The sequence below is a fragment of the Aulonocara sp. 'chitande type north' Nkhata Bay genome, linkage group LG2 (genome assembly GCF_057382095.1).
Source record: "Aulonocara sp. 'chitande type north' Nkhata Bay isolate Kocher_YH1m ecotype deep benthic linkage group LG2, A_spYH_male_GT1.1, whole genome shotgun sequence".
Classification (NCBI taxonomy): domain Eukaryota; kingdom Metazoa; phylum Chordata; class Actinopteri; order Cichliformes; family Cichlidae; genus Aulonocara; species Aulonocara sp. 'chitande type north' Nkhata Bay.
Genome location: NC_141345.1, coordinates 34,287,603 through 34,575,960, shown reverse-complemented (window position 1 = coordinate 34,575,960; position 288,358 = coordinate 34,287,603). Strand labels below are relative to the sequence as shown.

The following is a 288,358-nucleotide window of genomic DNA, read 5'->3' as shown; positions in this document are numbered from 1 at the left end:
ACGCTATACATCTTTTGTGGACCAATCACTCTCAGATAACAAAGATTCAAAAGGTTATACACTGACTCCAAGAATAACAGAGGTAGAGAAATATACTGGACGTTAAGTATATGGTGAGATAATAATATATATTACAGTGTGGGGAGACTAAGCACATCCCCTTATTATCCCACTTGGGGCACAAGGGCAACTCCACCTTCACCACAGACACACCTACACACAGTGAGCATTAAAGCCAATGTTCTCTTCACATTTGCTCAGTTGCCCTCTACAGCAGCAGGATAAGCAGATATACTTACTGTAAAAATCAGACATGATAATATTTTAAAATAATCATGTAAAGAGTCAGAGTGACATAAATTATTAAAAATATATCAGGCATATTCACAGTAAGTGTTTAAAAATGATCTTACTGTAAACAAAACCTGAAGTCTTTCCAATTACTTGCCAGCAACCAGAGAATCAACTGTATTTATTACAGTCAAACCAACAGCACGAAAGACTATTTTATCAACTAGTTTTAGCTTATTTTAAATATACCTACAAAACAGGCTTTTGGCAGTTCATAAATAGGAGAGCTGCAGCAGGAACTGTCTGTTGTTGAAGAAGCAGTGACAGCATTACAATCCTGTTCAACAGACAGCAGTGACTGGCTTCTGTTCTTCTATAGTAATAAAGTGTTCTGTTCTGCACTAATCTTGTTCCAAAAAGCAGAAAAAGAAAATGTGGATATTGTATGGCTCAAATATAATCCTGTATTGGGTGCAGTGTTTGTAATAAAAGCCAATTACATGTTTTGTGAAATATGCAAGAATGTTATTTCATCTACATGAAATTTAATTGATGTCGTATTTCTGGATGCACTGATGTGTCTTCAGATCTGCAGCACAAGCCAGGATTGGTGACCGAGAGTGGTCCGCGTTTACGTGTTCCTGCTATTTTTCCACTGGCTAAATTGTGAAAGGTAAAACCTGAAACCAACCTTGACACAAAAAGTGGAAGTAAATAACAACAAAATGAAACAAGCACAGCTGCATTCCTAGTTTCTGGCTAAAGGTTAACCAACATTCAGGAATATTTGGAGGCAGTAATGGTAATATATGTGAGAGCTTGATTTTGTACGATTACATTTTTTTCCTGCTTTAATTATTTGTGATTGCAAATATTACTTTTTAGCTTTTTGGATCCACGAAGCTGCCCTCTCAACCTGCAGCACTACCGCAGAAAATAATTTTGGTTGGATGAAAAAAATGACTGTTAGCTTAAGGGTCTTCAGTTATTTAAAATTGTGTCTCTTTGATACAGAGTATTTCATAATTGTGTCCTTCAAAAGTTTTTACATTTTATTTTTCTTAAGCTTCTGGTTTATTTATCTGACAAACTTGACCTGTTTTGATATTTGACAACCACAGAAATACAATAAACGACTTTCCTTAAAGTAGCCCAAAATAGACAAAAATTTAAATATATAAAAATGTTATACAGTTGTAAGTAAATGTTTTTACACTGAGGCTGTTCTAGATCACACATTTACCATATCCGTTGAGAAGTATTTCAGTGTAGGTCAGATTAACGAAAATTGTTGTTTTAGGGAATTTGCGAATTGAACTGATTGCGTCCCCCACCACATTTGCTGAGGTTCCACAGAAACAGGTGTTTTTAAACTGTGAAATAATAAAACAGTGCAGGAGTGATCATATATGATCATATCACACAGGGGTCAGAGGATACTTTGACAGAAGATGCACACATGAGATCTGCACCTAAAAGCACCTGTAATATGACTAAATACTAACAGTAAACAAATTAGAATCCTTTTACTTCCGAAACAAAGTGAGTTTAAAACAGAGAACAAAGGATGAATTTTGCTTACCTGCTGTGATGTTACCCATAGGTTTCTGATGTTTCAGTTTTCCTTCCATCCAAGTTCCACAATATTCTTGCCATTTTCACTTTCGATAAAATATATGGAAATCATTTTAGCTGTTGTATATTCATGCCTTAGGTAGAACAGGACATGGATACTATGTCCTAGATTTTTTTCCCAAAAAGGGAATGTTGTGAAGCTAAAATAAAAATACTCTCTGCGCGTATAAACACTTATTATGAGGGACCTATTAGCCTGGGTCAAACTTGAACCATGTTGTGAACGCATGGAAATTGATACTATGTAAGTGTTAAAATGATTACTATAATATCCATACAGCAAAAAGCAAAAACACTGAACCAAAAGAATGCAAACCATGAACAGTTACATGATGTAATGAGCCAGAAACAAGATGTGTCTCAGTTTGCTGAACTCAGACTGCACAAGACACACAAACCCAACAATAGGAAACTGTTTTGGTTCGTCATCAAGTTACTCATGGAATTAATTAGCAGCAGCTGAAACGAGCTGCCACCAGCAACCATTTTAAATAGTGGAAATAATAATCAGCCCCAGCTAAAATGAAAAACTACTTCCCAAATGTTTTGTACACTGATCTTTTTTAATGAGAACGGGAGAGAAGAAACAATGGATCTGCTAAGCTAAGCAGCTTAGTCAATTTTGCTAACCTGGGATTCAGAGCAATCAACAGTCAGTCACTATCTTAACCAGTTCTCTTTTTTTCTTCTTCTACTTCTCTTATGCAACAAATGTCTACCATTTGGAGAAAGAAAGAATCACAATTTAAAAAAAAGACTTCAGACACCCATTCATTAACATATAGCTGAAGCTCAACTACTCCATTACATCTTAACTATTCACCACTAATGGTTAAAGAAACGCCTATTTCATATGTAAGTGAAGAAGCAGGTTAAGCAGGTGGAACAACTAACATTCAAGAGTAAGCACACCAAGAGTTCTTAGTCTATCTCCAAACCCCTGCATAAGTTTGAAAAATGTTAAAAAGTGATGTGCATGAGGCAGGGAATAGGGGTTTGGAGATGGGCTGAGGAGGGGGGATGTGGACGTGTAAGGCAAGAGTTGTTCAGTGACATCCCAAGGCCATAGGAAAATGGAGAGCAACACCAAATCGCAAGACATCTATCTATGAAAGTAAAAGGCTCTTTCGAAGTGGAGGAGTTTTCCTCCTCAAAATACCCTGAAGCAGACATTAGTGTGGCGGAGGACCATGGTGGTCCCAAGCCGTATCAATTTGAGCTATTGGTTGCAGGCCTGCAATGCCCAAAGCTGGAAATCTCTCTCTGTTTCTCTCTCACCCCCTCAGGAACTGTCTTGCCAGCTGCAACCATTGTCAGGCCATGTGATGGTCTAAAGGGAAACACTGCAGTTCTGTGGCACTTTGACAGCAGTCAAACGTACCGTACAAGTCCAAACCATTGTGCAAAACTTTGAAAACAATGTGCAGAAGATGAAAGAAGAACAAAACTGACAAGTTTTCTTCAAAATGCCTCAAGGCACTTTATGTTGTATGGTAAAGACACCGATAGAGACAAAACAAAAAAACAAAACCCACAATCATATTTGCCCCTACGAGCAAGCACGTTTCAACACTGGGGAGGAAAAAACTCCCCTTTAACAGGAAGAAACAATATGGGCATACTTGTACTCTATTCTCTCCCTTATCTTTATAGCATAATAACAAGAGAGCTTAGTTTAAGAGATTCATTATGAAAGAGTTACACGATCTGAATTTTAGATATTGGAAAACTAAAATGGTATTTGTTGGGTGTTTTAGCGATTCTTATCTTAATTTGTGGTAATATTGAGGTGAAAGTCAGTATTTTACCTCCACCTCAGTAGTGTGGCCCAGACAGAACTTTATTTATTCTTTATTCATGAATTTAAAGAGTGGTGACCTTCATAACAATACCTGGATGGTTGAAATATATATATATAAAAAAATGCCCTTTTGATTATTACATATACTTCTGTAAATTCCAAACGTAATATATAAAAATGATTTTTAGGGTTTTTGTGCATGAGATTAAGTTATCTTCCCTTTGGTAGGGCACTAATGATAAAATTGCTGCCACTAAGAGGATATCAGATGAACAATCTCCATCTTAATCACATGAAAATGAAAAAACAAAACAAAAAACCCAAAACAATTTCTTTTCTCAGTAGTGGGTGAAGTGTTTGTATTTTACAATTCAGTCATTGCACAATTGAATAACTTCACTCAGTAACTACTTACTGGATTGGATGGCCTATTTTTGAGCATGCAACACTCATTCTCCTTCTCTCAAAAACATGTGATATCACATAGCCTCAAGCATGTTTTAATGAGTTGCTGAACAAAAATAACTCTTCTTGCTCTTCATGTGTGTATAAATTTATTAACCAAAAATGTAAAATGTCTCAGTTCACCTCACCGGCTCACAAACATCTTGTTTTTATTTATTTTTTAAAAGAGATTTTAAATAAAAGAAGTATACTAACACAGGTTTCAATCAGTCTTCGGATGCTTCAAACTTACAAGGAAACTAAGAAAGAAATCACCTTGTCTGTTATTCAGTCTCAAGCAATGCGACTGAGCAGTGTTTCCTCTTCACACTGGATCTCTGTTGCTTTTGATCAAGTTGCCAATCACATCTATGTCGGACCTGTTCAGACTCCAGCCCTCTGTCGACAATCATGCCATTTCCGCTAGCAGTTTATACCTCCTGACAGGCGACTGGATTGAATCTGCAAGACAGTCTCCAAGTGGTTTCTGCCAGAAAAGGCATCATCAGAAGTCAAACTTTTGTTGCAGGTTTCGAGTAGCAAGTGGTCATGTATTCACAGTGCAGTTTTACTCCCTCAGCACCAATATCACTCAGTGTCTAAATGAGGAATTGCCAAATGTTTCCACATCAAGAAAATCCATTAAGATACACATTAGGCCAAAGACCTCAATTTCATTAGCACTTGTTCCAAACCTCCTCATCTAATATGATCTTTTTGGAGTTTTGGAACAAAATTATTTTACAATGTGTACAGAATTATTCAGCAGTGTGCACTGTGCAGAGAGCAGGAAATAATGTGGGCAATGATGCTTGTAATCTGAACAATCATCATTTTGCTTAATCGTTTCCATGAGTTTTAGGGTAATGAATAACCTTTTATGTGATTTGGTACCAGAAGACAACTCGATAGCCTAAACCTGGCCAAAAAGCTAAAAATTTTACTACAAAGTCTAAAGAATACACATATCACTTGAGTGAATTACATCTTTTTTCTGATTTTGCAAAAAGAAAAATTAAAAGGCAAAAGCTGAAAAGTGGTGGTGGCGAAAAGTGGTTCTGGCTTATTAAAACCACCAAGGAGAGAGTGGGAGCAGCTGTTAGTTAGGCGAGGGCAATTAATATAAATTAACCTTGAAACTATTTTCAGAGGTAGTGTAGTGTAGAAAATAATAAAATTGAAGTAGAGTGGCAAAGTGTTCGAAAAACTTCAACACATTTCAAATAGGACAGTGTTGCACTAATTATACAAGCAAAAGTATATTCAGATTTGTAATAGTCCCATATGGAAAAGATATATATAAATCTTATAAAGTTTGTATCTGTCTTGTGTGAAACTTGTATGAAAAGCATATAAGTGTGAAAACAGATATAAGATCCCTTGAAAAATTATATAATGAAACTTGTATGTTTTGGATACTTACTAAAACAATGTATGAAAGTAATGCGAAAGTGGCCACTTTCATGAGTAATCACATACAAGTTTTTACTATTTCTTTTCCGTATGGGGTACCACGCCACATCTGACATTTAAACAATAGATTTCCAGTAGTGTATGTTCACACTTACAACAAGTGATGTAACATGATATTGCTTCGGTTTCCTGTTTTTAGCAGACAGCAGTGGAACCCAGTGTGGTCTTCTGCTGCTGCTCTATAGATCTTGTCTCTTTTTCAGACCAACCTCTGTAAACCATAGAGATTTTTGTGTGAGAAAATCCCAGTAGTTCTGAGATAATTACAATTTCAGACCACCTCACTGGCACCAACAAGCATGCAAAGTTCAAAGTCACTTCAATCATCTTTCTCCTCTATTTGAACTTCGACAGGACATGCATCTAGGCACTACTCAATATTCTCAGTGCTTTCCAGTTCACTCCAGCGTGTTATATCACCAGTATCATACCATATATAGACTATATGGTGACACAGAGTCATTGTAGGGTCCAGTTACTCTGCCCTCAGTCCAATATTAGAGGATAAGTCAGGATAAGACCTGGGGCACACTAGCTAACTTTCCCTGTGTGTGACAGCTACCTCCCTGAACTGCTGCACTCAGCAGGCATGTAGTATCTATATAGACACTGTTGCTATGGCACTATTACTGCCAGTCCACAGAAAGAAAGAATGAAGCAGAAAAGAGGATGTCCTTATCTCACTGCTTCCTTAACTTCTTTGAAAAACATAATTATAGCCTAGACTGGGCTCCTACAGTGACCATATATAGTACATATGTAGGCACCCTTGTTTCCCATGAACGTATTTCCAAATGTCTGTGAAATAATGAGATATAACTCCTGCATTCAAACTTCTAATCTGCCATGATTGCATGTATTTTTTTTTTTTAATTTTCATCCCTAAATACCCACTAACTACTAACTCAGTGTCAGTAAAACAAGAAAAAGTGCAACACAAACTATAAGTGGAGCATCACCTTCAAAATAAAAGCAGTCAGCAGTGATCAACATCTTTTAAGAATTCAGGAAACATAACAATGTTAAACAAAGGCGAATGACTACTTAACAGAATAGAACCTTATTTTACCCACTGTAACAGCACATAAGTTAAATATTCACTTTATTTTTCATTAAACTGGATAAATGCATTCTGTATATGTTAAGCTTCCATGTTTCTTCATCTTATTTTTTGTTAGAGCTATCAGACGTGAATTTAATGAAGAAGGTTGTGGATGGTTCTTTGATGAGCAGGGGATCAATCCTCTGAGAAACAAAATAGCCCAAAAGCTCATCAAGAAATAAGCTGGTATATAATTTGTTTTCACTAGTTATTGTAATGCAAGCTTCATTTATTTCATGAAATAAAATGATGATCTGTAATCAGCAGATGATTTGTCTGAACTGTGCTGGGTATGTGGCCATCATAACACATGCACTGAGTTAGGCAAGGTTGGGGCTCTTGCAGTTGATTAATGTCTTAATTATGGAACTGCCATGCATGTGCAATGGAGTCTGGACATGATTCACTATTGTCAGTGTTTCTGTACACAATTACATTGTGTTCTCTTCTGCTTTAGGTACATTTGAGTCATTTATTTTCTTTTTATATGCTTCCTTTAGCTGGCCTTATTCAGTCTTTTAGTGACCTGTCTTATCATTTCTATGCCGATGACATTAAGCTGTATATGTCCTTTAAGCCTCATCAGCTGGATAGGCTGTCCACCCTAGTCCAGGCTTTAACTCAAATCTCTGATTGGCTTTCTAACAATTACCTTTTTTTAAAACATGAACAAGACAGAGACCATGATCATAGCTCCTCCTGATCTATATTCTAAAATCAGTCAGGTTCTTGCCCCTTTCTGTTCTTCAGCTAAGCCAAATATTCGAAATCTTGGAGTAATCAGATTATTAAGTGATGACGTGACGAATCCTACTTCCGGGCCTAAAGTAGTCTGCGTTTAATATGGCTTTTGTGTTGTTAACATGTTTAATGTTTTGTATTTTCTTCTATTTAATCTCAAAAAGCTCCTAAAACAGTCAGTGATCACTGTTGACCTCCCTCGGCTTTTATTACCGCTAATCATTTTTTTAAGCTCAGTTTTTAAAACCTTACGATTTAACTACAGCACAGCCCATGCAGCAGTATATGAATGACTAACCTCGTATTGTGGATGGATTATCTCAGTGGTTCTCCTGGCTGAAGTTTGGTCCTTTTACAGCATCCTGCCATGCGATTACATTTGTTCCTGACCACCGAGAACACTCACGGTAACTTTTATCGAGTGGAAAAAAAGTTAGCTTGTTTATATTATGCTAACATACAGTAGCTGTGTCGCTAGCGGTCACGTAGCACATCATTATATACCAGCTAGCCAAACTTCAGTAACCCTACAAACGTCACTGCTTAGTTTTCTGTCTTCATTTATGTTGGAAGTGATAAGAAAGCTGTACGTTTTAATTTGTTTCCAAAGCGCGCCCGCAGTCAGGACATGCTATATTGCATTTAGATGGAAGCTAGCGAGCTAACTTCCTGCTAACTTCTAACTCCGTTAAATGTCATAAATTCCATTTTCATGGATGCCTGGATGTTAAACTCAATTGTTACACCTGGTAGAGCAGAACGCTGATAATTTTATTAAAGATGAAAGACTTAAGACAGTGTTTTAACTCTCAGTAATGCCACAGTGATCATTTGATATATGGACCTGCAGCAGAGTTTAGGCCCAGACACGGCTAGTGACGTCAGACTGAACAATCGGATATTTGACTCTTCTTTGGGCCTTGACTCACACGTAAAATCGTTTCTTTCATTTAAGGAATATTTCTAAATTGCGACATATGGTCTCCTTAGCTGAACTGGAAAAAATTGTCCATGCATTTGTGTCATCGCGTTTAGATTATTGTAATTCCCTGTTTACCAGCTTGGATAAATCATCTCTTTCTCGCCTCCAAGCTATACAAAACGCAGCAGCTAGACTACTAACTCGCTCTAGCAAGCGAGCTCACATCACTTCTATTTTATGTTCTTTACATTGGCTCCCAATAGATTTTAGAATTCATTTTAAAATTATTGTTTTAACGTACAGAGCACTAAATGGCCAAGCCCCAGATTATTTAACCAAGCTTCTCACAAAATACACAATTCAATTCAATTATTTATATAGCGCCAAATCACAACAAAAATCGCCTCAAGGCGCTTCATAGATTCAGAGAAAAACCCAACAATCATATGACCCCCTATGAGCAGCACTTTGGCGACAGTGGGAAGGGAAAACTCCTTTATAACAGGAAGAAACCTCTGGCAGAACCAAACTCAGGGAGGGGCGGGGCCATCTGCTGCGACCGGTTGGGGTGAGAGAAGGAAGACAGGATAAAAGCCATGCTGTGGAAGAGAGACAGAGGTTAATAACAGATATGATTCAATGCAGAGAGGTCTATTAATACATAGTGAGTGAGAAAGGTGACTGGAAAGGAAAAACTCAATGCATCATGGGAATCCCCGGCAGCCTACGTCTATTGCAGCATAACTAAGGGAGGATTCAGGGTCACCTGGTCCAGCCCTAACTATATGCATTAGCAAAAAGGAACGTTTTAAGCCTAATCTTAAAAGTAGAGATGTCTCCCGAATCCAAACTGGAAGCTGGTTCCACAGAAGAGGGGCCTGAAAACTGAAGGCTCTCCCTCCCATTCTACTTTTAAATACTCTAGGAACAACAAGTAGGCCTACTACAACACTACTGCTCGCCCTCTCCGCTCACAGACTCAGAGTTTGTTGGTTGCTCCGAGAACACCTCTGAAGACGAAAGGGGGCGGAGCTTTTCAGTCTGTGGCACCAAGGCTGTGGAACAGTTACCTCTACAACTACGTTTGGTTGACTCTGTGGAATCCTTTAAAAGCAGTTAGAAACTTTACTGTTTAAAAAAACTTTGTTGACCAATGCTTTTTACATTTTTATATTTTTAATTTACATTTAAACTCTATATTGTGTATACTGTGCATTTTGCTATTTATCATACTGTTTATTTTAATCTCTGTGTGCAGTGCTTTGTGACTACCTGTCTATGAAAAGCGCTTAATAAATAAACTTTACTTACTTATTTACTTGAGTCTTTTCGGTGCTCTTTCCTGAGCACATTAACTGTACCTGTGCTGAAATAAGACATTTGAGTTTTGCAGGAGAAAAATTATCTGTCTGTACTTTTCTATAGTTTGTAACCTAGTGATACCAGCTTTTCTCTGCTGGACATCCACAGAAACAGTGCTACACGAACACAAGAAAAACTAATGTCATTTCTTTTAAGTTATTATCTTTCCTGCCGAGACTAAGTGCATGCTTTGCGGGATCCTGTTCCACTGGATATGGTCAACTACTTCTTATTGTCTTAGCTTTTGTTGCCTTAGCTTACATGTGCTGAGCAGATGAAGGAATTAAAATAAAGACTTCTTTGTCATACAATGTCTGTTCAATTGAATTAAAAAAGTGATAAAAGAGCTAGCAAATTAATACTCAAAGCCTATTTAAGTTTAGAGTGCTTTATTTAGGGCTTGAAGCTCACCACGTAGGGCTGGTTAAACACAAATTGCTCTTTTGATCAGGGGATTTAAATCCTGCTTAATTACTTATTTTGAAATTATTGTTCTTGGTTTATATTGTCTAAAAAGGAAGTTCTACATACAGTACACACATAATACATAAATACTGCGTATACTGTAAGGTGTTTCTACATGTTATTCTGAAAATTATAGTAATAGATTAACTGATGATAGCAAAACTGCTTTTATCTGAGCTTGTTTCTGTCTATCAGGCAATAGTTGACAAGGAGTATGATGTTGTTCCATTGCTTTTAATCTGGACAGAGACATCGGTGGTTTGGGGCTGACCTTCCTTCAGTTTCCACAGGGAAATCTAGCGTTTTAAGCTTTCCTTTGGTAAAACAAAAGTGCATTACAGCAAGAATGGAAAAAAAAAAACATTACAATCTTTGTGAATCAAATAAACAGTAAGTTTAACTTAAGTGGACAAAAAGACAGTTGAGTTTAAATATCTGTGCTTGGAACACAGAAACTGAATCCACACAGACTACAGTTTTATTTGACTTCACTATTGTTTTCTGCACATGCTCACGCACAGCAATATACTATCCATCTACACCATCCATCTTCAGATATATACTCTTGCATTACTGCTACCATTATGAAATCATTAGCATCATAATAACCAATGATGCATTAATAGATGCAATTATAACCTGTATTGATCCATTCAGCTTATTTTTGTTGGTATTTTTGCCTTTCTCTCTGATTGAAAACCGATTGTGCTTTGTGCATTTAACCAAATCAATAGTGAAATGTATAAGCACTGTTAGTTTCTAACCTTATTAGAATCAATACCCACTACAATATTTGCCTTTTTTTTGACGGTACAAATGTGATGGTAGGCTTTGTTGCACAACCTTTGTTTTTTTGTAGGTGTAGCAGTAACTTATCAGCTGCTTTTTTAGGCTTGAAGTTTGATATCTTTTTAAATGAACCTATGCTACAGTGGGGCAAAAAAGTATTTAGTCAGCCACCGATTGTGCAAGTTCCCCCACTTAAAATGATGACAGAGGTCAGTAATTTGCACCAGAGGTACACTTCAACTGTGAGAGACAGAATGTGAAAAAAAAAATCCATGAATTCACATGGTAGGATTTGTAAAGAATTTATTCGTAAATTAGGGTGGAAAATAAGTATTTGGTCACCTCAAACAAGGAAAATCTCTGGCTCTCACAGACCTGTAACGTCTTCTGTAAGAAGCTTTTCTGTCCCCCACTCGTTACCTGTATGAATGGCACCTGTTTGAACTCATCATCTGTATAAAAGACACCTGTCCACAGCCTCAAACAGTCAGACTCCAAACGCCGCCATGGCCAAGACCAAAGAGCTTTCGAAGGACACCAGGAAAAGTATTGTAGACCTGCACCAGACTGGGAAGAGTGAATCTACAATAGGCAAGCAGCTTGGTGTGAAAAAATCAACTGTGGGAGCAATCATCAGAAAATGGAAGACATACAAGACCACTGATAATCTCCCTCGATCTGGGGCTCCACGCAAGATCTCATCCCGTGGGGTCAAAATGATCATGAGAACGGTGAGCAAAGATCCCAGAACCACACGGGGGGACCTGGTGAATGACCTGCAGAGAGCTGGGACCAAAGTAACAAAGGTCACCATCAGTAACACACTACAACGGCAGGGAATCAAATCCCGCAGTGCCAGACGTGTTCCGCTGCTGAAGCCAGTGCATGTCCAGGCCCGTCTGAAGTTTGCCAGAGAGCACATGGATGATACAGCAGAGGATTGGGAGAATGTCATGTGGTCAGATGAAACCAAAGTAGAACATTTTGGTATAAACTCAACTCGTCGTGTTTGGAGGACGAAGAATACTGAGTTGCATCCCAAGAACACCATACCTACTGTGAAGCATGGGGGTGGAAACATCATGCTATGGGGCTGTTTTTCTGCCAAGGGGACAGGACGACTGATCCGTGTTAAGGACAGAATGAATGGGGCCATGTATCGTGAGATTTTGAGCCAAAACCTCCTTCCATCAGTGAGAACTTTGAAGATGAAACGAGGCTGGGTCTTCCAACATGACAATGATCCAAAACACACCGCCCGGGCAACAAAGGAGTGGCTCCGTAAGAAGCATTTGAAAGTCCTGGAGTGGCCTGGCCAGTCTCCAGACCTCAACCCCATAGAAAATCTGTGGCGGGAGTTGAAAGTCCGTGTTGCTCGGCGACAGCCCCAAAGCATCACTGCTCTCGAGAAGATCTGCATGGAGGAATGGGCCAAAATACCAGCTACTGTGTGTGCAAACCTGGTAAAGACCTATAGTAAACGTTTGACCTCTGTTATTGCCAACAAAGGTTATGTTACAAAGTATTGAGTTGTATTTTTGTTATTGACCAAATACTTATTTTCCACCCTGATTTACGAATAAATTCTTTACAAATCCTACCATGTGGATTCATGGATTTTTTTTTTTCACATTCTGTCTCTTACAGTTGAAGTGTACCTCTGGTGCAAATTACTGACCTCTGTCATCATTTTAAGTGGGGGAACTTGCACAATCGGTGGCTGACTAAATACTTTTTTGCCCCACTGTATGTACATTCCACTATGTTTCAGAATTAGACTAGCATAGAATTAATTATATATAGATTTCTCTCTCACCTGTGCAAGCAGTCTTTATCCTTCAAGCCTCTACCAGAGGCCTGGGAGCTTGAGGGTCGTGCACAGTATATTTGCTGTTACTACTGGGACCACCGTTACCTTCACCCTCCACATCTTGAGCTCTTCTCTGAGCCCTTGGTACTTCTCCAGCTTCTCGTGTTCCTTCTTCCTGATGTTGCCATCATTCAGTATCGATACATTGATCACTACAGCCGCCTTGCTCTGCTTGTCCACCACTACTATGTCCGGTTGCTTAGCCATCACCATTCTGTCTGTATCTGAAAGTCCCACAGGATCTTAGCTTGGTCATTATTGACCACCCTAGGGGGCATCTGCCATTTTGACCTCAGATCTTCCAGGCCATATTCGGCACAGATGTTTCTGTATATTATGTTGGCCACTTGGTTATGGTGTTCTATGTGTGCCTTACCTGCTAGCATCTTGCACCCTGCTGTTATGTGCTGGATTGTCTCAGGGGCATCTTTACACAGCCTGCACCTGGGGTCTTGCCTGGTGTGGGGTCTTGCCAGCATCGATGGATCTTGTACTTAGAACTTGTTCCTGCCATGATTAGTGTCTCTGTGCTGTCTTTCAGTTCAGCTTTGTCCAACCACTGGTAGGATTTCTGTATGTCAGCCACTTCCTTTGTCTGCCGATGGCCCAGCTGGACAGCGTAGTGGTCAGACTACAAGCCTTTGGAACGGGACTTCCGAGCAGGACATCTGTATCTAGTAAGGGTCCCTAGGCTAGACCCCTATGCTAATCAAGCCTATGTCAGATATGAGAGAGGTGGGCTAAATAAATAAATAAATTTGTATCTAAATAAATGTTATGAAATCCAGACACATGCAGACTAATGACTGTGCAGAAGTTTTTTAACAGTCATCGATTTTTCATAACTTTCCCTGTAATACTGATGGCAACATATGGCAGGCAGTGTCTCTTCTGTTCACTCTGAAAATATAAATATTGTATGTTCTTCAATATGTTGTTTTTCTGAAGTATTTGCATTTCTTGCAGTCCTCTTCACTCAAATGGCTGGAGGGTAATTGAGTTCACATTTTATACTGAACCTTTGTAAAAGTGCAGTGAGTGGAATGGCTGATTTGACAGTAATCAGCTGATTAGCATACAACCCTCACTATACCATACCACTTAAAGTGAGTTATTAAAAATTTCCAGATCGCCTCCTGCCAGCAATGTGTCACCTACTGCTGTAGCAATTGCACCCAACATACCAGCAAACTCAGATTTTTCAGCCAGAAAGCAGTCATTATCTTTCATTACACACAAAATCTACTCAGCAAGCTTAGCTTGACAACCCAGAGAAACAGGACTGTCCTCCAGAATTTTTTTTTTTAAATAAATTTACATTTTAAAAAAAGTTCTTGCATTGTTTCTCTAAAATGGACATTATTGTCACCATTGTCGATAAGAGTGTTTGGTAGACAATGTGAATATATCTTTAGTGATATTTTGAGCAAGGAAGCGAGGCTTTCAAAGGGGATTGTGGTTACTAGGCAACAAGCAGCAGAACCAATTGAGGACTAAAGTTAAAAAAAAAAGAAAAGAAGTTTCCATCCATCTCAATCATGCAGTCTCTCTCTCTTATACAGTCTCTCTCTTACACATGTGTAAGTCCGTGTTTTGCCTGCAACCAAAATCCCCTCTGAATGGGGTTTGACCATAGATGGGGACTCAGCCCATTTCTTATGCTCACGTGCAGGATTTATGTCCGGTTGACACTGAGAGAAAAAGCTTAGATAACAGAAAGGGTACACAAGTGTTGGTAAAAATCCATATTGGTATGCTCTTTGTTCCCCTTTGAAAAGGCTTAAGAGACTGAAAAGCAAATGTTGCTGATACAACCTTCAATGACGAATAAAAAGAAAGAAATGTCATTGAAAAGTTTGAATGACCATTCAGGATGTCTTGTTTCTCTTTAACCACTTTTGTGTTTTCTTTTTTTTGCCTGTGCTAGCACAGGACAATTAGCCACACAATATGGGCACAGTAATTGAACACAGTGCTTTGATGATGTAGTCTCTTGTCATTTGAATCTGGACATAATTTTTCTGTTGTCTCACCTGTCATAGGATGAGACTTCAAATATAAACTGATGATTACTGTGAACAAAAGTGCTTACATCGTTATCACTGAAATAACTGTACCCTACAGTCATTGTTACTAGCAGTCCCTTACATGGCTGATTCTCAACATCTATTTTTCCAACTTTCAAAGCATTGGTCTAGCACTAAAAACATAATACCCATTGATGAACTGCATGCAAATGAAAAACCTGCAGAGTTGTGTGTTACAGAATACCTCAGCTTGGCTTTCAGTTAATTTCTTTCTTTTGTTGTGTTTGCACATCAATTTTCAGCAAGTCATGTCAGGTGCATGGACAGCAGCAGGTATTGACTGGTGGAAAAATCAACACCGACTCACTGCTGGGAACGGATAATAACACCTGGAGCATTCTGTAAGAATTTTTTCTCCACTCACTGCAGATGCTACAGCTGCCACAACTGCCAGTGTAACAAAAGGATAATCTGCATTCACATTGATGGGGACCTAAGCTCTCATCGTTTATCTATTCAAGTTTGGGACAATTTTTGTGTGTTATCTTCCTCTGAAGATGTTTTGTTGGAGACTCGATTTGACATTTTAGGAAGATAGGGAAATGTACTTTTGACAAAAGATAGAGAATGAACCTTAATCCAATTTAAGGTGTTATCAAAGAAAAGGTCTGTTTAAAAAAAAAGAAGAAGAGCGAAATTGGCTGCAGAGCACACACATACATAAAGAGAATGATTAAAAGAAGTCTTATGCCAACAAAGACAAATCCTCTCTGACGTCAAGGGCAGTTATAGCACAAGTTGCTCTTAATAGAAAGACAGAAAAAGTGCATCTAAAGGAGCTGGTGTATTTTAGTATCTCTGGTCATATAGGGGTTTGATTTGGACATTTGTTTACACTACCTCTGCATCCAAGCTTTGGAATATAAAATCCTAGTTATGTAAAAATGTTTCAAATTAAACACTACAATTAGACTGATATGATCAGACTAGTAAGGCTGAGTCAAAGCATGCCCGAGGTTAAAAGAATGAGTCATAGTTTTAAGCAGTGTCTTGTGAAATGTCAGGACTTAGTAGTTGCTCAAGGCCAACCCAGTGTTTTATACATAAATGCTAAAAAAAAATACATCTTTGTGTATGTGTTTGTTCAAAGTATAAACCCGATTAGACGGGGGAGGGGGAGTAAATTAGGGACAAATCTTGTGTTAGATTTGCAGAATGGTTGAATGTCAGTAAAGCAGCTTGGCCTTTCGAGCCCTGTAAAATACAGATAAATGCTTCAATGTGCGTTAGGTTATATTAATAAAGACAAAATAAATAGTGTTCGATGACATACAAAGCACTGCTCTATTTATTTGCACTTGAAAGGGTTGAAATGATGCCAGAGCATAAACTGTCTTATAAGTCATGTATTGACACAGCTCTTGAGATTTCTTTTTTTTATTAGTTATTCAGGCCCAGTTTGCTAAGCACTCAAGCACATTTTGCATACTACCATTTTCACACTTGTACACATTCACATCCAGGGGCTACATTAACAGTGTTTCCTATTGGCAGCTGAGAACTGACAGCCTGGATTTGAGTTCTTACCTTAAGGGGGTCTCAATAAATGTTTTCTTTGTTTTAATTATTAGTGAATAGTAAAACAAAGAGTTGGTTGAACAGCCTTTTTGTTATTGTGCTGTGTTTATTCGTTTCAGGTTGACGCTATCTTTACAGTGTCATGTTTTTCTTATTTTGTTAAGTTTTTATTTAGTTTCATTCATATTTTATATCAAACAGAGAAAAGGAGACATGGTTTTCAGATTTTAAGGTGTAGGCACCTCCTACTGGCAGTCTATCAAAAATATTGAGGCAGACTAGAAATTCATATTTTATTCTCTAACTGTAACATGCATTATAAATTATATTTTAGATAAGGTAGTCGAGATTCTAGCTGTGTAAATTTTAAGCACTAAAATATTTTACCTAAAAATCGAGGTCCTCACACAAAAACAGGAAAGTGGGATGTTTTTAGAACAGCACAGCTTATGATTGTGGGCCAACAATCACAATTGTTTGTATTTTGGGGTATTTTCTGAATAGGAATTCTGTTTCTTCTTCAAAATTTTTTTATGTTACTTAGCAACTTTCTGCTCTAAGAGCAGTGGTACATTAGAACTGTGTGGTTATCTGAAAATAATATACACAATATTTTTAAATTGAAAGGTTTAACGTGCATGACAGTGGTATCAAAAATACTACTAAAACCATATTTGATGTTTTTGTGCCTTTCCTGTTTTATTAGGAAAGGCACAGTATTATTAAGTAAAAAAGCAAATTAAAATTTCAAAGGATTTCAAAGTATGCATGAGTCCTATAGCACCTTGGCCACAGAAAAGCAAATGCACAGACTGTAAAATTAATATAATCCTTAAAATATGAATCCTTTAAATCAATAAATGCTGAAAAGTTTGAATGCACAGGCTGAATATAATCTCTACTCTTTGAGAGCACAAGAAGCCTTAAGGTATTAATGTCTGCCAAATCTTTGTTTTTCCAACATCATGTGTGGGGAATAAATTCTTCCTAATCATGAAGCTGTGTCAATCATGCTGTCCTTCCAAAAGAAAAACAGCAAAAGAAAAAAGTTATTCCACATAAAGCTCCAGTGGGTACATAGAGGAAATCACTCACTGTGGACCATTATCTTTATTTTGGAGCTCCCTGCAACTGGCACCCAGTCAGACGAATAAAATTGATTTTGTTAAGAAAAGGTGGCTGTAGATGTCAAGCACTGATGAGGTGTGGATATCACTGTTATGCTTTTGTTTGATAAATTCTTATGTTTAGCTTTTCCAGGTGAAATATTCTTTCTACCCATGCTAGACTGTAATAATCCCAGTGATAAGTCCATTAATTTTCCTCTGGACTCTCTTTCTAGCATCCACCTGAAACATCTGCAGCATTTGATTGAAACCTGTGTTGTTAAGCAGAGGAGGCATTTCTTTCATCTGTCTTCAGATAGCATTAGCTACAGGCTATTGAATCAGGACTAGATTAAGCAGTGTGCAGAGGGAACACAGTAACACAAGTAGTTTTATGGTGAGGATAAAAATGATTATGGACTTGTTTATAAAAGTTGCTATGGCTCAGGAGAATATGCCAATAGTTAAGCGAGATTGCAATATTGCTGTGAATCTGTTGAGTAGTCCGACTGGAAAGCAAAATGTTGCCCTTGGAATTTCTTCCACTTAAAGCACCACATCTTTCTAGGAGTCTTTCTGTGGACAGATCTGAGCCAGGCCCTTTTTAACCTCGGACAGTTGGGCTTAACAGCCGGAAAATAAAGGGTTAGCTTCTCAGTCTATATAGTGAGCGAGTGTGTTTGAGAGAAAGAATGTGTTTGTTTTTCTATTTTTCTGGGATGACCTGAGTCATGCTACGGGACCAATTTTTCTTGTTTGTGTGTATGTAAGAGAAGGAGTGAGAGACCGAGATGTGTTGAGTGACAAACCAATAACTTTATGACCACAAGCAGATGCTGCTTTTTTCACTTTGTTTGGCACATCTGAAACAGAAAGGTATATCAAAGCCTGTCATTTATGTCGCATATAGCACATGCTAAAATCTTATAAGGCGAGCTGATGTTACTTAAAATGATTTAATCACTTTCTACTGTCAGCCGCAATTTGGGAGAACTGAATTGTAGTAAATAATTATAATATTTTAAGAACAAGCAGATTCTAGGTTTTCTACAGATCGAAAATATTTAGCTGCCTGCTTGAAAAAAAGTGAAATATCAAGAGGAAAATAACAGCTATTACAGCAACTGTTATGAAAACTAATTAATGAGTGCACGCAGGCTCATGAATTACAAACATTTTTATATAGCTACAAACGAAGCATAGGTATAGCATCAGTCTCAAGAAACTAAATTCTATCCAACTCTATGGCTCTGCTGTATAATTGAGATTTTTCATGAATGTCCTTTTACCAGACATTGATGCATTTGATACATTAAGTGTAATTGAAGGGTCAGGCATGGGCTGTTGCTTTCAGCATTAGCTGCTTCTGGCTACAGCTGGCATGAGTTAGCTTTTCCTCATCAATGATTTCATAGCAGCAAGGAAACTGGGGCAGAAGCACGACTGTTTTCCATACTGGCAAGGCTCCTGAATTAGATTTTGTAAGCATCTGCTCACTGGGATAGCTCAATATAACTCCAAGTTGGGGCGCGCTGTGTGAATAGCAGCTCTCCACCCAACCACAGCAGCCTGTTCACATGTAGATGGAAATGATCATTAATGCATCATGAAAAATCAATTGTCTCAATAAAAGAAAAGAGCTCTACAGCTGAAAGATGACAAAGGAGCTGGCTTCTGGTGATGAATCAATGCAAGCATGTGGTTGCACCTGCTGCAACAGGCTTTGATGAATATCTGGATGCTGCTGTTGTAGCCCAGCAGGAAAATATAATTACAAGTCTTTAATTTCCACCATCTTGAGTGTCTCACTATGTCCCAGGGAAACCAGTGTCTGGATTTATCACATGCTTATTACTATGGGTCATAGCTCCTGCCCATGCTGTTCTGCCCTCTTTTACCCTCCTTGCTTGCTTTCTGCTTTCTACATAAACAACATTGACTTCTTCTGTATCGTTCTTAATTAAAATAAATTATAGATTTTTTAAATTTCAGAAGTTTATGATCATAATTTGAAGCCTTGTTTTTTTTTTATTTTTTTATTTTAGGCATGCAGCATATCTGCTATACATATGTAGTAGTATACATTTGTATGTATTTTGATGTGCTATAAGTTGTAAAAAGGAAAAACAAATAAACAAACAAAATAAAACAGGAAATGCAGACATATGTTTGGAGCGGTCATTATGCTGATATCATGATAGGCTGTAGGGAGCCGATTTATAATAGTCACATGCTGTTTTTCTTCCCTCAACCTTTGTTTCCATTTTGGTGTATGCTATAAATTTGTTCAGCTTCTGCGTCTGATTAAGGATGATGCCATATATTCATTGCATGTGTTATTAATTATTTTTTTATTGTTAAATGTGGAATTCTTATCAAATGCCTTTTCACAAGCTAAATCAACTGTTTTCAAATGTATCTTTAGAAGGAAAGTCACTGTAGCTTTTTGAATATTAACACTCTTATTCAGTGTTTATTCATGTAACCTCACTCATCAATATAAAAAGTTGAATACTCAGTTTGGAAAGTTAATTTTGCATGCAGACTTTTACTGCCATGTGTAACAACTACATAATATCCCCATAGAAACAACCTCATTAAAGAATGATTTAACTTTTAATACCTCTGCTTTAATGATGTTCATATGTCATTGATTGAACTGACACAGTCTTAAAAACTATGCCCAAGATATTGGCCTAATCGATGCAGTGAATCCTGAGGGTGCCAGAAACTTGTAACCAAGACTCAGACCATCTGCTTCTGCAACAGTAAATGTCAAATGAATGAATAAATATGCTAAACGGGGGTAGGAATACTGTTTGTCAACATGACAACACCCACACAACCCGTGCAGGAAATGTGATCGAAAGTGTCTTTGTGATAACTTTGAGAATTAAAATCAGTTGACCTGTGACATCATTAAGGCTGTTTGTTATTGTGCCACTTAAAGTGGGTGGGGGAAATGCAGTTTAATCATGATTTTGTAAAACACTAAAAGTGACTGACATCTTAGCAGCAAATGAATACTAAAAGCTCCAAGGCCAATATCAAATAAAGAAGTGCTGTAGATTTAGTAGGAGTGCAACCATATCTGCAAGATAACGGCGATTATATACAGTATCACAGAAAATCATACTGAATATGAGACAATACTGACACATCAGTATATTTTTTTTCCATGTTGAACAGTTTGCTTTAATCAAAGATTTGCCAACCTTGGACAAGGAGGTAAAGAGGAAAAACAAAGCACAAACACTACATATACTAGACTTTTTTTTTTTTAAAACAAGATAATTAATCTTAACCAGCTTAAAGTGGAAAATTATCTTCTCTTTGACTCTTCAGTTTGTTGCCTCTCTCTGGCAAAAGAAAAGTGATGAAGCAAGCTTTAAGTTCCTTGGATCAACTTTATTTATTGAGCAATTAAACTACTGCGCACAAAACAAAAGCTTGCAATGATTCTTTTGCGTTAAAACGTCTGCTGTGATTTTTTGGGATGAACATAAATTTATCCATCCACCTATCTGACACTTAGTGTGGTGATGATGATGATGATGATGTGAAGCAAAAATAAACCAAAGACCAGATTACTGTAAGCATAGTTCGAGCTATGTAAATGATCAGAATAACTGGTCTGCTGATCTAGTACTTTTTTTGAAGATATTGAGTCAGCTTTCTTCTACTTTCAGAACTGCTTAATACTGGTCTAATTCTGAAATAGTGTTTAACAGTGTGTAAAATAAGAGATAGTAAATTGGAATGTATTAACAACAGCAAAACTGCTGCTGACCCTGTTTGACTCTGCTGCCTTGGGGTCCTTGATGATGACTTAATCCAGGTTCAGTCCAGTGATGGTGACTCAGGGTTTTTTTCCCCTGCAATTTCATAATAATAATAAAATAATAATAATAATAATAATAATATCATCATCATCATCATCATCATCATCATCATCATCGACCCTTTTCACTGATCATAGTCTGCTTACATATCCTTCTGTGTCCTGTATTTAGTTATTTTTGGAAGAAGATTTTTAGGTGCAGCAGTATTTTTAATATCTTTTATTTATTGCAATATTCATAGTCATGTTCCTGGCTAAGATTAGAAATTAATACATCAAAGGGACAGCTGAGGTTGAGCAGTCTGGAGACAAAGTTAGAGAGAGAAGACTGTAATCACTGGACATGTGCAGAAGAGGGACAAAAATAAATGTAGAACCTGGAGCTGCCAGGCAGGAGGAAAACCACAGGGGAGGTTTGTGGATGTAGTGCAGGGGGACATGCATGGGGTTAGTGTACCAGAGGAGAATCACTAATTAACCTAACTCCACCAACTGCATGTCTCTGGACTGTTAACATTCTGTTCTGTTATATAGAGAGAACCCAGACACAGGAGTCGAAACCCAGGACATTCTTGCTGTGATCTAACAGTAGCAACCACCATGTCACCCGTGCAACTCATTTACTTTAGAGTATTCTTTTATTACCATGTTACTTTTAATAATATTTAGTTCTTGATATCTGCCAAAAAAAGTATTCAAACACATTTAAGACACAGAGTTAGGTGAGGGACACACGGGACCTTTTTGTTAGGATACAGTGCTAAGAACAGCAACACTGTACCACCACTGTATACAGATGAACCCCCCCCCAATATACATTAAAATGTCAAAAAGCTAAATTGTCATCCTGAATTCCACCAGGAATATCATCATTTGAAGTTTACGGATGATACCTTGCAGACTAGCTGAAGTGTTGCAGGCCCAGTGTGATGTGAGTGTGTGTTGAATATAAATTTTAATGGCAAGATACGGGCAAACACAGCCAAACTGCAACCAATTTTACATTCAGGATCAAATATTTGATTTTGAGAAGCCAGATAACAAAAAGAAAACACCTAAGCTCAAGTCTCTTTAAATGGAGAAAATGCTCATGCCCAGACAGAGCTTCCAGTTATAAGTCAGTTTCCTTCCTATATAGTAGTATACAGTTGCTGATATCTTCCTCTGAATGGCATCTCTCACTTCACTTCATCTACACATACTGAAGGGTGTCAGCTGGCTCTCATTTAAAATCATCTGGCAATTCTCCTGAAGCATGGGAGATGAGGATGTCAAGGAGTAGAGATCAGCGACTTTGCTTGATGAAAGGAGCACTTCCTATCAAACACGCTGTAAGATTATTGCTGATGACACATCAGCAGGGTCAATAGGAGAAAAGTGTCCTCCCTGGGCCAATTGACTCACTTAATCAAGAGCTGTGTCGGAGCCCCACGCTGCACATTGCAGACTATGATGATGTGAGGAGGGTTCACCTTGTATTTTGCCTTTTGAGAGGTGAACATACTCTTGATGTGAACTAATTTGAAGATCTCAAAGGGACAGTTATTGACAGATTACTTTAGATGCATGTAGTCAAATCATTGTATATAACCATCTCTATATAATTTCTTCACCTATTTTAATGCATTTTCTTCTTATTTTAGTTTTTTAGTTAGTTATTTTATTTTAACGCATTTTAGTTTTTCCATTTTTTGTCGTTTTTCTGTCTAAAACAAGACAAAAGAACATTAAATCCATGTGGCTCATAGAGTGATAAATAAACAGGTTTGAGTCTTAATGCAGCCAAAACCAGGACATGACTAAGAGCTTGAAAAGGTTTTGTGGGTGATGGCTAGTGTGTAGCAGGAATGAGTCAGCTAAAGATCATGCAGTTCAAAGATGTTGACACCGGTGCTCACTTTAAAAACATAAAGCTGTATAAAGTTTCAATAGGCTGCAATGAACAAACTCTGTTTCCATTATCACAGCCTGCAACATATTTTCATTTACACACTAATTCAGTGTAGGGATCCTACACTTCAGCAGTGCCGAGTAAGGCTTACTTCCCAATGCTGCTGATATATTTTGTTTCCAAAATATATATATTTTCACCCTTTTTAGAGTCTTAGTCACTGCTTCCACACCCTTGGGCTGGGACTCCCAAGGGGTCACAAGATAAATTTGGGTTGTAACATGATGAATAACAAGGCAGGGAAAGAGAAACAACATTTTTTTGGCTACAAGAATGTTGTTGTTTTTCCCTCCTGCGTTTTCTCAAATAGACCATTTTCTCTTCTTTTACAGGTCTCTTAAACCTGACAGTGAGTGAAGGAAATATCACTCTTTAGTTTAACTGCTGACAGCTCATAAACAATCCAATGCAACTGTTCTGCCATGTCAACATCTATCTGAACAAAATTTATAACAAACTGATCATTGCCAGAAGTTGTGTTTACTCTGACGTACACTAGTGATGCAGAATATTAGAAAATCTGATATAGTTCAACATTGTGCTACCTACAACTTCAATGATGAGAAATAACTGACTTAACTCTTGTTAGAACTCTTATTCCAGAGGAGCACTATAAAACTAAGCTGTATATCGAATAATGTAGGTTTTATGTTACTTGCATATGACAAATAAAACTGAAATCTACTTGATACTCAAGGCTATTTCAGGATTTTCATCTTTTGGTTAGCTCATAACCACTCACCTTGCACACCAGTGACCCAACTTCTCCTTAGGGTTCCATAGCTGACTGATGAGATCTTACTGTATGAGACTGGTTATGTATGTATGTATGTATGTATGTATGTATGTATGTATGTATGTATGTATGTATGTACATATACACACACACACACACACACACATATATATATCAGAATCAGAATCAGAATACTTTATTGATCCCTGGGGGAAATTATTTTTTGTTACAGTGCTCCATTTTAAACCAACATTAAGACAAGACAGACAATATGTTGGCATCTGCGACCCTCAGCCTGCTCCCCCAGCATGCAACAGCATAGAGGATCGCACTGACCACAACAGACTCATAGAAAATCCTCAGCATTTTCTGGCAGATGTTGAAGGACCTCAGTCGCCTCAAAAAATAGAGACGACTCTGGCCCTTCCTGTAAAGTGCTGTGGTGTTTTTAGCCCAGTCCAGTTTATTGTCAATGTGTACTCCAAGGTATTTATAGTCCTCCACAATGTCAACACTGACCCCCTGGATTGAAACAGGGGTCAAGTGTTTCCTGGTCTTCCTGAAGTCCACGATCAGTTCCTTGGTCTTTGCCACGTTGAGCTGCAGATGATTCTGCTCACACCACGTGACAAAGGAGTCGACCACAGCCCGGTACTCTGTCTCATCATCCCTGCTGATGCATCCAACCACCGCAGAGTCATCAGAAAACTTCTGAAGATGGCAGGTCTCTGTGCAGTGGCTGAAGTCTGTGGTGTAGAGGGTGAAGAGGAAGGGGGAGAGGACAGTCCCCTGTGGTGCCCCTGTGTTGCTAATCACCTTGTCAGACACACACTGTGGGAGACGTACATATTGTGGTCTTCCTGTCAGGTAATCAACAATCCAGGACACCAGAGAAGCATCCACCTGCATCGCTGCTAACTTATCACCCAGGAGGGTCGGCCTGATGGTGTTGAAAGCACTGGAAAAGTCAAAAAACATGACCCTCACAGTGCTCGCCGGCTGGTCCAGATGGGTGTAGACACGATTGAGCAGGTAGATGATGGCGTCCTCTGTTCCGAGACGAGGCTGATAAGCGAACTGAAGGGGATCCAGATGTGGTCTTACTATGGGTCGCAGCTGGTCCAGGATGAGCCTTTCCAGGGTCTTCATGATGTGGGAGGTCAGTGCCACGGGCCTGTAATCCTGGGGGCCACTGGGACGAGGCGTCTTTGGTACAGGGACGAGGCATGATGTCTTCCACATCACCGGGACCCTCTGCAGACTCAGACTCAGCATAAACAGTTTATGAAAGACTCCACACAGCTGGGGGGCGCAGGTCTTGAGGACTCAAAAGTACAGTTTTTAAATTTAACCCTAACCCTTGTGCGCATTTTTTATTTTGACAGCGAATGCGCACCTGCGGACCACTTATGTGCACCCCTGGTTATTTAGCTTGTCATATTGCAGCCACAGAAATTCTTTTGTCCATGAAACCATAAAGCTGCACTTTCTTTTTGCCTTATAGTCTCATTTGTCATAACTTCTCCGTTTTGTGGTAAGCTTTTCTTTGGCTGTCACTTCTTCACCCCGACCTGTCTTATTTGGCTCAGCAGAACTAAAATATATATACTGCTACTTTTACACACGGACTCACATAAGCTCAGCGATTCTCTGCGCGATCAACCTCTCACATGTTTAAGCTTGCTGCGGGAGATTTCACTTGTCATGTTTGCATAGTAAGCTAACGATTAATAAGACGATGTCAGAGGAATTGGTGCACAAATTATCATCACTCACAGATCAGTGCTGTCATTGCAAAGTGAAAGCAAAAAAACAAGCGCAAATTCAAACGCAACTTCAATATGTCACATATTGACAGTGGCTCACCGATGCCAATGACATAATTACCCAGCTACATTTCTGAAAGAATGCAAAAGCATTGACATATATTTTTCCTACAATAGCCCGACGGGCAGGGCAGAGAGATTTTGGTAGCCCGACTGGAAAGATCGCTAGCTCCGGGACGTCGGGCTAGCGATTTTGCAAGCCCTGTATCTGATTGAGGAATCACTCATCTTTGGAAAAGAGAGTTTATTACAGAGAAATGTCTCTTTCCAAAATAAAAGCTATACTATCCGCTTCTTCTGGGCTATATTCTCAGCAGCATAAGGAGAATCACGTGCTAACAGCTGTCTAAATGACTCGGCTAAAGTTAGTAGCATGCTTGTTGTTTTGGTCTTTGCACTAGGATGATGTCGGTGTAAATGTGCAGTCATATTCGTTGTGTTCCCACTAGTGCTTTCAGGTTAATCTCGTTGAAATGACCTTAACGCCACAACACGGCAAATCTCCGTTAACGAGCTACCGCCGATCGCCCCGTGCATGGGGCTAGACAGCTAACACGTTAACGAGCTAACTGCGCTAACACACTAGTTCACACCAATGTAATTAAGCATTGCATGGCACATCCAACATACTGTTTTACTTTAGTCCATGACTCGCTTACCTTCAGGGTCATACGTCACATGAAAACCAAAATAATTCCAAACGCCAGATCTGAATGAGGGTGGGGGAGGTCCATCTTGCAAGGAGAGCTTAACTTCTGTCTCGCTAGCTTGCCCTGCGCTCTTCCTCCTGACTATGCTGTCTGTGTTGAGCGCTCAGTGGATATACATATATATCCACTGATATATATATACATATATATACATATATATATATATATATATATATATATATATACACACACACACATATATACACACACATACACATATATACACACACATATATATATATACACACATATATACACACACATACACATATATACACACACATATATATATATACACACACACACATATATATATATATATATACACACACATACACACACACACACACACATATATATATATATATATATATACACACACACACACACACATATATATATATATATATATATATATATATATATATACACACACATACACACACACACACACACACACACACACATATATATATATATATATATATATATATATATATATATATATATGTGTGTGTGTGTGTGTGTGTGTGTGTGTGTGCGCGCGCCCAGGTATCTTGGGTATGCGTTTAAAGCAAAGATGATGAGTGAAGGAGGAAATTAACGAACTTTAGAAATTAGAGCTTTTCAAGACAAAGACTCAGATGGGCAGATACAGATGAGAAGCACGATGGCCTGTCATTGGTCGCAAGACTAATTATTTTTGTGGTGATGTTTTCTACCCTACCTGCTTCAGGCACAACAATGGAATTCCAATGATGTGAAATGCCTGGCACGGCAAATTGCTTGGCTGTTCTGGTCTCTTCACAGTAGTGATAGGCCCTCTTCAATGAAAGCCTATCCCTCAATTACACTGGCAATAAAAACAGGGCAAGTCCAAGCATATAAATATCCACTCCTCACACCGAGAAAGGACAGAATTACTTACCCAAGAAATATGTGTGGCTGTTCAGATTAACTTTATGTATGGCAAGTATTTGTTTTTGAGCTTTAATGGGTCCTTGTGAATTTGGTTATATTGGCATCAATGTAATAAAGGATATAATGGAACTGACCAATTGGAAACTCAGTAGAAGCAGTTATCCCTAGACTCATAAATAGATGGTGAATGATGGAGACTGCGATCCCAAATGCGATATATGGTTGCATGCTCAGAAAATGAACTTTAAACTTAACGAATAGTTTGATGCTTTTTCTTAAAGAACCACAAGTTGAAAAAACTAAATATTTTTAAAATGCCTTGGTATGCCTTCCCAAAGAAATCTCTCTGTCAGAAAGGACACTGGAGCTGCAGCAATTTAAACATATGGTGTCTGGAAGGAGTAATTCACTAACATTGATCCCTGAGCCAAAGGAAAACCACTTGGACATTGACCAAATATTCTTGAATGTTTCCTTTGGGCAACACTATTTATTTCAGAGGAGAGTTGGGCAGCAGTTGTCCTGACCTTCAGTCTCAAAGTGATACTATCACAAGACACGCCTTTCCTTTTACACTTAGCCTCAGCTGTGCTCTCATTTAACTGCCTTAATTCAAGACCTGAAAGATGCTCATCACAGCAGTGTCGATTTTAGAAAACACGTCTTAAAGTTGCTTTTGAAACACATCTTTGATTTTATTTTCCTTTCCATAACCCTGAAATCTAACTACTGTACATAAACATTTTATGCTGAAAGGCAATATTCAGTGCCACTCAAACTAATGCGGTGCTATGTTAAAGTATATAGCAGCTTGAGGGTTATGAATACATTAAGCATCTGCAGCACATATGCAGACAAGGGTAACCAATCAGAAAAAAAAAACTAAAAATTGATGGACTAAATTTGTATAGTGATGCTCATATGGTGAGAGTTGTTTAGAGCTGACACTGTTAAACAATTTCCTTACCTTACTTAATTGCTTAAATCTTCATATTTGAACTACGGCAATTTGCGACATGTCATTTTACACAATTATGACACATCACCCCTCTGTGTTCCTCTCATCTTATACAATGCAATTCAAACTGTGCCAAGTGTTTGTGTATTAACCTTCGATAGCATGACTAAATGGTACAGTAAATGAAATGTATTTAAAGCAGGACTATCTTCAGAGGATGTCAATATAGTGCAAGAGTATGAAGATGAAATAAACTTTTACTATGTAAACTTAAGCACTTGAAATTATATTATTAAAAGAATTTCTTCTAAATGTCAAGAGGATTTTATGTGTATCAAGTGCACTTACTGATGGTTGACACTGATTTAATCAGCAGAATTTTTCACAAAGGTTGAACAAGTGGATGTGGCAAAATGTTCACACTCAAAACACAACCTGGCTGTCGTTTCTGTTGATCAAATCAATCCAGTTTTTCTTTTTAAAATATGATACTGTTCTCTGCGTTTGAAGAAACACTCCATTACACGATTTTTCATCAAATAAAACATCAAAAACATTTTTATCAAGTTATTTCAGAATCATTGAAAAGTCTTTTAGTGTAAGACAGCTACTAAAAGGTCTTGTAGCACAATTAGTTAGGATCATTAGTTAAGGCATCTACCATTATGGGAAAACGTACACACCATCAGTTCTAAGATTTTACATATCAGGACATTAAATATTTTTCTAGTTCTCACCATGTCTTAAAATTAAGTAAATGTAATCTGAAATATAAATTTCACAGTATTATTGTGTATTTAATGAAAACTAAGTTAAACTGTAGAAGAAAGTACATCCCAAGAATCAATAGCTTTTAGCATCAATAAGTTAAATTAAAGCAATCTCTCTCTCTCTCTCTGTGTGTCTTTTTTTTTGCAGACGTGAAGTAATTTGACCCAATTTCTTTTAAAAACATTACCTGGGGTTTGGAGACATTTATTTATGTGCAGCTATTTTTTGACTGATCCATTGAAACACCTTGGAGTCTTTTTTTCAGTCATTCTGTCAATTTGATTCTCAGCACCTGGCTGCTACTTTCCCCTTGAATTTCTATGGAAGCTCTATGGCTGCAAGTTTTTGCACATCTCCTCGTCAGTTTAGTTTTTGTCTTATCTTATGTGTTTTAAGACCTGATAAGGACCAGATTACTTTCATCATGTCCTGATATGTGAGGCCTTACAATTAATTAAGTGTTCTCTCTTTTTACCATGACCCATCATATTCATTTTTTAAACTTTATAAATGCTTTTGGCTCAGTTGTCAGTCTAAATGTGTGTGTGTGTGTGTTATGTCACCCGAACGTTGTTGTGGTTAACCTATAACATTATAACTAAAATGTAACCAGTCTTCATAAATATGCTAGATCAGTTGATTTGCTCTATAGAGAAATAAATCCATTTACTTGATCCATCCCTCACATTATATTCTTTGTCTAGTTTCAGTTTCCATTGTGTGTGTTGTTTTTGCAGTTAAAACACAGCTACTTAATCACAGTTTGGTGATGAGTATTTGAGCTTGTGATTGGGAGGATACCAGAGTGGAGACAGTTAATGGGGCAGAAAGCAGCCCTATCACGACTCAGAAACAGACAAGGATTGGCACTTGCCATTGATTTCTTTTCCAAATTACTTTCAGGTTTTCTCAATGGTCTGTAGTGAAGTGTAAGGCTAACCAGATTTGTTATTGTCCCCACTATTAATTTAACAAAAACAAACAAACAAAAAAACCCATCCCAGAACAACCGAGACCATTTAGGTTTTTTTTGTTCATTTGCATTTTTTCACTGTTGATTTACATCCATTTATAAATTTGAGTTTCTTTGTTGTCTCTCTGGTGTTTCTTGTGTGTTATTCTAGTCATTTGGTGTCACTTCAAAGACACCCTGGACCTTTGGTCCCTTTGGCCTTTAACCAGTAGCCAGTCATTAGTTCATCTTTGAAGTGAAATGTTCTACCAACTATAAATTTTCTCAGAGATATGGGCCTTAGTTGGTAAATTCAGGTATCTTACTGTACTTCTGTACTGCACTGCTTTCAATACTAACACCTTTTGTGAGTAATAATAATAATAATAATGGATTGGATTTATATAGCGCTTTTCAAGGCACCCAAAGCGCTTTACAATGCCACTATTCATTCACTCTCGCATTCACACACTGGTGGAGGCAAGCTACAGTTGTAGCCACAGCTGCCCTGGGGCAGACTGACAGAAGCGAGGCTGCCATATCGCGCCATCGGCCCCTCTGGCCAACACCAGTAGGCGGTAGGGTAAAGTGTCTTGCCCAAGGACACAACGACCAGGACAGAGCCCAGGGATCGAACCGGTGACCTTCCGGTTACAGATACGCTTCCCAACCCCCTGAGCCACAGTCGCATGCTAATACAGCATGCTATTCCTACAGATACTTCATGGCATACCAAAGAAATCATTATAAGTGATGCCAAGGAGTTGGAAGACCTTTCTCTTGGCAGACTGTTAGACTCCATCTCTGCCACATGCTGGGTGTCTTTTTGAGATCTTAATAGCCCAATTATCACAGCTCTGGAACAGATCAATGGAGACCTGCCAGCCAGGGCTCCCTTCACAATGGGGGATGGGAAAGGTGTGACAAGACGTACGAAGACCCTTTGAAGAAGGTGACAGGTGCAGTCACTTCGCCAGAAGTCCCTCTTTCTCCAAAAAGCAAAGCGTGACAGCAAGCCATTTATACATGAGACACAATGGATGTATAACATGCAGTAAATTTAGTATGCTACTGTTATATGGCAGTATGCAGCTGTGTTTCTTGCTGTCAGTGGGGAAGTCTTGAGTAGGGTTTACAGTATAAAAACCCAATGGCAAGTTGTGTGGCATTGTGCATTTTCCTAATTTACGTAGGCTACACATTTAGATTCTTATATGTGGTAGTATCAACAGAGAGGCCCCTGGTCAGTTCTAAATAAATCCTTCAGCCAGAGTCATAAGGAACAACAAATTCAACAACGTGGAAGAAACCCTGAAACATATGGTGTGAGCCCCATCTCTCAACGAAGGTAAACAACAATCTACCTAACATGAGCCTTTCTAAACTGCAATATATGGAAGTGTATATATATATATATATATATATATACCCTGTGCAATACTTTTTGTAAATAGTCAACAGTGCAATAGACCTCAATACTTGAAATGTGCAATTCACTTGTATTTTTTATTCCTATTTATTCTATTTATCCCCTTCATTTTATTTATATTGTCTCTGTATTTATATATATGTGTGTGTGTGTGTGTGTGTGTGTGTGTGTGTGTGTGTGTGTGTGTGTGTGTGTGTATATATATAATATTCTGTAACTCTGTAACTTCTGTCGGTGCTGTGCTTTTTTGGAAATCGAATTTCCCAGAGGAACCCACCCGAGGGATTAATAAAGTTCTATCTAATCTATCTAATCTAATCTAATCTAATATCTCAATGTGTGGCTGCATACAAAATTGGATTTTCCTTCTTGGTTTACTGCATTTTGTATTAATTACTCTTTGTATACAGAGAGTAATTGATTTGTGTGTGAGAACATGCTTCATTCATTCACAATACCAGGAATGGACCATTAAATCCATATAAAACCACTCAGGTCCCAATATGCCCAAATATCAAAGTGAAATTAAAAATGCATCCCATGAAAGAGTTTGGGTCTTAGGAGGTTAAAGAAGTTCAGTTGCTTTCTTGCCAAGCTTCTTAGATTTTACATTTATGGGTTTGTCTCAAAAACTGTTAGATAAAATTACAACACGAATTCAGTCTTTGCAGTCCCACATCCTCATGGTCAAATGCTTACATTTTGTCAGGGCCATAATTTCCAGGGGGGGGACCCAACCAATATAACCCCCACAATAAAATTATGAATTACCTTGCATAAATAGGTTGTTGATTAAACATGCAACTATTTTGCAGGTAATACCTGAAATGAGTAAAGAAAATCATCTGGAAATTTACCCAAATGTATTTATTTATTTATTTAGACAGAGATCTAGACCCCCCCCCCCCCCCAATGTTCAGCATAAAGTTACGTCGATGCATTTTGTGAAAGAGACTTGCATGTCCTTCGAATTACATGTTGTGCAAGATAATGCCAATATGTCCTGTGCCCCATTCCATTATCTAAGACCAGAGTCTCTATTGTATAGAGTGTACATCTAATCTAATGATGCAGTTAGTCATATCAGATGGGACTGCAAAGTTGGTCCTTGATATATCCATCTAGTGTAAAAAACAAAGCAAGCTGTGGAAGTTATGAAAGATGTACTAGTCTGTAGTCTGCCATAACCCTAACTAATAATTTGATAGCATTAGGACTGCTCAAATCTAATACTGTGTTTTTATTAAGACAAAAATGTGGTGAAATCGAATCCCAGCATTATCAGACCACAAATGCTGTCTATATGCTCGCATCTTCTTCACTTTTACTTTTTGTGACTGAAGTTCTTTTATAAGCTTGTTGAAATTCACATTAGATATGTGCTAAAGAGACAGATCATAGATATTTTTTAGATCAGATTCACTAACGTCAGCCTTTACACAATTATTTATTGTTTTTTTTGTTTGGCCTATTTTTTGTTAAAGAAAACGATGAAAAAGAAGAGAACTTAAAATGAGCCACCTGTTTAATGTCTGGCATTGCATTTTTGATGAATGCAAAAGCTAAAAGTGAGCAGCAATAATTGTTCACTCAAGCAGCCTAATCTATCTTATCCTACTTTGTTTCAATCTGATTAGAGGCTGTTTAGCTCATAATGCACACATGCAAATTACCCAAGTGTATCTTTGTTCTTTGCTCATACACTGTACAAGTGGTGCACTGCTTCACAGTCACGCAGTTAGCACTAGCCCAAGGCTCTAGATGTGCTCTGCACTTAGCATTGGGAAATCAATGCTCATTGTGCATCTTATACCTGAGTACAGGGGAGCCACTCAGAGCTGTAAATTGCTGCTTTACTGGAGCTGTGATCTCACACAGTGAGGACCTCTACCACCATTTTCTCTCACATTCGGCTTCAGTTCATTAGCAACAGAGGGAGGTCATCATAACCTAGGACTCTCATGAGTGGCATTAGCTAGTATTCATATGGTTAAGAATCTGCTCTGGCTGATAGTATTATTGGACGGGCAGAAAAAACTTATCCAGCTGTAATTATAATCTACCAGCTTTGCTTTTGTTTTATGCGAGTGCAGTTCAATGAAAAAAGAAAAAAAATTCTGTCCCTACTATCCCGAGGGATTATTCATCACCATTAAAACTGAGCTCTTCAGCACTTTATTTGTTTCTTCTAACTGAAAGACCTGCTGACTAATGAAAGCTGTCATCGCTGCTTTTCGCCCATCGTGATTCCAAACCACTTGAGACCAAATTTTTCTTTACTTGTGCATATTGTAAGTTGAAACAGTCACAGAGGCAGCCTGGCACAAGGTTTAACAGCAACACTTTGAAAAATAAAGACTAAATGTATATAGGATGTGTCATTTTTCAAGCTGCACCAGTAACCTCCAGTAGACGTAAACACGTCCAAAAGAAAATTCTACCAATTTCACATTTAGTAGAGTAACAATGTCAGACTTGATCTTGGACAGCTAACAAAAAACGGGGAAGAGGATCAAACTTAAAGCAGCAGAACTAGAAAGAGCCTACTAGCAGTTTTTTGTGTCAAAACCTGACACATAGAACAACATGTCTAGATCACTGACGGTTTGATTGGAGACTACAGTGTTTTATGCTAGGAGAGAGGTAGCTTTTTGAATGTCAAAAGAAGAGATGGTGAGCAGGCTACAGAGGTTCCGTAACTTTCCCCCCGTCGTTATTTTTATCTAGCTCTACATTCAGATTTTTTTTTTTTCCAAGGAGACTTCAGTTCCAATTATGACTCACATGACAGGGCAAAAATCAGACTTTGAACAGCTCCTTCTGCAGCCACAAATTGCTTTATACACTGTATTTCACATATGTTCTCCTTTAAGATCTGCAATTAGACTTGATGTGTGAAATCTGTCATTCTCTAAGGCTTAATGATCGTAATTCTGCCTGGTGTTGGTTTGTAGAATTTGAAGTGGTAATTAAAGCTGCAGTATTTCTTCATACTTCTCTAGGAGTAATGCTCCATGTACACTAAGAAGCTTTGCAGCCATTTCATTAGCTGAACATCTTTAGGTGCCATCATAGCTACAATGAACACATTGTGCAGCAAACAAGTTTTGCCCTCGGGCTTGTCAGAGAGAGAAGGATGTAACTGAGTCAAAACTCTGTAAAATCTTACCCTTCTCAGCAAATGCAGAATATTGCAGCTCTCTGGAGGATCAGACATCACCCGTACAAATGCTGATTATAACAACTGGAATTGGATTCTGAGCAAAGCATCAATCTGACTTAGCTTTATGTAGCGCTCATTCTCCCCAAACCTCCACCGGAGACCCAACAGGGTTATAACTTGAATCTCCAGATTACTACCTACAGTTTCCCGATTCTCCCTAAATGGAAGGATGCTGAAAATTAAAACATAATAAAAAATATTATTCATGATTATGTTCAGAAGTTACAGCATCTACTAACACCCACAGTGACAGTTTGCAATGCCTTGTGGGCCCTAAATGGGTCAAGAGTGAGGAAAGGAGGGCTAAAAAGGAATAAAAGGCATTTCTAAATGTTGCCTGTCCTCAATGCTAATTTGGCCTTTGTGGCACAAGAAAACAATGGGGTGAAAATAATTTAACTGGCTGTCTTTAGCCAGAGGAGATGAGAAATAATGAGCAAATAGCAACAATAAAAGTAGAATAATACCAGGATTAGCAGTGGCCTCACAGGCTTCTGTCCAGCTTGGTTTATTATTTACAAGTTGTGTGCTCTGAGGCCTGCAGCTGCAGATAATAATATTGTCTTCGGTAGCAAAAGCAATAAGGGTAAACAAAAAACGTCAGGCACACCCCACATCACTCTCCCACTCCCTAGTGAAATTTGTGAAGGAAGGAGGAGAGGATCATGGGTAGTCATTAGTGAGCTGGAGGTGATGCTTTTTATTGTTTATTGCTAATTCATCTAGTTTGAGAAAAAGATGCATCCTGGTGTGATGCTTGGTTGCAGAAATTTAAGTGTAACTTCCTTGAATAATTTGGAGGAAGCAGAAATTTGTCTTTGCATAAATGACTTGAGAATGAAGCTCTTTCTGTTACAACTTGCATTTAAGCTTTTTCAGAAATGTTATGCAGTCGGGGAAGATTGAAAGTACTTGGAAATATCTGAACAATAGATGTTTCATAGCTATTAAAACAAAAAAGCCTTTGCATTCGCTTCAAAATGTTGGATACATGGAATGGCTTGTGAAACTGAAGGTTTGATAGTGTACATATTGTTCATCAGTGCTTTGGACCCATCAATCAGATGTCTGCTTTGTTCTTTGGACTAATGTACTAACACATATTCCCAAGACAATGGTCTGAAAGTTAAAAAAAAAAAAGACCCAGAAGGGTGGGAGATAAGCTCTTTCAGTATTTTAGAACACAACAGTGCTTCAAAAGCAGGTCATACATAGATCTTTGGCTCAGTGTGTTGCATTGATTTCTGTTCCCTTAAGATTGTTTTCAGCTCCATGGTGAAGTCTGGTACCTTCGGTCTCGAGAAGAACTCGAGTGTTGTGATTAGTTACTCGCAGCGCATGCAGCTGCTCCTCTTCTTTGACTGAACCCACTTTAAAATCCCTTTGTGTTAGAATCTTTCTCTTCACGAGAAGTTCATTTACTGGCCAGTACTCAGGGGTCACATAGGCCCTGCTGGCTGCCGAGGGGATTGCTGCAGGGCTGGGGGAATGGGGAAAGAGCACACTCAAAGCGGGGGTAGCTCGTGGGCTTTCACACCTCTGCAGCAAGTAAAATTAGATATACAATGACCCCTTTCTTTCTGATTCTGTTGACTGTTAGAGGCTTCTTTCAAAACAACAGCGAAATGTACTAGTAGCATTTTACTTGCTAGTATATCTTACGTTACAATTCTCCATATTTTTCTAGAAATGTACAGTAAACATGCATTCATTAAACTGCATGAAGTCAGTAACAAAGTAGAACTTGGCTAATGTTTTTAAGAACTAATGAGACTTGTGTTGGTTTTCCCTACAGGATAGCAGGTTAATAAATGCATCAGGTAAGCACGGTTCAAATAAATACACATCTTTTGTTTCCAAGCAGAGATTCATTTGTAATTTCACAGCATGAACCCAAACAAAACAACCCACCAAAAATGCAATGAAGAAAGCATATATTCAGAAAAATAAAATAACTAGTTTTATACATGCTTTTAGTTTTGCCTCCGACTGTGTAATTTAAGGTTAAAATGCGCATGCTGATATTGTAATTTTGCTTGCTCCCAGGAAGCTGTACAAGCCAAGACTTGCTTTTATTTACTAATTGAAAGGTAAGTACATTTAAAAAGAAGTGAGGACTGGAAAAGAAACTTCTGTGAACTTAATATGTTTTCCACATATATACATACAAATCATAACTGTTTTACCCTTAAGGTTTGTGCTTGATACAAGTGTCTAAAACCAACTGAACAAATAACTGAGAGGAAATAAAGGACAAAATTGACACTTAGTTAATTATAAAAATCTGTACTGTGAAAATAACATGAAATGCTATTTTTCCTCAAATACTGAAGAGGTAGCTCAAACTGTAATTGTGACAGGCAACTTAAAATCTAAACTAGGGAACGTGCAGAGCACTACCTATGCCAGAAGAAGGCAAACACAGAACTTGTGGATTGGACAGAAGCCAAAATAAATTCTCTTCTGGGATTTGGAAGAAGGCTCGAGCAAAAAGGAGAAACCTAGCAGAACCAGGGAATTTATCAGAACACGTGTTGCAGCATGTAAGAAACTAGTATCGTCTTAGAACAGCCTATGCAGAGAGGTTGTTCGTGTCTATGCACACCAATTTGATGTTATTTGCAATTAACTGTGGCTTTGTCTGTCTTAAAGATGTTATTTGAGAAACAAATCTGATTCATGTGCTGTCTAAACAATGCCTTATATATGTGAATTTGAAAGTTGTTAAGGACAGTTGGGCACTTAAATATCTAAAATCAGGGAGGGGAGTTTTATACAGCCCTGCATTTCTAGACATCACAAGGTATGCATTTATGTGGGATCTCTGGAAAAGTTTTTTTTAAGATCCCTTCTTATTTCTTGCTGCTGGTTTGACAACACACTTAAAACACCACTTTGAGTTTTACTAAATTACACTCAGTTAACTAGAAAACAAATTCTCCAATCAAACCACTCCCTTCATTGTCCGGTGTAAGATGTAAACATCGGGAATCTTTCATATTCCGCCATCTAGTCCAAAAACTTTAAATAATATGTTCAGTGCATTGTATGGCTTAGAGAACGTTAACATCAAGACCAGAAGCAGATTGCTGTTTTCTGACAAAGCTGATTAAATAATAGTGATTTTTCTTTTTGACACTGTTGCTGAGATGCAGTAACAAAGAGCGTAGCAAAAACCATTACACATGTTACAGGGCCAGCAATATTTCACATTTAGTGGACAATGACTTTGATAAAGCACGTTGTACATAGATTCCTCAGATATACATTAAGCATGGTCTTACATCATCTTGGGACTTTATATAATCCTATCTTCTCACAGCTCTTCTCTGAACAACTGTATGAAAATACTTTTTGGTGTGTGCGTTTTATTTTAATCAGGCATTTCACAATTCCCATATTTGATTCAGGAAGTCTCAAATGAAAGGAGTGTTTCTTATCCCTCATCACAACTGACAGACAAAGTAAAAATGCATCTCACTGAGGCAATCCACTCTTGACTGGCTATGGCTCCCATGAGAGAGCATTCTCCCCACAACAATGAGCTACTTAGACTGCCAGAGGACACAATGCTTGTGCAAAGAATAGAGATAAAAAGACAAGTTAGATGTGGGGAGAATAGATGAGGACAGGGAGGAGGAAAAGGAGGTTATGAATTTAACATAGAACAGCTGTGAGACATATTGCACTGGCTTCAATGAGATTTACAGCATTCAAATGCTGAATGAAAATGTACATGATATTACGTCATGAAATTAAGCTACAGTTAAACTGATAATTAATGGTATGTCAGCATAAAGTCCAACAAACTCATACAGTCACATGCACAAGAACGTTTTCACAAGCCTGTGCAGGCCTGTGCAAAACTGTGATTCAATAATTTGATTGATTGATTGATTGATTGGTAATTTATTTCAACATGTGAACAATATACAAGTACATTTAGAAAAGAAATAAGAGAGAAAAAAAATACTATACAAATTACATACAAAAAAACATTCTGATTAATTTACATGTTGAAAGGGAGTGGGAAGAAGTATACACTTATTTAATCCCACCCCTGTCCCATAAATTATCAGTGAATATTTAGTCAGCTTCCTTACTGATATAATTTGTAATAAAAATAGTGAACAGATTTCTGATATACTATATACTATAATATCACATCATGAATTTTTTGTTTGTTTGTTTTTAAATAGAGACATTCACTTAATTTAAATATTTTCCTTTTCTTTATAGATCGAGAAGATCATATTTTTATAACTCTTTTTGAACAGTTTTATGTTTGGACATTGCTTTAATTCCATATTCAGTTTGTTCCATAGTTTCACTCCTTGAACAGAAACACAAAAGCCTTTTCTTGTAGTACGTATCTTCATTGTTTTGAAGTTACAAAAACCCCTTAAATTATAACTTCCTTCTTTCAAAAAAAACATACTCTGAATATTACCTGGCAGTTCTTTATTTTTTGCTTTGAATAGAATTTGTGCTGTTTGGAATTTCACTATATCGTCAATTTTCAATATTTCAGACTGCAAAAATAGTGAGTTTGTATGTTCCCTATAACCTGCATTGTGGATGATTCGAATTGCTTTCTTTTGAAGAGTAAAAAGTGAATGTAATGTGGTTTTATAGTTATTGCCCCAGACCTCTGCACAATAGCTTAAGTATGGTGAAACCAGTGAACAGTAGAGAATATGAAGTGATGTTCTGTCGAATACCTGTTTTGCCTTGTTTAGTACTGCAATGCTTCGTGATACTTTGGAATGAATATATCTTACGTGAGCTCTCCAGTTAAGTTTTTCATCTATTATTACCCCCAGAAATTTATTTTCACTGACTCTTTCAATATCAACACCATTTATTTGAATCTTTGCATTTGTATTTAAACTACTATTTCCAAATAACATCAGTTTAGATTTATTCAAATTTAATGATAATTTGTTTTTATCAAGCCAGAACTTCACTTTACTTATTTCATTAGTCATATCCTCCAATAAATTCTGCAGATCATCACCAGAGCAAAAAATGTTTGTATCGTCAGCAAAGAGAACCATTTTTAATACTTTGGACACTTTACAGATGTCGTTAATGTACAAGTTGAAGAATTTTGGACCCAAAACTGACCCTTGGGGTACACCACAAGCAATGTCCATACATAAGGAGCAACCACCATTTATTTTCACAAACTGCTTTCTGTCACTTAAATAACTCCGGACCCAATCTAAAACTACCCCTCTGACACCATAACGTTCTAGTTTTCTTATTAATATATCATGATCTATTTGTAGAATCACCTTTAGCAACAATGACAAAGTAATCCTCTTCTGTACAACCATCACTCCACATCACTGTGGAAGACTTTTGGCTTTCTCTTTTTTTCCTAGGCATACTCTGTTTACTCTTTTTGTTTTAGTTTATTGATATTTGCGAGCATTTGTTTATCCACAGCTCTTTTAAGGTCCCACCTCAGATCACAGTTGGGTTTAGATCTTTACAACACCACAAGTCTTTTCTTTTGGCCCAGAAAAACTTTCTGCTGTAGTTTAACTGATGTCCTTAGGACAGGGGTGTCCAACTCCATGCCTCAAGGGCCAATGTCCTGCAGGTTTTAGATATCACCCTGGGTCACCACACGTGAATCTAATGATTAGTTCATTACCAACCTCTGGAGAACTTCAAGACATGTCGAGAAGGTAATTTAGTCATTTAAATCAGCTGTGTTGGATCAAGGACACATTTAAAAACTGTAGGACAACACCCCTTGATGCCTGGAGTTAGACAACCCCGGCTTAGGATCATTGTCGTGTTGCATGACCCACATTCTGCTACAATTAAAATTTTTATACAGATGGATTCACATTTGACTCTGGAATGTTTTGGCATAAAGAAGAGTTCAAGTAGTGACTGCAACATACCTACTGTAGGTCACGCTTATGCAAAAATCACCCCTCCACCACAGTTCTTGATAGCTGGTATTTGTGCTGGTGTAATGTGTTTGGCTATAATGCATATTGCTTCACTTCGCTAAAATCAAACTCCACCTATTTCATTGAGGTCACCTCAGTCCAGTGTTTACTGTCCCAGAAATCTAGTATTTTTTTTCTAAACCATGTTGCCATGGTCTTTCTACAGAGACGGGGTTTTGTCCTCACAATCCTTTCTTACTTCAAATTCTACTGCCATCCTCTAACATTTAACATGCTAACTGAGATGCAGCTCCTAGGATTGTGGCAGTTTCTCTGAATATTGCATGGTCTGACCTTAGGTTGAATTTGCTGTGACGTCCACCTCCGGAAAGATTGTAACATTGTGTTAACATGCATCTGAATGCTCCAGACCATCAAGCTGTCAAAACTTCTGCTTCAAAGGTGATCACACTTTCTGATGATCTCTTGATCAAGAACATTTGATTAGCAGCACCTGGCTGCTGCTTACTTTCTTAATTCTTACTGAAAAAGAATGAGTGAGTAAAGGTGTGCTTACTTCATGGGGCTGCAAAGAGTCCTGTGAAAACTCTTTTTTTAAGACTGCACAGCTTTAAAAGTTTCAAAACAAGAAGTTTAATGGGGTGTTATTGTCTAATTTTGTCAATCAAAAAGCAGTTGAGACCAATTATCATAACCTTTTACAACATAGGCTCCAAACACATTTAACAATATGTTTTAAAAGGAAGTATACAATGGTTTAAACTGACTACATCCATTTTTTCTAGAAGGACTCCGTATATTTAAATTGAGCTAAATAAAATTGATCCTAATGAAATGTTCATACAGGCAAAAGAAAACCAACAGTCTGCTTTTGTGAGGACTCAGTATGATCTGAAAAAATATGAATCACGGTTTTTAATACTTATACAAAACATATACAAAACAATGGAAAAAAAATTTACATGCCAAGTAATTTTATTATTTGGTTTTAATTTTCATTTTATTATTTCATCAGCTAAGATCTGTTTTTGGAAATAGAGTGTTCACAAATAATTTTAAATTACAGATGGTCATGTTTGTAGTATTTTGGGTTTCTGTCACATTTACTGTTAGGTTTGAGTTACAACAAATGAAGAAAAAAAATAAAAATAAATATATATATATATATAAGGTTAATTGTAAAAATGGTTGCGTTAATACTGTCTGAGAAGTGATTACTGAGCTAGGCAGAGTGTACAGCCAAGCAAGTGTAAATGCCACAGCAAGATGCTGAACTAGAGATAATCAGAAGGTGGTGAGCACACAAAGAAAATCAGAGGTGCAGAGAGAAGTAGGTTAACACTTGTAAAAACAAAACACCAGAGGAACTCAGTGGAGAGCTGGCCCAACGTGACCACGGTGCTAATAATAGAATGATCTGGTATAGACAGGGTTCCATATCTGGGATAGATATACTCTTTATGATTAGATGTTGCAGAACAGGTTTGCCAGCAGAGAAATGTAGACATGATATATACAGGTTGGCTGACACACACACAGACACACACAGTGGAGTAACAGTGGAGGTGTGGGCAGTCAACAGTATGGTGTCTGTCTATACTGAAACCAACAACAATGCTAAACATGGTCGACACTTCATGTAAAGATCAATTTATCAAAATACTCAAGAGGGCAACAGTTGAAGCATTTCCTAAACTTTGACGGTGCTTCGTTTCTTCTAAATCCATTAAAATTATGACCAACTTTAGTAATTTCAAGCTTACTGTGATGACATCAGTCATATGGATGTGTGTGAATGAATCAATAAATTAGATGTAACAGCAAGATGCTAAACCTTATTATTAAATGTGCTTCTCCACTGAGCAGCACAAGTGAATTCTTTTTGCTTGTCTGAACTGAAGATCTATGGTGACCTTGTGAAGGACTATGGAAGCACAGAAAATTAATGAATTCATTCATTTCTTGCGCAGTAGGTTGAATCAGCATTTTTTTTCTCTCCCACATAATATGAACATATTTAAATGTTTAATCTCTGTACATATTACATTTTATTGCCTACTCCTTGGACAATACATCAGTGGCCAGCAGTGAGGGTTATCTCCTCAGGCTGGTCTCTGGACCCTCTCATCTACCCCACACTATTTTAGTGGGTCCATTAAAGAACTTCAATTACAGAGTCATTTCAATGACCTTGACATAGTGAGGTAAAAATCAATAGATGCCCCCCATTTTTTCCAACCTATGCAGGTCACTCTTGGAGTAAACCCAGCTCCAAGTCTTTGTTTTACAAAGGATTGCTGAGCTTTATCTTCTCGCTGACAAAAATACATGCCTGTAAAAGTTGAACAGATTTATTTAATCTCCTTCTTGATAATTTGATCCATACATCAACCCTTCTGGGCCCCAGTGCACTGTGTAACACAGACATATTGACAAATAAAAGGGTATTGTCACCTGCACATTAAGGAGTTGCTTTGATATTGCCTTGCTCAAAGCAATGGCTTAGTGTTGTTGCAATATAGCCACTTTTCTGTAATTTTGAAGGAGAATCACTCATTGATCATAAATAGGGTTATTGGATTTTTACTGAAAAAAAAACCTGACACAAACAATCCATTCAAAACATTTCTCACTGTGTGGGCAGAAGTTCTCAACTCTTGTGTAAATTGGCCCATCTGAGTTTAAGTTACAACAGAATACAACACCATGGAAACAAGCACCATACAGAGCAGCCACTCATCATCACAACAGTAACAATCCAAAAACATCTGTGTGCCAAACTAAACTGCCTTCATTAAAAAATAAATACATTTAAAAAAGAGACTTGGCTTTATTTAACGGAACCAGTTTCTTCTCACAGGCTAATGTCTGCCAATTTTAGGAGACTGGCATTTTCAGACTTATTATTACAGTCATTACAGACTCCCTGGACAAACTAACAATGTGAAAAAACTGCCAGAATGCTGTCCAATGTTCCTGGTGAATTAACCCCCAAGGACTCATTACAGCTTTGTGGATTTGTTCCTATTTTTCATTTTGAGACGGTCCACATTTAACCCCCCCCCCCCCCCCCCCCCCCCCCAAAAAAAGCAGCTTGCTCAACATGAACTTTGTGACCCATGTTTCCCCATATTGTATGTCACCTTTCGTCACCTCTTGCAATTGTGCAAATAATGACTATCCTATGAGGGAAAAGTGGGAGGATATCACTAAAAGATTAGGGACGGATGGCAGGATATATGCACAAATGGATCACTTCAGCAATAGGAGATTAGTTTGCACCCATTGTTAAAACCTTAGCCGCTGATCTTAACCACACTGTTACTGTGATTTTGAAACCAATTTATCCACAATTTTGACACCTAAGTACAAAAATCACTAACTTTATGGAGCGTTTTAGTCTCAGTAAGGCAGCTGTTTTGCATCAAAACCTCCTGCAGACTGCCTCTGCAGACCAAAACTAAAAGCAGACATATTTAACAGCTTGATGGTGGAAAAAAAAGAAAGCAAAACAAAACAAAAAAAGTTTAGTCAAACAGGTTGAATATAATTTTCCTAGCTGTTGGTGTAGACCACGGAGAAGACTAAAAAATAAAGGATTATGGAAATTGGACCTTTTTCTCTTTTAAACAAACACAATTAAAAATGAATGATTCATTTAAACTGATGTCGACTATCAGTAAAGCCAAATCTGGGCAGAATCTTAAGCTATGGTCTAACATCTGAGCAGTTGATTTGCGCAGAATGTTTTCTGCCCCCTTGTGGCCAAAGGTCAAAGTGTTTGTTTAAATAACAGCGTTTTCAAATCAAATCAAATCAAAATTTATTTATATAGCACATATAAAAAACAAAAGTGTTGACCATAGTGCTTCACAGTCAATAAAAACATGAGACAGTTAAAACAAACAATAGAAGAGGACAACAAACAATAGGTAACAACGCAACAAGCTAAAACAGCCAACTAGACAGAATCAAAAGCCAAAGTAAAAAAATAAGTTTTAAGACGTAATTTAAAAGACTGGATAGACTCGGCAGTGCGAATATGAACGGGGAGGTTATTCCAGAGTCTGGGTGCCACGGATGCAAAGGCCCGGTCGCCTCTCGACTTCATTCGAGTCCTAGGTTGTGCTAGGAGCCTATGGTTGGATGATCTAAGTGCCCTGTTGGGATTGTATGAATGGAGTAAATCAGAAAGATAACTGGGCGCTAAATTATTCAAAATATTAAAAGTGAACAAAAGAATTTTAAAATCTATACGATATTTAACAGGGAGCCAATGTAATTTGGCTAAAATTGGAGTTATGTGTTCATGAATTCTCGTACCTGTTAAAAGACGCGCAGCTGCATTTTGAATTAACTGGAGCCGGCAAAGAGAGGAGTGTTGGAGGCCCGAGTAGAGGGAGTTACAGTAGTCCAATCTGGATGTAATAAATGCGTGGATAAGCTTTTCAAGATCTTTTAAAGGAAGGAACGGCTTTGCTTTGGAAATCTGACGCAACTGGTAAAAGCTGTTTTTTACCACAGTGGACACCTGTTTCTCGAGTTTAAAAGAGCCATCCAGGAACACTCCGAGGTTTCTTACAGTGGACGAAAGATGGCTAGCGAGAGGGCCTAGGGCGTCAGCTAACTGGTCTAGCGGAGTGTGACTACCAAAGACTATGATTTCGGTCTTATTCTCGTTCAATGTAAGAAAATTATGTGATAACCAAATTTTTACTTCATGCAAACAGTTGAACAGAGGTTGCAAAGAAGCAGTCACATCGGATTTCAAAGGTAAATAAATCTGGATATCATCGGCATAACAGTGAAAGGAGATGTTATGTTTTCTAAAAATTAATCCCAACGGCAACATGTACAAAGAGAAAAGAGCAGGACCGAGCACGGACCCTTGAGGCACACCACAATAAATAGGGGCAGAAGCCGAGGAGTGTTGCCCCATAGCAACAGAGAACGACCTCTCTGAGAGTGTGATGGCTGCACTTACAGCCACACAGTGGTAATATCACCATGTTAGTGTAGAGGCTCGGTACAGGTACAGAACAGGTGGCAGCTGCCGACATCGAAGTTTGTTTTTAAAAACTGAAGCTAGCCCTCCACCTCTTCCAGTGGTCCGGGGTGAGCTAATAAAAGCATAGTCAGGTGGGAGCAGCTCCGAGAAGGGAAAAAGTTCGCCGGGGCGAAGCCAAGTTTCCGTCAGGAATAAGAAATCCAGTCCCGACGATAGAATAAGGTCATTTAAAATAAAAGTCTTATTCGTCAGTGACCTTGTATTTAATAAGGCCATACGGAGAGTGGTCACACTGTTACTGGTAGGAGAACGCCGCAGCAGGCGAAGGTTGCCGAGATTCGCGCCTCCTCTGGAGGACCGCACCCAGCACCGACCGGGTGGAAGATCAGCTGGGAGGTCCAGGTAACCATAAGGTCCGACAGGGCGAATCCAGCGATGACAGAACAGTCTGAAGTTAGCATGGTCTTGGAGGGCAGAAATACATGACAAAATGTTTGTAGAATAGCGATCATTTATTGCAACATAGGACTTTAAAAGGGCCTTGATACGAACACGGATGCCGCCACGTTTACCCCTTCTCCGTGAACATTTCCTTTGAGAGAAGGTAGATGGTAAGTGGCGGAGGTAATCAGGAAAGTCCTTCGAAAGCGGAGGAGGATCGTCAGATCTCCATTTAAAATCTTGTGTCTGGTAGTCCAAAGGCCGGAGATTCAAAAGAGTTTGGCGATCATAGACAAGTAACGTGGAGACATCAGGGCAGCACATAGAGAGAAGGACAATAAACAACAAACAAAAACGGAGGAGACGGCTTGCCGTGAACACTGGCGCCATCTTGTTATGTAAAATGACTTTAGAACTCTGAAAGCATGAATATATGCTTTTCCTGCCAACTTGAAACAGTTTTCAAGTATGTTTGATGCTTTTATGTGCATCATGTTGGTAATCTTCATGTCATTTTACCAACATGAATGATCACACATGTATACATGTTGATCTTGTTTTGTTGTTTCTGTGTTGAAGTCAAGACACACACACACACACACACACACACACACACACACACACACACACACACACACACACACACACACACACACACAGGTTATTATAGAGCACTTTATGTTCAACTTTTGCATTTTTATTCAAATTCGCTGTCTACTCATAAAAACGAGCCATATAAATATTAATATGTTTACATTTATTTCGAGATCTGATAGTAACATGCAAAGAGTAATTTTAATCTGAGTGGCTTCATTTATGTAATCTCACTTAAGTATCACAAACCCAACATATTGCCCTGTTTTGATACGCATTTCTTTTTCTGTTTGTAGATGGGGTTATTTATTTATTTATTTATTTGTGTATCTATTTTTTACTCGTGCTGAATCCAAGTCCTCATTTGACCATAGAGTTACATGGGGACATAAGCTCTACTTTGCCCAATTTATGTTCAGCTCTGAGGCAAATGAGATATGTTTTTTTTAAAAAGAAGAGAAGTTTTTAAATGATGCTTATTTGTTTAGTCAAGAAACACCATAATTTTCTAAAATACTGCAGATGATAAAAATGTGAGAGTGTTCATCAATTATACTGCGGGATATGCCCACAGTAAAAGAAGATACAAAATTATCAAAACGATATGTTTTTTGAACATTTTGGTTTCTTCTGCATGGAAGAAAAAGTAGTCTGATCTGCAAGATAATTAGCATTAGACAATTTTGCATTTCAGATACCAACTCTCAATTAGTTTTATTGCCTACAGTGTTTACCTGTGGACTTTTCTGACTTTGTTCTCTAACTGCAGTAATTTAACAAAGATGTAAAACATTTTGGGGATTTTTGTTTTCTTGTTATTAATGTTTGTTTATATATTTGTAAATCATTCCAGTAGTTCACATCCAACAGCTTCTGCAAAGAGTCTAAATTTCTTGGGACACTACTGTTGACTTCCCCATTTAGTATTCATCTGTGATGCTCCTTTCATTTGAATACTAGGTGCCAAGTGCAGTTCCTCTGTTCATGAATAACTCATGTGGTACCCAGGGGTTTTTGTCTAATCTTAGACATTTAAGGGAAACACAGTGAAACAAATGGAATGTGTGGATTTAGTCTAATTTAAATGAGCAACCTCGTTCCTCCTTCAGAACAGCTTCAAAGATAAATTATATTTACAGTTTTTTAAGCACAGCTACCTTACGTTAGCACAGAGTTGAAATATTACAGGGCACCAAGCAGTCATTATTTGTATACCCAACATATAATTTTTGATAGATATAGCTCTTTGACTGCAGTAGATTGTAATCAGGGGTAGACTTTACTACGAGGCAAGGCAACAGCCTGCAGCCCTTAATAAAAAGATTTATTTTTTTAAAGAGTGATAGACATAACCCAGCCTCCTGGAGAGTTTATATACTACTGATTTTTAGCAGTAAAATGGTGAAGTAGAAAGCTGCACAGATTTAGTTTTTATCAACATGACACAGTGATGAGAAGACTGAATATTTCACATTTAAGGAATATGTGCATTCACATGAAAGTAAAAATGGTAGGGGGAAAATCCACTGTGATGTGAAGACTATCACAACATGCTTATTTAAGAAGAACACAGAACACGCAGCTGACTGTATGAAAAAAATACTACTGTTAGTTCCTTTTTCAGCTTAAGTCAATAGAAATATTACTGACCTCTTTCTGAAAAATGAGAATATGACATCACATTTTATAATACTGTTGAGTGGAATATTACACTTCCACACCGCTAATTTAATATTGCTGTCACACAATTTCTGTTCCCACTGCTCACAGTTTACATATTTGTGGTAGATGTTATAGCTTTGTTGGATGAAAATATAATGTATGAAAGATCAACTTAAGAAATGGCTAATTTGGGTTTCTTGTGAAAGTCAAAGCAAATGCACACCACACAGACATGAGTTTAAAACATTCTGGATACAGGACATATAAAGCACAGTAAAATTTTATGGGGTTCTTTTTTCAATTAATTCAATTAATGTAACATTTTTTGTGGCATTTAACAACCTGTCTGTATTCATGATTTAAGTGGTAACCAGTGAAAAGCAATCAAAAGATATCAGAGTATTTAATTCACAAGCTCAAGCAGGAATCACATCCACTGAATTTGAAAATTCAAACATTTATCTCCTCAAAGTAGTAAAATATATGGCTGTTAAAATAATTGTTTTCAGGTATGTAAAAAGAACTGAAACCAGTAACTGCCCAGAAATAATATGGTCAGCAATAGGGTGGATTTCTTTTAACATATAAGAAGTGCTATCATAGTATGATCCTTTGTAAGTTGCTTTACAACACTGACCAGCTACTGAACCTGAACTAGAAAAAGGTTGTCTTCTGCTCTGGTTGACCATGATGCCTGGTGTTCCCATCTCTAGCTGTGGGCAGCCTTGCTCTGCACTAGTCTAAACCTCTTTCTGCTTCATCTTTCTGGTTAGGCAGCAATATTCATGAATCAAACGCCTCTCTAAAGGTACCTCATGGCAATGACTGCAAGTCTTCCAAACGGGTGCAGCTGTCCTGGCAGGGTGCCTGATAGTTAAGCTCTGATCTGGCTGCACAAGAGGCCTTTCTCTCTGTGGTTGGTTCCTTAGATTTCTGCTCACGACATGACACAGTGCTGGTTTTTGTCTGAAAGGAAATTTAGCCTGAAAGGGTTCAGAAGGTCCTTGGAATAGAAATAGCATAGTGTGTGCTGTATACAGCTATACTTCCCTTTATATCTTGTGGCCAAGATATAAAGGGAAGCAGTGGTGTAAAGATGTGTGCACGTATATTAGAATTATCTCACTGGGTATTAGCACCGTATGGAATTTATAGGTTAACTACCTGTAAATTGTGATCATATGTTTGTTTATGTAACAAGAGCAGACAAGCATAATGCAGTTGAAAGCCAAATGCAATGTAATATTTAAAAATGCAACTGCACCTTGTTTGTTTTGATTACTACTCAAACCTCCTTTGAGAGAAATACCCTCAAGAAAAAGTGTTTCTGGTTGCTACACAAAGTTCAGGAATCACTTTGGAATATTCTTCCTTACAGAACTGCTTCAATTCACTTTTATTTTTAGGTTGTCTGCTGTGAACGACCCTTGAGGGAATTCCACAGAATCTTTATGGTCTGGACTCTGGACCTTTCCAAAGGCATATTATCTTTTAAGTCAGATTTACCTTGATACCTTGGGGTCATTCACCTGCCTCAGCAATAGAAGTATACCCAACTTACTGAACTTCACCTGATGCAGTGGCCAAGCTGAAGTTGACCAACACCTTCTTTGAAAACAGCTGAACATTAATTTTTCTCTCGATGTCAAGGTTGTCAGTTTGCTTTATTAAGGGGCAAGGATAGCTCAGTAGGTAAAGTGGTCACCCCATGATCGGAAGGTCGGCGGTTCGAATCCACTTAACGGCTACCCTGAGGTACCCCTGAGCAAGGTACCGTCCCTACACACTGCTCCCCGGGCGCCTGCTTAGTGGGCTGCCCACTGCTTCACTGAGTGAATGGGTCAAATGCAGAGAAAAACAAGTAATTTCCCCATGGGGATCAATAAAGTATCCATTATTATTATTATTATTATTAAGCAGGTTTAAAGGTACTTTTTGACAAGTTTAAGAGTAATGGCTGTAAGCCATGGATGCCTGCCTGGCAGGGTTTTTTATGCATTGCTGGATTATAAAGAGATGAAGGTTCCACATATTAAAGCTTTAGGCTGGTACCCTGTGCCCTTTTTATTAAACCTGGGTGTCCACTTAGAGAAGTTGTGCTATTAAATCATTATATTATTTCATTATCAACTATATTATGTCCAAATACAGGGCATCTAAACCCCCCCCCCCCAAAAAAAACCCCCACAGTGGCCTAATAAAATGGTGGCATAGTGTTGCAGCTATTGGCACTGTTGCCTTACGGCAAGAAGGTCCTGTACCCATCTGAATTTGCACACTTCCCTGTGCCTGTGTGGGTTCTCTCTGGGAACTTTATCCCACAAAGACATGCTTGTTAAATTTATTAGTGATTCTAAATTGGTTGCAGGTGTGAATGTGACCATGAATGGTTGTTTATCTTTGTGTCAGCCCTGCAACAGACTGGCTGACACAGAATTGTCCAGGGTGTATCCAGCCCCACTGTGACTCTGAACTGCATATGTGGGAAAAAGTGGATAACAATTAATAACGACTAGATTAGGGTGTTTTAAGACATGGAAATTTTGTGCATGTTACCTAAAGACTATTAATAAATTTACAGAAAACAAAAACAAAATCTTAAATGAAACTGTTGCCAGATATATTTTGAGATTTCACAGCTCTTAGTTTGAAACTTAATGTGAGGAGTTATAAAATATTGTTTTCCTTTTTAAAAAACATTGCGGTGGAATAAATTATTTTTTACGCAGTTATACAAAAACTAACATTATGTTAGATATCTCAGACAACAGAGTCTTAAAATTTGTTCACAGTTTCATCAAAATGAGAAGAACAAAGTGCGTTTGAACCTTTTTATTAAAATTTGTGTAGGTGAATGGGAGGAAAAAATATAACACATACGTAGATATGTGGTTCACTATGTGAACAAAATAAGTGCATCACTAATCCTTACAAAAGCACAAGAAAGGAAATTATTAAACCATTTTCTAAGGCTCTCAGGCTTCTGAGGAATGTGTCAGGAGTTCAGCTAATTTGTGCTGCGTTCACTCACTTATTAATAATCAAAGAGCTTTCTTTAAATGGATAATATAGCTACAGTTTTTAAACTAAGAGATACTTCTGCTACTTCTTTTTCTTGTATCATTATCACCAAAAGACTCTATACCACTGGAGAACTCTGAATATTACATTATAATAAAAAATCAAGCAAAAAGTAAAACAGTTGTCTGACAATAGCATGTACACAAGTCTGATGGTAATAGTGAAGTTACAGTTAAGTCAAAAAAGCAATTTACCGTACAGCTGTGATGTCTTCAGCCACATTAGATGATTCACTGAAAAGTGGAAAAGCGCCCGAGGTGTCATTAAAAACCCATAATGCACAACACCAAAGTGGGAATTAAAACATGAGAATGACTATCACACTGAATTTTGTGCAGTCACAATAAATCATATTTGTCTTCAGTATATAGGGAAATACATGCAAGTCTGGGACTTCTTTCATCCATTCAAATTTGATGTGACCTAAAACATAATATCTGGATTTGCTCCGTTCTCACCCATGGAAATGGTTATTGAAAGAATCCACATGCCACTAAAGAGTTGTCTTCTACCACTATAGGCGGTAGAAGACAATTTTATCTGCATGTTACAAGTTCTTTCATAATTAATCACAGCCATTCAGCTGTAGAGGTGGACGTTTGATAGCAAAATATGAATTATATTACCAAATGAATAAGAAACAGATTAAATGTGAGGCGGTGATCTGCCTAGAAATCATACCACCCCTTGTCTGTGAGCTACTTTGCCAAATTTAGAATTAATGTGATGCTAGCTTTAAACCACTGAGGGCAAATACAGAGCTGCTCCCCATATCTTGTTCAAGTAACAGAAGAGGACAACCCAAGGTTATGCCCATTGCCCACTTTGTGATCAGCTGCATCTTAACCTAAATATCTAATCAGGCAGTCACAGGAAGGCAACTCAATGCATGAGGAATAGTCAAGACAACATGCTCAAGTGCAAACTGACTACCAGAATAAGGTGATTAACATGACTTGAGGAGTTTTTGGAGTATTTTAGAAAGTGCTGATCTACTGGGATTTTCCTGCACAGTCATCTCTAAGGTTTATAGAGATGATCTGAAAATAGAAAATATCCAGTGAGTTGCAGTTCTGGGAAAAAATATCTTGTTGATGGCAGAGGTCAGAGGAGAATGGTCAGACTGCTTAAAAAATCTCTGCATGTACAACACAAAGCTTGAAGCAGATAGGGTACAGCAGCAGAGACCACATTGGGTGCCACAACTGTCAGAACATCTGGCATAAACAGCATCGAAGTATGGCTCTGTTTTGCCCATCAGTAGTTCAGGCTGGTGGTGTAATAGTGTAGGGGATATTTTCTTGGCATACTTTAGGTCTTTTAGAAGTCAAGCATAGTTTGTCCAGCTGTCCAGTGTAATAAATTTCTAATGGCTGCCTCCAACAGGATAATGCATGATATCACAGTGCTCAGATCATCTCAAACTACTTTCTTGAACATGATAATCAGTTAACTGTGCTCAAATGTCTTCCACAGTCTTGTAGTTCTTGTAGAGAACCAGTTCACAGTAGTTCATTTCCTTGGAATTGTTAGTCTACTTGCACTTATTGGTTCCACTTGCATTAGAATCAGCCAATTTCAATTCATGTGCTGGAGAAGGGGAATAGAACAACCTACTTTGTGGATATGTACATTACCTTATTTACTTTTATTTATTTACATTATTGCACAAAAGGATGACAGCGTGATGGCAAGGTTCAAACTGCATCCAGGACAGAAATAACTGCATTATGTTGCTAACACAACTTCAGCTCTTTGCAAACACCTGCATAGACAGCATGCTAATGCTAAGCTAGTCAAGAATCCAAAAGAAAGAAAGCTAGTCAAGCTAGTCAAGAGATATAACAGCTGAGCGATTACCGACATCTCTTTGTGCTGGTTTTCATCTTTGCTTTGTGTTGTTGGCTTTGTGTTCATACCTAAACACTAAGAGAAATATCATGAGTGTCTTTATTAGGATAGGGAGTTGTGTGGTGTGTGGGACTGTGGTCTATAGGCTTATATTGTTAAATGACATTATGAGATAATGTGAAGGTAATGTAACGAGTTGAATTACAAAAAACCCTTTCTTCTGAGAGTAATTAAGGATGTGCTGTATTACCTTTAAGAAAATAAATGGGTAATCTATAATACATTACTTCTTTTTAAGTAATAACCAACAATGATCACAAAAAAGAGCGGAAATACCTCCAACATGCAGAAACATTTCACTACACAGCATGTACTTAATTTTTTACAAATGTAATGTCTTAGATATGCCGTTTAGAGGTGACAACTCTCAAAACGGAGCCATTGAGAACCCAAAGAGAACTGATGAGTGATATTGATAATGGAACTGGAATAGCTAAATTCTTATCAATTACCATCCTCAGCAGCAAGGTTGGTCAAGAATAAAACACTAGCTGTACTTATGTTGTACATTTACATAAGAGGATCAGTGTTGTTAATCCCTTGTGGAGCTTTATTACACTGTGGTAGAAAAAAGATAATTGTGAGTTTCCAGAACAAAAGATAAACAAGTCTTTACTACCAAAGCCAGGGCAACTGCCAAAGGTCAATATTTATAAAGAAAGTAAATACATACCTATTACCACCATTACCTATGACTCTGCAAAGTCACTGTCAAACAATAAATAGAGAAAACAAATTCAAAATGATGATTCTATAATATATGGGGAAAACTCATTTGAAAAGGAATATGATGTCATCATACGTCCCATTAAATTAACAAACTGCTTTCTTCTGAGAGGGAAAAACAAACAAACAAACAAACAAACAAACAAACAAACAAACAAACAAACAAACAAACAAACAAACAAACAAACAAACAAACAAACGGATGGTATCACTTACTGTAGTTCACTGCTACACATGTAACTCGACATGAATCTAACTGCTCCACATGAATCACTTCACCACACACTGTCTTGCTGAACATTATAATAGAGAGCTCTGCTTGAATGGGCATTGGAAAAAACACACAACTGTGCTGTTAAACAACAGCACAGTTGTGTGTAGTTATGTTGGCCAGTCACTGGTATTTAATTGAATGCATGACCAAGGCAAAAAAACAAAACAAACAAAACTAGTAATGATCTTGGTATAGTTGTCAGTGGACATAAACAAGCATTAAAGGGGTCTGCTCTTGATTTGTTAAACGGATCCTCCTGTCCATACTGACTGCCAAAATATCCTTTCTTAAATGTATTCCAGTATAAAAACAGAGAACAAACCCATTCAAAGCTGTGTCACCTCAAAAACAATTATTTTCCAACAGTGATCAGTAGCGGTTTTGGAAGGTTGAGACAAATAATGCCTCCTGCTGATATTGTTGTTAGAGCAGGTAAAAGCTGCATGTACTATTCTGCAGAGCAATTAGAAATTCTATTTCATGTTTAAAATGGACGGACTTGTGGAAGTATGCTGGGAATGGCTTTATGGTAAGAATAGGTTATAGTGTTTGAGGCTGGCCAAATAACACACTAAAAGACAGACACTGCAATCAGCAAGTAGCCTAAAATGCGTGTTTCACCATGCCCTTATAATACTGTGTGTACAAATCATTCTGAGGGGAAAAAAGCTATTTTCTTGTTTGTGATTATAATTGCACTTTTCACAAACAACTTTCTGTGCCCTAAAATCACCTGTATGTCTCACAAAAAGCATATTTATTTATCTTCTATAGATTTCCTATATTTCCATTCAGGCATCTACTCAGAACAGCTTTCTAGCACAAAGTTGGACCCCTTATTACCTAAAATTCTTCATGGCATCGCTTTATCGGGTGCTGGAAAGAGTCTTTAGAGATTTTGTTCCATATTGACATGATACCATTACACAGTTGCAGCAGAACATCCATGATGTGATCTCCCACTCCACACCGTCCCAAAGGTGCTCTATTTTAGTTCAGTGAAATGCACTGCCATGTTCAAGAACGCAGTTTGAGATAATTTGAGCTTTGTGACATGGCGTGTTATCCTGCTGGAAGCAGCCAGTGGAAAATGGGTACACCGAAGTCATAAAGGGATGCACATGGTCAGCAACAATTCTAATAGGCAGCGGTGTTTAAATTATACTCAGCTGGTACTAAGGGGCCCAAAGTGTGACAATAAATTATTATTATCCACACTATTAAACCACCAGCAGCAGCCTTAATCACTGATACAAGGCAGGGTGAATCCATGATTTTATGTTGTTTACATCAAATTCTGACCCTAATGTCCCAAGTTGCAGCAGAAATCGAGATATATCAGACCAGACGATGTTTTTCCAACCTTCTATTGTCCAAATTTGTGAGCCCATCGTAGCTGTCCTGTCAGTCAAGAACAGGTTTCTATTCTTGGCTGAGCAGAGTGGCACCCAGTGTACCCTCATGTAATTTACATCATGGTTTGATGTGTTGCACATTCAGAGGTGCTCTTCTGCATACCTTTGCTGCAAGACTAATTTCTTCAGTTACTGTTGCCTTTCTATCAGCATCAAGCAGTCTCACCATTCTCCTCTGACCTCTTCCATGAATAAGGCATTCTTGCTCACTAGATATTTTCTTTTTAAGACCATTCTCTATAAAACTTAGAGATTGTTTAACCAGCCAGAGGCAAAAAGAAGTGCTATATCTCTTACACAAGAACATGGCCAGGTGTTGACCGCATTGTAGTACATTCTAGTTAGTTCAACAACATGAACAAAAAAGTGTTAACTTCTTTTCTTTTAAAAACACTGTTCTTTAATATGAACAGGAGTTCACAACATGTGGGATGTCATCTCAGCCAGACATCAACTGCTGTCAAAAATCTCTATTGATAATGTGTCTACAGGAAATTCAGTTTTGGTTCAGCTATTGTGTTGAGTGACAAACTTGAATGTGGAATAAAACACTTTACTCTCGATGTATTACGTTTATTTCAATGAAACAAAAGATAAAGATTATTTGAAAATGCCAAGAATCTGTCTTGTAATGAAAACGAGACAACAAAAAGAGAGAGCAACAGCTTGTTTCACTGCTAACAGCACTACGTGGTGGAGAGGAAAATGGATTGGATGACTCTTTTACTCTGTTCAGTGGAAAGTAGGAAAGTGGAGGTACAAGGAGCAGCAGGAGAGATACATTTACTTTTAATCATCTCGGGTTAAATGTTACTATGGTGTGGTTGCTCAGTGGTTAGCTTTGTCACCTTACAGCCAGCATATTTCATGTCCATCTGGGTATTCTCCCACAGTCTAAAGACGCGGAGGATAAGGAGACGCACAAATTGTCTGTAGGTGTGAATGCTTGTCTCTGCTTCTTTGTGAGGAACCAAAACCGAACCTATACTTAACTGTAGAAGAATTCTGAAATCACCAACACAATACTGCTGATTATTGTGTTGTCTAAGCTGAAATGTATCAAAGCATACAACAGAAAAACTTCAAGCTTCCCACCTCTCAGCATGTTACTGCCACACAACAGATTATGATAATTTCCCATTAAAGGGATTTTATTAGGGCAGAAGCCAAGGATTAGAACAACTTGAATGAGCACTTATCCACATGTTGTACTTCTTTGGCAAAAACCCTGTGCTGTAACTCTGATCAAGCAAAGACAGTTTAAGGAGGTTGACACTATGAAGACACTATGAGGTCGAGAATGGAAGTTTTCATTCATTCAGATGACAAAACATGTTGTTTTTGTAATGGTTGTTGTTTTCACCAAAAGCATTTAATTTGACTTTACAATTTTATTTTTTATTTATTTTTGCGCACAACTCATTGTGTTTTGTACTGCATCACAGTAGCACATGCAAACTCTACACAGAAAGACCACAGTCAGCTGGTGGATAGGAACACAGGACCTCATTGCTTCAAGACAGCAGTGCTCCCAAGTGCTGTTTTTTCTGACTCCTTTAGGAATTCTACCTCATCAGACATTCCTGTGGATTTTGTCGGAGGGTCCAGACAAACACTGCAACAGCAGCATCACATTCAGGTTCACATAATTTAGGCAACTGTCTTTCTTGTAGTAATTGTGCAAATTTTAACTTATCTTCTGACTGAAACTGTGCGAGAGATTTTACAGTTTAACCAGATTCCCATTTTGTATGTGTGTATTCAATACTATCTGCATTTTGATACAGAAATGATGTTTGTTTACTAGGTAATTGTCGGTTAATGTACTGTTCACAACTGTTCACTCATTTGGCCTGGAAATCAGAAACGTCACTCTAATGTCACTCTCTAAGAGACCATACCAATATTTGTGACACTGACATTAAAATTTATAAAGCAGTTTAACAGCAGGTGCAGATGGATTCATGTGTTTGAAAGTCAAAGCACACACACAGAGGCTAAATAACTGACAGCTTTCTGAATTTTGGGTGGATCATCACTCCTTTTCTTTTTGTGTGATCTTTGTCATTGCCAGGATGATTCAGTTTCCTCTGTGTTAGACAGGCTGAATTAAGAATGCTTGAAATAAAAAGGGTTGTAACGGTCTAATTTATATGGAATAATCTGACCTTGCAGTCATGATAAAAAAGCTCGACGCACATCATAAACTGACAACTTTGCTTTTTCCTCCTCTCTCAGCGTGACAAATGCATTGCTGAAAAGATGTGGTATTGTAAGAGACCTTGAAGTCTAAACAACAACCCTGATGGTATGAACGAGCCGTGGCAAACTCTGTTGCTTGGTTTCAGCTCACAATACAGTAACAACTGCCTCTGACGCATTTACAAATGAAGACAGATTGCGTATGATGACACAAGTCGAGTTTAATTCACTCTTTTGCTAAAAGGGGACAGCACTGAGGGACAGAGATGTATCACATGGGTTGCAAGTTAATGCAATAAACAACAAAGGCCAGAGATGTGGCTTTGATCTTCTTTGATGAAGAGTTGTGACATGGTCTGGTGGCCCTTCACAAAATAGTACAGGAAAGAACTGAATCTCAAAGACTAAATAAGTGATTCCTGAAGTCTTCCTTTTTACAAAAGAAAGGCGATGCGACAACAGGGTAAAACTGTATTGTTCTTCCCAGATGTTGTATTCAATTTACATGGGACAAAAGCTGCTGACTGAGACCAGCGTGCATTGTAAATCTCTTATCTCTCCACAGCACAGGTGGGGTCAGCTCATTTTCAGTGCAATCAATTCAAAATGTCAGCAGAAATTCAGTTTTATTTTCCACATTTGGAACATTCAATTTCATTTATTTGTCAGCAGCTTGGATATATGTCGAACAGGGATTGCTGTCACCCTGCAAACTGCTCAACTACTCCATTGCGCAGTGTACTCTTTTGTCAACAATTCTTATTCCTGATCTATACTGAGCTCCCTGCATTTTTAGAAGATATAGTGTTCTTATGAACACCAAAATCATAATATATGTTTATGGTACTGCAACCACTGTAATTCAGCTGTCACAGATATTTGTACTGAAATATATTATACACTATTCAAAGGACTTACAGGAGCACAGGAAAACACATCAAATCTCAATAGGAAAAAAACTCATGCTGTTTATCTATATATATCTGTATGGACTGGGTAATGTGTTCCGAACAAAAGGATGCCACACATCATTTGATGGAAATGAAAATGATCAATCTATGCAGGGCTGAATTCAAAGACACCCAGAAATCAAAGTGAAAAAATGATACTGCAGGCTGGTCCATTTTTCAGCAACTCAGAACGGTGCTCTGTAGTTTGTATGGTCCCCATGTGCTTACATGCATGCCTGATGTGGGGTTATGCTTAGATGATGGACAGCGTCCTGGGGGAGCTCGTGCCAGAACTGGACCAGGGATTGCGGAGCTCTTAGATGTTGTGAGGGCAACAGGATGGACCAAAACAAAATATCCCCGAGCTTGAAGGATAAACCACCCGCAGGGGCGTGCTGGGTGTTTTTTAAAAAAAAATATATATATATATATATATTAGGGGTGCAACGATGCACATAATTCACGGTTCGGTTCGGTTCGATACTTTGGTGTCACGGTTCGAAATTTTTTCGATGCATTTATTAAATTTTCACGGCACATTCCGCACCACAATGGGGCGATCGTGGCTCAAGAGTTGGGAGTTCGCCTTGTAATCGGAAGGTTGCCGGTTCGAGCCCCGGCTTGGACAGTCTCGGTCGTTGTGTCCTTGGGCAAGACACTTCACCCGTTGCCTACTGGTGGTGGTCAGAGGGCCCGGTGGCGCCAGTGTCCGGCAGCCTCGCCTCTGTCAGTGCGCCCCAGGGTGGCTGTGGCTACAATGTAGCTGCCATCACCAGTGTGTGAATGTGTGTGTGAATGGGTGGATGACAGGTTGTGTAAAGCGCTTTGGGGTCCTTAGGGACTAGAAAAGCGCTATACAAATACAGGCCATTTACCATTTACATTTACATCTCTGTGCGTTCATCATTTGTTTGAAGCCAGCTCACCTCCTGCAACTACTTTTCCGAGAATACGTGCTTCTTTTGTGGTTCGGACTCCTTCTGACATTTCTTTGGAGGTGGAGGAACATCACAGTAATTGCTTAAAGGAGCTTCTTCGACATCTTTTAAGAGTTCTAAACAAATGTCTGTCCTCTTCCTGAAAATCTTATGTACGCAAACACGCATTGCAACTCTTATCTTGTGCGTGTTTTTTATTTTGACAGCGAATGCGCACCTGCGGACCACTTATGTGCAGCCCTGGTTATTTAGCTCATCATATTGCAGCCACAGAAATTATTTTGTCCATGAAACCATAAAGCTGCACTTTCTTTTTGCCTTATAGTCTGATTTGTCATAACTTCTCCGTTTTGTGGTAAGGTTTTCTTTGGCTGTCACTTCTTCACCCTGACCTGTCTTATTTGGCTCAGCAGAACTGAAATATATATCCTGCTGCTTTTACACACGCACTCACATAAGCTCAGCGATTCTCTGCGCGATCAACCTCTCACATGTTTAAGCTTGCTGTGGGAGATTTCACTTGTCATGTTTGCATAGTAAGCTAACGATTGATAAGAAGATGTCAGAGGAATCGGTGCGCATATTATCATCACTCACCAATCAGTACTGTCGCTCTCTATACACAGTTCGTGCGATTGCAAAGTGAAAGCAAAAAACAAGCGCAAATTCAAACGCGATTTCAATATGTCACATATTGACAGTGGCTCACCGATGCCAATGACATAATTACCCAGCTACATTTCCGAAAGAATGCAAAAGCATTGACATATATTTTTCCTTCCTACGATAGGCCGACGGGCAGGGCAGAGATAGATTTTGGTAGCCCGACTGGAAAAATTGCTAGCCCCGGGGCGTCGGGCTAGCGATTTTTAGCACGCCCCTGCGGGCGGTTTATCCTTCAAGCTCGGGTCCTCTACCAGAGGCCTGGGAGCTTGAGGGTCCTGCGAACTATCTTAGCTGTTCCCAGGACTGCGCTCTTCTGGACAGAGATCATCAGGAAGAAGGAACACGAGAAGCTGGAGAAATACCAAGGGCTCAGAGAAGAGCTCGAGAGGATGTGGAGGGTGAAGGTAACGGTGGTCCCCATGGTAATCGGAGCACTAGGTGCGGTGACTCCCAAAATCCTCTGTAGTCCAGAGGATTTTGGGTTCATGTTTTCCCAAAACACTGACCACAGAACAGTTCTCCACTTTGTCTCAGTGCATTTTAATTGAGCTTTCTCCCAGAGAAGATGGCTGCATTTCTGGATCATGATCACATATGGCATATGGCTCTTTGAATGATAGAACTGCATTAGTGGATGGCACAGTGAACTCTGGTCTCTCTCTCTCTGTGTCTCTTTCTCTCTCACACACACAAATATGTGTTTTCATATCTTAGTGAGGACATCTAATTGACATAATGCTTTCCCTAGCTGCTTAGGTTTAGGCATTCAAAAATAAATGCCTAAACCTAACCCGTAGCCTAAACCTAACTACAACCTAGATGTAACTCTGACACTAAAACCACATTTTGAGGCCCAAAAATGCCTTCAAAGTAATGGGGACGGGCATTATGTCCCCATAAGGGTCCCTTGGTCCCCACAAGTATAATGGCATGCAGATTTTCTGTCCTCATAAAGATGTCTGAACATGTACACACACACACTATGCTGTCCTCGCCCTGAGTCTCTTAGTTTCACCAGCTAGACAGCGAGATAACGATGCTCCAATAACCAGACTTATTTTCCTTTTTGCGCTGATTTATTGAAGAATGGCCTCTGACCATTGCCTTCTCTTTGACCATCGTAAAACTGAAAGTACAAAATACTGTATTAGCTAACTAACATTGTAAACTAGCTTGTTACCCTCTTACTGCAAGCTAACAAGATAAAACTTTCAAATGTACAAATTATCGTACCATTTTTACACAAAACAAAAGAATAATTATTTTATCGACACTCATACTTACAGACATATCTTGTCCAAGGCAACAACATTTTAAGGTCCGTATCAGCTTAGAACGATAACATTACGGTATCACTTTCCGCCATCTTTTATTTCTTCTTCACGTTCTCATTTTTTTCCTTTCCCAAAGTAACCGAACCCAAAGCAGCCACTAGAGGGAGCTCTAGGGCAGCTTACAACTATAATATCCGATTTAAGTTATAAAAGGCAGAACACACACACACACACACACACACACACACACACACACACACACAGGCACTTGTACCCAGTCATCTTACTTGTTGCTAATTAATTTAATAAGCTGCAAAATTTTCTTCCAGCTATTTCTTACCATCACACCTTGTACTTTTCCAGCCTGTTGTTGTCCAATCCCAACTGTTTTGAGATGTGTTGTTTTTTTCATTTAATTAATAAATAAATAAATGAAATGTCTCACAATTCTTTTGTTTTCTATGTCTTATATAATTCAAATATGGGGTTATGAGATCTGAAAATCATTGAATTCTGTATTTATCTTCAGTTGATACAATGTCCCACTTTTTTTCAGAAGTGGTTTTAGAAACATTTCTGAATGAAAAATGATAATGCAAGTGATACAATAGAGACATGAATTAGGTGCTAATAGTACACATACTGTATATGGCAGGAGTAAGTTGAGCCACAAAAGAAAAACAGATCGACTGGTGAATTAGGATGGTGACCAAGGCTGCCAGATACAAGCTGGGATCAACAACATAAAACATTAATTTCTTTCTTTCTCTTTCTGATTTTGAGACACAATCATATTTGCAGAAACAATCATATTTCCAGTCCTTTCAAGTAACCTTCTAAGCAATATTTGCACCTTATGAATGACAATGTTTGTGTGAATATTTGAATCTGGAGCTTACGCAGTGCTTACAGATTTTCTTACAATGACAAATGTCTGTGCTTCTTTGATTTTAGACATTAAAGAACCTGGATGTGAGCCTTCAATCTTTTCACCCTATATTCATGGAATTCACCTCTTCCACTTTAATGAAGTAGCTTCGTTGCTAATCCAGCTGTCATCCATACATGTTTGTTTCTGACAGCTTTGTCTCTTCTAGTCAAGAATGCTGGGGTTTTCAACCTTAACATTCTCCATTCATTTCTACAAGTTTTCACTCCACTAGCTTCCTGCTGCATTTTGCATCTGGTTCAAAACTTCAGATCTCCAAGCTTTGGTCATACCCTATAAACCAATGTACTGTCACTCAGAAGACCTTTTGGTTGCTCATCTCAGTCAAGGTTATTCTCTGCTCTATGGGTGATGGGCGAATGAACTAAAAACAATCCACAGAACACACAGTTCCTGCCAATCTTTTACTGTGCGCTAGAAATCCTCCCACACATCATGCCAACAGTTACTAACATCTTATTTTCTTTCAAAAACTGACAAAAAAATTCCATCTTTTGTTCCCATCACTTCAAAATGCATTAAACAAAAGTGTCTGTTAGAATGTAATTTAGTTTTAATCATTGTATCAACAGTTAAAATGTAAATTCTCTTCACATTCCTAGATTCAAAAATGTTTTATATGTGAAAAAGTGACTAATAGGAAAAAAATAGAGAAAGGAGAGGTTATTGTAAGTAGGTTTCCTGACACAATACATTGCAATAGGTTCCACTACGAATGATACTCAGGGAGGCGTAATGGTTTACTAATAATACTACAATAGCAGAATCCACTTTTGTAGCCAAGTTACAAAGCGGTAAGTAGGGATGTAAAACATCCCAAGGCATCTATTGAAAGTAAGGGATAAGTGAAGTGGGAAGGGTAAGCAGATTCCACTGGATCACTGAGACCATGTAGTGTGTGGGAAGGGAACAGACTGCTAAGAGGGGCTATTGATGATTTATGTATAGAATAGGCAGAACAGAATTTCTTTTAAAGAAACCAAACTGATGTTGTGATGTCTTAGAGATCAGTTTAACTTTGAGCTTTGTCGTAAATTGCTGGTAAATTCTGCAAGGGTGGCCAACATGAGTGTGACAAACCCAATGAGGCAAAACTTGCAGAACTTGAATGGACAGTCTCCAGTATATAACAGAGAACAGAAGAGTTGGAAGGACTTCTTTTTCTGATTATATTTGACATATACATTCAGCCAATATGTTCTCAGGAAAACTGAAAAGTGCTGCATTTTATACCATTTAGGTTTCTCTTTACTCAAAATACTGCCCTGATACAGAATACAGTCTTGTTGGCTGCAAAAGATGCTGGGCACATTCTCCGCACGGGGAGACAGAGGTCGCTGTCTCAGGGGGACCTGCGCCACCTGGGGCTGAGAGCGAGACGCGTGCTGTCCCGGAACAACGGACGCCGGTCCAGCCGGCAGTGAGCGGGTGCTCACAGAGACACTGCCCTGTTGTTGGGTTGTAGCCCGGTGGGGGGGGGGAGTAGGTAGGTTCGGCCGGATGGCTCCCCGGTCTCAGTCGAGCGAAGGGGATGTGTGGTGGGGCGTGGTCTGTGGTGCCATGCGGACGCACTGCACAACATCTGTAGATCACGCCCGCGGTGTTAAAGAGCGTTGTTGTGGTGTGATGCATGTACATGGTGGGCCATTTATATGGATACACCATAATAACATGGGAATGGTTGGTGACGGGCTGCACGGTGGCACGGTGGTTAGCACTGTTGCCGCACAGCAAGAAGGTCCTGAGTTCAATTCCAACATCAGGCCGGGGTCTTTCTGTGTGGAGTTTGCATGTTCTCCCCGTGTTTGCGTGGGTTCCCTCCGGGTACTCCGGCTTCCTCCCACCGTCCACAGACATGCAGCTTGTGGGGATAGGTTGATTGGATAATCCAAATTGTCACTAGGTGTGAATGTGCGAATGAATGTGAGTGCGAATGTCCCTGTGTGTTGGCCCTGCGACAGACTGGCGACCTGTCCAGGGTGTACCCTGCCTCTCGCCCTATGACAGCTGGGATGGGCTCCAGCGCCCCCTGCGACCCTGAAACGGATAAGCGGAAGCGGATGGATGGTTGGTGACATTAAAGTCCTGTTTGTGGCACATTAGTATATGTGAGGGGGCAAACTCCTCAAGATGGGTGGTGACCATGGTGGCCATTTAGAAGTCGGCCATCAATCCATCTTGGATACAACTTTTTTTTTTTGAGTTTGCCCCCTCACTGCCACAAACAGGACTTTAATATCACCAACCATTCCCATGTTATTACGCTGTATCCATATAAATGGCCCACCCTGTAGAATGAATAAAGATCTGCCTCAAAACACAGATCTGTGGTCCTGCTGTGCCTTATTCACACCACATCTGGATTTGTCAGTTTTACATTCACAACCCAAATTTCCCACATACCAAAGTTGCTGTTTTGGGTTCAGGTCTGGAGCCTTTTGGCTCAGTGATATCAGTGTTTATGAAAAGAGACTGAGACATTTTTAGTTCTTTTAGTTCCTTTCAATGTTACAACGGTACCACCAACGGGTGGCTGTAGCTCAGGTGGTAGAGCAGGTCATCTACTGATCGGAAGGTTGGTGGTTCAATTCCCGGCTTCCCCTAGTCTGCATGCCAAATATCCTTGGGCAAGATACTAACCCGAAATTGCTCTCCGATGCATTCATCGGACTATGAATGTGTGTGAATGTCAGTTGTGCTTGTGCGAATGGGTGTGAATGGGTGAATGCACAAGTTGTGTAAAGCGCTTTGAGTGCTCAGAAGAGTGGAAAAGCGCTATATAAGAACTAGTCCATTTACCATTTACCACCAAAAATCAAGTCTGCCACTGCACTGAACAAAGCAGAGTGCAGTACAAGTTTGCCATCTGGAGAACACTAGCCGATACTGTTAGACTGAACTTTGGTGGTCTTTATGTGTACCATGTGCACCTGCTCACTGTCAGTCTCAATTTCTATTGGTCAATGTTTGCATATAATGATGGTACAGCTAGAGTACAGCAGCCAGTGCAACTACAATTTTGGGCCACCCTGTGAACCTAGCAGCTTAGGTTAGCACAGAGCATACCATTTTCTACATGAAGGGTCAATAAGAAGATAAGTTAACTAGACAATGAAGTAGTGTAGCAACAACAATCAGCAGCTAGTTGAGAATATTTTGGTCTTGAATCACCACATTCTCCAACATTTATTTCTGTTCACTCTCAGTTGTTTAGACAGATAGGATGTTGAACTAAAGAACTAAAATGTCAGCCATGCAAAAAAAGAAAATCTTCTGGGAGCTACAAGTTGAAAGAATAGTTATCCAATTATCCGAGCTAACTTCTTGGTACTTTGAACAAAGTCTGGCCATTCATCTTTTATTTCTGTATTTAATAAGGAATGTGTCATGAAAACTGTTGCTTACTAATGTCTTTTTTTTTGTTTTTTGTTTGCACCAAATTAGGTATCATTAACAGTTCCATGAGATTGGACAATTAAATAGTAAATACATAAAGTCCAACCAAAATAATATGTTAACTCAAATCACTCAGATCTTAACTCAATCAAGCTTCTGCTGAATGTGCCAGAACAAGCCCAACAGCACAAGGTCCCCACCAAAGGTTCAGATCTGCCAAATTAAACAATTACTTGTGGACAATTGGTGTACTGTAGCAGTGACAACTCACCTGATCTATTACTAATGTGCTAACAGTAATATATTAGTTAGTTACTTAGTTGTTTAATTAATTAAATCAATTAATACGCCACCTTTGCTAATCCTGGTTAAATTTTCTATTTTATGTTTTTCATTTATGATAAAATGAAAAAATACTGTTAAAAGCCTTTTGTTAATTGCCTTGTTTCCACAGAGAGTATCTGTCTGAATCCATGTTCTAATTAAATCATTTTGGAGGTATTTAAAAAATGATATGCCTCTCATCTGGAGAAGCTGCACCATAAGAAGAAAAACTGTAATATATACAAGTAGTGCACTTTAAAAAGTAGATTTAAAAACTTAACATGACATTTAGTCATGAGTGCAAATTATAAACTTATCTTAAAGGCTGAACCATGATTGAGTTTAAATCACACTTGGATTCACAATGAGATAAAGATGCCTGCCCATATCTCTAAACGTGATCTCATCTCTTCTACTCTATAATTTAGCCATGACTTTTAGATATTTATGTTGTTTAATAAATCATTAAATTTTCTACTTCAAATAATAAAATGCTTCATATAAAATTCACACTTGTGGACAATGGTGCTATTTCAACTGTATAAACAATTATTCTGTTCCACCAGAGGAAATATTGCTGTTACTTCTGGTGGGGAGCAGTGTAAAACTTTGTCTCTTTGCCTCAATTTATGAGTCCATTCATCATTAAACAATTACATAGGCAAAGAATTCAATTTTCCTCCTCTCATTTCTTTTTTCATGACTGTGTTTCCCAGAAAGGGCAAAAACATAATTACAGAATGCAGCAACACGCTAACAAAGAAATATCGACTGCTGGCTTACAGGCAAACATTGGGTGTAAATTGTGAATGGGTTTTTTTGCTAATAATTTTTTTTTTTTTTGGTCCTTTATCCCGGAGACATTTTTCACTGCTGTCTTGCAATGTGACAAAGGTTCTTTTTAAAAAGAAGGGAATAACTCTTCCACTTTCTCAGTCCCTTGAATTTACCTTTGTCTTGAGAGAAAACACTAAAAAAGCTGTTTCTCTAGCAGATCAACAATGGCATAATGAAGAGGAGGCACTGTGTGTGCATGCTTTTATTCCACGTGCCAAAGAATTTAAGCACCGAGTGCTGTCTTTCATTAGGAATGCACATTTATTTCATATTAGTGAATGCTTGAATGTTTATAGAAGATGCATAGCAGCAAACGCATGCCTTCCTATTCTGCAGCCAGCCACAATTCTTGGACGTCAGGTTGGAACTGGAGTCGGCTCACATGGGAGCTCATTTGGCAGACCAGCCTGCCACCGGGGAGCCTAATGAAAGCACACACAGCCAAGGCTCCAGCTACAACCAGCTCCACTCTCTTGTGAAACCAAAACCACACAGCTTTCGCTTTCTACGCTGTCTTTTTCTTACTTCAGTTGTTTGCATTGCATTCTGTGGGCTGTGGAGTCTGGTAACGTATCAAAAATGTGGTATGTAATTTAAAAACCACAGAGATTTCTGCAAGCATATGATGATCCCCCCCCATTTCTTTTCTATTCCTGGGACTGTTTGTTTTGCAGATATGTGTATTTATAGAGACTAGAAAGATAAGCTTTCCTCATCCATCAATACAACTGTTTCATCAAAAAACACAACATATTGATTAATTCATTCTTAGCTGGTGTTTCAGATTCATGAGATTAAGGCTACGTTCACACTGCAGGTTTTAATGCTCAATTCAGATTTTTTGATCAAATCACACTACAAATAAAATGTGACAGGAAACACGCTCTAGTGTGAACCCTCAAAGCGGCCAAAAGAAGACGTCACACGCCGTTAATATAAAGACTTGCTTTGGACTTCACGTTTCCCAATTTTGCTTTAAGTTATTTTGTTATTTACATGTGGCCTAATAATTATCCTTATTGCTGTTTTAGAGAGGAGCGGTACTTCAAAGGATAGTTGCAGATTTCTGTCAAAATCTGCAGATTATACAGTACAAATAAAACATTCACGTTTCTCCATCGTTGTCTAACCAACAGTTTCACTGGATGGCCAGGAAGCGTTCGCCATGTCTTCTCCGGCGCTGATAATTGGCGTCTGTCTTGTGTCGGTGACGTAAAAGACGGATTTAATGCGACATGACCATTCAAACAGCAGTCGCTTTCTAAAACATCAGATATGTATCGGATTCAGTACCACATACGAAAGTGACCCAGATCGGATTTGAAAATATGGGATTTGTGCCTTTCACACTGTCATACCATGATCGGATAGATGGGTCGCAAAGGGTCAAAAAAGTGGGATTTGATGTGCTTTCGCCTGCAGTGTGAACGTAGCCTTAGACACAGAAATGTGTGTGTGTGTATGTGCAGGCCTTAATTTACATGTATAGTTGTTTAGAAGCACCATATGATGATTCATGAAGTTTTCATGAGACAGCTTCTATAGCACTAGTAATCTATAGTGTCTGCATTTGTAGCATAGCTTCAGGGCTTGTTCCTACAGTTGCAGAATATACATTCTTATATTAAAACAAAACAAAACAAATGTCTCTAGTTTCCAGACCTGATTTTGGATACAGCATTATCAACAGGAGCCCTGTAATGGACTGATGACCTGTACAGGGTGTACCCCACCTCTTTCCCTTTATAGTTTTCTTTTTTACAGTACTTGTCGTTCGACTAAGTACCTACAGCACTAATAGAGTTTTCTTCTGTTGCACATTGGATGTAATAAAACCAGGGCAGAGCATTTCATGCAAGCTATGGGGATGAAAGAGTGTTTCTGGTCTTATTATACAAGATATAATAATAATGATAACTTGCTAATGTTCAGTATCATTGTAATCTTGGAAGAAAGTCAGTGGGGGGTGGGGGGTTCTGACTTAATGCCTTTGTTAGTAAATTACATCAAACATGTATTTTGATCTTCTTTGATGTGACATTAGAAACGATGTTTGTTTCTTTATAAAAAAACATAAAGAGTTGTAAAGAAAGAAATACGAGATATCTTTCCCTACATATTTTAGTGATACTTGATAAAATAAAAACTTTTGAAGTGTCTCCGAGCTTTTGGAACCTGTATGTCATCACAGTTTTAATGGCCAAGGTAAGTAATGTATTTGATTGATTTAGAATTATGGTAATATGTCAGTCTTTCATTTTCTGAGCCAAGAACTGCATTAGTCAAATTAGGCTGAGACTCTCATCTGTTCTGAAAAAATTATCCTCAGTAATTCGTCTGAAAATAAGAGTGGTCAGATCAGTCAATAACTGATAAGAGGGGTACAAACAGAAAGTGCTAATAGCTTTTCATATGCAATTCAAATGCTTTAGTCCAGTTTAAATGCATTCAGTTAATATAAATTGATCACCAAAACACCAAATTATTGTGGACATATCCACAGAAATGTATTTTAAACATTTGGCAATTGTTATATTTTTTTACACGGCTTATAATTGTGCATTTAGAAATCTTTGGTTTGAATCATATCTGAGTTGCTATAGTGACATACTGCCTGTTAATTAAGACCGGTACCTATTTTTAAAAAATAAGGATGAAACCCCGGTGGCACAGTTTCACGGACACAAGCGTGACACTACCGGGATTTCAGATGCTGCGAGCGGACAGGACGAGAGAGAGCGGTAAGAGGAAAGGAGGGGGACTGGCAGTTTTTGTGAACGACAGATGGTGTAACCCTGGGCACATCACTGTGAAAGAACAACTCTGCAGCAGAGACATTGAGCTGTTAGCCGTTAGCATGCGTCCGTACTATCTGCCCCGGGAATTCTCGCATGTTATCGCAATAACAGCGTATGTCCCCCCCTCGGCCAACGCGGATGCAGCCTGTGACACTCTCCACTCAGTGGTCAGCAGACTGCAAACACAATCTCCGAGAGCCCTTCTCATAATATCAGGGGACTTCAATCATGCCTCTTTGGACTCCACACTGCCCACCTTCACCCAGTATGTGACCTGCTCAACCAGAGACAATAAAACACTGGACTTACTGTATGCCAATGCTGAAGAGGCATACAGTTCATCATCTCTCCCTCCACTGGGCAAATCTGACCACAACCTGGTGCACCTTGTCCCTGTGTATGAGCCCTTAGTGCGCAGGGAGCCACCAGCCACCCGCACAGTGCAGAGATGGTCAGAGGAGAGCGAGGAGGCTCTTAAGGACTGTTTTGAGTCGACTGTGTGGGAGGTGATCTGTGACGACCATGGAGAGGACATCGACAGCCTTACTACATGCATTACTGACTATATTAATTTCTGTGTGGATAACACCGTACCTACCAGGACTGTACGGTGTTTCTCCAACAACAAACCTTGGATTACCCCAGAAATTAAAGCTGTCCTCAAGCAGAAGAGGAGGGCCTTCAAATCCAAAGACAAAGAGGAGTTGAAAAGGGTGCAGAGAGAGTTGAGGGGACTGATAAGGAATGGGAAGGAAAGCTACAGGCAGAAGATGGAGAACCAGCTTCAGCAAAACAACGTTGGTGAAGTCTGGAGAGGCCTCAGAACCATCTCAGGCCACAAACAGCAGAACTCTCTGCCTGGGAGGGATGTGAGGTGGGCAAATGAACTGAATCATTTCTTCAACAGATTTGATTCAACCATGAGACAGTCTGCAACATCGGCTGCAGACTCACCCACCCCCACTGCTGCTGTTCCACCTCTGACACCTCAGACACTTCACACCTCCTCTATTCACCCTGCTCACTCCTCCCCACCCCCAACAACAGCATCCAATACACACTCAACACAAGGCTCCAGCCTGTCTCTCTCAACCACCCAGGTTAGGAGGGAACTGAGGAGGATTAATGGCAAGAAGTCAGCGGGCCCAGATGGCATCAGCTCGAGGGTCGTCAGGTCCTGCGCGGACCAACTGTGTGGGGTGATGGAGCACCTCTTCAACCTGAGCCTGAGGTTGGGAAGAGTCCCACAGCTCTGGAAAACCTCCTGTGTTGTACCAGTGCCAAAGACTTCACGCCCCAAGGACCTCAACAGCTACAGGCCGGTGGCTCTGACATCCCACCTGATGAAGACCCTGGAGCGGTTGGTCCTGGCTCAGCTTCGGCGCCTAACAAGCTCATCACTGGACCCACTTCAGTTTGCCTACCAGCCTGGCATTGGAGCGGATGATGCCGTCATTCACCTCCTACATCGTTCCCTCGCTCACCTGGAGACCGCTGGAAGCACTGTGAGAATCATGTTCTTTGATTTCTCCAGTGCCTTCAACACTATTCTTCCCTCGGTTCTGAAGGACAAGCTGGAGAACTCTGGAGTGGACCATCACCTCACTACCTGGATTTTGGACTACCTCACCGACCGACCACAGTATGTGAGGACTCAGGGCTGTGTGTCGGACAGGGTCATCTGCAGTACGGGGGCCCCACAGGGAACGGTTCTGGCTCCGTTCCTCTTCACCATCTACACTGCAGACTTCTCCCACAATTCCACCCAGTGCTTCCTGCAGAAGTTCTCTGATGACTCTGCAATAGTCGGCCTCATCACTGATGGGGACGACAAGGAGTACAGAGGACTGACTCAAGACTTTGTGGACTGGTGCCAGCTGAACTACCTCCAGATCAACGCCAGTAAAACCAAGGAGCTGGTGGTAGACTTCCGCAGGCACAAGCATTCTCCACTGCAACCACTGAACATCCAGGGTATGGACATTGAGGCTGTGGACAGCTACAGGTACCTTGGTGTTCATCTGAACAACAGACTGGACTGGACTCATAACTCAGACGCCCTCTACAGGAAAGGGCAGAGCAGGCTGTACCTGCTGCGGAGACTCAGGTCGTTTGGGGTGGAGGGCCCACTCCTGAAGACCTTCTATGACTCTGTGGTGGCTTCTGCTATCTTTTATGGCGTGGTCTGCTGGGGCGGCAGCATCTCTGCTGGGGACAGGAAGAGACTGAACAGGGTGATCCGAAGGGCCAGCTCTGTTCTAGGATGCCCTCTGGACCCAGTGGAGGTGGTGAGTGACAGGAGAACGGCGGCTAAGCTGTCATCCCTGTTGGACAACGTCTCCCACCCCATGCAGCAGACTGTGACAGCACTGAGCAGCTCCTTCAGTGGGAGACTGCGGCACCCACGGTGTGGGACGGAGAGATTTCGCAGGTCTTTCCTCCCCACTGCTGTCAGACTCCACAACAAAGACTTTAACTGAACAAACACACACATCCACACATGTGCAATAACACTAAGTGCAATAATCTTTTCTGGCATCGTTGTATTTTTACTCAGTTGTATATAGCATTCGTATTCTATTTTTATCTTATTGTATATTTTTATTCTATTTTATTCTACTGTATATAGTATTTTATTCTATTCTGTACAGTTGTGTACTGTATTTATTCTTATTGTATTCTAATTTTTGCGTCATAACTTTTGCACTGTCCACTTCCTGCTGTGACAAAACAAATTTCCCACGTGTGGGACTAATAAAGGTTATCTTATCTTATCTTATCTTATCTTATCTTATCTTATCTTATCTTATCTTATCTTATCTTATCTTATCTTATGCTGCCTCATAGCACAAAGATCCTGGGTGGAATTTTCTGTGTCATTTCACCACAATCCAGACATGCACACTAAGCTAATTGCTGATTATGATCTGAGCATTGTGTGGACCTTCTCTATTCTTTAGACATTTCATTTAGTGTATAAAAAAAAGATATCAAAATAAAAGGTGTGTTTGGTATTTGACCTACAAAACAAAGTTAACCTTGTTTCTTTTGTATTTTTGGTCAAGTTGTAGCATTTGGTGCTCTCATTTCGTAAGCAGCCCAGAGGACTACAGGCTTGGAAACTTAGTCTAAAGACTCTACCTTTAGACAAGTGTGGAAGAAGAAATTAGTCACTCTTGATGTCTCATGCAAATATACTTTAGACAAAAACATGTTAAGCAGGGTGAAGTAAAGTAACTGAATTAATTTCTTAAGTTTGGTTGCTCTGCAGTTGATGGAGGAGGAACCAATTTGGAAGTCGCTATTTCTTTTACTCTTCATCACAAGACACAAATGCAACATAAATGTGAGGTTCAGTATATTAAGTATAACTGCTGAAGCTATATAATATAAATGCCAGTTTTGGGGGTACTTCCTATTTTAATTTTCTTATTTGGCACATACATAATGGCACCTGTGAATTTCTCTTTAAATGCTGATGCTCTCTAAACTTTGCCTTTCTTATTGTCACTTTGGATTAAGACATGTAATACAATTCAGTGCACTAAAGCTTGTTCCATGATTCCAACTTACAATTGTACTTAGTTTGCTATGATTTTATATAGCCCTGCCTACATTAACACATTGATAAATTATTTATAGACCATTTCAATCTGTTTTACTCTGATACTAAATTACTCAAATGTTTGAAATAATAAACTTTTTCTACGACTGAAGTTTCACTCAACCCCAAGGAGTTGACTGGCTGGCCTGGAATCACTATTATCCAACACGATGCCAATGGGCATCATGTATAGGTAAAAAGACAATGGTTCTTACATTTTTAATAACATACACAGTTATTACTTATACATACCAGTATTATAACCCTCATATCCCTGTAACAGTCACACCCAGAGGCTGTGCAAAAGCAACAGCAATATATATATGGTGTTCCACATTTAGGTAATTTGTTTATTTTTTTCAGCTCATCTTAAATCTTCCTGCTGCAGCCAAGACATTTTTAAAAAAGGGGCATGTTTTACTTTGCAGGCAAACTGCTTCTGTTTTCATCTTCAATTTACATTGTGTAAGTTGGATAATGGAACAACCCGAGTTGTATTACATATTTTCATCTAAAGTGACAATAACAAAGGCATAGTTTACATGTTTAGACATCATCCCCATCTGAAGAATGAATTCACAGTATACATTTGTATTTGCACAAATAGGGCAATAAAAACACAAAAAATGTCCAGAACTGACATTTCTCATCATACAACCAGCCAGTCAAAATAAAACAACTGAAAATGTGGATCTGATAATGTGACAACACAGTTAAATGTATGAATTCTTACAAAATGAATTACAAAATTATATATAAATAAGAAATTTATTTGTTGTAAGAAACGGGAGTTAAAGATGTTATAAGCTAGTAACTCCATGATAGTTAAAGTGAAACTAAATACAAACTATAGCTTCATTGAGTTGGCCTGTACAGACATAATTTAATTATTATTGTGAACATTTAGAGTGGATCACTGCAGTTCTAGATCACTGTACCATATTATCAAATATTTCTAGCATTGCATTTTGGCATTTGCAAGTAAATATTGTTCATATAAGTATTTATCTCTTAACCATGGTTGACTACATCACTTTCAGTGTTAATGCTTTGAATGTTTCTGTGAGGTTTTAGAGACTGCAACAATAAAAAAGGAATTAGCAATGATACACTTATTATTACACCATTGATGTGAAGTCTATCAGTGAGGCTGTGTAGAAGATGATTATATTTTATGCATTTAGTCAGACACTTTGGTACAAATACATTTTTTTATTTCACATACATAGTTTTTTACTTTTACTTTTGTTTTCACAATCTAAATGATTCAACAACAAAATGAAGAACTACCACAACAAAGTCCAAAATTCCTACTGGGGAAAATGATGCAAATGTCACTGTAGTAAAACTGACACATGTAGTTTGCCAACTAGCAAAGGTACAGTTAAAGGAATAAAAATAGACAAAATAAGACAGAAAAGTGGTTCATGTAGGTTGCTTGACCAATACTCAATGTTATGACAATCCAGCTGTTATCCTGAAAAGTTTTTGAAGACTGAATTTTGCAAAATTCTTAATACTTTCATGAATAAAATCATTTTCTTGTGCTTCTATTGATAAATGATATATATATTTATTAATATTTATTCAATTGGGGAGCAGAGGACAAATACTTAGCCATAGAAGCCCTTCTGGAATCAATGGAAACTTCAAAAGCCTGAAGAATGTACTTGTGGAACAGGGTTATAGCAATTTTAGCAAGTGTATCCCATGAATATTGCTATGAACTATTCTTTTGAACGATTATGTACATACATGTACATAATGAAGCATTACGTACACATATGAAAATATAGAACATAGGAAATGGTGTTTCATTGATTGGTGAATAAGCATGGCGCAAGACTAAACAAAGTAGGTTATAGCTTAGATACAAATTTGTAATGTACATTGTTCAACTGAGTCTGTAGATCCATCCCAAAACTGAATGATTCTGGGACATATAAATTTCAAAAAGTTGATAACTGACACTTATTTCATCCAGGTCTTCATGAGAGCAACTCATCTGAGAGGTTTTTCCAGCAGTGATAGTCATTCTAAAATCTTTTTCATTTGAGACACAGTATTCAAGAACTATATCAAGATCCACAGATTTAAGGTAATGCTCATCATTTTGTGATGCCCCAAGGTCTTTTCACTACCACTCTTCCTGTAGCAGTGAGAAGATTCAGTCATTCTGTTTTCAAAAAAATACACTGTACTTTGGGCTTTTCCACAATCCAGACTCTGAGTTCTATAAAAGAAGTCACATCATTTTCATGTTAAAACGACGAGGACCGGCTTGTCCCTCTGCTGAGTCAACATTAGTGCCGTTAGACTTTGATCGTGGCACATGTTCAACATCTATATTGTTTTTGTGTTTTCCTTTTCCCCTGCTCCAAACAAAAAGAAGCAGGAAACAAAACAAGACCACTCCCAGGAATGTGAAACAACCCATAGCTGTTGACACTAAAATAGTCTTAAGGTCAAAACCGAGGGTCACACCAGTCGTTCCATTGGCAGTGGCATTGCTGGGATCTGTGTAGTACTGGGTCCTGTTGGCATACAGTGATCCTAAACTTTTCACCGCCAATGATGTCTTCAAGGTGTCATTTCCAGCAGTGTTGGAGGCAAGGCAAAGGTACTCTCCACTGTCTTGGACTTCTGCTGCCTTGATTTCTAGTGTACCATTTTTATGGATGGTTACTCTACTATGGCTGTTTGTTAGCACTCGGCGATGTGGGGACAACCAAGACACAATTGGCCTTGGTGTCCCATCAGCACTGCAACGCAACATAGCCTGCTGACCCTCATCTACAGTAACTGTTTGTGTTTTATTTTCACGAATTTTCGGTTTGGTACATGTAACATAATAAGACAGGAGAGTCTCCTTAAACTCCTTAAAAGGGCGTCCACGAATGCCCTCAGGTGTGCTGCATTCTGGCTGTGAATCCCCAAAGAAGATGGAATGCCTCTTCTGCAGGATCCACATGAGGCGGCAATCACACACTAAGGGGTTGTTGTCAATGAGAAGAACCGCCAGAGCCTCAGGAGACTGAAAAACGCCCTTTTCCAATGTATCCAGTCGATTGTGTGAGATATTGAGAACTCTGAGACCCCGCAGACCTTGGAATGCATACTGTTCAATGGTGGTCAGCTGAGCTCCAACAATATGCAGCTCTCGCAGCCGAACCAGTTCCATCAGCATGCCCGCTTCAATGTGCCTGATGCGGTTGTAGGACAGATTGAGATGTGTCAGATAGGGAAGATGCTTCAGGGCTAGGTAAGGGAAGGTGGACAAGTTGGTGTTGGTTATAAACAGTGTTGTCAAGTTGAGGCCATGCAGGGTATTAGCTGGCACATGGTCTAGTGAAGGCCAGTTATCAATTTCTAAGTGCCGCAATCGGAATAGCTTTTTGAATGAGTATGGATGTAAAGTGCTAATGCTGAGGTATCGTAGATGCAGGCTGACCAGGTTGTGCAGATGAGAAAGAGCCTCAGTGGGTACAACTGTTAGGTTGCACCTTTCTAAGGTTAGTGTCTCCAGGCTTAAAAGTCCACTGAATGCACGGTGAGAGATGTAAACCAGGTCATTGTCACCCACTTCCAAAAACCTAAGATTGTGCAAGTCCTGGAACATATAATCCAGGAGAATGACAATCTTGTTGTCACTTATATCCAGTCGGGTAAGATTGGCTAAGCCTGTGAAGACACCCAGAGGAATAAGCTTGATTCGATTGCTTTTGAGGCTGAGCGAGTGCATGTTAAACAACCCATTGAATGCTCCAGGCTCAACATAGCTGATAATATTTCCACTGAGGTCAAGTTCCTCAAGCCCAGGGAAGGCAAAAAAGTCATCGGGGTTGATCATTGTCAGCTTGTTCTTACTTAAGTCCAGGATTCTTGTTTCAGTTGGGATGCCATCTGGGATGGTGGGCATGCGCTTACGGTGACAGACAACTGCCTTGCTTTGTGCTGAACACTCGCATCGCGAGGGACATCCCAGGGTAGAACCCACAAAAACAGCCACGAGGGCCAATCCCAGGAAAGGCTGCCAGCATGAGATGACCGTGTGCGGCATGACTTTGCTCATAAACTCGACCATTCTGTCACGGTTCTGCAAGACAAGAAAACAAAGGGAGAGAAAGCGATATATTAGCTGGTTCCTCATGATAGACTTCATTGTGTGCCTGAAGAATGAATAATGAATATTCACAAATAACATAGGAGAATTAACTATGGAGAAAACCACACAAGGTGAACATAAAAATATTTGATAAATGTAGCTCACCACATCGAAATATCAAGAATGCCTTCCTTAGCATTCTTGTGGATGCATACAGGGTGAACAATTGGGTGCTAGGCTTTGTTTTGACATCACCCACTGTTTCAATAGAAACAAAGAACTTCAGAAAAAGTTTCTTAAAAAGTTGAATGTTTTTATTGTAAATGATTTATCTATTTTTGACATGTGTATATATATATATATATATATATATTTTTTTTTTTAAGCACATTGTTATTCGGAAATAGTAGCATTCAGAAAAAGTATCCACCCTATCTCTAAAAGGACAGAAAGAAGAAAAAGAAAGAATAAAGAATAAAAGAAACCACTCGAAAATCATGAAGTTCATGGAGGTGTAACATGGAAAAATTGAGAAACTTACAAAACTGAAACACATGTAACATTCAAAGAACATTATGAATATCATTACAAGCATTTCCTCCAAAAGAGCAGAATTTACTAATTTGTCATGTTGAATATTTTTATATTTTTTGATTTAGAAATAAAACATGTTTAAAACATGGATACTCGAGAAAAAATAATACAAAACACAACTTGCACTATATCACTGGGTGGCTTTACATATTTCGGTTATTCATACATACAGCTGTACTTATATCATAAAGCACATACAGTAGATACATGAACTAATGCCGTGTTTGCAACAAACAGACTGGGTGACAGGTTGCAAGGATTGCAAACCATTCCTGCCTCATTTGGTGTGTCATGGGCTGTGCTAAATTTAAACGATGACAGGAATAATCTGAATTTCTCCTCAGGCTTATTCTAACAGATTATGGTGCAAAGATAATATGATGACATACTTATCTAAAGAGAAGCATTATATAAACCTAAGAAATCAACTAAGATAGCTGAAATATTTCTGCTGCTGTAATATAATATTTATATGACAGGACATTTCTATATGGAGGGGGCATATATGAAAAGTAAACTTTCATATTGATATTTTAATGTTCAGTTACTATTCAAACAGTATAAAGATTTATTTTCAAGTCTAGTTTAATACAAACAGCCACGACACAGATAACTGCAGCCTTGAGAGGACTGCTGAGAAAAGTTGATTTAAGAACTTGGTGAAACAGTTCTACTCCGAGTCAGTCCCAAATGACCAAGATACTTTCCATTTTGCTAAGGGAGAGACACTCCAGAAACGTTAAAAACAATACGCTAGTTTCTGCTAATTTGTTCAGTAACTACCCAGAGTTCATGACAATCGGCCAGCGTCAGAACCTGGATCGACAGCTTCAGAATTGGCTCATTTCACCACAGCAGACCAGCACAGTGCCCACATTACTGTAAGTGCTGCACCTATCCATCCGCCAATCTCCTGCTCCACTCTTCCCCTCACTCATGAACAAATCCTCTGAGACCGTTAAAGTCCTCCACTTGGACCAGCAACTCACCCCTGGTCTGGAACGGACATGCCCCCCTTTCATAACTGAGAACCATGGCCTTATACTTGCAACAGTTTATTCTCATGCAGCAACTTCACACAGAAGTGCAAACTGCCCCAAAACTGCCTTGTTGGAGGTAACCAACAGTTAGCCATTGGGGGTCATATGATTGTTGGGGTTTTCTCTGCTTTCTCTGTATGTTTTTAACTGGAGTCCCCTGGGACCTCAAAACATTTTAAACAATCACTAATTAAAGCAGAAAGGCAAAACACTAATGTGACATCACTAGAAACAAATTGCATTTTTAATAATGGTTGTATGACTGGGGTATGACGAAAAATATACCCCAGTCAGTAGGATGAGTTTTAATATCAAATATATCGAGTTTATCTTTTTGAATTAAATTAGAAATAAATGGAAGATGTAAATTAAAAACATTAAATAAATAATGTAACTCATTTACATATTTCTTTCCTATATTTTTGCAATAAAACACTCATTATTTCAAGATGATTTTTAGAAAAATACAACACTACAAAATGGTATATATAAACAGTATATTTAATCAAGATTATTCTTTCAATCTAAATACTAACATAGGTATCTTTTTCTCAATCTGAAAGCCCTATCAGTGTTTTAGAAGTAACTAGTAAGATTAGTAAGATTTTGAAAGTGGCTTCAGTGGCTCCATATTGTGGAGATTAATATATTTGCTTAACACATGAAAGAACCCCAGGTTGAGACAGGGAGGGGACACAAACCCCTGAAAGGGTTGCAGGTAAGGAAGCAGATGAAATAAACTGTCTTGATTATCACAAATAAAATTCAAGGATGCTCACAACTGGCTCTCCACATTAACTGAACATACAGGGCTTCTCCTAATACACACACACCTGTAACTTCTATGTTTTGTAGTTTTTTAAATTTACGCAGGATTGTCCTTTAATCCTAACTCTTAAAACCACTTAAAAATAGAGCACAATCAAAAGTAAATGAAGCCGATAATGATTTTAACATAGTAGTCAATCAATCACTTCTAGCTACAGTGGACAAAAATGACTCTCTGTACAGAACACTCTTGTTGTGCACAAATCTTTCCACATAATAGCTGGCTTATGTACTCTGGCTGTCCACATGAATTGCAGCACAATATGATTTGATGGTTTACTAAGAGGGTGTCTAATCAGGATAATGATTGGAATTCTTTGTAACAGTTCATAATCAGGATTTGAGTGAGCCTGTTATGTGACCTAGTCACCTGCACACTTCTGAATGAGAGTACCCTAGTGCATCAAGTGCATCATCAGCGGCACCCACTCAAGTGTGTCCTGCATCGGAGCAAATGCCGCATAGAATTAGGCAGATGCCCCAGGGCAGCGTCCACAAATAACATTCCAGCTATCTGTTCATTCACAGTTATTTTTTGTGTGGAACTCACTTCTGAGTGCACTGTTTATTTTTCTTTTCCTTACAATTTCCTTTATAATTTAACTGCAAACAACATATATTTAGTGTGCTGTGTGTTCTGAGCTATGTTAGAGTGATTGTGTATTTAACAAGATACAAGATACAAAATTTTCACTCTCTCACATGACAAATTTGTTCAAAAATGGTCTTTCAATAAAACCAGATTTTTAAAAAAAACAAAACAACCCAACCTTGGATTTTCAAGCATTTTCATTTTATCTCAATATTCTGGAAGCTTCCTATGACATTCACCGACAGTCCAATGGCAGAAATCCTGCAATGCACTGTGAGATAAGTCTGTACGGGGAAGGCTTTTCTATAATGTGGCCCTTGACCCACATTAGTGCAGAGTGGGATCCTGAGAGGGGGATGATAACAGCTAATGGTGTCTGACTCAGCATAAATCCATGAACAGACATTTCGCAGGGATGCTGAGGTCACATGAGCAATGCCATCAACCCAAGCATACATACACAAATGGCCCAATGTGAAGAGCAAACTTATAACACTTTTCTTGGCTATTAAATCATCATTTGCTCTTCCAGTAAGCTCACATCACTGAATAATTTCCATATGAATCGCTAAAAACATATGGGGCACTTCCATCCCATGTTCCCGCTTTAATTTTCAACACAGCCTCAGGCAAACTTGTGAGGGGATGAGTAGAAATGATGCCCGACTTTATCAGAGTGGCAAACCACACAGTTACACTGTTAGTTAGAATTTTATTCTTTCTTCAAAGGCTTTCTGGTCAAAAGAAATCCGTTATATTTCCTCATCATCAGCTGCACTTGTGCACGATATATAAGCTATTAGTCTTGTCAGAATAATAGTGCAACTCAGAACTCTTGACATGATGTCCAGGTAAATGAATCCTACAAGAGGTTTTATCAAAACGAGATTTGAAGGTGAGAGTGTTGCAATTGCTCCCTGGGCAGCTGACTGATGGGTAACTGCAGAATTTCTGTTTATTTTTCTTTGGTATGGTCTCACTATAACTATTTTATTTTGCTTACCCTTTTTTTAGAGCATTGTCTTGTAGCATATCCATACAGACAGCATGTACAAAGTCAGAGATGGTACTATGCTGCGATCTATATCGCACATATAGTGCATATACAAAGTGCATGCAGGTGAATTTGTGTAGGTCCATCACTGAAAACACACATCTCATCAAAATGGTGATCAGATACGCTGTCCATGGTCCTGAAATCATACCGGTTTAATTTATTTAATACTTTGCTGTTTGAGTGTAATAAATCTATTTAATGCATAAACAGCACCTTAAAACTAACAAACAATTTCCAAACTCTAAGTGAAAAACGGGATGCTATTCAGAATTCCCATCCAGAATTCAGATTATTTTTAGGACAAGTATCAAAGTCGGTGTTTTCTTCCCTCAATTCTTCTCCCTATTGAGAAGATTGTAAAATTCCTGCCACAGATGGTAAACCAAAACCTAAAAATGAAGAATTGCAAGAAGTTTTGTTGTCGCCGGTATTGCATGGGTCCTTTAGGCTGGAGTTCACTAAGCTAATTTACAATTAGATGACTTGGAAATCTCTACATCTTTATCACATCTTTGTTTGGCTCTTTAGCACATGCTCTCAAATCTCAAAACGTCCCCTCTACACAGCAATAACTGCCACATTATCAAAGCCAAAAAATAAGGCAAAATAATAAGACAAAAAAAAAATGACTGCTTTGACATTAGACATTAGTACAATTAGTAATAAATGACATGTGGCGAACATTAGTAAATCAGTTTGCGCTTTGTACATACTGGCAATGCAATTTTTATGCCAGAACTAAGTTTGTTCTGGTGCAATGTGCTAGTGAATATGGCCATAGTGAAAAATTTGGTTTTACTGGGTACAGTGAATTAGATGATAAAACTGTTCATTTACATGTAATTAAAGTCATTAAAGTCATATGATAGCAAATGCAACAAATCTATTTACCTTGAATCTGAGCTTGCTTATTTAGAACAAGCTGAAATTTGAGGAGGCAAAGTCTGTATTTATTCCTTTCTAAAAAAAAACAAAAAAATAAATAAATTTTAGTTGTTTAGTTTTCAGTGTTCTATGTAAAAGACAATACTAATTGTTGTAGGCACGGTCGTTTAAGACGTAGTATCTCCGAACTATAGCCGAGTGTAGCAGACATAAACCTCAGATGGTCGATATGACATATGTCTGTCCTTCTGCACATTTGTCTGTCTTTTATTCCACAGAAACATGGTAGAAAGCAAACTAAGTCTAGGAATCATGGGTCAGTTTACACATAATTATCTCTCTCCGTGCTGAGAAAAGTGGACACTCACCATCTATCTTTGATTTCAAATTATTTACCAACTAATTATTCACAGAGCGCCAATAAGAAGCTGATATAATCATGGATAATTCACTCAACAGTACAGGATGCTGACTTATTAGAATATATGTGATCTTAGCAAAGGAAGAGAAAAAGATTTGCATGCTGTGATGTAAGAGAGTTTTAAGAAAGCATAGTTAAGCCTAATAATACTTCACTATTAAAATCATATGTTTCTGAAGTTATTTGAATGCAGGGTGCTAGGGCATAAAACTTGTCCAGGATTATATTAAGCTGTCTTTTCAAGTAAAACCATGCAAATCAATGTTGGTATAATGCATTTTTGTAGACTGTATGTCACTGGTTGACTTTGTAACCACTTGGTTTCCTAAGCCATAATCCAGCACAGTATTGGTTGTAAACATTTTGCTTTGGTATTTATTTAAGGGGTAAGTTTGCACACCCTGAATGGTCACAAGGCACTTCTTATTTTGCCTCAGAATTTTGAGGATTTAGATAACAACTTGGCCTCTGTGCAATCAACCAATGAAAAGCCACTTGTGAAATGTTCCTGCCTCTATCTCCTCAGGAAAGGTTTTCAGACTGTGTTTGATGTGGCCCCCAGGCACTGATCATTGCACATAATGTGACTCCTCTTCACACAAAAAACCTCTCTGCATTAATGGTGGATGGTTGGAGAAAGTTGCTTTCTTTACCCAGCAATTATTAACACTCCTTAAAAAGCATAATCAAAGTGTTAGATTTCAATTTTTTGAGTTGGAAGATGGCTCCAAAGAAAGAGCTACTCTGGAAGGCAGGAAATGGATGAAAATTAACTCTGGGAGCTTGAGTGAAGCTGCAGAGGAATGGGACTGTGTGCAGAGTAAAGCTGTAATAAAAGCAACATTATGTGTAATCATGCAGGGACAGTGTATGCTACATACTGGGTGCAGCGTGCAAGAAGCAAGCCTCAGATTAGCATCTGATATGGTTGCCCTCATGCCAAAGGGTCCAGTTCATTGCAGTGTAGTTGGTTATCATGTGAAAAGAATATGAACCAAGACTCTTTCAGAAAGTGACAAAACCATACTGTAGTATGTAGAGTTAAAAAAACAAACCTACATACAAACACAATATTACAGCACTGGGCATATCTTAATTTAAGTATAAGATAGAAACCACGCCAGCACTTATCCTTCTTTTTTTTTTGCATTTACACTGGTCAGAGTTCCTGCAGCCCTGAAATGGTTAATTCTTGCTTTCTGAAAACAGAGGAATACAAAAGCAAAGTCTTTGATAGCTTAATTTCCCAGATAACTACAAAATAACAGCACAACCTCATAAGGGTCATTGTAAGGGAAAGTTATTAAATCATCATTTTATTTTAATGAGGCTTATATCTTATAATGATGCTACCCTGAAGGAAAGATGTTATTAACTTGCAGGTTAGTTCACAGTCAGAGTATGCAATTAACCCACCTTTTCAAAAGAGCATCGGCAAGCAATCAAATGGGATCATAATGAGAGGAAAGAGATTGCAATGCTCTTTGGCTTATTCATTATTGAGAGGGTCTTTGCAAAGGGCAGTGAGGCTTTAAGGTGAGCCTGCCAACATGCAAAATAACACTGTACTCCTTTAATAAACCAGTGTGTATCTGACTTCTGATGCTACAGAATGGCTCCACAGGATGTGACCTGGATACGATTAAACAAGTCTGCCTCCTTCAGTTTTGCCAAACACAAATAATTAAGGAAGGAAGGCAGCAATATTTCAAATAAAAGTAGGAGTAGGAAAAACAAGAATAATGTGAGCAGCGGCAGTCTTGTTGACTCCTAATGCATGCAGATGGCAGCGAAACAATCTAAAGACGTTGCTGGTAATTGTTCTATTTTCACAACAATTTTCATAAATTGTTTTCAGCATAGCTAACTGTACAATTCATTAACATATACACTGCAAGAGCAACATAATTATGGTCACGTGACAGAGGGCTTTGGGACCTAGAACCCTTAACAGTGAGGATCAACAGCCTTGGGGCAATAACAGGCTTCCATGCACAGATTACCCTTCTGCTTGGCTTGCAGAGCGAAGTCAAAGCTCAATTAATCCATGTTAATTAGAGATAAACTTGGTAGATTGAGCCAGTTGCTTTTTTTGGTGTCTGATAACCCTTAACTAGGGATAGAGTCAAAAAACACTGCATCAAACAGTCAGATCTTGGTTCATCCCACAGGAAAAGCCTCTCAGACATGAGCCTTAATCCCATGTATAATAACTATTACAATTCTAAACTTTGAAGACAAGCAGGAGGTTGTAAAAAAAAAAAAGGGGGGGGGGGGGGGGCGGGAGAGGGAACAAAAACTTCGTAATTAAATGGGAGGATAAAAATAAAACAGCCACAATATGAGAGGACTTAATAAGGTCTGGGGAATAGTACACTGTCATTTCATTACATTTGTGACAAGTGGGAAAAAAATCAACCAATTTCTCAGTTCATTAGAGAGACATGTGCTACGTATTAAGAGCTTTATTGCAGTATATTTTTCTCAGTAAAACTGATTCTCTTATCCAACATAAACATTACTGCACCGTTATATTGATGCTGAAGTGCCTTATATTTCCACTTTAGCAGGTCAGAATACTTCATCTCACATTACTAGGGGAAATGGCCTAAAGTAGCCTATATGTTCCAGAAATGCTGAAAAGAAAGACACTTATTTTCTTATCTAATGCAAATAATCAGAGTCATATATGAAGAGCTCAACAGCAGATCTTTTACCATCTTCAACTTAGCAACCACTTACACAGATACACTACTGTGCACACATTTCCTACGCCCTATGCATATCCTTTTTCAAAAACTCTTTATTTAATGTGTATTGTAGCTTACTAAGCTACATTAGCTAGACAGAGTGAAAAATCAATAAATGCATTAGACAACACGTCCTGCAATATGAGCATTAGATGAGTTTTTACATGGATGCATGAAAGTATATTAATTACTCATTGTAATTAGAATCCAATAATAAGACTCAAATAAAACACAGATGTGTAGCGTTACAATGTACAACTATCAAAAACCATGTTTTAGATTTGCCATTTTTCACTTCACATTTCAAGCAGTGTTACTACCATAAATCAGTGAAGCCTGGGGGGATTCTCTTTTTTCCACCTGCTACTCCCCCTTGAGAGATTAGCCCACAACAGTACCTCAGAAGCTGTGCGCTATGCCGGTTCTTGCTCAAAGGTGCAACCAGCAGAGTGTGCACTGCTTGCCAACAATAAGACTTGAACCTGCGGCAGGTGTTTACAACCTGCTCCCTAAATCATGTCACAGTATTTCTAGGAATAGGTAAAAAACAAAACATGGATAGGCGTAGGAGGGAAATAAAAAAGAGGCAACTTTAAACACTTTTTCTTAATCCTCTCTCCTTTAATAATTTTATCATAAACTTGCATAACCAGCAAAGACTGTCTCAAATTTTCATCATTCATCTCTTAAATTTTCACTGACCTGGACTCTTCTTGTGCAGCCTCAAGTCTAAAGAGCATTTTTAAAATGATAAGCAGAACCTTGAGTGAATTTCTACCTTCTCCGGCTTTGAACTAAAAAACCTTGTGAGATAATTTGTGTGAACTGATTAAAATGCATTTGCAGCCGCTGATAACACATTGTGTGGGCTCCTGAGAGCCCTTGTGCATTCTCTTCTTGGACCCCCACCCCTCTGTTCCTAGGCAGCCTACATCAGGTCTGAGTCAGGGGGTGTTTCATCTGTACAATGACTCAACAACAGAGGCAGTTAAAGACGGTACGCACACACCTCATCCTAGCCTATATTTAAATCAGTCTTCCCATAAATATACCATAAAGCTCATAAATACACAGTGTAGCAACAACATGCAACATGAACAATTAGCTATGATAAAGACATGCACTGCTTCCATAAATGCCTGTTGCAAAAATTTAGAAAACAACAAACAGGATGACTGCACCTGCCATAATGGAAGCGTGATGTTTCCTATTGCCAAAAGTGCATCATTTTAGACCGCATACTCTGCTGAGAGGATGCTTTTCAGTATTAAAATGAGACACTGTAAACATCTCATAGTCATACTGATAAAATGACAGTAATATTAATTAACAGCTTGATATTATTACATGTGGCCAAGCTTTGTAAATTTATCACAAGCGGCTACTGTTGTCATTTGTGTGTAATGTACCATTCAGCACATCCACAAGAGGCCATTGAACATGCTTTTTTTTTTCATATATATATATATTGTAAAAGAGAGAAATTATTCATGATGTTAGCTAAAAGGAACACATGCAGCTCCAGCATACACATGCATCTCTGTGATGTCCCAACAGTCTTTCAGTATACTTAGCAGGAAATCTTATCTAAATAGCTGCAAGACATCTTTCTACCCCCCCCTTTAAAAAATCAAATTTAATATACAGCTTGATTGTTTTAAACCGTATTCTCTTATGCCACTGTTTTCTCTTCTCATTTCTTACTGTGTTTTCTCTTGTCTCCCAATCTCTCCATCCTTCCTCTTTGGTTTTTTGTCTCCTTGTCCAATCAAGAGATCTGGCCTCTGACCTTGCTGCTCAATGCCATTAAAATCCTTTCAGTAGTGCTGCTTGTAACACCTTGAGAAAGACTAGAAAGCCTTCTTCTGTCCTTGATATTTGCTTGTAGCCTTTTCTCTTTATAGTCTTTACAGTCTAGTGTGAGGTATACAGTGGGAGGGGAAATACAGATGCATTTAACTGTTTAGCTTTACACCGGTGTTTTAAACAGGGCTGTAAAGGCATATTGATTGACTTGAAAGGGCCTTTTGTGTTTTACCACTAAACCCAAGAAGGTTCTGAAATAAACAGCACACTAACAAAGAAACAAAACAAGAAATGTGTGGATAACTTCAATTACATTTCATGGATGTTTATTTTTATTCACTACATCAATTTTTGTGTACTTTCTATAAACATCTTGTATATTTCCTCTCCAGTTCTCCCAAATGTAAATTTCATTATTGTTGTGGCTTGGAAATCAGTCCTGAGAGAAGTTTTACTTCCTCCAGGATATTCTTTTTTTCCCTTCATCTAAACTGAGGATCTCATAGTAAATACGTTTTATTTACTACAACATGTAGGCTATTGAGGCAAAAATCACACATTCCAACACACTAAAGGAACAATATTATATTCCAACACACTAAATGTGTTGGAATATAATATTGTTCAGGTGGGATAGAAGAGATAGAAGGTAAGTGCAGATATGAGTAATATATATAAGATGAAGTATCACATTGTCATTGTCACTGCATGTAGAAGAGTGTGCAACACTGTCACTAATACGAGTAAAAACTGAAGAATAACCAACACAACACAAAGCTTTGCCTCAATACCGCACTGCATGATTACTACCCAGGGGAATCCAGACAACAGTGCTAATCTGACTGAACAGCTGAACCCTGAGCAGGGGTTTTTACAAAGAAGTAATGGACCCCTCGGAGGACAAATCAAAGCCACAATTTAAGTGATTTGGCTGTTTCTATAGCTTGCTTGTTATCACTCATCCAATATGGTTTTCTGTTGTCCATGCAGGAAACACAAAACTTTACTAGTTATTGATCAGTCCATTGGATTCAGCTGATGAAAAAGCCGTAAAAGAGAATAAAAGGAATGGCAGGCAAAGAAGTCCAAAATTACACTCCAGTTGATTCTTGTCCAAAATATCATCATCAATATTGCATTTATGGCCCGTGATGCTTTTTACCTTCTAATTCAGGGTGTGTTAAATGATGATGCACACACGCTGTATAATGTTACTCATTTGCTCACACTCATTAGAATTAATAATTACACTATCCATCAGTTTGTTCCTATCCATTTTCAGGATCCTTTCAGGACTGGAGCCTATCCCTGCTGTCAGAGAATTAAAGGTGGGATATGCCCAGGACATGTTTGTCACAGAGCTAACAGAGAAACAGAAAACTATCGACTCTAACATTCACACCTATAGGCTATAAGTACCAATCGGGAAAAGGACAAACATGTAAGTATTGGATACATTTCTTTCTATTGATGTAACAGATACGTCAATATTGCCAAAAATATCAGTACTGTACCAACCTCAAAAATCCAGTTAGGAGGCAGTTGCAACATTGCCAAAGATGTACATAATTATCAGATGTTCTACCGAGTAAAGCGTTTTTCTTTGCAGTAATCCTTACAGGAATGTCAAGAAAGAAAGAAAATAATACAAATATGACAACCAACTAAATGAGAATAAAATTGTTTTAAATCATTAAATTATTGTGTATGTTCTATACAACTGAGGTCTGGAAACAAACATTTCATAGGAGGCATCTGAAACAATATCTCTCCTTATGTAATCAGGAAAAAAACTATAATTAGAGTAGAATATATATGTGGAGGTGGGGGCTCTGTATCCGTCTCTGAGCTTGCTGGAAACATGGTCCGCCCTCTGGTGGGACAGAAATTAGGAACAACCATTTTCAGATTGGCTTTATTAAAGCCTCTTGCTATAATAAAGATCCTATCAGGATGAAGAGATTGTAGGTTGCTGATAAAAAAAAACTAGCTGGCTTCTTTATTCAGTCTTGGTATTGGTGCTTGGTAAAATGTACACAGCCAGAACAATGACTCCTGCGGCAGATAAAACCTCTGTGTTTTGCTGTGATGTACTCTTTGTTGCTGAGCGATCTGGCACTGGTGATGCAGATACTGGGCAGTGGTGGTTTATGGGGAGCCATCTTTAGCCTGGTTTGTATTCAAGCTCTTCACACCTGCTTCTGCTTTTTTTCTCTCCACTGCCTTTAAGGTCTGCAGCCTGCTATACTGATCCTTGGAGCGCCTGTCCTGTGCAGGATCTTCTTTAGGACATCCCCTTGTTGATAGTTTACAGCGAGATCTATTGCACAGCCAGAAGTGGCAATCTTTATTAGTAAGTAAGCTAAGAAAAGGAAAAAAAAAAATCATGCTCTATACAATGATGACTGACACAGCTGTGATGTTGCCATGAGTATATGTTTTGCTCTCACCACCTTCAACAAGAAAATGTGTCCCCTGTCAGTGCTTAGTTCTATGAATAATTATCCTACCATGATACTTTTCAAACTCTGTGCCTTTGAATAATTCATAAGGAAAATCCCAGGTTCTCTCGCTGATGCTTTCACCAAACTCTCATTTGGAACAATTCGAGAAAGCAAGTGGTGGGAATAAAACGAAAAGAAAACACACAAAAAATGGAGATCATTGAATTTCAGCATGAATCTGTCAGAACGTCTTGTCAAAGGCAATAGCCACAGGCTTCATTCAGTCAATGCAACATGCAAAAGTAGGATTGTGTTTGCATTGCCGGCGGGTGTTCAGGTAATGTCACTTAAACAATGTTGACTCGTGAAAACAGTACAAAAGAATGTAGCCAGAATTTAATCGAAATAAACATGTTCAAGTTTAATTAAATTGCTTTTTCAGTTGCACATTGCCTCCAGTGCAAACAATGGAATATCATTACTGGAAAAGTATAAAAAAAAAAGAAATAAAAAAACTTTGAAGAATTCAAATTAGGGAACTTCACTAGAGTCTAGTAGTGTAAAAAAAAAGGCATAAACAAATAAAAATAATACTAAGATGTAATAAATGAATTTTGTTTCTCATGTTTATCTATCCTTTTATTGGTGTTGGGTCTGCGCTTCACAGGCCCGGCTGATTTAGAGACGTATTCCCGTTAACGAAGCAAGACGAACAGCTCAACCGGTTTTTCACATGTTAGCGCGGGAAGGATCTCAGAGCAGCCCTTCTGCCCTCGGTCCCAGACCACTTCGAAGAACCATCTTCTCCTGCAGCCTTTTATTCTGTGACACACAGTTTACACAAACACCCATTGTAAAAAAAACAAACCCTATGGTCACAAAAGGTTAAAACACTCTGTGTGAGTGTGTGTGTTTAGGGGTGTGTTTGTGTGACTCTCCTGCTCACCGAAAGGGTCATAAAGGCAGGAAGTTTACTAAACAAGAAAACAGAACCTTCACATAGGATGTGCCTATAATAAAACACTACAGCCTCCCCCACCATTCAACAGGCTGGGGAGGGAGTCAGAAACAAAAGAATGTCTTTGATCATACAGTTTAAACTAAGACTTACAAATTTAAGTAACACAATCACAACATTTAACAATTTGACTCCAACAATTGGTTTTAAACAAATGGCCTTCTTCAGCTGATTGTCATTGCAATGGACAATACAAATACATTTCCTTCTCTAATGGGGTCCTTGACTGTTTGGTAAATATTGGAGGGAAACACCCTCAGTGCTAATCACTAAATTACACCCAGTCCCTCAAGGGATTTCATGTCAAAGAAGACAACTTTTTCTTACTATTATTGTTTAACAATAGATTTTTCTGAATGAAAAGAAAACATTTAATCTGTAACATGAGCATTAAAAGGGTTAGAGTTGGCTGCACTAAGATATTATATCCAACCATTTTTGGAAAACTAGTAAGTGAAATTTTTAGTACACTGTTCAAAAAAGCAGGACTTTTGAAGTCAAAGTACCTTAAGCACTCACTCAGTTACTGTTACAGTTCTGTCATATTTGCAGGCAATCCATCAAAAAAGCAATGCAAAAGTAGCTCTCACTTTACTTCACTTTATTCTGTTTCATGTTTCCTTGAAGTTGCTTTCACAGTGAACACAGAGCAGTGAGAAAGCATCTGGATACATCCAGGGACTGTAGCTCTCTACACGGCAGCAGTTTAACTAACAATAGCCCAGGGTGATTAGTTTAAGTACTCAAAAAGGGGGGATGTGGGAATCCAGTATTTTAACAGTAGGTCTGCCAAGGCAATATGTTCAAGGTAACTTCAGCTTGTAAAAGGCTGCAGTCTCATTTCTGAAACAGACCCAACTGCTAACCAATAATGGAAAAGTTTCCCAGAGGAAGATATATACTTTACTCTGTTGGTTAAAATCCACACGCCTGACTTTAATAATAGTTGGAATCAAAAATTACTTGCATCAAACACAAGGCCAAATAGACCACGTTTCAAGCAAAGCCCTGAATCTAGTACATCTACAAGAACTATTACGCCTCTTTGCCTGTAACGGAACGTCTATAACTGAGAAATTATATATGTGTGTGTGTGTGTGTATTTCTGCAGGGTCAACATATATATGTTATCCCTGCAGAAATCTAATATTTCACATAAAAGCAGGAAAAACTGGATCAGAAGAGTCACATGGCCATGTGAATTCTGAAATAGGATTATTTTTGTAGTTGTTTCTGTCACGGTTCTGGGTCCGTTGGACCCAGTATTTTGAGTTTATTATGTTTTGGTTTATTTCTGCTTCATGGATTGTTTTCTTCTCGTAGTGATGATGAGGATTATTATTAGTTTCTTGTTTCTGTTTATCCATGCTTAAGGATTTGTTCTCAGTTATATCTCACGTTTAGTTTAGTTCAGATTCCATGTGTTATTCTGTTTGTCTCTCAGTGTAAAGTCTGCATGCTTGTTTAGTAATTCATGTTTCCTGTTTTATTGTGAAAGTCTTTGTCTTATGTTAGTGTGTGCAGCTTAGCTCCCCCGTCTCGTTAGCCCTGATCTCTCCCAGCTGTGTCTCCCTCCTGTTGCCAATTCCCCCGTTACTACCCTGTGTATATAAGCCCTGTGTTTTCCCATGCTCAGTGTCGCGTCGTACCATCAGTTTTTGCCTGTGTGTTCTTGGTCTCAGTGTTCAGTCCTCACTTTATGTTTGTTTTCCTGCCAGCAATAAAGCTGAGGTTTTTTGAGTTACATTCCATTTTCCGAGTCCTGCATTTGGATCCTCATCTCTGCCTGCCCGCACACAGAGCCTTGACAGATTCTATATGAAATACATGAAAAATATATATATGAAAGTATACCCTGGTTTAGAAGTAAAATTCCAGTTTAGACTGGTCAACTATTTTAATAACAATAATAATATATAATTAAATAAATAAAACCTTTTTCAATATTATTTGGGCACTTCACTGTTTCAAGGTAGAGACATGAAAAGTGAGCTTGTCTTTCCTGTATGGGAAATTTGATTCAGCAGCTCTAAATGTTATGCTATCAGGCTACTTTGAAATTCTTCATGAATGAAAAAAAAATCTTTGATTGTATATCTGCATATCTGCAACATGTGCAATATGTGCAAATCCAGCAGATGATCTGATATTAAGCTGTTTACAAGAGCTCTGTGAATCAGCTCTAAAATGGTATCAAATATCAGCATCATTGTAAAAACATTTTTATTGCATTTCAGGGACAAGTATGGCCATTTCTGAATTATGATCTGACTGGCCCACTGACTCACGACACCCCGGCTTAAAAACTGAATATATAACTACATGGAAGTTGGAGAGTTATATTTTATCATGGATTGAACAAAAGATTATAAATATGGAAAGACTACCAACTTTCTTTAATATACACTGTGACAACTAAGGAAAAATAAGAATGTTTTCTGGCACAAACACATATGACATTTAATGACTGTTTTTTTGGGATCAAGTGTTGTTTAGTCCAGCTCAATCTAAAGGTGATGTCACTAGCTCACATTTTACATGCATCTATTTACAAGTTTGCTCAAGATATTAAGTTTAAAAGATAATTACCAGTGCTGATAACACGTTTTTATAAACAATTATGCATAATTTTCTGGTATTTGATAAGCCCATAGTTTATCATTTAGAAAATGATAAACAAGCAGAGGAGTTATGTTCATTTGGGGGACAATTTTGCCAAGATTTGGAGACACTCACCAAAACAGTTCTGTATTTTCATAGTAGACTTATTGAGGACTCTTTATTGCTCACAACCACTTTCCTGCATTAAAAGTTTGTTGCTACTTACCTAGAGACCTAGGGTGGGTTTCTTCAGGGCCCTGTTTGCTGAAGATAAGCTGTAACTGACTCTACTGCAGACAGACCCTTTTGCAAAGAAATCATTAACATGGTCATTTCTTATGGCACTTGGTTGATTTCTTCCATCCTGAACACTAAGGATGTCTACTTAAATTAATGACTTTCTTGACTGCTTGAAGGTAATTGATGGGGAAGTTTATAATCTTTTAAGAAGGCTGGAAGGCAATGCTCAAAGGAGGAGATGGCTAATAATGTTTTATTATGAAAACAGATTAAATTAATCTTTGGATTAATCAGTTGCTCTATGGACTCACCCACAAAAATCTTATTATATTACTCTCAGCACTACCACCGCTGAGGCAGTCTTTAAGTAAGCAAATTATGCCCATGTACCACCTTAAACTATATTTTATCAACATTTTAATACACATTTAGTATTTCATGTGTTTCTGGTTAAGACATGTCTTAAAATTAGTGATGCCAACCAATGTGATGTACTGAAAAAATGAAGCTTGTACCACTGCAGGTAAACTGCTTCTGAGGTAAGATATGGATCATGAGTTCTGAGATTATCTGCTGCACTGCCTTTTTCATAAGGCAGCTACACTTTCTAGCCAGTCTGGCCAACTCCTGCTACATCTCTTGCTACATCTCCCAGTCCATCTGCTAGTGCATGCTGACAATATTACTGATCCAACTGCAAACAACTTTGAAATATTTTCACACCTGTTTACTCGCAAGGATTAAACTAATTGCACTGTAACAGAGACACAGACACACTTCTTTTCTACGAGTTCACAAGTTTCTCTGAACACTTTGGCCATGTTTGCATTTACAAGAAGATAAAACCTGACCAGAGAACAGATTAAGCAAGCAGGAATGAAGAATGAAGGCTATAATACATCAGCAAGAGCTAAAGATATGTGACAGATAGATAGAAAGGAGACCGTATTTTGATTAAAGATGAATAATTACTGTAGGGCTCAACGGGTCATGGAGATATTGAGCTCGGGCAGAGTGGGTCAGATTGGGGCAGGATGTGTGAGTGGCCACAGAGAACGTGGTGGGTTGCTGGCTGTACAGAAAAGTGAGAGAACCATAGCAGAAATGAGCATAGAGACCAGAGTGTGGAGTACGAATCCAAGCAAATAAAGAGAAATCCATAGCAGATCAGGCACACTGGAAGGGGAGGAGGGTTGCAGACTGACAAGGGGTATTTCGGTGTTAAATATACACCATAGTAACCATAAACCCCACTGAAACTCTACAATGGAACCTATGCTGTAGCCCAGTGTTCCTTTCCTAAAAATGCAGCTAAATGTCATCTTGATTCAGCCTATAATTATTTTGATTGAACTGTTCTATGCAGTAGATTCGTGCTATGTATTTCTGGCTGTTTTTAATAAATCATTAAGAGAATGACAATCAGTATAAAGAATAATGATCAACAGCCTCAATATAAAGACTAATAGATGTCAACAAATAGAAGGAATGGACTTGAAAAAATGTACAAAGTGCAAAAACCTGAGGGACAAATATGTTTGCATCTGAAAAGCTGACTATATAAAGCATATATAACATCATTACACCACAACAAGATAACATCGAATGCACCATGAACAGACATAAATTTAAGTTATGAAGACTCACCACAGAAGTCTAAATCAGCAACAAGGCAGACTGGTGTGTGGGGTAGAAGAGAGAAGCACAAGCAACTGTGGATGATAAGCTGTCTTTGTTCTACTTTATACTTAAAATTTATATGATAAAATGTTTCTTTTTTGTTGTTGTAGCCAACTGTGAGGTCAATTTTAGTTTTTCAAAATCTTTTAAATATAAAATAATTAGTTTGTTAATTCTTATTTATACTTAGAAGCATCTGATGAAACTTAAGAAATGACTTGTTCACCATTGCAGCTCCAGTTGTAGGACCCCTGCATTTCAAAAAGCCAAACCGATGGTGGTTTGAGAAAACACACTTTTGCTCATTAGCTATAAATACATCCTAGTTTGTTAGTTTCTTACTCTACCATACATTATACTTCTCAGTTTCAGTATTGATCTCATTTTGGTTTCAATGTGCATGTCCACAGTGATCTTTGCTAAAAAGAGCATAGAATCCTGTACTTATTGGAAGGTGCCCCATGGGGTTTCTTCCAAAGACAGCAGTGTCATCAAGATGAAAAAGTTCAGGGGAAAAAGGTTATTGGTTCTAGTCTGTAGGGGGGGGGGGGCATGACGACACTAAGCCAGAGGGCACTACTGTGGCCTAATTATGGTCCAGATGGTCTGAATAGGTATCATTTCCAGCAATTAATTACTGAGTGTCCATGTGCACCACATGGCCAGCATCCTTAAAAAGTGTGTAAACATGTCCCCGGTTCTTATTAAATAAACCAAAATGATTGCTTTTATTCTGGAATCTGGTTTAAAAATGATTATTCCTATACGTGACACAGTTTTCTAAACAACATACCTGTATACTTGATATATTTTTGCAAATTATTTTCAGGGAAATTGACAAATTTTATAAAAAAAAAAACTTATATAAACACATTTCTGGTATGACAGCAAGTTAATAAAAACACAAGTCATCCTCTTAAATGTGGCTAGACTGTAAAAACAACTAAGCAATCTGACACATCTCATGTATGACAAAGAGCATAGGTTTTAGGGTCTTGTGAGGACGCTACAACCTTTCCTTTTGACAAACTCGGTACATTTTGTTGAGCTCTAATAAGAGGACTGTCTGTGTCTTGTTATACAGAATTCTATTTTTATTAATTGTTAACATGTTTCAAAGTTAGACACTCCACGTTGAACTATGTACAGGGGTGCAAAGTGCAGTGGAGGACAACGAGTGGTGGGGGTATTATGGAAATTAGTTATAATTAGAGAGGTGCAAGTGAAAACAACACAACAAGGCACAGAGCCTGAGTGATCAGTGAGTCATAAGTGCAAGATACAACCATCTGTACGTGTAAAGAGGGTGACACATAGAGGGACTTCACTGTTTATGAGTGAGCATGACTTGGCTTTGTGGTAGATTTTGTGCAGGGATAGTTTGATTTTAATGATAATTTTACGCATATATAATTTAAGAGACTTGTGTGGCGGCCCTTCTCTGTAGGCCACCACGGGAAAATTGTGACACATACAAAGACTGTCTCATCCTTGCTAATTTAAACTATCTTTACCACCGAATCAGAAGGGTCATAACTCCTGAAAGCCAGAAAGTGGGACATCGTGAAAAAACTGGTTATTTGGCCTTGTGGAACTGGGGTTATTCTATTTTAATAAGAAATCAGCTTTAAGGAGATTCATTCAACGTGTCATCCATCTTCTTAGCACGGGAATAGAAATGTGACTAGACTTGAGGCTAAGAGGTCATAAGTATAAATCCAACATAAAGATATTTTTAATTACGCGTGTGCTTTGTTTGTCAAGAGCTTTACAAACACTATTCCAAGCTGTACACAAACAACACATCAGACCACACCTCAGTGTTAGGATGATCCTTACTGAAACTGCGTGTGAACTCTGCTAACATTAACCTGGGAAAAGATAAACTCAGTAATGACACCCTGTTGCTAAAAATGCAAAACTTGAAGAACTATTGTGAATGTGAGCTGAGTGTGTATCATTTTTTAAAAGCTCAAAAGCAATGAATTACAATATCAGCAGGCTGCAGGTGTCTTTTTTTTCTTCATTAATGCATATGAAAGCAATTATGTATTCAGAATTAAGGAGCCCTGATGTCTAATGCTTTTTAGCTTGCTCACACCCTGTGGCCTTCAGTTATGTGTTTCCACAATGATGCTGTGATAATTCACTTTCACCGCGAGAGCTCAGTTTTTGCTCAGTCACTCAAACAAAAGTCTTGAATTGACTCATCAAATTCTCAAGGCGCAGCCGAAAGCAATTACAGAGCATCTGGGTGGAAGAGCTATAGCAAAGGCCTTTTTCTTACTCTGCCCTTAATAGAGGCTTGGCTTACAAACAAGATGAATCATGCTCTTCTTTTCCTTAAGCCTCAGCATTTTGGTGAAACCTTTCAGACTAGCATTGTATGCTCATAACACCTCACTGCTGGAGACAGTGGAAAGATTAAGCCTACACCAGCATGCAGAAAATGCACATTTTAAGGCTCTTAGGATCTTTTGTACAACGTGTAAAAAAAAAAAATGCTAACCGCAACTAAAAGTAGTAGTAGACTTCTTAGTGTTTCGTCTTGTCACACATGTTAACAGGTATCTGGCTCATGAAGACAAAGACTATGGCAAAAAGGCATGTATTATGTAGAAAAGATGAATTCATCGCTCACTGTACAATTCTTCCCTGCTATTCTTCATTTACTCCACATGAACAAGTAATAGGATGATAAGATGGGTAGTATACGCAAAGGTTATGTTGTAAGACGGAGGAAGCTTAGTAAGGCGACACGGGCACAAAGCTTATTTTTCACAAAGGGCACTTGCCATCAGGATGTTTCTGTAAAGTTTGGTGTCACTGGCACAGATTTAACAAGATGACAGGGATTTACACCCATCTGTGTGCGAGTCAAAAATAAGCATTTGTCTGAGGGGGACAATCTCACAGTATCGTAGTATTTCAGGCAACCAAGGGAGCAATCCAAAAAGTATTATTTGACCCTAGGCATTTAAATTAGGCTGCAGAATGTTTTTATCATGTCATCGAAAGTGAACACGCACACTCTAAAAAACAGCAACAGAAAAAAAGAGGATTACACTGAAAAGAATGAAGACACTGCATGACTTTCTCTGATCCCTCACACCTCTTTTTCAGAGATTATATTCAAATATTAATCCATTCAAAGCGCCCATTTAGATGCTTGTATGATTACAAGCATGAACTATGTGTATTATAAGTAATACATTATCTAAATTTACTCCAATAGTCTTTACAGATTGGAGACTTTTGCTTAACAACTTATGTTTTAAACACAAATATGAAGTAAAGATGTCTTACCACAGTAATTCATTGAGTAGCAACTGATATCAATATGCCACAAACAGTCCTTTAGAAAACAGGATTCTTGGTTTCTTCTTGTGTGTTTTCCTCTCTTGAGCAAAAAAAAAAGATCCCTCAAGTGTATCAGAGCTGAAAAAACAGCGCCACAACTGACTTGGTGGAAATTGATAAAAGTGAAAAAATCTGCATCAGTTATTCAGTCTGCATTCAAATTGCAGTTTCAAATAAGGAAAATCAAATAAACTTTGAAAACACTACCTACTAGAAGCAAACAAAGAAGATTCAATAGGTCTGTTTGCCTGCTAATGCAATCAGAAGCTGCTAGCTAGTTACCTATTCTGGTTAATTAACCCCCAGAGGATTAGAGAGAGCAGAGGCTGCAATCTCGATAGGCCTACTGGGCTCAATCAGGACCACAAACTGAACATTGTATATGGCATAAAACTGTTGTAGTAAACACATTCTCTTCCCTCTGCCAAACCCTGGGGAGCTCTTAATCAAACCACAATGTCGGTGCCTGTGCACAAAATGAAGAGAAGAATGGAGAGAAAAGACCTGAAAGCGTCTGAACTTACAGGCTCTTGGCCTTTTCTTTGACATCTAGTGACATTTTAGCTCTGCTTTCCCAGCTGAGACTGTTTCTACCTGAAGAAAGCACAATATATTGTGAGGATTTTACTTCGTCGTTAATTATGAGCTTCACCTTGGATGGTATTTTCCGTATTTCAATTCCGCACAGAGTTTGCATAATGCAATTAGGGCAATTTCATTGATCTATGTTTCGTCATTAAACACAGACTGTACTCATTAGCAATCTGCTGTAATGTAACTATTCTCCCATTTAGATGAAATGCTACAGAAATCATCAGCATGATCTGACCAAATAGATTTTCCCTCACTGTGCAGTTGCTGAAAAATGCAGTCTCTCATTTTTGAGTTCAGCTACACTAATGAAAGATTGACTTAGTTATTGAAGCATGCTGAGCTATTTAAAGCTCATCAAAAGTGTTTAGAAATTTCCAAAGATGATGAATGCAGAATGCTGCCTTTATCACAGCTGCACTTTTTCCTTTGGTGCTGTTTCTGTTCTGGTTTGCAAGTTCCTGGTTAGAGCTGAGGGAGAATGGTGGAAACGTGAACACATTACTCTGAACAGCTATTTAAATCTGCATTCTTATTGACTGGTGCTGCTCCAACTGCCTATGCAATCTCCTGTTTCCTGGTTCCATTTGTTTGTGTTATTGTTCAGGTTTGGTTTGCACTTCCCAACCAGTGTTGGGACTAACGCGTTATTAAGTAACGCGTTACAGTAACTACGTTATTATTGTTGTAGCGAGCACGGTAACTAGTTATTATGCCAAAATCAGGAACGCGTTAGTCGTTACTGGGATTTAGATAGGCTCGTTACTCGTTACTTCGTGTGGTGGCTATCGCGGAGCTTCCACAGATTCAGTAACATTAGCAAGTGGTGGAGGCCAGCAGGTGGATGAAGGAAAAGGGACGCAGAAGGAAAAGAGACCCGAGGCGGCCGCCGGTCCAAGTGTGAACTGAACTTCAGGTAAGATGTTATGACCTGCTGTCTCTCTGGGTCAGATATAAACCAAGTTTAGGTGGAGTTTATTTTCGTTATTCTGACTTTTTCCGTACTGCGTGCTAGCTAGCATGACGGAGTTTCTATACAGCTGGGTGGTGCTATGAAGTTAATGATGTTGAACTTTATTTTGTTCATAAGTTATTAGAGTTGCCAGCCGTCCCGTCTGGTATTCAGAGAAAATATTACGCGTTTCTTATTGAGGTGAAAAGGAACAGTTTGTCCCGTAATTCAGCTACAATGGAAAAGGCACAAAGCTGGAGTTACTCTGTGTTTACGCTGCACAGCTGCCTCTTCTTCTCTCATTCTCCCCCCTCCCTCTCCTGTTTCTTCAGTCATGAAAACTGATCAATGATCAGCTGATCGGCTCTCTTGTTTGTTTATCGCTCACTTTGCGCCAGAAAGAGGAAACCAGCGGATGTTGCGCTAAACAACAGCAGCACGTTTAAGCTTGATCAGCTGTTGTTAGAATTTATTTAATATTAATTTCTAGTATCAGCTGATGTTTGCTGGAGCCACAGCTGTAAAGCTGCTGGTCATGATATGGTTTGTATATGTGGTGAGAGGGAAACATGAAGATGAAACCAGGAGATGTCCTTACTGGATCATCAGAGCTGAACAGGTGATGGAGAAACAGGTTTACCTTTTAGGTGACATGAATGAGTTGAAGGGAAGTTGTGAACTGTTTCTGAGAGACAAATAACACCAGGATCGTTTTCTAAGTAGCTGACAGCTGGTAACTGTGCAGGGGCGGATCTAGCAAAGTGTTGCCAGGGGGGCAGGTAGGGCATTAACAGGGAAAGGGGGGCACAAAGAAATACTTTTCTTTCTTATTCTCATTTAAAATGTCTCGCTTTTAAAAAATAATTATCTGAATCTTACAACAAACGATTGATAGATTGATGCATATATACCATCAGAACAGTGTACATCACTGTCACAACAGTGTTTATTTTCATTCAAAGGCTTTATGATTTTTCCAATAATGGTGGGCCGGTCTCTAGTCAAAATGCCCGGGCCAATTTTCTTTCCCAGTCCAGCCCTGTATGCAGCTCATCTTCAGTCTGGTGTTACCTACATCTTCCTATTCCGAAGGCAGAATTTCTGAGTTCTGAGTACAATCAAAGCACCACGACTGCAGTTTTTGTGTTGGATGTAAAAGGCGCACATGACTCTGTGACATAGGCTAGAATCATGGCGGCAGTCAATGACGGTCCAGGCGTGGGATTTCTCTCGTGGAAATATGTACATTATCTTTTCCTTTCTATTGGTAGGTGGCACAGTGCAGTTGTGGCAAGTAAGCAAGCTAGAAGACTGGCAAAGTTATGGAAGCAACACATTAGCAAGAGAATTCCGAGTAAAACCAAAGTTACTTTCCCTAGTAACTAGTTACTTTGAAAGTAACGAGTAACTTCAAGTAACTGAGTTACTTTTGAGAGAAGTAACTAGTAATGTAACTAAGTTACTATTTTAAAGTAACTTACCCAACACTGTTGCCAACACGTATCTCACATTTGCTAACGCTTCCCTTTATTACCTACATGACTTGATAGTGAATTACGCACTTCATGTTTATGTCCTTTAGATTAAATAAATATTTGTTTATCTTTGTTTTTCATTTTTGAAAAAAAGGTATGAAGTCCATTAATTCTGCAGGCATTCACTGGTAACGATCAAAAAACATACTGTTTGAAAGAGGGGAATTGTGAGTGTCACATGGTTGGATAACAGTAGGTTGCATAACAACACCAGTGGCTGCAGGGACTCCAGACATGCCTGCAAACGTATTGGACGAGTTTGATCATGGCAATGTTTCCCAACCTTTTGGAGCCACGGCACATATTTCACATTAGAAAAATCATACGGTACACCACCAAACAAAAATGTCACAAGAAGCATATTGATAATTTTCCCCCCACATCAGGCATAGCGGAATTGGTTGGGTCTGTCCCCAGTATAGCTTTCTTCTGACCACTGCTCATGCTAGGGCCTTCATCTGGGTCAGAATTTTCTCCAGGACCCAGGTCAGATTGACTACTTTTTCTTTTCAATTATTGCTGCGTTGTCTCACTCACAGCATGATTAATATGTAATTTCTTCTTCGTCTTCTTCTGTTTTACTGGCAGTTGGCAACAGATTTAATTAGAGCAGGTTGTTGTACTGCCCTCTAGTCGATTTTTTAAATTTACTGCAAGGTTGCTATTTTAGCAAACCCATAATTATAGCCTTTTGAAATCACACACACACACACACACACTGAGTAAATCAGCCTTAAAAATACCCAGAGGGATATTGGTATTTTTTAAAAATATTCATGGATAGTAAACTATGAAATGAACAGGTGCGGAGAGGAAAATAGTGAAGGTTCCAGTCATATCACCGGAGCAGAACAATTATTCCTAATCGAGACCTTCTTGTAAATTGTGACAAGGTCTTGCCCCCAAATTACGCAGGACACAGTCAACAGCCACAAAATAAATATTTAATGACATTTTCTAAAGACAAGGCTCCGTGGCAAGCATGAGAAACTGTGTTCTGAAGATATCAAGAAGCTGTAGAGGTTTGGTTAGGGCATGGTGGTGGTGTGTATCTAGGATTCCAGTGGAACACAAGCTCACTGACCAGACTAAGAAAGCATCTTCACACAGTAGTGTTAAATAAAAGCTGTATATTACAATTTTATGCAACAAAATTACATATTATACTAAAGTGGAAATGATTCTGGAAGAGCCAGAAGGAAGTCATCCATAGAAACAAACTGTTTTCATTTGATCAGTGCTTTAAAATACACACCTACACACACACACACACACACACACACACACACACACACACACACACACACACACACACACACACACACACACACACATTATTTGTTATCATCTAATATTTCTTTTTAAATGTGCAGTCTAGTCTAAATATAAGTGCTGCTCACAGGCCAATTGACATGCAGCATGAAGCATTGCACTTCACAATCTCTGTATATTAACCTGATCTTATATAACATATGTATTGTATGCAATAAATACAGTTGCTCAAAGTACTAATACACTGATGAGAGTAGCACACTGACATTTGGACAGGAGAAACTCAGGACTGAAATGCCTGTTCCTAGAGTACAACCATCTAAAAAGTAAGCAAGGAAGACACGAGCATTAATCAAAATCTGATGATTTGTTTGCTTTCCCAACCTGATTCCTCTGGAGACACTGTGGATGTCTAAAAATGCATTTCATCCTTTGTTCCTCATAACCAAGAGTCACAAATCTTTTAGCCACAAGAGGCTTTGTCACTTGAATATAAACAACTGCTAAAATAACTGATGCTGACTGACAATCTATGCAACATCCAACGCTCTGCATTTCTCACGGTACCTTAGATAAACAAAATTTTCCACCTACAGTATAATCCCACATGCCTGTTTAATCGTGGACAAAGTGCCTACCAGGGGTGATGACTAATTAGACTTCAGATAAATATTTACAGTAATCACTGGTTAAAGCAAGCACTTACATGCTTTGTGATCTAGTATTGAGATCTTTTATATATGGTCCATTTTCACAAATATTCCCTAGATTATATCTTAAAAAATCTATTATATGTAAATAGATGCTATATACATTACAAGTACAACAAAATGTACAGATATTAAAAAATCTAGAAAGAAGCCCTAATGTATGTAAGCCACAATTTGATATAGTCGAACTCAAGAAGAAAAAAATCCTGCTTTTGTAAAAGTCAACCTATCACTAGGAATCACATAGACAATAGGTTAGTCATTTATTATTTTATAAGCAAAACCCATCTGTCTGTATCACTGTTGCAGAAAACATTACTACTACTATGTCACAGCAAATTAAAAAAAAGATATACCTGCAGGAATATCGAGCTTCTTAGAATGTGAGTACACAAACCTGTTAAATCTGCACTCTACTCTGCGTGTGGCTGCAAAGTGACTAGCACAGAGGCAGATGGGATATTTATGGGATGTTTAATTTCTTTAAAACCTAAATGTGTTATGTTAAAAAGAACACCGGAAACAGCAAGTTGGTATCTAGTTAGGGAAGTCAAACATGGGTTTGCAAAATAAACTCCTATTTGAAAAATTAGGTGATTTCTGTTCTACCTCATTATTCTCATGACTTTACATTTGTCATGATGAATGTGGGCCTATACCCAACACTAGCAAATACAGAAAATTTAAGGCATGCTGTAGAGACCCAGCACGGATGTGAGGCCGAGTAAGAAAGAGGGGATACACATTTATGAAGAGAAGGAAGGCTGAAACCAGTCCAGTGTACTTAAATGGCTGATAGAAAAGACATTGTTCATATGTATCGTAGGGGTATCATAGAGACAGGCATTACGGTTAAGGCAGAGAGAAAGAAGGTAGAACCCAATTAATTGAGAAGATGCTGAACTGCCCATTGACATGCGATGTCACCCTTTGAGCCATGGATGTGTTTACATGGACGCAAACATTCAGGTTACTTTTTGTTTAAAAAACAGTTTTGGCCACCTTAGTGTATCAGTGATATATAACTGTGTATTATTAAATATTACATATGGTGACATCTTTTGGTTTAAATATAGATGGAAAACAACATTTGAAATATGGACCTTGATTCACGTCTAGTCTTCCCTTACTCTTTTACTTTGCAAAGGATGTGTCTGTGAGACACTTATTTTTTATGTAGAGCGATCAGCAAAAATATTTACTGTTGTAAATATTTGCCGTGTTACTTTGTTTTTAAATCTTCGGCTTCAATGCACTTTGATTTCTCATGAGTCCACCAGAGCATACCTAAAAAAAATTAAAATAGATGCAGCACATTTTACAGTTTAAAAGAAAAATACTTTCACAGGTCTAAGCAGTCTCATGCATATTTGTAATTTAGTTAACTCACAAATGAAAAAAATATGTGCATAAGGACAGTTTCCCTGTAATGCATTTATTAGGAATAAAACCTACAAATGAAAGTTTTTTTTTCCATTGCTAATGAAATTCATATTTATCTTTTATCAGCTCCCAAAAGTGAGGCTTACAGATGTTCGCTAGTGATTATATAAATGCTGTTAAGAGAAACTTCATTTTCATCTCTATTACCTGCAACATCTGATATAAATCAGCCATAAATCAATATTTCCTTTATTCATAATATTGGCCTGTGTATGCACAAACACAGCCAGAAATGTGAAAAACTTGGGGTGCAGCATGAATTGAAGCAAAACAATTCTTCACTGCACTGCCTTTAGCCCCCTTCTACGCACACTTTGCAATGCTGCTGCTTAGTTGTCATGTCTCACACAGTCAGATTCAACAATGCATTGCTGCATGCCTAACTGTCACTTCCAGGTGGATGTTTCCCACAAGCTGGAGGAAAGAAAAAAAAATACATTTCTCCTCCATGACATCCTGTCCCCTATGAGATATAACACCTCCTTCCATCTGCAAAAAAGAGAAAGAAATCTAATTTTCAAAAGCTTCCTGTCCGACAACACAGTGGCCGCTGTTCAGACCTGTAGATTTGCTCTCAGCAGACATTGGATCACACCTTCCATCATCATCATCTTCTGCTCCAAGCCCTTGTTCTCGCTCCTTGAGGCAAGACCACTTTGACAATCTCGTTCTTTGCCTTTTTTTCATCGACCTCTTGACCGTTACAACGATCTGTAATCTGTAATCTCTCTCTGTATTTCTGTACTGGAACAAACAAGAAACCTATCATTGGATCCAAAGTGTATCCTTGCAGTAAAGTGTTTAACCACATGAGCAAAGTCCTGAGCAAACCACGTCATTCTCAGATTGGCCAAACTCTAAATCTGAGACGTGGACGACTGTTACCTTTTGCCCATAATAGTGTGGGAATAATAACACATTGCAATATAAACTGTGATAAAATGAACCTCAATTTGCTGGTCTTGGTGGCCCTGCTGAATGTGATTCCATCAGCTGTGGCAGGGAACATTGTGCAGTATTCACTCCTACAGATAAGGTTAGCTCGGCAGTGAAAGATGCACTCTTCCACCCACGACCCTTCTCTGGAAATGTCACTGTGACACAAGAGAAACTCAAAAACCTTAAAATGTTAAGGAGTTCTTTTGTGAAAGCTTGTCCCAAAAAGCTCTCTTCATTACTCTGTAGCAGTGAGAAAATTCAAAGCGTGCGTGGTGTTTTTCCACATTCAGGTGAAGTCAGTAAATGAACTAATGCTCAGCTAGTAAGACGAGACCTCATGATTATTAGAATGGTACAATCAGCTCTGACGAGAGAGACTTCATATCCTTGACATGATGTAAACAAACAATAAACATCAACTGGGAGTAGATACTGACATGAGCTTAATTCTTTACATCAAAAATGCAAAGGAACTTCTTGCTGTCGCACAGTCAGTGTAATACAAGTGGACTTATGATATTGATGCAGTTTAATTTGTCACAATAATTAAATGTAACTTGTGGATTGCATACATGGTATTGTGATTAAAAGCAAAAGACTTCAATATATATTTGACTGAGACGTCGTTTTCCTTGTTCACCTATGTATGAAGCAGATATAAATATAGCTGTTTCTACTCTCGCTCACATACAAAACATTAACGATGAAGCTAAACTCCAGGAGATGCTTTTGAAAGGTGTCTCCTGTTTCATACATACAACTTGTAATTTTTCTGCTTAGTTTCCTGCTCCAGTAATTTTAATTATAATTATAACAATTATGAAGAGATACTGAAGAAATTACAACATTGATGATGCACACATCCGTTTATAATATTCCTTGACTTTTTCCTATTAGTGAGTGCTGTGCTTTCTCATTAAATCAGCAAGTCTGTTTCATTTAGGGTTTTATGACTGACTTTAGAGGCACAAGAAAACAACTAAATATTTCCAGCTGAGATACGAAAATATGAAAACATCAGGTTCAGGTACTGTTAGCACTCAGTGGCATTTGTGTGATTAGCAGACGTTGAAATTATCGGCTCTGCCCACTGCCTGAGAGCTGCACCCTGCCTTAAAGATCTTTCCCATTCAATTTAACGGCATGTTGCTCTTGTCCTCTTTAACTATTTGGCTGTGCCGTTGTGAGGCAGTGCATCATTCCTGCTTTCTCATTGGTCAGGACGCTCTACAGTCCTAGCTGAAGATGGGTAACCATTACCTCCTACCCAACTCTGCCGCTTCACTTAGCTCAGATTTAATTAACTCCAACCAGCCTTACTCCCAAAGTGATGGCTGCAGAGGACTGTCCATTGGGGATTTTTGATCAAGAAGTGGACAAGAATACAAACTAGGACTTCAAGCTGTAGGAACGCTGAACCACAGCCTGATGATTGTGATGCTATGCCTAGTGGAATGCATGCTCAGTTCTATGGACAGAGGCTTTCACATACACACCCAGCCCTTTATTCTGTTAGCATCCCCATCTGTACTCGTCTCAGATCCGACTCTGATATTTCACTCCTGTGCTTAATTAGGCCCCACAGTTAAACAATGCTCTCAGCCTCCAAGGATCTACTTTACCAGCACAAAGGAAGAGAACAGAAGGGGAGAGGGGAGGAAATTCATATTCATTTCACATAAAACTATCAGGGAAAAAAAACTTAAAAAAGACCCCTGTCTTTTCTGCTGACACCCCATAATTCACCCCTGACTGTATGGCACCCCTTGTGGGTGGTAATCAGATGACAAACAACACTTGCACAGACTGGGGTTGATAATATATGTAATGTGTTTGACATAGCCGTGTGGTCTAATGCTCTATTTAAAAGGATACAAGAATGTCTTTATTTAAAATGACTCTGTGCGTATGTTCTAGCCTACATTCTTCCTGGATACCAAGTGATCCATGAGGACTCCTCCACAACAGTGTCAGCAGCACTTGACAAATGTGCTAGCCCTGCAAAATGCTTGTACAAGCACAAACATATCTGGACTATTTATCTTCCTGCTGGAAAATTTATCAGAATATGAAAGCATATCAACCGCATCCATTTTGTTTGCAATCAAATCTGACAATAACAGGCAGACATTGGGAAGATGATAGATGGCAAATTGTAGAAGAAAACAGAAAATGGCAATTTCACACTAAAATTATTTAATGTTTAATATCCGGTTGGTTTCCTTCCAGCTATTCACATTTCAGTTGTGAAGAAGCAATTCTGAAGTTTGATGTCCCATGAAGCAACTGTGGTCAGAGATACATCACTGACTCAACCTCAGTGTAAAATGTTTTGCCCCATGGATGGATCACCTTTCTTTAGCTTGGAAATTTATCAACTGTACCATGCAAACAAATAAACTCTTCTCTGGCATTTGATGAATGGACAACTGTAAATGTTTACTGGGAGTTTACTGAAAGTGCTTTCTAGCTTCTTCTTCTTCTCCATGAAATGTGAGTGTGTCTGTGTTCCCAGGTGGACGTGTCCTAGTGGTGACCTACTACCCAGCTTGTACTGCTTGCCTGAATAGGTCCTAACGCGCTGAGCATAAATTTTCTGAGGTAAAATGTTGTGTTTGATCCTATTATTTCAAATGAAATAGAGATTAATTTTATTAAAAATTAAATGTACTACTAATTTTCTGTGGTCTGTTTCACAACACAATTGTAAAGAATATTATTTGGGGCTGTTGTTGGTAAAGATGTAAAGTAATTTTTCAACATGTAGGGAACAAAAAAAATTGCTTTCCATAACCAAGTGGCTGGCATAGTATACGGAAACATCTTTGCCAAGTATGGCCTGGAGTCCCAAGGTCAAAAATGGGTTAATGTCCCTCGGATGGTTGAGAATGACCAAACTAAGATCGTGTTGGACTTCTAGATATAGTGGTGGTGGACAATCAGAGGAAGAAGGCTGAAGTGGCAGATATAGCTATACCAACTGATAGCAACATAAGGAAGAAAGAACATGAGAAGCTAGAAAAATACCAAGGGCTTAGAGAGGAGTTAGATGAAATCTGAAAGGTGAAAGGAACTGTGGTCCCCATTGTAATCAGAGTACTTTGGGCAGTGACCCCCAAACTGGGTGGGTGGCTCCAGCAGATCCCAGGTATGATATCTGAGATATCTGTCTAGGAGAGCACAGTTCTAGGAACAGTGGAGATACTGCACAGGACCTTCAAGTTCCCATTCAAGCTATTTCACAAAGCCCACATCATCACGTGCAGCCAGTAGATCTGCAGAAACTGCATAATGTTGTCATGTCAGTATGGACCAAAATTTCTGTAGAACTGAATGTATGCTGTGAAGAATTAAGACAGTTCTGAAGGCAAAAGATGGTTAAATCCAGCACCAGTAAGGTGTAACTAATGAAGTGTCCAGTGAATATGTTTTTTTAAATTCACCTTTACCAGAGTAAATTGCGTGAGTAGCCATTATCCAACTTGCTAATTATGATTCATTACTTCACAGTTCTGCAAATTATGTTCAGTCTCACTTTGACACTAACTACGGTCCCTCTAATGCCCCACAGGGAACGGTTCTGGCTCCGTTCCTCTTCACCATCTACACTGCAGACTTCTCCCACAATTCCACCCAGTGCTTCCTGCAGAAGTTCTCTGATGACTCTGCAATAGTCGGCCTCATTACTGATGGGGACGACAAGGAGTACAGAGGTCTGACCCAAGACTTTGTGGACTGGTGCCAGCTGAACTACCTCCAGATCAACGCCAGTAAAACCAAGGAACTGGTGGTAGACTTCCGCAGGCACAAGCATTCTCCACTGCAACCACTGAACATCCAAGGTATGGACATTGAGGCTGTGGACAGCTACAGGTACCTTGGTGTTCATCTGAACAATAGACTGGACTGGACTCATAACTCAGACGCCCTCTACAGGAAAGGGCAGAGCAGGCTGTACCTGCTGCGGAGACTCAGGTCGTTTGGAGTGGAGGGCCCACTCCTGAAGACCTTCTATGACTCTGTTGTGGCTTCTGCTATCTTTTATGGCGTGGTCTGCTGGGGCGGCAGCATCTCTGCTGGGGACAGGAAGAGACTGAACAGGGTGATCCGAAGGGCCAGCTCTGTTCTAGGATGCCCTCTGGACCCAGTGGAGGTGGTGAGTGACAGGAGAACGGCGGCTAAGCTGTCATCCCTGATGGACAACATCTCCCACCCCATGCAGCAGACTGTGACAGCACTGAGCAGCTCCTTCAGTGGGAGACTGCGGCACCCACGGTGTGGGACGGAGAGATTTCGCAGGTCTTTCCTCCCCACTGCTGTCAGACTCCATAATAAAGACTTTAACTGATCAAGCACACACATCCATACATGTGCAATAATACTAAGTGCAATAATCCTGTCTGTCATCGTTGTATTTTTACTCAGTTGTATATAGTATTTGTATTTGTATTCTATTTTTATCTTATTGTATATTTATTTTATTTTATTCTACTGTATATAGTATTTTATTTTATTCTATTCTGTACAGTTGTGTACTGTATTTATTCTTATTGTATTCTAATTTTTGCCTCATAACTTTTGCACTGTCCACTCCTGCTGTGACAAAACAAATTTCCCACGTGTGGGACTAATAAAGGTTATCTTATCTTATCTTATCTTACCTTACCACAGAGCTGATTCTTGAGTGACAAAAGCAACAGGATTCCTAACTGTGCTGTTCTAACACTTACTGTCACTGTATCACTGTACTGTATAGAGTCAGTGGCACATTTTTCACTCTGTCTGTTCTCAGTGAACAGCTTGAAGCCTTGCTGAGCACATTAATCCTCTGGGATGGGGCCCTTTAGAATCATTTATTCACAGTCAGAGGTAAAGTACAGAGAAGTCAAAGGTTAGTATTTGGTCACCCCAAGCCCGGAGCATTTCCATCTGGGTGTTAGACCAAAAAGACTGAGGCACATATTGTCGGGAGTAGCACTTTTTTGCAAACTTGTGGTCACTGGTATCTCAAGCAACGCTGCTGAAGTTGGATTAGCATGTTCCATGTGCTGTTCAGTACTTGCAGCAACTTGAGCAGACAAAATGGCATAGAAGGACATTTATGCAATTATATTAAAAACTTAAATGCATTACTCCAGCAACTATCTCTAGCAGCCTGTGCATGAGTCATTACAGTAAACATCAAAAGCCTTCAGCAAGAAATTCCATACGCAAGCAATTATATTTGTTCTTAGGGTCAAACACTGTAGTACACAATAACTCTAAGGCTAAACTCTCTCTGAGTATTCATTGCCAGGAAGCATCCTATTCATAAGCAGGGAAACAATAACAGCATGACAGAGTAGCAGAATATTTAAATAGCCTGAAGAAGAAGTCGTATGATTTCACATAATTACTATTCATGGATGTCTACTCAATATGGGAACAATATTGAGTTTTTCTCTACAAAGACTGGGTTTTCAGCAGCACAAATTCATTCTATAATGAATGTGGTCTACTCACGTATATACCAAACCTTTCTCAACTAATTTGTAGAGTAAATCACATGTTTCAAATTATTTATATATAGAAATAACGTTTCGTTTTGTCACATGCATAAAACTTATCTGGACTTCCATCTTTGAGAAACATCCAGATTTTTTCAATGTATACATGTATTTTCCAATTTAAAAAATACAAGGAGAGACATTAACTTAAGGTTTACAGATCCTATTTACACCTCCTGTCATTTTGTGGGATTTTTTGGTACTTTGTTGTCTAAATTCTTTCATAACATTCTTGTTGAAAACAACAAAAATACTGAGGCTGCTTTCTGTAATGCATCATCACATGTTGTGTCTCCCCCGTCTTTCATTTTGGACATTGTTTCTGCTGTCAGTATAACAACTCATCTTCATGTACTCTCTGTAATTTGCCATTAAAGTTGCCTATGGGCCCATAAAGCAGAAACAATGATTGAAAAAAACAACGCTAACTATGGCTGAGTTCTATCTTGGTCCACAGCAGTGTGCACTGAGGCACATAAAAAGATATGCTTCTTCCTTGAAGTAATTCTGATTGCAACTTGCAATCTCACAAGAATGGCTCTAAATCTATCCCAATTGAATGTGGATGTGCAATTTGTTTACTGCTTTTTCTTATATTTTCTTTTAGAGTTTTTTTTTCTGTTTTTTCTTTTTACAGATGAAGAAAAGTAAAAGGTGGGAGAGAAAATTTACGTGATTCTTGGTTTGGATTTAAATTCAGACTGACGCACTTAACCATGTAAAAACCCCAAACATTGTGTTCCCACTAAAGATGTGAAATTACATAGAAGGCCTCAAGTGTTACCTAGTGTGGCGGAGGACCATTTCTCAAGTCAGACACTGCCATAAGTTTTCCCACATACATTACTACATTGCTATTTTTATCCCCCGATTCAAGAACGGTATATGAGGAGTGGATGAGGAGCAGGAAGGTATTTGACTGATATATAAAAGGTAAAATAAGAAAAAAGCAAAACAAAACACATGTGTAGGACTAAATATTAGAGGGGCTCTCATGTTTGAGTGTCATGATGAGCCGTACACTCCCAAAGCAGAGATAGAGAATTAAAAAGGTTTCCCTGGAGTTGTAATACACTTGAATTGTGCCCTCAACTTTATGAACTAATGCTTTATGTAACACTCCATCACATCTTTATAGAAGGCAGGCCGTCTGGAGAATGCAGACTTGCTCTGAAAAGTTCTTTTCCAAGTGAAAATGGAGCCACATCTCTGTCATCGCATTGCACCTCAGGCAACATCCTCACTCTCCATCTGAGTGCAGTCGAAATCTTAAGTGCTGGAGGACTATTTGAAAACCTTAAAAGCACACATACTTGCCTTTGTCTTGATATTACTTGCTTTACCCTTTTACATAATCATACAACATTCATTCAAGTAGCAAAAAAGTACATTATTTTTACTCGAACCAGATTCTAACCATCAGTTAGGTACGAACCTTTCTGCAAAGGTATCAAAGGCTGATATTTCTAACACAGTTATTACCACAGTGCAACTGTGAGGTGGGTGTGGGTAAGCAAAGATGAATGTACTCATTCAGCACTCCACCCCACCATTCAATTCAGGGGAAGTGTCCTTGTATGTGTAGCCGCTCTTGAAGGATATGCTTGTCTGACTTCTGAAGCTATGCACTGAAGGAAGAGGCAGCAAGCAGACAATCACAGAGGAGCTGAGTGCGTCCATTAAGGCTGTCAGTTAGCATGGGCCTTGATTAATTGCATACTGCATAGTTGCAAATTAAGGTAGATCTCAACCCCAACCCCCCCAAATAATTAGGTAAGAACAGATTGCCAGAGAGAGGAGGGTGAATACTGGGTGCCTGATGTCACTCACTCTTTCACTCATGTAATAAAAGCTCTTACTCTGTGTTAAGCATGGGCAATAATTGTGTGTAAGGGTGTGGCTTGTGTGAGTGACTGAGGGTGTAATAATAATGCTGATGGTGAATGCATTTATATCTGCCCTCTATGAACTGTGTGTGTGAATAGCGTAGGGTATGTGCATGGAATGTCTATACTCTGCTTGAATATACATACATTTTCTACTGAATGGGTGAAAAAGTAACATTACTATATGTAGAAATACATTGCAGATGACAGTTTTACTTTTTAAGTAACATTACTGGAGCCATGGTTACACATGTATCTTCAATGTGAATTTTATCTTTTGATCATGCTGGGGTGCATTAACTGTCAAATCCCACTGCTGCTTTTAAATCCAGTGCTGATGTAAAATCCAACACAGCCACAACCTGAATTCAACTAACACTGGACTCTGGGGACAGGTGAGCACAATTTTAGCACAATCGAGGCATTCTTGTTCTTGCGTCAGCAAAGCATAGCCCACAGTCATTCCCAACACTCTGCAACAATTCCTCAGTGGTGAAACAACCCCACCAACTATGGCCTTGATCTCAGAGCAACGATCTTTTCTCTCACTTCAGTGATACTAAAAAGTGTGGCTCTCTGTACCAACCCACTGCTAATATACAGTGCCGTGAAAAAAATATTTGCCCCCTTAGTTTCTTTTGGATATTAGTCATATAAATAATGATTGCACTTATTAAGGGGGAAAAACTGCCTGGTCCTGTGTGGAAAAAGTAATTGCCTCACTTGTTAAATCATGAATTCATTGACATCTATCAGTCTGAAAAGGGATGTGAAACCATTCCCAAGGTTTTAGGACTTCAGCATCCATGGTGGGAGCCATTGCCAATAAATGGAGAAAACTATGAACAATGGTGAACCTTTCCAGGAGTGGTTGGCAATTCACCTAGGAGATTACAAAAGCACCCAGAACAGTATCTAATGAACCACAGGCTTCCCTTGCCTCAGCTAAGATCAGTGTCTGGCACCCCAACCACCCCACCCCCCCAAAAAAAACAAATAACAAAAAAACCAAAAAAAACAACAACCCCATTTTGATCATCCCCAAGTCTTTTTGGAAAATATTCTGTGGACTGATGAGACAAAAGTGCTTGTCCTCATCCCCCAGAAAAAGCACAAAAAACCCATGCCAGCAGTCACACGTGATGCTGGGGTGGCAGTGTGATGATCTGCTATTACTATTGCTGCTTCAGGACCTGGAGGACTTGTTGTAATTGATGGAACCAATGAACTGTGATCTCTACCAGAAAATCCTGAAGGAGAATGTCGAGCAATCAGTTTGTGCCCTGAAGCTCAAGTGCACTTGGGTTTTGAAGCAGGACAATGACCAAAAACACACCAGCAACTCCACCTCCTAACTCCAAAAACTTCTAACCCAAAATGAAGGTTTGGGAGTGACCTTGTCAATGTCCGGACTATTATCTCATGTGAGATGCTTTGGCGTGACTTTAAACATGCTGATCATACTTAAACACTCCAGTCTGACTAAATTAAAACTATTCTGAAAAGAAGGTTGAGTGAAAATTTGCAGCTGTTGCTGCCAACGGTGACACAAACCGTCATTAGGTTTAGGGCACAAGTACTTTTTCCACACAGGCCCTAGAAGGTTTAGCTATTTTCCCCCTTAATGAATGAAATCATTTAAAAACTGCATTTTGTGTTTACTCAGGTTATCTTTGACTATGGGCGATCGTGGCTCAAGAGTTGGGAGTTCGCCTTGTAATCGGAAGGTTGCCGGTTCGAGCCCCAGCTTGGTCAGTCTCGGTCGTTGTGTCCTTGGGCAAGACACTTCACCCGTTGCCTACTGGTGGTGGTCAGAGGGCCCGGTGGCGCCAGTGTCCGGCAGCCTCGCCTCTGTCAGTGCGCCCCAGGGTGGCTGTGGCTACAATGTAGCTGCCATCACCAGTGTGTGAATGTGTGTGTGAATGGGTGGATGACTGGATATGTAAAGTGCTTTGGGGTCCTTAGGGACTAGTAAAGCGCTATATAAATACAGGCCATTTACCATTTAATATTAAATTTTGTTTGATGTTCCGTAACAGTTAAATGTGACAAATATGCAAAAAACAAAGAAATTAAGAAGAGGGCAAATACTTTTCACGACACTGTACATCTGACACTGTCTGCCATATTTTAACTCTTGTCCATCCAATGTAACTAATTTGTTTCAGTTTTAATCAGTGCAGCTGTCTTCACTTGCCCCAAAATGACTCATGCTTCATTTGCATTCATATTTAACTTCAACCTGAGTCATGCTTCAGCCTTCAAATTTTTCTTCAGGTTTTTGGCTGTGCATAAAGTACATACACTGTACTGGGATTTGAGCATGCATAAAAGTTTAAAAGGGAAGTTTAAAAACAAAAGTACTACGGATGAGCTGATCTGATGCGCTGAAGTTTTGCGTTATAGCTGATGAAGCTACTTAATCGATACTACACTAAATAACACTGTATTTTATTCCAATATTAAAAATACACAGGATGCACAGGATAAATGGTTGAGAGAATATTTTACATTTGTTGTATGTGTTTTTCTTCGTTATGTCGTATCATTCTGACTGGGTGAGTTGACAGTATTGTAAATGCATATAAGTGATTCTTATCCTACTGATCTCAGCTGGTATGTATGTCAGTACCTATTCATTTAGACTGCACAGCTATAAAACTACACACCAAGGTGAAAACCAAGGCTAAGTGCACAACATGTAGCATTTGGACTGAAATGGTAAACAGAAAGCACTAGTAAGGGTGTGCTGTGTGAGGACCAATCAGTGAAGGGACCCATGGGAAGATGTTTTTTTTAATGTGTTGATCCTGCAGGGAAGGATATTGAGTCTTCCCCCAGCTGGACAGGGTTTAATCTTCTTACAGGCCATTTGTGTGGATTCCATTTAAAATGGTCTCTCCCTTTACAAAGAGGCCTTTTCTTTAACTGTTGATCAGGCTGCTTACTTATACACTCCCATGGGGTTAGTGTTTCCACACACACACAAACACATACTTTGTATGTGTGAATTTATGTCCTCTGTATCTGTATCCTCTCCACATTGCTTTTGATAAGGGTCAGCATCTCAGAATAGTAGTGGTAATTAACCTTAACACCCACAAACCCATTTAATCTCTGTTCCGAGTGCATCATTTTCTATCTGCCCACACGCCCTGGGTGACTTGTAATTTTGAACAATAAAGCAAAAGAGTTTATGTACTATAATCGAGTTCTGTCAAAATAAATGTCAAGATTCTTGTTTTACTCTTATTAGGTTACTGAATACTGAAGTGACCATCCTGCACATACACCAATTCCTCAGCAAAACAGTGTTTTCATGAAATGTTAGCAACGTCTCATCTCGTCATTGCTGGATGCCAATTGCACACTGGCAGCAACAAGTCTAACTCACCAACAACTGATGTATGGTCACGGAGAAACAGAAAATTCTGCAGCAAGATAAGCTCTAGAATGATAAAGTCTCATTATATTTGCCTAGGCCCCAGTCAGCTAGTTCAGAGGGGCAAAGAGTCGACAACCTCTGCTTTCACCGTCCTCCTCCTTAAGAGGCTCCATAGGGAAATGTTTTGAAAATAGTCTGCTCTGATATTGCCCAGCAGTGATTAGAGAGAGGCAAAAGGGTCAAAGTCTGACAGAGTCTTGAGACAAAGCTGCTCACAGCACTCACAGCCGTCTTTAGGGAAGAGATAATCGATAAAAGTAAATAAGGCATGTTGTGCCAATTTATAGACATAAATACTTCAATAGTTTGGAGGACAAATTTGGATTAGAAAGGCCTGACCATGCAAGATTAAAGTGCAACATAGACTGTCTACGTTCTAGGCATATCACATTAAAGGTAAAACCTCCTGATTTTCTTGAGGATTATGTACATGGTTAAGTATTTATATCATAATCAACTTCTTTGGATTGCCTTGAGATTTAAAGGTGCAGTAAGTAAAATTTCAAGGTTATTTAATAGAAAAAAAGAATGTTTACTCATAAAAGTACACTGATGTGTAAGTACGTCTTCCAAGAAATTGATGTGTTTTCACAAATTTAGAATGAATGCACTGAAATACATAAGAGTTTGTTGAAGCCACCATATTGCCCCATCATCTTGAATACAGTGGCTGAGACGGTGATCACTGTTCTTTCTAATTAGGTTTTAAGTATGTGTCTAGAGTTTGGCTACATAGTACATCCTATAAGTTACTTATAACTTACTTTAAATTTCACAAGTAGCTCATCCAAACTATATGACGATTCAATATTTGTGCAAACATATTTTCATCAACTCTTTAAGTTATCATGTTGTGACAATTTTTTTGTCCTCCTCCACCGCTGTCTCTCATATCCACCTCATCCTCTCGAGCCTAATGTTAGGTTTGAGTGCCTTGAAAAGAAAAATCTATCTGTGCCTCTGATAAACAGTTATTTTTAAATTATATGAGTTTATTTGCAAGTTCAACGCTGTTAGATCTGCTTTAAAGAAAATTTAATTTTACCGACATCTAGTTGTAATATTTTACACGCGTTTACACCTTTACACTGCTCATTGCCACCATCACAAAGTTGGAATACACCAGTTTGATATGCTAATTTTCACAGATAACTTTATGATTATGAAAATACTAATAACAAGTATTTTATACGATCTTGACCTTGATGTGTTTACCATTTGATATGTAGCTTTATTCGTAAGTAAAAATAAAATAAATTAATTTACCACAGCAACATGAACATTTTCTCTTGCTCCTAATGCAACTGCCTATAACATTTCATAGTAGAGAGGCCTGGCATTGTAGCAAATATTCAGTACTGACAACCCTTAAAAGAACATACTGATAAGAGTCAGACCTGCCACATGTTACGGGTTTTGAATTGGGACTGTCTTCGTCACTCTCCCATGTCTCTTTCCCTTTGTTCCAAAAGAACAAGCTATTTGCTACGCAGCCAGAGCTTAAACATAACTGTCAACAGATCTCAGCATGTGTCTTTCAAACACTGATCAAATGGCTTTTGAGATGTGGATTGCCTGGAAGTGTACATTGTTTTTTGTTAACCAATTTAAACAGTGGGTATGTTACACCTTAGTATAAAATTGGAACTATGAACTTCAAATTATAAAAAAATGAAATTATGCTTATATCTATTGTGCCATAGGTACAGTGCTTGCACAACAGTATGGTGAGAGTTATGCAATGTGACAAAATAAATACAGAAGATATGCCACAAGGGAGCACTATAATAAAAGAACTGCCGGGGAGAGAGGTAGATTATGGCTTAGCCTGAACATACTACAGTAAGATGGTCGTGCTTGGTGTGCACGTATTTGCGTATTTTGTGCACTTGTGTGTGTGTTGTGTTCTGTTTACAGGGCCTTAGCCAACCAAGATGCAGCTTGAATTCTTGTTGCTCGATCAAAGTCCCTGGAGTAATCTCTTATAAGAACAGAGCGGGGACAGGCAGGAGGATGCCCATTTCATTCTGCAGTGTATTAAATCCCTACACTCACAAACCAGTGTACCCCAGTGTGGCAATGCAATTTTGTAGGCTATGTGGATACAACAAGCAAAGAAAAAGGGCGAAAAAAAGTATTCATAAGACTGATGCTGACACTAAACCAAGACTGGAATGAAGAATAAAGGATGGCAACACGCCTCGGTGATTGGCCAGTGGAGGAACTCCCCTGTGTCCAAGTAGATATGTCTCTCCTTCTCATCATGGCCGGGCAATTTTGTCCCGGTTATAGCTCCTCCATCTTCTCCCAAGCTACTCCTTATATCAGCATTTCAATTTCCTCCCTTGTGCAGGCACTGAGTGCTAACCTACTTCAGACTTTCTCTGAGACCAGAGAGAAAAAGAGAGAGAGAGAGAGGGGGACGGGGAGAGAGCGACAGAGAGCAAAGCTGAGGAGCTGCTGGGTTCTCGCTTCAGTCCTGTTTCCGGTTTCCCCAAGGAGTGTGGATGCAGATTCAAATAGAAAAATGCCCAAAGGTGATGTTGTGGTTAAGATATCTGCCTCATGAACTACATACACCCATGCTCCCAGAAGACTGAACACTGACAGTACTTCCTCTCCTATGTCTCCTCTATTGTCAGAGACTCATTTGCAGCTAAAACTACAGATAGCTAAGAACAACATTGAAAACTCAGTGTCAAATAAAAATAACGTATTTTTGCTTTAGGCACATGACAGTTAGGCTCTTGCATTATGTTATCTGTCTACTTAAATGATACTAGAAGTTTATGAAGTAGATCCCAGTGGTCATATATAATCATTTCCTGAAGTAAATTTCATTACCCTGAAAAATAAAAAGAGCAAACCCAATTTACACATGATCAGATCTATTTGATTTTTATTACCCTTGCTGACACCTGCAATCCCACCTTTTCTGCTGCCTACAAACGCATTTTTTTGTCATTACGTAATACCATTCAAAGCAGAGACTTAGAGAAATGTTCCTGACATAGCTAGAGTAAGCCTCCCGAAGGCTCTGAGGGTTAGGGGAACTTTTTCTTTCTTTGCATCTTCATACCCCTAAATGTTAACACGACTAATAGACCAATGATTTTATATGCATTATTCTTCTCTTCTACAGGATGTGTATCCCTGTTGCTACAACTCTTTCCTTCCCACTTTTCTTTGGTTTCATATTTTGTTTCTGCAGCCCTGTGAGAATATTTTTGCATCATTCTCTATTTTCAGTTTGCTCTGACTGCTTGCAATGTATCTCTTTTTTTTTTCCAATGACCCATTGCTTCCACTTCCACAGTGAAACCTAGGAAATATTATTCCTCCTGTTGCCCAGTAGTAATTAAACATTAAATTAAATTATTTATATATTTAATTATTAAATTAATTAAATATTTCTCCTTCCAAATGTTCCCTCGAAGTTATCCTTAAAAATACTTCTACACAAGCTTGGTGCCTTACAAGCTTGTCCTAAAGGACAACAAATACAACAAGAATGAAGGGGAAAAAGTTAATTAAATTCTACTTTGAATGTATATCAATAGTGAGGACTTCATCTGTAGTTAGACTATTATTATTCACATTCACTGAGACATTGTACATCTATACTGAATAAAAATATTAACAGATGTTGCAAAAATAGCTGGAATTTTCTGTTAATGTGTTGGGGCCTGTTGAAAATTACCATGTAATTTCTTCACTTCGGTTTTCATTCAGTTACAGGTGTTCCAATGCGGATCTGAATTAAATGAAACTTTCTGGAAATGCTACTAAAATGTTGCCTACATCTAAGCAAATAGATAAAATCACAATTAGCATTTGAATTTAAGAAGATGGTTGTGTGCACGTTTGTGTGGTACTAAAAAGTACCACAATACAAGATGTTAGCTGGGACCTTGCATTCTGGACCGAACTCCCTCTGGATTTAACCACTAGCCTCCATCACTTTATAAGCGAGATGCAAGGAAGTAAGATGGAAGCTACTTCTCCACATCCACAAAACCATTTGGGACTATGAATGTCCTCATACCTGCTGCTACAGCCTCCAAGAGCTGCCTGACGTGATGTGAAGGTACTCTACCCCTATTCTCAAAGTGGGACACTGCTTCTCCCCAGAGAATGTAAGCTCCTAGCAAGTGCCTGCTTTTTCCCTCAGCTGCAGTGTATCTAAAAGTCTGCCCGACATTTAAAGGATTTGAGCCTTAAACTATCAAAGGGTGGCATGGCTGGGACTGTGGGAAAGCCGTGGCTTCAGCCCTGAGTTTGATCTGGCCTGGGGCAGTACGGGTCAGTATCCCAGATTAGGCCTGCTTTGGGAGACACTGCCCCCATAGAAATTCAGGTATAGCAAATAAGTCCTTCCAGCAGCTTCTTGGCCTAGATAGACAGCTATGGGGCAAGGGCCTGAATTCATTACTGGCTATCAGATGCTTTCTGCTAGTAATATGGTCACTGTGGGTGTAAGCACTTATGCCAGGATTGTAAACTTGATCTCATTTCTGCCTTAAACTTATTTCCACAACTTGAAAATAAATGAGAAATAAATAAACATGTCATGCAAAATACAGAGAACAGACTTCCTTCTACTGAGAAAGCAAAGAATGCGTGGTTCGTTGGTAAGAAGTTTTAATTCTTAGCAATTCATAAAGGTAAAAACAAAACACCTGTGTTGATCATAAAGAAGTGTATATGACAGTAAGATACTAGATAGAAAAAAATATGTAAAAAAATATATATATGTGAGTCACAACAATATTGTCATCTATCCCTTTAAAGCCAGGTCTCAACCCTGGCTTACATAACATCATGAGAAACAACTCCAACATCCACCTTTCTCTCTAAAACACAGTGGAACATGCTGTAACCTCCCAGATCCAAACGCATAGAATCCTAATGACCTCTCTGAGCTGTACTAGACTGAATCCCACTGAAACTGCACTACAGCACTCCGAGTTACAAGTGAGTCAATCCTTTTCTCTAACTCTAAGCTCCTTACTAGCCTCATCCTTCAGGAATTCAGTGTCTTAGCGCATCATCAAATAGATTTTTACAACTTTAAAACAAGGGGATGTGTGTGTGTTGGACTTTTATTTCCAACAGACAAGAACACAACTACAGTATCGTTTCATCTTCTCCTCTTCTGTCAGTTCAACATATTCATACGCTGCAATAGCAACTGAAACCTTGACCTGTATCTAGTTATTCTTGTTTCACACAAACAAAAAGAAAAATGTGACATCAAAGCTGTTAGTGATTTATAAAGCCAACCGTGGCACTAATCTCAACAGTCTCCATGGCAACAAAAGACCAACTTTCTAGATTTCCAAAAAGTTAAATGTATATATTTGGATCAGAATAACATGATGTATGTATACATACACGCAAAAGCATCAATAATACTATCAACTAGTCTTGCATCAGATGGGCTGGGATAAGTTCCAGCCCCCTTCCCAAGGATCAGCAGAAGAGAATGAGTGGATGAATGGTAATAACACTTACCTGCACCAAGGAGAGCAGAATAAAAGAAAAAGAAAAGAAAAAAAAACATTAAAGCCTTTAAAAATATTAACACAACAAATATTAGTAATAGAACAAAATTTGAACTATTCTTACTTATGTTTTACACGTCAGGGAAAGAGCATAATCAACTTGAATACATAGCGGTCAGAGATAAATACAGATTTCCATTATGACTTATGACACAGTGCAAACAAGTAAAGACTGGCTTAAGGCTTTATCAGTGGAGCCACCCAGCACAGTTCTATATGACAGTGTGATTTAAAGGGTAGTTAACTGCTAATTGGACTTCAGTGACTGCTGATGAACCAACCGATTTATTAGATTAACTCATAAAGAACACTTCAAGAGATGGAATTTAAACCCTTCTTAAAAAGAAACACAGCAACTAAATATTATTTAAAGCATGCAAATAAGTAGTTTAATGGTTTAAAAACTTAAATGGATGTTCAGTGATAGTCTCTACAAAAAGCTTTGGCCAGCAGGTAGTGTATATATCATGTGGATTTACTCTTAACCATTAAAAATATAGATGCTGAGGATCACATTTTACAGCAACCCAGGCCCAGGCAGCTCAGCCAGGCGGCCTGCAACCAATGTGGAGAGAGGAAAGTGAATGGATAGGGTGAAAAATGATACCCCCACACCCATCCTCATCCATATATCTTTCATAAGGAAGTGTTGTTTTTTTTTTAAATTGAGTAGACAAAAAGCAGACAGAAACATTGGATGAAGATGTGTGAATGTGTGCATGTGGTGAAGTTTCGCACTCTGATTTGAGGAGGGGGCCTAAGGGTACATCTTTCGCCATCTTACAATGCTGTGATTGCAGCCATTCCCCAACTCTCTGTGAATGGTACTCATGGCCATTGATCAGTGGGTTTTGGTCAGTGGTTGTTGATCAATGGTCATGAGAATTTGCATAATTATGATTAAGGAACTGACCCCCCAGCCCATCGTTCCTTCAGTGGGCTGGTTTCAGTCATTATGTAAATGCACTGTTTATAAGATTTGGGGAAACCTGCAGTCAGCTGAGACTAACGAAGTCACTTGGATGAGTGACAAAACGTTTCTCCCACAAAACACTGCGTCCAGATGAACAGAATCAACTTTTGGAGTTGCACTGTGATTGTTTTTAAAAATCTGGGCATCCTGCATGGGCTATTGTACTGATGTTAATTCTTAAGGGAAGAGTCATTCATTATTCTGTACTGGCCCTACTGAATTTTCTTAGCTACCTTTCCTAGAACTCAGTGACAGGCAAAACACCACAGAACATTACCTTCAAAGGTCATAAAGATAAGCTGGGGTAATTATTTTGTGGGTGTATGAGTGATAAGCACGTTGCATGCGACTCAGGCAAATTCAATCAAACCTATTGTGGATGATCATACAACAATAAAAACAATTAATCAGCAAAGTTACTTTGTATACCTAATGATGAGGCAACAATTATAAATTCCGTACAAACACTGCAGTCTTAATAAGAATGAACAGTACCGGATGTAATTCAATTGATGTGTACATAATTAACCAAAACAAAACAAAAAACAGAACAGTCTTATGTTGCTACCTTTTACCTTTTATTTTAATTCACCTCACAGTCCTCTGAAATATTCAAAAAGGTTAATTTGAATTAACAAGACACCCTTATGAGATCAGTTTTTGATTATGCACCAAATTAGTAAATGCTTTTATTTAGTATTTTTCATCAAATAGCTTTCTTCTGATGTGGCTGACTTTATTGGTCTTACCTATAACAACAGCTATTCAATTCATTACTGCACTATCACCAAAACAATAATAATAAATTGATGGCAAGTGGTTTGGACTCCTTTCCCACTAGTAAAACTGCTTTGGCAAAAAATTAGATATACAGCACATGTTTAGTTGCTGAGAGTCAAAGCAACTTAATGACTCTGTGATCAGAGAATAGTACTAGGCTGCAGCAATTTCCAGCTATACGGCAGCAGGTCAACTTGCCTTCCGTGAAAAGCCTCTTGTGGTCTGAGAGAGAACCCGACAAAGCGTTAATTACCCGGGCAACACTGGAGAACAAGGTAAAAGGCGTGTTAATGAAATACTAATAAGGTTCCAATTTGAGTTCCTCGGCTTTGCCATCCACTAAAGTGATCTCAAGGACTTCAGTTCTTTCATAGCTGGTCTCTGTTATTTCTAATTACTATCACTCACATGACAGAAGGCAGTTTAGAAATCATTATTTCTGGGGAATGAATCCTTTGTGTGTTGTCCTTTCATGGAGGGCACCCAGACCGGTTTACTGGATGTCAGGATTGAGGGGCAGAGAGAGAGAAGGACTGAGCTAAAGCTAAAGCCTTTAAAACTCCTGAAAAAGAATTGCTTCACTGTCTGCCAGACATTTTACCTCCGCCATTGTCATTGTCAACAGTTGGGGAAGGCAAGAACCTAATTTTTGAGTGCTCAAGAGGGATGATGTTTATGAGTCTAAGTAATGTTTTGTAATGGATGATTAGAAATTGGTCACTTTGGACAGTATTTTGTTATGATATTGAATCAAGTAACTGGATGGTCATTTTCTTTACAACTAGAGAAATACTTGAGTTCAGGTATTCAGAGTTGTCTAGTAACTGTAAATCTAAGTTTAGGATCTTCAAGAAAGGTAATGGAATTTCCACTATGGGCATCCTGCAGGACCAAACAGCCATTTCACAAGACTGTGCACCACAAACAGATAACATAAGTCAAAAGGAAACTCTTCAACTGTTGGAGTGGAGCAAGCAGAGGAGGAAAGCAGGCAGGGATGGGAGCTATTCTCAAAGACATTTGAAGATACGGCAATTTCTCTGAGGCAATCATTTGATGCTCTCGTTCTGTGATGGCTGAGTGTCACTACTTTTGCGCTCCCATCACTCAAGTGCATCCAGCACTCTAAGAAATTGATTGATGGAGGATAGGGCTGCAATAGTGCACACATAAGAAACTATACATTTATCCTGAAATACAACAGTCTCTTTTAGCACTGTGCAATTCTGTCTAAAGCTGGATTCCTTGTTGATGGTTTCAGTATTGGCTCAGAACTGTAATACAGTGATTTTATTTATTCACCACTTGACCCAGTTGGAATAAATGACCAGTCATTATGCCATATTGAAAAAAAGTAAGATACACACCGACAAAAAAAATAAAAAAGCTTCAAAAGATTAAAAGCACTTTTGCTGCAGATAGGTCAAACAGTCAACGAGTCGTTTCTTTGATCAACTTAACTGCAGTCTCACAGAGGACTTGAGTATTTTTTTTGTGTTTAAAATATTACACTCACAACTTAATAACCACCTACCTAGAATAGGCTGTCATATTTCTTTGGACAAATACACAAATATTGATTTATACACTAACAGCTGTCGCACTATCTGCTCATAAAACACAGCTGAGCTCTATCAACCTCTCATCTAGTACAACTCCCCCATATCAGGTATAGAAAAGGATTAGTTCAGCAAATTACTTGCCTCCTCAGAGCAAGTCCCCAGTAATCATCTGAGGTGCCACTGCAATGATTAAAGTATACTGTACGGCAAGAGCTTTTATTTTTTGATTTCATACAGTATGCACTGAAGTGACTGAAGGTCAGAGCATGTTTAGTGTCAGCAAATGTTTTTCAATTACTACAGTCTCATGGCTCTACAAAGATTCATTCTACTGAAGGGTCATGTGGAATTGGTAGTAGCATTAACAGTCAAATAACAAAATCAGACCACTCAATCATTGCCCACACGTTACAACTAAAATGCTTGATTGTCTTTGATAAATTATACAAGTCAGAAATGAGTAGTTAAGTAAGCGATATACTTTAAGACCCTTTTTGCAGTGCTGCCTGACGTGGTTGGTCTGTAGACCCTGCATTTCTTTCTTTTGTCTTCATACTCACTTTTTTCTTGAAGACTTGTTGTGAACACAGATATGTAATGATTTAATACAGAAAATGCTTCCAGTAAAAGCCTTTTAAAAGTACTGTTCTCTCTTTCTTTTCTCACCCTCTCCATTTGGCTCAAAAAAACCACACTTGGGCAGACAGTAAGACTGTGTTTGTAGTGCTTGCACAGTTAGTGGTCGATAATAACTATGATGATAATGGGATCCTGGCTAGTATCACATTACCCACAGCTGATGGGATAAAATGTGATTATCATTTGCCATTCAAGAATGGCAAATGATAAGACCGCCAGTACAGCTGTCTGTATGATCATTTCTAATGTAGATGTTTATATTAACAGTGTGTTTGAAGCAATTATTTCTCTTTTGTATTTTTCTAATTTATAGAAATAAAAAAAAACAACACTACTTGTCCTTCTCTTGACAGCTCCAGCTAAATAATTACAATTGCAAATTGAATAGAAGAATGGTTTTTTTCACTGTGTGAAATCTAGGAACCAGTATGAAGTACAATAAGCAGGCAACATTCACTGAAAAATCCTACAAGTAAGAATGTTTTAATCACAAGAAATCAACATCATCAATTACTCAACTAAGATGGTATCTGAGAAACGTGTTAACGTGTTATCACAATTAATTTTTTTAATGCATTTAACCCATCAGTAGCGCAGAATGGACAAACTTTGGACAAACTGCCCGAAATGCGTTGACATATACATTTCAGGGATTTTGAGTCATTCTGCGCTCCAGATGGGTTAATTGCGTAAAAACTTTTAATCAAAGGGATCTTTTATCATTTTATTAGTCTTGAAAAATGTGCTTAGGTTCTATCCATTTGGTTCTGAAATTAGTTTTATGATCAGCCCACTACTTTGTAATTATACTGTCCACACATTGTCAAATGAAGTACCTCTTTCTCCAACTTAGCTTACGTAACTCACAGTTGTATTTGCTTTGTTGTACTTCTCTTGTTAAAGAGAAGTCAGGCAGTGGACATGAAAGACAAGGCTCTGTTTTCGTTTTGAGGAATGGAAATGAACAGGGAGAGCCATTGTAGATTATTGAAGTGATGCTGCCTAAATTGTTTGTTAAGCTGGAGGCTGTTCTGTTAGTTTGCTCTCCAAAGCATTTCTCTTTTGCACTCTCAGCATGATATCTCCACCACACTTGGCTGTGTGACATTGGATTTAAACATCTGCAAAACCTCCTCCAGGCTGGTTTGGAGAGTGGAGATTCTGTTTTGTTCACAATGTCCTCATCAGCAGCAATAAACTCAAGACTAGAGGTCAGGAATATGGATAAGGAATATAGTTAATTACCCATCTCTGATTAAAGGACATTATTATTCCAGTCAGTTTTACACAAAATATTCCAAAGACTAGATATTACCAGTGATACTGACATACTTCTGCTATAGGCTACAGTTTGTGTGTATTCTTATCTTGCCAACTCCAAGAACTCTTTAGAAATTGCATGGGAACTGCTACTGAATCCTAAATATAGCATTTGTGTTTTTTTTCTTTTTCTTAGAGAGATAGGAAGGAAGACATGGGCATCTGCCTAGTTTGCATTCTGCACAGGCTGGGTGATTCAGGGCCTGTCAGGCAAGAGCTCTCTTTCTCTGAGGTGCCTTTGAGAGCTTGGGAGAAAGAGATGCATGTGAGGAGTTCTGAAGTAGTGTGAACTTCACACTCGCCTAATCTCTACTCTGGATCTGTCTGTCGTGCAGCGGAAGCACCAGCTAGCGGACCTGGCACTAATTCAATCACTGATTCGTGATTGGCAGGGGAGCAAGCTGTAGCCCTGGGGAAGCAAAAAAAGTCCCTTTTGTCCTTAAAGAAAGATAGAGGGTAGAAAGGCTGTCTCCCTTTAGAACTAGACCAGTGGTTGCCATCTGTTGAAGCAGGAACTTTAAAGATCAAAAAAAGGCAAGGGGAAGAGAAGAGTACACTAACTGTTATGCTCCCTAAATACAGCCATAGACATTCTACTCATATATATTTAAAGTATACTCTCTCTGTCGTACTCTTTAGTTTTTAAAGTGCATTTTTAAGGACTACTAACTGTTGCTGTAATGGTTGCTGGGGACACTCCTTAGTGAAGAAAAGATGTTGTCTACATTATGCTACCATGCAGAACATCCAGCAAGGTTTTCAGCACATCAGTATATACTCATCAGTGCAAGCACATAATGAAGGGAAATCCGTTGCTGGTGATTGTTTTGTTTTTGTTTGTTTGTTATATTCAATATAAATATACTAAACATATATATTTTTTCCAGACATGTTTGTTATACATTTTTTCTTATGAGCTTGGCGCAAAACCTTCAGGCCTTTTATGCTGTTTCATTGTACCTACTACCTTTTATATTTAACATTTCTAAAATACATGTTGGTAAAAACACAAATAGGAATGGGTTTATCTATAGTAATGTGTTTTTGACAGGTTAACAATAGTGTCATAGGCAGAACAAAAATATTATTGTTATGTCAAACTGTGACCTTTTTTTCTGCTACATTAGATAAAAGGCAACATGAAAAGTAATTAAGTTACTTCTTAAGAAAAAAAAATGTCTAAAATATGAGTTATCAATATGATAAATATCAAAAAGATAATTCAGTACAATCATCTTTTTCCATTAATTTTGCCATCAGTCCAACAATTTCATTTTGTCACCATGGCTACAAAAAACAACACTGAAATACCAATAAATAATAATGCACAGAATCCAAAAACATAAACAAAAACTCTATTTTAAAATTTAGAAACTGCCCCTTGTGTCCAACAAGGTAAGACAAATGAAAACATTCAGGCGTATAATGGAGCTACAGTCTCTAAACACTTACAGGCACTGAATTAAGCCAAAGGGTTATCTCTTGCTCCATTATTAAATTTGGATGAGTCTTCTCCAGAGAGTGACAATATTATGAGAGGAATAATTCCATCTGTATGAATAATTAAAAATAAAGTTATCCAACTTTTTTCCTCTGTTCTGTCTTTAATCTCACGAAATCTGAATTATAAATCAGCTGTCACACTGCTCATCTGCACACTGTACTGCCTTCATCATTTCTTTGAAATCCCTCATTATGGTGATTAATATGAAATTGTATTCATATACCATCACTGGGTGTTAATATCATTATAGAAATGATTAGTCAAACTTTATTAGTAGAAACCGGTCAAACTGTAATCGAAAAGATGGTAAAAATCTTGCATATGGGAAAACAAATGGTTCTAAAAATATTTCATTCTGACATGACAATCACATCTTTTAAATTGAATCTTATTATATTCAAACTTGAATTGTACTTGAATTAAATCTTATGCAGAATCTCTGTTTGATGCTACACAATTAGGAGATGAACAACCAGAATTGGTACATCATAGGTCCTTGAAGGGTCTTACTGGAATCATGTGTTATCAGAATCAGAATCGTGTTTATTGGCCAAGTATATGTGCAGACACATACAAGGAATTTGGTTCCGGTAGATGGTGGCTCTCAAGCACAGCAATGTAAATCAAACACACACACACGTGTCTATATATACACATTACACAAACATACACATACAAACACAAAGCTGTGTAAACCAACTATAAATAACTAATCTAAACTTATATGCATAAAATACAGAAATGAAATGAGGTGGAATGAATACTACAGAATGTGCATAAGGTGCAGTTGCAGTCTGGCAGTGGGAGCAGTGTGACAGGTCAACTGTTTAGAAGGGAGATGGCGAGGGGAAAGAAACTGTTCCTATGTCGGGTGGTCCTGGTCTGCAGGCTTCTGTACCGTCTGCCAGAGGGCAGCAGATCAAAAAGTCTGTGTCCAGGGTGTGAGGGGTCTGTGATGATTTTCCCTGCCCATTTCCTGGTTCTTGAGAGGTACAGATCCTGGATGGAGGGCAGGGGGGCGCCGATGATGTAAATCCAGCAGCCACTTACTGACAGTCTAAAATGACCCATTTAGTGTTTATGGACATATAACATCTTATAAAGACATCTTTCTAAAACAAATTTGCAATATCTCATTTTTTGTCATCATTTTGCTAAAAGCCACCTAACAACTGACTAAAATCACAAAAAGTACTGTAGTTTGGGTGTGTACTGATTAAGTAATATGTCAAAATTGAAAATGAGAAATCTTTTATGTAAATATTTAATGTAGAAGTAGGATGTGACTTGATATTTTTTGTTTCCCATTGCATAGTATTTGGACTATCATAGGTTGAAAAAACAAACAAACCGAACGAACAAAGTCTAATTTTTCAGCGGGACATTGCTCAACATAATCCATCCCTCCATGTCACACACATACATAAAGCCTATAGGCACATTGTGAGGATTTATTTGAAGCTGCTTAAAACCACAGATCTAAATCCAGGCAAAAATGTGTTACATATCGTTGAAATGAATATGCAGAGTATGTCTGATGAGTTTTAAAGTCATCCTGAGAATGTAACTAATTCTGCAGCTGTCAAGGTGGATATTTGACTTTTCTTTTTAATTTCACTTGCTTTACTGTGAGCTAAGAGGAATTAATTGGAGATCTACTTTTCTGGGCTCTTATATGTCTTCTATCATTCCTACAAAAAAAAAGCACTTTTTGTGAGAGACTCACTTCCTGGCAGTGCTTTCCAACATATTATGTGTATTATGTGATAGAGGAGATACTGCAATAAGCGCATCATGCTGAGCCACCAATTGGGAAAAACAAAACACATTGAAACAAGCCATTTTCTATATAAAACATAGACTGTGCCATCAAGTAAATCACAACAGATAAGTACAAAAGAAAGCTGCTAGATGAAAGCTGAAGAGAAAGAATCAACTGTGAAGTAAATGACTGTGAATGGATCCGCTTATGCCAATAATTGTCTTGTGCTTCTGGGTGCGAGTGAATGGTCAATCGAAACAGTTCAAAAGCTACACTATTAGTGATGCAGAGTGTCACCTCCAACAGGGGATATAGAGAAGCAGCCCCCTGGCCCATAATAGGCTAGTGATAAACCAACCACACTGGGATTTCTATAAATGACTGAGGCATTTAATCTGAAGTAAGGAAAGACTTGTGACGGAAGCCGGCCATTTTTGGTTTTTGTAATAAACACTAGCTACAAAATATATAATTTTTGAATTCTGAATTTCACATCTTACTGCAGCAATAAAGTGCCACATATTAAACAGTATGACACCAGATTTTTAGAAAACTCCCTGTGCTAGATATAGACTTGAAACAGCTGTATATCTTCCCTAGTTTTTAAATACATACAGTAATAGGCTGTTACTTCTGCTTTGAAGCAAAGACGCAGAAGAAAAAGAAAGAATTCCATAACATGCTGGATTCTTAAAAAATGTATTCAGTGACTAGATTTATGCAGAATGCATTGCGGGTGTTGCATAATGCAGTGAGCTTGCCTAGTTTAAGAAATGCAAATCACCTGATGTTGATGGAATCCAATCAAGTTGATGGAATCCTTCCACAGCCATGGCTATAGAATATTTGTGATTCTTCACTTCTTCAATTTACAAAAGTAAAAGACAGTAAGAGAAAGATGCTGGTAGTGAATAGAAGCAGAGTGAAGAAATGAGGACAAATGCTTAAAAGAAGGCGGTAGCTTTGTTTTGTAGAATATGACAAAGCTTTTGCAGCATTTCATTCTTATGATTAAACAAAGGATGAAAAATGTGAAGGAGCACAAGAGGAGTACACCTTAGATATCTCATTCATGAAGGATGCCACTGTGACGTCTTTTAGAAGAATGTTTTTTTTTTTGTGGCAAATTCTCAATTCTTCATAAAAATTGTGCAAAAAAAAGCACTGGTTTTGTTGGTGTTCTCATATAGTCCTTCTGTCTTTCCCTCCCTCTGTCCTTCCTTGGCATTCATGGACTTCTTAAGGTGCGAACTGTTGGGGTACTTTATCGATCAGCCATCAGAGGGTTTTTGGCACTGTCTGCTTTCTGCTGTATGCGGAGAGGCTTGCTTGTTATTTCAGTCATTGACTTTTATAATAGACGGTGAACTTCAAGTTATACTTGTATCAATATTTGTGGAAAAACACTGTTCACAAATCAATAACTTTAAACCTAAAGCTGAATTAATTAAGACCAACTGACTCGTATTGTTCCCTGTATCTGATGTGGATATTCCTAAAAACCTACATTATATCATATTTTAAAAATTACTTAAAGGCTTAACCATGTAATTAAGGTTACTCGGGAACTCTTACAAGAGTGACAAATTAACAGTTACTTGAAAATTTAGATGTAATTCACAAGATATTTCACTTTGGGATTTCCCACTAACTGAACAATTGTAGCAGGACAACAGTGTGCAACAGACATCACTTTGAATCAGCATTGGGTGACAGTTCCTTCTTTTGAACCTCAGCTTCAGCACCTCCCAGACTCTTAACCTCCCGGAAAAAAAGGTTCAAACAACTAAATCGATAGCAATTTAGGGCAACACTCTTGTCACTTCCTTCTTCTTCTTCTTCATCTCCCACCACCCAGACTACACCCTAGGAGACAATTTGCTGTGCGACACTGCTCTGATACGACAACAAAGAAGGCCTAGGACAAATGGCTCTTTGGAAAGAATTGATGGGACTTTGATCAGACAGCTCCACAGATAAATGTGATTCATACGACTAAGTGTAAGAGATGGCATGCCTTCTTTATGTCTCACATGAACTGTGAAAAAATATAGATTGCATTTACGAAGCCTGGCCTCTGCTTCTCCGTAAGGAAAGGCATCAACTTCATGAACACTCTTGTCTGCATAGCAATGACAGCAATCCCCATGATTGCTAAGGATGAAAAATTTGCAAAAACTGAAAGATAATGAAGGCAGATATATATTTGTGGGGTGGGATGATAAACACAGAGACTCAAATCAAGAATATCCAAATTATATTTGCTAGTTGGTAGGCATGCCCATGGGTTTAACAGTATGTGGTTAGCAGTATTTGGTCTAAATCTTTTGACTTATTTGAGCTACCCTACTAAGTCCTGATGTACTAAATAGAGGACATCCTATTGATATCCTGTGTATTTGGGTGGCCTTTTCTTTAGCACCAAAGAGGAAGGAAATCACAAAAAAAGTTAAATTGGAAGATTTTTTTCCCTCAGTTCTCAGGAGGATATTATGTTTTTGTGATCCAACTTTTTTTCACTTATTTACTAAGAAACTTTCTCTTACCTTTCTTCTACTCTGTATTTTGCAACTCACATAATAAGTCCAATATTGTAAGAGCCAATCATACATTTCAAATGATTCTGTGTTGAACCGCTATGTCATAGCAACCCAATGTTCTTGCTACACCTGACTGGTGGATGCTGATATTTAAATATCATTACTGAACCTGCTTTTCTCTCTCACAAAGCAGAAATTTTACAGTCCACCTCTTAATCCATTAACACCATTATCTTGGTGTCCCTTGAGAATTTGGTTCTATCGTTCATCTGCCACCTTGCAAAGAAAATTAGAGCAAAAAAAAGACCCACTTCAGCACAATATATATAAATACATCTAAACTCACAAAAAAACCCAAAACAAAAGTTTTTTACATAGGGTCTTTGGGAACTGTTTTTGAACTACAAATATGGAGATTCTTTCTAAAGTGCATTAAAACAAGAGGAAGCTTAAGAAGAAAAAGGCAATCAAATATTAAAGACTCTCTTGGGCACTGGCATGCACCAGCCCCGTTAACCTGACCCAGCTCCTTAGCTGTCACCAAATAGAGCTCCACAGCACTGAAATATTAACTGCCTGCATTCTGTAAAACAAAGGTACTGAGACGCGTTGGTGGGGGCCTCACAATTGGTTGACATGTTATGTAAATGTAGATACGTAACTTGCTATATGCTGCATAAAGTACATGCTATATACATATACATTTACATTTTGTTTGGTACAGTATAAATAAAATTTCGGATATGTAATGTTTGAATAAAACTAGCTATGTATCAAGAGGACAATTTATTTATTATCTCTTATTTTAAATCTGAGATATATTAAATACATGTTTTAGAAATAATGATTACTACAAAACTACCTTACTGGTAGTAAATGAAAAGAATTTAACTTCTGTAAGATTCTACTTACAAAGTAGGCCTTTCAATGAGAAAAGCTCAACATGGAAATGTCTCATTTTCCCTGTAAAGCTGTTGTGCTCTTTTTCTAAACATGGTGAAATAAACAAAGAATCTTGACAGAAAAGCTCTTAACATGAAACAACATTTTGTACTGTATTAAAATAAAGAAATAACGATTGGTCACACACCAGCTTTTGCCTTTGGCCAAAACAATGTGGGCTGAGACTTAGCATTATAAAAAACAGAGTGATCATGGTCTCTGGTGATTCTCTTGTCTAATCTCTTCTCATTGCAAAGAGATGTTTGCCATTTCAGTGATACCTGTCAAACACTAGAACTAAACTAAATGACTAGAACTGTAATAATACACCTCTTTGTATTAGAAGAATGGTAACAATACTGAAAGCCACCAGTAAATGTTACTGGAATGAAATTTACTAGCACATGTTTACAATATTCTTTGATCTGTTAGTGCTGCTGGCAATCTGCTAAATTCAAGCTCACTAAAAAAAAGTAAAAGCAAAAAAATCTAATGGTTTTATACGGGTAGTATATATGCATAAATGCCAAAACATGTATTATTTTAGCCTGTTGGTAGGTGGTTGCTTGTCAACATGATGGTATCTGTGTTCTGTATCTGTTATAGAGAAGAACCTTCAGGGGCCTAAGATGTACCTGCGTGTCAAGTTTGGTTGCTGAACTCCTGATCTTGTAGAAATGGTGGTGTATACTGTATTGTATTACTAAGCAGCGATCTCTCCTAGCAATCTATGGTGAATTTTGTTTTGATATATTCACTCCTGTTTCACTGACATCCGGAATGGCAAGCTAAAATAGACCTCAAGGTGTAGAGCTCAGTCCTAATGGGAAAGATGGCAGAAGGTAGAAAAGGAATTACAAAGCAAAGATAAAAATGGAGCGGATTCAACAGTAGGTTTAAGATTTCTCAGAGAGACTACCTGCCACCTGGGTGACATCAAAGATGAAAATCTGCAAAACAATCCAAAGAACCATTGAAGAAAGGGACCACCCTGAGGCAGTGGAAAACAGACTGCAAACAATGAAGCAGGACGTAAGAAACATGCTTAAGTTCCAAACTCAACAAAAGAGCAATCTTGTCAATCAAAAATAAACATCAAACAGACAAACTAGACATCCTTCAAAAAGCAAACAGAGCATGGTGCTGAAATTCATCTCTACAAGAAAAAAAGCTTGGTTGGTTAAAAAAAAAAAGATTGGGCTAAAGACCAAAACAAAAATACAGAAAAAAACATTCAAAATTAGATCTGTCTGGATACTCAAGGGTCCATACAATGTCCCCTAAATGGAAAAGAGAATCCCTAAAATACACAGGAATAATTTTCCTAGAAAAGCACTGTGTTGCTAGTTCAATAGTTGCTACTATTTCTTATTACTGCAGTAATAAAAGGACATATACTGAAAGAACACATCAAAAAGATAAGTTGGTGTAAATGACAGATTTTATGCTGGTAGGTGAGATGATGGATTCCTATTTTCATTACAAAAGATATTGAGATAAATTGGCGTTGCATAGTAACAGTAGGGGTGGTTTTTGATACGGGCGACACGGGCGGTTGCCCGGAGCGGCATCGTGGTGGGGGGCGGCATCACGGGCATCGGCAAAGAAAAAAAATTGCTCGTACTCATGCTGCCCCGACATCAGCCAGCGCATATTGGGAATGGCATAGGCACCGATCGGTTTTCTATCGCCCATTTGCTGGGAGTAAGGGGGCCCTCCGTTTGCGAGGTGCGCCTGCTCGCTGCTGAAGTCAAAGTAAACTTTATCGTCATCTCCGCTACAGAGGGAGTGTTCACCCAGTGCGCCAAACAGGCTAGGACCACCACTGCATAGGAAGATGAGATGTTTTCAAACTTTCAAAAAAATGTTTGTTAGAAAAAAATAAATAATAATACATTATGTTGAGACTTCTTTAAAATACATATATCAGATATTTCTCCCCAAAAGAAACACGCACTGACAAATACTTAATGGCTGCATTGCTGGCAGCTGAGAAAAAGCTCTGACCAAAAAATGAATGATATATCTGCTAAACTTTATGGGAGAAATTCTCCCATAAAATGGGAAGTTACACTTCAGAGGCCGACTTCAGTTGATGTAATAAATTCAAAAAACCTCAAAATTAAAATTTTTTAAATGTTCTCACTATATTGTTTTTGTTTGTGTAACCGTTTTTGTATGAATTATATAATCCTATTTTTCTGCAAGAAAAAGATACATTGCATAACAAAACTACATCAATGCATTAGAGAATATGATGCAATGAAAAACTATTTGCTCAGTATTGTAGTAATTTCTGGTAAATGAAGCATTGCTGTGTCTCTCTAAACCTGTTCATGCTCCATTAATAATTAATGCCGAGGGCTAAAGAAACGATGGAACTGTCACTGTGATCTGATCATTACTTTGCTTTCACAGTGACTGTTGATCAAAATTTCCCTCCATTTAGGCGGTCGTCTTATATGACTTTTTCCACTTGGAATGTTCCATTGCAGCTGGAGTGCAGCTGTATCTATTTAATATGTGCATATAAGCAATCACAATCACTGGTGTTTATATATGAGTAAAAACAGCTATGTCTGAAGTAAAGTAAACTTTGAAAAAAAAGAAGAATTTATATTGTACTTTAGTTAACACAGAGTTTCAAATGGGATAGTATCTTGGGACAGAAAATTACTGTGTAGCTTTCAGGTAATTTAATAGAGGGGAAAATGTCAAGATGATGACTTGGAGAAGGCTTCCTGTGCTTCACTCTTTTTTAGACTTGCCCTGAGGAAGGCAGACAAGATGAAACCAGACTAGACCCGAACAACAAGGGCTTCTGTTAGGGGACTGCTCTCTGACTCATCTTCTGCAGCTTTAACAAGACATCTGTCCAAAGCAAAGCAGCATTCACGGTCTTTACCCTCTTCTCCCTCCACCCTCCTTCCTCTTCTTACTCATTCACACATGTTGAAACCACAGATGTGCATGAAATCTCAAATAATGGTGGAAAAAATGTCACTACCTGAGAAATGCAATGTTAGCTCTCACTGTATTTATCTATCATTGTAGTTTTTGTGTGTTTTATGCATACTAAGTTTTTATAGAAAATGATTTGTAGGTTGGGGTTTTTTTTTGGCTTTTTGCCTTCATTGCTAGTCTAGTGTTACTTCTTGCTTTAGTACGCCCAGAACCTTGTGAGAGCCACAGTCACTGGTAATCTGTTACTGTTTTACACTTCCAATTTGGCTGGAAGGACAAATTTTCACAGTCTGCATTCATAGTTGGTCCATGTGGATGGCTGATAATCCCTTAAACAATCCATTCAATCCTTCTGAATACATAAAAGATAAACAACAACTGGTTGCAGTGACAAAGCACAAGGTCAACTTGGGCTTCTTTCCTGATTTTCCATTTTCTTGTTTCCTTTTTTTTAAATACAGCTAAAAACATCGAGATATGCTACAAAGGCCTTCATTTTCAGGGGAATGGATTATAGTCAACAGTGCCAAAAAGCCACAGAACTCATTATCTTTTCAAAAGGAGTAAAAAGACAAAATTGTAAGCATTGTTTAATCTATAACTGGAGGTTGGGCTTTACTAAGGGGTCAGTCATGCAAGATTTGCACATTCATGCAAATCCGATAGGCTAATTTTTGGTGATAGAATATTGTGATGAGTCCTCGTTCGGCTGGCAGAGAATGATTGTTGAGTAACTGCTGAAGAGTGATTCTTTTTAAATAAATTACTGTTTAATGACCAAGTGATGACAGTCAGAATTTAATCAGTGACACCAGATAAGGAGCAAACTACATAGGAGATAAATTGGTGCTTCCTTCAGAGCTACTGAGAAAGCCACAAAAATACATTCACAATCTTCAGTGATAATCTACCCATATCTACATGTTTTTCCACACATAAATGCAACAATCAGCAGGTTGCACATAGGGTTAAATAACTATTCTGTAAAATGTGAAATGAGGTACGACCTGTTCCATTTCTTTTCAGAAACCACTCGCCAATGAACGTCTGCTCTTTTGATGTGGATTACTCTAGACTTGAGAGTGATTTAATGCACTTGAAATGTCACTGTCAAGCTAGAGCCTTACATAGACAATGACATTGTGCTTGGGTACAACTAATTATTTTAAATCAATACAGGAGGACACAGAATGCATTTTCTTCTTCATGTTTCCTTCTCTTCTCTATTACCTCCAATGTGATAGGATTTCTCTTTACAATGAATGGAAATGTCTGGCTTGGAACATCCCCCCACACTTTACAACACATTTCCCCACATATCAATGTACACCCATGGTGTGGGCTGTCACATGGGTAATGAATAGCAGCAATGAGATGCAGGGGAAGTAAGATAAATAAAATAATATATTGCTTTGTCACTGGATTCGTTCAGACTACTTTAACTGGCACACACGTCTTCCTGCTGTCAGCACAATATCTGAGGGAGGAGAGCAGGTAGGCTGCATTATCAAGATATTCATCATCAGGCTGGATGTTAACGTATGCTGGAAGCCCTCTATCTCCATTCGCCACTGCTGCCCTATCATGGTCACTTGACCGGTTAAAATCTGCACCCTATTTGTTTTATTATTACTTTTGACATAATGTAATTTAAATAGTTAAATAGATATACATAGATCATGTATGGAGTCCATATGATCAATGATGAAAGAATGTCATTGTTTTCTTTACCAGATTTCTATGCAAAAAGACATATCTACAGTTGTGATAGTTAATAAAAATTTACAATAATGATTTTGTTTCTTTTTAAATATTATCATTCTCTTTAAAAACAGAGGGACCACTGGGGTTCCTAAATGAGCATGTTTAACTTAGTTGGTACACAAGATCTATAGATCTCAAGATTTGCAGAGAAAACTTCCTTGAATCTGAAATACAGAAGTAAGTTAAAAGGGGACTATCCCGATTTCAAGTCAGCTCCATTTTTCAGTTAACACAGCGTAATTTCCTTTGGTGTTCAGTAACTAAGGTCCTGCTCTGGGGTGTGTTTTTCTTTATAAAAAAGGTGCTTTTGATCTGCACCATAATGACTCACTGTGTCAATTTTAGTGTCAGAAAAAATAAATAAAATGAAAATATATAACATTAATTGACTAAGTGCCTGTTGGGTGTTAATGTAACAATCATAAAAATTGTGTAAAATGTATTCACATTTTAAACAAGTCAGAGCTCTTCTGGGAAGTAGCTACAGATAATTTTCAAACCATGGTACAGCTTTGATAGCCTGAAGATGCCTAGCATACATCAGCCATCTGTTAGGCAGCTAAATAACAAAACCCACTGATCTGAGCAAGATCTTTCATGACAGGCACACACAGGGATGTGTCAGGAAGGCTTTCTTAGCATTTAAACTTACTCAAGCTTGCTAATTATGTTAAATCAGATCATTTTTCACTTAGAATTACGTAGGTGGGTTATTAAAGGAGAAATATAAGTGTTAATTGCGCTAGGGCAAAAATTAAAAGTTAATTACTTCCTTTACAATGTTTTGAAAAGAAACATACTCTATTGTCAAAGTCAAAAAAAGTTAACCCGGCTGCTTCATGATCACATTTTAATCACTGGGTCACCTTAGAGTGTTAGTGCCAAAAAGTCTGCATGATGTTTGACCCAAGCACGGTTGGAGCAACCTAAGCACCCCAGCAGGAAAATAAGAAAACCTTGGCAGGCTCTAAGCATAAACGAAGGAGGGGGAGGTTATGCATCCTCCACACAATGGCTTAGGCGGTGCCCCAGGCCTGTATCTGCTCTCCAGAGGTGCAAAGAACTTTAAAGATAATTAAAACAAGACTCAAGAAGACAACTTTAAGGATAAGACTTCTTACTAGTGACTAAACTAGTTAGTCCTTGAGGAAATATGGATGCAGTCAGAAGTGAAAGATGCTCGGTTTGTTGGTGAATAAAATTGGTTATGTTAAGGAATTGCACATGCACACTGTTAAAGGTTATACACAGAGCTGAAAATATACAACAATATTTGATACAAGCTAGAGACAGGCTCATCATTTCATTTCATTCTTTCTAACTTTGAGATAGATCCAAGTGGAAGTGGATTTCACGTTGCTTGCCAGGAGGGTTATGTTCAGTGTGCAATCATTCCTCTACACTATGAGGTAATAATTAGTAATCTTCAGTGTGCAGCTGTAGAATGTAAGCAGTGCCATCAAAGATCCTTCCTACTTGCATTATAGTACTTCTACATGTTTGTAAAAACAATGTTGACAATACCAATTATCCAGTTGCATTAAAAAAAAAAGATGAATATAAATAAGCTCTATGGTCACTTTAAATACAATGTATTCTTATTTTGCTGCATTCACACACCTGACACTTCTTCTTAAAATATGAATGAAATAAAGAAGCAATAAAGAAATTTTACTAGAAGTTACTTTAGATGTTACAATAAATATGCTGAATCCTCCAAACTTCATTACGAAAGCTACTTACATATGAAGCAACATTGAAAATATTGAGAACATATTAAACAATCATATCCACTCATATCCAATCATATCCTTACCCAGTGATTAACCCTTAAGGTACTTTTCAACATGTTAACAGAGAAATCCTCAAAGCAGTGTCTGGAGCAGTTTGTTTGACACCACTCTTGCCATTTCCAGGCCTTAGTGTCCTAATTATAATGGAACTGCTAATGAGGCTCAGTTGTTTGGAGATGAGATAATAAGCTTGGAACATCATTACAAATCCCATGCCATTATACTTTAACTGATTTTAGCTAGAAAATTCAAACACACGTCAATTACTGTGCTGTTTGTGATCCTACTCAAGCTGAAAAATGAATTTCCTCACACCTTTTTACGAATGCTATTCCTCGTTTACAACACAGTTTTTAAATGCCACATTTGTGTCTGTTTATTCCCAAGGATAGTTCTTTTGTTTCATATTTTCCCCTTCATTACACCATTGAAAGTATAGCTGTTATGGATTTCATTACTCTTTATTACTTTATTCTAAAACAAAATTAAACAGAATAAACCTGGTGTGTGCCTTTAGGATAACTGATTTCAGTGAACTGTATTTGGAAATAAATAAGTCACTCATAAACATTATATCTGTCATTTCAGCAGGGGCCATTTAGTGGAGCTAAACATAGTTCAAATAGTGGGCTGTGTGATTTTTATGGCAGAGTAAACCATAATCACCTGTACCAACAAACTGATAATGACCTCACACTGGCAGTGTTCCTAGCCCATCTCCTTGGGGTAATGACCCCTCAGAGCCTCTGAACTCTCTGTGTATGCTAATGCTACACTGCTCAGAGTTTTACTGTCTTTCCAGCCCACACAGGAGGTCAGGTTCACCTTCAGTCAGGCGTTAAAATGAAGTCCTTTCCCTTACCAAGCCCATCACTCAAGACCATTCGACTCCCAATTGAACACATAAAATGTAGTCTTATGAGCTACCTGCATCATACATTCCCTGTAAATGGAAGATGAAGTCTATCTACAAAGAGGGCGCAGCATGTAAAATGCAATGGTGGAAGAGGGAGGTTCTAAAAGTGCAATATTACAATATTCCAGTAGTGGGTCATTTATCAAGGCAGAGCACAGTACAGCATTTGCAGGCAGTGAGTGAGATCAAAGTGTGCATAGGCTCTTCATATAACAATGTATTCATCATATCTGTCTGTGGTATAGTTCAACCTCTTTGCATAGCTTTCCCAGATTATTCATAGAAATGAATATATATTTCATCAGGCAGATACACATTCAGGGTCAGCCAGAGTGCAGTGCCCGATTCAGGATTTCAGACCCTTTCTCAAGGGCAGTAGTAGTGGATAGAACATATGATACCTTTCAGTCACAATCACAATCAGTGACAGGGATCAGCAAAACTACTGATATGTCAGAAGTTGGCCTACAATCATTATTTCTGCAGAGGGACATTGAAATTAGCATTAGGTTTTATAACCCCTACATGTTGATGCTTGTTTTATAGTAAACTGAATGTATTTCCTGCAGTCAAAAACCAAAACATAAACATGATGATTATGCCACCCTAGTTTGAGTTTTCAGCCTAATTTATTTTTTGAGCCAAAAATGTTAATGAGCAGGAACAGAGTTTGAATATATCAAGATACAAATGTTGCTGTGTGGGCTGGGACAACTGTCACTTTTCCTAAGTGGTAACTTCCTCAGAGCATAACTTTCAATGTGGTCAGAAGATTTAGCCTAGGTATAGTTCTGAAAAGCAGGATGGAATACAAATAGGTGGCTGCAACACGGACAAATTATTTCCAGGAATCCTGCAGTTTAAAAGACCCAGTAACATCCATTTGACTCCAGGATGTTCAGTATTCAGTACAGTAATTTCATTTGGATACTGAGCAGCTTCAGTGAAGCAGAGGTCCCTCTCTCACCTTCAGTGCGGGTTCATGTAGTTCTTGAATAGAGGCTATAGGATGTGTGAAACTGAAGGTTGACGCTCCAGTACCCCTGGCCAGGAAACTGCCTCCCTTTCAATCACCTTATTCAAAGTGTCAGTAAGCTTGTTAACTGCAATATTGCTACCCTGAGTCTAATTTCGTGCATGACATACGTTTGTTTGTTTCATTCCGGCTGCCTCGCTAGCCATTTACTTATCAAAATTTTCACTCAGGCATACTGTAATCACCTGTGCTGGATTTATTCAAGAGCTACAGTGTGACTCTTTTGCTGGTGAAACCCTAACATAAAAGTGGAATCAACATTATGCCCAAAAAACAAACAAAAAAACTCATGAGCATATATATATCTTGTCCTAAAATAGCTTTGGTAGCAACAATATGTCTAACAGCAAAATATAGCAAAAATACCATGAAACTAAAAAAATATAACTAAACAGCAAATCTGCAGGATACAATGAATTCCCCAATTCATATTTAGCCAAATTAAGATACACAGTCATTGGTTTCAGCAGAAGCTTATTAAAATACTGGCAACAATAGCTAGCTTAACCTATTTTATCTATTGATTGATTTATCTTTCTGAAACCATCACACACCCTATTTTTTGTCTATGTATTTGGGCTGCTGGGTTTCTGCTGAGTTCAGCTGAATGACTATGTGAACCAGTTTGAATATCAGAGAGAGGAGAGCGGAGGGGAAGATGGAAGATCCATGTGGTCCTACGGTGTGGCTTCCCTTCTGCTTTAGTGTCATTAGTGTCATTTTAGTATTTGGGGTATAAACAGTTAAGGGTCCAGGGTACACATCTTCTTCTTCCCTGTAAATTACAGTCCTGTCCAGGGAGCATTATAATATCTTTCAGAAACAGAATGCATTTCAGTTTGTGTTATCATCAAAAGCCAATACTCTACCTGTGCTCCTAACTCAGAATTTGCAGCCGGTACAACTGCTAACTGAAGCTAGTTTACCCTCTCTCAGTAATCCTATCTGTATATAGCCAGATCTCTTGATCTGTATCCCCACTCCCTTTCAACTGCGTTGTGAGAAAATGTTCCATGAAATATTTATTTTCCCTGCATTTCCCCCTCTTCAAATCTGGGCTATTCTTCCCAGTCACACTTGCTGATCCAAGCCATATTTTGAGGCATGGATTTAGCCCTCAGTTGCCTCAGCTTAGTGCATATTATTCAGCAAGTTAGAGCTGCATCACTGCACAGTAAAGGTTGAAATCTAAAGGAACATAAACACGGTCCTCGTGGCCATTGTAGACAGCAATGTCATGAATGTTATTACTCCCATCCACCTTCTAAGGCCTGATTATGTTCCACTGTAGCAAACAGGGAGAAACATTTGAATGCACACATATGATTAATGTAGATCTTTTTAGGGATAGATTGTTACCTCATTTAGAATACTTTATAATAAACTAATTTTTTTAATCCCTAAATAAAAAAAAAAAACCATTGATCAGATTATTGATTAGATTATTCTCTAGATTTTTCTTTAATAAACATTGACTGCCGGTGCAGCCCCCTCTAGCTTCTGCTCGGTGGCTACTGGGTGACGCCTCTTCTGGGGATCCGCAGCCCTTCCCATAAGGGTGGCACAGATGCCCCTCCGGTGGTCCTCCTTGGGCTCTCGCACTCTGGGGCCTCTAGATGTCTGGGGCCTGGATCTCCTCCATGCCTGCTTCATGCCCTGGGGGACGGGGCTATGGCTCTCTACATCCTCTTGCAGACCATTACATGTGGAAACCATTTGAATACAAGCGCGCTGATCCACACAGGTGTGCACACGCGTGTTCACTGTTCGTAGACTTACATTACACCTTTCTTGGCTGCTACTTCAAAGCACATTGTGCGCTGTCTGTCCTGCGTGCTGCACAACAACACTGAATATTTAGTATTTACTGCTGTTTACACTTAGCTAGATTAATGCGATGGTGTTGTGTTTAGTATGTTGATTTGGGTTTTTTTGCTTGTTTTCTATTCTTTCTCTCTCAACAGGTGATCCAGGAGATTTTATTTTATTTTTATTTTTTCCCCCCTTTCTCACTGCCCCTCTCCCCTGCTGTTTTTCTTTTCCTTCCTCTTTCTTTCTCCCTTTCCTATCCCTCACTCATGTCTGTCCCGTCTGTAACAACTGAAAATAAAAGAAAATAAATAATAAAAACAAAGGTCGATCAAATGGACCAATACGGCAATGCCACGATGATCCATTTGGCAAAATAAATCCATTGGGTATCCTTGTTGGTCTTCAGACAACAATTCTGACGGCTAAAGAACCAAATGGGACGGGCAAAAAAAAACAAAAAAAAACGGGACATATATTTTTGAACCACATACAGTATATGTGTATCTTGTGCATAACAGTCAATCAATCGATCCTTAGACAGATAGATTTAATCATTAGTTATGATGAACCTTTGGCTTTCTTCCATAGTCTATTTTATCCTTTCTTCCTCCTCCACTGCAGATGGCTGTGTCTCCCTCAGCTTAGTTCTGCCAGAGGTTTCTCTGGCAGAACTAAGCTGAACTCTATTATTGTAGGTTCTTTACCCTACAATATAAAGCACCTTGAGGTAAATATTGTCGTGATTAGGTGGGGCATATATGTGTATGTGTGTATATATATATATATATATATATATATATATATATATATATATATATATATATATATAATATGTGTGTGTGTGTGTGTGTGTGTGTGTGTGTGTGTGTGTGTGTGTGTGGAGAGAGAGAGAAAGTGAAAGCCAGAGAAAGATCATGGCCTCCATAAATTGTAAAGCACAGCACACATAAATTAAACATCAAATTGAAGTTTATGATAGTTGCTCACAGTTGGGCTGAAAGCTAAAAGCCTTGCATTTCCTCTGGAGAAACCAAAGCAAACAAAGAAACCCTGTTTTGTGTTTGTTGTATGTACTATATAGCAGCAGTATGTAGTAATTGTGGGCTTTGTGACAGGACAAAGGTTCAGCACCATCTAATTAAGACCTACATTCACTCACTTAGCAAAAGTTGTCTCCTCTTGATCATTCTTGACAGTAACAAAAAGGGTGAATATTCTCTAATCAAGGCCAAAAATTCTGATCACTGCTGGCATTTCCCTAATCACCCACATAATAGCATTTGGAGGACAGTGTCAGAGGATAATGGAAGGTTAGCCATACTAAACAATAAGAAATAACAGGTGTATTTCAAAAATGGCAAATCCATTAACTCAAAGATGTCATGTAGGCTCCAGAAGTACTGGTGGCACAAAATTTATTTTTTGACATATAGGTTTTCATAGCTTACATTAATTATCTTTAATAAATTTAATTAACAATCCAGTTACTCATTTTTCCTTTATACAAGGTTAAGAAAAAATGTGCTATCCTACCGTACCATCTTAATATTTCATGGCAACAGGCTATCTAAACAATTCAAGGTTAGTACGAGCTAGTAGGTTCTTGGCTATGTCTGTTATGCATAGACACAACACTGGCTCATTTCTTGAGTTAGGTGTCATTTTTAGGCTTTAAGAGGCTATCTACTTACAATAGAAATTCTAAAAGTCTAAAGTCATCATTGACGTTTCAAGGCAGCTCATGTGTTTTCCTGTTTCCGATATACTGTCTCACACACATAATTCAATAAATTACATTGTCCACAAATGAAAAGAAGATGAAACTACGAGAAAGAAAAGGGGAAACATTATCCAGAATAAATCAGAAGTTGGTGTAGTAAAAGGAATTGAGCATGCTTGCTGGTTTATCCCTGTCTGCAGTAAACAGTTTTAGCTCTCCAAACCAGTCTCCTTGCTGTGTTCTCCCTTTGAAACAGCAGCCAGGCTTTCCATTAAGTGTCAATGTGCTATTGAAGCCTTCCTCTTTCACAAAGATTATGTTTCACTTTCATATCTGAAAGTGTGCAGCCAGATCTAATAATACCATATCGAAATTGATGTTGGGGAAAATTTACTACTTTGTTGGAGAAAGAAAACAATGAGAACACAAAAAAAGAACACAAATCATGTCCTCTATCCCCAAATGTCACCACCAGATTCTTTAATACCAATGAATAAACACTCATTTTTTTGTGTCACTTGAATATAAAAGCTCCACCAGAGTTCTCCGGTTGATCTGATATCCTCGTGTTGGTGTTGTTCCCAGATCATCATACTAAATGTTGTTCCAGGATCAACATTGCAAGTGACCAATCAGAATGTTGTGACGTCATACTTTTGCGACTTCGGGAAAAAGCGGCGTAAAACAAAAAACTGTTCTAAAGCTGCGTGAAACCGCCTCTGTCCGCCGATCAACGGACCCTGACCCTAACCCTAACCCTTTAATAAACAGTAAGCAGAATTGATATTGTCCTTGCAACATTGGAATTTCATAAATGCACGAATGGCTTGGCGCACAAAAGAATAACGTCACAACAATGTGATTGGTCACTTGCAATGTTGAACCTGGAACAACATTTTCATGATGGTCTGGGAACAACACCAACACGAGGATATCAGATCATCCAAGTTCTCCTGTCACCTGGAAATGTGGCAGGTAAGTATGTTTAAGAGTAACCCTGAAGACATCCTGAAATGCATGTCCCAACTAAGGCTAACTTCTTATCCTAAATGAGAAGATGGTCCTAAAGGGAGGTAATAAAGACCTATAAGCCACTTCCTGCTGAGATGTGTGGAAACAGTACCCTTTATAATAAAGGCTAGTTGCTGCATTTAAAATCTCCTTTTTATGACAGAAAGGAATTAGTCACAATCACCCACCTTGGGAATGTTCATAGGCTTATGCAAAGGTTATATGCAGTACAAACCCTTCAAATCCACAGCCATAGGTACAATTTCAAGGACAACAAGGACATATACATAAAAACAAAATAACTGCAATTCTCAAAGTATTGCTAATAATTTGCTTTTCTTAAAGTGAATGCCTAATAAATCTCATGAGCCACTTAATTATTAGCACAAAGCATTTACCTCAATCCAATATTACAATGTATTGATGACATGAACTATATCTGATGTTAATGATAATGATGTTACAGACTGTGTTTTCCTGTCTCTTCTGTGATTTCCACACTGATTTTCTATGTAATATTCTTGTAGCTTTTTAAAGGAGCAGAAATTTGAAAGTGTGAAGTTAGTTCATCCAATGTTTAGAATAAGCAGAAAGAATGTTACTACAAAAGCTGGAATGATTAATAGTCGAGACAATACTAGTCTAATGAGCAACGTTTGTTCCGGTACACCACCGAAACTGATCAACGTGGAAATATGATGAAGGTGGCATTAAGCCACTATTAGAAAGAAAGGATGTTCTGAATCTAATATATAATTGTCTACTTTTAGCTTGTGGAATCAAGTGCCACAAGTACTGAGCCCACATGATGCAACGTGCTGAAACCAATCAGGAATAAAAACTTTAGTACTCTGCTCTGGAGTTTTAGTTTCCCTCTTTCTTTATAATTGATTACAGATGTTACAGTTTATGAGGCAATTGCATTTAACAAGACTTTAGCATAAACAACAACAGCTGGATGATCAGCTGCTGAATCCAGATGTATGGGAAGTTGAAAACAGACACATCAAACTTTGTCTCAATGAAGTATTCTGAAAGAACAAGACATCTTGATTTAGATGCAAAACACAGTCCCATGCATGGCTGGCTCCTCCCATGAGGGGCCAGAAGATTAAGATTTAATGGTGATACTGAGGGAATGACACTATCTGTCTGCATACTCCCATCTCTTCACACAACATCACGTCTGCTGCCTTTCTACCTTATTCTCTCATCAAACAAAATTGCAGATGCATTTTCCTACAAAGCCATGCCATACAAGTATGTGTGCATGCCATAAATGACTGTATGCACATGCACGTGCAAATTTACATACTCTTATAAAAACTCTGACAAAAGCTCTGCTACAGGCAGGGGGAATCAGCGGTAAATTAAAACTCTTGTCAAGATTATCTTTTTGTAGCATGAAAAATGGAATTGGCTTAAAAAGTGTTGGATCGGCACTCAACATGTCTGGCAAAGCAAACGTGACTGAAGGGAATGCTCTGATTTAAACATACATAAAAAAATAGCCATTATTGCCCCTTTTGCATTGATATTATCAGTATAGACTGTCAAACTCAACTAATGCATTACACACAAGGAGTATTGCTGTCTGGATCATCTTTATTGTCTGGTGACTTAAAAAGGGCAACATTGTTCTCTAGGTCTACAAGAGAAAGAAAAAGAGAAATCAATAATGTTTCAGTTTACAGCTAATAAAAGTCAATATTGCATCCACACAAAAGAACTGCATGCCTCAATTGCAAGGGCCACATTTGAGAAATTCAGATGCAACCAACTAGTTAATAATAGAAGGGTGAAAATCTAAGTGTAATGACTTCCTTTCTTAAACCAATATTCTTTATAATATATGAAGTAGTGAGAAGTAAAACTGACAGATCAGTTTTCAGTTGAATTTAAGGGGTCAAGCCTAATGACAATGGATCTCATGTTTTGCACATCTGTAACAACCTTATAAACTAAATTGGATCGACACAAAGAACATTTGCCTATATAGCCATATTTCTCATATGTCTAACTGCAGCATGTTATCTTACAATGATTCAGTATAGTAAATATAGTCTATAGTAATAGCTATCGTGCACGCATGACTAAACAACTGCTTAACTTACAGACCATTTAGCATTCTTGTGACACATGGAAATAAGAACACAAGCCAAGGGATAACCTTTGAATGACTTTTCCTACACTACCCGCAAAAAAATAAAAATAAATAAATACACAGTACCAGAAATCCATGACTGTAAATTATTTATGATTCATAGGTGCCGTCTCAGAAGCTGTGAAGAATTCACAGACTCATTGTAAATTTAAAGGATGCTCTCAGCGTGAGCAAAAGCCCAGGTTGACAGTGAAAAACCTTTTTCTCAGATGGGACATATCCTGCTGCTTTGACCTGTTTGTCCTGGCAGCATTGATGGGGAATTGAGCCATTATTCACCATTAATTTGTGGTTCAATGGTCAGAGAGGCTGTAGCAGGGGACACTGACTCAACATTGCCATGGTGACATGGAGTACAGAAAGGAAATTAAACTGTAGGACACAAACAAGTCTAGTGTCACAAAGCTAAAAGTGCCTATATAGAGTCCAACAAAGCTCTTTAGGGTAAATACCATTAAATAGGACAATGGCATACTTTTTTACTCAAAGCACAAGCATATCGATTTGAAGACTCAGTAGAGTCGCATTTAAAATTGGGCTCTATGCAGTGATGACTAATGAACAACAAGAGGTTTGTGGGAATGACAAAGAGCTGAAATGACTGGGTGAAAATCATCTGCGGAGGTTCAAAATGTTAGCAGGTAGACAGTAACACCTCATGTCACCCCGACCTTGCAAAGACCACTTACAAGTTTTTTTTTTCATGGTTGGCCAATTCTCCTTCAAAATGAAATAAAATAATCTAAAACTAAAATTTGATTTCCTGAAGTAAAGCTCCTGTTGACACAAGCTGTTATGGCCAGATATCAAATTGGACAGAGCACATGGAAGCCAGATCAGTTAAAGGCTGAGCTAGACCTTGATGCAAACAATACTGTGCAGTGTCACTGAGACAAATGACAGAAACATGGGCAAATGCAACTGAATAAACTGTTTTATTCAGTTATTGATCTTACCAAAACTATAATGTCACTACTATAATACATTGCTTATGTGAATTTAACCCTTTAAGACCTACCATAGAACCAAGTCCACCAGAGCTTATATTATATTTTTACATGTTGTAGAGCCATTTCTGGGAGCATTTCAAGTTGATATACATCAATACAACAATTATAGCCCAAATTTTAATAATATGTATGCATCAAGTGCATAGTAATTACATAAATTGCAAAAAAGTGCAATAAACTACAAAAAATTAGAAAATCGTTGTTGTTTTTTTTAAATATATATTTCTAGTTAGAGAAATTTAAGAGGCTTATCCCTCAAAACTGTAAATACAAAAAAGTTGCACAAAATACTTTCCCACCACAGGAAATTTATTTTAACTGTCTTCATAGTTTTATTTTTGAAATACACCAATTTTTATATACTGCAGGAAAAACTAAAATAAATACTATAATGCAAATTTGCAAAAAAAACAGCATATGCATCAAAATAAACTATTTCCAGCAGTGCAATATGAGTCCTAAGCATCCCAGAAATGACACAGAAAGTCATAAAGTCAAACACAAGTGTAGGCTCATAAGGCCCTAATGGTAAAAAACTACATTTCCGCAAAATGACGTCACTTCCGGTTCCGGGCAGGTCATGGCGGACATGCGATAGTTCGTGCTGATGAACGTAGGAAGTGTTACAAACAGCTGATCGGATCGGCAAAGTGTGTTTCTGGAATATTATGTTTTTGTTGCTGCAAGTGCTTTTTATGCAGTTTTTGCAAAGCTATATGTGGAAGGAAACTGTGACTTAGGACAAGCTGATGGCATAAGATACAACAGCTCTGGTTTCAAATGCAAAACAAATTATTGCGCTAGCTTACGTGGTTGCAGTGCTACCGGGATTTTAAAAAAGTTATGCAAAATGGAGCGTGCCCGCTCCGACCAGCTTTAAAGGGTTAACTTAAACTAAATATGATATGGAAAGTATGGCAAAACCATATATGATATGAACAGTGTGCATAAAATTACTAATTAATAATAACTTGATATGGTACAACTTGTAAACAAAACATATTAGTAAAATCTGCTGACAAATACAATTAATTAGCTTAACAACATGCTGGCTATCAAATAACAATGAAACCATCACACTTATGTAAGGCAGATAATCTTGTAGAACCTGAAAACTGAAACTGTTGTTATTGTTGTTGTTGTTGTTGTTGTTTTTTACCAGTCGAACAACTTTAATTCACAGACCGCACCACCAAATTCTTCAAATATCCCATTCAAAAGATGCACAAGTTCACATTTTTAGTGAAGAAATTAATCAAAAATGAGTTCTGAGGTGAAAAGTTTACACCAAAAATTGTTGGCTGTAGCCAGAAAAGTTGAACACACTCTTGCATATTTACATATTTTATTAACTGTGGAAAATCAAGATAGAATCGCTATGAAAGAGAAAGGTATGTTGCAGTGAAAAGTATGCAGAGCCTATTTGAGGCTAGCTGCTTACCACTTTGAGAAGCAATCATCCCCGCAGCCATGGCCTGTTCTTTTCTCTCTTCTTTTGGTGTGGTCGTCCCTTTTTTTCTTGTTTTATCTAGAAAAAAATAGCGAAATATAACCATGAATCATGGCTAAGTTTATGACCACAGTGACAATCAGCAACTAGAATGTCAACATTTCCAAAGTAAAATCCCTAAACAAACCAACAAACGTCAAATTAGATGGTGGATACATCATGCCTTGGACTTTGTTATTAAACTGTCACATAATGCAGCATGTTTCAATGAGTGGTGAAAAAAATAAAGCACAAACCGAAAGTAGGGGTTAAAAACAACAACAATCATTTAACCAGTAGTGAGAAAACTAAATATAACAACATATAAAGAACTGAATCTACATTCATTTTCAGTTTCAAGCTTTGTATCTCCTAGGAACAGCATTGCTTTCACAGTTTTTCCTAAAATTGTCTTTGCCTGTCTGTGGCATATTTATGTGATCGGTACTTCATGTACTTGGAGAGAACAGGTTGGAGATTCATCCAAATGAGGTTGTGCACATACAATTCTTGGATTTGTAACAAAAATGTTAAAGATTTAATACTTTTGAGCCAAGACAGGGTATTTTTAAACTGACATAAAAAAAAAATTGTGTTGTTCTAACATGCTGAAAAATGTGAAGCCTTGATTTACTGAGTCAGACCCTGAGTCATTTCACACAGCATCCATTGTGTTTACATTCTCTAACTAGATGCAAAATAACACATAAATCAGATGTTTGATAAAAGCTGGTAACCTGCTACATGTCAGAGACATGAGATTATCTGGGATTACTGTGAGTCATCACCTTACTTTCCATTTTTTTAAATTGCGTTTATACCAATGATGTGTGTGTGTATATATATATATATATATATATATATATATATATATATATATATATAGATACACACACACACATATATATATATATACATATAGTTCTTAAAATGCATTTGGTTATGATGTTCAGTTTGATATGGAGTACATAAATTGGAAGTTGGGATTTGTGTCGTGCATGTGGGTACATGGATTGCTGTTCAAGTATCTGTTTCAGAATCTTTCGAATTTCCAAGTTCCTAATAAACGGCATGTGGTGCAAAATGAACACTGGCCGCTTCTCACTACTTTCCTTCTATAATGAGACCCCTTATCCAAACTACAGAAGGAAACACAAAGGATAGTGATTATGCAATAGGCGTGTCTGAGTTGCTAATGTGGTGGTGATGAGAGAGGGAGAGAGAGAGGAGGGAGCTATCTACTCCAAGTCCAAAGGCAGTGAGATTAAATAAAAGTTTTACTCAGGACACTGTTGTTAAAATCACTCTTGACACCCTGCACTATTAGTACGCCATTAAGAGTTCAAGGACAATAGCTGTCCTGTTTTTTGATCATTTATCCCTTGGATCCCCTCGTTAAGCCTGAACCCAGTTCCTCACAATGGCCACAGAATATTGATGGGTTGAAAGGATGATTTTGCTGAATTCATAATAATCCTCTTCTTGTCTGTTCTTGATAATACAGATGAGCTAGTCTTTGACATTCCAGAGTGAAAGGTTAATTGCCTGATGCTGATCTAAATCTCTCAATAAACTTAATATTTTATAGTGGGGCGATCGTGGCTCAAGAGTTGGGAGTTCGCCTTGTAATTGGAAGGTTGCCGGTTCGAGCCCCGGCTTGGACAGTCTCGGTCGTTGTGTCCTTGGGCAAGACACTTCACCCATTGCCTACTGGTGGTGGTCAGAGGGCCCGGTGGCGCCAGTGTTCGGCAGCCTCACCTCTGTCAGTGCGCCCCAGGGTGGCTGTGGCTACAATGTAGCTGCCATCACCAGTGTTTGAATGTGTGCGTGGATGACTGGATGTGTAAAGCGCTTTGGGGTCCTTAAGGACTAGTAAAGCGCTATATAAATACAGGCCATTTACCATTCAAACAATACTAAAGGCTCTTCTTTTTCATTGCATCCAGAAGGCATCCTGTTCAGATACTCAAACCACCTCAGCTATCTCACGGTGACATGGCAGAACCCAGGTAGTGACCTGAGCACATCGGAGCAGTATACATCACGTGATAGAGCGGCTGTTGTGTGCTAGACCTGTCGGCAGTCTGGAGTTCACACTGAAAGCATGTGGAGCCACGCTACACGCTGCCAAACCAGGTGTTATGCAAAGGTAGGTATCCGGACAAAATTTGTTCCCCCTGCGTCGCGAGCATTCGCTGGGCCCGGAGTGCAGATCAAATCAAGTGCTTTGCACTGACGCTCAGCTTTCTCTTCACCACAACCGACCAGCACACCGTCCACATCACTACAGATGCTGCACAAATCCACAATTCAATCTATTCTTGTTGATTGACAAATTTTAAGATCCTCCACCTGGGGCAGCTACTTGTCCTTGATCCAGAGTGCACACACCATTCTTTTTTTTTGGGTGAGAACCATGGCCTCAGATTTGGTAGGGCTAATTCTCATCCAACCCACTTCATATTCAGCTGCAAACGGCCTCAGTGCAAGTCACTGCCTGATGAAACAAGGAGAACTACATCATCTGCGAAAGATCCTGAGTCCACCACACCTGACATGCTCCACCTTCCACCTCATGACTGAGCCTAGAAATTCTGTCTTTAAGAATTGTGATTAAAATTGTTATGACAGAGACCAACACCCACCAGGAATGACAGCAATGGAGCTTTTCTTCTTTACAATGACTGGCAGAGGTACCCTAACTACCTCAGCACTGTGTGATAGGGCCAATGGGAAACATTAACTGAATAAATAGTTCACTATTAAAACTATACAGGTGGAATTGGGTGCGTTTTACTGGAGCCCCTGGGGACCCCATGACATTTGCATTATTAAAAACCACTAATCAAAGCAGAAATCTAACATAATGATGTCATATCATTAAGAACACATTGACAGTAATTAAAATAAATAAAGGGGAAAAATGATTTATATATTTAAAAAAACACACACAAAACAACTAACAAACATTGTAAGCTGTGGCTTGGGTCTACACATACCCTAGTCATTAGGATGAGGGTTAAATACCCTTCGACAATAGCTTCAGAGAAAAAAAACCTTTTTTATACACAGTTCTGTTTTGCTCTTTTGTTCTGAACTTAATATCCTTAAAGATACTTGAGGAACAGGTACAGACAGAACTCTGAAAATCACTTTATATTCATCAAGTCAAGATTTGAATTACTTAAATAATGATATTTATCTTTTGGGACTCAATAGCCTTTTCAACACACACACACATACCTATGTGTGTGTGTCAATATGGATGAGGCTGTGTACAGGTCAAATGCCGATTGGTTGAATAGTGGGCTGGGAAAGGAAAGGGAATGAAATTAAGCTACTACTACTAGAAGGAAACATGCAAAAAAAAAAAAAAATCAAAGATAAATCAGGAAAAGCACACGCTGTGGCTGCAGCAGAGACTTTTCATGGTTATTAATACCCGGTTTCACTCTAGCTTTATGTCATAAGTTGTCTGTGTAGGCTCTCAGTCATCCAGGTCATAGCAGTCTTATCATGGTGGAGAGTCCCAGGTATTGAAACCCTAATGGTGGTTGTCCCAAGACAGCCGTTGATCCATTATTACATGTGCCTTATGACATGGGCCAAGGTGAAACAAGGTGCGAGTGGTTTCAGGTAAAACCATTGTGAGACTTTGACTCACCCTATCATGTGACCTATTGAGGTCACCTGAAGTAAGATGCGAGTGGATGTTGAGGCACCAGGAAAGGGATCTCAAGATTGTCATAAGTTTGGTCTTCTCCATGAATCTCCAAAGGACCAAAAACAACACAAGCCCTCGTCTGTGACAGTGCCTCTTCATGAGAGTACAGAGAAACAACATGGAGGCAATTGCCTGCAAAACTGTGTGTAGGCTCTGCATAGGGCCAGTGCACAACTACGCAGGCCCATTATCCATTCTATTGTGTTTTTTTTTGCTATAGGCCAGTATATTCATTTTGCCTATAACAAACAAAATCATTTAAATTCAGAATCACACTTTGAGTATATCATTGTACATTAGTGGATTTAATAACTTTCCATTGACAATGTGTCATCCACAGACCCTGTGACAGTTGTCAGCAATTCCCTTGAAACAAACTTGGCTTTGATTCACAAGGATGCATTAACACGCCATTTGCCACCTGGAATCAAGATGCACACTGATCATGCCATTAGCTTCTCTCTTTAATTATGAGACCATAAAATGTCTTAATATGCAAGAGCACCTGGATGCTGCTATAGACATCAGAACTTCATCAGCATTTGTTCCTAACTACCATGCCCAGGTCTAGATAATTGGTGTTTTATTTTGTATATGGGAAATGGTAAGGGACAGATTGGAGAATGAGATGTTTGTTTGCCTTCCCATTTTACTGATAAATGACAACCTCAAATGTATTTATCAGCAAGTGGATTATTTTTAAGAGCAAGAACTAGCTCATGGTGGGAATGGAATAGCATGCACACTATGATTTAATAAATCAGAAATAACCTTCAAAGAGAGCACTTCTGTAAAAATAATTTTAAGATTATGGTCTTTAATGTAAGGCTTTAATTTCTGAGAACGGACACCCTCCACCCACCATTAAGGTAATGTCCAAAATCAACTGGAAAGCCACTGTTGCTAAACTCACTTCTGAGTCTTTAATTTATCTAATCGATTATTGTTGTGTTAGACAATGCAAGGCTAAAGTTAACACAAAAAATAAAAAAACACAAAAACAGAAATCTAGATGTAGAGAAGATATGCTGTTGCTTCTGTGTAATATAACGCCCAAATATATTGTTTTGTATACACTGTCACTTTCTATAGCACTAACAGCTGGGACCCAATTCAAAGTATCTGCAACATAGCTATCAAAATAAAATCGGACTGTGATTTCAATGACTTGCCCATTATTATACAATGTTTTATTTTACTGTTTAGTTGACAAGTGTAACGCATGTCAAAGTAACTCATCTTTCCAATCCAAAGGGCTTAACTTTCAACTAATGATATACAGTTAATAAAGCAGAACCAATTACTTTGCACAGCTGGGCATCTTTTATATGTTCTTTTCAATCTAGGCCATTTGATTGCTTGTAAATACACGGTTGATTTATATTTCTTTACAGTGCAAAACGCAGTGGGCCCAGTGACAAGAAAGCAATTAATCACATTATTATGCCAATTAAGAAGTTGGTCTGCTCCACTGAAGGTAGAAAAAAACAATGAGGGAACTGAAGATGTGAGTGGAAGGCACTACAAGAAGTTAATGCAAGCCATTAAATTGCACCCATCACCCCAGTCCTCTACATGGACATGGTTTAACCTATTACCATTGTTTAACATGAATATCATTACAATGCATCTGAACTTACCCTTTTTAATTTTTCATATTTATTTCCTATCTTATTCATAGCCTTTTCCTTTTTTGTTTTCTTTAGGTCACAAGCAGTTGTCCAAGCATTTCACTACATATCGTACTGTGTATGACTGTGTACGTGACAAATAAAATTTGAATTTGAACGCTTAATTAATTGTTAAACAACTTTGTTAATGATCTTTTTTCTCATTGGATGATAAAGACATTTGTGTACGACCAAATGTAAACACCGAATATTTATCTTCAGATTGGGAAGATAAGCAATAAAGGAATATATTCCTTTATAGATGATGCCAAATACAAAACATTGTCTCAACAGTTCTGCTGTGACAAGTTTGGTAAAATCAAGCACAGACATGAGTTTTCATAACACCTCTGACTTTTGCAGAAGATACTTTGATTATAATGGTCTATAACTATAGCTTTGTTCATATGCCGGCAGACCAGAGTTGTGTCAAAAATATAATGCCGCAAAAACTAACAAAGAAAATCTGAAACCAGTAAAGACTCATTGAATAATAATAATAATGATGATAATTCTGTTACAAATATGGTAAATGGCCTGCATTTGTATAGCGCTTTTACTCAGTCCCTAAGGACCCCAAAGCGCTTCACACTACATTCAGTCATTCACACATTCACACACTGGTAATGGCAAGCTACATTGTAGCCACAGCTGCCCTGGGGCGCACTGACAGAGGTGAGGTTGCCGGACACTGGCGCCACTGGGCCCTCTGACCACCACTAGTAGGCAAACATGGGGTTAGTATCTTGCCCAAGGATTTGGCATGCATGGATCGAACCACCGACCTTTTGATTAGTGGCTGACCTGCTCTGCCACCTGAGCTACAGCCACCCCTATATCTATAACTGAGCCGTGAGTGCTTCCTCTTGTTAAAAAGAATATATGTTTAACAAAGAAACACTTTTTCACATGTATTTTTCAAGCCTAGACTGAAATTTCCTGTGGTTGCTTGCTTGATGTTGATGCAGCCTAAATGTTGTGCTGTTATTCATATTCAATTTATGATAAACATTAGGCATGGCTTCTACATGATTATAAGTGATTTGATTTGTGCTATTATTTTCTCTGAATCTTTCTATATTAACTTGAAATCTGTATATTTGCATTGGTAAGGCTAATGTTCAAGGTATAACAAGTCTCTACAGTAGATTATGCATTTTACAGAAATCTTGTATGAAAGCACATTAGGCAGAGACTGTTTTAATTGTAAAATACATATTATTTCATATGATATCACGATATCACCTCCTGTTTATCTAAGGGCAATGAATATTATTATTTAAGTTATACCACAGGATCTCATTACTAAAGACATGCTTGCTGTATTAATGGTGGCATATTGTAGTGACTCTGTTGCTGAGGATCAGGAAGGAATAGTACTTTTTGTCAGGGATTAGCTCTCAGCAATATTGTAATTCTTGCTCAGAATAATTAAGTGCTTCCTCGCAGAGACCTACAGTTTAATATACTGTGCATTATATAATATATAACATAATACATACACATTGGTTAATAAAAGATCTGTTCCTGTAAGTGTCTCTGACTGAACTGACGGTAACTATAATATCAATAGCTCTTCCTTCCTCCCATTCCTACTGGTAGTGCTGAGGCCCAAATGATGATCTTTATGAGACTTTACCTAATGAATACAGTACTGCAGCCATAATTTCCCTCCTTTGCCTCACCCTTTATATTAGATTATGGCTCTTTATAAACGTCATCTTTATAAACTTTGCATACTAGAAATGTATTTTGTAATTTTTCATCATCTTTCAATGTTGCTCACATTTAAAACATTTTGCTGTGCCTCCACCTCTGCTAGAGCCCTAACAATCACATTGCAACAGACCTGCTTTGATTTTTCAAACTGTCTGTTGGTTGTTGCAATAATATTTCATATTATCAAGGGTTGGGCTACTCAATTGGTTCCATTGGTTAAACCTTGTCAAATCTTTGATGAGTAGTTTCAGGAATTAGGGGTATTGTTTTTCTTTTTACCAGCCAACACAAGCAGTACTTAAAGAAGTTACAAATCTAAACTGTAACTTTAATTTGTCCAAACACAATTCACTCTGCTCACAAATGAGATAAACATGTGTTTTATCTCTTTAATAAGTATTGATGTGGATATTCAACAGAGTAAAAAAGAGAAGAGATACATTTGTGCTGAGGAAAAATAACTTTTGTGCTTTGATGTACAGCAGATGGCTGGAAGCCACACTGATAAACAAATAAGTCTATGCAATGTTTAGACATTATCAAATTTTCTTACATAACTAAAAACTTAAGCTAATTGTCCTTTTACATTTTGTGCCGTATCTCAATAAGATTTCCATTTTCTGAAGTACCCTGAAGTTTGTGCTTTTTGTACATACTGTGCATACACATATTTACAGACAAGCCATTTTGTGTCTGTGCATTCATTTTGACAAAAGGCTCCTTACAGGCCTTTGCATCAAGCAAAGCCATTTTGATTGGCCCTGACTCGAGGGGTGTCTGTGCGACTCCTGAGAGAAAGATAAAGAGCAGAGAGGCTATGTTTGTGGTAAAGCAAACTACACCGCCACATGCTCCCTATCCATTCCTCTTAGCTGGCTCAGTGGCCCATGCCTCGCCCTAATGAGATGCGGCAACACACACAGACACATGTAGCATGTCTACTCTAATTACACTAGAAAGCTCTGCTGTTTCCTTCACCCCCTGGTGCCATCATGAAATTGACTCTGAAGGTTTTTTTCCTATCTGTATTCTATTTTTAAGGAACAAAATTCAATCATGTACAGTGCAGAGCACATGTTTTGACATTTTGTGCAAAAGACTATAATTGTACTTAACAAAAAGCGTATTGTGAGAGTGTGATACTTTGATATGTAAAAGTTTAGTTTCGGTTTAGTCTTTTTCACTTGAATGTTACTCTGGCAGCTTATGATAGATTGTAAATAATGGCTTGGGTGGATGGTGTAATGTATAACAGGTATAGCAATCCTCAGATAGGCTGTGGCATTTGAACAATGCTCAATTTGCACTAAGGAGCCCAAAGCGCACCACCACCACCACCAGCAGGAGCCTGAAACTTCTGTGTTGTTTACACCAAATTCTGACTCTACAATCTGAATTTTGCACTGCGAGACACATTATATCAGTCAACGTCCTCTTTTGTCCAATTTTGCTTCAGCTTCAGCAGTCTGGCTATTCTCCTCTAACTTTTGGTCTCAGCAAGGCATCTTTATTCAGAACTGGTACTCACTGGATATTTTCTGTTTCAGACCATTCCCTTTAGGCCTTAGAGATGGCTGTGTTGGAAAATCCCAGTAGATCAACAGGTTCTGAAATACTAGCCTGCCTGGCACCAACAAGCATGTCATTTCCACTGTCACTTAAATCACCTTTCTTCCACATTCTAATGCTCAGTTTGAACTTCATAAGTCATTTTGACTATGTCCAAATGTGCATTGCAGTAACCTTTTATTATCTGAATGTATTTATTATGCATTCATTTTATTTTCCCTTACTTTGAGCATTTCAGTATCTCCAGGTGTACAGGCTCGTGTATAAGTATGTAAGAGAGTCAAGCTTGTGCTACATGGTATGTGCTGGTTTAGATTAGTTCAGTGTTGAATTTATTGTTGATAAAATAACAAATGCATAAAACAAATTGGAACTTCTCTGCAAAATGTAGTTCTTAATAAATTAATATACAAAATTGTAATTAGATCTGGAATTTTAAATTCTATTTCATTATTCTTTCTTTGTTATGAATACATTAGCATTTCTTTCAATGAAAGCAAAATGCTTTTACAAAACAAAGTAATTAGACTGGATCTGACTGAACTTTGTGCAAGCAGTTTTCTACTCAGTTTCAGTTCCAAAAATAATTAATTGTTAATGCTGTGACTCTACTCTTGCATTATTTTATTTTGATCCTAGCACAGCATTTGTAGCATTTAGCTGCCTCATTATTAAAATGACAAGTTTAAAAGTGTCATGGTCCTGGGCCATGTGGGCCCAGTATTCTTAGTTTCTTATATTTTTGTATTTCGTTCCTTATTTAGGCCATGTTTCCTAAGTTGTCCTGTTGTGTTGTTCCTTATTTGACTTCCCCTTGTGACTTTTATCCCCTGTGTGCCCCTCTATGTATCTGTGAGCCCTCATCTCCCCTCCTTGTTTCATTCCATGTTTCCCCAGCCCACTATGCCCGCGCTCTCTCTCTCCTCCTGTTTGCACCTGTGTACTTCCTGTTTTACTTTGACAGTCTCCCGTCAGTGTTGTTTACTCCTGCCATGTCTTGTTATGTTTATCTGTGTCAGCTGTGTTCCCATGTGTGGCCACTTCCCCTGATCATCCCTCTTGTGTATTTAGTCTCTGTGTTTCATGTAGTCTGTGTTACCACCCCCTGTGTTCCGGATCTCCAGCCATAGCTTTTCCTTAGTTTATGTCCAGTTTAGGTTTCTGTTTGAACTATTACTCTTATGCTGCCCTCACTCTGTTTTGTTCCTTTCATCAGCCAGAATAAAAGGCTCGCTTTTGTTTTACTCCACTCCTGCATCCTCGCTTGTGTTCGCTCCTGGGTCCACCACACACATTTCCGCACGGTCTGCCTCCGCAGACCATGACAAAAAGTTAAGAATGATATCGATGAGGAATAAAAAAACACGTGCAACATTAGTGAAACACAATTATGATTATCATTTGATAAAGATTAAGCTGTTAAAAAGTAGCATTGCGTATCCAAAAAGGTTGTGTGTCACGCCTTATAGTCCCTTGTACATAATGTGATACTTAATTTGCTGCAAAATTTAGTTCAGTGTCTTACTGTTGTTTTTGCTCAAATCCTAGTAGGTTCACTTTCTGTAGTCCCTACGAAACTTTCTCTAATAGAAGGGTTTATGAAACTTAAGGCAAGGAAAGTAGGTTAATTTTCATACTAAATTAAATGCATAAATGTGAGGGATGACTAACTGCAGAGCAAGATTTACAGTTATGTTCAATTAAATTTGATTAAAAAATTGGCACTTCTAACAAAGTAACATTTTGATGGGAAGACAAGAAGAGCGCTGAGTTGCAGAACAATAGCGTCCTGTTTCATTTTATGAGTACTTCAAATCCTGCTGTAAATAGACTGACAGGTAAACAGGAGGCAAGGCACCTCCACTCCCCTTGGGAAAGCTCTGGTACGTTTGTTCCACCTTCGAGCTACTGTAAACTATTCTTACAATCTTTGTCTGCGGAGAAACTGTCATCTTGTGGGTTTCCTTTTCTCTTAAATTGCCACTGTTGTGAAATAAAGCAGATCTTTGCACTATCTGTTCCTTTACTACTCTCTAACGTAGATATTGGTGATTAAATGATGTAAGGCAGGAATTAGACTGGGATAAATATGGACTTTTATGAGGAACCAATCATCATTTGACACTTGCAACTGACAGTTTGGCAGGAGCAGCCATAGGCCTCTCACTGCCTCCCTCTGAGCTATCCATAGTAGTGACTAAGAAATATAGACAGCAGCAAATTGAGATTCATCGGGCACACCAGCCTTGCTCACTGAAATCTATATTCAATTTTAGAGCATCTGTAATGGCAGTGGCAGGGTACGGCATGCTGGGATCGAGAATCACAAGTGTTCTGAAAATGTATGTAGTGGAAAAAAGCTCTCTGTCTTTCTTTCTGTGTATCTGTCTGTCACTAAGTTGCTTTTTTTTTCTTCCTCTGTATCTGAAGGTATATTAATGTAAAATAATGATTTAGTCATATGGGAATTTTCTTTCTCCCTTTTTTTCAGATTGAATTAAGTTTCTGTTAACACGTTCATTATAGCCAGATATTTCCAGCTATGACAGCATGTGTAAAATAATTGTGCAGTTATTGTCATTTTCAGTTTGAATGGATCAGGAACTGTTTCTGACAGATCTCTAAATCTTTGATGAGACATCAAAAAAACTAAAGAGACAATGTGTATATTGGCAATAAAGTCAAGTAGCTAAAGTCTTTTCAGGGTTTTCCTGCTATCCAAGCAACACAAAATAAATTACTGCATGCTGCTTAATCTTTGATGATTTTTTTCCATCTCTCACCCTAACAAAATGTACTAATACATTTTTCAGTATGTTATGATTCAAGCAGTCAATTTTCTGTAACATGTGATGAGGATACGCAAACAGCAAAAACAACATACAGTTCTTTATTCTATGCCACAATCATTCTTCCCTTTTCCATGCTGATAGAAGATTATTATTAATACCAAGCAATTGCCTAATTATCTATAAAGGAAAGAAGCAGAGGTCAAGATTTTATCTGCAGGGTCAGTTTCTGATCTCTATGGAGAGGGTTAACGTGAGCTAAGAATTCTCATTATAGCCTGTTAGAGTTCAGTGTCTTCCTCAAGAATAATCACGTGAAACTGAACCTGGGGCTTTTTTTGCTAAGGACCTGCACTCTAACTATTTTACTCCCTTCACTCCACCAATTCACTAAACTAAACTAGTTTAGTGTTGTAATGACTCCGTAAATAATAAAGGTAATAAAAGTAGTTGACATCAAAAGCTCACCCTGCTTCCCTCACTGTTATTTCCTATGTTGTGATCTTTTTGTGGAGACTTGGGTTCAAAGGAGGTAAATGGGGATAGAGTGTAAACAGCCATAAAGTCAGACAAACTAACTGCTAAGCTTTTTTTTTCTTTAACATGCAATGATAAGTTGGCAGTGGTCCAATGTTGAATACCCAAAGGTACAGTTAACAGTTAGTACTTGCCGAAACCTTCATAAAAAAGTTGGCTTATTCTGGCAACAAACAAATGTCAGCAAACATGTAAACAATTCAGCCTCGTGTCCTCTAAACTCGAGGTCGTGATATTATGCTTAGTAGTTTGGAAGGTAATTGCCTTCACATGGTAATGAACTTCCCAATTTCATAAACATTCTTTTGATAATATGATAATCAAAACAAAGTAATAGAATTCTGGCTGAAGTTACAAGTTACAATAGTCTCTGTTATTGTATTTTATGTAAATTTGCTCAGAAGAAACATTTTAAACCAGCAAGTGTGAAATACATCTCACTCGGAGACAGGAACTTTGGTAGACTGCCCCCTGTGGCCAGAGGAGTTATTAGTTCAAGTCCAATGAAAGGCAGAGTGCCAGGAGAGCCGTGTTTGGTGTCATGGTGGTGTTTGGCTATGGCATACTCCATGTTCCCTGTGCAAAAGGGTGATTTGTGCTCTGAAATTCATTGATTGCTTCTCTCTGTCCAATATACGTTTTTCCAGAGGGACATACAGGGACATAGATTACTATGGGTTTATGCGACATCAGAAAACACAGGTCAGCTATTACACACAGATTCCTTGCTCAAATGAATATATCATCTGCAATAAAGCAGCCATTGTCAAGCGGAATCATGACCTCTATCTGAGCTTTCAGCCTGCCCCAACCTCCGCCAACCACTCTGTCCCAGTGACTTCATTTATTCCAAAAATACATATGAAGGTTTATGTTTGCTAAGGCAATAACTGGGACTCCCCATCTTTTATTGTTTCTATTGTAAAGGCATTTTTAAGGCTTGTCATTAGTTTGTCACCAGCCACAGAGAATGCACAATGGTACCAGCAAAGCTCTTTATTAGTCCATGATGAGCAATGAGCCATATCAGCTGATAGTAGGAGATCCCCACACTCCTGTCCCCAAACACTGGAATCCAAGGAAGTGACAATCAATAGAAATGCTTCATTTGGTTTATGTGTAGCAGCGTGAGGAACACACTAGGGCAGAAATAGATTGTGCTCACTCCATTATTTTTAACACATTTCCACCCACTGTGCCACTCATTTTTGCAAGCTTGTTATCAAGACCAGGTATGCAAAAATTTCCACACCCCATTTTTCAAACAAGATTAGTACGGCTAGTTTCACAAAAAAGGCTCTTGAATTGTAAGGTGTCTGCTTTTATGAAATATTCTGTCCTATTGCCCTTCATTGTTGTCATTTTTCCCTCTGTTAAACATCACAGAAAAGGTCCCTCCCATCCAGGAGAATGCAATTTTTGTATTGTATGGTGCTTTTTTAATTATTAGTACAATCACGCGAGAATTGACAGGTTTCAGTCTAAAAAAACAAAACAAAAAACAAAACGTTTTTTCCTGACCTTGATAAGAAACCTGTGATAACCTGACAAAATTCTAAGGCCCATTTTATGTTTGTGGTAAGTCATGTTTGTAGCCTTGGATTCAAGTAGCATAAGCTTTCAATTTTTGTGGCCATCGCTGTCCAACACACAGCTGACAGGTTCATGATGGCAGATTGAACCCCTGGTCATTTTAAAAACCGCAGCAACCATGTCCTATCTGTTTATATAGAGTTATGGAGATAATCAAAGTCTGAAGAGATCAATTTCCCAACTGTTATGGTTGTTAAGCCATGGGATAGCTCAAAGAATGTGTCCGAGGCCCTTTTCCCGGGAGTAAAAGAAGATACTGTGCCATTCACTGCTTCTTGAGTGGTGGCATTGCAATTCAGTGGAAAAATAAAAACTGCCATTCTTCATTCTTTATGCATGCAATGCACTAGCTAAAGTTGGAGGTATTTTTAGTATAACTTATTTACTTCCAGTGTGACTGTGTAAGGCTACAATATTTACAAGTTATTGTGTTACATGGAGAGCTTATCTTTTAAATTATTTACTTAAGTGCTTGGGCATTTCTTAAATGTGGTTTCACTGATGTATGCAGGTACACTAATCAAAGCTAGCAATATAAAATTGTCTCCTTCCCAAAAGAACAACAGCTATAAGACAAGAAAAAGATTTGCCCATGCTTCCAGTTGTTTACGTAATAAAAAATCTGTACTGAAGTATCATTAAATCGAGACTGTAAATAGTATCAGTTCACCAGCTTTGATATGACATAATATACTGAAAGTTGCCGTCTACAACCTCTACTGCTATGCCATAACCATAAATGAAAACAAATCATCACACTGTTGTCTTTTCATTGTTCTGCTCTTGGTCAAATGACTGCTCCGGGATCAGTGCAGTCTCTAATCAGAAAAAGGTCACAGCAGAGAAATGACAGACTATGAGCCAAAGAAGCTGCATTTCTCCATTCAGTGGTGTGCTCAGAGATTGAGTTACAAGACTACATTACTGTCTCCCAGAGCTACCCTGGTAGCTGCGTGTATGTCCCCACATCTGGCAAAAAATGCTTCTTTTTTTTTTTCCAATACACCAAGTATTTTGTCACTGGGAACACAATACAGAGCCTAAAATATTAATAGAATTTGTCAGAAACGGGGTGTGTTTCATAAACTATACAACTCTCTAGATTTTACAGCTTGTTCTGTCTGTAATGGAGACAAATACAGAAGGGCAGGTGCAAGTAGGAAACACTCTCCTCTTCAGTACACAGTCATCTCACAGCTGTGAATCACAATCCAAACCAAGAGCTGCCGGTGTGTTTTCATTAGCCTGCATTAAATAAGACACTAAAATGGGGGTTTTTGTTGTCAGCACACTAATGGAGAATCAGTAACTTTGTAATGTGCACTAAAAACTGCCAGCAACACCAGTTAGTTACCTGTACACTAAAATTACTTTCTTTGGATGCATTTTCCTGAGTGAACAAAGGCGCATGCTTCATAATGAGGATTTTCAAGATTTTCAATCAGGAAGAAAGTAAATAAACTATCCATGTCAACTGATATAAAGGGTGATTTCCCTGCAAACCATCACACACCACATCACATCATGGATTGTTTTATTTGAACAGCTGTATCCATTCATCTGTGTGCTATTATCTTATAAAAAAGATGTAATGATTTGCAAATCTCAAAAATAAATATTTTGTTCACAACAGCATACACAAACCATATCAAATGTCAGAATTTATCATTTTAAGAACATTTTTAACTAATTTAAAATTTTATGGTAGGAACATATTTTCATAAAAGTTTGGTCAGAGTTAACAAATTGCAGGAAAAGTAAGTGATGCTAAGAGGAAACAACTGGAGGAACATTCTGCAACTAATTAGGTTAATTGGCAACAGGTTAGTGACATGGATGAGTACAAAAACAACATGTGAGAGAGGCAGAGTTTCTCAGATATAAATATGAGCAGAAATTCACCAATTATACAAAAAAATGGAGTCTACAAATTCTGGAGTCATTTCCAAAAAGTGTTCATCAATATAAAACTGGAAACACTTTGAATATCTTATAATCTACAGTACATAATATCATCAACTGCTTCATAGAATCTGGAGAAATCTCTGTGTACAATGGACAAGGCCAAAAGTCAGTATTGATTGTTAAGCTCTCAGACAGCATTACACTAAAAACAGGCACAATTCTACCATGGAAATCACTGGGCTCAGGAACCCTTCCAGAAATCATAGTCTGAACACAGCTCACCATGCCATCCACAAAAGCAGGTTAAAGCTCTATTATGCAAAAAAGAAGCCATATGTGAACATTATCCAGGAACACTGCCATCTTCCCTGGGCCAGATGCTTATTTAAAATGGACTGAGACAAAGAGGAGAACTATTCTGTGGACAGACGAATTGAAATTTGAAATTCTTTTTGGAAAACACAGACGCCACATTCTCTGAAGTAAAGAGAGGAACCATTTGACTTTTTATCAGCACTCAGTTCAAAAGCCTGCATCTCTGATGGTAAGGGGTGCACCTGTGCCTATGGAAGTGGCAGCCCAAACATCTCAAAATAATTTATCAATGCTGAAAAAAAATATTTTTAGTTTTACAGCAATATATGTTTCCATCCAGACAGGGTCCTTTTCAGGGTAGGGCTTGCATAGTTCAGCAAGACAATGCTGGACCACATACAGTATCTACAGCAACAGCATGATTTTGTAGCAGAAGAGTGCTGAACTTGTCCAGCCTGCAGTCCTTTACCAGAATATCTTAAAATGATACATTTTATCTTCTTCTATGTTCGATTATTAATCATTGCATTGTTTTAATTTACATTTTACACCATGTCTAAGCTGGCTTGGAAGTGGGTTTGCGCGACACTCTTGGTACTTAAAAAGCTACAATTATTTTCATTTACCATAATATCATGAGATTTGGTTAAAAAAAACAAAACTGCATTTCCTATTTAACAGAGGTGCATTCATTTCCATAAATTAACAATACAACTACAAGCATTCATAATAACATTACAAATCCATATTACGGATAACAAACTCCAGTGATACATGTGAGGTAATTGTCCTAAAAATGAAAAACGAATGAAAATATCAGCCTTTGGAAACATTTGTCTCACACACATACAATTGACAAAATTAAACATTATAAATGTAATTGTTTTTATTTATTTAGTTTTTATTTAATAAGCATCCATTTTGGAAGATAAATAGCTTTTATTAAATATTAAATGTTCAGTAAAGGATGACAGAGGTAGAGTTGATTAAACAGACACATGCTGAAAAAAGAAAAAGACACATAAAAAGCTCCTAATTTCCCTTTGCTGCCTCACTTTATTATTGGGCAGCAAGATTGTGTTAAAGGGTTAATGTTGATTTACTAAGCAAATCCATTCTAACAGTAAAAAAGTCACATTCCACTGCACTTAACTGGGTGAGGCACCCTAGTACACCGAGAAGCCAGGTATTGGCATGAGGAGTTTATTTGTTCAACATATTGCCTGAAGTAAGGCAACTGCTTAATTGGCTCAGCACTCTCTTTAGCATTAGGCAGTAAGTGGACTGCTGATGTCAGTCTGAATCTCTATAAAGATACAAAAGGAGCGCTGACAAATCAGATTCACTTAACAAGAGCAATAAGCATGCCGTTCAGAGATGCACTATTGTGGCAGTAGGATAGTTAACTTAGAATTTTGAGGAAAAAGAACTCTAAACAACACAAAAAAACAATGCGCAGCATACATGATCATTATACATCAGAGCTCAATTCAAGCTAAATTGTACAGTTGCACAACAGCATTAAATAGCTTATTGTTTGTTTGCATAATGGTCAGCTGTTGTTTGTTTTAATAGCAGTGAAATATTTAGGACAAAAACCATCACGCAATGTTCATAGATCATACAGTGAGTGGGACCATGCATTGGCTGCAGGAGAATCTAATTTATTATGTATAAAAAGATTCTAACAGTGCAAGTCAGAGCTGACTACCCTTCACCAGTTTCCCATGAGATTCTGTGTATGCTACCTACTGCTTCACTTAGCCCGCTGCATCACTTATCGTGGCACCTGTCCACAGATACATTTAAGTCACACAAATTCTATTACCATAGTGCATTCAGCAAAACTTGTTATTATACTTCAGGCTACTTTATTGTATAACCTCATTTGACCTGATAAGGACACTATGGATGACTGTGCAAATGTGCACTGGTGCACTGAAATACATTAAATATTTCACTCTCTACAAATACAAAATGTATTGCAGTGAAAAGTGCCAAACAGTCCCTGGCTACATTTTCTTTGGTAACACATTTTAATGAACCAGTGTATGTATGTGTGTGTGCCCTCATATACAAATCATGATCTTAAAATCAGTAAACTATGCCAGAAATCACAACAGTTTATGCTTTTTAAATTTGCCAATGCATTTAGTGTATCTGGGGCTCCATTCACTGAAAGAAGTCTCTCTGCTCACAGACATGAACAAAACCCTAACACACTCAGGTGCAGGTGCACAAAGTGATCTGCTCAACATTGGAGAGTGGTGACTCAATTAGATATTCAGGAAAACCACACACTTTACAAAGCACAAAGTCTAAGATCTCAACAATCATCTCTTCTTTCAATGCTGGGCTAAACACACACAAACACAGCAGATAAATCACATGAGATCAGATGACTTACCTGTCTCCCCCGATAGTTTGACCTTGCTATCAACAGCTACTCCTGCCCGACTGCTGCAGATGCAGCATTGTGCTAGCTAAGCTACCATTTTCAAGGAGCACTAACATCTACTACACTGTCTTGCTTCTTAAACTTTGACATCACAAAATACATAATGTCTGGAAATGGAATGTCACAGTTCAACCCAAAAAGAGGAACTAATTTGTACAAGTCCAGGAGCTAATCCATGCCCTGTATCTTATTACACCGCTCAGACGATTGATGATTTCTTTCAATGCAGCACATTGAGAGAGAATCAATTTGTCAGTGAACAACAGAGGAGGGAGGGAGTGTTGCACTTTGGATATCAGGTGTCTGTTACACTTTTCTAGGGAGATGGTGATGCCAGTGCGTAGGGCCTGCGTGCAAATTAAATGGAGAGACAGAAAAATGCATTATTGATCAGGGTGATGCCAAAGTGTCTCGCTCACAGCACAGGATCAGGTTTAGGTACAGGGTAATTAATCCACAAGCCTGAATAAAAGCAAAGGAACTGATCTGCACCCTCTCCTTCCCTGTCGCTCTGCTTCACTCTGTGTTCAAATGTCTACTTCATTCAGAGCTGAGAAAAATAGGTCGCTTGCTTATAGGCAAAACCAGTGCACGGCACCAGCGGGAAAGCTAAAGCACACACGCTGTTCCCAGCACATAAACACTTACTCAAACACACAATCTCCCAGAGAAATAGAAAAGAAGGTGAGAGAGAGGGGATGAGAAAACAAGAGAGCACCTGGGCGTTTTTCTTTTCTGCCAAACTGAGCATAGCAGGTGTCAGCTTGAGCTTTTGTCTATCATGTACTGTAATTACATACTGTAGCATGGAAAGCAGTTAAATATTTTCCATGCTTGCACACAAACAGGAAAAATCTTTTAAGAGAACACTTGTTTTACTTCTCTTTACTTTTTCGTACTCAACTTTTTTTTCTTTATGATTTTTTGGAGACTTATTATTTGTGAGTCACGTTGCAAAGCTCTCAGAAGACAACAGATTCTTAGATGATTCTTAGATGTTTAACAATATCAATTTAATTATAGGCAAGTTATTCCAAGTTATGTTACTAATGACTGATTATTTATAAGACCTTCCACCAACCTAAAAAAACCAAAAAACAACCACAATCTTTGGCAGTTTCAGAATATTTGCATTGCTTCACATTTTTTTAGAAACAAAGATGTGCAAAATGACCAAAAACAAAACAATAAAATAAAATAATAGTAATAATAATAATAATTAAATGTTTGCAAACACAGAAATATGTCATCTGAGCTAATTAAACTGAGCGCACTTTATCACACAGCAATATTACTTGCTACCTTTTCAGTGAGTAAAAAGCGATACAGATTTTGGTATTTCTCTATACCCTCAAACCAAATTTGGTCTAGGACAAAAACTGATGTAACCTTTCTGGGTCCAACCCAGACCGACTGTGGTCACTCTCAAACAGACTGGCAAACATTTGCAATTAATCCCCATCTAATTTATAAACCGACAGATCGCCAGCACATTGTAATCAGTCAGACTTAATAATAATAATTCATGGATTGCAAGGTTTAATTGTAAATGATGCAGTGAATGACGGTCAGGTTGTGGTTGATCTTTTCACTCATTTGAAACAGATTTGCTACACAGGCCAAATGATTAGACACTTATCCTATTTAATTGCAGTACTATGGCAAACCATCTTATTGCAAATTTATCGTTGTTTTATCGCTATCTTGATGCACCAATATCGGTGTGAAAACTGCACCTTTTTGTGAGTGCTTTTAGACCTGGTCTCCTTCTTTGAAGTGACCGTTTCAAAGGCAAGGAGAACACAATTAATTGTCCACTGTTGAAATGCTTTTGCTTGTGCTCCGGTCCCCAACCACTTTTTTCTGTAGTTTTAGTTTAGCCTAACATAGACACAACTGGACACAAAGTCTTGTATTAAACAAAAGAAAGTAGGCCTTTATTTATTCATTTATTTTTGCAGAAGAAAGTATCTTCCAATTCCTGGCAGATTTTTTTGTGCATCTTAATACCTCACCATTCTGTGGCTGCTGCTAAACTATGCTGCTCTGCTGACTTTTCCATATAACTTTCCAGCTGGTTTGCACAGTAAATTAGGGTGAACTACAGTTATACAGTAGCTGTGCACATGTTACCTTTCATTTAGTGTAATGTGACTAATAACACCAGCTTCCAATTACTGGGTAGCAAGTTTGAAAAAGAAATGGTGCTCTGTCCTTATATGAATGTAGACATTTAGACCTCCAGTGTTATTAATGTAAAACTCTATCGTCCAAATTTTAGCAGGCTTGTTGGTAACACTTATGAGGGCAGTTATAACGAAGCCAAGCTGTCATGTTCCTGGGTCTGTTGACCCAGCGTTTTAAGTTTTAGTTTATTTGGATGTTGTTTATGTTTAAGTTAATTAGATTAGCGAAGTTCATTCGGTTATTAGACTCCTTGTGTTTTCTTCCCCTGTATTTATGTTTCCCTCACCCTTTGTTTCATGCTGCGTATCTTATGTTATCAAGTTTGTATTATCATGTCTGTCTCATGTTTCCCGTTTTATTTTGAAGGAGTCATGTGTTCTTTGTTCATTGTATTTAGTTTCACTTCCCTTGTCCTGTCATTAGGCTCATGTAAGTCAGCTGTTCCTCCATGTGTTCCCATTTCCCCTAATCACCTCCTGTGTATTTAAGTCTTCTGTTTTCAGTGTGTCATTGTCAGGTCGTCTGTTGTCCTTTGTGTCATGTTTCCAGGTTCTGTGCTCCAGGTATTTTTGTGTCCATGTTAGGGTTCACGTTTTGGGTTTCTATGTTATCTTAGCTCTCCCAGTTTAGGTTATTGTTTAGCTTCTCCTCTGCCTTTTGTTTTGTAATGTTTTCACAAGCCTTAATAAACGGCATTAACATTTAAGTTTTTGTTTCATGGTGTCCGCATTTTGGGTCCTTTTCATAATACATACAGTCTGCCTCTGTCAGACTGTGACACAAGCTGCGAAACTTGGCCATTTAAATTCAGGGTCTGTCTTCAAGTCTTAGCACAAATAGATAAAAAACAGATCCACCAATGTCAACAGGGAAGACATATCATCATTAAAGTAATAGGGGCTGTTCGAATAGAAGGTTTAACACCACTTCTCAACAGATGCCATGATAATGGCCTCACTTATGAAAATGGAAAAACATAATTATTCCTTCTTTATCTCCAAAACAATTGACTGGAGCAGCAGTTCTGCATACCTATCGTATAGAGTGATTTGCTATTTCAATTATTCCAAGGTAGAAACGCCCTGAAATGAACACAAAAACAAAACAGAAAATATATTTTCTGTCAGATAGGAACACCTGCATTCCCGTTCATTTAAATAGTATTGTGGCACGCACTCAACCACAATAGCTATTCTGAATGATTTCTATCATATGCTATTTCCATTACTGGCAAATTAGGTACTTTGATTATAGGCCATTTAAAATCAGTATTGCTTAATAACTTAACACAAAGGAGACACTCTGGTAAATTTGCAAGTTATTATTTTTCTTTGAGGCTCTGATTAAGAGAACTGATGCAAATGGATGCCTTGGTACACTTAGGGGTTGTAATATGTTCAAGAGTTTAAATTTGTTAGTTTGCTCCACAGCCATCCATCACAACAATGTGGGGGCTTCAGCTCTTTGTCTCTGCATGCTCAGCACCCACATCCACCATTTCTGCCAAGCACATGAGCATTTACCTCTCTAGTACCTTTACAGTGTATTTAGTATTTAGTATTTATTTATTTATTTATTGTCATTGTCAAGAACAATGAAATTGCGTTTGGGGCTTCCATACAACCCAAAAAAAAGAAGAAAATAATAAATACCCCTTAAAACCCAAGTGTACATATTTAACCCAGTGTGACTCCAATGCAATAAGACAATCCTTAGCAATAATGTTCGTAGAAATTCAGACAAAGACCTGAGAAACATGACAAAATACAACAATGCAACCCATTCAATATTATTGTACTGTGAGATATGATATCAGATATGATAGTTATCTATTTAAGAAAGAGGGGGGGGGGGGCAGGAGGGGGAAGAGAATAAAGATATGATGCACCAATGCAGACCAGTTCATTGCTATTAAGAAGTTGGATATGGTTATTGTCCGTGAGAGGGGGGCAGAGAGTTCAGGAGCCTCACAGCCTGTGGATACAGGCTGTTGGCCAGTCTGGATGTTCTGGCCTGTATAGACCTGTACCTTCTCCCTGAGGGCAGCAGATGGAAAAGGTGGCGCGCAGGGTGATGTTGGTCCCGCAGGATACTGTGCACCCTCCTCAGACAGCGAGTGGGGAAGATATTACTGATCTCTGGCAGACTTGTTCCAATAATTCTGCCAGCTTCTTTCACCACCCGCTGGAGTGCTTGCTGATCGGCCTTGGTGCAGCTGGGGAACCACACTAGAAATCCATACGTCAGAACGCTGCTGATGGCACAGTTGTAGAAGTTCAACATCAGAGATCTGGGAATGTGTGCGCTCCGCAGTCTCCTCAGGTAGTAGAGGCGCTGTTGGGCCTTCCGTACAACTGAGGTGATATGGTTGCCCCAGGACAGGTCCTCGGTCACAGTTACCCCCAAGAATTTAAAACTGCTCACCCTCTCCACCGCCTCACTGCCAATGAAGAGAGGCAGATGGTTGTTATGGCCCCTCTTCCGGAAATCTACAATGATCTCCTTGGTCTTTTTGGTGTTTAAGACCAAGTTATTGTCGTGGCACCATGACTCTAGTTGTTGCACCTCTGTCCTATAGTTTGTCTCATCATTGTTGGATATAAGTCCGAGCACTGTAGTGTCATCTGCAAACTTAACAATGAGATTGGACGCGCAGGAGGAAATACAGTCATGGGTGAAGAGAGTGTATAGCAGAGGGCTCAGAACACACCCCTGAGGGGCACCGGTGTTGACCACAAGGGTGGAAGAGGTGTTCTTACCCACTCTGACACTCTGTCTACGGTTAGTGAGGAAGTCCACAATCCAGTTGCACAGAGAGGAGTTAAGTCCCAGTTGGTGGAGTTTGGGATGGAGTTTGTATGGCCGGATGGTATTAAAAGCCGAGCTGTAGTCTACAAAGAGGAGCCATGCATAGGTGTTCCTGTGTTCCAAGTGCTTCAGTAATGTGTGCAGCACTGTGGCGATCGCATCCTCGGTTGACCGGTTCTCCCTGTATGCAAACTGGTGCGAGTCCAGGGATGGTGGAAAAGCAGCTCTGATGTGTTTAATGACCAGTCTCTCCAGGCATTTGGCGGGAATGGGGGTGAGTGCCACAGGTCTGAAATCGTTCAGACATGTGACATTTGACTGTTTTGGGATGGGAACGATGGTTGCTGCTTTGAAACAGGATGGTACCAGTGAACAGGACAACGAGGTGTTATATATAGAGGTGAAGACGTCCGCCAGGTCCGCAGCACAGTCTTTTAGCACCCGGCCCAGCACTCCATCCGGCCCGGCCGCCTTCCTGGTGTTAATGCTCCGGAACACACGCCTCAGCTCATGAGTGCTCAGGACCGGAGCAGGGTCGGTTGAGGGGAGAGGGGACAGGACAGGGTCGGTGTTCTCCCTGTCAAAACGTGCATAAAAGAGATTTAGATCCTCAGCCAGAGTAGAACTGTCGGCTGAGGGTGATGGTGTTCTTCTTTTGTAGTCCGTGATAGCCCTGATGCCCTCCCAGACCTGCCTTGGGTTTGTGTTGTTCTCAAACCTGGCCTCGATACGCCTCCTGTGCTGCTGCTTGGCAGTCTTGATGCCTCTTCTCAGGTTGGCCCTGGCAGCACTGTATGCCTCCTGGTCCCCGGATTTGAAAGCGTTGTTCCTTGTTCGAATAAGTTGTTGAACTCCGTGTGTCATCCAGGGTGGATTATTAGGGAACACACGGAATCGTTTCCAAGTTGTTACATTGTCCACACAGAAACAGATGTAGTCCAAGACAGTGGAGGTGTAACTGTCCAATGCGACACGATTGTCAGTGTCCTGCACCTTGAATACATCCCAGTCTGTGCAGTGGAAACAGTCCTGAAGCATCGGAATAGCGTCCTGCGGCCATGTTCTCACGGTTTTGGTTGTAATCCCAGTGCTCTTGATCTTTTGTGTGTATATTGGGTGTAGCAGAAGGGAGAGATGGTCTGACAGACCCAGGTGGGGATAAGCCTGGGCTCTGTACGCATTCGCCATGTTGGTGTACACCTGGTCCAACGTTCTATCTCCTCTGGTAGCACACTTCACATTACGGTGGAAATTGTGAAGTACAGATTTCAGGTCCGCGTGGTTAAAATCCCCAGCCGCAATAAAGACACTGTCCGGGTGTGCTACCACGCTGTTATTGATGCTGCTGCTCAATTGTGCTAACGCTAGCTTAGCATTAGCATCTGGTGGAATGTAAACAGCGCAGATGTAAACGGCAGAAAATTCCCGAGGGAGATAGAATGGACGGCACTTTAACACCAACAGTTCTACCTCTGTACTGCACAGTTTTTCCGTTACCGTGACGTTCGTGCACCAAAGGTTGTTAATATAGATGCACAGCCCCCCGCCAGTCTTCTTACCCAAGTCCGCAGACCTGTCGGCTCGATAGGCGGTGCGGCCTGCTAGATCGATAGCCGCATCGGGAATGGCGCTGTCCAGCCAGGTTTCAGTGAAAATCATGCACGAACAGTTATTAAAAGTCCGTCGAGTGGCGATCTGCAGTCGTATTTCATCCAGTTTGTAACGGATTGAACGGGCGTTGGAGAGGAATATGATCGGGAGTGGTGGTTTAAACGGACTAGTCTTTAGCCGTGCCCACAGGCCTCCCCGCTTGCCTCTCTTCTGCCTCCGCTCGCAACGTCTCCTCCTGCGGCTTGCTGTTGCGGGTAGCCCCGGGGGTTGCTTAACGATCTCCGGGGGGATGAGATACTCGGATGTTAGTTGAAGATCTCCACGGCTTAGTTGTAGTAGATCTTCTCTGTTGTATTGAAGTAACCCCAGACTGTGTGAAATAATACACAGTACCACCAAAAGTGCAAAAGTGTAGGAGCTCCGGGCCGCTGCGTCTGTGCGCGCCGCCATCTTAAATCTTCTAATGACGGATTTAGAAGATACTTTCTTGTGTATCACAGCCACATTCATGCAAGATATTTCTTTGTTGATCTAATGAGCACTATTAACATAATCTCTCTCAAGCCTCCACTCTCTTTAACACACTCCCACACAGACACGCAAATTGCACTAAACCATCCACCTCAGATACCACCTATGTTTTTTCCAGGACAAGTTATCCATCCATCTTTCAGTGTGTCACCCAATTAAAGCTTTTTACCCACAATGAAATGAACCAATTAAGTGGCACACTTCTGCTTGGGCAGAGATCCATCTCTTAATGGGTGAGATTCACTCACAAGAATGCCATGTCCATATCGCCTCTCCACCTCATTATCATGCAGCTATTAGCCATCACTCACATCAACTAGGGCTCACACTCACCAAAATGGGTGTTCATCCATGTGCTCTGGTGAATCATAAAATGCAAACACTCAAGTAGCTTGAAAACAACAAGGAACTTTGTCCCCCATATAAAATTGCATAGCAGTAGTTGAAGTTACATCGAGGATTATTAAAGCACTTAGCTAACTAAAATACATGTAGAGATTATAAAACTCACTAACGCCCGAAATTATGGTACAAGTCTGTGCAAGGACTAAATTCATATTCAGAAAAAAAGATTTCTATTGAATACCACACAGAATTATGCATTAGGCTGTATGCATGTTCTGCACTCCAAGTTTCTCTTTCTGGACTTCTCCTTTTGTTATATATATATTTCATTTCATTCATTTCATTTATTTATTCATTTTCAGGCACAACAAATACCTATATTGAACATAAAATACACAAAACAAAAAACAAAACTTGCCTGAAAAAGGAGTGGGACGAAGAAAACTTATTAAATCCCACCCCTATACTCACTCATCAACAAAAAAAAAACAATAAACTTCCCGCAGCTACGCCCATCATTGCATACAGACCCATCAACAGCCCCGGGCAGATACAAGCATTTAAGCGGCAGCTCGCAACCAACAATTAGAGCCTTCATAACTGAATACAGAATATATAAATTATAAATTGCATTACCACAGGTAACAGGCAGTAATAACTACAAGTAACAGACACACATACATATACATACATATATATCTACACACACAAGTACATATATGTACATACATACGCACACTTTATTTTTTATTTTTTATTTTGGAATCCATACCAGCAATGGTAAGAGGACAGACATTACAGAGCACACTAAAACCCATCATTGAGTATACTGTGACCAGACCAACTGTTTGTAGAGAAATTTAAATCTATGAATATTTTTGCATTGTTTCAATTGTAAACTCAGACTGTTCCAGATTTTCACACCACATACAGACACACAAAAGCCTTTACGGGTTGTTCGAGTTCTGGGTAATTTGAATTCTCCAAAGCCTCTCACATTATAAACCTTTTCTCGAATTTCAAATCTAGTTTGTAAATTTGCCGGTAAAAGTTTAGTAAAAGCTTTATACAAAATTATGGATGTATTGTAATTAACCAGATCCTGGAATTTAAGTAACTTTGCCTGAAGAAAGAATTTGTGAGTATGATCTAGATAACCAGCCTTGTGAATAATACGCAGTGCTCGTTTCTGTACTGTGACTAATGGATTAGTTGTATTTTTATATGTATTTCCCCACACTTCCACACAATATGTAAGATATGGAAGAACCAGGGTACAGTACAGAGTACGAAGTGCATCTTTATCAAGGAATTGTTTCACTTTGTTCAAAACTGCGAGGCTTCTGGAAATTTTGGTTTTTATGTGTCTGACGTGGGGTTTCCATGAAATTTTGTTATCAATTATAACTCCCAAAAATTTGTTTTCACTCACATTATCAATTGGTACACCTTCAATGATAATTGGTAATTCTATATTATATTTTAAATTACCAAAAAACATTGCTTTAGTTTTATTTATATTTAATGATAATTTATTTATGTCCATCCATTTTTTTATTAATTTTAGCTCCCTGTTTACAGTCATTACAAGATCAGTATAATCATCGCTACTGAAAAATATGTTGGTGTCATCTGCGAACAGTATGAGTTTAAGTACTTGAGAAACATCAAAAATATCATTTATGTATACATTGAAAAGTTTTGGTCCCAACACTGACCCTTGGGGAACACCACATGTAATACCAAGTTTCTCTGAATGGTAATGCCCTATGCTAACATACTGTTCCCGACCTGTTAGGTAACTTTTTAACCAGTTACCAGCTTTCCCTCGAATACCATATCTTTCCAATTTATCCAGTAAAATTGAGTGATTGATTGTGTCGAAGGCCTTTTTGAGGTCAACAAAAATACCAACTGCATATTTATTTTTATCCAGTGTATCAGTAATTTCTTCTACTGCCTCAATTATCGCCATTGAAGTGGTTCTTTGCGTTCTGAAACCATACTGACCAACATTTATTATTTGATGTTTTTCAAGGAATTTTTCTAATCTTGAATTAAAAAGTTTTTCTAGAATTTTTGAGAATTGAGGCAGTAGAGAAATAGGCCTATAATTGGTAAAACTGTGTTTGTCATTACTTTTATATAGTGGTATTACTTTCGCAATTTTCATTTTTTTTGGAAAACAACCGGACTGAAATGATAAATTACAGATATATGTTAAGGGACTAGCAATATTCAGAATAACCTGTTTAACTACAGACATATTTATGTCATGATAATCCATTGAAGAGTTACTTTTACATTTTAATGTGATATTTATTACTTCTTGCTCATTTGTAGCTGAGAGGAACAGTGAAAAGGGATTTGATTTTATATTACTGATATTTTCATTTTTATGACACGGGATGTCCGCTGCTAGTTCAGGGCCAACATTTATGAAGAATTTATTGAACCCATCGACAATATTACTCATGTTGTGATTTTCACCATTTGCATCAGTAAAATATTCAGGATATGATGTTCCAGAAGATCCTTGTTTAATTAAGTTGTTTAACACATCCCAAGTTCCTTTTATATTGTTTTTATTTTCATATAATCTTCTTCTATAATAAAGTTGTTTGCTCGTTCTTATAATATCAGTCAATTTATTTCTATATGCTTTATATCTTTGTTCCACTTCTTTTGTTTTTACTTTGATAAACTGTTTATACAGATTGTTTTTCTTTTTGCAAGCATTAATAATTCCTTTTGTGAGCCAAGGACTTTTTATCTTTTTTTTACTTTGTCATGTGTTCGTTTACAGGACAATGTTTATTGTACCACATAGTAAAAATATCTAGAAAATTATCATAAGCCTTGTCCACATCTGACTCTTCATACACCGAACTCCAATCTTGTTGTGCTAAATCGAAATTGAAGGCATGAATTGCTTCTTCATTTATTGTTCGCTTTGCTATCATGATCTTGGTATCTATTTTTTTTAAATCACAGTCACACAAAGTAAAAACTGGTAAGTGGTCAGTTATATCACAGACAAGCAGACCACTATTAATTTGGAAATCCATGACATTAGTAAAAATGTTGTCAATAATAGTGGCGCTATGTGAAGTTATTCTGCTTGGCTTTGTTATTGTTGGATATAGTGATAAGCTGTACATTGTGTCAGTAAAGTCATCAATGGCTTTTAACCTTGTTGGATTTAGCAAATCAATGTTAAAATCACCACAGATAAATAGTAATTTTTGGTTCACCGAAGCAAACGTTTTTTCTATCCATTCATTAAAAGTGTCAATACTTGAACTGGGTGTCCGATATATACAACTTATTATAACATTTCTCTTTTTTTCATTCATAATCTCAATAGTCAAACATTCCAAAATTCCATCAATAGCCATAGACATAGTTGTTACAACATTATATTTTATAGAGTTATGAACATATATAGCAACCCCGCCGCCCGCCTTATTTAATCTATTCATGTATTTTAAATCATATCCATTCAAACAAAAATCTATTCCTTTATCGACATTGAACCAAGTTTCAGTGATGGCTATAACACTAAAGGGGCGAGAAAATTGTTGCAAATAGTCCTTAATGAAATTAAAATTAGAGTACATACTTCTGCTGTTAAAGTGAATTAATGAGAGCTTCCCGTCTAGGTTAATTTCTTTTTCATATTGTTCCTGAGTGAAATAATTACAATTTTTAACAAAAGAAGAGAGAAAGTTACTTTCAGAATCTATTTCTGGATCTATTATATTATGCTCCTTATATTCACAATCTAGATCAATTACTTTCTGTTGAAGAACTAATTTCAACGTGTCCATGTCATTTCCTGGTGTAATTGATACATTGGTGTCAGTTATACTTGTCCAGATCCTCCATGTTCCTCACTATCAGTACTTTTGCCTCTTCTGGTGTCCCGTTTAGCTTAATGAAAATCTTACAGTTTGTTACCCATGTATGTTGTATTTTACCGTTCTTCTTCAGTTGCCTTGCCTTCCTCGCGATGTCTGCGTTTTTTCGTGTCAGATGCTCATTAATGAAAACGTCCGTGCCTTTCAGTTTGCGTCCTTGTTTCAGCAGTGCGACCTTGTTCTTCCGATTGACAAATCTCATAATGATGGCCGGCAGTCTGTCACTCTTCCTGGGCAGTGAGTGACATGCTTCTATGTGCTCCAGGTCCATCTCTATCCCCTTGCTTTGGAGGAAGGACGCCACCTGTTGCTCTACCGAGCGGGTCTCCTCGTCGCTGGGCTCCCCGACGTTCCCGGCCACCGCGCGCGCGTACGAGCGCGGCTTGATTTTAATACCGCTGATGACCACGTCGTTCGTACGGGTGTACTGCTCCAGCTCATCCACCCGCCGCTCGAGATCCATGATCCGTCTGTCCTTCTCGGCATTTTGGAGGCGTAGCTGTTTTACCTCCTCCAGAAGCCCCAGAAGCAGCTCCTGCTGTGCCCTGACTGCGGCCACGTCTCCGCACAGCGCTCCGAGGGAGGTTTTAATGTCCTCAACCTCCTCTGGTGTTGGGCCTTTCTTGGGTGGCATACTGAAGCGAGAGCACGAGGCGGCCGTATATATATATATATATATATATATATATATATATATATATATATATATATATATATATATATATATATATATATATATATATATATATATATATATATATATATATATGTGTGTGTGTATATATGTGTGTGTATATGTGTGTGTGTATATATGTGTGTGTATATATGTGTGTGTATATATGTGTGTGTATATATATATGTATATATATATATGTATATATATATATGTATATATGTACATATATATATATATATATATATATATATATATGTATATATGTACATATATATATATATATATATATATATATATATATATATATATATATATATATATATATATATACACATATATATATATATGAAAATAAAGTTCAGGTCATAAATAAATCGCAAAATGTAAAACATAAAAAAGGGGGATCTTAGCAGAATCTACATTTTTTTACATAAAATGCTCTAATATTACAACATTGTATTTTCAACATAACATAACTGAAAGAAAATCAGTGAAAAAAAATATTATTACAGCAGCTGACACTTGTAAATAATTAAGATAATGTCAGTTCAGTTTGAGCTCAGTTAGCTTTGCCCATGTAAGCTGATATGCAAGAGAAAATGTTTCCCTGTATAAGCTACAGTAACATAAGAGATGGAAGTAGGCTCTGCTATTTCACCCAGTTTCTGTGCTATACTTTTAGCCCCTGCCATGTATGTGTGTGTTATTTTTTTTCTCCTGCAAAAGGTTACCTTAAACAGATGAAAGGTTCTAGTGCTAAGTTAGTAGCTAACGAACGAGTTTGGTTGGCAAACTACATTCATAAGTTTTATTAGGGCTAAGTAACAGACCAATAAAAGAGTTTCACTCACCAAAACTGAAGTAAAAACTATTGATTGTCTGTACCACACAGCAAGCCATACTGTTAGATATATAATCCATTAAAAATGTCCAAAACATACACATTGAAGATGTCCAGGCTGCTGCCTGTGTCAGGACACTGCCAGTCACCATTGTCACACCCATAACTCAATTATCTAGTTGGATGGGTTGTAAAATTGTACCCAACTCAGAGCTGTTATAAGAGGAAGACACCATTGGCCATATCATACTGTTCACGGTAATACCGATATAATGTTGGGCAATGATAGGAAAATGAAATATCATGATAGAATATGGGTGCCTTTGTTTTCATATGCACATGGCAGAGAAAGCATGGCAGCGACGGAGAATGAGAAGGTCGAAAGCAGATCGTTGAATGAAACAGATGAACCAGAACTGGTTTGTAAAATTGCTGCAACTTCAGTGGTGTGGAACTGGTTTAGCTTTCGTCCATCAGATACACAACAAAGCACTGTTTTTGGTAGAGCATGCTAGTGGGCCGTTGTTATTACTGTGTTTTTTGGAAAATACGGCACACTTAAAATTAATCCTTTGATTTTTCTGAAAATCGACAGTGCCCCTTATAATCCCGTGTGCCTTATGTATGAACTCTGGTTGTGTTTACTGACCTCGAGACGATTTTATGTACATGTTAATCTCTCGAAAATCTGTCAAATGTTTTAGTACGACTTTGCTAAGCTACGAAGCCGCACCGCTTGATAGAGTGTCAGAGAATTACGGCTATATTAGGCAGGAGCCTCACGGAGTGATACGTACTGTGCTTCAACATAATATTACCGTATTGTGTGTGTATAACCTCTTTAAGTTTTGTGGATATTATACATGGTTATGCTCAGGATGTCGGCCAGTTTCCACTGGAAATGCCTTTTGGTTAAACTGTCAGCAAGATATTTGCATTTGCACTGTTAAATTTTTATATAACTTTAATGCAAATAAAAAAAACAGCTGCTTGTTTAAGTGAAAATACATTGATGGGGGGATTTTTGCACTAATTAACTTGTGGAGTTGTGAAGTATTTTGTCCAGTGGTAATTATATCGTCAGTTATATCGTTATCGCAAATTTTCAAATGTATATCGTGATAAATATTTTTGGTCATATCGCCCTGCTCTACTATCCATAGCGGCCAAAGCTGTTTTAGTGACAGGTTGTAACATTTTTCAATATGTAAATGTCTAACATTTTTAACATGGGATCCATAGGGATCGAGCCAGCCTCAAGTGGCACCAAGAGAAACAGCAGTATTTCAGTTCCAGAGGCTACTCCGTGGCTACAACTCATCAGGGGACTGAGCCATGATCTGAACTTTGCTGATTTTCATCTTTTAAAATCTGAAAAAAGAAAAACTCTTCTTGGAATGAAAATAGATCTACTCAGTTTCTTATCAGGGTTCTACCTGCATCTTGTGTGCCTTTATACTTAAGTGTGTCTTAATATCTATTGTCAGTCAAACCTATTCTTACAACAATGCCACCTTTTTGATATCAAAAATGGAGATTTTTGAGGAGGGTTAATAAAGTAAACTGAATGCATTATATCCTACATTACAATAATATAAAATCCTGCAAAATCAGTTTTTTTGCATTTCTCTGTAAATAACAAAATTGCCTTATTGGTCAAAAATGCAAACAAGTGTCATATCAGATGCCTGTAGCACAAGTAAGATCAGCAAGAGGTTGTCTAGTTATATAATGTGCATCAAAAACTCACACTCTAATGTTTCCATTTGTTTGCTCACTGACTTGATCACAGAAGACTACTTTATCAATAATTTGTAGAGTATGCATAGAGTCTGCCCTGTAAATATTTTATTACATGGACTGATTCATGCGCTTGAGATTCAGAATGCACTAAATGTTTTGCAGATGTAAAAAGATAATTAAAAACAGTTTCTTGCTTTTGTAAACATCATGGGTAAAACCTAGAAAAATGCCCAACAATTTAGATACAATATATATCACAGAAATAAAGTGCACTGTATGAAAAAAGAAAGGAATGCAGAAATGTGGTACTAATTAAAGGCTGCTGTTCTATCTAAGTGCCCCTTTTGGCACTTACTGAAATCACTAATGTCCCAATAACGGAGCAGAAAAAAAATCTGACAACTATTGTCATTTGTATCATTTCATCTTTGTATCTCTCAGGCTTGAAAATAGCCCTCTGTCTTCCTCTCTGTGTAATCGGAGTCTGCATGTCTAAGATTAGCAGACCCTGCTCCAGCTCCTTTTATCTGACCCCCTGGAGCTACAACTAAGGGGTTGCATCTACTGTAGCCTCTGACAATGTGAAAGAAAGGCATGTTGGGAGACGAGAGAACCTGGGGGAAAAAAGAAAAAAAAACCCCCACAAAAAAACCCCACAACGGCCTCTCCACTCCCTTTTTATTGATTCTGCACTATAAAAAAAGCAAGTCTCAATAGGTGTGGTGTTGATGCTGAGATAAATCATACATTTGTACTTAGATTTATTCTTTCAATCTCTTTCATAACATCCTGCAAATTTAAAGCTTCCCCAGTTTTGTTTTCTTTCTATCAAACCCAACAGGCCACAAACAGGTCAGAGGACTTTGCTTTCTACAGTAAAGGCCTCTTTTTTCTTCCTCTCACCACAAAATAAATGGTCACATGCCTCGTAGCTCTCATTTTATATTTCTACCTGATGGAAGTTTGGAGGTAGACACTTTACATGAGTTATACTGCGTTGCTGATGTGCCTTTCAATCTATCAAGTTTTTTCATGAGCAAAGTATCACTTAATTTGTCTCTTATGAGACAGCACTTAAATCACTGACAATGTAAAAGTGTTTCCAATAACTCAAGCGAGTATTCAACTTGAAATACTTGAAATTTGGTGCTATTGAGCAATCACTCACTTTACAAGCTAATGTTATTGTTGATATTTTTGAATAGAATGCAAAAGTATAAAGACAAGACAAAAATCTGGTTCTATATCTTTTATCTACATGAAAAATAAACATATTCTTACATCTGTCTTTCTGTCTTTTTTCCAAGCTTCAATTGGATCTGACATAAAATAACAACAACATAATTAGAGAAAACATTGCTGCAAACAAAATGTTCTGTTTGCACTGACAACCGGGACATGAACTTGACAAAGATGCCTTTTTTTGAACCTCTGACCTAAAAAAATGTATGGAAAAGAGAATGGCTGACATACTGCATAATGTCATTTCCACATTTATGACACATTCACACTTTCTCCTTTGAATGAACACATTGACTATTCATACATTGAAAGTAGCACATAACCTTGAAACAATGACTGCTTTAGTGATTGAAATCTATTCCTCCTTCACCGATCACACTGATAGCTCACATAAAAACGGGGTACGTGCATATAATATAATGTATATCAAAGCCAATACATACATTTTTGCATTTTTTGCAAGTCCAGTTATATATATTAATAAAATTACCCATATCGCCCCTGCAGTCAATCTAGCCTTCAAGCTCGGGTCCTCTACCAGAGGCCTGGGAGCTTGATTCTGCTCTATAAAATCAAAATTAAGCCTGGGAGTTTGATTCTCCCAAACTAGGCGAATGGCTCCAGCAGATCCCAGGAACAAAATCCGAGATCATTGTCCAGAGGAGCGCAGTCCTAGGAACAGCTAAGATACTGCGCAGGACCCTCAAGCTCCCAGGCCCCTGGTAGAGGACCCGAGTTGGAAAGACAGACTGCCCACAGTGGTGAGAGGGGAATTTTTATATATATTTATCTTGCAATACTAATACTAGTACCTCACACACAAAATGAAATACATAAAGGATGAATAATTAAAACAAACTTCATTCTGTATTTCAACACACAAAAGTATGCTTTTCACCGGAAGAATGAAACATGGAGCCAGTCATGATTCTTTTTGTTACTGAAGCACAATTTACATGATGTGGATCAATTTTGGATCAAAACTTTGACATTTCAATCAGCAAATGTTCTGCAAAGCACCCTGTGATTAATCAAAAGTATTTGACACATCCAGGTTATTCTGACAAGAAAAACAGTGATGACCCCTTGAACAGGGAAGTTCCTTTGTCAAAAGTACCCAGAATTGCTGTTAAATAGGGCAGCAGAATTGTTGGCTTTTCTCAGTAGAGATTTGAATGAATATTTGATGACGGTATAGTATCTGGAGTAACACACACACATATTTGGCAGTATTGCACGGTTTTCCCATCACAATAGCTATTGTGTAGAGCAAACAAAGATGCATACACATTAGCACATATCTTGGTAGTGCTGGTGTGGTTTGTTAAAGCCTTTGAATGGGCTGCAAGAAGTCTTCTGCTGAACCATGCGCCAGTGCATCTGGGCTCTAACACCTGGATATGACTCTGCAGAATTTAGGCACTGAACATTAAATGTTTCCGCCTGAATTAACATAAAGCGATTCATTTAGTGGTAGGAAAAACATAAGCGGTCAACTCAGCTCTGCATGTTGACTGTAAAACAGCTGCAGAAAATAGCAGTGCAAAACAAAAGCAAAAAAGTAGCATATGGTGATTGATGGATGCTGCTGTTTAATGTACCTTACAGTCCGACTGGGACACTTATTTGTCATGATACTGACCTCTGCAGTTATTATAAGTTTCTTACATCAGTAAGTTAACAACCTCTTCACTTCCATCACATATATTTTCATAAAGCTTTCTGATAATACTTTTTTACCTAATACTGTTATAATTTCCTGTGCATTACTATTATATGGAAAACTGAAAATGCTTTTGGTTTTCAGATATATAAATGAACAAAGAGTAATCAGTCAGCCAGTTTGTTATGACAGACTACTTTTGTACTGTGCTGTGCTATAGTTACAGTGGTATTAATTTTATTTTGTTGATATAAATCTCACTTGAAGCATGTGCTATACAAAACATATGCAAAACAAACAGGCAAAGGCATTGCAAGATCAGTATAGACATGTTTATACATCTTTGTTCAAAAGGTTTAGCTTAGAAATGCACACTGTAAATATAGGTGGGACCACTGCAAGTCATATGTCCATTGTAGTTTAAGGTTCAAAAGGCATGAACCTATTCATATAAAAACAAAGAAAAAGCATCATCTTCAATACTTGTCTAATCTGCATGTCTTGAAGTTCTGCTCTGTTCTTTAATGTGGGTTTCAAACACATTTAACATACTGCATCAGATTTAGATCTTAAAGGATTAAGAATTATCAGGCTAAATGAAATCTGCATCCTTGTTTGTCTTTTAATTACATTATATGCTCATTTTAAGTACTAACATAATGCAATATGTCATAACTTAGATTTAGTAGGAAGGTATCTGCAGCTTTCCCATGTCTATAGAAGGAACCAATGCTCTCTCGTAATGACGGATGTGACTGACTGCAAACTGCCTCCATTTCTATTTAATGGTTTGTAATCAGAGATGTCGAGCTGCAACTTTATCATCAACAGTGAGGGAGTGTCTCACGTGTTGTATTTCTCTCTCATTACTCATGCAAATACACATAATGATTACAAATGAATAGTGACACAATGTCTTCCAGTTAATTGGTTGTAGAAGTAGAAACCATTAAGAAGTCCTTTTGAGTTCCTTTTTCTAAAGGAGGCTCATTGAGAAATAGTGTAGGTGCTTGTTATGCACATATACATACATATATATATATATATATATATACATATATATATATATATATATATATATATACATACATTGTGTGTGTATATATATATATATATATATATATATATATATATATATATATATATATATATATATATGTATATATATATATATATATATATATATATATATATATATATATATATATATATATATATACACATATGTGTGTGTATATATATATATATATATATATATATATATATATATATATACACATATGTGTGTGTATATATATATATATATATATATCAATTTCCAATTTAAAAAAAAGGTGGATGGCAGGTAGTTGCATTACACTGTTGTTTCACACACTGCGATAGCAAAAGTGTTGTTATGGATGAGCTTGATGCTTGTTTTTCTTCGTTATGAGGTCACAAGCTCTGATTGTTCCAGCCCTCCTGTGTGGCACCACATGAGGTCCCTTTTACAGAGTGTTAAAAGGAAAAAAGTGCCAAAAATGCTCAAACAATAAATTCATCGAAAGTTCTTTAGCTCAATTACAGTTCTGCATATCCATTATTACCAGAGTGACTTTGAAAATAGCAGATAAATGATTACAGTTATTTTCCTTTTTAACAATTGCATACCATTTGATCCCACATTGGATTTAAAACCCACCTGGAGCAGAAGCTAATATAACTGTGCTTTTTCATTCTCTCAAATATTAAAATAACATAATAATTTTCACTCATTAGTAGGCATGGGTATCGAAAACCCGTTCCCACTGTTTCAATTCCTTGGAATTGTTTGCCATTTTTGCAAACGATTCCAGTCGCCCCGAATGACGTCACCATGTTGCGGAGCGTCATTTACCTGGCAGGAAACACTGTACCTAAGCGCCTCAAACGCTCAAAAGTTGAAGAACAGATGACATCAGGGCAACTTGCAATACTTGCAAAGTAGATATTTCATTTAAGGGAGGAAACACTACGAATATGCAAAAGCATTTGCTCACAAAAGACACGATGACCTTAAATGAATGTCGTGCTTTTAATTCCGCTTCGGACTCGTGAATCTCAACCCAGCAGCAGCGGTAACGTTTGCACGTCCTCTCCCGTTAATGCGGCAGGTAAATAATCAACTAACAGTGCATAGTATGTTAGTGTGATCTGCCTTATTACAAAACCTGCCATTACTGTGCATTTAGGTGACCATGATGAGAGAGACAGACAGAGTCTGGCTCAGATGCTGGCAGTTCTCGCTGCAGTCTGCCGGTAGCGTCTCCTTTCAGGCCAGGATAGACGAATGTCACCGAGCAGTGACTAAGTTTGTGGTAAAAGGCTTGCACCCATTTGCCATAGCAGATGATTTCCAGTAAGTGTGTTTAATTGTAGGCAGGGACATTACTGGATATTCTTGTGTAATTGCTACAGAATAATTTATGTTATACTTTGTTATTGCTACAGAAGAATATTTATTTTATTATTTTACATTTACAATTTTTTTCCTGGGGACCCTGTGACACCCATTGAAGAGCCGTAGGCTGGATCTCTTAAGATCTCACTGTTGGGTTTGTAAGGCCATGTTACTCCTAAATTTCTATCTTGTTCAAAGAGAAGATATAAAAGAAAGTTCTAAGCTAATCAACCTTAGTGTTCTCCTTTTTAAAAAGAATTGATAAGAGAATCGATAAAGACTCGAATCGTTAAACAGAATCAAAAATGGAATCGGAATCGTGAAAATCTTATCAACACCCATCCCTACTCATTAGTATCTTTTAACAAAATTTTTAACTAAATCATTTGTTAAACAAGTTTACTTAGTAGATCATGTTAATGCAAGCAAATTGAGCACATTCACTCATGCCCAACAACAATGATTCCGTGTTTCTGCTAGAATATTGTTTAACATGTCTGAGTGGAAAATAACTTGGTTGTATAAATGATGTCAAATCCTATCATTATATTCAATTCGATTTATTTAGCGCCAAAACAATAGAATAGTTGCCTCAAGGTGTTTTATATTGCAGGATTCAGGGTCACCTGATCCACCTCTTGGTACTGTATACGCTTTATCATAAAGGAATGTTTTAAGCCCAATCTTAAAAGTAGAGACGGTGTCTGGAAGCTGGTTCCAAAGACGAGGGCCCTGAAAGCTGAAGGCTCTGTCTCCCATTCTACTTTCAAATACTATAGAAACCACAAGTAAGACAGTAGTCTGTGGCTCTATTGGAAGGAAACAGTACTATGAGAGTTTTTTTAATGAGGTCTGAATATTCAAGACTGTAGCTGCAGCATTTTGAATCAACTGAAGGCTTTTCAGGGAGTTTTTAGGACAATCTGATAATAATGAATTACAATAGTCTAGCCTAGAAGTAATAAATGCATAAACTAGTTTTTCAGCATCACTCTGAGACAGGATGTTTCTAATTCTAGAGATATTGTGCAAATATAGAAAACAGTCCTTTAACCCTTGTATGGTGTTCGGGTCTGTGAGACCCGTTTTCAGTTTTTCTCAAGAGAAAAATTAAACAATGAATTATTTTTTCAACCTGAAACTCATTGGCTTTGGCTTATTTTCTGTGAAGAACATAAATCCAAACTAATTTTCAATGACCTCATACTGTACCTCCCCCCACGCATTTACATTACATACAAGGTGTTCGGGTCCACTGGACCCAGGTCTAATAAAAGTGTTGAAAGTGTAGGTCCTGTGTTCCCATACTCTGTCTTCCTCCTTTCTGGTGCTGCTGATAGTGTTTTCTTCCCCTCCTGCTCCGCACAAAGTTGCAACATTGTTGAAAATTCAACTATCAGCACCGTCTGCTCTTACATCCCACACATTTTACCCTCTTTCTTGAGAGATCCAAATTTTATTTTCTCATACCCTGTCCCACCTGCAAATTAGGGGCATAATACTATAAATAAGACTTTGCCAGTGTGGTTCTTTATCACAACTGATCAAGATGGCAAAAGATTATCTACTGCGAGGGCCATGCAATTGATTTTGGAAGAGAGAGGGGCTTCGGATGATGATGTTGACAAAGAGGTTTCAGAATATTTCACATTTCTGAAAATTCAGAGTCTGACAGTGACTTTGAAGAAGAGGATGAGGTTGAGCACCATTTAGTAACAAAACGAAGACGAGTACCCCATCTGCAGCCAGCTCCAGGACCAGAACAAGCCCACCAGACAGCAAGTGAAGAAATATGGATGTCAGTAACTGGTGACATTGAATGGTCTTCTTGCCCAAGAAATAAGCCACCCTGCAGAGCTGTTACTGTGATAAGCCAGGGCCAACACGGCTGGCAGTTACTCATGTGCAGGACATCAAGTCATCATTTGAGCTTTTCATCCCAGATTCCATCCAGAAATTTTTTCTGCATTGCAGTAATCTAGAAGGAAGGTGTGTTTTTGGAGAGAGGTGGAAGGAGATGGACCAAATTCATCTAAGAACCCCAAAGGCCTACTTTGGGGTTCTTATCCTTGCTGGAGTTTTCAGGTCCAAAGGGGAATCCACAGAATCCCTGTGGGATGCAGAAACCGGCAAGAACCTTTCCGTGCATCAATGTCTCTGGAAAACTTCCACAAAATTTCCAGGATTATTCCTTTTTGATAACCGAGACGACAGACCAGCTCGACGGCAGAGAGACAAGCTAGCTGCCATCAGGGCAGTGTGGGATAAGTATGTGCACCACCTCCCCCTGTTTTACAAACCTGGGCCTAATGTCACCATTGATGAGCAGCTGATTTAGTTGTGAAACATATTGCTTCACGTGTAAATGTGTTGTGTCTTTCCACTCACTCCACTTGATTATAACTGATTTATTTTTTTATAACATTTTATTAAAAAAAAAACAAAAAAACGAGAAGCACATTAATTCATAAATGTGATCTAACAAAGGTAAAGGGAAAAAATTAACCATGTTTGCTGTTCATGTGGCTTGTAATTGGGATGAAGTAATCATCTGTTGAGTAATTTAACATAAAATTGTTTGATAGTGTTAATTTGGAAAGCCAAAACTCTAGCGGGTCCACCAGACCCATGAACACTGGCTGAGTAACAAAAATACGAACACTACACAAGGGTTAAATTTGTTTAATATGGTAAACGGACCGGTTCTTATATCTCACTCAAAGCGCTTTGTACAACATCCCTCATTCATGCAATCCACTTGTTTTACCTAAGTGCTTGCTGTCTAGCATTCATACTCTGATGAATGCATCACAAAGCGCTTTGGGGTCCTTAGGGATATATATATATATAGAGATAGAGATAGATATATATATAGAGAGAAAGAGATAGATATATATAGAGAGAGATAGAGATAGATATATATATATAGAGATATATATCTCTATATATATATATATATATATATATATATGGCGATCGTGACTCAAGAGTTGGGAGTTCGCCTTGTAATCGGAAGGTTGCCGGTTCGAGCCCCGGCTCGGACAGTCTCGGTCGTTGTGTCCTTGGGCAAGACACTTCACCCGTTGCCTACTGGTGGTGGTCAGAGGGCCCGGTGGCGCCAGTGTCCGGCAGCCTCGCCTCTGTCAGTGCGCCCCAGGGTGGCTGTGGCTACAATGTAGCTTGCCATCACCAGTGTGTGAATGTGTGTGTGACTGGGTGGATGACTGGATATGTAAAGCGCTTTGGGGTCCTTAGGGACTAGTAAAGCGCTATATAAATACAGGCCATTTACCATTTACCATATATATATATATATATATATATATATATAGGGTGAATGTGTACATCTGTACATTAATATGAATAGACATCTGACTATTTTACAGAATAGACAATATAAACATATTTAAAATTAAAGGAATTCGGAATGTACATTGTGCCTGGGTTTAGAGTGTCTGGAAGAGAGTCCTGTCTCGGTCAATTATAGATGATGTGAGAGGGCGGGTGTGTGTGTTTAGGGCACGGATGGCTTGGGGATAGAAGCTCCTCTTGAGTCTCTCTGTCCTTGCCCGGATGATGCGGAACCTTCTACCAGATTGCAGAAGTTGGAACAGTTTGTTGCCAGGATGGGACGGGTCCTTCAGTATCTGCGCTGCTCTAGTCCGGCATCTCCTGGTGTAGGTGTCCTGAAGCGGGGGGAGAGCAATCCTGCAGCAGCGTTCTGCTGTACGGATCACTCTCTGGAGAGCTTTTTGGTCCTTCACACAGCTGTTCCCAAACCACGATGTCATGTTCTGTGTGAGGATGCTCTCCACAGCGCCTGTATAGAAAATCCTGAGGATCTTTGGAGAGACCCTGAACTTCCTCAGTTGTCGTAGGTGATACAGGCGCTGCCTAGCCTTTTTGGTCTGGACCTGAATGTGGGCAGCCCATGTCAGGTCTGAGGAGATGTGGACACCAAGAGACTTGAAGGACTGCACCCTCTCCACTGGAACTCCATTGATGATAATGGGCTTGTAGTCTCTGTGCTGACCCCTTCTGAAGTCCACCACCAGCTCCTTGGTCTTGCCGACGTTCAGCTGGAGGTGGTTGTCCTGGCACCACGATGCCAGATTCTTCACTTCATCCATGTAGGCCGCCTCATCATTGTTGGAGATGGCACCCAACACCACTGTGTCGTCAGCGAACTTCACAATGGTGTTGGAGCCATGGGTGGCCACACAGTCTGAAGTGTAGAGGGAGTAGAGCAGTGGTGAGAGGACACATCCCTGAGGTGCTCCTGTGTTGATGGTGATGCTGTTGGAGAAGCACCTGCCCACCCTCACCACCTGAGTTCTGCCAGTGAGGAAGTCCAACACCCATGCACACAGACGGCTGTTAAGTCCCAGATCCCTGAGCTTTGTGAACAGTCTGCAGGGCACTATTGTGTTAAACGCTGAACTGTAATCAACAAACAGCATTCGCACATAGTTACCCTGTTTCTTGTACATGTGGCTGAGAGTGGTGTGTAGGACGTGGGCGATGGCATCCTCTGTGGATCTGTTGGATCTGTAGGCGAACTGCAGCGGATCTGTGGTGTCTGGGATGGAGGAGGAGATGATGTTCTTCAGCAGCCTCTCAAACACCTTCATTACTACCGAGGTCAGTGCAACTGGCCGGTAATCGTTCAGGGATGAGGGTTTGCTGTTCTTGGGCACAGGGATGATGGTGGATCTTTTGAAGCATGTGGGGACCACAGACTTCGCCAGGGACTCGTTGAAGTCTGTGGTCCCCACATGGTTCAATATCTTGTCCAAGGATACTTTGCAGAACTGGAACAGCAACAAATAGAACCACCAACCTTCAGATTAGTAGATGGCCTGCTGTGCCTCCTACGCTACAGCATCGTCAATGTGCACATAGTTTCACAGAGACAATCACATAAAAACTGTTCAGACGCACAAAAACGACAGTCATCAGCAGATTTTTTTTATTCTTTTTTAAAATATCCTTGATGATTTATGCTGCACTACTTCACTTAATTTGTATTTCAAATCAGACCTCAGTGATATGGACATACAGCTACTAGAAAAAAAAATCAAAGGGATCCATCACTGACCCCAATTTTCCGGGGCTACTTCATAATTCAGTTTGATATGAATACATTTTCTTGCCTTTCACCATGAACCCCACTGATTTGCAATAGAATCACAGTCAGTACTAATGAGAACTGGAAGACTGAAACTCCTTCAAAGTCCTTATCACGCTAAACACAGATAGTGTGTAAAGATTTTTTTCGCTACACTAATTTGACTTTTAGGTTGTAACAACCTCCCTACCCCCCATCACCCCATCTCCCAATCCAACTAACACACAAACACACACATGTAGGGTAAGTCAATAATTTAAGTAATTAAAATAAATTGTAACAACTTTCCACAAACTTCAGCACCTCAAGTTTCAGTGAAGGTCTGTTTAAATGTTTCATAAATCCTTTATGAGCAAATATGCTGTGCAAAGGTTAGTGACAGAGGTTGTGCAATATTTGGCTAAGCTTCCAATATATGTACGGACTGCTTCAGCTTTTGTTATTTACTGTATGAATTAACTCATGAATCATTCACAAAGCATCTATGAAGGAGAAAGCACAACAATATCAATAAATAATCTGAATATAGCAGGCCTGTGGCTATGGGGATCTAGCAAATTCTAATTTTTTGTCTTTGTCTCTCTCTCTCTCGCTCGCTATATATAAATATATATATATATATATATATATATATATATATATACATATATATATATATATATATATATATATATATATATATATATATATATATATATATATATATATATATATACATATAACTGCTGGTTTATGCCTCCTTCAATCTTAGAAAAAGACAGACAAAAAGTGGTACTGTCTCTCTCCCTCGATCTCAATGCATTTTGCCAAGAGTGAGTTGGATGCTAAAGGTGTGCTGAAATGATCATTACTATCTAGCAAGTTCTGCCTACACTACCATGGCAACGGAAGGCAAATGTGGCCATGAGATGTGTTCCAGTAGCTGGCAAACTCAAAAGCACAGCCCTTCAAGGACTTGGAATAAACAGACACATTTGTCCAATGGAGTGAAGCTGATAGGTGTTCAGGGTTTATAACTCACTTCAATGTACTTCCACATTTCCCCCCTCTTTTTGGTCTCTCATTGTCAGTCTCCAAGGCCAAACATGGGTGACATATTCTTCTAAACAGAGTCAGACCAACCATATAGACTGTCTTTAATATTAAGACTTTTTAGCTGCTCATGAGTGTATTATGTATTCATTTTTCATTTATTCACTAGATGGGAACACAATATAAGGTCTTGTGTTACATGTGCTGGTTGACACTGAACTGTGGAGGCTGCAGTTTTGTGGTTTGCGCCTTCCTTGTTTGGTTCCATCAGGTCTGTTTTGACACAAACATTCTTTATGATGAATTTATATTACAACCAGTGAAGTGAAACAATGTAATGTTCACTTTGCACACTGATTAAAGACCTCGAGCTAATCAAAAGATAATGGAACTCAGTGCTGTTGGAGAACTGAATTTTCCAGCCATCAAAATGTAATGGGATTTTTGCCAAAACCATGTTGTTTGCCTTCCATTTATTAATTCTGTGATGAGTTGTTCTGACGTGTAATGTCATACTACATGAGAGTATAATCAAGACAGGATCTTTAAAGAGGCACAATTGTATGACTTTTTTGAACACTGATTTGTTAGTAGTAGTAAAATGAATTCAAATACATCTGCAAGTTAGTAACGCAACCCTGAGCAAAAACAAAACAAAACAATGTTAACATGTCTATTGAATGATTTATGAATATTAAATACTTGATTTAAGCTGATAATAAAACAATTTTATCTTCCAGCTCATATATCAAAATTTGATTAATTTCAGTTGATGACTTTTCAAAAAGGTGAAGATAACTTGGCCATCCTCCCACAGGCAGAGGTCTCTGCTGACTCTCTGTTACCTTCTAAATCATTTTTGCTGAAGGGCAGCAAGGTTAAACAGGTTCAACACAGCAAATAAATAATGAATTCAATAAGGGTAATTAAGAAACCACATCAGATGAGCAAGCGCCGACCTGGCCCACAAAAGTCAAGTCACATACTTAAAAACTATGTCTATTTTTTTTTCTTTTTCAGCTACAGTTTAATTACTCCTGTTAAAAAAACAACTTTCTGATTAGGGATTACAATCCCTAATCACCACGATTATTAAACACTGTAGTGAGACAAGCTATAATTGTTGTACAGCCAAGTCAAAAACAGGCTTAAAAATGATCCCAAATGCCTCTGTGTATAGATTCATGCTATAGAGTAATAGGGTAATAAAATTCCCCTCTGACCCCTGCGGATGGTCTAGCCTTCAAGCTCAGGTCCTCTACCAGAGGCCTGGGAGCTTGAGGGTCCTGCACAGTATCTTTGCTATTCCTAGGACTGCTCTTCTGGACAGAGATCTCTGATGCTGTTCCTGGGATCTGCTGGGAGTCACCACACTTAGTGCTCCCATTACCACTGGGACCACTGTTACCTTCCCATATCTTCCCTTGTTGTTTCTTCCTGATGTTGCTGTCTTATAAATTTGGGCTTGAAGAATTCTTACATTAAATTTTTATATTCAAAGGGCTTTGCCTAAAATACCTACATATATATGTATTGATATCGTGCATGTACAGAACACAGAGAACTGTGAGAGCAGTGTGAAAAGCCACAGCTAAGGTGTTAAGACAGTTAAATTTTTTAACATGATACATCTTTAAAAACAAATTTCATTATTTAAATACACCAAAATAAAACAAAGGACTTTATGGAAATACAGATATAAAAAAATAAATAAACCTCTTGAGCCACTGAAAAGAAAAGAAAAGTAACTAAGGAAAAACGACAAAGAAGGAAAAATTCTCTCTGAACTGACCCATATGTGTATGTGTGTGTGTGTGTGTGTGTGTGTGTTTGCCTGTCTGTCTGCACCTGCTATAAGCTGAAAAAGAAGTATTTTTATTCAAGAGCCTTTCAGTCCCTATATTTGCATAGGCCCGATAAAGACATCACAAACAGGCTCAGCCTGCACACAGATCTCTCCCACTCCTTGCAATACATTTCCCCACACCTGCGTTGACTCCGCTTGGCAGCAGTGATCAAATCCTTTTTCAGTGTAGAGGGGAATGTGTGGGTGATCCCACTTAGGAAGGGATGCCCAGATGAAAATGCACAAACATGCTTTTGTGGCTAGAAGCAGTCAGTCGGAAGGAGACAAACACAACTAATGTTGTGGGTGAATCGCTGCAATCACAAATCATTGTGGTGGTGTTCTTCATGGGAAAATAGTCTACAGACTTCAGCTTCAGCATAATGGACAGTAACCTGAGTATATTCTAAATATTATATGAGTATAGGCCTAAACTACTTTGAAATATCTTCACAGATTAAAAATGTGATTAGTCAGTTTTAATAGTATTTGTAGTCTTAAAACTAAATGTCTGACACTAACAATAACAATGGTTATGGAGATTACAAACAGTGGGCTTGACTTTGCTAAGAAAAGTAACTTTAGAAAGCTCTCACAGTACAATCTCTACACAATTAGAATAAGACTGGAGAAACAAAAAAACGAAAGAAAAATGCATTTATATGCACAACAGTTATGCAAGCTATTGCATAACTATTTATCATATAATTGTTTTCTTGATAATGGTGCAAGACATTAATTAATTAATCAATTGATCCATAAATATTTAAAATAAAAACTAATAATAACATTAAAAAAGTCAAGGAATCAAGATTCCTTTACTTTTAATGCAGTTAAACGCAAATTTAACTGCATTAAATTTAAATTTGTGTTATGTGCTGTACATGTTTTGTAAACAGAAATTACAGTGAGAGATTTAGGACATGTTCAAAAAAAAGTATGAAATTTGGCTTTAACGAACACAAATTTAAACCTCATCATTGAAGTTATACTCAGCAGCTAAATGTATTTTAAATGAGCATATTGCCCAGGAACTCATTTCACAAGCCACTCATACAGTAATTAACAGATGGAAGAACAGCCTGTGGTGTATTTTCAACAAGAAGTTCTGATGTACATTTTAATTACTGACAATTTTCCTCCTATTAGTTGTGTTTCAGTTTGAACAGATTTTGATTGGAATATGTAGGTCTGCTGTGTCCTCGAGAGAAAACTACAATGCTGGCTCAATTCACAAAGCCTTGTTCGCAGTCATGTTACTGCACAATGACTATGTGATCTGCGGCTTGAGGGTTTTTCACAATGTCATATTTCAGCCCAAATGTTGGTCTTGTTGGTTTTGTTTTTCGTGGGCTTATGTTCTGTCAGTCGGTGTGATCTTTATGAAAGGTCGAAATAACATTTCAGCAAAATTTGGTGACTTCAAATCAACAACCATTTAAAAAAATCAATTTTACTTTAATACCTTGGAAATAGATCCCATAGTTTGTTGGCTAATCCCAGTCTCTACATAGACTCTACATGTATTTATTTATTTAGAATATTTTGATCTGAATATTAAAATTTTTCATCTACCAAAGCTTGAAAAGAGTCTAATTTGGTTGCGTTCCTTTTCTTATTTATTTAAGATTTGCTGGTGGTGTATCATTTAAACTGTCTCTTTGCCAAAAAGCTCCACTATGGGTGCATTGTATTCATGTACATGCTGACTACAGCTAAGCCAGTACAGTGACAACTGAGCTAACTCCAATCACCAACGATGACCCCAAGATAAGTTTAAAATGTGAGTCACTGGTAACACAATATATATCCTGCTGATTCACTTCAGTAAATCTCAAATGTTTCTCTAGGCAAAAGCATTGCTGAGCAATGCAACCCCCCCCCCCCCCCCCCCTCCCACCTCAGCATATTCTCTTTTCTGCCATACTGTTTTATGATTAAAAGCCAATGTGACATTTAATTACAACAAAACATTTGGTCAGCATGCCTGCTCTTTTCCAGTATAGCCTTGTTTTAAAGTCATATGTTTAAACACGTTCACATATGACAGCAGCCACCATCTTTTACAGCTCACTGCTGAGCAGCTTCAACAGAGCATCTGGGAGTTGAGTGCTTTGCCCAAATGCTGTATAGTGGTTTATACTTCATCATGTCATGGGCTAATTTTCCTGTACAATATAAGAGCCAGAAACTGTCGACTCCAAAGATTGGCTCTGTTAGCATACTGCTTCTCAGGTGGGTTTTCCTTAAATGTGTGTGTACTTGGCCTGTTACCTTCCATCCACTTCTCTCCTTAACTGACCAGAGGGAGTTGAGAGGCAATGGCAGGGATCATTACATCACAAAACACCCAGTGGCCATTGTCCTCAGCAACTGCCACACAACATTACTACAACACTCTCCACAAACAAGTGGACATGTCGTGCGTGCCATAGCACAGACACAGGAAGGGAAAGACAACAGAGAGCGTAAGAAAGCGGGAAACAATGAAATAATGAGAAAGACAGAGGAATGAGGGAAAAAAGGGGGACTGGGAGAAAGCTTAGAGAAAGGGTAAAAGAGGTGGGGTTGTTTGTCCCCATTGCCCAAACCACAACTATTCTCATGCGGTAACACTTGACATTTGTATTTCCATGACCCAGATAATGTTTGGTTGTACATAGAAAGATTGCATAAAGTCGAAGGTTGGGGAAGTGCACTAGCCTGGTCATTGCCACATAACAGCTTTCTTGCATTACCAGAGAGGCCTGGCATTTCTGCCTTGGTGTGATGGTGATGCCCTCCTCTCAACCATGAAGGGATTTATACAACCATGACCTCTTTATTAGTTCATAGAAGGATAAACCCTCTCTGCTTTTATTGCTTGAGGACCAGTGTTTTACTTCGCATGTTTTCAACCTGTGTGACTCTTCAGTTATTCTTTCAGGTAGTTCAAGATTTATTAACATCTATTCTTGGGGAGTATTCAAGCTGAAAGTATAAACAGATATTTTTCTCTTCTGCACATGTACACAGCAAAATCTCTAGTGTTAAATTAACACTGGAGAGTGTCTATATGGGTCCACACCTCTGAGTGTTAAATTTAACACTCAACAGTGTTATATGTTTAAAAGTAACCCAGTCAGTTTTGAAGATTAACAATGGCTAACACTGAGCAGTGCTGATTTTCTAACACTGGAATATTTCTAACATTTTGAGTTATTTTCCAGTGTTAGAAAATCAGCACTGCTCAGTGTTAGCCATTGTTAATCTTCAAAACTGACTGGGTTACTTTTAAACATATAACACTGTGAAAAGTGTTAATTTAACACTCAACAGTGTTGTATTTAACACTCAGAGGTGTGGACCCATATAGACACTCTCCAGTGTTAATTTAACACTGGAGATTTTGCTGTGTATTGTTTTATTGTTATACCTGAATCTTAAACAAGTTATCCTAGTTACAAGCACCATTCCAGGCTTATTTAGTGATCTCTGATTATATTATAGCTTTGGTTTGGTGAGTGAATAGATTCCACTCTGTTCGCATATTCAACATTTCACGTAGAATGACCACACTGCTTTTCAGAGCATGTAGATACTTTAGCTTGCCTAGTTATACCCCGTGGGTTAACTGTATGTATATAGTGCTTTTCTACTCTGCTTGAACCATCACAGCACTTCATACAACATACCCCATTCACCCTTTTACAAAAACACTTTATTCTACACTCATCAAACTAGATCTATGTTGCCCATACTTTGGCACCAAAACTGGACCAGCCAGGGATTGCACCACCAAACATTATCTAGCTAAAGCTACCCCATAGATGTACTAAATTACATATAGTATCATATAGCTTAACTGAATCCTGTCAGAGTGGCCAAAAAGCAGGAAAGTTAGACTCTTTCAAACATAGAACCAAGGTTACAGTGTAGTCATAGCTTGTCTAGAAGACACCCCAGGAGGAGATGTTGCAGCCTAATACCCTGATAAGTGACTGTAAAAACAAACAGACTACTCCGCCTATTTAAATAGCAACCAAGTCAAGGCCTACATGCTGTAAACGCTAAGCCAAAGACGGTCTTGTTTCTAAACCTGGAACAGGAGCAAATACCAGCAATAAGCATTTATCCTCTGAACCCACATACCTCCTCAATACAGGTTCTGGCAATGCCCAAAGTCTGTCCCTTGCTGAGCCAACAGTGCAAGTACCACAAGTGAAGAGTTCTCCTGAACTAGAACGGTGATTCGTCTTTCTTTTTTTTTTGGCAACAAGGCAGCTTTTCTAAAGAGATGACAAATATGGTCTAATCTCCTGGATTTTGGCCCCTTTTCAGTATTATGTCTGCCTTGACGCTGAATGATCATGGCACAGGTCCTGCTCTGAGTGCAAAACAGGGGGTCAGTCCACTGCCACAATTTAGCTGACATCTTGCAGAGATGGGGGTAGCCTAGACCTTGCTGCCTGTTGATGTAGGCTGTTGTCCTTGTGCTGTCTGTCCTGATGTTGGTATGATGACCTCTCATCCCTGGTTGGATCTATTTGACAGTGAGGAGGACAGTTCAGCTCCAAGATATTTATGTAGTTAGTTTTGCAGTTCAACTGCTCTTCCCTGCTCCAAGTTGTTTAACCCTTTAAAGCCGGTCGGAGCGGGCACGCTCTGTTTTGCGTAACTACTTTTAAATCCCGGTAGCTCTGCAACCACATAAGCTAGCGCAATAATCTTTTTTGCATATGAAACTGGAGGAGTTGTACTTACAGCTTATGCCTTCAGCTTGTCCTAGGTCACAGTTTCCTTCCACATATAGCTTTGCAAAAACTGCATAAAAAGCACTTGCAGCAACAAAAACATAATATTCCAGAAACACGCTTTGCTGATCCGATCAGCTGTTCGTAACACTTCCTACGTCCATCAGGGCGAACTATCGCATGTCCGCCATGTCCTGCCCGAAACCGGAAGTGATGTCATTTTGCGGAAATGAAGTTTTTTACCATCAGGGCCTCATGAGCCTATATGGTGTTTTTAAAAGTTATGTTTGACTTTATGACTTTCGGTGTCGTTTCTGGGATGCTTAGCACTCATATTGCACTGCTGGAAATAGTTTATTTTGATGCATATGCTGTCTTTTTGCCAATTTGCACTATAATATTTATTTTCGTTTTTCTTGCAGTATATAAAATTTGGTGTATATCAAAAATAAAACTATGAAGACACTCAAACTAAATTTCCTGTGGTGGGAAACTATTTTGTGCAACTTTTTTGTATTTACAGTTTTGAGGGATAAGCCTCTTAAATTTCTCTAACTAGAAATATATGTTAAAAAAACAAAAACGATTTTCAATTTTTTTGTAGTTTATTGCACTTTTTTGCAATTTATGTAATTATTATATACTTAATGCATACATATTATTAAAATTTGGGCTATAATGGTTGTATTGATGTATATCAACTTGAAATGCTCTAAAAAATGGCACTACAGCATGTAAAACTATGATATAAGCCCTGGCGGACTTGGTTCTATGGTAGGTCTTAAAGGGTTAAGTCTCTCCACTAGTGGGGAGCTCTGGAGACAAAAAAAAAAATACCTGGCCTCACCAAACTTCTGCCTAAACTGGGAGGGAAAAGGGGACTACTTTACAACCCAGATTAGGCTTAACAATAACAATAATGAGTGGGTTAGCTAGCGGCTTTAGGCAGAACCAGTTCTATTCTTATGAGTTGGGGATGGTTAGGTATCAGTTCAACTGCCTCTTTGTCATCAGATCATATAAGCAATGATTCCATTATAGGACAAGAACAGGGTGCAACCAATCAAGCTGGCATGCTTTGAAGATGCAGTCATGCACTCTGTCAAGTATTCTCCATACATACACAGGCAGAGTTATGACCAAAACTGTGTTTTCACAAACTTCAATTTTTCTGCTGCTTCAATATTTTTAAATTACTGTGCAGAACGAGCTGAAGCATATTCATGAATTCCAAAGAGCTCCATCCATTTAAAAGTTAATATTGTGTCTTTGTGATAACGTTAACTGCATTTTGGCCCTGATGTTAAATGATCAGCTAATAGAATTTCTGTATCACTTCATTAGCACAGCGGAAAGTGTGAGTGAATACAAAACAGCTCAAGTCACACCACCGTTTGCAATGAATTTTAAGAGCAGACTTATTAGTATAAAAATCATTGTCTTCCTGGGCTAACAATGGTTACCTTGGAGGACACTCGTGCAGCCATCGTTGATTCTTTTTTGCCAGTAAAGTCTTTGAAACAGTTGTAGTTGTTCTTTACTATATTATAAACAAACACCATTTCTGTAAATGCCAAAACCTTTGGTCATGACTGTAGCATGCAACAGAGTGGAGACTCTCACAGAATCAACCTGGGACCTATTTAAACATGTTAAGTGACTGAAGTATTTGGATGGTATTCATATGCTGCCATGGATTTGTAACATTTCACTTCTAAAGCAATGAGAAAATAATCAAAACTGTTAAATGTCCAACAATTAAAGATTTTAAAGTATTTCTGTGGTGGGTGGAACTACATAACAGCAGCAATTGCCTTGTATTAAGTATGATGTTCACGAAGAACTGCTAAAAGTGTAACATATTGGTATTGTAGCATATTCTAGTGATTTAATATCACACTGCAGTCTACTGACAAATTTCCTCAAAATAGACTTTATTATTACTATTATTATTATTATTATTATACTTTATTATTCCCTTTACTTTTAACACTATGAAGTACATAAAACAACACTAGTATTTAATACAGAACTGTTGTATTGGGTTATATTAGACTGCATGTATTTTGCTATTTCTCTGAATACCTTCTCTAGATGAGCACATATATTTATTCAGAAACACTTTCCTCTCAGTGGAATTCCATGTATAACAGGAGATGGGAACATTTTGAGAAAGACACAGCTCCTCTCTCTGGTTTGGTCTCTACAAGTGCAGCAGCAAACCTCCTCACTAAACAGTAAAAGCAAACACAAGAGAACAAATACATCTTCTCTCTCTGTAAACATGAAGACAAATACAAAGGCAGACAAACACAAAGTCGAACAAACTGGGTATGACAACAAACAAGTTGGCCAAATAATGTCAAAATAGGAAACAAAAGAAATAAAGGGCAGGGAACAAACAAGGGTGAGGCAGACCAGCCAGAAAATAGGATTCATTTTTTATTCTGCACAGCCACTAATGCAAATAATGTGTCTCATACAAATTCCAGACATATAAGTACGGAGAAATTGAGGAAAATAAATAAAGAAATGGCAGAATAAATTGAGAACAGGGTGAGGCACAGAAAAACTTCAAATGAAGGAAGAAGTGAGAAAAATTGGTGCAAACATATCTCGTGTCAGAATGTATTAGTATAAACATGTCCCTTTGCACCCCAAGAGCACATAATCACACTCTTGTGTCCCGTCACCAAAGTGGCGCTTTGTTTTCTCATGAGAGAAGTAATCATGGGACCTGAAATGTCTGTTTTTGAGACAATGAAAAGTATGATGAAAAATCTAGTATCCTTTCTATTCCGTTCCACAAAGTCAAATCTGGAAAGTAACAGGTCAACTGCAGTGCTCACTAACACAGAAGATGTGATGATCTAATCACAAGACAAAAAAAGAGGTAACGCCACGATAAAATCAACAAAGTGTCACACAGCTCAAAATCAGATCAACAATCGACAGCAGTGCGGGAAAACATTCAACTAGATTGTGGAATCTACTGCATCATGGGTTTATTTAAGGAACTGACTTTAAAGATGCCTTTAAATATAGTATGAAGTAACACCTATAACACCTTACAGACACCTTTCCTGCACCCCTTACCAATGGTTGATGCAGAATCATTTCCATTAGAAGCACACAAATATTGTCAGATCTTGCTACAATCGTACCTTTCCCTTTGGCCAGCACTGGACACAATATTGGACAACAATAATTTCCATCAGTACTTACTGAAATAGTCTCTCTCCTATGGGAATTTTATATCAGAAATAGTATATGATCCTGTATTCTTTTTTATTTCAGTGATTGCCTAAACCAGACGTTTATAGTAAAAATATGAAGAAAATCAATATCCCAAATAGACCCATCTCTTCCATTTAGATGCTCTCCATGCAGTCCTATTTGTAAAACAACTGCTCACCACCATGTTGTTTTCAAAATGCCTCTCTAGCATCCATCAATAAACCATCCGTTGTGACATGCTGTGCAATGTTATTAACTATCTTCATGGTAATCTTTCAAAGACATCATTGATGGGCTCCTCTGTATTTCTTTACAGACTGGGCTGTGAGATACATCCTACAGCATCTAAGAGAATGGTCTCCCACCTCACACTAAATCTCTTCCTTGTGGCTGAGATAAGAGTGGAACTGAGTTATTGAGCAGACAGTTAAAGATATAAGCTCTCGCTAAAGGGGAGCTCAAAGAGTCACAATGAGAACTGAGTGAGTATTTATTTATTTCTTATCATGGTTTTAAAAAAATAATTATTAAATTAATAATTAATTAATTTTAAAAACATGATACTCATTTGTCCACTGGCCTGAGCAACCATCTTGAATAGGCGCCATATTTGTGTGGGTTATGACCAGGTACTCCAGCTTCGTCACATAGTGCAAACACATGCAATTAATAGGGTTAGGTTAAATTGTGATTCTAAATTGCACATACGTTTGAATGTGAGTGAGAATGGTTGTCTGTCTTTCTGTGTTACCCTGTGTCAGACTGGCAACCTGTCCAGGGTGTAAGCCCAACTCTCGCCCTATGGTAGCTGGGATAGGTTCCAGCCCCCATCCCCGTAACTCTAATAAGGATAAGTGGAAGCGAATCAACGGATGACATAGTAGGAGATACAAGCACTCTTTGCACCACAGCTCGGTGAGAGATTAAATTGCAGTTATTGTGAAGATTATGTTAAATAGTGAATCACAGCATAAGCATCAATTTATTTACTTGGAAAAGGAGAAACCTAATCACAATTTCATGCTCAAATATTAGAGGCACACAAAGAGTTCATATTATGTGGTCTTCCAGAACAGGTGCCTTGGCTGAATACACTGTTAGGATGGGACCAGCCTGAAAAATCATAACAACATTTGGCAAATAAAATGCATTTGCAGTTTAAAGCCACAAAAAAATTCACTGATGTTCTTTCTGAACATTGTGATACTGAGGAAGATAGTTAAATGGCCTGTAACATGCAAAAAGCAGCTGAAACATTTTTCCTACCTCAGATCCAAAGTCTGAAGTGAGTGGTAAAACCTAGGTTGATGACCTAATATATGTGATGAAATACTGTCTAATACTACAGTTACTGTAATGTACTTTTGATCTTGAACAATCTGAATGAACAGTGATACTTGTGTCAGTGCCACTCTCAACAAAACTGACAATGGCATAAAAAAAAAAAAATTTCTTAGTCAGTTGTTCTGGAATCTAATACAACACAGCCAAAGTTTCCAATATAAATTTTATAAATAATAATGTGCCAAGCTACTGCTGTAATTACTTTTAATCTCCAGCTGCAATGCCAAACCTATTGGCACCTATTGCATAGAATGCCAATAGTGGAGAATAATTAATCATTTAGAAGCATGAATGAAAAAAGAAACAAGGTAACAGGAGCCTAAATTTGTGGACCATCTGGTATTCTGAAATTCATGAAAACAACCCCAGCAAAACACAGATATAGAAAAACCACATATGAATCACACATTATGCACAAAAAAAGCCATGACAGATGTGAAAATGAACAGGACAGAAGAGGGTGATGCTGGAACTGGTAGTAAGGGTTTGCCTTGCATTATTATAGTCAAATCAATATGGGAACTCAATTCCATCATCTTCTGGATCTATGAACATGTGTAAAGAGGGAATTTCTACACACAAAATCTCTTTATAACAAGTCTCGGAGAATGACAGAGGTTATCCACTGAAATTCTAATGTTACAAGGACGAAACTAAATATTGCAACATTTCTACAACCACTGATCCTGATATTTATGGACAAGTTAAACTCAGGACTACATGCAACAAATATTAACTTTTAAAACTGACAAATTAAAATTTGAAAGGGTCTCTTTTTTTCAAAAATCAATTCAAATACATATACTTGCTTGACTAAAATTAATAGATAATTTTGTGCATGGATGTAATGATAATGCTGCAATTAACACAACAATAACAAAGCACTTATGTTCTTTAGAACTCCTTTCTTCACACATACAAAAACAAAAAGAGCAAGTTTGCACAAAATTAGCTGATGATTAAGACATCTAATTTTTGACATCTAAATAGTGTTTACTGTCAGTGTGATTTTTTTTTTTACATGACAGAAAGGGCTTATGACATCTATAAACTTTCCACAGAAAATAATAAAAAGTGAAAATGAGGTAAATTACCCAGGTGTTTTCTTGTAGAAATCCTGGAAAAGAAAAGTGTTCATGCATTTTCAGTAATCCACATCACAGAGTGAATTGTATTTACTCACAAGAACAAGCCATAACAGAATAGCAGAACAAGGTGTTCTCTCAAATTTATTCCTGAGTGTTGGAGAAAATGTGAAATGTATTTATGTTTGAAACTTCATACTTTTCCCCCCATAGGACATGTATTGTCAGGGTTTGAAAAACCTCAAAATTTGTCTCTTGAACTTTTCTCCCAGAGAAATTTTTCATGTAATGCATGCAGTCCCCAGTCTTTCACAGTGTACACAGCATGATTCAGCAGACTCAAGGTAAGGCTCTGACTGTGAGAAAAATGATAATGGTGTTGATTTACAGACAAGGGAAGGAAAAACATGCAGCGCTGTAGTGAAAGAAAAATTACTTTGACATGAAGACCTTGTGCTGTCATTCAAACTCTGCTATTGGACAGTTTGTATAACCAGGAGTTAAAGCGGGATTTGGAAGATAGTGGGGAAATCTTAAGATCGGGTGTAGATGTGCAATGTAGGGAAAAGAATGAATTAGAGGAAAGTCACATGGTAACTTGTTTTGTGAGCTCCAGTAGATTTTTCTACAGGTCAGATTATCACAAGCTGTGATGAGCTGACCTGTGCTGCTGCTCTTTGAAGATTTAGCCAACTGAATCCAACAAGATGTAAGTAGATCTTTAATGAACTATCATGACTGATCCCCCCCCAGACACTATAAAAGTTAGACTTGATGAGTGAATCTAATCACCAGCCGGGCCTAAAATATAAATTTATGTCTACTGTCCTTGATAACTCAAGACGTCTCACAAAAACATAATTCAGCAAAACATCATATATTGGTCCAATATATGAGCTAAAAACTTTCATAGGACATTTCCAATTTATAGAACTTCACTTGCTGAACAGCCCTTACATTTGAAATAATCTCTCATCCTCTGCTCCTGCCCTGCCTTCATTATATCTTACAGTATTGATCAGTGTTCCTCGACGGTTTTGTCTCTTCCTGGGAACTGTACTACCTAGCTGACACATTCTGTATGTCTGGTCATATCTGGAGACTTTTTACCACCTAAAAAAAGTGTTACTCCATTTACACGTGTTCCTTTTCCATAGCACTACCTAGATGCTGACTGCAATGTTATTTACATCAGTAGTGATGCTAAAAAGGAAAAAAAAGGAATGTGTTGAAGGTGTAAGCAGGCAATGGGATGGCATTATTTTCTTATTACTAAGCAAGTATCTCTGTGCCATCTCTGGAAGGAATGTCAGGCTGCAGTACATGAAAAATTCACTTATTTAATGGTAGTCTGCCGATCAGCTTTAGCTGTTCATAAATACACTGTTTGAAAGTAATGTTTTATATACTTATCATTTTAAGTGTATAAATACTGATATTTCACATACATACAAAAACTCAAAACCCTTAAACCACACAATACTGGAACACAAACATAGGTTCATTAAGTATTCGGTTTAACTGCTTGTTGTGTGTTCTTTCACTGAATTGTCCAATCAAGGAACTGTAGAGGTATAATTTGTAACAAAAAAGCAGTCACATGTACACAGATAGTTCCAGATGTGCTGTCACACTGAGGCTATAAAAAGATTTTTGATTCATGATGTCAACCCAATGGTAGTCGGAGTTGCACTAATGAAATATGAAAGCAGTGGTTTATGCTGAATCTGCCACTGTTGGGATGCTTCTTCTTTTCCATCTTTACCCTTTTTGTTTGTGTGTTTGCTTATTTATTTTTGTGATCATTTATTTGTATGGTTCACAATAAATGCTCCTTCTGTACGAACTGAGTGTACTTATGCAAAATATTAAACATCCTATCAAAAGACAATGCTTTTCATTCTAGTATGTTTTTTTTAATTATAGCCTAAAGACATCCAATTGAAATGTAAGCTAGACTCAAAAACAGGTTTTAATAAGATACCTTGCAGACAGAGCTCCTAATAATTAACGAAATCTACAGATCATTAAAGTACTGATCAGTTTTATTTAAATGGAACACTTCTGCTACTACTGAAATATATCTCGAGGCAACTGGTTGGCCGCCAACCAGGAATTTATAGGCTCTGGAACAGCTTACTTTAGGTGATTATCACACAGTTAAACAAAAAGTTTGCTCATTGACTCTATGATCACTGGGTAATAGGGATTAATGGGTAACTGAGAAGCCTCAGATTAGTTCATTTGCTACTTTTTGAATGTAAAAGAAAGTACAAAGGTCTCTGTCCAGCAGATAGACTGTGAATGAACTCTCTCTGTGACTGTGTTTAGATCTCAGGGGAACTGTCCAAGGTCCTGAACAGAAAACAATACAGAGCAGAGCTGTCCACAGTGCTGACTGTGTTTCACTGCTTTTGCTTTGTAACATTAGTCAGAACAGACAACTCCACTGACACATCACCGTTTGAGATAGTCCTCACCCTCCTTTGTTTGTCTGCCACATCCCACTCACCATACCAGTCAAACTGTGTTTTGACAAGGGTGTATAGAGAATGTTTTGCAAAATCCATCACTCTAGCACCCCCCCCCCCCCCCCCCCCCCTTAATCAAACCAATTCATGAAATTCTATTAAATGTCAGAGAAAATCTGTACCATTACAATGGCATTCTGATAATGTGTCATTATGATGTCATGTCATGTACTAAGGTAGCAGTGACTGCAGAAGCTGTACAGAGTTATCCTGTTAACCGAAGCAGTTCCTTGTCCAGATGTATAGCCCTATAAACATGAACAAAACATTCATCCAATTTCCACAACTAAAAATCAAACTGTAAATATGTTCCAGGTTCTTTACAAATTCATATTTCTAAAGCTACAGCACCTTCTATGGACATGCTCACTGACTGTAAACTTAGCATGAGGTTAAAGAGTTACAGTGGAATGTCTCCACAATGTTGTGATTTGAAAACTCCTCTGTTACACATTTACACTACAGTATATGTGTTTAAGAGTGGCTCTGCATACATGGACACATCGTCTTTTGAACAGTTTTACCACAGACACAAGATGCTGAAGAGATAGAAATTATTAATATATTATCAATATAAATATATATATTACTGCTACTACAGTGATGTAGTAGTAGTTACAGCAGTGATAGCTGTACATGGTATAACAGTAACTGAATGATAAACATATCTGTATTTACAAATGACATACTAACAATTAGTAATGATATATAAATGATGAATTAAGCACTTGCTAACACCTTACTAGTGCCTAATAATGTGACATTATTATAAAGTGCTACCATGTATGTCTACTATGTTTAAAACCATACCCTATGGAATCTAGATGTCCTTAGTGTTTATGTAAAATTAAACAGGCTGATTTTCCTCGTATTCTTTTGTTGGGAAATCATGTTGGGTTACAAATGTTAGATTGATCCTAGATGACTTCATTCTTCATTAGGTATGGTTTGCTCATGCAATAAATAAATTATTACTCATGCAAAGCAAAGAAAAAAAAGATTCACATCCACGCATTCATAAACACAGATAATATAGAAACTATTATGATGTGTTTAAGTCTTTTAAGTTGGCATTTTGTGTGTCAAATTAAGTGTTCTTGTTTATTCTAAAGGCAGTACTAAAAAGGCAAAAAGAAAGTTTTGAAATATATTGAAATGTATTCTAATGCCAATGTATTGCACTGATGTACAAGCTCAGCTATCTAGCACATGTAGTACACACTATAGAGTAATACTGCTTTATGGAGAAAAAAACCCCTGATGCATTTCATTTTACACCACCTTCCTTTTCTATTCCTGTTATGATAATTTTCCGGGTGCTCTAGTTTGTCAAAGGTAGACTGAATGGCAACTAGTCTCTACAATGATGAGAGCAGTAGCTCTCTGCAACCTCACGGTAATAATTTTTACAGCCTTTGCTTAATTAAAATGTCACATCCACTGTAGCAATATACAACAGAGTTCTGTGCAAATTAAAAAAAAAATAGGCTGGCAGATGTGGCCTTAATGGCTTAATCATGCCTTTAAGTTCATTCTAGTAAAGTGTAGCCACAGATGAATATTGTTTTATCTCTCATATCCATGAGTAATGCCTAAAAACTATTTCATGTGTAAATTTAGAGACAGCTGCACTAGGAATGATAAAACATCAAAATCTGACAAGTCAGAGAATCGAGCATTTCTGTGTGGTAGCCAGTGGGTAAACATACTCATTAATCCCAGGAAAAATTACAAGCCAGTCCATTGAACTCACTTCACAGCTGCAACCACACAGTATGACAATTTCACTTAAATACTTAACTGAAATTGGATGTAACATTTAGTGTTACATTTAAACCTGTGGTAAATTTATATGATCTATATTATTCTATATTACTGTCTGAGTGTCTACAGTATATTACGTTTAAATCTCTACCCTACATAATTTTAGCAGGATTACCAAGATTGACAAACACATTATTTTCTTAAGATGTATACAAATGTATATGTGGATGTTTCCTGCGCTTTGTCCTACTAGAATTTACTGAGGATATTGTACTAGAAGGAATTGCAAAGAAAGGATTCTAAATATGTTATGCTCAAGTTTAATACTAAATCCAATGTGGACTCTTAACTGGTGTATAAATTTATATTGTATATATTTGGAGAGGCACATGAACACTTGTACAATTGTAATATTGTAAACCAAATATATATTTACATATGCATGTAATAAATGAAAAATATCCAAAAAAGAAAAAAAGGGCTAATAACCAGTTTATTTTTTTACACTAATATGTAAGTAGCAGATATTGTAGGAAGAAAATACAGCACTTTAATCTCTTACCTGATGTAAGCCTTTCCCTTGACTTATCTCTCAAACATATAGATCTGAATAGGTGATCTCAACAATTGTTTCCAAAAGCAAACAGCTTATTCAGTGTTCAGAACTGTAAACACACCGTTCTTTATTGCCTTAGTTCCCGAACTCTGCATGAGATTTTCATGTAGTATTCTAGATTGTTCTGCCTAAAGTATGTTTATCTTACCTCTTTGCCACTACCATCTTTTTTCTGCCTGAAAGTCTAATACTGAGAATGAATGCAGAAAGACTAAATTAAGGGACCCAATTTGAAGCAGAACCACTTCACTGATAAGCTGTACCAGTGATCTGTGAGAGCACTCAGGGTCTGCTACATTATGACAATACAGAGGAATAAAGCAGATGAAAGAGAATAGTCTGGCAAGAGCAGAAATCAGATGGGCAGAAGGAGGAAAAAACAATCTAAAGTCTAATTGTGTTATGCCTCACGGCTGCAAGGGAGTACGGAGGGACATATTTTCTTTCCTCACGTCGTTCAGCACAGTCCCTCCCCTTCACATTAATTTCCAACCAGTTCCATTTTTTTTCTTAGTGCATCTATTGAAAAAGTGACATCAAAGACAAATGGTAACCCCCCCCCCCCCCCCCCCCAAAAAAAAAAAAAAAAAATACACTGGGTCTGACCAGAATCATACAGCACTTGCATTTGAGGCTATGCAGACTGCTAGATGTGGTGGATACCCACAGAGTCATTCCCTGCAGAAGCAGTATTATTAATATGTCATATTTTATATCTTGACCATATACTATATATACCATATACTTATTGAGGTAAGTCTTGTGTTGAAAGTACACAGGCATTTCCATAAACTGGACTATCTCATCATTTTGGATTCAAATCTAGAATCCTGTTTGGCTTAAATCTTAAATTAAGTTAAATAACCAATACCAGTACAAAATGCTTGTAAAGGAAACTGAAATTTTCCAATCAATTCCACTAATGCAAATGCAATTCTTTAAATTATGTAAAACTACTTAGCAATGATGATTTCCTTTCCTTTTAACGTCTTATGTAATGGCAGTGGGTTACCATGACTGCAAACACATTTGGTGAGGCAAATTAAAACTATTATGTCCACTATTCTATATTTATAAATAAAAAATGGAATCTCAGGGAGAAGCAATCCCTCGCATTTTAAGGACCGTTAAATAATGGTGGTGCAGAGTCAGATCAATCTCACATAGATCAGTGCTGATCGTCATCAATTTGTTGTTCAAATGTAACTAAAACCACACATGCACCGTGAAAGCTGCTGAAAATTGATTTTAAGTGTAAGCTGGGGATAGCAAACATGTTAATTATCTGTGATATATTATAAAATATTATATTACATATTATATTATAAAATAAAAATGTTTTTTTAATATCAAAATTCACAATTACAGAAAGACATGGATTTATAGTGACATACCTTGTTAGCTTCCCAATATCAAATGTCCATAAGCTGTTGTAGAAGCACAGAAACCCAGTGGAAAACGTGTAGTGTGACTCTATGCACGGGTCACTTACTCCAGGGTCTGAAATAAAACAAAAGAAACACAAATCAGAGCAGACATGGTGAAAGAGCTCACGACTTCAACGAGTCAGCATCCACAAATGCCCAGCGATCCAGGATAAACACACTTGAAGAAACGTCACTCCAAGGAAGTACATTAGCTACCACACCCGCATGGTAGCCAAGAAAAGACTAGTATGACATACGCACAATATCTTTCTCCTTGCCTGGTCAACTTGATCTTTTTTCTTCCTAAACAGCTGCCAAAGAATGCCTCATTACGCCATCATTTCAGCTGGAGAAGACAAGTGAGTAGCATTTGCAGAGCACATGCAATTCAGTTTTGCAGCCTCAGATAGTGAATGTGCCTTACTTGACTGTACAATGTTAAAATGCACATCAGCAACAGTTTTAAGATAACTCCACACTAGAAGAGCTGACTTTTTGTCACTCTATTTCACAGAAAGGCAGGGAGCCAAATATTTACTATTTTCTGTACTGTCTATTTAATCTGCAGTTGTCATTGCTTCATTGGTCATGAATGGCTGAAAGCAGCAAGCTTAGTTAATGATAATACTCCAAAATTAGTCATGTTTTTTAATGGCCAATATAATATGTAAAACTATAGTTGACAAACTATAGTTGATAATCATGTTGCTAGGCAACCCAGAGTTGCAGTAGTGGTTTTAGCTTAATTTCTATGGGGTCAAAATGACCTCCTCAGTGGTTCTAGGTAGAAATGGTTAATGTTTTGATCTCATACCATGAAATTAAATATTTGATGAATAATACCCTTTTAGGAAAATTGAGGAAATATGATTTTATGGCATTTTGATCTAACAGAGCCACAGAAATTCTAAAATGCCAACATGGTCAAAATTACCCCCTTGGCAGTTCCAGTGCTAAAGACTGAACTAGTATAACGAAGGGGAAATATCTTGCTGACAATCACTCTTTTTTCTTTATTAAATGGAAGAAATGTACAATATGAAGCGGTTAAGAAGTGAAAACAATATATCTAACCATGTTCATTAATGCATCCACTGGATAATAACAGATTATGAAACAGTGAAAGATAAAACATTTAGGGCTCAATGACCTTGATGCTAGGTGGAAATCACATACCATTCGAGTTCAGCAGCACTTGCTTAGTGATTCCACTTGCTAAGCCACATTTGAGATATCTAAATAGGCCATATCTATTATGACGAAGTTTTTAGGTTAATATTACCTCTAACATAGTTCCCTTGGCTGCTGACACTTAAGGAGTGCTCACCTCTTCCACTGACATACCAGCGCTGCTATTTTCATCCCACCCACTGAACAGCCTAATCCACTGTTGAAGGATTTGTGTGCTGTGGTACAAAGCAATTGTGCTGTGGCGAAATGTGTGTGGCTTAATTGGAGCAAAGACTTAATGAGGGCCCTTCGAGGATTATGATCTCTGGTTTAGAAATGGCCCAGGTAGCAAAAGACACGGTCAAAAGGATCAGCTCACAGCTTTCAAAGTGGAGTGACTGTACTGAACCGAAACTGTGCCAGCAGAAGTGAAAGTTGTTTTTATGTTTTGTTTTGTTTTTTAAATTGTTGTTGTAATTGTTTTTTTTCTCCCCATTTGTTTGTTTGATGTATTTGTGGGGAAGTTCTTGGAGAGAAGTGAACTAATGGGAAATTATCCATGGAAAATATGACTGGAGGAAAGTAATGGAGTGTTTTCTATTCGACTTTGGTGCAATATTAATAATTTGAACTTAAACAGCTCTAAATAAATATCTTTTTAAGTTCCTCGTTTATTATTTATCATATTAGTCTAATGGCATGTAACATGGGGATAAATACTTTTTTCTACAGGTTTAATTATTTTATTATCTAAAATTGTTCTAATTCGAGAAACATACACTTTTGGCTGATTTGGATATGCTGCCACTATAGTATACAGACAAAGCAGATCCTTCACTAGCTCTACAAGCAGTTTATTTCTTCAAGGAACCCATCTCCACCTGACAGCCAAAGATCAGATATGACTGACCAAGATAAACGTTAGGCTCTAAAGTCAGATCAATTCAATCTAGCAACTGTCCTCGCCAGGAACAAAAGGCCACACTGTCAACAAGGCTCAACTCACCTCAGTCTTTTTGTCCTTGTTACGTAAATAATAGAGCCAATGAATAGCTTGCTTTTCAAAGATGATAAACTATCTTTCCCAAACCATAAATTGATGGCTATTTAATTTATATGCTTTTTGCTGCTGCATGATGTCTTTTCCTTCCAGTGAAGCCCCACAGCTACAAGTGGAACGAAATCAAACGTTCAATCACTTGCTTGTTTCCTTAAACCTACCCAGTTTATCATTGCTCCCCTGCTGAATTTATCACCTTGGTTCACTTGTTCATCTGGCATGAGTTATTTCAAATTTCTATTTTGTAGATTTCAAAGTCTGAAGTCAGCCAGATTCGAGAGCAGTCATCATCAGTTACGCTGTTAATCAGCTCAAGCCGCATTATTTTCTTAATGTAAGCAGCCACAAAGGACAAGTCCAAGATTGCACATTGAACTGAGCTGATGACATAAATGTGCCAAATGAGGCTTTTAGGTATAGTACTATTGTGCAAATCTCAATTACATTGCACACACAACAAGAACACTAGTGACAAAGATTTCTGGTCTTCTCTCCACATTGTGTCCAAATGTACATTTGATGGTTAAACATATGTACTGGCATTGACTATAATCATATCAAATTTTCCTATTATTATTTTTTTCATAATACGCACAGTAGCTACAGCTCACTCACTTTTGTGATACTATGTTTCCTACATACAACTTCAAAAATCAAGGCAAATGTTGTAACTCTTTGATATTATTAACGCAAACGAAAACAAGTTTCCTTTTACAGAATGTATGATTAATTTAATACTTGAAACTGTCTTTTTATAGTGTTACTTTTGAGGACTATTAAAGAGCTGATTATAGTGAAAACTCCTTAGAGGTTTAATACAAACTCTGCATCTAGTTTGTGTTTTGTTTGCTTTACTGCATCATAAATGATGTACATTACCTCAAAAATCCAGAGAGTACCTTTTCTAATAACTAATGCAATGTAAATTACAAATACATTAGTTGAAGTTAACATACAGCACAGATCACTTAATTTTAGACACCAAATTAAAGTATGGCTGCTTAAAAACATGTCATGAGCATTTCTTCATTGATTAATCAACTTCAAGCAAAGAGCAGTAAACATAAAAAAAAATCAATCAAATCAATATCTAGTGTGTCCACGTTTTACCTTGCATAGGTTTTTCAGTTATTCCAAGTGACGTTGAGAGCATGCTGAGACTGGACTGAAGAATAATCAGTGAAAAATAATTTACATTAAATGCATTTTAAAAGGAATGCATTTGCATTGCCAATAATAGATGATACTGTTAGTTAGTGTTTATAATAAAAAGCCAATGGAAATTATAACAGTTGACGTTTTGCAACTTAATTGGACATTGCAGAGCGGCTATATGTTCATATTGCCACTTTATAAAAGGTGGTAACCTCTGGTCTCATTTTTATCCGTGTGCACAAGTGTACATAAAAAAGGAATCAAAAGGAAAGGTTTGTAAGGAAAGCATCAGTATTTTAAAACCTAAACAGACAGAGATAAGATGAAGGAAATTCACCAGCTTTAAAAAAAAATGTATTTAAAGAAGGGAGGAAAATATCCTGCTAAAAAATTGTGTATGTGTCCCTTTGGCCCCATGCTGAGAGATCAGTGTCCACCCCAGTGTAATGCTGCCAGCGTCTTCCCAAAACAAATGTTTATTGCATGACTGCTTGCAGTACACAGTGCCTGACTCAGACTCCTACAGTTTCTCAACCTTGGGACGTTTTTTATGAGGTCACTTCTGAACAATTTGCAGTGAGACAACCAAAGATAGCGTGAACCTACTCTCTTGTATAGTCATTCTTTTTCATCTCATGATTCAATAGCTTGCAGAACCAGTAGCATTCACTTGAGGTAATAATTTTTGTATGCCTTTATCAGTCTTTTGCAACATAGTGAAATAATTTTGGCCCACTCTCCTTTACAACTTTACTTCAGTAAAGTAAAGACCCTATAATATTACAAAGTGAATATTAAAAAGTATTAAAAAGACAACCCTATAGCAAAGCACCAGTCAACAGTGGGAAGGGAAAAAGATCCCTTTAAACAGGAAGTATGTAGGGACTGGTTGTACACCAATTTTCTTTTGTCCCCCAACAGCAAAAGACATGACGGGACCTCTCAGGAGGCCTTGCTGGCACCAAGTGGCAATTGAGGAAACAGAGCTCTTCGGCATGCCAGGCAGGATGCCAGCAGCAGTGAAGATGGAGGCTTTCAGGCGCCTTGGTTGGTAATGGAAGAGGCGATGGGACTCCTCTGGAGGCTTTGGAGGAGGCCAGCAATGAAGAAGATGGAAGCCCTCTAGAAGACAGAGTGACAAGGCAGGGTGGGATACCAGCAGCTGAGGTGGAGCTCATCTGATCGAGCAGGAGGCCAGTGATAACGAAGCAAGTGGGATCCCTGTGGTGGTTGTAACAGCATCGAAGGGGACCCTCTAGAAGCCAACAACTGCACTGAAAGAGAATCTCTGGAGTCCAGCGGTGAAGGTGATGGAATACCATGGGAGGCTTATCTGAGAACTGACAACAGCAACAAGAACCCTTCAATGACTTGGCAGGAATCTGGCAATAATTGAGCAGGCAGCATCCTTCAGGAGGCTTGGTCTTCTTGGCATGTGGAGACAAACTTGAGCTCTTGGGCTCAGGCGACACAGGACCCACTAGCCTGGGCTCAGCCCACTGGCTTGACCTCAGCTCACAAGGGACTCATTGGATTAAGCTCAGGCAACACAGGACGCACTGACTCAGGGTCATGCTACTGGGGCCGCATGACAGGGTATGTCATGCGGCCCCAGGCTAGGGCTGCTAAGTAGGACATGCAGATGATGCACAATGCACACAATGTGAAGGAGCTGGGGTTGAGCAAGGCACACGCCGTCCAAGGGCTGTACAAGGGAGCAACATAGTCAGGAGCCTTGCTTCCTTCTGGAAGCTGGATCCACTCCTCCTTCCTATAACCCCACCAACGATAAGGCTGGGCCTGATGAAGCTGACAAGGCTACAGAGCAGCATTGCCTCTGACAGGCCAGCATCAAAGTTTGAAGACCCAGTCTAAAGTCCTTTGGCTGGTGAATCTTTCTCTGCTGCTGAGCTCCACGTTTCATGCCATTTTGTGGTTTTGTGATTGGAAAGCTGGTGAGAAGATGGTGTGCTGCTGCATCCACCACAAGAAGCTGGTTTGCAGCTGCAGTAAATGCAAAGAATTGTGAAAAAGAAAGAGCCAGTTCGCAGGCATGCAGGCTTGAAATCTCAGGCAACTGAAGCAATCAGGCTTCAGGGATTTTCCTAAATTATGGCATTCAACACGGTCTGTGGTTTAGTTGTCATTCTCTTAGGGGATGGCTGTGAGGCAGGCAGGATGTAGACCCAAATGCAGGACTATAGAAACTCAACTCAAACATTGAGCTTTAATGTGGATTAGACTTTAGACTTTACAACTTTACTCTTGTTTTTGAATTGAAAATAACTAATAGACAATATCTAAAAAACAAAACTAAAGCACTGAACCCTAGGACCATGACAGTGCCATGCATGTTATATTTAATCGGTTAATAAAAAAAAGATTAATCATATTTAAAATTGAAGTAGGAATGTGGTCTAAAAGGTAAATTCATGGAATAAAGAATCAATTTTTTGGTTCATGCATTTACATGTGTCACATATAATAAATTAAAGTATTATATTTGCATGGTGTCCCACTGCGTGTGATTACACACAGTGGGACACAATTTCTAAATCTCTGAATTGCTTTTGTTTAATTACTTGCAGACATGTAATGACTGGGAGGTGATTTAAAACTGTTGGCCAGAAGTCCTCACATCCTGTCACACTAAGCCAGAGATGACACGAGACTCAGTGAGCCCTGATGTGATAGCACATGCCACCAAATCCACAGCTAATTGGACACTTCCTTCACAACAGCCCTTTGGTAAACAGCAGAAAGCCTAAGACAAGGTTCCAGAATGAACAAGAGGAAATAACTCAGATAACAAAACCAAAAGCAGATGTGCTGTCCTCCGCATTATATTGTGTTTAGAACAGCAGCTTGTCTTTGACTGTATAATCCTTACCATTCTGCTTAACTATTAGCTTTCCCGTGCTCAACAGCTTGTATCTTAGCCCAGTTTGTCTGGTTTGGAAATGTTAAGCAGAACCATGCCGGTTGCATTCTTTATTCCAAATGGACATTTGTGTGTAGAAAATGGTCAGCAGCCAGGTACTGAGGAGGGATCGCACATGATCAAAAAGGATTTCATGGAAGCAGATTGAGCAAAAAAAAAAAAGACTTATGGAAATATCACAGTGCATTGTGCTGGATGCCTCAATGCTCATGAGCCACTTCACATGAGGTTTTTTTCAATGCTGGAAGATTTGGAAGGATTTAGCAATGCATCCAGAAGTTCAGCAGAAATAGTTTGTGCTGAATTGCTGAGGGCTGAAATCCAGGTGAGTAGTTGGCTTACAATTCAAGTGCCTCAAATGGTGGTAAATGAAGTGATTATTTGTTTATATATTTTAATTGTTTCTCTGCCATAATATTGGATAACACTCCATTCACTACAAAGTGTAGTGAAGTGGAGTTCATGTATCCGATTACAGATCAAAATCAGCTTTCAGTAGTATGTAGTACAACAAAAGTATTGTGAATTTAAAACTAACAATTCAATTTGAATCAATTTTATTTATACAGCACGAAATCACAACAACAGTTGCCTCAACGTGCTTTATTGTTGGCAGACCCTACAATAATAGATAGAGAGAAAAACCCAACAATCATATGACCCCCTATGAGCAAGCAGTTTGACAACAGTGGGAAGGAAAAACTCCCTTTTAACAGGAAGAAACCTCCGGCAGAGCCAGACTCAGGGAGGGGCGGGCCCATCTGCCGTGACTGGTTGGGGTGAGAGAAGGAAGACAAAAGACATGCTGTGGAAGAAAGCCGGAGATTAATAACAAGTATGATTCAGTGCAGAGAGATCTATTAACACATAGTGAGTGAGAAAGGTGACTGAAGAAGAAAATCATGGGAATCCCCCAGCAGCCTACACCTATTGCAGCATAATTAAGGGAGGATTCAGGGCCACCTGATTCAGCCCTAACTATATGCTTGAACAAAAACGAAAGTTTTTGCCCTAATCTTAAAAGTAGAGTAGAGTAGTGCCTGTCTCCCAAATCCAAACTGGAAGCTGGTTCCACAGAAGAGGGGCCTGAAAACTGAAGGCTCTCCCTCCCATTCTACTTTTAAATACTCTAGGAACAACAAGTAATCCTACAGTTAGAGAGTGAAGTGCTCTAATAGTACTATAAGGTCATTAAGATAAGATGGGGCCTGATTACAATTAAAAACAAAAAACGTCCATTTCAGTGTTAATAGAAATACAAAAATTTGTGGTAACAGAAATCATCAAAAGCACCCGATCTTACAACAAATCAAATGGTGTAAAGAAGACATAAGCATGTTTTTTGTCTCTCATCATGCTTCTCCACGTCATCATTAGAGTTATAATGCTTTGAGACATAACCAAAAGCATGCAGGCAGACAAACCTCATGAACACAAACTCAACAAAAGGCAGAATGAAGAAGTCAGATGCAAACGTCTTGTTTACTAATAACTCTATGAGAATGTGATGATCAAAATAAGAAGGAAAAGTAAAAACACTAGGAGCTTACATCTAAAATGAACAAATATCAATGTTTATACACAAATTCCCTATTTAAGCATCCTATGTATTCTACATTACAAGATTTGATGTAATAATACAGTGATGATTCAGTATTTGCTAATGTCATGTATATAGTACCCAGGTATGATATAAAAAGCTTGTCATATGCTTGACACCTACTAGTTACAATTGTTAAAAAAATACACTAACAATGCTTATAGTTCATTTGATATGAAGTATCAACATTTAAAAACTGTTTAAATGTGGTGTTGTAAAAACTGTACAAACACCACCAAGTGCGGCACATTTCCTTACTCTTAAATCCCCCAAATTATTATCTAAAATATACAGAACACTTTCTAAATTAGATGAATCAATATCCCTTCCTATTGCAAAGTGGGAAGCAGATCTATCAGTCAGTTTAGACCAAAACTTCTGGTCTCAGGTATGCTTAAAAACCTTTAAATTGATTAAAAATCCCAGTCTGCAATTAATACAATACAAAATACTACATAGAGTGCACTATACAGGTCATCGGATGTTCAAGATGGGCTTTACATCTTCCAACAACTGCTCACACTGTCAAGGCAATACACCAGACAATTACATTCACGCTCTTTGTTTCTGTCCACCAGTGCAGAAGTTTTGGCGCGAGATATGTGAAGACTTATCAAAGTGTCTGAAATGTAACATTCCAACTTCCCCCTTAGTGTGTTTACTGGGCAGCTTAGATAATGTCACTTCAGAAAAGAATATAGCCCATATGGTTTTCACTGCCCTATGCATAGCCAAGAAAACAGTCCTCATGAACTGGAAAAATAAAAACAATCTTAATTCTAACCAATATAGAAATTATCTATTAGATTACATTAGTCTTGATACAGCCTCTGCCACCACATCAGATCAATCGCTCTGGGCTCCTTTGATCAGCTCCATCACCTAGTGGGGGTGGGGGGTCATAGTTTGGTCCCGCCTTCACTGTTGTGATTGGTGTGGGGGTAGGGACAGGCTTAGGGCGTCGGGGGGTTCCCCGGAGGCATATTCCTTGGGGGGCTCAACCCGGGGTAGCGGTCATGTCCGGTTGGGGGCTTTTTTGGCTCTCGGGTGACTGTTTCCTCGTGGCTGCTGGCAGCGGGGCTAGGGGAGGGTCTGTGCTGACGGACGTGGGTTACTGACCTGGTAGCCTGTCTGCCCCTGGGTGGGTCCGGGATGAGCGTGAGGTTCTGGGGGCGCTCCGTCTCTGGGCTGGGGCCCTGGCCGGGCCTCGGGGCCTTGGGTCCTGGTTTGTGTGTTGCTGGGGTTGTGGGTGGGTGGGTGCATGGGGGCCCGCAGGGTGCCGCCGGTGCGTCGAGCCACCTGGGGGGCTCTTCAACTGGTGGGGGAGATTGTCACACCTAGCAGGAGCTTTCCTCTCCCCAGGAACTCTCTGCAGGAGGGGGAGATACAGGAGAGGTGGAGGAAGATCTCAGCCTGGGCGTCTATTCTCTCATGTAGTCTGGAAGATGAGTGGATGGTGGGGTGGGTGCAGTTTTCTCTGTGGTGGGGTTGGGTGGACTGTCCCGGGCTCTGTGGGGCTGGGGGGCGCTGCTGCGCTGGGCCCCAGTCTGGATGGGCCTGGACACCCTTTCCCTGGCGGGTCGCGGAGTATGGGAGTGCCTACTGGGGTCAGCGGGGGAGCTGGCCCCAGGGAGGGGTCACCTGCCCCTCCCTTCCTTCCCTCCCCATCTCCAGCTGCCTCCCTTCTCCCGCTCCACCACAACCACCCACACATGCAGGGCCTTGGAGTAGGGGTATGTCACCAGGGTGCAGAGGAGGCTACCCCCCTCTGTCCCCTTCTGGCTGCCTCTGCCTCAATTTTATCCCACAACTTAGACATTCACATTACTCACACTCTCATTACACATACATATAGGATCTTGGGGGTGGGCACGATACACGGAGTCCAAATTACCATCAGGGTGTACACCCCACCCCTGGCGTCGTTGCCCACCTCTCAATTTTGAATACACGTAGACATTGAGGGCTAGCAGGAGGGACTATGCGCTTACCTGCTGCTCTCTGGCAGGTAGCTCCATGCCCTCCTGGGTTGTAATTGCACCTTAGAACACACATGCATCAACACTACAATGAGCGGGTGGAGGGAGGTTTGGAGTCTTCTCTCACCCCCGTTCTCTGCGGCCTATGTGTGGAGTAAGTGCATATGAGAGCATGAGGGTGGGAATGGATGTTTGTGTCTGTGTGTGCCTGTATGTCTGTGTCTATATCTCAGGTTGGGTATCAGACACCACCTCTCTGGGGACATCTCAGGCCCTCCAAGGTTTGGAGGCCTATCTCCACCCACCACCACTTCCCCTGGCAGTGGCGGACTCCCTCAGGTGTCGGTGCGTTGGTGGTTCTTTGTGTCTGGGGGTGGGCGTCCGGGTACACACCGGCTCACTCCTTGGCGACTGCTTATCAGGGCCTGGAGCCTGGGGCTCGCTCGGGCCACTTCGGAGGTGGGGTGCCCCCGACCTCTCGGCCTGGGGCTCGGTCACTCAGGTACAGCTGGCTGCCGGCGGAGCTCACGGGCGCGTCACTGCAACTCCCCCTGGCTTCTGCTCCGCGGCTGCTGAGTGAGCCCTCATCTGGGACTCTCCTCAGCTCTTACTGGGACAGTGGCGCGGCTGCCCCTCTGTTGGTCTTCCTTGGTTTCTTGTGTTCTGGGGGCCTCTGGATGTCTGGAGTTTTGATCTCCTCCATACCTGCTTCATACCCTGGAGGACGGGGCTGTGGCTCCCCACACTCCCTAGCAGATCGTTACATGGAGAAACCTTTGGAATGCAAGCATGCTGGTCCACACAGGTATGCACACAGGTGTACACACGGGTATTCACAGACGCGGACTACAGCTTTCTTGGCTGCTGCCTCAAAGCACATTGTGCGCTGTCTATCTTGCGTGCTGCACAATATCGTTTATTACTTAGTATCTACTGATATTTACTGCTAGCTAGTTTATTGTGATGGTGCCATTTTTTTATTATGTTGCTCTTTGTTGTTTGCTTTCTCTTCTGTTTTTTCTCTCCATACAGGTGACCCAGGTGTTTTTTTTTTTTTTTTTTGTTGTTGTTTTTTTTTTTTTCTTTCTTCCCCCCCTTCTCACCGTCTCTTCTCCCCTTTGGTTTTCTTTCTCTCCCTCTCTTTCTTTCATTCTTTCTCCCTGTCCTATCCCCCAGTCATGTCTGTCCCGTTTGTAGCAACTGAAAATAAAATAAATTCATAATTATAATAAAGGTCAATCAAATGGACCAATATGGCAAGGCCATGATGATCCACTTGGTAAAATAAATCCACTTGGCATCTTTCTTGGCCTTAAGATAACAATTCTGATGGCTAAAGATCCAAACGGGACACAAAAAAAAAAACAAAAAAAAAAAAACTGTTGGCACTCGAGTGTTCATGTTTGTGTTGAGAGTATTGCACCCCATATGGGGAGCATATATTTGAGGAAACTGACCAAAATGAAAAGACCAACCAATGTAAAAAGAAATAATGTACCAGTGCTTTTATTCTGTTGTTTCTCAAGCATTTTCTATCAACTAAGAGCTAGTCTTGTGAAAATTTAATTTCATGGGTGACAATGAAGCAGATGGAGTGTTCATTTCTGGACAATTAGAATGCCTTATTTTAAGAAAGAAATCTGTCTCGAAATGACACAAGAATTTATCCTGTACTACTGACTATGGTATTGTTTTATGACAAGCAATTGCTGCTGTTACAAAAGAAAAATCCTAAACATGTTCAACATGGCATGTTGCATGTATGCCTGGGTCATTGTGCCTCATATAGCAATGAGTTGCTCTTGATTTGTGTGCCCTAGGAAATGTCTGCTGCTTCAACTTTACCCATCTGGTTCACCCACAAACAATTAAGCATGTCTATGATCATCATGTTTCACACAAATGCCTACCATTTATGCAGCACTTTGTCTTCTGGAATCCACAGTTTAGTTAACTGAGTCCTGAGTCCTTTTCCCCCCTGTATAATTCCATTTTTCAGGAAAAAAAGGACTCATGCCTATGGACTGAGCATTTGCACTTTTGCATCAAAAGACCTTTGAAAAGAACAGTTTATAATATCCACTATGGGGGAAAAAAAATGAGAAGATGGAGGTAGTGTTCCTAGATCAAGTTTAAATATTGAATTTTCAAAAACATTAGAGAGAGAGAGATAAAGAGAGAGAAAGGTAGATAGATATAGATATATATAAAGAGAGAGAGACAGAGAGTAAATTTTACATCCAAAAAATCTTTTACATCCAAGCTCCTTAGACTTATAATGAAAACAATGACAAAGATAGAGGTCATATAATTTGCTTTTTTAACAGTGCAGGATAATCATGGCCTTTCTGCAGCATCAGCTGTCGAAAAGGACAGTCCAATCAAACCATCACTGCTCAAACAGTCATCTCATAGATAAAAATCTCTTTGTTGTTAGCAGAAATGTCAGACGTTATCGGCATCCTTTTTAATTGATTTCTCTCTGCCTTCCATGTAGACAGGTACTTTTTGGCTACACTCTCAGTACAGTGTGGTTGTTGCCATCAAAGACAGCTGACAGTGAGACCCAAGGTTGTGCATCTGTAAGTTAACAAGATAGAGAAGAAATCCATTGGCCCATGTCTGTTAAATTTATTTAAAGTCCTTTTTCCCCCCCAGTTTCCTTCGTCCAGGAAATCAATTGGCTTATCACCACAAGCAATGAGGTTTGCTTTGGCTGATAAGAGAAACAGTTGACTGTGGAGTCCTAATTCCAACATTTTGACTTTCATAGTGTAACTCTTTTATATCCCACAACAAATTCATAAGTTTTATTGTGGGACCGTGATAACGTGAATAATATGGTGCTTGTTTTCCACAAAAGCTATGAACTACATTAAAAAAAAGAAAGTCAAACAATTGGCATTTCATTCAAGTTCTGATTTAAAATGAAAGTGAAACTGAAAGTAAAACGCTTATTTAAAATGGTCTTCATTTGGTGCGCTGAAAGTAGTTTTGCAGCTTTTTTCTTTATTGTAAATTGCATTTTAACAATATATCATCTTAAAACTATGTTCAGCAGTGACTAAACAACTGTCACTATACAATCATTTTAATAATCTTTTAATGTGTGCATTCTCTTCCTTGTTAACTACTGGATGTCAACATTTTTTATTTTATTTAACAAGACTGAATTTAGATGCTGACCTTTTAGATTTTAAGTGTCTATTTTTCAAATATCAAGCTATGAACACTGGTGAATTTATTACTAATGTTTACCGCTTGTGCTGTTACACAGTGATTTCCCAACATATACATCTTGCATTTACCACTAGTGGGTTAAAATGAATAGTTATTGCATGTGGCACTTCACATTTATAGAACAATAATGCAGCATTAACAGCCCACATGCCAGCAACACATTCTGGTGCATACAAGTGTCAGAGAATGGACAACACATTTGAAGGAGGCCGGTCTCTACTGTTGTTTGTGTTGTGTACATTTGACATAATGAAAGAGAATGAAAGAAATTAAATAATATCCCAGTAAAATAAAAGTACTTGCAATGGCTTGCAAGAAAGACTGACATTGCACTCCTGTAAACAACTATAAGCTTCTGTTTCTGAGAGAATCGAAACAAAGCATTTACATCAGAGGATATTTGTATAAAGCTTAGCCACGCTCAACTTTTCCCCCAGTGTCAATGGTGCCTTTTAAATCTCTGCAGCTTAGCAGGCAGTGCCAAGCCTCGACAGTAGGTCCCTTCATAATGACTAGCTGCCTATTGCTGTCCTAGTTTTTAAACTTATATGTCTGAATAGCTGGAAATGTAATAACCAGCCACACAGTCAATATTGTTGCTGCTTGCTTGTTTAATTAGTGATATTACTTCCTTCTCCCACTGCCCACATCTAAACACATAGAATAACCTCAGTTTCCCTCCTGCTTTCTCCAACGTCTATTTGATTTGCTCAGTCTTCACCCTGCCAAGGCATTGCATCAGGAAATGGTGTAGGCCCCACTGACAAGAACTTGACACTTGGTGAATCAATAGAGGATTGAATCTTCACTGCACCAAAAGTCAAACTACATCGTAAATCAATGGCTGGGAACTACTAACGGGAGAAACATCCTCCTATTTTGATTTTTATGTTTTTGTTATTTTCCATTGTGTACAATGCCATTATATAAAAGTTCTATGAGAAATAGGCTTACTCATTGTATGTCTGATTTACAAGTATTCTTGTTTCTGCAGTTCTTTGTGAATAAATTTAAGACAATTTACCTGCAGCTTTCTAACAACCTTTATTCATATACAAATTAATTAAACTGCATTGTAATTGTATTAATTAAATAAGTGTAAATAATTGTATTATATATTTACATACTACTGTTTCAGATGTTCTTCTTCAAAATGTAAATATTTCCATCCCAATAGCAAATGTATTTCTTTAGCAAGGGATTTGGCTGAGAGAAATAGTCATGTCTTAAGCCTGAATCTTCTTCAGTGATATAAAACAGTAAAGCAAATGAACTCATGAACTTAATTTTTGTCCTGATTATGTCCTGAGGTTCAATTTTGATAGTTATTCTTTACTGGTAGTAATATATTGTGACCCATGTGAATCCTGAATTCAACAACAATTATTATTTGGAGTTATACTTTGTTTTTCATCAGGAAATAAATGCATAAATGAACAGGTAAATCATATTGGAGAATATGTATCGGAATATCAGGAGCGGGACCACGCCTCCAAACGCACTCCTTCCGGTTGTCATCTATGTAGGTTCCCCCCAGTTCTGCAAGCTGTTCAGTCTCATTTACGTGCCTCACCCTCCCTCCTTGTTCTCAATTCTTTACCTTCTTCACTTCTATTTAGTACACAGGGATCTGCCAGGCCCGGGAGCCGTCGCCAGTCCCCTTTGAGGCCTTCCCCAGACCGCAGCTCAATTCATGTCCAAGCATCACCTTTACCTACTAAAATGCTGTCAAACCTAAAATGAGGACGAGGGCCCAGCTAGTGAAAAATATTAAATGCCCCAACCGTGATCCTCCATTTTATGATAGTAATTTTTCATATTTAAGGGCTACTTTTCTTTTTTATAAATATAAAAATAGAAAAAATAGAAACAAAAACTTTGGGTAAAATGTCAGTACTTAAATGTAAAAGTAAATGTGAGAGACTGAGCTTTTTAAAAACTGAGCTGCACAATCAATAGCCACCCTGACCAGTTAAATGCTCTGGATTGTAATGAATGTCAAAGGTGAGTGTACAAACAATCCAACACATTGACACCTGTTCCAGTGTTCCAGCTTGTAACGTTTTGCTACTCTGTACGTGTGTGGCCTTTTGCCATGCTAACCATTAGACCTTCGCACAAATCATTAGCAAGGGTGTTGTGAAGACCAGTGATAGAATCTATAATCTTGGTCCCTTTATCTGGCTACCCAGTTTAATGGCCGGGCAGGTGTTAATGATGATTGAGACTAAGGCTGGTTCTGATCAGACGCAATGAGTTGAGTGTAATGGACTGAAAAGCTTGCTTTGGAACAAAAGTAAATTATGGCCCTCACAATCAATAGTAATAGTCAAGTCAATAGGGCTTTGCTCCAGTTCTCATTGAAATAAGGAGCAAACCAACAAATTCTTCCTCCTCATAATCCTTAACTTGTTTTTATGATAGATAGATAGATAGATAGATAGATAGATAGATGGATAGATGGATGGATGGATGGATGGATGGATGGGAGTCTAGTATAACATAACATAAATTTGTGGTTGCCTTTCCATATTTAAAATTGAATCTAAAATTAATTAATTGAATTTAAAATTCAATTGTTTTTATGATAGATAGATAGATAGATAGAGAGAGAGAGATAGAGAGTCAATTTTACATACAAGAAAACCCTTTTAATGAAAATACAATGAGAAAAGAAAGAGGACATATAAATTGCTTTTGCAGGGTAATCGCAGCCTCCCTGCACCATCAGCTGCTGAAAAGGACAGCACAATCAAATCATCACAATCGAATATTCATCTCATAGCTGCTCTTATTTTCCTCCTTGCAAATTCTGTACATGTCCTGATTCGTTCATCAGCTTCTCACAGTACTCTTTCTGTCTTCACACACTCTCTCTTCACTCATTTGTACATTTCTATCTCTTTCCTTGATCACCCTAAGCTGCTGCACATCCTTTCCAGCTCGATCATCAGATCTTTTTGTCCTTCCTCAGTGTTTCACATACGCTTACAATAAGCTTTAATCTTTGCTTTTGTTCTATGCCTAGCCTCCCAGTTTTTTGTCTCACTGACTATACCACTGTTTCTTTGCTTTTTGAATACTTTCTTATGCTTGCTCATTTCACCACTAAATCTCCTTAAGGGAATATACATGATGTGCATATAAATAAGGGGCATTGTGAGGGTATACACTGAAACAAACATTTTATCATTTGTTCCCAGCTGTCTAATGGCAAGAGCGATGGTATACCTTGGCTAGATCATCAATCTACTGCAGACTTCTTAAAACTTGCCATCACATACACAATGTTAAAATGATGAAAGTAGGCCATCAATGTCATTTTAACCTTCTGGTATACTATTATTTGCAAATTAGTCCTAGAATATTTTGTTTAAAACTCTGATATTTGACAAAGTGATTATTTGACCTGGTAATAAACGGAAAGTTGGCCAAAAATTATAACCATTTATCATGCCTGTGCTGAATCTCGAGAAAATCTAACAATTGTTTTGTCATTTCACTAAAACACTAAACCAAAAAAAGGACAACTTTACTGTTGATTATAGGGTTACCACAGTTAGTTAGTATCCTAATTTAATGAAATGTCTCATACACTGATTTGTATGGATACGAGACAATTACAAACCGAATAAAGGACTGCATCCTTTCAATATCCCTCTTCTGGCAAGGCCTTGTGGATACGCAGGGCGTGAGACAGTGAGTCATGAGACATATGGGCGATGGACTGAACACTGCTTGGTGTAGCATGGGCAGAGAATAAAGCTGGTAATCAAAGCTGACCAGCCATGAGAAGCTTTATTTTCAGACACTCTTTTTATTGGAAAGGGAGTCGGACAGAGCTTTGACAGTCACTAGAAAATATTTATGGCCTTTTAATGTGCGTGTTTATGTGTCTATGTTTTAGTGCTGTGGCTATGTCCTGTCTCACTGGTAGCCTTACGGTTTGTCAGTCCTATCTTGTTAAGCTGTGCATGTAGCCCATGTATAAGCAAGCATATGAGTTGTGTTTATTGCCACTAAAGAGGGATAAATACATTATCCCATCCATTTTGTCATTTTCTGAGTGTGTCATCCTTTCAAATCTTAGTATTACGATCATCAGCTTTGTGTATGAAATTAGTTAACTCTTCTATTTTAGTTTGGCTTATAAGAAGGGGTCAGCGTAAAGCCTCTTATGTCACAGTAAGGCATGAGTCATCCAATCTGGCTGAACCATACAACACAATAATAAGGCTATAAAGAAGAACAGGAAGGTGCTAAAGCAGACAAAATAAAGCTATTTTTTATTCTTATCTCATTTTAGTTTTTACTTGTTGTAATGACAGAAACCACAGTGGCCCTTGTAATCAGCCACAATATCCCCCAATAGACCAGTAAAGGAGCAGCAAAACTCTAAGTAACAGAACTATTACTATTTTATCTCCTAACACACTAGCTTGATCTTAGGAATCTCAGGTTAGCCCACACAGGAGCTGATAAAAGCCTTTGTACCTTACCTCAAAGGAGCATGGTTTTGTAATTCTCTCTGGCAGAAAGTTAAAAGACACACAAATGTAAAGCTTTTCTGTTTCCATGCTCTGACAGGTATGCTCACATGCTTCCAGACAAGAAAACATTTTTGGACTTCTTTGATAATTCAGCCTGTCATGGGTACTCAAGTGGCAATAAGGGTGTTATTACTGACAACATCAACAAATCAAACTACAAATCAAAAGTGTCATTATAATATAAATAATGACAAGGTTTATTTGTATATCACCCATCAAAAGCAGTGTGCAAATATGTTTTACACAGAACACAAAAATTCACAGTCATGTATAAATACATAGGCTGATGTAGGTGTAAAACTGAACAAATGGGTGATTAAAAAACAGTGTAGCATGAATAATAGTTTGAGTGTCATTATATCCTAGAAATAGTTCTCATTAGTTATCCTCACAACATGCTCATTAATGTGCACGTTACACCCCCTACTCAAACTTTTCCAATTCTGAGGAGGTGAACATAAACAAATTTTGACAGAATCAAGGAGTTGCCTCATTATCTCAACCAAAGTGACAGGAAACAAGGGAAGAGATCATTTAATTTTTTTATTATTATTCCCTCACAAAGCCCTGATAGGTGTAAAGATTATTTATTGTAGAGACTATTTTTAAGAAATACTGCTCTTAATGATTTTGCATATCACCTGGAAGCTTTGTTGTCTTGTTTTTATTTATGCAAGTAATACAGGCTTCCTGCTGTACTTAATGTACCGCTTGCATCCACAAAGGGCTTTGTCTCTGATCACGTGTCCTAGTGAAACAGTTAAAAAAAAAAAAGAAAGAAGAAGAAAACATGTTTCAGGATTGTTTGAGTCAATGGTTCTCATTTCAAAAAAACAACCATTAATTGCCATGATTAATTAAAAAGAGCATATAAAGGAACTATGGAAGAGGTAAGGTGATGATACATTTTAAACAAATGATATGTTCGACAGTAGCCTTGGGAAGCTATTAAGAAAAAGGAAAACAATGGTTGAAACTCTGTACGCCTTGCAGGCAATTCATTTTTCTTTGTCTAAAAGAAGCTAGGGGGTGCGATTTCTGCAGGTAATTGCTTATGTTAATCACAGTCATATTTGAGAGTGGGAAGAACCCTCTGCCGTTCTTCTAAGCAAGCAAGGCCATTGGTCAGCTGCCCCTTAACCAGAAAGAGCTTCGGTGACTAATTACTGCACTCCAGCTGCCTACACTCTCTGGAGCACTCACCCAGCTTCTTTATCCAAGCACTTATTTTCTAGTCTCTTCTGTAATCACGTCAGTCCTTATCCAGTTGGGTAAGACCATTATGTTGCCCTTAGATTCTGACAGTTGAATGTAGTTCCCATATGGAAAAGAGAAAAAAAATGTGAATGTTGCGTTCCAATAAACACTATTTTTTGTTTTATACATATCTGATAAGATTGGTATTGTTTATACTATTTTCTATGAAATATCAACCACAGTTTGTTTCCAAGGATTGCCGTTCTGAGCCAATAATAGCAATACCAAATGGTAATACAATACATAGAAATGTGAATAATCATTCAGTACGTTTCATTTTCTTCTCCTTACGGGTTGTTTGGATTTTACTCCATTCTCTAGCTTATATCTATGCCCGTTAAATTAATCCTCCAAAAATAATTAATAAACTACAACAAGAAAATCCAACCAATCTAAGGGGAATAAATAGAAAATGCATTTACAAATGATAAAAGAAACAAAAAAGCATTGAGGTTCAGTTCATTTTGAAAATCCTAATTATATCACCTTATTTGTGGAGCATACAAAATAAAGGCATCTTTAAAACACGCCTAAACATGGCGCTAATTTAAATAGATTTAACAGGCTACATGCTGTACTCTGGGCCAATATTAAGTTAATGTATAGTGTGCACTGTACCAATTTTGTTTTGATCTAAACCTATAGCCGGAATCTTGAGTACTGCTCAAAAATGGGTTTAGTATACTGGACCCATTTTGGAGTAATATTCAATATAAATACCAGTCACATCAAAGAACAAAAAACTGCTATTTTGAAAAGAGAGGTACAGTATCTTCACTCCAGCCTTTAAGAAGGGCCCAGCATCACACAATTTATTCCTTGTTGTAGTGACTCTTTAAAACTATCCACACAGGCTCTCTGTGCAATTCCCTGCATGGCATGTTGTAGAGCAGTATTGATTCTTCCTTTGTTTCCAGGTTTTAATGTTTCTTTATGATGTACCTGCAGCTATCCAATATTCCTGTTCATTTTTTGCTATCTGTTTGAAAAAGCACCTTGAGTATAAAATCAACTTTTTATGTATACATCTTCTTTAAGATGACCTTGTATCATCAGTGACAGTTTTGTACACAATTCTATAAACATTTTTGTTTTATGAATGCGTAGTATTAAACTATATTGTCTTTGATGCATGCTCAATCAAATCCCAAGAAATCTTTAGTTGTGGGGATTAAACCATATTGCGTTTCGTCCAAGCTTTTTTAAATTTACTCATTTTTTGAGTTCAGTTTTATTCAAACAACCCCGTATCCTTGCCACCAAAAATCTTTTATGTGCTTCACGAAAGAACGACCATGGACCTACTGTTAAACTACAGCAGTCAGCTGTGTCCCAATCTCCTCAAAGCAATCTATATAGCATCCACTTCCTACCGGCACTTGGGAAGCTCACTTAAAGACATCAATACTTCAGGAAATGAGACACAGAGCAATGGCTTCAAAGACTGAGAAGTTAGACGCCTGACCCAGATGCCCTTACATCTTATTTAAGGCGTTGCTGCTTAGTGTAGCAGAAATCATTGAGTGAAGTGCTTTCTTTCTTGCTAAAAGATCAACCTGCAAGAGAGGTCCAGTCAAAAGGTAGCAAAGTAAGGCAGTTTTCCTACTCCTGTTTAATCAACTGTATGTTATTTGTGCAATTACGAACACTACAATATTTGTGAAATTGTTCTTAAAAATGATAACATAAAATATATATAAAATGATAATATATTTAAACTGAATATCAACTAGAATAACCACAAATTCAATTATTTCACATTACACTGTTTTTTTTCCCCTCACTATATAGACAGTATAAAACCTTTGAGTACACTTTTGATTTAGCCAATTGTGTGTCACAGACTCTATTTAATTTGCCCTCAAGTTTTTGTATATAGATTCTCAACTATGCGCTTCAATTAAGTCAAACTTCCATCATAACGTTTAAACACCTTTTCTGGCTCCTATTCACAGCTGAAGATATTCAGGAGTACATGATGAGGATTAATCCTTATGTTTAATATTCAAATAACTTCCGTGTCTCTTTCCTGGAACATTGCACTGCCAATCAAATGTCAGTATTCGACCACTGCCGTCAACAGCCCCCATTCCTATTGCCTTGGCAACAGAAAAAGACAAGTGTACTGGGAATTCAAATCGACTGGCATAAGAATGACAGAGGAGGGACTTGGCAATAAAAGAGTCAGAGATAAAAGTATCACAAATTACTTGTGACAAATGGCCCACAATCTATCAGTTTCTAGTTCCAACTTAAATTGATGCAATATGAAGACGCTAGGATGCAAACGTTGACCTAGTCTGCCTCAATCTGATGAATAGATGTTTTTTGGGGGGGTTTCAGATGATTGATACAGTTTTAACAGACACAGAGCTGAAATGTGCCTCTGACGGTGATTTCAGACGTTCCAACAATGCATAATCTTGATGTCCGCTGCAACTCTCGTCCGTGATTGATCATGTTGTCACGACGTCCGTATATTGTCATCATGGGGCTGCACTCAGTTATCACATGAGCTCAAATTTATGCTTTATTTGCTATCTACACATTCATGTCTATTCCAGCAGGCAACATAGTTCAGCTCCACTGTCAGTGGAGAGACATACAGAGACACTGCAGCACCAGGATGGAGACTAACATCTGAGATAACACCACAGCAAGCATGAGTCGTAAATTTCACTGTGTCAGATCGATACGGTCGATAATCACTTCTCTTGCACATTCACTTCTAAGTCAGAGCTGAGAACAATTGCCCAATAGTCAGTGGTTCCAACCAACAAACTACACTTGTGTGTTAAATCTGTTTTGGGAAACACTGTTATCAGGTGACTGATTATGCACAAGAGGAGTGCATTAAAAAAGCCCAAAAAAAGTATTTCACTACTTTTTAAATGGGAATTTAAATATTAATATGTATTGTATATTTAACTGCCCCGTTTTTGTTTTACACATGCCTTCTCACTATGTTTCTATCTCATATGTCACATATTTGTCCTTATTTCCAATAGATGAAGCCAGGTGGGAATATAAAGCCTAACCCGACTCACACTATTCAGGTTTATTTGTTGATCTACATAACATCTGATGCATCCTTTCATGCTCTGCCACCTCCTCACTCAACAGTATGGTGCTGCTGACTGTCTGTTCTCTGTAAGAGGCTCTGATATGGCAACCTATGCTCCATTGCTACTGCTGGGCCCCTGGTGGCAATAAAGTTGGAAAGTGATGATGATGTTTTGAGAGAGAGAGAGTTAGGTTTGCATGAGCGGGTATGCAGCAGGTGGCATTAAACACATTTAATGTTAGTGTTGACCTCAAGGGCAAGCTCCAAGATTTTAGGTTTATCAAAACATCTCAAATGCAGCGTAATTCTTTTCATTTTCATTTCTGTGGGCCTGTGAGACTGTGCATAAAATAAATCACAGCCATACATAATCCTGACTTTGATCTTTCGAAAGAAAGTATTTTTGAAGTATTTTTATTGCTTTTTCATTAGTTCAGACAGTTTAGTATTATTTTCATTGTACAAACATACCAACGGGAGCGCTATATTTTTCAAATGCTGTTTGACATCAGTGTATTCTAGTCGCTTATGAAACAATGCAGTGCAGGTGTTCAGCAGAAGAAACTCAAAGAGCAGAATTGCCAATTAGGAAAAGAACCTTTTAACTCCAGGGCTTCCGGCTCTCAGCTTTGAAGTCAGTTTCATATAAATTCATAGTCTCTTGAATTTATTTGAACTTCACCACATGTTGCATATTGCTTCTACTTGAAAGATTGTTCAGTCTAGGAAACACTAATAACATATAAGAATTCTGTTTTTTAAATTTTCTTCTCTAAAGAAAACTTTACAAATGCTGTCTTAGTAATGATCATTCCTAGGCATTCATTTCCAATCACAGAAAAGTAAAGTATTAATGCAATGCTTAGAAAAATACGGTTGGACAAGGAATCCAGTCCACTAACTAGGGAACACGTTAAATCGTGAACTTACTTAATAAAGTTGCCTTTTAACTAGTAAAGTAACCCTGCAGGGAAAACATGTTTTAAGTGTATATACATAACATAGATTATTAAATTTACACTTCTTTGCCCAAACTATTTATGCAGGAAAAACTGTTTAGATTTCCTGTCAATTTCAAATGGGATTTTAACTAAATAGCCTTTTGTTTGCAATATACATACACTACTGAAAAGCACAGAAGTTAGAATGCAGTACTATTAATTTACCTTAGCCACTGACATATTGTTTGAGCTGGCACTTTAAATTTCCTTCGATAAAGTCACTGGCTTGATAAACGTCACATCCCTGTAAAATAATAATGGACGCTATGAGAATACACACCAGCTATGGCTGAATAGTTTCTCTTCACCCATTCACAAACAAATGAAAAAAGTGTTTCTTCATAATCAATCAAATCAAGTAGAACTTTAGCTTTTAGTAAAACTCACTTCAATTTTCTTTTTTGTATTGGATTTGTTTGTCATATCTGCTACTGAACAAAAGAACAAACAAATAAACAAAGATGGCATCACTCTTTTGGCATTTCCTTTGATAATATCCAACAAAGTAGCAGCAAAACAAATATTCCAAATGTGATTTTCTTTTAAAGTAAGAAGACACAATATGATTTGCGCCTTCATTCTATGTTATACAGTCGTGTTTATTTGAAGCCTGGCAAGCAGTCTGAAAAGCTTCAGTTGGTATAGATCATTTTTGCTGTCATCACACTGCCAGTAGCTGCAGGCTAGAAACAGCAATGACTTGTTCCATTTTGTCAATCTCCCCAGAGCTATCACAGTTTTACTAGATCCCCACAAACCTCAAGCAACATCTCCACTTCATGTTTGATTAGTTGCATTGGCAATTAAAATCCAATATCAAAACAATATCAAAGTGGTTACCACATGTGTTGTTTAAGCAAAACATATAATTACCAAGAGATTCTGGTGTAATTGGCAACATCATGCTTTATTGCTTTCCGTTCCACCGCACTGTGTTCTCCCCCCTAACGTTGCCAGTATAATTTGGTACTGCCAGATTGGCACAATAGTTGGCATGGACCTTTGAGCATGGAATTATCATGCTTAGCACAATGACAGGGATTGGTAGGAGAGAATGACTTCATGGTTCTGTATTTTTGCCCTCGGGTTTCAGTCACGGTGATCAGCCCTTGTTTAACCCAAGCCACAAGCACCTTTTTATTTATTTATTTTTTCACCACAATCGCACTATTTTAATAAAGAATAACTGAAAATAGCAGAAAATGCTGACATGCTTTACATTGATGCATTAAAGCATGTCTTTAAAAAAAAAAACGATTTTCAGACGCTCATTAGTTCTTCATTGCAACATTTTACAGTGCTGAGAAATGTAAAAGTCAATGTTGTTTTTCAAGATTTGCTCTGACTGTCAGCAGATTACTGACAGATTACTGTGAAATAACAGTGTGTTCTGCTGGCCTATTTTAAAAAGCCACCCACGGATTCAACCGCTATCAGTTCACCTACGGGTGACTTTGTGTGTATGTATGTGTTCCATTTTGTCACAGGTTTCTTACTGTCAAAATTGGTTCTCTTATTAACAAAAGAAAAACATAAACAAGCAATATGAGAATACCAAAGAGTCAGGTTTCAGAGCTTTGTTTTGCACACCAGTTTCACAAAATTAAAGTTATTCTTGTTTTAATTTTCTTTTAAGCAGTAAGTCTGGAAATCTTTGACCTGTGTCTATTCATAACACTAAGAGTATTCATAAGAATATTCATAGCTAACACCTGGTTTCCCAAATCCATAACAAGTCATGCATGAAGCCCTGCTATTTTCCCTTGTGGAACACATTTATTCATGCTAGCAGAGACACAAAAGATTAACTTACCATACTGGAATAGAGGCAAAGAACATTTCTGCTTGCTGGCAGGATAGTGGAAAGGTGCCTACACAGATTCAGTCTGAAACATAAAAAGGAAAGACTTCTGTAAGGACACGCAATATAAATGACTTATGTTATTACACAGGACAGACACATCAGAAACATTTGAAATGTCAGCATGCAAGAAGCTTGTGTCATCCACTCACTGTACTCAATGTCACATTTAATAAGAGCAAACACTGAATCCCTAACACAAAGATGCGCGGTACAGAAAGATCCTTGACTTTATACAAGTCACTGGGTTATTTCTGTACATGTTAAGGGAAAGATAACATAAACGGAAATGCATTAAACAACTTTGCAAAATGTGAGATTAGTAGTTAATTCATTTAAAAAAAAATTACAGTGAAGTTAAAGCCTTGTATACACTGAGATAGAAGCTCAGTATTTCTGAATTACTCATTTCAATTTGTAAAACTTTAATATTACATTGTGCAGCAGAATCCACACTGTTGAATTAGAATTAAATGAGATCATTCTAAACAGTCTATTCCATGAAACAATAAAGATTTACAAACTGCTTAGATTTGGAGCAAATATTTATACAAGGTGTAATTGACGTCCAATAATTAGTATTCATGAGCAGTTCTGCATCACTGTAATATAAGACAGGGTTTTCAATCAGTGTGATAAAATACTTTTTCACTACTGGGTTACTTAAAAAGACCAGTTAAATTACATATTCCACGAGTAAAAAGAGCATCCTTTTTGCCTAGCTCCACCAACCACTATGTTACAGGCTTCATAAAAAACCTGTGTTCTGCTGATATTTTGTATACATTCAGTATACAAATGTACCTCCACTGCGAGACAGTTTGCAAACAACACAAACAACCATTTTTGTCATTTCAGTTGAATTGCTATGCCAGTTGTTTTCCCATAAGCAGCACTGGTTGACTTCTACTTCTGTCAACCAAGAACTTTAAACACAAGAAATATGTCTGTGTGTTGCAGCATCAAATACATCTCCCTGTCATTTTAATACTTTAAAAAACACGCCATTCTCACTGTGGAATTTTGACATTTTGATCAGTAAACCAAAAAAGAAACAAACAAACAACTTGAAGTAATGTTAAAATGCAGCTTTATGGTTTTAATTTCTAAATGCTAACACATCAATATTTTTCACTTGAATATCACTAATATATTTGATGGAATTGCATTTGACGTGAAGAGAAGTATAACAAGCACAGAGAAACCTCAATCTGCCATTCACTGCATTTCTTCCTCTCTGACAGCAATGTTTAGAATTAATGAGATCTCGAGCCTGGTTTACTCTGAAAGGTATGAGCCAGCAAAAATGGAGATGACAGGAAAAGTCAAAGAGCCACACTAATTATATATTTATTTTAAAGACATAGACTTCCAAATGATTTTTTCTTGGCTGCCTGTTGTTGTATTCTTCGCACTCAAACATTTTCTCGGTTTTAATCACACCCTTTTCTCAAATTATTCAAGTTAAAGTGAGACAGATGCTGGCATCTTTTTCTGGAACTGCTAGCTATTTTTTTATCTTTTTCACAAAGGGAAGGAGAAAGGCACGGTCCTGGGAGGGGATTTGTGCGGAGGAAGAATGAGAGGGCGAGGAGAAAGAGAAGGAGAAGAGAGGGATGAGACACCACTGGGATGTAGTCTTGAGTATGCCAAGGTCAGCAGAACTCTCACTATGAAATCAAACACTGCCAAACACACACAAAAGGATAGACCTAACAGACAAACACTCACTCACACACACACACACACACACACACACACAAGTAGCAACTCACTGCCCCATCTTAGCTCTTCCCTGAACACAACCTGCTGAGAATTGTTAAATTGCCACTGGGCTCACACTTGGCTTTGTGGCACCATTATATCTATGCACACCAGCACGCCCCCATGTCTAAAGACTCTTGTATGAAACAAGTGGACATAGCAGCTACCATGATGTCACCCTCTGGTTTGTGGACTGTTGTTTTGAGGGATTGAGTTTGGTTTTTGGCCTTCCTCATAGCCACAAATGGCAAGCAATGACTGAGAACCAAAAGAGACTACACTATATAGCAAACTGCAAGTCAACCACAGCTATGCACAGCAATCCCAAAGTGGAAGAAGGGAGGTGGAGGTGATAGGAGGAGCAGAGACTCCACATTCTACACACCACTAATAAATGCAGATTGAAGGTACTTTTCAGAACCGAAGACACAATTCATTTTTTTATGATTGTTTCAAGTTTTGCACAGCCTGACCTCACATTAAGATAGACAATAACTGCGGATTTTTTAAGGTTAATTGGAAAGTTGTTTATTTAGGCAACCTCTTGCGACCGTAGGAGTAACAATAAAAATGGGAGAAGTTTAAATTTTAACATGTGAAAGGGGCTGCTTACACCTAAAACCAACGTTTTCACATGGGATTGCAATTATGAAAAGACAATAAAGTTCAGGTATAGTTAAAGAAGCCATTCAAGCTATCAATCTGCCATTTAAGTATGAGGATGTTTTGCTTCTTTGTCATTACATTGGTGTCTTGCTGCCTTTCTTGCCTTGCTGTACTGATACTTATGTACAAGTTCAGTTGCACATTTTCGCATTGTTTTCAATTAAGCTTTTTTCTTTTCTTTTTTTGTTTTTTTTTTATAGAAAAAGCTGCCTGCCAATATTAAAGAATAGAGATTAAGTAAATGAGTGAGTTTGAAACTCACATATTGCTATAACGAGTGCAATAAGTATGACCCACATGAACCTCATAGTACTTCTTTTATAAGACCGATTTTGACCATTTAGGATGAGTACTATGTTGTAAACACACACATATACTATCTCATACACTGTGTGTGGATACACTCAAAGGAATATCCTCTGTTCTAAGGATTATTTAATGTTCCAATACACTTTCTGTAGTTTGCTGAAGAGTAATCTTTTAGTCCTCGTAAAAATTTCAATGAGAGAGAGAAAAATATAATGTTTGGCTGTGTGTTAAACAAGTTATCAGTCTTAAAACATTCATGCTTATTCATTATAAAAAAAAAGTCATTTCAGACTTCAGGGAGAACAGGCGAAACATTTCCACATCACATGGGTATTTACGCAGTATAAACAGAGCGACTTTTGTAATCCTTTCAAAGGTTTCTTAACTAGTAAAGTGTTTTTGTGATTTTGCTTGTTTCCTACAGTGTGGACAAGAAGGTGTGCAGAAAATTCAGAGTTTATGCCAGCATTTAAATCACTCTGATTTTCATTTCCTGATCAAGAGATATTAAAAGTGTTATATAGGTTTATAACTGTATATTTCCCATATTCTGATTGCATTCATCACCATAATTTATCAGGACTTCCCTGAAGGCAACAGGTGCTAAATAATTGATGAAAGCCTGAAAGCTGTTTGGCTCTGTGAGGGAGTGCTTGCAAGTCTCTCATGAGAGAAAAAGGCAACAGCCGCTTTGAAACCAGCGGAAGCCAGCAAGCCGCAGAAATTACTTCTGTGTTCCGTCATGCCAAACATTTAGTGCTGAGACAATGCAATACAGTTTCATTACAGTGCGGTAGCCTTGCAGGCAGAGACATCAAAGATCTGGTTTGTTTAGGCCTCAGTTAACCAAGACAATCAAGAGATAACGATACAGCTGAGACTAATTTCAAAGAGAACTACTTACCATTCTAAAAGTAAGGATGTTTAAGGATCTTAAAAAGTGAAAATGAATAATATTTTTTTTATGTACCTTGAAGTAGATGTCCAATCTAAAATTAAACTAATTTTTTTTTCACAGAATTTAGAAACATGAACATATCTTTTATAAAACAGCAAGTTTGTTGAAAATATTCAGATCATTGTCATGAAACTGAAATTATATACTGCTTTCTTAATGTCATTTAAGCCCATATAATGGGATATATATAGCTCATTTATAGTTGGTTGCTAGGCAACATGATGGTGTCATAATATCTCAAATAAGGCAAAAACGAAGGTTTTGGTTGTTCAACTCCTCCTCGTATTAGACGAGTTTGTTGTTGAATTCATGAAAACATTGTATGAATTATAGCAAGATATACAGTAACATTAGTTTCAGATAAAGACAAACATATTAGTAAGAGAATCTCAATGATCAAGGTAAGGCAAGTTTATTAGCACAATTCAACAGCAAGGTGATTCAAAGTGCTTTACAGAGTCATTAAAAAACAAAACCAAATAAAATGGAAAAAAGAGAAAGGAACAGTAGATAAAATCAGTAGTTAAAATGTAAGTTTTGAAAAGTTAAGCTTAAAAGTAAAACAGTGTGGATTTGGTGCTTTATTCAAGTGCAGCTAAGAACAGGTGAGTCTTCAACCTGGATTTTTTTTTTTTAAAAACTGAGTGTTTCAGCAGATCTGATGTTTTGAAACACTGTTTCATGGTGTTTCATGGACAAAGTCATGAAACACCATGAACACCAGTATGCCCGATGGTGATTTTTCGTTTTTATGGGCCGATGGGTTTTTTTTCGGGTTTTTTCCGTAACGTAATATACAGCTGGGCGGGTGCTATGATATTATTGATGTTGAACTTGTTTTATCTTATTTTATTTATAACATTAGTTATTAGAGTTTCCAACCATCCCGTAAAAAACTGAATCGTCTGGTATTGAGGTGAAAAGGAACAGTTTGTCCCGGACTTCAGCTACAATGAAAAATACACAAAGCTGGATTTATTCTGTGTCTTCGCTGCACAGCTGCCTCTTCTTCTCTCATTCTCTCCCCCTCCATCTCCTGTTTCTACTTCAATCATGAAACAGATCAATGATCAGCTGATCGGCTTTTCTCTCTTGTTTGTTTATCGCCCACTTTGCGCCAGAAAGAAGAAACCGGCGCATGTCGCGCTAGACAACAGCAGCACGTTTAAGCTTGATCAGCTGTTGTTAGAATTTATTTAATATTAATTTCTAGTATCAGCTGATGTTTGTTTGCTGGAGCCACAGCTGTAAAAAAGCTGCTGGTCATGATGTCAGTTTGGATATGTGGTGAGAGGGAAACATGAAGATGAAACCAGGAGATGTCCTTACTGAATCATCAGAGCTGAACAGGTGATGGAGAAACAGGTTTACCTTTTAGGTGACATGAATGAGTTGAAGGGAAGTTATGAACTGTTTCTGAGAGACAAATAATGCCAGGATCCTTTTTTATGTAGCTGACAGCTGGTAACTGTGCAGGGGCGGGTCTAGCAAAGTTAAGTTAATGTCTCTTGTCTACATGTAGGCACAAGAGGGATCAATGGCAAGGCATAGAGATTCCGTATCTTCAGTCTTCAGTGGACACTCCATTTCTGGCACAAAACACCTGTAATAGATGGTTGATTTAGGAGGTGACCCGACAACTTCAGCCTGTCAAACAGCAATGGAGTAGTGTGTTAAAAAAAAAAATTTAAGCATGCATTCAGATTCAATCTGAGCAATTCAAATTCAAATTTAACTTATTCATATTCAGTTTCTGATGGCACAGATTTCTGCCCATATTCAGCTGCCACTGACACAGGAGGGTTTGTTAGCCTGTCAACTGTAGCAAATAAGACCCGAGCATTATGACTGTTTTTGGTGATGATATCAGAGAAGTAGCACCTCCTTGCACTCCGCAGTTGTAAATTATAATTGTGAAGTTTCTCTTTACAGATGTCATAATGAACCTGGAGGTTTGTTTTTCTCCATCTGCGCTCAGCTTTCCTACACTCTCTTTTTTCGTTTTTTCACCAGTGTGGAGTTTCTCCATGGAGACTTTTCCTTCCAGAGATAACCTTCACCTTAATGGGAGCAATAGTGTCCATGACATTTAACATTTTAGCATTGAAGCTATTGACGAGCTCATTGACTGAACCTCTGGACAGGCCAGGTGTTAATGGGAAGATCTAGTTAAAGATCTCACTACTTTTGTGATCACTGCTGTTGACATATTTGTGTGCGCTGACATTTTACTATCAAAGAAAAGACAGTAATGATCAGACAGGCCCACATCAGACACAGTAACCTTTGAAATGCTCAGGCCCTTGGAGATTAGTAAGTCAAGAGTGTGTCCTCTATTATGTGTGGCCTCTGTTACGTGCTGAGTCAGCCCAAAGTTGCCCAGAGTGTTACTCGGGTCTTTAGTCCCTTTGTCCTGAGGGTTGTCCACATGAATGTTAAAATCCCCAATAATAATTACACAGTCGAAATCAACACAGATCACAGACAGCAGTTCACTGAGGTCATTAAAAAAGTCTGTGCAGTATTAGGGGCCTGTAAACATTACAAAAACAGTCCCTAGTTGTCTCTTGAAAAAAAAAACCAAAAAAAAAAAACCTTACACTACAACATCAATATGTCTGTTCATATTATTTCCTTTCTCTTGCAAAATATAAAACTTGTAAATAAAATTTTAGATAACATTAAGTTCTGTAATATATATGCGTAATTGTATTAAGATCAGGCAAATAACTAACAAATACCTTCACATTAAAACAGTACACAATCAGGGTCACAATCACCCTTTCCACAGGCACGTTTGCATAACATGTCCAGGGTGTTTTAAACACAAAACATCGGTACTGTATGTAGCCCCAGTACAAAAACTAAGTCCAAATTTTTAAAAGCCATACTAGACCCAGATATCGTCAGAGAGGTTTGCATACTGCTTAAGGAAATTGTTTTTGCTCAGTAAAGCACAGTGCAACTCAGCATCTTGTGTATGTCAAGGATCATTCCACTCAGTTGTGTATATGTTTCATTCGAGGATAAATGCACACTCAACCTCGCGTCAGGAAAGGGTGTAGCTTATGTAACAAAAAACGTTAGCTGCACTGTAAAAGATCTGTGGAACCAGTAACAATTAGTATTTTCTCATACTAATGTGCTAACAACTGAACCATGAAATGAAGAATATTGTTATGTTTGCAGTTCTGTATGGTTGTCTGTCAGATGATAATCATTCAACCTTTATATTAGCCAAGTTAATGTTTGAAGAGGATGTGTTGAAATGGCAATGCTGCCATTACAATATTAATACACAGCAGATCCGCAGAGTCATCAGAGCATAAAGTTTAATCAGAATCATCATGTGCTGTGACAAAAACACTGTAAATGATTATATTTCCCATTTGCTTTTGTGAAGATCTTTCATTTTAATGAGCTTTGTTGGAGTTTATCTCTTTAATGTCCCAAGAAATGTATACAGATAAAGAAATATATAGAGTCCAAAGTTTGAACTTATTAATTTCATTTAATTCTTTTGAGTATTTCTATTGGACTTCATGTAATTGATTCATGGAGACGGAGTTGAAAGACTAGAACAAATACATTTTTACAGGGAAATATGAATAAATAAAAACAGATATGCTTTATGCATCTGGGAAATTCTGCATTTACATCATTAGATGTAAGAAAAGCATTATAGAGTCATTTTATGTGGTATAACAGATTTCTACATTCCTATCTTACATAAAATGATTCATCATTTACATCATCATGACTGCCCCTATATTATTATTCTGTCCTGTAATAAATATGATGTTGCGCACAGTAGAAACACGTGTTTAAATGGTTAAAAACAAATGAATATTCCCCCCCATCTACAATCACATGCAATTAAAGATGTTGCTTGACAATTTAATGGCTTCAGACAACAATTTCTTGGAACCACCCACTCTTGTCTCCAATAATTCAAGGAACAGTTCAACTGTGTGCTTCCTGAAAATAAAGGTAACACTTTGTTAAGGAGTAATTGCTCATGACGATAGGCCCTCTAAAAATACTAATTAAACTCACCAAGAGGTCTTGGTTGTTTTACATTGTGAGTTGTTTCTGTTTAGGATACTTCAAAAATTAACTTCAAAGTGCTTCAAGAATATCAACAATCTTTGATTACTAAGCTCACTTGTATTTTGAACTACCATTTGCATAGTCATATCACAGAGCAGATGGCCCTATGCATTCCTCATTTTGGGGATATCATTACTTTCAAATGGTTTCTAGGAAGGCATGCAGAACATTCCTTGATTCTTCTACTACATCAAATATTCTCTCACAGTTCCACAAAGACACTTGATCAAAAACCATTTCCATAATTCATCAAACTTTGCATGTGCATTTAAAATAGATATGTCCACAGTACATGTTGTACATCTAGTACAGCACATTCAGTATTTTTTTCTTATGAGAAAAGATAATAGCGAACAACTATAAATAGCCTGGTCTTTGTTAACACAATTTACAGGGGGTGAATGAGGAGGTGGGGATAAGGGGGATTGGTTGTTCATTTCAACTAAAGATGGTTTTTAGATTAGGCAGGAAAATTGCTCTGAGCAAGTCAACTGTATTTGTCATAAAAAGAAAGGATGACAATGTCTCTGACTAAAATTATGCTGTGTATGTGCCCCTAGTAGAAATAATAAAAACCTACATATTGTGATTCACATCTTTTTATTACTTTTATCAAAAGAAGTCAACCATAATTACAGAAATGCCTTTCAATTGTTGTACCTCTCATAATTTACAGTGCTGTGGGTTGTGGCTGAGAAACTATAAATCACATTTTGAATATGCATGCACATATTTTCAGATTACAAGCACTTGGAATTGGCGACATGACACTATACCTATTGCTCTGGATCAGACCTGGTAATGTCAAATTACCAGGTCTATATCTGATAATGTGATGTAGATCAGTCAGCCACAAGATTTGCCAAATATTGTGTAGATCCCCCTCTAGCTGTCAAAACAGCTCTGACCTATTGGGGCCTTCTGGCTGTGATTTGTGGTGTCTGGAACTAGGACACCTGCCAGCAGTTCTATGGGTTGTTGGGTGGAAAGCTGGGTCACTTACATGAGTTCAACAACCCAGTGCCTTCAACAAAATATTTCAATAAGTTGGTCAATGGTGCAGCATGGTGATACAGTTGTTAGCACTGTTGCCTTACAAACAAGGTCGTGGTTCAAACCCACCGAGTGGCGTGGGTCCTATGTGTGCAGTTTGCCTGTTCTCCCAGTGCTTAGATGGGTTCTCTGTTGGCACTCTGTCTTCCTCACACTCTGAAGACATTCTTCTTATGTTAATCTGGTTATTCTAAATTAGCTGTAGATATAAATGTGAACATGAATGGTTGTATATCTCTGTGTTAGCCCTGTGACAGACTGATGACCTATCCAGAGCGTGTCCCACCTTTCACCCTATGACAGCTCGGATAGGCTCCAGCTCCCCTGCCACCCTGAATTGAATAAGAGATTAAGAAAAATGGATGGGTGGAAGTTGGTTAATGTTATTTATTCCACCTGTGTGTGAAATTAATATTCATTCTGAGCAGTGTAAAATGTGGTACGTCAGCACTTCAGCAAGTGCTTCATTCTCACAGCTGCCATGAAACTTTGAAGCAGCATTAACAAGATATTAAAATAAACGCTAGCTTCTCTATTGGGGTTGGGTGATGTGCTCTATATTCCAATGTTCCTATCGCCCCCTGTGAGATCACCAATCAGCAACAACATTTCTGCCATCTGTCATCCTGCAGAAGTGGTTACCATAAATCTTCTGCCAAAATTCATAAAATCTGTCCAAAATTTTAAAATCTCATGGTACTATACTATTCTATCTCAGAGAGTATTGTGCACTGCGTAGTTAATGATCTAAACTTTATGTTATTTTTTCTGCAGTAATTTTATATTGTATAAAATAGACATTAAACAGCAATTATAATAAAATATATCATTATTATTATCATCATAACACAAACAAACACAAGAAAGCTTAAATCATGTCATGAACAGGTGAAGGTAGATTAATCGGGTGATTAGACCCAGACCACAACATACAAACAGATGACAGGAAATGGCATCATAAGAAATCAAGCCAAGAACTCAAAAGGCCATGCCACCACCATGAATAAATAAAAGGAGTACTACTAGAGTTTAAAAAAAATCAGACTGTGATGGCAATGTAGCTAGACCACAAACCACTAGCAGCTCAAGTACAACTGCTAAAGCGCTTTTCCATTCAAACATACATCCATTCACTTCTGCTTATCCTTTTCAGAGTCGCAGGGGGCACTGCAGCCTATCCCAGCTGTCTTAAGGCAAGAGACAAAGTACACCCTGGACAGGTCGCCAGTCTAACACATAGACAAGAGTCACATTCACACCTATGTGGCAATTTAGTGTTTCCAGACAATTGCATGTCTGTGGACTGTGGGAGGAAGCCAGAATACCCGGACAGAACCCATGCAAACATGGAGAGAACATACAAATTCCACGCAGAAAGACCCCGGCCTGATGGTAGTACGGTTAACCACCGTACTACCATGCTGCCCAATGCTACACTCAAACACCTTTGGTTTTACAATTTCCTGTATAAATGATTAGATTTTGAACTAACAAGCTTTCCTCATTTCCTAAGTGTGCTGAACGGAATATGCCAACGGAATAGCTCGTCTCCACGTGCAGTCAAACATTAGCTGCTGTCTATCACCATTCCTCACGAATTTGAAGGAGAATTCAATGACTAAACTAGAACTGAGAAGACTTGGGACAAAATGCTGACTTAAGAGAATAGAAAGCATCTTCCAATATGTAGAAGAATGATCAATTGTTGTGAAGTGGTATTTTTTTTAATCTACTTAAAACTTAAGGGAGACATTATACTGATAATGCGCACGATTACCCCATTAGGCTTGTCAAGACTATTATTATTATTATTATTAATATATACTAATATATTATATATGTCAGCCACCAAAACAAAATTATTGACCCCAAGGAGTTGGAAAGTAGAATGATACAGTGTACTCAGGCATTATGTCCATATACAACAAGGTGCCCTCCTAATCTCTGTAAATGAAAGGAACAGGAAATTCAAAAAGCAGTCCTTTTACACTGTTACACTAGCAATATGACAATTATTTGTTTGTTGTCCCTGAGCCTTGCAGGGCAGTATTCAGATTTGGTGGCCTCCAGCTGTTTATGCAAAAAATGGAGGATAATGTGGGTTGAATCTCAAGATAGACAGTCGTAACCAGCAGAATCACAGAAAATGGCTGCTGGAGAGAGAAACAACCATCATTACTGGAAGAAAATTGGAGATATTTCAGTGTTAATGCAAAACAGAGTAATCGTAACACCTCTTCAAATTACTGAGCAGTAACATTGTAGAAAATGATCCAGTCTAATGGTATTTAGTACGACTTAAAAACAAAACAAAAAAAATATTGTGACATAATTAGCTAAATAGTTAATTATGTTAATGCACAGTTAAGCCTTTTTGTTAAAACAGAAGCATTGCACTTAAAAAATTTCCATATATGGTGAAATGCCATTGCTGTAGGACAGCAAATGACTTTATACATGTATATGCATGGTGAGTCTGCTTTACCTTTATTCTACTCAGCCCTCATTTGTCCAATATCCTTGTGCAGAAGCTGTAGAAGTAAAGCAGTGCCACTTTACCATGCAAACTACCGTTCAGCTTCCCCTATGGTGACCTGTGGAAAAGTCTGACCTTCTTACTGGTCAGGGTGACCATTATATACACAATAAAAAGAGAAATCCTGGTTAAAATTTATAGAAAGTAGTATGTAAAGTGCCTGATGACTGGGGCTCTATTTACTCCTATCTACAATATTACAATTTGCTTTCCTTTTTACTTCGCTAGCGTATTCACTTATTATTGAAATGTCAACAGAATATATAAAGAAGCTAAACATTCCCACAGTAAAATAACCTACAGCACCAAGTGAAACATAGTTAAAAACACTATATGTATGGGGCACAGTGTCCATGTTACTAACTGACTCACTAAGACTGGTATACTACGCTAAGATTAAAAATGTATTTAATATATGATAATACAGTATGTAATTATTCTACGTTTCAGTACACTGAATCATTCCTTGCACAGTACAGCATTAATTGCAGTCCAGTAGCAAGTACATTTCCTTAAAGCATTTCTCAGGGTGAGAAAGAGCATCTTGCCTTTTCCCCCATACCTTTGTAGGGTGAACCTTATCTCTCTTCTGCAGTGTTTTGCGTTTTTGTTCTCCCAATGTTATGCTACTATTCATCCCCAATCTGACTCTGTTCTGAACAACAAATCACTGTTTGGTTCTTTTTGTCTTCAGGACAACTAACTGTCTGTTTCTTTTTCAGGCGCTCAGCCTCCTTGCCACATTGTCCTCACTTGCTCATTGTCTTTGCCTCCGTCTGCCCCTTGTTATTTATGGAACCGAGAAAAACAGAGAAGAAGCCCGGAGCTAAACTATGCCCACAGCCAAGCTGCCCAAGAGATTTTGCAAAGGCCTTGTCAGAGACAGAAAGCCTTCTGTCACCTCTGCCACACCACCTCCCCTGCACAATATCCTGCCTACTACTCCAACCTGATTAACATTTCTACGTGATGATGGAGTGATGACTTAATGTGCTGGCTCTCATTGTGACATGTATTTCTCATCCTGCTTCAACGTGTAAGCTCTTCCTTTCATAGTGGTCACACCTGGACAGTCTGATGCCCATTTATGAGTAAGCATATCTAAAATGTTGTATTTTGTCTTTCTGTCAGCACTCGAAGCTACAGTGTGGATCATTGAGCAGACTGATATCTGCTGCTTGTGGATCTGAATATTTTTAAAACTCAGTATAGGGTAATGAGTTAAGGACAGAAAGAACTGTAAGAATCTGAGACACCGCATCAGCCTTATACAGTGGTCCCTCGTTATAACACGGTTCACCTTTCACGGCCTCACAGTGTCGCAGATTTTTCTTAGCACAATTTTGCATGCTTTTTTCTGTTTTTTTTAACGGCGCATTGTTCTGTGTCTTCTGTGACTCTAAAGTGCTGTACTGTATGTTTGTAAGTTCTCTCCCCAACAAACCCAACAATGTCGTTGAAATGTTTTGCACCATCAAAGTGAAATTAAATTTGTTAGTTCTAAAATCCATCATTATTATTTATAGGAAAATGTTCATATTTTTATTTCTCAAACAAATGTTTGGGCCTGAAAACAGGTTTTGATCTCTGGTTTCATTCTATGGACTTATTTTTCTTTTGAACTTTGAGAACTTTGAGAATGTTTAAACAAGAGAGAGAAATGTGAAAATGTTAATGCCTGTCCGAGAAAAGTGTATAAAGTGTGTAGTGAGGGGTTTAACAGCCTTAAAACATCTATAATTGTAATCTTGTTAAGTGGACCACTTTATGGACAGCATCTGACAAAGATGATAACTTATTTTTCACAGTTCCTGTAATCAGAAAGTGTGGGTATTAAACAAAGACAACTATGGTCAGAGGCTTTATGTGTTTGGCTCACTGTTTCCTCAAATTTGGCACAAAAATTTAATTGGTCTTGAAATAACTGGTTAGATTTTGATGGTTAAATGTTACCAAGTGCTGGTTTAAGTTTCCTTTAAAAAGATTTGTTTCCATATATCACAGTACCAGTGACTTGAACGTTTGCTGTAAACTAAGTAAGTGTAAATTATTAAAAAAAATTTCCACATAGAAAGCTGGGTAAAATTTACTTGAGAGGGGAACACTACAAGCAACAGATACCCAAGAACCAGGTCAATTACAACTAAAGAGCAAACCAGATACATCTAGCAAGCTAGGTAGCACAAGAGTGAACAGGAAAGTATGAAGATGGACCAAAGATGCACCAGAAGAAATTCTGCTTAAAATGAGCTGTGAGTGCAGGTTTTATTTTTTAATAGTTGTTAATTTGTTTTGCTTTAACCAATGGCACGCATAATCTTTTTCACCTACTCTGTTTCAAAGTGTTATTGTGGGCATTGCTTAGCTCCTCCAGAGAGAGCGTACCAAGTCATACACATGGATGTCACAGTCTTTTGATTTGCACTGTAAACATACAAATTTTTAGTCATACCACAGCACTACTCTGATTTTTTCCAGTCTTGAATAAATAGAGTATCTCAGAGATGTGGAGATCATTTTACTATATCTGTCACAAACAGTTACTTTGACTCAAAATCAACTAATTTGAATCGAAATAGTAATGATATTATTTTCCAGTATCCAGTATAGAAAAGGGAAAGAAAATACTTATAGCAATTTGAAATTCTGAATGTTAGAAATGACAACTTTTTTTTCCTTTTTTTTTTAAATTCACAACTTATCACAGATTATCAGACACAGGAAAATAGAAGAAAACTGTTGTGTGAAAGAGACAGGCCTAAGGCAATGAGCAGTAAATCAATGAGCTGTGCACAATTTTTATGAATAAATAAAAATCACTATGATGGCTGTATTGCTATTCCATACAGAATAAAAACTGAATAAACACAAGCTAGTTATGCAAATCTACTGAAATAAATGGTGTCCACCAAGACTGTCTTGCTTACTATTCCATTTTAGATTCCTTTAATTTTTCTGCCTTTATGTACTATATCATTTATATTACATCATTGTATTTAAAAAAGTCATATTTATTCTTAAATGGCAACAAAGTACAGTAGAACCACAGTCTAACAACCATGGTGATAACTGAAGGTCAGTGTTCATGGTAAGACGCCAATCTTATCAACCAGTTGTTCAGGGCCGTGCAGAGAGGTTTAAAGGGGCGGGTGCTCAAAGTTAAAAAGGGGCACATTGAGCCAGGCTGAATAACAACAACACACATTCATCAAGAATCTAATATGGGCAACAAGGCAAAGCAAACGTAGCCGATGCTTTATCCGATGGGTACAATGTTGCTGTTGAGGGGTTGCTGTAGATAGTGCTGGAGGGCAGGGCTGTGCTGATCTGAGACTGTAGACATTAAAAAGTCCACAGGAGAGATGGTAGCTGATTAAACAAGTGTCATGAGATAATAACAAAATGCAAAGATTGGTGACAGCGCTTGGAACCATAAGGACACAAAAAACTGTGAGAAATAAATTAGGCTCTGCCTGTGAATCACTCTTTGCTTCTCTTCTTCCTTCCATCCCATCATTTCATATATCACTCTCCACTTGCTGTCTATCTGAGAACAAGGCACAACTTGCTATTGCAATAAACTATAATCTAATTATCCACAACTAACAACTCTTGCACTTAATCTAAATGATGACAGAAAAATGTTATAGCACTGCCTTTAGTAGCCTCACACAGCTCCTGCTGTTTCCTCCTCATGTCCTTACCAGCCATGTCTGGACAATGTTATATCATGAGTAATATTTTTTTTAAAAATCCATCTAAATAAAACACACACATTAATAAAATAAAAAAGGACAGGTAATGTTTGTCACGCTGTTGCGCACACAGCATGCTCGTTTGTTTCAGTTCGTCAGCTGCAACAAGACAACATGTACGTAATAAGCTAATACTCCTGTGTGCTACACACTACAGTGTGCGCTGTACACCTACTTACTGGTTTTGTCGCATCAGTCTGTGTCTCTGAGTTAACTTGTGTTTCTCCTACAGCTCCGGACCGCTAAAATGCGCGTGCTCTTTGTGAGCTCGTTCCCGGGCGATCATTGGTTAAATGTGATCATGTGACTGATGCAAGCCAGATCCTTTTATTTAGCAAAACTGTGATTAATAGTTAAATATTATCGTTGAGGGGCACAGACAGGACTCCGCACGCACACACACATAAAAAATAATAATAATAACTTTTTTTTGAAAAGTTGCCTCAACAAAAGGGCACTTTGGGCACCCATCAGGAAAGGGGCGGGTGCTCAAGCCCCTCTAGCCCCCCCCCTCTGCACGTGCCTGCAGTTGTTATCTTTTGCCAAACTGAACCTTTTTAAAGTATGTTTGGTGGATGTAGTTGTTTCAAGCCATATGGAAAGCTCATACATGTGAATTGATGGACTTAGATGAAGTCTATGTTATTTTATAAATAAAATAACATAAATAAAATATATAGGTTTATTTATATATTTTATTTAGGGTGGCACGGTGGTTAGTACTGTTGCCTCACAGCAAGAAGGCTCTGAGTTCAAATCCACCATCAGGCCGGGGTCTTTCTGTGTGGAGTTTGCATGTTCTCTCCATGTTTACGTGGGTTCTCTCCGGGTACTCCGGCTTCCTCCCACAGTCCACAGACATGCATCTAGTGGTGATAGGTTAATTGTTAACTCTAGGTTAACTCTAAATTTCCCATAGGTGTGAATGTGAGTGCGAATGGTTGTCTGCGTCTATGTGTGTTAGCCCTGCAACAGACTGGCAAACTGTCCAGGGTGCACCCTGCCTCTCGCCCTAAGACAGCTGGGATAGGCTCCAGCCCCCAGCCTGACCCACCCCCACCCACCGACCCCAGAAGTGGATGGATGTTTATTTACCTTCAGATGCATATGTACCGTTCTTAAGTTAAAGTTTCACATAAAATATTATATATTCTTCTATGAAAATCACAGCTCATCAATAAAAGTTGATGATGGCAACCCTTATCTATTATCTATGCCTGAGATGATAGAGCAGAATTCAACTGTTGTTAAACTTCAGGTGTTGAATTAATTTGTTGAAAAACTGCTTTTCAACTATGAACAGATGTAATTCTACAACCAGAATGCCATATTCTTCATATATGCCTTGAAATGCAAGTAAGCAAAGTCAGCAACAAATAGGATTATTCACAACCCACCTGCTGGAAAACAATTGTGTGCTGTTAAAATCTAAATAAAAACAGAATGCAACTATTTGAAAATCTAAATAAAACATATATTTACTTACAGTTAAGTGTGATTATAACATTATTTTATATGCTTTCATAACCACAACTAATGAATATATATATTGAATAGTCCAGATGAGCACAGTCTTTCAGAGGTAAAGATGGGTATGGGTTAACCACTGTCAACGGCTGAATGGGGCAAACAGTTCAACAATTTAAGTAAAGCATTTCTTAAAATGAAATTGTAAATAATTGAGGGAATTCATCATCATGCAGTACATATTGTAATTAAAATAGTCAAAGACTTCAGAAAAACATTTGTGTGAAAGGTACAATGACAAAAACTGATGCTGAATGTCCGTGATCTTGGAGCTCAATAGGCTTGAGCAGCATTCATCACTGCAATCAGAGATGTACAAAAAACTTGCTAACTTTAGCACATCTGTTGCCAGCGAATAAGAAGTTGAATACAAGGATGATGATTGCGAAACCTTCCATTAGATGTTGAGAGCTTCTTCTTGAGGTAATTAGACAGCTGGGTAAGTTGTTGTCACAGAAACAGGGCTTTTTCACAGTGTTGGTTGACATTTTAACTTTTTATCAGCTATTTACAATACACAAACACATTATGTGAGATTGGATGTTCAAAACCTTAGTATGTAATAATAGGAAAGAAAAAAAAAAGAGATGTACAAAAAAAAGGTTAAAATTTTATGTAAAAAACAAAACAAACAAACAAAAAAACAAAACAAGATCCACTTTCCAAGAAAAGTAGATCTTGAAAAACTGAATTAAGTAACAATGAGTTTTGGGGGGAAACTGGGCTGTAACATGTAAATCAATGCAAAAGTGCAAATTTTTCAAAGAGACAAAGGATACTGAGGATATTTATTCCAACTTTCTTAGTCTTCCTATGAATAGCACAGACTTAGGTAGACTAGCAACTGAACTCACTTACTGTGTAATATTAAACCACCGGAAGGCAGACTGGATCCATAATGTGGTCGGTTATGGTAACTCTTATATTCTACTCTGTGCTTCTCAGATCCCTCTATAGTAAAGATTTGATTGCCAAAGACTCAAGATCCAAAATCACTCACTCTCATTGAACCATTAGGTTTTTCGCTGTAACTGCTGTCCAGTCTTACAAAAGGCATTTACTGAGCTGCTGCTCTGTTGCACAGCTAATTAGATAGGTTCTGTTGTTTCTGTACTCTTGACATGCATTAGCTTCTTGGTACGACTGAGTGCACACCAGGCAGCTTTGTGCACAGTCACTACTTTATCACATGGTGACTACCTAAAACCACAGACAGGACAGACAGGATCCCTAAGATGCTAATAAGCCAAACATATCAGTTAAAGCAAAATTAACAGTTATTTCAACAAATTATAGTTTGTTAATTATGCAACTTCAGCAGATTTTAAATGAGGAGAAGACAGTTGTAAAGATACTGTCTTTGCACTGTACCCACATAGTAAACATCCAATGAGATGTAGTGTACTAGCTCTACTGTAATGAACAAGTAGGGATAGGAACTAATAAGAATTTAGTAATTATGATTCCATTATCGATTCTGGTATTGATTCTCATTTGGTTCTCATCGACTAAGCAGCAATATCAAAGATATCACATTTGTGCGAATTAACTGCATGCTGTGTGGTCAAATGTTTGTGCACTGTGGCGATATTTCCTCACTTTACTGTAAATGTTGGGTTCGTTACTCAAAAAAGCAATGTATTACACATATTACACAAAATACTTAAGTAAAGTAATGTAGTACGTTACTTAATTACTTCCAAGAGAACATTACTTTCTACAGTTTGACACAACAATGAACTCTAATTTTATTTTTATTGCACAAAAAGATGAGACTGTGATGATAAAGTCGAAACTGCATCTGGACAGAAACATCTGCATTATGCTGCTAACACAACTTTGGCTATTTGCAAGCATTTGCACAGACAGCATGATAACTCTAAGCTAGCCAAGAAGCCAGAGTGATGATAAAGCTGAGTGGGATTTGTGTATCCACGCTGTAGACTGCACCACTTTTATCCTCCCCATTACACTGTCAATCAGTGTGGCTTGGATTGCAAGCCCATGCACAGGTCTATAATGGATCATAGAACAGGCATGTCCAAGTGGAGATCATTTCGTTTTTCTTTTTTTTTGTTTTATCTGTGGAATGATGTGATTCATCAACCACATGACTAAAAGTAGCTACTATACGCCAGTTCAAATAAGTAATATTAGTTGGATAAACAAATTATTCATATTTAATTTAAAGCTTGAGTAAAATGCTGAGTCAAATATGCTTTACTGCCATCCAGCAGACCTATCTGATGGCAGCTTCCCATCTCTCTGTGCCCGAATGTTGTATGAGAACAGTATGATCAATAAAAATCTTGTTATAACAGCTTATTTGTCAGTATTTTGATGCAGAAAATGAAAATAAATTTGATTCTTTTAACTGTGACAGAATAAAATGGCATGCAACTACTTATGCCTAACCACATTCAGTACAGATACATGGACATGAAGGCTGCTGGTGCTAGCACTACTAACATTAGCCACACTTGGCAAACCATTAAGGTATTTTCTATATGGATTGTTATGCATGCCTCATATTTAAGCAGCAATAAAGTGTGATTCACTTTTCTAAATAAGATAGGTTGCAAAGAAAATCCCTAATATTAACATTTTATTTTGTAATAAATGTAAATGGCTTGTTCCAATTTTTGATCAAATCTATAGGCAATAGAAACATTGATGGAGAAAAAATATTGACTATGAACTTTGATGATTAACAACGATGATGCTGAATGTTGTTAATCAGCACAAGAGGACTCTTTAAAGGAACCTATTTGCACGTTTACCTCTGCCAACCGTGACAAGTCCACTGCAAAATCTGACACTTCCCATCTTTGTTCTCCATCTTCTTGCATTCAACACTTATGCAACTCCAATGCCACAGTTTGCTGTCTTTAAGCTGGTGTGTGTCTGTATCAAGGGGTCTTGTGAGCTACACATGACCCACTCTGCCCCCAGGGGATGTTGTTTATTTCTCAACATATTTCAATATATAAAAATGACATCATTAGACTCACATTCATTCGTATCTTAAAGTCCATAAAAATAGAATTGTGTGTTCCACATAAGGCTTTATGGTTAAAACTATTCAGCAGAGACAGGTGCAACCAGTCTTCTTTAATGTAAACCTCTAACTGATGTTTGGCATTCACGTTGCTTCTTAAGTGTGTAGTTCTACCATGCTGTTGTCTAGAAATAACTAAGAATCTGGAAACATTCACAAAATCTTATTCAAAGGAGTCCAACATTCACCCAAGACTGGAGTATTTGATGCAAAGCCCATCACATTACTGTAATTATTTTTGTCAAAATGCATATCTCTATATCTCTACAAACAGCAAAGTTTGCACAAATTTGACCTGCATGGGAAGCTTGTCAGGGAAAAGCCTTTTCCAACCAGATAATTAGCACAGAGGTCTTTATTAAATAATATGCTGTACAGCAAATAAGGCAAAGATCAGATCTTCTTCTTCTTCTTATTATTATTATTAGTAGTAGTAGTGGTAGTAGTAGTAGTACTACTACTACTATAGTATGGTTTATTATTCTGTCAACATTTATTCCTGCCTAAAGATGTGAGTGGAAGTAAGTACAGTATATTTATACTGTTTTTGATAATATAAATAAAAGAAGAACACAAGTACATAAATCTAAAGGAAAGAATCTTTATAGATTTACTCGAGAATCTGCAAACAGTTTAACAATCTGGCCAGAGGCCTCATGGCATAATGTGCTACGGACAGATGCATCAAAGATAGAACTTGTTTGGCCACAGTAACAGTAGATATGATGGGCATAGACCAAAGACAGCTTTTCATGAATGTCATATCAACTATGAAGCTTAGTGGTGAAAAAGGAAAGGTTCAGGGTTGCTTTGCAGCCTCGGGGACTGGCAGCTTGCAGTAAATGATTCATCTGTGAATTCTGCATGATATCAAAGAGTGCTTGAAGGTAATTTGAGGCCATCTGTCCAAAAGATGAATTTGAACCATAAGTGAACCTTTCACAATGGATGATCCTTAAAACACTGGCAAATCCACCAAGTAATGGCTCAAAACGATAGCTTGAGTCAAGGCTAAGACCAGGTCACACTGAACTCTTGTGCAGGGACTTTAAAACAAGCAACAAGAAAACCTAATAAAAAATAAAACTTGAATAAAGGCATATCATTTTTCATTTAAATTCAATTCTATTTAAACTGTTAACTCTCTTGCTCAACATATAAAAAGTGAGAAGGCGTGGAGATGGCAGTGTTAAAATCTCATTTCTTATATACTTTAAATGTAATCAAAAATTCACCAAAATCACAGTATAGTTATTGTCAACACCCACCATCTACCCTTGGAGGAGCACCAGTAATTTACTGCCAGTTACTGATAATACGTCATTACGAAAATAGAGCCGACTACACAGCCTAAAAATCTGTTAATTATATAATCATATAGTATTTAGTTCGGTGCATATATCCAATATTACTGGATTATAAAGTACACATATCTCTTATTAAATTAGATTTTCATATGTAGTTCAAATGAAATTGAGCGGAAAACATAACTGCAAATTCTGAAGGCCAGCATGCTTACCAAAGAGAAATAAAAGGTAAGGACTATGATCATTGGATAAGGATCTAAGTCTGAAATATCACAGTCAAAGAAAAGCCAGCAATGACAAGCAATTAAAATCCTTGAGTTAACTAATCCTCCATCATCGCTGCCCATGTGTTTCAGTCTTTTGTTATAATAAACTCACATTTGCTTTGAGTGAGAGATAATTTGCTCTTCTTAGTAGCAGCATTGATATATTTGGAGGATTGTATAAGCTCTTAATTCAAACATTACTTAGTGACTTGAAGTGTGTTATTACTATTGCTATTGCTATGGACGACTTTACAAAATGTAAAACAGTATTTCCACAGTTTTTGCTTGTAAAGCGTCAATATTCTCTGTAATATATTATTTTTAATAGTGTCCTACAGAGTCCTAAAAAAGCACCATTGTGCTTAGATCCTGCAAAACCTGCTGAGATAAAGGAAAACATTCAGTTTTTTTCATTAAAAATGGCTTGGTTCACCTTGCTCATTAAAGCTTACTGTCAGTGAGAACATCCTTATTAAAACTGCTGACTGTCATGTAGTGTATTCTCTCATGTGGCTCAATTTGCTCAGTCACAACACATTGCCTTCTTGGTCACCTCCCTCTAGATTTTGACTTTCATTTGAACCTATACTTAAGGAACGTGAGGCAGTATTTTCACATTCTCTTACTGAAGTGTTGGTAGGTTGGTAGACAAATAGCGCATTTTTTCTACTGGCATTACAATAAATTGATTTGCATCAACATTATGAATAAGAAAAGACATTTTTATAGGGACCTTACATTGAAAGGAAAGAAAACATATTTAACCTTCCATAAATCATGTTAATGTTATTTAATTTTTTGAATTTGGTAAGCAGAAGCGATACAGTGTTTCGAGTCTGTAATATGAATTTTCATTAAACCTATAATCATGGCTTTGTGATTTATCTATATTAAGGTATTAACACTTGCAACTGCATTGCAAGTTAACATTTTTCCTCTCAGTTGACATGCAAGATATAGACAGAGCTAGTAGGACTGCATAATAACAGGAATCCACACTACCCACACTTCCTTTGATATATTTCTAAAACATCTGAATGGACCATTTGGAAACTATATTGATATCGTCTCCATCATGATGATAGACTCTAGAAGCACTCAGTGCATCCTTATGCCTGCATGTTACTATAAAGAAGGAAATGGTTACATTTGCTGACTCATTTCTGGTAAATAACCGCAAGAACTCATCTCAGATGATGAGTCAGAGGAGAAAATAAATAAATAAATAAATAAATAAATAACAGGCACTGTCTACATTTAAACAATCCTCTATTTAACCCAAATGCAATTATCTCTCTTCCTGTTTATGTCTGTGATCATCTGAGGAAATACATTGGATAACTGGATGTTGAGAATATTGGAGTCTAGTATAACACTTTCCTGATTGAATGACAATATATATGAAATGAAGTACTTGTCTAATTATAGGTAGAATTAATTATATTTAAATCTAGAAAATCAGCATGGGAATATTAGATCATGGAAAAGCACAGCCTGTATATAAAAAAGATAAAGTTACTGTAACACATGCAATGTCCTAAGATGTTACCTTAGAGCAAAGTTAGACATAAAACAAGGATGGCAATTTACTGACTCTGGTATGTAAAAGTTGAGTGAACATATAACTTCATAAATTATTCTTTAAGCCTTGCTGATGGTGAGCAGGGCAAGTTATATACTTTTCTCATTTTTATTATAATTGATTTTTTTTTCTAAATTTAAAAACACGGTTGATAAGGTTGGGACTACCCAAATGTCACCACCTCCCACAGCAGCTGAGAGATCAGAGTTCTTGCTTTAGAGGGTCAGACAGTCTCTAATACAACTCACAAAGGATCTTTAGAGCAGTGTCTTGAAACCCAAGGGTATACACTCAGTGCTCAGCCTAGAGCTCACATACTCAAACTCTCAGCAACACTGTGTGCAGAATTTCATCTTGTTCTTTTTTGAGACAACATGATCCCAGTCTTAGTTACACAGTATACAGTGTGCACACACTACTAACATCTCCATCAGTTTTTATTGTTGATATTACAGACATATATGTCAAAAGATATAATTAGACAATGTGTAACAGTAATGCTAAATAAATTGTGTAAAACCTAAAAGAGTTTGGATTTAATAAATAAACTAATTGACACACAAAAAAGTCCAAATTAACAAATAACTATTATATTAGTGAAATAACCCCTCCATAGCTACTGAATTGAACATGTTTTCCCTAAATCCTATCCACAGAAGCACCCCACACTTTAGTTCAGAGCCATTTATTCTTTGCAACCCTTTAAAATAAAGAAATAACACACCAGATCAGAGATAAAGTTTAAATGAGCAACAGAAACTTTTATTCAGTTGAAAAACCCAGAGAGCAGCAGTATGTTGATATTATTTTTTTTCCTCAAAGGCATCAGAATTAACAGGATAATAATGCACTCAAAGTGGTACCTTACTGCACAAAAATCTTGTTCTTTAGCAATTTGCTACAGTGTACTCTAGATCTTGCTGGTATAAAAAACAAACAAATGATTATTCAAATGAACAGTAAGGGTTGTGTAGGAGCAGATCTCAAATTTAATACAGAGAAAGATATGTATTTCCATCATCTTTACTATGTAGCTTCAACAATAATGCCTAGTGCTAATGAGAAGGAAGGATTTAATGCAAGTTGCTGTCACAAAAGTAAAAACTATTAGAACGGACGTAAACTCATGCAGATGCATTGAACAAAATACAAAAGTATTGAAGGTGTAGACCCAATGAGCAACCTACAAAACACTCATACATCAGCAAAACTCCCAGTAAAGCCAGTTTGTTTTACTGGCTTAGCCAAAAGGCTAATCACTTCATCACCTTGTAATTAGAATCACTCCACATTTGCCACATAAAGAGGATTAATAGTTGGTGACTCCTTATACAATAGGTGGTGAGTGTGGGCCATATAAGCTGGCCCATGTGAGTGCATTGAATGTGTGACGCCATCATAAGGTCTTTGCTCAACGGCACCACATCAATGAACAAAGAACTCAAAACTCTCAGTGTGTTCTGTCCATGATGCTAGTGTATTAGCATTATTTTCCACACAAAAATCACTCCATGTCTAATAAAACCAGACACACGCAGAAACCCAGATATTTGGCTCAGGACATGCTTGGCACAATGCGTGGCAGGTGGAGGTATTGGAAGCTAAAACAACACTGTGAAGTCTTTATCTAATGGCACTGGACAAAGACTGATCAGTGCTTGCACTGCAAGAGTTGGATGATTACCTACACAGTTCAACTCCTTCAAATACTGTCTGGAATGTAAATTAGACTGATAAAACCAAGATATGTTCACTCGGGAACCAAACATCAAAAGCCGTTTCTTTAAGCATATCCAGTCATTACCAGTGGTATGACATCAGAGTAACTGAATAGGAATGGCACTACCCGTACTGGAGCATAACTTCTACCCACCGTTTGATGCCTATGGAGTGCAGACCTTTGATCTAATTTTGGTGTGTGACTTGCCCTTCACACAAACACTCATTATCCGTGGCACAGTCAGAGTAGCAGCCAATCCGTACCATCAATTCTTGCTGAAGATTTCACACAGTTTGAAATTAAAGAAAAAATAAATACATTCTTCTTGTGCTGAAAATCTCGGGCTATGGGCCCAGCCATCTGGGTTATGAAGGAAAAAGCCCAGCAAGGGATATGATAGGAAAAATAAATCTGCGCGCTCATGGCAGGAAAACTTTTCTGTCTGTTGTTCCTTGTAACACAAATCTGCATCATCTTCTTCAAGATATTAATTTATAACCACAAACACCTTGGGGATTATTTGGAAATCTATTTCTTTCTTTCCTGAAACTAGTGGCATACCCTCTGGTTCAGCTTAGAAATAATACTGAACCATGCCAAAAACTGTTTATGTCCTTTCAAAGTAGGAGCAATCATACAAGTTGCACTCCATTTACTACTGATTGAATGCAATGACCTGCTCAGCTTCCTTCAGTGATCAAGTGCTCTGTAATTTCTTCTTTTTGTCTGTTATATTGCATGAACACAGCAGAGGCTAGCCTGCTGTCATGCATACAACTCTCTTCCCAGAATCCCAATGAGGAATACGATACAGTATCGCATCATTTTCCATTCTCCTCTTTCTTTTTCTCCTCCACTCTCTCCGTTAAACAGTTCACTATTACCCTCCCATCTGCTGTTTTCATGTCTCATCAAAGATTTCTCTTCCCCTCACCAACTTTAAATATTCACTTCATGTTCTTTCAACAATAGCTTACAAACACTTGGAAATAATTGAGTCTCAGCGGGCTGACAAAAAAGGGAGCAGTGATCGTGCACAGTGGAAGTGATCAAATATGGCCTTGAGCCAACCGTCTTTGTAGATGGTCTCTGAATTGCCATTGATCTGGGGGTGGATACACCCGAGGAATACATTATTTATGTTCTTTTTTCTCCCGACAGTAGCAAGTCACAAACGGTAATGGGATGAGATGGGTGTCACACCGGAAGAGAGGAAACCAGTGCCGCTGAGTATATGGGCAACCCTGAAGACTAAAGGCCCACAAAACCATGATAGAGGGCTTTCATCTCCTAAAGGAAAAGTAATTGTCAAGTTAATGTACTCCTCAATCCTACTGTACACAGGGTGCCATGTCATCATTACTACGAGCACAGAAAGTGCTTTCAACAACCCAACAAGCCGATCGTATGTCCTTCCAGTAAGCGGTTAAGCCTCCTTCTTTTTCTTCCTGTAGAGCAAAAAAAGTAATTGTGCAATCAAACTGTGCAATCTAGCTGTTTAGCTCATGTGGAACATTTATGTAGTTCTGCTTTCACTTTGTACCTATCTAAATTGCAAAACATGAAACAATAAATGTAGTAAATTTGTTTTAGCATTTTTAGTGTCTAAGGTCATTCAGTTGCTAATTAGCTGAAAGAAGCTAAGCACTTTCTCTTGTAAGCAACACAAACAAGTTGAACAAGCTTCCTGACGCAACCATGTACGATAATTCAATTACTTTCCGTTGAGTGCTCTTGAAATAATGCATCTTAGAATGCTGATAGCATTTAAATTATTTAAATTTCTCTGTGCGTGTTTGTGTTTGCATGAATTAGGCTTGAGTGAAATTTTTAGAAGATTAGTTTAGTGTAGTTATCTTAAAGTCAATACAACCTCACTTTTATGTGTGCTACTAATATAAAACATTGTTGGGGATTATAAGGTATATTACTAAAACAAGAGTTGGATATATTTGTGCTGGAAATCCAAGAAGGCCAAACTGAGTTGCTTACTGTACCTGTAACACTCTCAGCTCTGAGGTATTAAAGATAGAAAAGTCACACAGTGTTATACTGGTACAATAAGTGTTGGTCACATCATTACTAAAAGCTGTTCTTTTAAAGCCATACTGGTTAAGCAGTCTAGCTTAATGCTTTCTAGCTAATTTTCACAGTTAATATGATATTTATAATTTTACAATTCTTGTTCAATATGCTTGAACAAGAAAAAAAATCCTTAGTATCCTTTCAACTTTTTAAAAAATATTCAAGCATGCCTAATTGGCCATAATTTTACTGAAGCAAATAAAGCTCTCAAATTCTGCACAATGACTGTGCAATTTTCTGTAAAGTATAAAAGGAATCGTGTGAAATGTCCAATAAAAGAAGAGCAGCATATTGACAATGACTTCAATACTACCATGATAATTAAACCAGTAGTGCCAATTCAACAATAAAAAATCCACACAGTAACACAGCCCTTCTGTCTTTTTGACAGCACTGAGGACACAGCTCATCATCTGTGGCAGCTCCGTTTCTTCCTGCACATGGTGAATTTAGTTCCAAGATGACAATAAAACCTGTTACAATCACTTCTGATCATAACACATGTTACATAGTTTCCCAGTCTCCTGCAGATCAGACTGGGCATTTCAAGCAGATTAACTCTAAAACCCTCACTTTAAATGAGTCAAAACTGACAGGTAGCCTCACAACAATGTGGCTACAAACAAGCCTTTAAAACTCACCCATTAAAAGCACAGCATTGAAGACAACATTATCCACTCAATGGCAGTAATAATGTGCCAGTGCTACCAGGTTTATACTGAACTGAGCTTATGTACGTTGTTATACGTCTTGATAGAATGCTATTAGAACCCTACAACTACACCTTACTGTTTTTTGTTTTTAACAAAAAGTCAGTATTTTGAACAGTCAGTGTAAGTGTTAGATAAACATACACAGAAATATTGGGATTTTTAATTCAACATCATTTATCATGCAACAATATCTAAGCTTCTCAGTATGTAGGCCGTAAACTATTCCTGAAACAGCCTGAAGCTAAAGAAAGATAACTCCCACATTCACACACAGCCAAAGACACACTTCTTTTCAGAGCCAGTGCTATAAGCCCCCTGACTCTGTGTATATGTATGGATAAGCGCCTGGCTGTGACCAGCAGACCCAGAGTTGGACAGCCAAACATCCCCTGAGGTGCCCCTTTTCCCCCTCCTATTCAGTCTTTCATTGCAAGCAAAGCCCTAAGTGCTGGAGGATTTTACACTAATTTATGTTCATTGATTTGTAATTCACAGAAAGCATGCTAACATCCAAGGCTGGGAATTACATGTGTTGACAATAGCAGTGGCTCTTGTGAACTTGGAAGTAAAGGTCAATATTTAAATTTGGAGCTTTAATTCCCAGCTTATCAAAGAAAAATCCCTGCAATATCTAACATGTCAGGAAAGCTGAAATCCCTGTGTGTGAAGTGTTTTTCAGGACATGTGCATTTACTGTGTTGCACACATTCATCATTTTTTATTTATTTGTCTTGTATTTTCAACACCCTGAATGTTTGGACATGGAATATAGCACATGTACCTGTTTATACTACCTTTCTACCAGTGATGGGAAAGCTTTCTTTTTGGAAGGAAGTAGTTTTGATTCTGTTTACCTGAAAATTTGTTCTGATTTGTTCAAGAAGCTTGTTCACCACCAGTAAGAAGAAGTAAGCTAAGAAAGACCAATACGTTGTGTGACTGAGATACAAATCGCTTATTCAGTCATACCCAGAGGTAGCCTAGTTGACTCTCTCGCTCTTCCAGTCACCCACTCACTCATTCCTTCTGTCCCCTTGCACATCTCAACTTTCAGTCCCACTCCCAGCTCAGCAGTCATGACCGACAGGAAGCCTGGAGAGGTACCCTGAGTGTCTCGTTCACCCACTCACTTACCAGATTGGTCACTCCTGTGGCTCTGATGGGTCTCAATAAACTGTAGTGCTTTGTTGCAGTCCAAGTTAGTTTCAAGCCAATCACGCTTACAGCACACTCTAAATGCCTCGCTGGCCATAGTCGATAAAGGAAGAACATTTCAAGTCACACATCTGATGAGACAAGCGGAAGACCAAAAATAATCTGTGCAGAGAGGGAGGGAAACACACTGGCAGGGCCACATTTGCTGCATCTGAAATACTTGCAAACGTCACAGCATTAGTTTACACAGAGTAGAGTACGGTACTGCAAATGTGTACATATATTTTTAGTACAATCCCTTAAAGGTATATGCATGCTGGGCATTTCAAGCAGATTAACATCTCTCATCTCCTCCACACATCACTTACTCACTTGGACACTAGAAGGGGGAATTATGTTAAAATGCTCTTCATAGACTACAGCTCTGCATTTAACACCATAATTCCCTCCACACTCACCACCAAGCTGGAGCATCTGGGACTCAGCTCATCTATGTGTCAGTGGATCTCCAACTTCCTAACTGGCAGACCACAGGCAGTAAGGATGGGCGGACATGTCTCAGCCTCCACCACTCTCAGCACTGGAGCCCCCCAGGGGTGTGTTCTGAGCCCCCTGCTGTACTCTTTGTACACATATGACTGTGTGGCCACTACCAGCTCCACCACCATCATCAAGTTTGCTGACGACACCGTCGTGGTGGGCCTGATCTCTGATAACAACGAGACGGCCTACCTGAAGGAGATTAGGAATCTGGAGAACTGGTGCCAGAGGAACAACCTCCTTCTAAACGTCAGTAAGACAAAGGAGCTGATAGTGGACTTCAGCACTAAGCAGGAGAGGAACTACCAGACCCCCGTCATCAACGAGTGCCCAGTGGAGAGAGTGGACAGCTTCAAATACCTCGGAGTTCACATCACGCAGGACCTGTCATGGTCCTGTCACATCAACACCGTGGTGAAAAAGGCCCGTCAGCGTCTCTACCACCTCAGACGCTTGAGAGACTTCCAACTGCCCTCCAAGGTGCTCAGGAACTTTTACTCGTGCACCATAGAGAGCATCCTGGCGGGAAACATCTTAACCTGGTTCGGGAACAGCACCATGCAGGACAGACGAGCTCTACAGAGGGTTGTGCGGTCAGCTGAGCGCACCATCCGCTCCGAGCTCCCTGACCTGCACTCAATCTACAGCAGGCGGTGCTGGACCAAGGCCAGGAAGATCGTGAAGGACCTCAGCCATCCCAACAACAGACTGTTCTCTCTGTTGAGGTCAGGAAAGCGATTCCGCTCCCTGAAGACCAACACAGAGAGACTGAGGAGGAGCTTCTTCCCACAGGCGATACGGTCTCTCAATCACACCACCACACAGTACTGACCCACACATATGGTTCTTACACACACACTGGACTTTCTGGACTTTGTTTTTGCACAACACTGGTCACTATATTCTTCATTTCCGGTTAATACTTGTACAGCTGCTGTTATTGTGTATATATTTATTTATATTTAGATTTCTTCATACATTCTTATATAGTTCTATATTGTGTATTGTGTATTTTGTTGTACAGTTATTTTATTTTCAACTTTAATTTATATATTTTATCTTATTCTCCCAGTTAAATTTACCCTTCATTCTAATTTGTGTTGTACAGTTATTTCATTTTAACCTTAATTTATATTTTATTCCTTCCTAGTTAAATTTACCCTTTTTAATTTTTCATATTTATTTCCTATCTTATTCATAGCCTTTTCCTTTTTTGTTTTCTTTAGGTCACGAGCAGTTGTCCAAGCATTTCACTACATATCGTACTGTGTATGACTGTGTACGTGACAAATAAAATTTGAATTTGAATTTGAAATGCTAGATGTAACATGGCAACTAGTAAATTAGAGCCACCAGCATTCAGTTGATTCCACAAGTTATGGAATTGACTGACGGGATAGAACGCTGCTCTATAAAAATTCCATTTTCGGTTTGGGGAATGATGGCTGTCAAATATATCAAAAATTCCCACAGGTTTTACTGAAAAGTACATATGATTCACATGCATTTCTTATTCATTAAACCATTCAGACACCGATCAAGCTCTTTAGATGGAATCGATGGGTTCATGAACAACAAAATTTCTCTCAAGACCTCTTCCTCCATGACTGGGGTGCTTTTTTTTTGTATTTAATTTTTGTAGTGCCATGCTTTTGGATTGATTAATACATGCCAAACACTGTTTACTTCTGATTTTGAAATATACAGAAATACAATCATTCGCTTCTTTGCAGGTTATTAATGTAAGATAACTAATTTATATCAGATGATATCCAAAGACAGTAAACATGATCATAGACCAAAAAGTCAGACTGGCACATTCTTATTTATTAAGCCATTATACTTATGTTTTCAGAACACATACAAATCTTGAGAATGACACAAAAAAATTAGTTCCTAATGACAACATGCATTCAAATATGAGAGCGGAGGGACATCTTCAATATGATGAATCATTATGTAAATAAAGCCATTAGTGGGCAAGCAATGTTTTCACAGATAAAGTCACTCTAAAAACAGATAACATTTTTTTTCTTTTTTTCTTTTTGTGTCCCGTTTGGATCTTTAGCCATCAGAATTGTTGTCTTAAGGCCAAGAAAGATGCCAAGCGGATTTATTTTACCAAGTGGATCATCATGGCCTTGCTATATTGGTCCATTTGATTGACCTTTATTATAATTATGAATTTATTTTATTTTCAGTTGCTACAAACGGGACAGACATGACTGGGGGATAGGACAGGGAGAAAGAATGAAAGAAAGAGAGGGAGAGAAAGAAAACCAAAGGGGAGAAGAGACGGTGAGAAGGGGGGAAGAAAGAAAAAAAAACAAACAAAAAAAAACAAAACACCTGGGTCACCTGTATGGAGAAAAAAAAAACAGAAGAGAAAGCAAACAACAAAGAGCAACATAATAAAAAAACGGCACCATCACAATAAACTAGCTAGCAGTAGATATCAGTAGATACTAAATAATAAACAATATTGTGCAGCACGCAAGATAGACAGCGCACAATGTGCTTTGAGGCAGCAGCCAAGAAAGCTGTAGTCCGCATCTGTGAATACCCGTGTGTACACCTGTGAGCATACCTGTGTGGATCAGCATGCTTGCATTCCAAAGGTTTCTCCATGTAACGATCTGCTAGGGAGTGTGGGGAGCCACAGCCCCGTCCTCCAGGGTATGAAGCAGGTATGGAGGAGATCAAAACTCCAGACATCCAGAGGCCCCCAGAACACAAGAGACCAAGGAAGACCAACAGAGGGGCAGCTGCGCCACTGTCCCAGTAAGAGCTGAGGAGAGTCCCAGATGAGGGCTCACTCAGCAGCCGCGGAGCAGAAGCCAGGGGGAGTTGCAGTGACGTGCCCGTGAGCTCCGCCGGCAGCCAGCTGTACCTGAGTGACCGAGCCCCAGGCTGAGAGGCCGGGGGCACCCCACCTCCGAAGTGGCCCGAGCGAGCCCCAGGCTCCAGGCCCCGATAAGCGGCCGCCAAGGAGTGAGCCGGTGTGTACCCGGACGCCCATCCCCAGACACAAAGAACCACCAACGCACCGATATCTGAGGGAGTCCGCCACTGGCAGGGGAAGTGGTGGTGGGGGGAGATAGGCCTCCAAACCTTGGAGGGCCTGAGATGTCCCCAGAGAGGTGGCGTCTGATACCCAACCTGACATATAGACACAGACATACAGGCACACACAGACACAAACATCCATTCCCACCCTCATGCTCTCATATGCACTCACTCCACACTCAACCAACGTGGAGACAGACATAAAGAGACGCTGTACACACGATCACACTCCCCAAGCGTACTCTACGAACCGGGTCTAGGTACCCTTGCCCCTGGAGGGGGGAACTGCACCCAGACGCAGGTGGTGTTACCCTTTTCCCTGCGGTGGGGAGAGGCAGACCGCCCCGACAGATAACAAATTTAAGTAAAAACAAAGATTCTCATTTGCTCTCATTTCATAGCAGCTTGATATTTCGCAGGATGTAGTTTCTCAAAAATATCTAAAATTCTAAATCTCTAGATCTAAAATTGTACAATAAATGAACAGATATGGGTCTATATATACAGGGTGGGCCATTTATATGGATCCACCGTAATAACATGGGAATGGTTGGTGATATTAAAGTCCTGTTTGTGGCACATTAGTATATGTGAGGGGGCAAACTCCTCAAGATGGGTGGTGACCATGGTGACCATTGGTAATGTCACAAGAAAAACAATGGTGTGCTTGGTTTCAATGTAACTTTATTCTTTCATGAGTTATTTACACGTTTCTGACCACTTATAAAATGTGTTCAATGTGCTGCCCATTGTGTTGGATTGTCAATGCAACCCTCTTCTCCCACTCTTCACTCACTGATAGCAACACCGCAGGAGAAATGCCAGCACAGGCATCCAGCATCCGTAGTTTCAGGTGCTGCACATCTCGTATCTTCACACCATAGACAATTGCCTTCAGATGACCCCAAAGATAAAAGTCTAAGGGGGTCAGATCGGGAGACCTTGGGGGCCTTTCAACTGGCCCACGACGACCAATCCACTTTCCAGGAAACTGTTCATCTAGGAATGCTCGGACCTGGCACCCATAATGTGGTGGTGCACCATCTTGCTGGAAAAACTCAGGGAACGTGCCAGCTTCAGTGCACAAAGAGGGAAACACATCATCATGTAGCAATTTCAAATATCCAGTGGCCTTGAGGTTTCCATTGATGAAGAATAGACCCACTATCGTTGTACCCCATATACCACACCAAACCATCACTTTTGTTGTTCCAACAGTCTTGGAGGGATCCATCCAATGTGGGTTAGTGTCGGACCAATAGTGGTGGTTTTGTTTGTTTCACCATTCACATAAAAGTTTGCCTCATCACTGAACAAAATCTTCTGCGTGAACTGAGGGTCCTGTTCCAATTTTTGTTTTGCCCATTCTGCAAATTCTGTGTGCCGATCTGGGTCATCCTCGTTGAGATGCTGCAGTAGCTGGAGTTTGTAAGGGTGCCATTTGTGAGTAGCTAATATCCGCCGAAGGGATGTTCGACTAATGCCACTCTCCAGTGACATGCGGCGAGTGCTACGCTGAATGAAGCTAGGACAGCCACTGATGTTTCTTCATTAGTGACAGTTTTCTTGCGTCCACATTTTGGCAAATCCAACACTGAACCAGTTTCACAAAACTTAGCAAGCAGTTTGCTAACTGTAGCATGGGAGATGGGTGGTCTCGTAGAGTGTCTTGCATTGAAATCTGCTGCAATGACCCGGTTACTGCATTCACCAGATATCAACACAATTTCGATCCGCTCCTCACGTGTTAACCTCTTCGACATGTCAATGGCTGTGAACAAAGAGAAACTTATAAATAACTCATGAAAGAATAAAGTTACGTTGAAACCAAGCACACCATTGTTTTTCTTGTGACATTACCAATAAGTTTGATGTGTCACATGGCCCTCTTCCTATTGAAAAAACAAAAGTTGTATCCAAGATGGCCGACTTCTAAATGGCCACCATGGTCACCACCCATCTTGAGGAGTTTGCCCCCTCACATATACTAATGTGCCACAAACAGGACTTTAATATCACCAACCATTCCCATGTTATTACGGTGTATCCATATAAATGGCCCACCCTGTACATGTTGAAACAGTGGCCATCTTAGTCAAGTTATATAGCATTTAACCTGAAATCAATACTCATATATATGAGTCTACTACATTTGCACGAGACAAGTAACTGATTTACCAGACAGCAACCCTCTGTACATGAAAGGACACTCAGCAGGGAGGCGATTATGTACAGCCTTCAGTAACTCTATCCAGCTCACTCAAACACTCCAGAGCTTCCACTGGACAGTCAAACCTCTGGTAACACACAGAGTTAGCTGGGAAAAAGAATAGAACCAGAGAAATAAGAAAGAGGGAGAGAAGCTGGGACAGGAGTAATTCATATCTATTTACTGTGTTTTCCATCCCTCCCAAGAGTCACAGCATGACAAAGGTTCTCACAACTCTCAACTAACTAAAGCTGTCTGAGTTTTTACAAAAATGAGAAAAAGAATGGAATAAATTAAACGGGGAACAATGAATCACAGGACCATCCTGATTTTTTGGCACTTTACGTAACAGTCTGAAATGGAGCAGGAGGTAACTGCAGTCTCTGGGAGTTCAGGAGCAGGGTTATTATGAAATTGGGTCGTTGTGCTTATTGGACAGCAGCCAACTGTCACTATCTTAATAGAACAGGGCAGGTGTAATATGAGACCTTTGTGCCTTACATGAATCGATCTCATCATTTTGGGGCTTTTTGTGTTTTTTGTAGCAATTAAATGGTCTGTATGGACATTAGTCTCTGAAACCCAATAAAACACATGACCAAGAATTATAGAAACTATTAACAACTATATTTGTGCCAATAACTCTTTTGTGGATTCATATTACATCCGTTTTTTGGTTTTTTTTATTCTTTGTTTCAGCTTTAAACTGCACTCGCTAAGTGTAACATTTTACTTCCAACGAGAAACCACAAGTCATTCACAAGACTCAGCAAAATCTTCTGTAAGCCTAGAGCACAAAAAAAGCTCTTAGCCAGATTTTAAGGTGTGTTAAGGTGTATAGGGGATCCTCCTCTCCACAGACTCCTTAAAGCATTAGAAACTAACAAATATCAGAGCTGTACTTTGTTCTATATCAGCTGTAAGCCCAAAGGAGACAAGGATCCAGGACCTGCCCTAACAAGCACTGGTCGACTGTCCTGCTGAGAGCCTTTCATACTCTGGTAAAAACGAGGTTATGGGAGCTTGTCCAGTGTAAGAAACACAAGTACTGTTGAAGAGTCCACAGTCTCCTCAGAGGCATAAAAGCATCCATGTCCTGACATTTTCACTATTGTTACAATGAAAAGACTCCACTCTGACATATCCCGATCAAACTGTGAAGCATTAGTGGGCATATTGTTATGCACGTAATGACCTAACCTTTCTGGGCAAAAGCCTGGCAGCTCACAGTTTAAAAATACAATTTAAACAGCTCCCTATTATCATTTACTGCCACTTTTAAATGCATAAGTGATTTTTGGTTTTGTCAAATGCAGGTTTCAGTTTTTGTTATTTTTACAATAAGACTTTTACTGAATATATTTTACACAATTTGCACTTGCAGAATAAATCTTGTTTCTTATCTTTATAATAAACTAATAATCTGTTATGTGAATATATCTTTCAATGGGGCTATAAACATGAAAGGAAAGAATATGCATTCACTTTGGTAGGAGGGACGAAGCATTTTTGTTGCCATCTAAAAAGCAAAGTGGTCAATACTCTAAATACCCTATTTCAGACCTGAAAACTGAGGGTGCAAAGAAAGGATGAAGGGGGGCAAAGTCACTGTAAGGACATCCTAAATTGGCTGATGGAGGCAAAATACAAAATGGATAGTTCCAACGGTGACCTTGCTAAAAAGAGAACTAGTATCCATCTTCGTGTGCCATTAGGATATAGGCAAGTTGTTCTACTGTGTGAATATTTAATGATTCTTAATTAGCTTAAAAAAAGACAACACTGGTCAGTAATGGCGCTTAAGTGCTTTGGTTGGTGTGTTTGTATGTTTGCACCATAAATCACTTATTGGGTAGATAGCTACTAGATGAATTACATGTGTCTTAGTGACACATACTGAGACACAACTCCTTTTATTACAAAATGGGGTCAGTGTAAAACATTATGCCCAAAGACGTTATGTAACAAAAAGACACCAATTTCATCACTTTGGTCATGGAACTAGCCCAAAACATTTTTCCCCTTTATTTTATCTTAAATGCCACATCGGTGCGACATGCTCTGCCCCCAATTCTTAGCCAGCTACATCACCCTTGACCCTTGCTAATGCTCCTTGTCAACAACACACAAAAAGGGACTTTCCAAAGGTAATACGACATACATTGCCCACGGCAGATTGTCCAGGAAGGTCATTCTTCAAACTGACACATACAGCAAGGTCACTGTCAGTAGAGGCTGTTCGGAGATCAGTTCTCTTGCATCAGACTGCCTTCAGCCCCTTCACTGTTACACTATCCCTAAAGGGCTACACTGCCACCAGCAGTCACTTAGCACATAAACTCAAAAGAAAACAAATGCCAAGCATTTATCACCAAACTGCAGCTATACACTTACTGTATTTTTAAGTATATGTTAAAGATTTTTTGTTTTGTTTAAGAAATGCAACAAATGAAACATAGTCTCCTCTTATTGTCAAGCATTTGCTCAGCACACTTGAGCATTGACAACATTAGTATTATTTTGCTACTTTTAATTAGAATATTAAGTAAAGTTTAAACAGTAACCTGTTTGTCCATATGCCTTCCATTAACTTTTCCTTTTTCTTCTTTTTTTAAATAAACAAGCTGTCAATGTAATGAACTAAGTCATTCAAGATATATATTTTTTTCTCTGTGAGGCAAACACTATTAAAACTGAATTATTTTCCCCTCCTTTGAGGGGACTGTGATGAGTCGGCATTTTCCATAAATGACCCAGCTGTTTGAGCATATTGTGTTTCGCTTCATCAGGGATTCAAAGGAGCTCACAGCAGATCATCCATATCCTGTCATGCTTTGGTCTTGACCATACCTCTCTAAAAGCTGGTTTCAGAGCTGGTGGTGCATATGCTACAGATGTGGGGCTAACATGACTATGTTAATGTTTTTCTGACTGCAATTAACCATTAAACACATATCAGCTTGTAATGAAATATAGGGGGTGGGCCTGCACAATATGTGTGCTACAAATGTGACCAAGGCAAATCTACCAACATTAGTGATAATAAATAAATCTATGGATAAATTAGTTGAAACAAATCTGGAAAAAAACCCAACTTATTTTGTTATTTACAAAGTGCATATTTCCAACTGTATTCAGAGGTCATAGAAGAAAAAGTTAAATTTGAAACCCAGTGTTTCAGTCTGTGATCATTGATTTTTCTCCCATGTCCTTAATGGACAGGCTAAAAATATGCTGCTTCTGGGTACAAATCTTGCATCTGTTCTCTCACAATACCAACAATACAGACAACATCTAATTGATACTATACAAGTCGCAGTGCAAGTTATTATTTTTTACCTTTTTTCCCATCACTTTGAATTTTGCCATTTTGGTATGCAGGATATTTTTCTAATATTAAAATAATAAAAAGCTTTGAAACTCTTGAAAATCACATGAAATAACATTTCTTTCAAAAGGGAAATTTGGAATTCAACATTTTAGCATTTTTGAATTCTAAAAAGGTTCATTTTCACTACCACAGTGACTAGAATGGTTACTCTGCCTAAAATTGGCAACATGACCAGGGCATGCTTTAATTTAAAAAGGTTTATCAATATATAATATAGATATTCATGCAGTATTCATTTTAATGAACCTTAATTATTAAAATTAATTAAAATATTCAGTGTAAAAGCTACTGTACTACTAGCAGTCAAAAACATATATATTAAGATATTAAGCATGATTTGACAATTTTATAATGTGATCTGACTGACACATGCACATGATTGCAAATGATTTATTGTATTTGGAAGCAGGTGTGTCAGATATCAGCTGCCTACCCGCGTGCATGCATACTGATATAAGCTGTCCTCCTGTGAGTAATAAATCAAAACCCCAACATTTTTGCCATTAACATTGTTTCCTTGTTGTCTCTGTGCTGTCAGCAACAGTGGATAATCCCAGTGTAGAAGAGGGCTCTGTCCTTCTGCTGCGTCCATCCTGTGATTCAGAGGATACAGATTATCACTGCAAATGGAGGGCCTTGTCTTTGACTCATTTGCTAGAATCAGCAATAGAGGAAAGACTGACTCTATACTAGCCCCTTAACGGACTCTAAATTCACAAGCAGGCACTTTCATCTGACCATACAGGCTGTATACCCACAGCGCACATACACCCTACTAGCTTACATCCAGACATGCATGCTCAGACCTTCACACTTCCTGCATACAGAACCAACCTGGACCAAATCATTTCCCAATTCTAAAGGGCCAAAAGAGGCAGACATAGCATTGCTAATTCAGAGTTAAAGAGAATACAAAGGTGAGCAAAGTCAGTGTCTGTGTGTTCCTTTAACCATGCTACTCCATATCAGAGGGAATGCGTCAGCCCTACTATGGTTAACACTCAATAAAACATCAAAAGGGATGAAGCTCAGAGCTCTGGACAAATACACACCCACACAGATACCAGATACACACAAAAACTCGTTTCATTTATACGCCTTCTCTTACACACATATGTACACACGACGTTGCATATTGAACAAACAAATAGTGCAGATATAGATCACTGGATTAAATGAATAGAGCAGGGAGAACAGATAACAGGGTCGCATATCTTTAAAGAGTAAACAAACACACATCATGCATAATGAACGCTAAATACGAGTTCAATAGAACACTCAATAGAGCAGTTTCTTACAAACACACTATACGTCTGTGAAGGTTCTCAGTCATCCAGGTCATCGTAGTCAAAGGAGCTTGCAAAGAACACACTATACTAAATAAACACACTATACATTCACTGGAACAATTGGAGGTTTTAGCCAATATTGGCAGTCAATGCCAGATACACAGGAGCTGTCATCAACTTCCCATCAGGCTCCACTCCCCCCCAGTGGATGTTTTGAAAGAGGAGAAACACTTCTTGTGAAATTTTTATATCCAGAGGCAAAGGCATTTAATGGTCACTGTTTGGCATGTTACATGAGGAGATGGCATTATAATCATCTGCCCAGGCCAAAAACTGGGCTTTGACAGCTTAGACAGGCTATTCATTATTCAATTATTTTAAATATTTCAGGGAACCGACAGGATGCTCAAGCAATAAATATTTCAACCGTTGCCTTACAAAAGGAGATAGCCATGCACTTGGCTGGTATTGATCAAGAGGGCAGCAGATTCACTCTTTCCAATAAAGAAAAAACATATACGATCATCTCTCTGTCAGACCCTACACCGCCTAAATTTTCATCTGGAAAAAAAAAGAAAGTTAGAGCATCAACAGAAAAACACTTTATCATCACTTTCACATTTGGGGAAAAAGCAAAGAGACACAAAAGTGCATTGCTAGAACAGATTCAGAAATACATAGAAGCTGAAGGTGAAAGTGTGATGTAGAGCATCTGAGCTGGTGTAATACCAGACAGAATCACGTATCTGTGGCCAGATAAAAGGAATAAGGCAGCCTTTAAAATGCTGAGGCCCTCACGTTTATGAATAAAATACGGCTACTGTACAAAAGTAATTCCCTTCTCACTGATACTAGGTGTTGCAAAGATGCGAACAAACAACCACTGCAATTATGCCCCTTCCACTTGCAGCCTCCCCTGGTGATAACCAATATATAGCAAGGAAGCAAAGCATGAATTGCTTTGCAGGCAGGCATCTTCCCTCTCAGCAAACACACATGCACAAGTATGCAGATACACATAGACACATTCTTCTCTGCAGAGGGGAGTAGTCTTTCACAGCCGTCACAAAAAGCAATCTTGTTCTCTGAAAGCCACGGGGCTTCTCATTGTGTAGTTGTACATTTTTTCTAACTTTGCACTTTCTGTAAAACTGATTAAATACAATGAAAGACAAGATCCGTCTTTTTCATAGTGCTTTCTCTTTCCCACGTCACTGCATATTTCATGCTGAGCTTTTCGCCTGCCTAATCTGCCCCTTTCACAGAAAACCTGAAGGGTGCTTTTAATATAAAAGAAGCCACGGATGTTTTCTTACCTTGAAATACTATCCAGAATCCTATAGTCCGCAAGCTGTCATGAGATACGATTGGTTCTGCTCCACAACAAGGGCAAAAATCCCACAAGTCTTTTAAAATCAGAAACCAATTAAAAGCCTTTTCTGATTTGAACTTACTTTTTGTGAGCAGGATGTCCTTCAGTGAATTTGTGCATAATCCATTACCCTTTAGTTCCTTGGTTTAGATTAATTTCTTTTGGGCTGGTTCTCCCTGATATTCCACCTTGGCAGAGCTAAACAATGTTAGGTATTCTACTGGAAAATGCGTTTATGAGAGACAAGGGAGAACGAGAGACTGTAGGATCTCTTCTGGTGCGCACTACCAGCTCCAATGCAAGTGAATCCAGCCGGTCCTCACAGCTCTCCCCCTGCCTTCAGGAATGAAATTCAGCATCCGCTGTTCGTCCCCACAACAAGGGGAGGGTGTCCCCCCAGGATGGAAACTTTCACAGACCTCCACCAAAGCTATAGATGGTGATAACACATGCCAGTGAGACTAGATTATGTGTTCTTTTCCTCGATATGCTCCCTGATCAGTGGATTTTGTCCTCTTTTCCTTCTCCTATTCGCCTGTTCGGTAGCGCTCTCCTCTCCAGAATAGACTCTCACAGAATAGATGCTGAGAAAGCAGCGGAATGAGGCGAGCCGCTCGTTCTCCTGCTGTCTCTCTCTCTCTCTCTCTCTCTCGCCTTACCCCTCCCTCACACATACACCCTCCCTGTTTCTCACTGCACCTCCCCACCCTTTCGTTTTCTCTCTCCTCCTCTCCTTTCCTTTACACACACACATACACACTGCGATATGCACTTCTCTAGCTTTGGCTTTTGACAATTACCGCTGTGCCATTTCCAGCCATGTCAGACAGAAAGGTTCACCGCCCATAGTCCTCAGAGTAACAAATAATGCCTGATAAATATGTAAAATTAAATAGATATGAAGAGAAGGAGCAGCAGCATGGAAAAGAGCACTGAACCAAGAGGCAATCTAATCTCCTTTCTTCATCCTTGTAACCTGATTACTAAATATCCCTGGAGCTGACATTTTTTTTAACTTTTTTTTTTGGTCATAACTTTTTTTTCTCTGATGTTCGGTAGTTGATGCTGGCCAACTGTCAAGTGTGACTGAAGAGGAAGACAAAAATAGCAAGCAAGAGAGCAGCACACTGCATAGAAACAAGAACCAAGCAGTAGCAGCTGTACAATTATATAATTAGCCACCTAAACAAATTGCCAGGAATTCTGTTATCATTGTGTGAATACTTGACGAGCTGTGTGCAATAATAAATATTGTACCAAAAAAAATACAATTCGAAAACATTTGTGTAAATGCTCTCGATACATACCATTCATGGTGTAACCAATTTGTCATATACAAAGAGCTGCCACTCTCACATGCTTATTATGAATAAGTAGCATCGCTAAAGCCAGGCAATTATCTTCCTAAGCCTGGACTTCACATTCCAAGTGAGGTAGCTTGTTTCCTATTTAATGGTATGTGCAACCCCTCATATGTTCGTCAATTAGGATTACACAGGCATTATAATTTAACTTCCAAGTCATGTAGAACACAAAAAAATTTGGTAGCTTGGTTGGTTACATTTTAAGTGGGCTTTATAAGTGGATGGTGCCCTTGATTTTATCGAGGCAAGGTTACATCACATCAACAACCTGACACCAAAACTATGAGCAGGTGGTTTTGGCAGAGTCACTTGCTACTGAATTCCATCCATCACTCTGGTCTCCCTGGGGAGTCATGCCAACAAGGACATTTTTTTAGTCCAGTTAAAGAAAAAAAAATCTAATGTCAGGGGTTTGTCTAGGAAATCCATTATCACAGGAAATATTTTAGTCAACAACTTCACATTTGTCCAGTTTAGTGAAAATCATTGCTTATTGTCAATGAGAACTTTTTCAGCTTAACTGTATTCAGTGGTTCTCTATGATCATTTAAACGTTTGTTCTTTTCATTTTTATCATTTTGATTTGTTGTTATTGTAAATGCATAAAAACAAACAAGTGAAACCATAAAAGGTGCATATATTGTGTACATATATTAATAAATTACAGTAATTCATTCTTTAAGAAATTATTGTTAGCCACTTCTTGTCAAACTTAATGCAATGTCATGCAAACATAAAATAAGTTTGCATTTGTATAGCCATTATACTGAAGCTTATGCATATCCACACACTTTATTACTGATTACATACACAGAGTTACCGATGCCAGCATGCACTTCGCAGCGGCTGCAGCTAGTTCTCAGACACCTATAGTACAAAGAACAAACAGGTTCATTAAACGCATATGAGGCTTTGATTGATGCTTTAAAGCTCTGACTTTCAGGGAGAGGCCCTACTCACAACCCCATTTCATGGACATTTGTGAAACAGTGTAATTGTTCATGTTTGTGCACACCTAATGAACCAAAAAGTTATTTGCAGAAACATCCATCCATCCACTTTCTCAACCACTTATCCAATTAGAGTTGAGGCTGACACTGGACGAGAGGCAGGGAACATCCTGGAAAAGGCACCAGTCCATCACCATAGCTAACACAGAGAGACAATCATTCATGATCACTTCTGCACCTCCTGCCAATTTAGAATCACCAATTAACCTAACATGCATATCTTCGGACTATGGGAGGAAATTGGAGTATCCAGAGACACAGGTCGAATATGCAAACTCTCAGCAGATCATCAGGTTCAAACCTAGAACAGGTCTTCTTATTAAATTTGTGTCATCTCAATACTCTTTGTAATACAACCTTAAATTCCCCACAGTACATATTATCACAACACTTTGGTAACAATGCTATGAAAATGGCAATTCTGCAAGAAGATATACTGCAAGAAAATCATCAATGACTCACAGCATATGTTTTACTGACAAGAAAAATTACTCCTAAAAAGGCAAAAGCAGGTGTGTGTATTTCCACTGCATGGTACCAGTGTGTTTATTATTTTCACTGGTCAGTTTTGTTGTGTCCATGTATTTAATGGGCTTTCTGATATGCTTTCCAATGTATTCAAAGTGTCTGTCATTTCTCCCCTGTGAATTTCCTCTTCGTCACTGAAAGTTACTTTACTTTCTTGCACTTTACCCTCATTCAGTTGAGGGCAACATGAGAAGGACTCATGAACTGGTGACTCCAGCAAGTTAAATTACACAGGGGAACGATTTATGGTGTCTCATATATTAATAATGGTCAGCTTATCAATGTTTTGTCCCACCAATAATTACGAGCCTTTCGTGAGAAAATTTGGCATTTTCTTTTGTCACCAACTGGCAACTATGATATGCTAATATGAAAGTACAGTGTTTTGGCAGACCATGCTTTAATACTGTATCTATCTAAAATATGATATAACAAATTTTAATAAACTGAACTTGCCTTGTCCAGGTTATGCACTAATAATTCAAAAGTAAGAAATTCAACACCTACATATTATCTTTTTATTACTCTATAATTGCAGGCAATGCTTTACCACAGCCAGATGGTCCCATGAGGCTGAAATTGTCACTTACTCAACTTAGAAATGTGATTAATGTTCTAAAACTGGAAGCAATGTTCAATATTCATCACAAGTGTTTACTGTGAAAGACAAGTGTCTATCCCAAAATTCCCATTTTCCTTCTATTTTTCTCTCTCTCTCCCTCAGTGTGGTACAGCTTGCAGATAAGCCTGGGTAAACCCTCTGGCTGAGTTACTAGCAAAGACCTTCCTGAATCTCATTATCAAGGTAGCACAGTTTCCAACCACCTGTCAATGGTCCAGATCCATGTTTCAAAAAGCCAGCAAATACAGCTCATGTTCCTTTCCTCTGCCACTTGGCTTTTTTTTGTTTGTTTGTTTGTTTTTTTACTTCTCAAAAGGCTAATGAAGTTACATAACTGATGTACATTTTTCCCATTATGCATTAAAAGGTATGTAAAATACAAAACAAGTTATGGTTAGTTTTATAAGTGATTGACAAAAGTTGTGCTGTTCTAAACACAGGTGCAGTCACCTGAATATGACATGCTCAGTTTATGTGCAATTTAGTGCAAGGTCACAAACTAAGACATGATATTCAGCTTTGGGTAATTTACTAACACGACAGACGCAGCTTGTTAACTGTAATCAGAAAACCTTGCATGTGTATTTCTGTGCTCTCCAACTGATGGTGTTAACAATACTACTACATTTTTCAATGCTGGAACTGTTTAAAAATAATAATTTGCAGATTTTGTGGAGGATTCTTATCCCTGTGTATCTGTGGTCGATATCTCTATGAAATATAGTAAGATTGCTCCATTGTTTAACATTACTTTAGAGGTAGCAAAGGAGCGCCATGCTGTAAATGCAGGCACAGCTTTGATGATTGCTAGAAGTATTCACATTAATCCAAAAAACACACAAGGCACCAAATGTTTTGGCCTCCAGAATAAGATATCATGATTCAACAAGTTCCAATTATGCAGTTAATGCCACTGTATTTATATTTTGCAGTGCAGACTATTACCACCTGCTGGATGTTTTCTTAAAAGGTATCCTGTGGAGTGTTCTATTTACATGCAGCACTACCGAAATGCACAACCCTGAGGTCTAAAAATGTGATGAATGCACTTCTGTCTCTATAGAGCTTTCTGTTTTGTTCTTTTATGTTTGGACTGTGTAAGAATTACCTATACCTACACATTTACTAGAAATCTTTTCCTCCCCAACCTTTTTTAACCGCAGACATTTTGACTCGACACAATAAGGAAAGCACAGGTGCATTAATAATAGCCTAGTTCCATTAGTTCCAGTAAGTGTTTCCATTAAGTGTTTTCAGAAGTTATGACAGTCAGAATGCTAAACAGCAGGACCTACCCTACATGCAATACAGTCATGTAATACACCTGCGCTTTTTGTATATTTCAATATCCTTGCTCGCTTGTCTTTATTTTTACTTTCCGTACATAATGCAGCTGTGCTTAAAAATCCTGTAGTATTGTATGCATAATGCACAGAAATGGGATATGCTACATTGCACCTTGAACTTAACCCTGTTGCCGTTTGTATGCCTGGCTAAGTGACTATAAAGCATGCTGGTTTGTGTGCTTATCAATGTGACCGAAAACAGTAGGACATCCTGATTTTTTTGGCATACAGGACTTGACATATGGGCACAAAAAATGTTTTTGTGGCACAACAACTAGAATGATAGCAATGTGTAATAGAATGGCTTCTATATTTACTGTCAGAAAGGTTGTGTGCATCTTGCAACATAACAATTATCTGTCAATTTGGGAAATATTGTGAAATATTGAAATATTTATTTTATTATCAGAAATATAGCCACGCTTTGATGTTTTTCCATGCTATCATGTATTATCATGAAATTGTAACTTTTTAAATCAAAGACAAATGTTCACTGGCCCTGAGATGTCAGCTCACAGCAACCCAGAAAAAAAAACACCAGAAAACAAACAAAACAAAACCAAAACCAAAACAATGAAAGTATGCAATTTGTCAAAATTATGAACACATGGGGAACAAATGCTCCAAAGTGAGAAAACACACCCAAAGACAGCAAGGAGATGCAAATACAGTCTGACAGAATGAAGCTGTTTACAGGTTGTTCTGCACACAAAAGAAAAATTATATCAACAGGACTACAAGATCGACAGGACTCTAAAGAGCCTTTTTAGGACCACACCCATAGAATCAACAGCACTGACATCAGAATGTCATTCACACTAGAGAAGAAGTCTGTCGGATGGTAACAAAAAGGGGGAAGGCAGTCAAAACTCAGATCATCAGATACCATGTCTGGATAATAAGCTGGCCAAAGGAGGATCTAGAAGCCACTGACATCAACAGAAGGAAGCTCCGTACCATGCATGGTGGATTTCACCCCAAGTACATCACCTGAAGCTGTACATTAAGCGGAAGGAGGGAGGCTGAGAATTAGTGAGTGTCAGGAAGAAACAACAACTTGAGTACATCAGACGGATAGCCACAAATGGTAGTTTGCTTAGTAAATATCTCAGACAGAAGAAAGCCAGGAAAAGAGAGGAGCAAGGAGAGGAACCATCATTGAAGGACAGGCCCTTGCAGAGTATGTGCCACCGGCAGAAGAAGTGTCTGATATTGAGAAATCCTACCAATGTCTGGACAAAGCTGGACTGAAAGAAAGCACAGAGGCACTAATCATGTCAGCACAGGAACAAGCTCTGAGAACAAGCTCAACAGAGGCTTGGATCTACCAAACTAGGGTAGACCCCAGGAGCAGGTTGTGCAAAAATGCCCCTGACACAATCAAGCACATAATGACAGCATGAAGCTGCTAGCAGGCAGGGCATATGTGGAACATCATAACCAAGTGGCTGGCATATTATATAGGAACATCTGTTTTAAGTATGGCCTGGAAGTCCCGAGGTCAAATGCCCCAGGAGAATGCTTGACATTTACCAAGCTAAAATCCTGTAAGACATCCTGATATAGATGGACAAACTGGTGATGGCTAACCAACGGGCCATAGTAGTGGTGGAAAAGAAGAGCAAAACAGCCCTAGTGATAGATGTAGCTATGCCAAGTGATAGCAACATCAGAAGGAAGAAACACAAGAAGCTGGAGAAGTACCAAGGGCAGAGAGAGGAGCTCGAGAAGAGTGAAAGGTAAAGGCAACAGTTGGTAATCTTAGCACTAGGGGCAGTCACACACAAACCGGGCAAGTGGCTTTACCAGATCCACGGAAGAACATCCGAGAGCTCTGTCCAAAAGAGCACAGTCCTAGCAAAAGCACATGTAAGCTCCCAGGCCTCTGGTAGAAGACCTGAGCTTGAAGGATAAAGCCTATAAAAATAAATAAATAAAATGGCGTGTCTCTGCCCCTTTGATCAACAACAGAATTTAAAGTCTGACATGTTAAGGAAGAACTGATTTGAGGGGGACATATATCATTAAGCCTTATTAAAATGAAGATCGGAAAGACAATCAGTATTTCTGTGATCTACAAGTTTTATTTACCCAAAATATGATAATTAATTCCCACTCTGATTCTGAGGTAGATGTCTTCATGTTGTTGTAATTTTATTTTAACCTCCTAGGAACAATTTCTCCTCACACATTGCACACATTAGGGCTGTCTTCACACACACTGATACATTTATTTTTAAAGACCCATCCATTTTCTTCCAC

General features: G+C 38.3%; 2 protein-coding genes across 3 annotated transcripts; both read right to left on the bottom strand.

The window, feature by feature from the left end:
* Positions 1-74,641: 74,641 nt before the first annotated feature.
* lingo2 (leucine rich repeat and Ig domain containing 2) lies at positions 74,642-281,788 on the bottom strand. 2 transcript variants are annotated; one of them, XM_086260198.1, is made up of 5 exons: positions 281,171-281,788; positions 240,748-240,820; positions 215,885-215,990; positions 152,862-152,948; positions 74,642-78,000 (listed from the first exon to the last, which is right to left on the bottom strand). In XM_086260198.1, exon 5 carries the CDS (start codon positions 77,986-77,988, stop codon positions 76,150-76,152), a length of 1,839 nt encoding a protein of 612 aa, XP_086116324.1. In that variant the 5' UTR covers positions 77,989-78,000; positions 152,862-152,948; positions 215,885-215,990; positions 240,748-240,820; positions 281,171-281,788; the 3' UTR covers positions 74,642-76,149. The 2 variants fall into 2 exon arrangements, with proteins under 2 accessions (XP_086116324.1, XP_086116329.1); XM_086260203.1 differs by having other exon boundaries at positions 281,309-281,788.
* Positions 178,595-183,242, bottom strand: LOC147338255 (uncharacterized). The gene has a single exon (XM_086260197.1). The coding sequence runs from the start codon at positions 183,222-183,224 to the stop codon at positions 182,532-182,534; it is 693 nt and encodes a 230-aa protein (XP_086116323.1). The 5' UTR covers positions 183,225-183,242; the 3' UTR covers positions 178,595-182,531.
* Positions 281,789-288,358: the final 6,570 nt, after the last annotated feature.

Coding starts and splice junctions, on each gene's coding strand:
- lingo2 (XM_086260198.1), bottom strand. CDS start 77,988: ATGGTCGAGTTTATGAGCAAAGTCATGCCGCACACGGTCATCTCATGC.
- LOC147338255 (XM_086260197.1), bottom strand. CDS start 183,224: ATGCCACCCAAGAAAGGCCCAACACCAGAGGAGGTTGAGGACATTAAA.